Source organism: Salvelinus fontinalis, chromosome 18 (genome assembly GCF_029448725.1).
Source record: "Salvelinus fontinalis isolate EN_2023a chromosome 18, ASM2944872v1, whole genome shotgun sequence".
Classification (NCBI taxonomy): domain Eukaryota; kingdom Metazoa; phylum Chordata; class Actinopteri; order Salmoniformes; family Salmonidae; genus Salvelinus; species Salvelinus fontinalis.
The window spans coordinates 14546699-14835056 of record NC_074682.1 but is presented as its reverse complement, the minus strand read 5'-3'; the positions used below and the strand labels follow the sequence as shown (position 1 = coordinate 14835056).

At 43.3% G+C, this 288358-nt stretch overlaps 3 protein-coding genes and 1 pseudogene across 12 annotated transcripts; all 4 read right to left on the bottom strand.

Moving 5' to 3' along the window:
• Positions 1 to 68696: 68696 nt before the first annotated feature.
• Positions 68697 to 72738, bottom strand: LOC129815026 (class E basic helix-loop-helix protein 40-like). Its single transcript, XM_055868302.1, has 5 exons — positions 72321 to 72738; positions 72129 to 72192; positions 71880 to 71987; positions 71001 to 71124; positions 68697 to 70835 (listed from the first exon to the last, which is right to left on the bottom strand). The coding sequence occupies exons 1-5, from the start codon at positions 72395 to 72397 to the stop codon at positions 69979 to 69981; spliced, it is 1230 nt and encodes a 409-aa protein (XP_055724277.1). The 5' UTR covers positions 72398 to 72738; the 3' UTR covers positions 68697 to 69978.
• An 11855-nt stretch (positions 72739 to 84593) lies between these two features.
• Positions 84594 to 228846, bottom strand: LOC129815025 (inositol 1,4,5-trisphosphate receptor type 1-like). Of its 10 annotated transcripts, none has more exons than XM_055868291.1 (62): positions 228679 to 228846; positions 224901 to 225014; positions 214617 to 214687; positions 195751 to 195866; positions 195138 to 195224; positions 191701 to 191859; positions 189854 to 189952; positions 188702 to 188785; positions 188439 to 188585; positions 185627 to 185722; positions 185314 to 185358; positions 185158 to 185187; positions 183795 to 183949; positions 176760 to 176859; positions 176507 to 176667; positions 176055 to 176196; positions 175759 to 175917; positions 175448 to 175620; positions 173535 to 173654; positions 173136 to 173330; positions 172704 to 172955; positions 172445 to 172586; positions 172196 to 172349; positions 171794 to 171984; positions 171456 to 171588; positions 171168 to 171222; positions 170893 to 171058; positions 170510 to 170674; positions 170340 to 170402; positions 170061 to 170198; positions 169726 to 169851; positions 169412 to 169612; positions 168994 to 169245; positions 166849 to 166974; positions 166404 to 166532; positions 164914 to 165034; positions 164531 to 164715; positions 160615 to 160763; positions 159420 to 159531; positions 158638 to 158673; positions 153052 to 153093; positions 152026 to 152073; positions 151464 to 151593; positions 145614 to 145801; positions 129418 to 129607; positions 128839 to 129110; positions 127874 to 128074; positions 127280 to 127390; positions 125422 to 125517; positions 125171 to 125308; positions 122907 to 123005; positions 122046 to 122280; positions 114014 to 114136; positions 109544 to 109719; positions 108877 to 109041; positions 108602 to 108791; positions 108283 to 108375; positions 106491 to 106639; positions 105658 to 105823; positions 98165 to 98325; positions 87825 to 87986; positions 84594 to 86080 (listed from the first exon to the last, which is right to left on the bottom strand). In XM_055868291.1, exons 2-62 carry the CDS (start codon positions 224990 to 224992, stop codon positions 85991 to 85993), a joined length of 8352 nt encoding a protein of 2783 aa, XP_055724266.1. In that variant the 5' UTR covers positions 224993 to 225014; positions 228679 to 228846; the 3' UTR covers positions 84594 to 85990. The 10 variants fall into 10 exon arrangements, with proteins under 10 accessions (XP_055724266.1, XP_055724268.1, XP_055724267.1 ...); XM_055868293.1 differs by having other exon boundaries at positions 164914 to 165025; XM_055868292.1 differs by having other exon boundaries at positions 171168 to 171213.
• Positions 228847 to 258945: 30099 nt separating this feature from the next.
• Positions 258946 to 261019, bottom strand: LOC129815867 (histone-lysine N-methyltransferase SETMAR-like; annotated as a pseudogene).
• A 459-nt stretch (positions 261020 to 261478) lies between these two features.
• On the bottom strand, positions 261479 to 265298 carry LOC129815024 (zinc finger MYM-type protein 1-like). Its single transcript, XM_055868290.1, has 3 exons — positions 265195 to 265298; positions 264396 to 264479; positions 261479 to 264169 (listed from the first exon to the last, which is right to left on the bottom strand). Exons 2-3 carry the CDS (start codon positions 264429 to 264431, stop codon positions 263204 to 263206), a joined length of 1002 nt encoding a protein of 333 aa, XP_055724265.1. The 5' UTR covers positions 264432 to 264479; positions 265195 to 265298; the 3' UTR covers positions 261479 to 263203.
• Positions 265299 to 288358: the final 23060 nt, after the last annotated feature.

The window sequence follows — 288358 nt, the reverse complement described above, 5'->3', positions numbered from 1 at the left end:
TTCGCCCCATTTTGTGAAAGCTACTATATAAAATCTGTGAGTCTTTTATATGATGCCAGTAATTGCTGACCATGCTGCCAAAGTCTGAGAATCCATATGAAACTCCCTATTTAGACAGACAAAGCCAATATTCTGTGACCATCTCTGTTTAGTCTAGAACAGTGGTGTACTAAAAAAACATACGAAGGGGTTTGGCGAGGGCACTGTTGGAGTCACCGACATGCATATTATAGATTTTTGGGGGGAGGAACATGGTGCTCAGTCTTGAACGGGTTTGTTGGCGGACCTGAAAAGCTTTTTGCAGCTAGAAGCTTGTTCTCCTAGGGACTGGGGACTTTTATTGCAGATTCCTGTCAGCAGGTAAAGGTCAATACCCTGAACCCCCTGGTGCTGCAGTCTGGAGGCAAGAGACGGAAAGGCAATGAAACAGAGGGGTTTGTGGGTAGAAAACAGAGCACAGGCACGCAACTGTGACACAACACAGACACAGGGGAGAATCAGTGATCAACAAAAGGTATTTTCTCAAAATAAAGTCATACTTCCATCCACAAGGCCAGCAAAACACTTCCAAGATTTCATAGAGTAGGTGGGGCAAAATAACAAAAAAATCTGATATACGTAATCACCAAATGAAACAGCTTGACAAAGTCAGAGATTTTATTTTGTATTGTTAATTTGAAAAGTATCTCACTGGTCTTCATTGACTGCTTGTGGATTCAACCATCTGTGTGTGTGTGTGTGTGTGTGTGTGTGTGTGTGTGTGTGTGTGTGTGTGTGTGTGTGTGTGTGTGTGTGTGTGTGTGTGTGTGTGTGTGTGTGTGTGTGTGTGTGTGTGTGTGTGTGTGTGTGTGTGTGTGTGTGTGTGTGCTACACACTATAGGATCTCTTTTTAACGGGCCCAACTTAATCATGCTTGGCACCAGTTCCTCAGTATGAGAGAAATCCAATCTTTTCTCTGCTCTGAGTTTAAGGCTTAATAAAGTAAAATTGCACTGCATGGCCCTCCAGCCCAGAAAAAGCCTTACTGAAAATAGTTCCTGTTCAATGCTCCACCCCAGAGTGTAATCACTGGTTACAGGGGACAAATAAAGCCATATTTCATACACCAATAGCTACAACTACATCCATATGCTTGGTTCACAGCAGTACAGTGCGTTCAGAGTTTATATGCTCATCGGGCTCACTCCATGGTCCGTAAAAAAAGACTGTCTTCCCATAACAATGTATTAAAGCAATCATTTAATAACATCATTAAATAACATGCAAGATGATGGAAAAACTATACACATAAAACCAAGCCGAACAGAGTAAGATTTCAATGATAATTGCCTGGCATGGAATCAGCTCTTACAATCAGTTCATCTCTGTTCCAAGCTAACTTCAGATGTTGCTAAGATGTTGTATGGTGCCGAGTAGATTTAATTATCTAAGCTGATCAAGTAAGAAAATAAGATTGATGTTTGGTCAATAATGTAAACAAATGATAAAATACTAACACATGGAAACAGCTGGTGTGATTGTGTGCAGAACGTGTGTACTTGACCTTTGGTGGCCATGTGACACATACTGAGTAAACAAAGGGAGGAGACAGACAGACACGCATGCATAATTCAGTCAGAAGAAACTGTTTTAAGAGATTAGGCTCCTCTATCAACCCCATTCTGTAACAGAGTAGACTCCCATAAACCATAACCAAAATCAATACCATGGTTTCAGCTAATTTGGAAGGATGTCAACTCCAGGGAGAACTGACAAAAAAAAGAGAGCAATTCAATTTGATGTTAAGGTCATGGGAAGTGCATGCTGATTCATGGTATATCTTGTTCTAGTGAATACACCTTGGGAAATGCAGGCTATACTCATTGGGAAATGTAGGTTATACTCCTTGGGAAATGTAGGCTTCAGCCATCCAGATCATGCTGGCGTCTTCTTCTCCAGACCATTTCCGGAGACCTTCTCCCTTACCTCACCTCGCTCATCAACTCATCCTTGACCGCAGGCTACGTCCCTTCCGTCTTCAAGAGAGCGAGAGTTGCACCCCTTCTGAAAAAACCTACACTCGATCCCTCCGATGTCAACAACTACAGACCAGTATCCCTTCTTTCTTTTCTCTCCAAAACTCTTGAACGTGAAGTCCTTGGCCAGCTCTCCTGCTATCTCTCTCAGAATGACCTTCTTGATCCAAATCAGTCAGGTTTCAAGACTAGTCATTCAACTGAGACTGCTCTTCTCTGTATCACGGAGGCGCTCCGCACTGCTAAAGCTAACTCTCTCTCCTCTGCTCTCATCCTTCTAGACCTATCGGCTGCCTTCGATACTGTGAACCATCAGATCCTCCTCTCCACCCTCTCCGAGTTGGGCATCTCCGGCGCGGCCCACGCTTGGATTGCGTCCTACCTGACAGGTCGCTCCTACCAGGTGGCGTGGCGAGAATCTGTCTCCTCACCACGTGCTCTCACCACTGGTGTCCCCCAGGGCTCTGTTCTAGGCCCTCTCCTATTCTCGCTATACACCAAGTCACTTGGCTCTGTCATAACCTCACATGGTCTCTCCTATCACTGCTATGCAGACGACACACAATTAATCTTCTCCTTTCCCCCTTCTGATGACCAGGTGGCGAATCGCATCTCTGCATGTCTGGCAGACATATCAGTGTGGATGACGGATCACCACCTCAAGCTGAACCTCGGCAAGACGGAGCTGCTTTTCCTCCCGGGGAAGGACTGCCCGTTCCATGATCTCGCCATCACGGTTGACAACTCCATTGTGTCCTCCTCCCAGAGCGCTAAGAACCTGATCCTGGATCCTGGACAACACCCTGTCGTTCTCAACTAACATCAAGGCGGTGGCCCGTTCCTGTAGGTTCATGCTCTACAACATCCGCAGAGTACGACCCTGCCTCACACAGGAAGCGGCGCAGGTCCTAATCCAGGCACTTGTCATCTCCCGTCTGGATTACTGCAACTCGCTGTTGGCTGGGCTCCCTGCCTGTGCCATTAAACCCCTACAACTCATCCAGAACGCCGCAGCCCGTCTGGTGTTCAACCTTCCCAAGTTCTCCCACGTCACCCCGCTCCTCCGCTCTCTCCACTGGCTTCCAGTTGAAGCTCGCATCCGCTACAAGACCATGGTGCTTGCCTACGGAGCTGTGAGGGGAACGGCACCTCAGTACCTTCAGGCTCTGATCAGGCCCTACACCCAAACAAGGGCACTGCGCTCATCCACCTCTGGCCTGCTCGCCTCCCTACCACTGAGGAAGTACAGTTCCCGCTCAGCCCAGTCAAAACTGTTCGCTGCTCTGGCACCCCAATGGTGGAACAAACTCCCTCACGACGCCAGGACAGCGGAGTCAATCACCACCTTCCGGAGACACCTGAAACCCCACCTCTTTAAGGAATACCTAGGATAGGATAAAGTAATCCTTCTGACCCCCCCCCCCCCCTTAAAAGATGCACTATTGTAAGTGGCTGTTCCACTGGATATCTTAAGGTGAATGCACCAATTTGTAAGTCGCTCTGGATAAGAGCGTCTGCTAAATGACTTAAATGTAAATGTAATGTAAATGTCTTGAAGGAACCCACAGCTAAACCCACCAGGAGTTAGCTGAGAAATACAGATCAAACTTCAACTTCAAACTTCCCACACATGGAATCAAGAAATTGGGTGGTCTCTCAAAAATGGGTCTGAAACCTTGAGTTTCCTGAGTTCCATGTTATCAAGGAGTCCAGAGCACAGAGAGGTGACCAACAGTGCCAGGCTTCCATGAACTCAGGCGGCAGGATATAAGTGAGCATCACTGAGGAGAGGAAAGCCTGCTCCAGTTACTCCTCATGATTTATTTATACCTCAGCAGCTGTCCTGGTGCCTTATAGGGCCCACATGAACCCAGTCACAAACAAAGAGCCAACTACCTCTGTTCTGTAACATTACTCGGTGGTAATGAAAACAGCCCATGCATTACCTCCAGATGAACAGGACAAGATGGGAGGGGCAGGTGGGTATCCAACCGGATCACATACTGGAACAGGAACAGGATACAGTATGGTGTATGTGCTCCAAGGTCAGATCACCCACGTTCCAACCACCAAGGTTGAAAACCTGATACAACTCTTATTGTATTTATTTATTTATTGGCCCATCTTCGGAGGAGGAGGACAAATATATTTTTACATTTTTTTCTGTACATTCTACACACATTTCACATACATGGCAAAAAAATGTACACAGTAGTTACATAGCAAGAATATAGCTATTTAATATACTGTACATTACATCTGGATAGATAGTATTTAAACACATCATAGATCATGAGCTTTAAAACCCACCCCTCATCTATTCTCAGTCTATCCCACCTATCTCTGTAAACTGCCCTCTTATGATTTCCCTGCACCATACATTTTTCACAACTGTGCTGGGATTTTTCACATACATACATTCGGAACCTTGCTAATCACATAGTATCTACATATTTATTCAGGGAATTAACATTATTATATTGTTGATTGATTGACTATGGCTTTCCAAATCAAATCTTGCTTAGGGCCCAACCAAATCTTGCTTAGGGCCCAACCAAATCTTGCCTAACCCCAAAGGTTAGGTCCTGTCCTGTTATAACATAATGCTGACCCTCACGACTTAGCTGAGAGTGCAGGTCCCTGTCCATGAGCCTCCCCTCTAAACCCCTACATACATTGGCACGCACACACAGGAAAACACGCGCAGGCACACATGCACACACACACACATTACAGAGCCACACAGCAAAGGGACAAACCGTAAAGGGCAGGCAGCTCTAGTACTCAGCATTATGGATACGCTAGCTAGTCAGGCCCTAAGGTCTACTTACTCTCCATGCTACCCTGGTCTGGTTACATCTCTCCCCATAGTGGCCTGTGGAGACAATAGGCTATTGTTGTCAATGTTCCCCTTGCTGGACCCTCAGCATCCTCTCTCCCCCCCGCCCCCTACATCTATTACTCATCTCCCTGACAACCCAGCTTCACTCCCATGGCTGACAAGGCTGACAGGGCTGAGGCCCAGAGATCAATCCCTGGGGAATTTATGGTTAGCTGTGTTGTGAGGGCACGTGCCTGTCCGAGTTGTTTATGTGGAAACTTTAGACAAGGGACTGAAGGGGGATCAACACACAACCGTGTCACAACACCAGCCTTCTGTGAAACAGAAGTTGTTTTTCTGACTCGACAGGACAAAGAAAATAGCTGAAAAACTGACATTTATTCAGAGATCAGGCTGAGATGTGAAGGGTGCTACATAAAGAGATCTTTGACAGGGGGAGGTGATGCTACTGACACTAATTAGTTAGGGAAGCTGCAGGATCAGGAGGGGTGGAGTGAAAGTCTGCAGGATTTCAAAGGCGTACCTCTGAAAGCAGAGGCAAGGAGGACTGAGGGAAAAGCACTGCTCCATTATACCTACTGAAAAGCGGTATTTTTGTAACTAGTTCCTGTACTGTCCCACGTTTCTCTGTTTTATGTACAATGTAACTTATGGGCCTTTCCTCTCTCTCTTTCTCTCTGAAATTGGCTTTCATGGCTACTTAACCCTGGTAGATAATTTAGAATAATGCTTCTGTTCTGACAGAATTACCTTGATACAGAGAGTAACTCCGAGCCACTTACAGATTCCCTTCCGCTCTCTCCTCTAGTGAGCGGCAGGCTGTGGAGGTTTATGGGATATGCTCCAGTACAGTGAAAATAAAATCAGAGTGAGGTCAACCTTCAACGAAGGATGTCTGGTGGGAGCATGTGAATTTCAGCAGTGGAAAAAAAGATGGCTGACACCTTTGGACTAATTAGACAAGTCCAAACCTTCAAATTTACACATTTCCCAGTTTTGCAATGATGGATTTCTTTCTCATGCAATCATTAGTCTGCTGACAAGTTTTCGACTGCAAAGGCCTATCGACACGCTCAATATAGCTCATCGGAGCTCGGCCCTTATGCGAATGCATAAACAGCACTGATATTTTCATAACCCAGCCTCTGTGAGGTAAGAGTCTATAACGGACAGCCTGGGCGGCTCGGCTCAACGGTTCACAGTGATAGCACCCTCGACAGCTGCTGCCAGTACAGTATGACATCGGCCCCAGACCCTGGTATCGTGGCAGCAGGACAGAGCCAAAAATGGACTGAAATACTCTCTTTACTTTCTCCCCTCTAGCCCACCCTAGCTCCACCCTTAAGTGGTTGAGGAGTGCCAACTTGCGAGCATTATGGTAGTGCCAACCTGTGACCTTTGAACACTTTAGGTTGTCTGACCCTTGAACCCCTGCCAAAGATATGCTGACGGGAGACACAATTGATTGAGAGAGAAAGAGAGAGAGAGAGAGAGAGAGAGAGAGAGAGAGAGGAGGAGGAGGAGAGAGAGAGAGAGAGAGAGAGAGAGAGAGAGAGAGAGAGAGAGAGAGAGAGAGAGAGAGAGAGAGAGAGAGAGAGAGAGAGAGAGAGAGAGAGAGGAGAGAGAGAGAGAGAGAGAGAGAGAGAGAGAGGAGAGAGAGAGAGAGAGAGAGAGAGAGAGAGAGAGGAGAGAGAGAGAGAGAGAGAGAGAGAGAGAGAGAGAGAGAGAGAGAGAGAGAGAGAGAGAGAGAGAGAGAGAGAGAGAGAGAGAGAGAGAGAGAGAATAGTATATAGTCAGCATATTTAATAAAGGGATTCCATTCTCTAGTCACTGGAAGTTGCCTGTCCTCTCCCTGTGACTTCTCTATTCTCTGTGTGCATAGGAAAATAGAGGGAGAAAGTACAAAAAGAAAATGAGAGGGCTACACACAAAGTATCTCCTGAGCCCTGAGGCTGTGTAGTAGTATCATAGAAAGATGGGGTGAGTCATCATTCCTGTCATCTTCATCATCATCACCACAGCTAATGACATCCAGTCTGAATGAGAAGATGATGATGATTCTGACGATGATATGAACAAGATCGTCTAGTAGGCTAACCGTTTGAATGATGGGCTGCTCCTTACAGTGTTTCTGCAAAAGGAGTGTCAACCAACCAGAGCAACATGCCTCAGAATGAAAATGCTTCTGATGTGAGAGAGAGAGACTATAAACAGAAATTTGCCTTCAATTCAAGCTCTCATTTCTTCCACAAAACAAATTCTGGTAACACCCATACAAAAAAAACACACATGATGACAGAAAGATTAAATGCTACTCTTTCAGCAGAACGTGCAATCAGATGAATTGCTTATTAAAGAGGAAAATCCCTTTGAACTACAGAGGAAAAAGAGAGATTGGTCTATTAACCATCAATATAAATAATCAAAACTGACATGCAGAGTAATGATGCAGTCAATTGACTCTTTGATAATAAATAACACACACTATCCAGGTAATCCTCCCATGGCCTCTAGTTAAGAGCAAAATCACTTTTCTAAATATACATTACTCACTAATATAGTTATAATTAGCTGTTATACAACATGAGAACAAGAGTTCATGAACTAAAAAAACAACATTTATGAAATAATTTAGCTTTGAAAACCCCTGCCTGTACATTCTCCCAACCTGACTCACTGGTGTGCATGTGTAGGCCTATACATCACGCAACTGCACATCTTCCAAGGCGAAGGTGCCTGTCCGTCTTTCTGCATGACTGTGACAGTTATCAGGCTGTCATTGTTGAATGTAAAGTGGATCACCTGTTGTCTCCTGGCCTGGCCTCCCAGTATGGTAATCCCACCATGTTGCCACTAAAATGACTGAGAGTCCTGGAGGATGGGGGTGGAGAGCCACGGTGGTAGCTAGGGACAGACAGTGAGTGATAGGACATAGGAACAGGTGGTGGTGGCAGTAATCAGGCCCCATGCAGCACACTGTCAGTGTGTCCGGTGGGCATAGTGTTAACACATTTACAGCTTCCCTGGGCAACATTTGGCCCATTTGAGAGCCTGTGTAAAAGCTTGTGGTGACAGGTCACCTTGGCAGAGGGTGGCACTGGAAGTGCATTCTGCCAGGTTACATGGGACAGTTTGTGGACAGACACATGAAGACACGGCCTCAGTCTCAAGATGCTGTCGGGGAGAGAATGGTGACAGGTGGTTTGGTTTGTATTGGAGATGGTAATTATTTCTGCCCTTTGGCAGTGGACACTGTCATCATGGAGGTGTTCCATTATCACGAAACGTCTTGTTGGGGAGTGGGGGTATTGCCAATGAAGTACATTCGATAAACACAGAGCATTCAAATCAAAATCAAATCAAATATTTGTTACATGCGCCAAATACAACAGGTGTAGTAGACCTTAACGTGAAAAACATTATTTAAGTCAGTTAAGAACAAATTCTTATTTACAATGACGGCCTACTCCGGCCAAACCCTAACCCGGACGACGCTGGGCCAATTGTGCGCCGCCCTATGGGGCTTCCAATCATGGCTGGTAGTGATATAGCCTGGAATCGAACCAAGGTCTGTAGTGATGCCTCTAGCACTTAAATGCACTGCCTTAGACCACTGTGCCACTCGGGAGCCCAACATGCGTACTTATACTAAATATGTGACACTGAAACGCTACTGGTTTGAGACCAACTTTGTTCATTATGATCATGGCACAATGCTTTGAAAAAGCTTTTAATATATGCATAAAACATAAAAGGTTCATTGACAACGAGACAAATTAAAACAGACACCATCAAGCTCAAACACATAAAAGAGCCTCAAGCAAATTAATGAACCCTTTGATCCCTTTAGGCAACATCTTAATAAAGCAAATATTTGGCCTGCTTAAAGGGATACTTCCCCAGAGTCAGATGAACTCGTGGATGCCATTGTTATGTCTCTGCATCCAGTACATCGGAATTTAGAGGTAGTTTTGCGTGCCAATGCTAACTAGCGTTAGCGCAATGACTGGTAGTCTATGTTATTTGCTAAACTTCCATTATTGCGCTTCCATTATTGGCCTAGCGCTAGTTAGCAACTTCCTTCAAACTACATGCAGAGACATTAAAATGGTATCCATGAGTTCATCTGACTCTGGGGAAGTAGATAAAGAGCCTCATTGCCAAAATCCTGAAGTATCCCTTTAAACGTTGTTTCCCCTGGCAAAACTGTATCTTAGAATAGATCTGTATACGTAACCTATAGTCCTTTCAAAATCTGCAGTATCTATAAACATTTCAGTTTCTAAGATCACTAATTGAACCTCTCACATTACTGAATTTGATTGAGTACTAACACACATAATTCCATCCAGTTGAATTTATCCAGCAGAAATCTGCTAATTCAGGCAAAATAAAGTCATCACATTAACATGACACATGATAATTATTTGTGAAGCGTACATAAGACAAGGCATCAAAAGAAAAATCACCTTATAAAAGCTTCCTCTGCCACGGGAAGTTTCAACTTGATTCATCATCATCAGGAAGACTTGACTTTCCATAGACAAAGCTATCCAGATGATTTATTATTCTGTTATGTCACTGGGGAGCCTCCAGCGCTTCAACATAGGAAAAATGACATTTGTGAGATACAACGAGCTAATGTATAAAAGCTACAGCACTCACCCTGCTAAAACGACACTGTTCTTTATTGTGCAAGTCCTCTCTGGGGCAGAGTGGAGACATTTCTCTGCTGTCAACTCAAAATGGAGGTAATAGCTTTCTGAGCTTAATGGACTGGAGGGAGGGGAAGGTTTGCACTTTGCCCCCTGCCAGACTCCCACCACTGTCATTCTACTGAGTGAAGTGGTCCTTTCTGAAAGCAAAGAGGCAAAAGCATGAACTTTGAATGTCTTTGTAAGAAGTAAAGTACATTTGATAAGCGCATCATCAACATACTGTCGACCTTTTTCAATACTAAATTCACACAAGCAACACTGAGATACTAATAATCATTTATATGATGAGAAAAATAAAGTGATACACAGTTATATTTATCATAATCACTAAAGTAATATTCTTCTTAAGAAGCCCTTTTCATCGTGACTGTGTTTGGTTTGGTCCCCAACTAACTCTCAGACTTAATATCCACTGATCTACCCTGGGGCAATTCTCCTCTAATGACACAGCCACTTATTGTAGAATGGTCCAATATATCAAAATGATGTGCAATATTGAACTGCCGAAGAGAGATATCATACATCAACAGGAGATATTACTCTTCATAAGTTCAATTACGGAAACAATTACATGGTCACCCATGGCGCTACACTGCTATTGAAGATGGTTATATAACCAGCAGGCCCATGACCAACTGTCCACATCTGTTACGGGTTTTCACCTGTACAAAGATACAATGGACTAAACCAGAGCACACAATCACAATTAGCCTAGCAAACAATTCAGACTTCCATACACAGCACAGCCAGAAATTAGAGCATAGTAAATGCATTAACTGTGTATTAACTGTGTATTATAGTGGGCCTATATTATAATAGGTTTAGCTAACTGTTATAAGGACGTCATGTCCCGGATCAGCTCAACATCTATCAGTAGGAGCAGAAAGCACAGGAGCACAGGGACCCTACGGTCCAGCAGGCATCACTCAACTCTCAGCTAAATTAAAACAGCTATTCTGGGGGGGGGTTGTTATAAAGGACCCAATGAACCTAAAAAAGACAAAGTTTCATTCTTCACACTGTAATAACTCAGAAATAATCTACTCTGCCTGGAAAACAGAGCATCTTTAAAATATGAGCTGCACAGTCTCTCCCAGTGTACATACCTCTGCCCCATATACTTACACTTTCCTACTCTCAATCATCCTTGCTTCACCTCTAGCTTCACCTCTACCCTGACATACATTCCCTGCCAAAGCAGAGCAGGAAGTTACAGTACCAGTATATGGAACAGTTTAATTCCCTATGATGTTGTGTGTGACATCTCCACTTTCCCCTTGAGATGATATCAGGATGTGGATCATTCCTTCTCTCTAGATCTTTCAGTGGCCCCAGGACCAGAGAGAGCCCTCATAAATCTCACCCCTTCAGAGATGACACACTATTGAAAGCAGACTGTATGATTCAGGTTAGATGGAGAACATTTCCAACGAGGAGGCAATGGTGCAGACGCAAACTCTGTCCTGGACTCAATCTCTCTCACAAATATAGTACATTCACATCCTGACCAACATATCAGTCAGACTGTATGTGAGATAGGGTTTTTGAACAGTTACCAGGGTCTGCTTTGTGATGTGTCACAGGGGTACTGTATTGTATCCTCACCATACTGGGCTGTATCTGGCAGAAGCTTAGTACAACCAACTGGCAGAGAGCAGACAGCAATCTGAATCAGACTAATATAATGAAGTGGGTCTAACTCAGGTGTAACCATACTGACATAATGATTTAGGTGCATTCGATGGAAGATGCTATTGCTGCAAAGCAACAACGAAGCATCTAAGAGGTCCACTTCGCAGCACCTGAAATAACGGTGCTCATGCATATTGGATAGGTACTGTATGTACTAAACAAGTCTTTTGAAGTCACCTGGCACAATGATTAACTGTACAGTGGATGTGTTTAAATGCAGGGATCCTTATGTTTATCTCTGCCAAGCCTGACTCATCCTTATGCATCCTGACTCATCCTCATTTACATGCGAGCAAAATTGCCACTTGAGCATGATGATCTTAAAGGGATACTTCGGTATTTTGGCACTGAGGCCCTTTATTTACTTCCACAGAGTCAGATGACCTCGTGGATACCATCTTTATGTCTCTGTGTCCAGTATGAAGGAAGTAAGAGGTACTGCAATGTCTGGAAGTCTATGGGTATCTGTTAGCATGCTAATAGAAACCCATAGACTTCCAGTCATTGCGCAAATGCTAGTTAGCATTGGCTCCCAAAACTACCTTTAACTGCCTTCATACTGGAAACAGAGACATAAAAAGGGTATGCACGAAGTAGATAAAGGGCCTCATTGACAAAATACCGAAGTATCCCTTCAAGGCTAAGTTCATCATGGAACCTTCGTAAGAGCATCTTTAAATTTCCGACCCATTTCCCAAAACCGTCTTTATTAAAGTTGCACTTCATAACCTAAATGCCTGCCTCAGACCACTCATTTAACCGCTAAGTGCGGTGTTGATCCACTTTTCATTTTCCATTTATTTTGTCTTGTCTTCCCACACACCTGGTTTCAATTCCATCATTACATGTTGTGTATTTAACCCTCTGTTCCCCCCATGTCCTTGTCCGGAATTGTTTATTGTAAGTGCTTGTGCACGTTATGTCTGGTGTGCGACGGGTTTTGTACCCATTGTATTGATTGTTTTGTTTACGGTGATTTTTATTATTAACTAGCCCAGGGGTTCCGCTAGCGGAACACCCACAACATTCCGCTGAAAAGGCAGCGCGCGAAATTCAAAAAATATTTTTTAGAAATATGTAACTTTCACACATTAACAAGTCCAATACAGCAAATGAAAGATAAACATCTTGTTAATCTACCCATCGTGTCCGATTTTTTTAATGTTTTACAGCAAAAACACAACATATATTTATGTTAGATCACCACCAAATCCAAAAAACACACAGCCATTTTACCCAGCCAAAGATAGTCACACAAAAGCAGAAATAGAGATAAAATGAATCACTAACCTTTGATAATCTTCATCAGATGACACTCATAGGACATCATGTTACACAATACATTTATGTTTTGTTCGATAATGTGCACATTTATATCCACAAATCTCGGTTTACATTGGCGCCATGTTCAGAAATGCCTCCAAAATATCCGGAGTAATTACAGAGAGCCACGTCAAATAACAGAAATACTCATCATAAACTTTGATGAAAGATACATGTTTTACATATAATTAAAGATACACTGGTTCTTAATGCAACCGCTGTATCAGATTTTTTTTAAACTTTAGGAAAAAGCATACCATGCAATAATCTGAGACGGCGCTCAGAAATACACAACATTCCTCCGCCATGTTGGAGTCAACAGAAATAGGAATATTACATCATAAATATTCCCTTACCTTTGATGATCTTTCATCAGAATGCAGTGCCATTGTTTTGTTCGATAATGTCCATTACTAGTGTCCAATTAGCTATTTTTGCTAGCACTTTTAGTTCACATGTCCAAACGCTGGCGCAGGTCCAGACGAACTCGGATGAGAACTTCAAAAAGTTATATTCCAGGTCGAATACACTGGTCAAATTAAGTAGAGAATCAATATTCAGGATGTTGTTATCATATATATCCAACAACGTTCCAACCGGAGCATTTCTTCATGTCTGTATAAGTAATGGAACACATGGCCAAATCACGACTAGCGCGCGTGACCAGGAACTAGCATTCTGCCAGACCACTGACTCAAATAGCTGCCATCCAGCCCCACATCACACTAGAGGCTTCATTCCACGTTCTACAGACTGGTGACATCTAGTGGAAGGCGTAGGAAATGCAAACAGATCCATATATTACAGGGAATTGAATAGGCGATGACTTTAACATCAACCCTTCTCAGAATTCTCACTTCCCGTTTGGAAGTTTGCCTGCGATATAAGTTCTGTTATACTCACAGACATAATTCAAACAGTTTTGGAAACTGTAGAGTGTTTTCTATCCAATAGTAATAATAATATGCATATATTAGCATCTGGGACAGAGTAGGAGGCAGTTCACTATGGGCACGCGATTCATCCAACGTGAAAATGCTGCCCCCTATCCCAAACAGTTAAACTGCGTTGTTGTAACACAGTTTTTGCTCTCCTGACTTCTCTGCCGCCAGTATGCACCCCCTTACAGACTTCATAATGTCTGTACACTCACCATCGTATACTGTACATGTACAGTATATTTATATTCCAGATTCTGACATTGCTCGTTGTAATATTTATATATTTATTTGTTCCTTTCTTTTTATTTGTTTGGATTTGCGTTAAAATACTTCAAAGTACTACTTAATTCGTTTTTTTGAGTACCTGTACTTTACTATTGATATTTTTAACTACTTTTACTTTTATTCACTACATTCCTAAAAATAATTATGTACTTTTTACTCCATACATTTTTCCTGGCACCCAAAAGTACTTGTTATATTTTGAATGCTTAGCAGGACAGGAAAATGTTCAAATTGACATATTTATCAAGAGAACATCCATGGTCTTTCCTACTGCCTGTGATCTGGCGGACTCACTAAACACACCTTTTGTTTGTAAATGATGTCTGAGGGTTGGAGTGTGCCCCTGGCTATCAGTAAATAAATCAAAAACAAAACAATTGTGCCATCTGATTGGCTTAATATAAGTAATTTGAAATGATTCATACTTTTACTTTTTATACTTGAGTATATTTTTGCAATTGCATTTACTTTTGATGGTTAAGTATATTTCAGTCCACTTTTACTCAAGTAGTATTTTACTGGGTGACTCTCACTGTAGTGTCTTAGCTCTTAATATTTATTTATATAATAAGAAAGACTCTGAATACAAGGAATTGAACTGGAGCTTCACATTTACTAAAACGAGTTAGTACCAGAATAACATAGAACAACCTACGCATGACCAAGGGTGCTCCATTCTTAAAGGGGACATCAGTAATTAACAGAACATAACACTCACTTTCTATTAAGGTATCTTTACTTTAACTCAAGTATGACAATAGAGTACTTTTTTCACTACTGTTGCTCACAAGATAATTCCTTTTGTGTGCTGCAAATTATGTGGAATAACAAATATATTAGCAATTATGTTTTGTGTATCGCTTGTAACGACACCCTCAAAATAGAAGAGATCATTTACTCCTGTCCAGTGATCTTTATCGAGTCTACCCCATGCATACCCACTGGGCACAGACGTCAATCCAACGTCTATTCCACATTGGTTCAACATAATTTAATTAAAATGACGTGGAGACAACATATAGTCAACCAGTGTGTGCACAGTGGGTACGGACTAGGAAAGTGAACTGAAAGTGAGACAGCTACAGTTGATAGTTATCAACCACCTATCAACCTCCAGGTCCTTAGTTATTGTGATTGGCAGCAGAACCTGGGGTGAGATCCACCGGTGATTATCTATCCTTATCTGATCCTCCTAAACCTGACTGAGAGAAAGAGCTGTCCTGACGCCAACCACTTACCTCACTCACATTATTCTGATTACCAAATCAAACAAGCAAGGCATACAGAGCATAATATCTTCCTTTCTCTCTCACACACACACACACACACACACACACACACACACACACACACACACACACACACACACACACACACACACACACACACACACACACACACACACACACACACACACACACACACACACACACACACACACAGAGAGAGAGAGAGATAGAAAACTAATTCAGTAGAAATGAGGGAAGAGTACATTAGACCATGCAGTCAGTGTCAGTGTAAAAAAAAGTGCAACTATTTGTGAACATTAACACAGTTAAATGCAATAGGCAAAATAAACATGTGCTCACTGTCTGTGGTTACAAAGATGACAAAACACGTTCAATAATGATGTGCCTGTCAGACAGTCGCACAAAAGCAAAACACAACAATGTGAAAGACAGAGTCCTCCAGTGGCCAATCATCAAAGTCTGAACAAGAAATGAACTCTGTCGGGGATTCATGGCAAGCTGTTACACGGCTCAGCCTTGTGGATAGACATTTCAAAAACTGCCACCCTCTTCTTCATCCATGAAGGTCTTGGCTATCTGAAAATCAATACAAGTTATTCCAAAGTGGTCTGCATAATATGCATGATCTCTGCTGTCATTGTAGCAGTGACTTTTAACTGGCATTTTCTTCTGCAAACACCTACAGTTGTGGCCAAAAGTTTTGAGAATGACACAAATATTAATTTCCACAAAGTTTGCTGCTTCAGTGTCTTTAGATAGTTTTCTCAGATTTACTATGGAATACTGAAGTATAATTACAAGTATTTCATTAGTGTCAAAGGCTTTTATTGACAATTACATGAAGTTGATGCAAAGAGTCAATATTTGCAGTGTTGACCCTTGTTTTTCAAGACCTCTGCATTCCGCCCTGGCATGCTGTCAATTAACTTCTGGGCCACATCCTGACTGATGGCAGCCCATTCTTGCATAATCGATGCTTAGAGTTTGTCAGAATTTGTGGGTTTTTGTTTGTCCATCCGCCTCTTGAGGATTGACCACAAGTTCTCAATGGGATTAAGGTCTGGGGAGTTTCCTGGCCATGGACCCAAAATATTGATGTTTTGTTCCCCGAGGCGCTTAGTTATCACTTTGGCCTTATGGCAAGGTGCTCAATCATGCTGGAAGAGGCATTGTTCGTCACCAAACTGTTCCTGGATGGTTGGGAGATGTTGCTCTCGGAGGATGTGTTGGTACCATTCATTATTCATGGCTGTGTTCTTAGGCAAAATTGTGAGTAAGCCCACTCCCTTGGCTGAGAAGCAGCCCCACACATGAATGGTCTCAGGATGCTTTACTGTGGGCATGACACAGGACTGATGGTAGCGATCACCTTGTCTTCTCCGGACAAGCTTTTTTCCGGATGCCCCAAACAATCAGAAAGGGGATTCATCAGAGAAAATTACTTTAACCCAGTCCTCAGCAGTCCAATCCCTGAACCTTTTGCAGAATATCAGTCTGTCCCTGATGTTTTTCCTGGAGAGAAGTGGCTTCTTTGCTGCCCTTCTTGACACCAGGCCATCCTCCAAAAGTCTTCGCCTCACTGTGCGTGCAGATGCACTCACACCTGCCTGCTGCCATTCATGATGGGGGTGCTCTGATCCCGCAGCTGAATCAACTTTAGGAGACGGTTCTGGTGCTTGCTGGACTTTCTTGGGCCCCCATGAAGCCTTCTTCACAACAATTGAACCTCTCTCCTTGAAGTTCTTGATGATCTGATAAATGGTTGATTTATGTGCAATCTTACAGGCAGCAATATTCTTGCCTGTGAAGCCCTTTTTGTGCAAGGCAATGATGACAGCACGCGTTTCCTTGAAGGTAAGCATGGTTGACAGAGGAAGAACAACGATTCCAAGAACCACGCTCCTTTTGAAGCTTCCAGTCTGTTATTCGAACACAATCAGCATGACAGTGTGATCTCCAGCCTTGTCCTCGTCAACACTCACATCTGTGTTAACGAGAGAATCACTGACATGATGTCAGCTGGTCCTTTTGTGGCAGGACTGAAATGCAGTGGAAATGTTTTTTTGGGGGATTCAGTTCATTTGCATGGCAAATAGGGACTTTGCAATTAATTGCAATTCATCTGATCACTGTTCATAACATTCTGGAGTATATGCAAATTGCCATAATACAATCTGAGGCAGCAGACTGTGAAAATGTATATTTGTGTCATTCTCAAAACTTTTGGCCACGACTGTACAGTTGAAGTCGGAAGTTTACATCCACCTTAGCCAAATACATTTAAACTCAGTTTTTCATAAGTGCTGACATTTAATCCAAGTAAAAAATCCTTGTTTTAGGTCAGTTAGGATCACCACTTTATTTTAAGAATGTAAAATGCCAGAATAATAGTGCAGAGAATGATTTATTTCAGCTTTTATTTTTTTCATCACATGCCCAGAGTCAGAAGTTTACATACACTCAATTAGTATTTGGTAGCATTGCCTTTAAATTGTTTAACTTGGGTCAAACGTTTCGGGTAGCCTTCCACAAGCTTCCCACAATAAGTTCGGTGAATTTTGGCCCATTTCTCCTAACAGAGCTGGTGTAGCTGAGTCAGGTTTGTAGGCCTCCTTGCTCGCACACACTTTTTTAGTTCTTCCCACACATTTTCTATGGGATTGAAGTCAGGGCTTTGTGATGACCACCTCAATACCTTGACTTTGTTGTCCTTACTTAAGCCATTTTGCCACAACTTTGGAAGTATGCTTGGTCATTGTCCATTTGGAAGACCCATTTGCGACCAAACTTTAACTTCCTGACTGATGTCTTCAGATGTTGCTTCAATATATCCACATAATTTTCCTACCTCATGATGCCATCTATTTTGTGAAGTGCACCAGTTCCTCCTGCAGCAAATCACCCCCACAACATGATGCTGCCACCCCCGTGCTTCACAGTTGGGATGGTGTTCTTCGGCTTGCAAGCTTTCCCCTTTCTCCTCCAAACATAACAATGGTCATTATGGCCAAACAGTTCCATTTTTGTTTCATCAGACCAGAGAACATTTCTCCAAAAAGTACGGCCTTTGTCCCCATGTGCAGTTGCAAACCGTAGTCTGTCTTTTTTATGGCGGTTTTGGAGCAGTGGCTTCTACCTTGCTGAGCGGCCTTTCAGGTTATGTCGATATAGGACTCGTTTTACTGTGGATATGGATACTTTTGTACCTGTTTCCTCCAGCATATTCAGAAGGTCCTTTGCTGTTGTTCTGGGATTGATTTGTACTTTCGCACCAAAGTACGTTCATCTCTAGGAGAGAGAACGCGTCTCCTTCCTGAGCGGTAAGACAATTGCGTGATCCCATGGTGTTTATACTTGCGTACTATTGTTTGTACAGATGGACGTGGTACCTTCATTCATTTGAAAACTGCTCCCAAGGATGAACCAGACTTGTGGAGGTCTACAATTTTTTTCTGAGGTCTTGGCTGATTTCTTTTGATTTTCCCATGATGTCAAGCAAAGTGGCACTGAGTTTGAAGGTAGGCCTTGAAATACATCCACAGGTACACCTCCAATTGACTCAAATGATGTCAATTAGCCTATCAGAAGCTTTTAAAGCCATGGCATAATTTTCTGGAATTTTCCAAGCTGTTTAAAAGCACAGTCAATTTAGTGAATTATATGTGAAATAATCTGTCTGTAATCATTTGTTGGAAATATTACTTGTGTCATGCACAAAGTAGATATCCTTACTGACTTGCCAAAACTATAGATTGCTTGGAAGAAATTTGTGGAGTGGTTGAAAAACAAATATTAATGCCTCCAACCTCAGTGTATGTTAACTTCCGACTTCAACTGTATTTCTTGTTTCTGAGCTGTTGAATTGCGACTCCACTTTGTCCCTATACTGACGTTTCGCTTGTTTGATTGCCTTGTGGAGGAAATAACTACACTGTTTGTTTTCGGCCATATTCCCAGACATCTTGCCGTGGTTAAATGCGGTGGTTCACGCTTTCAGTTTTGCGCGAATGCCGCCATCCATCCACGGTTTCTAGTCAGGGTAATAGTAGTCACAGTGGGAACAACATCTCCCATGCACTTCCTTTCAACTTACTCACTGAATCAGCGTATAAATCTAGATTATTCTCTGAGGCTACCCTGAACATGTCCCAGTAAGCGTGATCAAAACAATCTTGAAGCGGGGATTCCGATTGGTCAGACCAGCATTGAATGGTCCTAGTCACGGGTACATCCTGCTTTGAGTTTCTGCCTCTATAGTAGGGGAGTTGCAAAATGGAGTCATGGTCGGATTTGCCGAAGGGAGAGCGGTGGATGGCCTTGTATGCGTCACGGAAGATAGATTAGCAGTGATCCAGAGTTTTGCCAGCCCGGGTACTACAATCAATACGCTGATAGAATTTAGCCTTGTTCTCAAATTTGCTTTGTTTAAAACTTCTTAGAGCTGCAATCCCGTTAAAGGGATCGATATGACAACAGCCAGTGAAAGTGCAGGGCGCTAAATTTAAACAACAGAAATCTCATAATTAAAATTCCTCAGCATACAAGTATTTCACACCATTTTAAAGATACACTTCTTGTTAATCCCACCACAGTTTCCGATTTCAAAAAAGCTTTACAGCGAAAGCACCACAAACGATTATGTTAGGTCACCGTAAAATCACAGAAAAACACAGCAATTTTTACAGCCAAAGACAGGAGTCACAAAAAGCAGAAATAGAGATAAAATGATTCACTAACCTTTGATGATCTTCATCAGATGACACTCATAGGACTTCATGTTACACAATACAAATATGTTTTGTTCGATAAAGTTCATATTTATATCCAAAAACCTCAGTTTACTTTGGCGCCATGTTCAGAAATGTCTCCAAAATATCCAGAGAAATTGCAGAGAGCCACATCAAATAACAGAAATACTCATCATACACTTTGATGAAAGATTTATCTTTTACATAGAATTAAAGATAAACTTGTTCTTAATGCAACCGCTGTGTCAGATTTCAAAAGAACAGCGTTCAGCCACAAAAGGAAGCCATACAGTTACCCGCAAAATTGTGGATTCAACAAAAGTCATAAATAGCATTATAAATCTTCACTTACCTTAGCTGATCTTCATCGGAATGCACTCCCAGGACTCCTACTTCCACAAGAAATGTTTGTTTTGTTCGGTAATGTGCATCATTTATGTCCAAATAGCTACTTTTGTTAGCGTGTTGGGTAAACAAATCCAAAGTCACGAAGCACGTTCACTAAAAGCAGACGACATGTCAAAAAGTTCCGTAACAGTCAGTAGAAACATGTCAAACGATGTATTGAATCAATCTTTAGGATGTTTTTAACATAGATCTTCAATAATCTTCCAACTGGAGAATTCCATTGTCTTCAGAAGTGCGATGGAACAGAGCTCCCTCTCATGTGAACGTGCATGGTCAGAGCATGGTCAACTCATGGCAGACCTTACTCATTCCTCTCTCCTTCGGCCCCACTTCACAGTAGAAGCATGAAACAAGGTTCTAAAGACTTTTGACATCTATTGGAAGCCGTAGGAAGTGCAAACTGACCCATATCCCACTGTGTATTCGATAGGCGATGAGTTGAAAACCTACAAACCTCAGATTTCCCACTTCCTGGTTGGATTTTTGATGAGTTCATATGAGTTCTGTTATACTCACAGACATCATTCAAACAGTTTTAGAAACTTCAGAGTGTTTTCTATCCAATACTAATAATAATATGCATATATTAGCAACTGGGACTGAGGAGCAGGCAGTTTACTCTGGGCACCTCTGGGCACCTTTTCATCCAAGCTACTCAATACTGTCCCTGCAGCCATAAGAAGTTAAATCCCCAGCTACAATAAATGCAGCCTCCGGATATATGGTTTCCAGTTTACATACAATCCAGTGGAGTTCCTTGAGGGCTGCCGTGTTGTCGGTTTAGGGGGGGGGGGATACACCGCAGGGACAATAACTGACGAGAATTGTCTTGGGAGATAATACTGACTGCATTTGATTGTGAGGAATTCTAGGTCTGGTGAACAGAAGAACTTGAGTTCCTGTATGTTGTTACAATTACACCATGAGTCGTAAATCATGAAATACACACCCCCGCCTTTATTCTTCCCTGGGAGATGTTTACTCCTGTCAATGCGACACACAAAGAATCTTGATGGCTCGACCGACTCAGACAGCATGTCCCCAGAAAGCCATCTTTCCGTGAAGCAGAGTATGTTACAATCCCGGATGTCTCTCTGGAAGGTAACCCTAGCCATAATTTTGTTTACCTTGTTTTCTAGAGACTGGACATTAGCGAGTAAAATCCTTGGAAGCGGTGGGTGGTGTGCTCGCCTCCGAAGTCTGACCAGAAGGTTACTCCGTCTACCTCTCCTGCAGCGATATTGTTTTGGGTCAGCTTCTGGATACAGTTCGAATGCCTTGGGTGGTTCGAAAAAAGGGTCCGCTTCGGGAAAGTCGTATTCCTGGTCGTAGCGCTGGTAGGTTGACATCGCTCTGATATCCAATAGTTCTTCCCAGCTGTATGTAATAGCACTTACGATTTTCTGGGCTAACAATGTAAGCAATAATACATTTAAAGCAATACTGCATAGTTTCCTAAGGACTAGAAGTGATGTGACCATCTCTGTCGGAGCCATCTTGCAGTATATTTCAAGCAGACCCCGATAGTCCTTGTACCAAAGAACACCAAGGTAACCTGTATAAATGACTATTGCCCCATAGCACTCCCATCCGTAGCCATGAAATGCTTTGAAAGGCTGGTCATGGCTCACATCAACACCATCATCCCAGACACCCTGGATCCACTCCAATTCGCATGCCCCAACAGATCTACTGATGATGCAGTCTCTATGGCACTCCACACATTCCCATTTGGACAAAAGGAACACCTATGTGAGAATGTTGTTCACTGACTACAGCTCAGCATTCAAAGCCATAATGTCTTCCAAGCTCATCACTAAGCTAAGGACCCTGGGACTACATACCTCCCTCTTCAACTGGATCCTGGACTTCCTGATGGGACATCCCCCAGGTGGTGAGGGTAGAAAACAATAAATCCTCCACGCTGACACTCAACACGGGGGCCCCTCAGGGGTGCATGCTTAGTCACCACCTGTACTCCCTGTATATCCACGACTGCATGGCCACGCACAACTCCAACACCATCATTAAGTTTGCCAGTGACACAACGGTGGTAGGCCTAATCCCAGACAATGATTAGACAGCCTATTGGGATGAGGTTAGAGACCTGGCAGTGTTGTGCCAGGACAACAACCTCTCCCTCAACATCAGCAAGACAAAGGAGCAGATCGTGAACTACAGGAAACGGAGGGCCGATCATGCCCCCATTCAAGTCGACGGGGAGCGGGTTGAGAGCTTGAAGTTCCTTGGTGTCCACATATCTAAGGATCTATCATGGTCCAAACATACCAACACAGTCGTGAAGAGGGCATTATAACACCTCTTCCCCATTAGGAGGCTGAAAAGATTTTGCATGGGCCCTCAGATCCTCAAAAAGTTGCACCAGCTGCATCAGTAAGAGTATCTTGACTGGCTGCATCACAGCTTGGTATGGCAGCTGCTTGGCATTTGAACGCAAGGCTCTACAGAGGGTAGTGTGGACGGCCCAGTACATCACTGGGGCTGAGCTCCCTGCCGTCCAGGACCTCTATACCAGGCGGTGTCAGAGGAAGGCCCTAAATAGTTCCCCAAAAAACATTGACTCCAGCCACCCAAGTCACAGACTTTTCTCTCTGCTACCACACGGCAAGAGGTACCGAGTCTGGAACCAACAGAACCCTGACCAGATTTTGCCCCCAATAGTTAACCAAAAAGCTACCTGAACGATCTGCTTTGACCCTTTTTGCACAACTTTTTCTTGACTCTTCATTGCTACTGTTTACTATCTGTCACTTTATTCCTAGTTATATGTACATATATACCTCAATTACATTGTACCCCTGCACATCGACTCAGGACTGACACCACAAATTATCATTACTGATTGTGTATCTATTATTTATTCTATTATTATGTGTTTTACTTTTCTATTATTCTATATTTTCTTTCTATCTGCATTGTTGGTAAGGGCTTGTAAGTAAGCATTTCACTGTTAGTCCACACCTGTTATTTACGAAGCATGTGACAAATAAAACATGTGATTTTGCTTGATTAATAAGAAAGACAATTAATCCACCGTCAAAGCTTGTCTACTGTACCTACATCCACCATGTGTACCCCCACACATAGTCTGGAGCTGGTTACTAACACAACATGGCAACAGAGTGCTCCTAACAACAGGGAATCTAACTCCCCAGAGGTGAAGTAGTTTGAGATAGACAATAAGGGTTCCCCAGGACGACAGGCAGGCAGGCAGGCCAAGGCCGTGGGCGGATGGTGTGGTGGAGTGACAGAACAGGACAGGACAGGGGGTGGACGAGGTGCCTGGGAACTCTGCTCTGAGAGGATGACAGCTCTATAAGTAGGCTCCTGATAAACTACTCAGGAGTGACAATCTCCAGGCACCAGCCAGCGCACCGTCCGTCCTGCTCAGATAAACCCAGACAGGCCATCCATCAGCCCAGATGAGAGCTGCACCCAATGGCCTGAATGGACAGCCTCAATGGCCAACCACTCCAGGAATGCATGGAACCTCTCACTCTCAAGAGGCAGTAGCAGGGGGAACAAAAATGGCAGCGCACTCTGAGGAGAATCACCCATGCAGATTAGTGGAGACTGGGGGTGTGAGATGAACCCTGTTATGTTAAGAGGACAAAGAGGAGGAATGCTGTGTCTCCGGGTGAAGGCTGAGGATGAGGATTGACAATGGCAGAGCCACAACAGGTCTCCTGTGAAAGAGACCACCACCAGCGCAGACAGCAGACAAACCACATGTCGTAATGAGAACGTGATAAGCCCTGATAAACCGTTATGGTCACACTAAACATTCCACATGTCAAGCCTACGAAATGACAACAGGCAAAACCAATTTCACACATTTGCCCTGTCTTCATAAACGTATGATACCCTGCAACAGTGCTCTTTCTGTAAATACTGTATCTCTGCTGTTGAAATGGGAAAGGCAATAGGAACTGGTCTTAGCGAAAGGAAATACAACTGCTCTAAACAAATAATAATTTCCTTCTCTAGGTTTACTTAACATTTGCCCTTTGGAGGTGTACTAATTTTTCAATAATATTTTTTGATGCTATCCCTCTCTGGTTAGTTGGAGAACGAGGTTCAGAGCAGAGGAGTGAATCATTTCCCTCTGTCAGATGGAGCAGTAGGATTCAATAATTTATATATCAAAGGGGGTAAATAAAATAGTTGCTTGGTAAAATATCTCTATGCTTTGCATATTATCTATTGAAATATAGGCCTTCAATATGCAATTTAAACTATGTATAATCGGAAATGAATTAATTTGTTGACTTTATGTTGTAATCACATTGATATGTTTACAGTGCTTGGTTAATGTTTCTGATACTGTACAATGCAGTGTGTTGAGAGCTGCTGGTGCGTACAGTAACACTGTCCATCAGAGGTCCTGTTGCTGGCTTCTGCTCTGTGTCAGTAGAGGACAGCACTTTGTTTACCCATTTATCCCCGGGGCTGGGGATAGAGAGCTGGGCCCCGTGTGGCCTGGTGCTAGGTTCACACTCCTCCACAGAAATACATGTGTTGCCCTAAGGCTGTGTGTGCTTTATGCATAGACAATAGCATTCCTGTCATGCTTCATCACGGTTACTGTAGCCCTTCTATTGAAAGACCAGCAATGTCAGAATATAAATGTGTGTGTGTGTGTATATATGTATAGACACACATATACATATACACACACACATTTATATTCTGACATTGCTGGTCCTAATATTTCTTTCCATTCTGTTACTTTTTAGATTTGTGTGTATTGTTGTGCATTGTTAGGAACACAAGCTTTTAGGTACACCTGCAATAACACCTGCTAAATGTGTGCATGCGACCAATAATGTTTTATTTTATTTTATGTCAATCTTTATAGGTACACCTACACAGCAAGACACACGTAACCCTTTGGGATGTAAGTAATCCGCAAAAATGACTTAGATTGTATGTACAGCACTTTTTATGTAGTAGAATATCATTTATCCTACATTTCAAATCTTGTTGAGGTAGTACTCTAATTATGCATTAACTGATGGAGGCAGTTGAATAGGCAATCCTTCACGCAACACTATGACCACAGAATTAACGACTGGAAAGTGTGCTTTGGAAAAGTCTCAACTTTAACATGCCAAAGAAAAATTGCAGCTTGGAAACCTCTGCCATCACTTAAATGAATGGACCATTTAACCCACACAAAACACGATGGAAAGCATGAATGTAAGTATGAGGTGAGGGGAAAAGAACACACTCCATGAAACTCAATATCGTTATGTTTAGAAAAGCTACGAGTTCACTGTCACTGAGCACACCTCTCTTCCTTTGGTCAGAGCCAGACACAATATGACAGATTAAACGACCAGTGTGTGTACTCAGCGGGAGACAGGTGCTTGAGACTGTCGCCAAAGTAGTATTTTCCTCTGCCGCTGTGGTCTGAGAAATGGAGGACAAAGACATGAAAAACAGCTGTTTCCCATCTGAAAACCTACAACTATTCGTTATTGAAATTCACAGAAAGCACCCCTTAGGGAAAGTGTAGCTCATAGGAGCATCACTGTAACAGGTTGGTTGATGCCGTTTCATTGATAGTGTTGCTGAGAATGTCTTTTCTCCACTGGGAAATACAGTTTCAATGTCTGATTTCATCCAAGCAGCTGCAGGTATCTGTGGTAACAACGACTACATATGCAGTCAGCAAAGAGAAACATTTCTCTCTCTCAACATGAGAACACACATGCCTCATGATCGATTGATCCCTTTAAATCTGGACTTGTAATGACTATCTTGGCTAGACACACAATGTGACTTGTGGCTAAGTGGAATATACGGTACAGTATGTGTGTAATTCATGTCTCTTTGGGGGGGATTCAGACCCGAGTTATGTGCGCATAAAATTGAATTTTATGCACTCTTTCTCTCTACGTGTATTCTGACCTTGAATTTAAGCATGGGGAAAATGCATGCGTCAGCCAGGTATTCGTTTGGGGTGGAGATCACAGAAATGGAAGCATGGCAGATGTGTGTCTTTTATTTTATTTTATTTAACTAGGCAAGTCAGTTAAGAACAAATTCTTATTTACAATGACGGCCTACCCCGGCCAAAACCTAACCCGAACGATGCTGGGTCAATTGTGCGCCTTCTATGAAACTCCAAATCACGGCTGGTTGTGATACAGCCTGGAATCAAACCGGGGTCTGTGGTGATGCCACAGTGCCTTAGACTGTTGCGCCACTCGGGATCCCTACAGTGTCTACAGATACGCTGCATTCTGACCTTAACTTAAGTCCCTCATAATTCCACCACCTTTACGCATGAGGAAACCATGAAAAAGCTTGAGCAACCTGTCGGTTCCAAGTGGAAAAACATCTCCTTTCTTGTTTCCCCCAAGTAACAACCCCTTTCTCCATGCACTGTCATTTATAAATTGATAAAAGCTAGGTAGTGAGTAAATCTGTTTAGATAAGGGGATTGTAAATATAAATTACAATTGTTTTATATCTATTTTACCTTATGATCGCTGGACACAAGTGTGAAATCAGTCATATGGCACGAAACTGTAAAGAATATCAGCATGACAGGTATTATGCCCCTTTCCCACAGTGAAGTATGAAATGATATGCAAAATGCAAGGCAAAGCAAAGCTGAGCAGAACGACAGTCGCCCCAAATGTAACCTTTGTGCGCTCTAGAATGTTTTAATTATGTATGTTCCCAGACTTTTCCTGTTTCCTACAATTTCCTATGATGTTAAATATAGTTAGCCGCTATCGTAGCTAACCAATGCTTAATTTAAGCTGCATCCTGCTGGAACGGGATCCAGCACCTCTCCGTTTTGGACTGTTTTGTTCTGGAACCTATTTGGCAAGATCCGGTAACTCTTGTGGCATGAAAATTCATTTACACTTTTTGCAATTTAAAAATTCTAAATAAAAGCGATCAAAGTTAATTTGAGTTGCCTCTTCATTAATTCTCCTGCCCCTACAAAAAAAAGAAAGAATCTGAAAAAGTAGATTTTCAGCCCGGGCCAAATATGTTTACGTTAATGGTTTGCACAACATTGTAACCTATGTTTGAGATGAACGCGTGGCGGTGGCTGTGTGAGAAGTGTGCCAGTATCTCTCACATAACTAGAATGAGATTCACTTTCTATGATCTCTCTCCCTCTCTGCTGTAATGGACATGAGCCTGCAACTCTCATCTCTCTAGCAGTGCACTTCATCATTTATTCCCTTATAGAATCATAGCTGCAGCGCCTCTGATAAATTTAAATACATTTACCAAAGTTATAGAATTACTGCGGTCTGTTTAAAAAATGTATTAACTGATTCAGAATAGCATACTACACCATGAGAAGCCCCCCTATAAATTAGCATCAGAGGATCAATAGCTTCATAAAAAAAATGCCTAGCTGTGGAATAGCCTGCAGTCAGGAACACGTGGCAAATCTGTCAGGTGAAAAAACAGCGCCCAGACAAAACTGGCCTTTCGCAATATTTCAAATACAATCGAGGGAAAACACAGGTTGGAAAGCAATGACTCGAGAAGAAAAGAGAAGACTCTATTCTGTAGGCTACCAAAATATTTGATCAACTTCCAAATATTGTTTTACAAAAGAGAGAGAGATAGGCTTTTGGCACGAGCGCATCAACAATCACCTGCGAATGAGTGAGTCAGTGAAAAAAATACTTTTTTGAACTATAATTTCCTCCTCATATTGCAGCCTACAATATGTGTCTCCACACACCTAGGCCTAGGCTATTGATGAATTCAAGACCAGGTCGTTTTTAATTGATCTCAGATTCTCAGTTTGTCAATGTCAAAGTAGCATGCTATTTCGATCATTTGTGCGGCATTTAAAAAGATTCTGCCAAAGTATCCAGTAAAATGATGTAGAATTGCATGAAATGCATTTTTAAAAGGCCAACATTATCCCAGACCCTCGGCTACTAAAAATGTTCCCCATGTGTGCAACTTCTGTAAGTGCCTCTACTCTACTGTTGTATGCCACTACAAAAATGGGATGATATGCATGCAATGCTTTATTATATACACGATTGTTCAAAAATTTGGGTCACTTAGAAATGTCCTTTTTAGTCCAATAAAATAGCATCATATTGATCAGAAAATCAGTGTAGACAATGTTAATGTTGTAAATGTGTTAGGAGTCCCGCCGAGGATGGTGCCTCTTCCCGTTCAGGCGGCGCTCGGCGGTCGTCGTCTCCGGTCTACTAGCTGCCACCGATCCCCTTTTCTGTTTTCCTTTTAGTTGGTCTAATTTGTTTCACCTGTTGTGTGTTTAGATTAGGGGTTATTTAAACCCAGTTTGCCCGCTCCCTTTTGTGCGGGCTTGTTTTTCGGTTTTCGTGTTTGTGGTGTGTATTAGTGGATTTTCGTCATTCAATTTACTTTGGACATTTCTCTTTACGCGCCCAGTGTTTAGTGTGGCGTCACCGGTTTGTAGGTGATTGCTGTAAGGAAATAAATTCCACTCGTTGAAGAGATTCCTGCTCTCTGCACCTGACTCTTATTTCCACCACTGGAATTGTTACAGAAGCCCGCACCAAATAATGGAGTCAGCAGAAGCAGCAACCACCCCTCTCCCATCGTTGGAGGAGCGTGTCCATCATCACAACGCCGTTCTCCATCGGATAGGGACGGCAAAGGACATGATGATGGAGAGGATGGAACGATGGGAGAGGAGTGGTATCCAGACTACTACCCCAGCTCCTTCCCAGACGGCGCAACCTTCTCCATCAACGTCAGCATCAGGTTCGGGCGCATTGCGTCTTGCGCTCCCAAGGGAGTACGATGGAGCGGTGGCTGGGTGCCAGGGGTTTTTGCTCCAGTTTGAGCTCTACTTGGCCACTGTTCGTCCGACTCCCTCTGGAGAGGAGAGTGTTAGCCTCCTCATCTCCTGTCTGACGGGTAGAGCCCTGGAATGGGCTAATGCGGTCTGGAACGGCCCAGACTCAGTTCGAGACAACTACCCAGAGTTCACTCGCCGCTTTCGGGCCGTATTTGACCACCCTCAGGAGGGCCGAGCGGTGGGTGAGCGACTGTTCCACCTCAGACAGGAGACGAGGAGTGCGCAAGACTTCGCTTTGGAGTTCCGGACCTTGGCTGCTGGCGCGGGGTGGAATGACAGGGCCCTGATGGACCATTATCGATGTAGCCTTCGGGAGGACGTCCGTCGGGAGCTAGCTTGTCGAGACACTACACTCTCTCTCGATGAGTTAATTGACATGTCTATACGACTGGACAACCTGCTAGCTGCCCGCGGGCGTTCAGAGGGGGTCCTGTCAGTTCCACCTCCCAGTCCTCCCGCTTCAACCCCGATGGAGTTGGGAGGGGCTGCATCTAGGGGGGCCAGAGGAGGTGGCTTTTCTTGCACCTATTGTGGCAAGAGAGGACACACTTCTGACCGGTGTTGGAGGAGCGCCTCTGGGAGTGGAGATGGCAGGCGGAATACTCCTCGATCACCCCAGGTGAGTAGGCACAAGACTCACCCAGAGCTTCCTGTCGGTCACATGTTTTTGGTTATTTTTTTCCCTGGGTTTTTCCCTTCTCTCCAGCATAAGGCGCTCGTAGACTCAGGCGCAGCTGGGAGCTTTATGGATCGCGGTCTAGCCCGTAAGTTGGGTATTCCGTTGGTGCAGATAGACCCTCCTTTCCCTGTGCACTCCTTAGATAGCCGACCGCTAGGGTCAGGGCTGATCAGGGAGGCCACGATTCCGCTGGACATGGTAACACAGGGGGATCATAGGGAGCGGATTAGTTTCTACCTTATTGATTCACCTGGGTTTCCAGTGGTGTTGGGGGTTCCTTGGCTAGCCATTCACAATCCCCTCATTTCCTGGAGACAGGGAGCTCTTCAGGGGTGGTCAGAGGAGTGTTCAGGTAGGTGTGTGGGAGTTTCCATCGGTGCCACCTCGGTGGAGAGTCCAGACCAGGTTTCCACTGTGCGCATTCCCCCAGAATATGCCGATTTGGCTATCGCTTTTAGTAAAAAGAAAGCGACTAAATTACCACCTCATCGACGGTGGGATTGCGTGATAAACCTCCAGATGAACGCTGCACTTCCCAGGAGTCATGTGTACCCCTTGTCACAGGAGGAGACGTTGGCTATGGAGACATATGTCACGGAAGCTCTGAGACAGGGGTTCATTCGGCCCTCCATGTCACCCGTCTCCTCGAGTTTCTTTTTTGTGAGAAAGAAGGAGGGAGGTCTGCGTCCGTGCATTGATTATCGAGGTCTAAATTCAATCACAGTGGGATTTAGTTATCCGCTACCTCTCATCGCTACGGCGGTGGAATCATTCCACGGAGCACGTTTTTTCACAAAACTGGATCTTAGGAGCGCGTATAATCTGGTGCGTATTCGGGAAGGAGACGAGTGGAAAACAGCGTTTAGTACCACATCAGGCCACTATGAGTACCTCGCCATGCCGTATGGGTTAAAGAATGCTCCAGCCGTTTTCCAATCCTTTGTAGATGAGATTCTCAGGGACATGCACGGGCAGGGTGTGGTAGTGTATATTGATGACATCCTGATCTATTCTGCTACACGCGCCGCGCATGTTTCCCTGGTGCGCAGGGTCCTTGGGAGGCTGCTGGAGCATGACCTATACGTCAAGGCTGAGAAATGTGTGTTCTCCAAACAAGCCGTTTCCTTCCTGGGTTATCGCATTTCCACCTCAGGGGTGGTGATGGAGAGTGATCGCGTTAACGCCGTGCGTAATTGGCCGACTCCGACCACGGTAAAGGAGGTGCAGCGGTTTTTAGGGTTTGCCAATTACTACCGGAGGTTTATCCGGGGTTTTGGCCAAGTGGCGGCACCCATTACCTCACTGCTAAAGGGAGGGCCGGTGCGTCTACAGTGGTCGGCCGAGGCTGAGGGAGCTTTTAACCAGTTGAAGGCACGTTTCACTGAGGCTCCCGTGTTGGCGCATCCGGACCCTTCATTAGCGTTCATAGTAGAGGTGGATGCGTCCGAGGCTGGTGTTGGAGCCGTGCTATCACAGCGCTCGGGCACGCCACCGAAGCTCCGTCCCTGTGCTTTCTTTTCTAAGAAGTTGGGTCCGGCGGAGCGGAACTATGATGTGGGGGACAGGGAGTTACTAGCTATGGTAAAAGCCCTGAAGGTGTGGAGACACTGGCTTGAGGGGGCTAAGTACCCTTTTCTCATGTGGACTGACCATCGCAATCTGGAGTATATCCGAGAGGCGAGGAGATTGAATCCGCGTCAGGCGAGGTGGGCCATGTTCTTTAATCGTTTTAGATTTACGATCTCTTACCGACCAGGTTCCCTCAACACAAAGGCCGACGCGCTGTCTCGTCTATGACACGGATGACCGGCCCATCGATCCGACTCCCATCCTTCCCGCCTCTTGTCTGGTGGCTCCGGTGGTATGGGAGGTGGACGCGGACATCGAGCGGGCGTTGAGGGTAGAACCTGCGCCGTCCCAGTGTCCGACTGGCCGTAGGTACGTACCGCTTGGTGTTCGTGATCGATTGATTCGTGGGCTCACTCAATACCTGCTTCGGGTCATCCGGGGGTGGAGAGGACAGTGCGTGGTCTTAGAGGGAAATACTGGTGGCCCACCTTGGCTAAGGACGTGAGACTCTATGTCTCCTCCTGCTCGGTGTGCGCTCAGAGTAAGGCTCCTAGGCACCTACCGAGGGGGAAGTTACAACCCCTTCCGGTTCCACAACGGCCATGGTCTCATCTTTCGGTAGATTTTTTGACGGATCTTCCTCCATCTCAGGGGAACACTACCATTTTGGTCTTTGTGGATCGGTTCTCTAAGTCCTGTCGTCTCCTCCCATTGCCTGGTCTCCCTACGGCCCTACAGACTGCGGAGGCTCTATTTACCCACGTCTTCCGGCATTATGGGGTGCCGGAGGATATCGTATCTGATCGAGGTCCCCAGTTCACGTCCCGGGTATGGAGGGCGTTTATGGAGCGTCTGGGGGTCTCGGTCAGCCTCACCTCTGGGTATCACCCCGAAAGTAATGGGCAGTTGGAGAGAGTGAACCAGGAGGTGGGTAGGTTTCTGAGGTCGTATTGCCAGGACCGGCCAGGAGAATGGGCGAGGTACGTCCCGTGGGCGGAGTTGGCCCAGAACTCACTCCGCCACTCATCTACGAACATGTCGCCCTTCGAGTGTGTACTGGGGTACCAGCCGGTCCTGGCTCCGTGGCACCAGAGCCAGACTGAAGCTCCTGCGGTGGAGGAATGGGTACAGCGCTCTAGAGAGACCTGACGAGCGGTCCAGGACTCTCTCAAGCAGGCCAGTGAACGGCAGAAGAAGAGCGCTGACCGCCACCGCAGTGAGGCCCCTGTGTTTGCACCAGGGGACAGGGTCTGGCTCTCGGCCCGAAACCTGCCCCTCCGCCTGCCCTGCCGGAAGCTGGGGCCGCAGTGTGTGGGGCCATTTAAAGTCCTGAGGAGGATAAACGAGGTGTGTTATAGGTTACAACTACCCTCTTACTATCGTATTAACCCCTCGTTTCATGTGTCTCTCCTCAGGCCGGTGGTAGCTGGTCCCCTGCAGGAAGGTGAGGTACCGGAGGTCCCTCCTCCCCCTCTCGACATCGAGGGGTCCCCGGCGTATAGGATAAGAGCCATTCTGGACTCAAGACGCCGGGTGAGGGGCCTGCAGTACCTCGTGGACTGGGAGGGGTACGGTCCGGAGGAGAGATGCTGGGTACCGGTGGGGGACATCTTGGATCCGTCCCTTTTGAGGGACTTTCACCGCCTCCATCCGGAGCGCCCTGCTCCTCGCCCTCCGGGTCGTCCTCGAGGCCGGAGTCGGCGCGCTGCGGGAGCCGCGCGTCGGTAGGGGGGGTACTGTTACGAGTCCCGCCGAGGATGGTGCCTCTTCCCGTTCGGGCGGCGCTCGGCGGTCGTCGTCTCCGGTCTACTAGCTGCCACCGATCCCCTTTTCTGTTTTCCTTTTAGTTGGTCTAATTTGTTTCACCTGTTGTGTGTTTAGATTAGGGGTTATTTAAACCCAGTTTGCCCGCTCCCTTTTGTGCGGGCTTGTTTTTCTGTTTTCGTGTTTGTGGTGTGTATTAGTGGATTTTCGTCATTCAATTTACTTTGGACATTTCTCTTTACGCGCCCAGTGTTTAGTGTGGCGTCACCGGTTTGTAGGTGATTACTGTAAGGAAATAAATTCCACTCGTTGAAGAGATTCCTGCTCTCTGCACCTGACTCTTATTTCCACCACTGGAATTGTTACAAAATGACTATTGTAGCTGGAAACAGCAGTGGCACGTTGTGTTAGCTAGTCCAAGTTTATTATTTTAAAAGCCTAATTGATCATTAGAAAACCCTTTTGCAATTATGTTAGCACAGCTGAAAACTGTGTGCTGATTAAAGAAGCAATAAAATTGGCCTTCTTTAGACTAGTTGAGTATCTGGAGCATCAACATTTGTGGGTTTGATTACAGGCTCAAAATGGCTAGAAACAAAGACCTTTCCTCTGAAACTCGTCAGTCTATTCTTGTTCTGTGAAATGAAGGCTATTCCATGAGAGAAATTGCCAAGAAATTGAAGGTCTCGTACAACGCTGTGTACTACTCCCTTCACAGAACAGTGCAAACTGGCTCTAACCAGAATAGAAAGAGGAGTGGGAGGCCCCAGTACACAACTGAGCAAGAGGACATTAGAGTGTCTAGTTTGAGAAACAGACGCCTCACTAGTCCTCAACTGGCAGCTTAATTAAATAGTACCCGTAAACACCAGTCTCAATGTCAACAGTGAAGAGGCAACTCCGGGATGCTGGCCTTCTAGGCAGAGTTCCTCTGTCCAGTGTCTGTGTTCTTTTGCCCATCTTAATCTTTTATTTTTATTGGCCAGTCTGAGATATGACTTTTTCTTTGAAACTCTGCCTAGAAGTGACTATGCATAGATAATAACAGAGAATAGCAGCAGCATAGAAGGGGGGGGGGGCAATGCAAATAGTCTGGTTGGCCATTTGATTAGATGTTCAGGAGACTTATGGCTTGGGGTAGAAGCTGTTTAGAAGACTCTTGGACCTAGACTTGGCGCTCCGGTACCGTTTGCCGTGCGGTAGCAGAGAGAACAGTCCATGACTAGGGTGGCTGGAGACTTTGACAATTTTTCGGGCCTTCCTATGACACCGCCTGGAATAGGAGGTCCTGGATGGCAGGTCCCCGGTGATGTACTGGGCCGTACGCACTACCCTCTGTAGTGCCTTGCAGTCGGAGATCGAGCAGTTGCCATACCAGGCAGTGATGCAACCCGTCAGGATGCTCTCGATGGCACAGCTGTAGAACCTTTTGAGGATCTGAGGACCCATGCCAAATCTTTTCAGTCTCCTGAGGGGGAATAGGTTTTGTCGTACCCTCTTTACGACTGTCTTGGTGTGTTTGGACTATGTTAGTTTGTTGGTGATGTGGGTGCCAAGGAACTTGAAGCTCTCAACCTGCTCCACTACAGCCCCGTTGATGAGAATGGGGGCGTGCTCGGTCCTCCTTTTCCTGTAGTCCACAATAACCTCCTTTGTCTTGATCACGTTGAGGGAGAGGTTGTTGTCCTTGCATCACATGGTCAGGTCTCTGACCTCCTTCCTAATGATGGTGTTGCAGTTGTGCCTGGCCGTGCAGTCATGAGTGAACAGGGAGTACAGGATGGACTGAGCACGCACCCCTGAGGGGCCCCCGTGTTGAGGATCAGTGGATGTGTTGTTACCTACCCTTACCACCTGGGAGCGGCCCATCAGGAAGTCCAGGATCCAGTTGCAGAGGGAGGTGTTAGGTCCCAGGATCCTTAGCTTAGTGATGAGCTTTGAGGGCACTATGATGTTGAATGCTGCGCTGTAGTCAATTAATAGCATTCTCACATAGGTGTTCCTTTTGTCCAGGTGTGAAAGGGCAGTGTGGATTGCAATACAGATCACATCATCTGTGGATATGTTGGGGAGGTATCCAAATTGGAGTGGGTCTAGGGTTTCTGGGATAATGGTGTTGATGTGATCCATGACCAGCCTTTCAAACACTTCATGGCTACAGACATGATTGCTACGGGTCGGTAGTCATTTAGGCAGGTTACCTTAGTGTTCTTGGGCACAGGGACTATGGTGGTCTGCTTGAAACATGTGGTATTACAGACTCAGACAGGGAGAGGTTGAAAATGTCAGTGAAGGCACTTGCCAGTTGGTCAGTGCATGCTCGGAGTACACGTCCTGGTAATCCGTCTGGTCCTGCGGCCTTGTGAATGTTGACCTCTTTACAGGTCTTTGGCAGTTGAATTACATTGATTCAGTGCGCATATGGGAGCCACACCCAGAGTATGTTGCACACCTGCATATGGTAAAATCTTTATACCAAATACTGAGAAGTGCTTAAATCGAAACGATTAAAAAGGCATAGATTTCCTAAGTCTGAATCTGACCCTTATAGCAGAGAGCAAGCTCTACAATAGCCAAAGGATGTGACCTGGCATGGAAGGCCATTGAAATAATTGGAATATAAGGTAATTTGGTTGGAGCTCACTAATGTTTACAACCACCTGACTGATGAGGCTGTGGAAAAATCAAAGCCTGGACCTGAACGGCTTGGCTCTGCAACCACACCAAGGTTTCCAGATCCTCCGGACTGGGGGGAACAAGCCTCTCTGCCCTCGAGGGAACATTTGTCAATTTAATTGAGGTGATTCCAGGCCTAAATCAAGAAGTATCTCAAAAGGAGATGAAGAGACTCAGAGTTTGGGGCCTCCCGAGTGGCACAGCGGTTTAAGGCACTGCATCGCAGTGCTAGAGGCATCACTACAGACCCGGGTTTGTTCCTGGGCTGTGTCACAACCGGCCGTGATCGGGAGTCCCATAAGGCGGTGCACAATTTTCCAGGTTAGGGGAGGGTTTGGCAGGGGGGGCTTTACTTGGCTAATCGTGCTATAGTGACTCCTTGTGGCGGGCCGGACGCCTGCATGCTGTCCTCGGTCATCAGTTGAACGGTGTTTCCTCCGACACACTGGTGTGGCTGGCTTCAGGGTTAAGCAAGGGGGTGATAAGAAGTGCGGTTTGGCGGGTCATGTTTCGGAGGACACATGACTTGACCTTCTCCTCTCCCGTTGGGAGTTGCAGCGATGAGATAAGATCGTAATTTCCCGAAATTGTGGAGAAAAAGGGGGTAAAATTGCAACAACAACAAAACATTTTCAGTTGAGAATTAGGCCTAATGAAATATGTACTACAAATGTTGGATTCATCTGCTAATTTGTCTAACAAAACAAGGCTTAAACCTAACTGTTTCTGAATGAGACAATACAATCGCAAGGATGGCTTTTTAGGCTGTAAAATAATTTTGTGCTAAAGGGATGCATCATTGTTTGCACTACATTATTTTGGCACATCTTCTCACAGGCCTCCCTCTATTGTTAATTATTTTTCAACATTCCAGCCTCATCCCCACCATTTCTCCTGTCAGCTTATCTATTCACCAGCCCATTGTCACCCTGTAGCCACGGCGACTGGCAAAGAAAGAACGCATACGGCCATTTCAGATTATTCTCACACGCTTACCTGATACAGCACCAAAACAATGACAGAGATTCCACAGCTTCTACAAGGAATGCTCAGAGCAGCAACTACTCTTATTGTAGTGGTCTACACACATTTCTTTTTTTTTTGGAATGTCTTGTCCACTTCAAAGTGGACTCCTTAGAGTCCAATATCAGTAAGAGTGGAAGTGGGAACAGGTCTGAGTGGTCAACTCAGCCAAGACAGAGAGAGATGGTGTGGGAGGGAAGGAGGGTGGAGAGAGCATCCCCAGTAAAGAATGTGGCTGCATTACCAATGTGTGAATGGAAGATGACCTGAGCCGGAATGACTGACCTAATGGATCCTGCTTTGACTAGCTGCACGCTTGCGCGTGCTCACACACACACACGCACACGCACGCACGCACGCACGCACGCACGCACGCACGCACGCACACACACACACACACACACACACACACACACACACACGATGACTGACTCATTATGTCATCAACATTCTTTATAGCAGGATAATGGAGCCAGTGGTTTATTTCCCCCTCCGGGTTTACTTTGGATGATCTCCATCAGAAACACATACATCAAACATCTAGGGAAATTGGACGGTGAAATCAGAGCACTGGAGTTGCCTTGGCAGCCAACATAGGAGGAGATAGCAGCTAGGACTTGTAATTAGGGAGGTGTATTATGAAGCAAAACACTTTAAACATGAATTTACTGTGTGGGACTCATGATTTCCTCTGATCAAGAGATGATCTCCAAGGAGCTCTAGACAGAGGTGGACAACCTGATATTTGCATTTTTATCCGATAACTTTCTGGGTGGTTAGTTTGTGTTTAATTTCGTGTTCTATATGTGTAGAATGCAGAATCTGATAACAAAAAAAATGATTCACTCTCTTGGAATTAAGATTTAAAAAATCAAATCAGCTATTCCAAAAAGGACACGAAAGTAAGTGTGGCACACATCCAAGATTGACCACATCAGACTCAGCAGACGACCACTCAGATTTCAGCAGTTGAGACATCCATGACCCTGCATTATTATTCGGTCCAACACACCATGTATACACCAATGATCAAAGAAGTACCCTCCCTACATCACCTTTTCGTTAAATATACATAAATCCATGGTCCAATAAAATGGACTACAGTGAATCTGCTTTAAACGTAGACTCGCTGAGAAATACTCAATCTATATGTAAATATGAGGTACATTGGAGCTATGAAAAAGCAGGAAAATGCATTACCTTTCCCAGAGCCCCTGGAGCTAAAGTTATGAGTTTTAATGGAATTTGAGGGGCAGAGAGTCTCAGAAGGAGAGGAGGTGGAAGAGTAAATGCATGCACATAAGGACATATCTGAAATAACTTCTTTATAACAAAATGGCACTGAAAAGATTATACTTTTCTAAGTCCAAATGGAAGTTTTGCATTTGAACATCTCAGCAGCTTTCTTACCAAAATTGGTAAGAACAAAAAAGGAAAATGTCATTCCAATGGAGAAATTCAGAGTCAGCTCTTTTGATTTTCAAACTATGTTTTCAGTTAGTCACTAATAATACATATCCCCCCATGTAAAACTAATGTAAGTCACGTATTAATTAGCCCATGCACTAGTCAGCACAATGTTTCAAATAGGAACCACATTAGGCCCGTCTGTTGCATGGTGAATGTGCATGCAACCATATGTCTTTTATGGGGTGTAGAGCAGTAAAGAGGATGTGTGTGTGCCATGCGGCTCCATGTTAATCATGTGGCATTCCTCACATAGCGATTAGCCCCAAATTACGGTCCATGTCGGGACATGAATGAGGTGTTTGCAGATGCCTGTCAGGGTTGGGATTTGAAACCTCTAATACCCCAAAACTATGATTTAACAATTCTGGAACACATTATTTGCTACTCGTAAAACAGAGGCAATCCCTGCCTTTTGAATCCTGGCACAAATTACCTCATAATTAGAGCAGCCCCAAACAGAGATACAGTGCTTTTGAAAAGTACCCCTTTACCTTTTCTAAATTTTGTTACGTTACAGTCTTATTCTAAAAGAGATTAAATAAAAAATTTCCCTCATCAATCTACACACAATACCCAATAATGACAAAGCGAAAACAGTTTTTTAGACATTTTTGCAAATGTGTTAAAAATATAAAACAGAAATACCTTATTTACATAAGTATTCTGACCTTTTGCTATGAGACTCGAAATTGAGCTCAGGTGAATCCCGTTTCCACTGATCATCCTTAAGATGTTTACACAACTTGATTGGAGTCAACCTGAGGTAAATTCAATTGATTGGACATGATTTGGAAAGGCACACACCTATCTATATAAGATCCCACAGTTGACAGTGCATGTCAGAGCAAAAAACAAGCCATGAGATCGAAGGAATTGTCCATAGAGCACAGAGACAGGATTGTGTCGATGCACAGATCTGGGGTAGGGTACCAAAAAATGTCTGCAGCATTGAAGGTCCCCAAGAACACAGTGGCCTCCATCATTCTTAAATGGGAGAAGTTTGGAACCACCAAGAATCTTCCTAGAGATGGCTGCCAGACCAAACAGAGCAATCGGGGGAGAAGGGTCTTGGTCAGGGAGGTGACCAAGAACCCAATGGTCACTCTGACAGAGCTCCAGAGTTCCTCTGTGGAGATGGGAGAACCTTCCGGAAGGACAACCATCTCTGCAGCACTCCACCAATCAGGCCTTTTCGGTAGAGTGCACCTGACAGCCTGCTTGGACTTTGCCAAAAGGCGACTAAATACTCCCAGACCATGAGAAACAAGATTCCCTGGTCTGATGAAACCAAGTTTGAATTATTTGGCCTGAATGCCAAGCATCACGCCTGGAGGAAACCTGGTACCATCTCTACGGTGAGGCATGGTGGTGGCTGCATCATGATGTGGGGATGTTTTTCAGCGGCAGGGACTGGGAGTCTAGTCAGGGAAAGAGGAACGAAACAAAGTACAGAGAGATCCTTGATGAAAAGCTGCTCCAGAGCACTCAGGACCTTAGACTGGGGTGAAGGTTCACCTTCCAACAGAACAATAACCCTAAGCACACGGTCAAGACAACGCAGCAGTGGCTTCGGAACATGTCTCTGAATGTCCTAGAGTGGCCCAGCCAGAGCCCGGACTTGTACCCGATCAAACATCTCTGGAGAGACCTGAAAATAGTTTGGCATTAATGCTCCCCATCCAACCTGACAGAGCTAGAGAGGATCGGCAGAGAAGAATGGGAGAAAATCCTACAAATACAGGTGTTCCAAGCTTGTAGCGTCATACCCAAGAAGACTTGAAGCTTTAATCGCTGCCAAAGGTGCTTCAACACAGTACTGAATAAAGGTCTGAATACTTATGTAAATGTGATGTTTTTTAAATATATTTTTTTATACATTTGCATAAATCTCTGAAAACTGTTATTGCTTTGTCATTATGGGATATTGTGTGTAGATTGATGAGGGGGAAAAAACGATTTAATCCATTCTAGAATAAGGCTGTAACGTAACAGAATGTTGAAAAAGTCAAGGGGCCTGAATACTTCCCGAATGCACTGTACACTAATAAATAAATAAAACAATTTTTTACTTGTTTTGTAAAAATGTTATCCCCTTTTCTCCCCAATTTTCGTGGTATCCAATCGCTAGTAATTACTATCTTGTCTCATCGCTACAACTCCCGTACGGGCTCGGGAGAGACGAAGGTCGAAGCCACGCACAACCCAACCAAGCCGCACTGCTTCTTTAACACAGCGCGCCTCCAACCCGGAAGCCAGCCGCACCAATGTGTCAGAGGAAACACCGTGCACCTGGCCCCCTTGGTTAGCGCGCACTGCGCCCGGCCCGCCACAGGAGTCGCTGGAGCGCGATGAGACAAGGATATCCCTACCGGCCAAACCCTCCCTAACCCAGACGACGCTAGCCCAATCATGCGTCGCCCCACGGACCTCCCGGTCGCAGCCGGCTGCGACAGAGCCTGGGCGCGAACCCAGAGACTCTGGTGGCGCAGCTAGCACTGCGATGCAGTGCCCTAGACCACTGCGCCACCCGGGAGGCCCTTGACTAATAACATTTCTGTCAAATGTAGCGAAGGTACGTACAGTGAGTAGCTAACTACCAACAAAGCAGTAACATTAACAGTGACTGTAAACAACCAAATGTCTGGATCCACATGAAAAACAGCACCTTCACCAGTAATTGCTGTCTATAGTATTGTATGTGGTGGGATAATACAGTCAATAAAACCCTAAACATGAACTAGTTTCCCTTTCACATAAGGAACTGTAGGAAAGAGCCAGCAAAGTGTCTGACCTATACGCTGCAGGGGCATAGGCACCCAATCAGGTTGAGCAAATTATTATTATTATTTCAGTTTTCATGCTCTACTTTTCAGTTTGACAAACGGGACATTATATTTGTCTTTTTACCTAAACACAGTACTTGACTTGGGCAGGAGCTCATTGGAACTGAGTAACGGCACCTAAAATGTTCTTCGGCTTGATTTCCTGCACCTCCTATAGAACAGCTCAAAAGTATTGAGGAGTTCCTGCACCTAAATATAAACGGTACCAGCTCGTAAAATGAGTACTGGGCACTGGCCTAAGCATACATACACCATCAGATAGAATTCATAGCAATCAGTAGGGAGGGGGTGGGAAAACAAAAGGGATATACTGTATGTTGACAATAATAATACATTTGATTTGGCAGATGCCTTTCAGGAAACTCAAGGTCATCTTTCATCAAATCTAGTGCTGTTCATAAAATCCATTTCATTTAGGTGATGTGATGAATTTGAATTATGCTTGATTATTTACCGGGGAAAAATATATATAAAAAAAATCAGCTTAACAATTTCTAAATAATGGGGTGTTCTGGCATGTGTCACTTCACACTGATACCATGTGCAGTAAACAGTTGCTTTCACTGTGTAGGCTAGACTACACTGCGTAAGCTACTCACCGTTAGCTCGCTAGCTAAGACTCACTAAACAATTTGACTAGCAAAAACAATTAAAATGGACAAACAAACCTCAGTTAAAAAAATGTTAAGAGACAGTGTATAAAAGAGGATGTTGGAGCATTTTGCAAGTTATTTGATATCAGTGAATTCACCATGGGCCTCCAGTCCCCCTCTATATCAATCACTGATTGCATTGATCTAACGGAGGGTCTTAAAGACAGTTTCAGTACATTCAGAGACAGCGATCAGTTACTACAATGCTGTTTTTAGTCAAAACTTTTAGAACTTATGAAACACGTTTCTCCACTTTCTCAGACTCTTTCCCTCCCTCCGCTGAGACATGACATAACATGACATGACATAACTAAACAAGTCATTTCAATTTATGGTCCAATGTGCCTTGCAAGAAATAGGCTACAACAACTGACCTAATACCAGTGTATCATATAGCCTAGCTTGAGACTCGAGTTTTAAAATATAAAGGACTCAACGTTATAATAAAGGGTGTCACGTTCCTGACCTATTTCTGTTAGTTTGTTATATGTGTTAGTTGGTCAGGACGTGAGTTTGGGTGGGCATTCTATGTTTTCTGTTTCTATGTTGGTTTATGGGTTGCCCGGTATGGCTCTTAATTAGAGGCAGGTGTTTGGCGTTCCTCTAATTAAGAGTCATATTTAGGTAGGTGTTTTCACAGTGTTCGTTGTGGGTGATTGTCTCCTGTGTTTGTGTATGTCGTTACGCCACACGGGACTGGTTTCGGTTTGTTTGTTCAGTGTCATTTATGTGTAGGCTTTTTTCCCTGTTTGTGCGTTCTCGTGTGTTATGTGAGTCCATCATTCAGATCTGTCTACACCGTTTATTTGTTTTGTTAGTGTATTAGTCGAGTTCGTGTTTTTCCGTTAATAAATCATGTCTACAAACTCAGCTGCATTTTGGTTCGATCCCTGCTCCTCCTCTTCTGATGAAGAGGAGGAGGAAAGCCTTTACAAAGGGAAAGCCTACATGGATAAAAATCTGACCTCTCTTATTATATATGAGACACATGCATAAAACAATATTTATTTCAGTCAATGTAAATAGCCTATAATTTTGGGAATTTAATTTAATTGGAAATATGACTTTTCACTGTGCTTCTCCGCTCATGTACTATAGTTAGGTCCTATAGGCTATTGATTATTTAATTGATATCACACAATATATGGTAGGCACACTTGATTTTCTGACGCCCAGAAGAGAATTGTACTCGGCTTGCGTTTTGACTTAAAGTGATCTCAACTAAAAGGTTGGTGACCACCGTTCTAGTCAATGTAGTCTGTGGCCTATTATTATGTGTATAAGCATACTGTTAGGCTATAATTTAAGTTTCCTTTGATGGTCTTTAATATGCAGCGTGTAACCTAATGCAGACCGGATCAACTTTGAATGGCATCCAAGCCAGTGATTAAAGGATCAGAAACTTTTTTTTTCAATTTTCGCCTAAAATGACATACCCAAATCTAACTGCCTGTAGCTCAGGACCTGAAGCAAGGATATGTATATTCTTGATACCAGTTGAAAGGAAACACTTTGAAGTTTGTGGAAATGTAAAATTAATGTAGGATAATATAACACATTAGATCTGGTAAAAGATAATACAAACAAAAAAACATGATTTTCTTTTTCATTTTTCATCATCTTTGAAATGTAAGAGAAAGGCCATAATGAATTATTGCTGTTTAGGCGCAATTTAGATTTTGGCAACTAGATGGCAGCAGTGTCTGTACAAAGTTTCAGATTGATCCAGCGAACCGTTTCAATACTGGACAATATTTTGTATCAAGTCTGCCCAAATGTAGCAGCATAGACTAAGATACAGTAGAATAGGATGGAATACAGTATGTACATACGATATGAGTAATGCAAAATATGTAAACATTATAAAAGTGACTAGTGTTCCAAATATTAAAGTGGCCAGTGATTTCAAGTCTATGTACGTAGGGCAGCAGCCTCGAATGTGCTAGTGATTGCTATTTAACAGTCTGATGGCCTTGAGATAGAAGCTGTTTTTCAGTCTCTCGGTCCCAGCTTTCATGCAGGCAGTGGCTTGGGTGAACAGGCAGTGGCTTGGGAGGTTGTTGTCCTTGATGATCTTTTTGGCCTTCCTGTGACAGCGGGTATTGTACGTGTGCTGGAGGGCAGGTATTTAATTTGCATTGGGCAGCCTGCACCACTCTCTGGAGAGCCCTGCGGTTGCAGGTGGTGCAGTTGCTATAGCAGGCGGTGATTCATCCCAACAGCATGCTCTCAATTGTGCATCTGTAAAAGTTTTCTTCAGTCTCCTGAGGTTGAAGAGGCGCTGTTGTGTCTTCTTCACCACACTGTCTGTGCGGGTGGACCATTTCAGTTTTTACGCCAAGGAACTTGAAGCTTTCCACCTTCTCCACTGCGGTCCCGTCGATGTGGATAAACGGATATGCGAAATCACATGTCATATGGTTTGTTGTATGAGCTCGATTACTGTAGGGTATAGGATAGGCTATGCTTTTATAATAATATTATGCCACTGATACACTTTTTTCACAAAAACAACTATGAATCCTCCAGTCAACCCCCCCCCCCCCCCCCCCATAGAATACTATGCCTGCAGAGACAAATTGAGGATTTTTCACACTGCACATCACTTCTTCCAAAACATCACATTCTAGGAATTTTGAAGATTGATCAATCTTGATCAGTAGTTTATTAGAGGAAAGGTTAACACATGTTCTTGTTCATTGCACCACCCTCCTCAATTTCTTTTCCTTTTAAGAAGTGACCTAAACATGAACTTGTCATCAATTGTGAAGGTTGTAATGTTCCCCTCCCCAGGGAAGATTCCCTGCTGTCTCATAGTGTGGTTTGGCTGTGTCAAACATGAGTCTGGTCAAACATCCCACCCCCACTATTTGTCCAAATGAACGAAAAACATGACGAGTAGAGTCACACTGTTTCCATTACAGTGACACTGTTTCCATTTCCATTCCAGGTGACAGTGAACGTAAACCCTCAAACATAGTGTGGGGCCTCAAACTGAGTGAGTACCCACAGAAACAGAGAGAGAGAGAGAAATATGTGTTTATGACAGATAAAAAGGAAAGTGATAGATGGATACTGTTGCTGTAAATGCTTCAGAGGGAAGAGACCAAGAGGGGGAATTGTCTGATGGTTTGTTCTCACAGGGGAGAATTCAGGTCCATGTGTTATCAAATTGAGACACCGTGTCTGTCTTGGTAAAATTAAATAAAAGCTTTTCTCACTAAAAAGACGAAGAGACGATTCACAGGGAATTTGAGCACTTAGGTTAGATTTGTGAGACTACCTCTCCTTTTCACAGCGTTGCACAGACTTGGAGTGAAATTAATCACAAGGCAAAATAAAAGCAGTGATATATGTATGCTACACTGTCTGGAGGCTGAGTGAAGTAAAGCTTCCCATATTACTGTCTCATATAAGTGTCAAATTATATTGTACAGGGTACTTTGGGGAGAGGGAACTAAACTATGTCAGGAGACAGCAGACTTAGGTAATAACAATTATTTCTACTGAAAAAGCTGACAATTTACAGACAGTATGTCACACCCTGATCTGTTTCACCTGTCATTGTGCTTGTCTCCACCCCCCACCAGGTGTCTCCCATCTCCCCTCATTATCCCCTGGGTATTTATACCTGTGTTCTCTATTTGTCTGTTGCCAGTTTGTTTTGTTCGTCAAGCTTACCAGCGGTTTCCCCTTGCGCCTGTCTTTTCTATAGTTCCTGTGTTCTAGTTTTTTTTAACCATTCTGCCTGCCCTGACCCTGCCTGCCGTCCTGTACCTTGCCCCACCACACTAGATTATTGACCTCTGCCTGCCCTGACCCTGACTGCCTGCCGTTCTGTACCTTTTGGAATCTGATCTGGATTACTGACCTCTGCCTGCTTTTGACCTGTCGTTTTGCCTGCCCCCTGTTCTAGTAATACAATTTAGTTACTTCGACACTGTCTGTATCTGGGTCCTCCCTAAAACAAGATACAGTAGACGTAACCCTGACATTCACTGGTGTATGAATTGACCAAAGCATCAAACTCTCGTCTCCTGGTCATGTTCTAAGCTTATACGCCAAGTTTACAATTCATAAAGGACAGGAGGTGTGACTCACTTCCCTCTTATCCAAAACATGATTCATAGAAACCTATGTAGTTAAACAAATATTCCCCTGTCTTATATAGATGAGGTTAAGTGAAAAGGCCTCTTAACCCTGTGTATCTTCTCATTCAGAAGCATTGCATGATGAATTGCTCATGTTTTCTCATTATGCGGGGACATGAGAGCCATGGCAGGCAGCCCCATGCAGAGCTGATTTATACCAGGTCTGTTCTCTCGTTATAACAGAAGCCATCCGTCAGAGTTCTGCCCAATAACTACTATCTCTCCACTGGAACACATTGCCTGTGATAAAGTACCTGTAATCTCTGCCTGGTTCAGCCCACTTCTAGTCCTTCTGACCTAGAGACTTTTATCAATGGTTCCCTGCAGTTCAGGCGGTATGTGGGCCATTGCTGACGAAAAGGAACACATCATTTTCAACTGGACTTACCAATGGACGTCATTCACTGCGTTCGTTATAATCGTAAAGTTCACACACACACACACACACACACACACACACACACACACACACACACACACACACACACACACACACACACACACACACACACACACACACACACACACACACACACACGGACTTCGTCACCAAACACCTAAATCCATCCACACATTAAGTACTGCTCACACGTACAATAAAACCCAGCAGCTGTTCATTAAAAAGCAGTTTTTAAGAAATGAGATTAATTAAGGGAGGTCTGTTAACAGACTGGACTACTCTAGGCTTCTCTCTAAGGGGTCTGTATTTACAGCTGTGAGAACAGGACTCACTTTATTACCTCCTAGTTTGCCCTGCAACCCATTGCACTTGTCCGCTTATCCCCAGTATTAACTCTGGCAGTTCATTTCAATAAACTACAGTACCAGTCAAAAGTTTTGATACACCTACTCATTCAAGGGTTTTTCTTTATTTTTACTATTTTCTACATTGTATAATAATAGTGAAGAGATCAAAACTATGAAATAACACATTTGGACTCATGTAGTTATCAAAAAAGTGTTAAACAAATCAAAATATATTTTATGTTTGAGATTCGTCAAGGTACTGTAGCAACCCTTCGCCTTGATGACAGCTTTGCACACTCTTGGCATTCTCTCAACCAGCTTCATGACGTAGTCACCTGGAATACGTTTCAATTAACAGGTGTGCATTGTTAAAAGTTCATTTGTTTAACTAGGCAAGTAAGTTAAGAAGAAATTCTTAATAGCAATTACGGCCTACACTGGACGATGCTGGCCCATTGTGCGCCGACCTATGGGACTCCCAATCATGGCCGGATGTGATACAGCCTGGAATCAAACCAGGGACTGTAAGCGATGCCTCTTGCACTGAGATGCAGTGCCTAAGACCACTGCGCCACTCGGGAGCCCGAGCCAGGAAATCCAGACAAATTACTCACCCACTGTATGAGTTACCTCTGCTGCAGAGGATACGTTCATTAGAGTAAGCAGCCTCATAAATTGCAGCCCAAATAAATGCTTCACAGAGTTCAAGTAACAGACACATCTCAACATCAACTGTTCAGAGGAGACTTCATGAATCAGGCCTTCATGGTTGAATTGCTGCAAAGAAACCACTACTAAAGGACACCAATAATAATAAGATATTTGCTTGGGCCAAGAAACACGAGCAATGGACATTAGACCGGTAGAAATCTGTCCTTTAGTCTGATGAGTACAAATTAGAGATTTTTCGTTCCAACCTCCGTGTCTTTGTGAGACACAGAGTAGGTGAACGGATGATCTCTGCACGTGTGGTTCCCACCATGAAACATGGAGGAAGTGTGATGGTGTGGGGTGGTTTGCTGGTGACACTGTCAGTGATTTATTTAGAAGGCACACTTAACCAGCATGGTTACCACAGTATTCTGAAGCAATACCCATGTGGTTTGCGCTTAGTGGGACTATAATTTGTTTTTCAACAGGACAATGACCCAACACACCTCCAGTCTGTGTAAGTGCTATTTGACCAAGAAGGAGAGTGATGGAGTGCTGTATCAGATGACCTGGCCCTCACAATCAACCAACCTCAACCCAATTGAGATGGTTTGGGATGAGTTGGACTGCAGAGTGAAGGAAAAGCAGCCAACAAGTGATCAGCATATGTGGAAACTCCTTCAAGACTGTTGGAAAAGCATTCCTCATGAAGCTGGTTGAGAGAATGCCAAGCGTGTGCAAAGCTGTCATCATGGCAACGGTGGCTACTTTGAAGAATCTAAAATACACTTTTTTTGGTTACTATATGATTCCATATGTGTTATTTCATAGTTTTGATGTCTTCACTATTATTCTACAATGTAGAAAATAGTAAAAAATAAAGAAAAATCTTTGAATGAGTAGGTTTGTCCAAACTTTTGACTGGTACTATATGACAGTGATTTTCTGCCATGAAAAGCTGAAAGATGTTAACAGTATATTATGAACTCCACAGGTTGCTGTAGCTTTTCATTGAAATATGCAGCCACGTAACTGTCAGCTGAGACAGGATGTTTAGGTTATGTGAGATTGCTTCACATTTCTGGGAGATGCTGATTTCAGCTTGTACTCCAAGGATCACTTTTCCACGAAATTAACTAGGAATGGAGATATTGTAGACCAGATATTATAAGCTTGGTGTGACGAGAGGGTCAGATGTTGGAGACGTCTTGCCTGTGGTGGTAAGAAGCCACAGCTGGAATGCATTAAAACACTGAAAACAAAATCTGCTTAAGACCTATGGAATTCAAGGTAAACATGTTTTAGTAAGAAACACTTAACCTAAGACACCCAAGCTTCACTCATTGTGAGGTGAAAGGGGCCTGTGACATTTAGTTTTTATTTAACTAGGCAAGTCTGTTAAGAACAAGTTCTTATTTACCATGACAATCTACACCAGCCAAACCCAGACAACAGTAGGCCAATTGTGCACCGCCCAATCACAGCTGGTTGTGATAAATCCTGGAATCGAACCAGGGTCTGTAGTGACATCTCTAGTACTGAGATGCAGTGCCTTAGACCGCTGTGCCACTCAGGAGCTCTTAACTCTCACCTTAAAATCCAAATGTGTCTGCTGTACCTACGCAAATAAATTTACCACAGAGCGCCTGTACGGTCTGTCTGACCAACAAATACACATATGGATCTTTAAGAGATGGAGTGATGGAAATGTAGGGATCATGCTGATAGCCATTAAAGGAATCAGGTTGTGTCGATTATACAGTGTGATCCAGAGACCACAATACCAAGGTTTTCAACAAAATGTCCATTGTGGGATGAGTGATCATAGCCTAGTGGTTAGAGTGTTGGGCCAGTACCCAAAAGTTTGCTGGATCAAATCCCTGAGCTGACAAGGTAAAAAAAAACTGTTGTTCTGCCACTGAGAAAGGCAATTAACCCAATGTTCCCTAGGTGCTGTGGATGTTGATTAAGGCAGCCCCCCACACCTCTCTGATTCAGAAGGTTTGGGTTAAATGCAGAAGACACATTTCAGCTGAAGGCCTTCAGTTGTACAACTGACTAGGTATCCCCCTTTCATGTCAATCAAGATGGCCCACAGAAAGCATGAGATTCATCCAACAGGCTACTCCAAAATATTGTGCTGGGAAAACGACAAAATATTTTGTGTGTAAAGAAGTTGAGGACTAAAAATGTTTTTTAGGCTTAAGAAAAGTTCAAGAGGAGGAGGAGAAAGTAGCCTGCACATGTAGGCTATGGTACCGTGACTTGTTCCCTCTCCTATCAGCGTCCACAGCACTTTGCTTCCATCTTGTGGACAGAAATCAAATGACCATCAACATCAGCAGCGCATTCTATCTGCTAATGCTTTCCCGGTGCTTCCACTGTGCAGAGAAGTAAATAGAATAGATATTTTTTTATTAAACAGTCACAGAAAAATTGCTTTACAAATCTTAACTTCTTATTTACAAATGATGCTGTTGAATCTGTCGGTGTTGCACACAAATGCAAATTCACATGGCGGGCAAAGGGCAAAGTCTTTCATTCCATATGGTGTCACTCTTCAAATGTCTGGGACAGCAAACAGATGAACAAAGAATGTGAGGTACTGAGGATATCCCCAAGCAAACTAGATGAGGTGCAGAAGACCTAGTACTGTACAAGCAGAAAAGCAGTGGTTGTTTGGTATTAAAAGCTCTTCACATTGATTTGGGTGCAGTGAATGATCTATTCATGTCTATTCAAGGGACAGAATAAAATCTATAGTTTGTCACAAGGTCATGATTTGAGAACATTTCCAGAAATGGTTGTCTATTCGCAGTTAGTAACTGATGATGACTCCTTAGTATTTCAGCATGTCAAATTAAGACAGGTGACATCTTGAGGCTTGCAGCATTTTCCTTGGATCAATAAGGCTTCACGAAATGCATAATTATTCAAGCTAAAGCTTAGAGATGATAAGGCATCCATATTAAACATACAGTCTCAGACTACAGATGAGGGAGACTGATAGTGTTATTCTCCTCACAATGCGTATCTGCCATAATCTCCTCAATGAGTAACACTGGCTGGCTTTCTGATTAAATTAGATGACGCTCTGTGAGCTTGATATTCAAGATTAGGCTAACCCATGAGAGTGAGACACTCAAAAAAAACACGGAGAATATGTTCTTCCTGAAGAAATTTACATCACTGACTAACACTTTCTCTTTCGCCAATTTTCAAAACTAAAGCATTTTTACAAAAGTGCATTAAATAACATGTGATTCTACAGAGTTCAATGGTGTCCCAAGACTAACACAAGTAAGTACATGACTTGGGTAAAAATCTATGTTTAGCATATCTGTATGTGTGACTATCATCTTCTTGCATGGAAAGCTATTATTTTTCAGAAATTAAAGAGATTTTGCAGAAGGCACTTAAAGCTCTACAGCCCCTCTTAAGATTGAGCTCATAGACATTCCGTACCGTCTTACTTTCCATTTGTCATGTAAACTGTAAGCCACTTTATGAAATGCATTATAATTTCCATTGACCAGCTAAACAATTAACTTACTATTACTTACTAACTATTACAGCTTGTCATATAAGGGCATTCACACAAACAACATGTTTTGACAAAACCCATCAAAATGTACAATTAAACATTATTACAATGACACACAATGGGGACAATGAACTGGACCTGAATGAAGAGGCAGGATTCCAATGCCTACAGGGTCAAACTGATATGATGGACTTGGAGGTCATGAGATTCCCTGAACCCAGTTTGTAGCGTTAAAACCAAAGGATGGACACAAACACGAAGCACGTCTCCACCAGAACAACAGACATGATTAGCTAGTAGGGTCTCCGCTGTCCACCCTTACATCAAAGTATTGTGACAACTGTTAGTGACAACTAACTAAGCAGTAGTTGGTGTTGTGGTAGTGGTGAACTGAAAACTACTGAAAACGGTGCTCAGGGTGCAGAAGGTGGTGGTGGGTTGAGAGTAGAGTAGACAGGGCGGTAGAGAACCACTTCACAGAGGCAACAAGGAGGACTCACAGAAGCAGCGAAGGCTGGGGCCTGGAATTCACTCTCACTCCTTCGGGACTTGGAATGTTGGATTAACCATTGCAGAGTGACATCTGAAGATGAGGGAGGGAGAAAGCAGATATACGCTATTACATTATTGCTGAGTCATTTTTGAAATCCAGAAACAACTGTAAAACAGATAAGTTACTATGTATTACAGAGGGGACAAACAAGAATAAAGAATGAGCATAAGCACAACACTCCATCTTATTTGAATTAGAAATGCTGACACTGTGTGCATTGCCTCCCTCATACTACTACTCACCTATGTCCTGGATGGCCGACAGATTCCTGCAGAATGAAATCAGTAAGTGCCTTATTTTCTTTTTCTTTTGCTAAGGGTTCTTTGGTTGTTGAATAGATTTAGGTCCTTCTTGATTGTATACAGGATAACAGTGTCTGCTAGGTGAAGTAAATATACAATACATTTCCTTTTGTAACTGTTTAATGGTTCTAACTTGGGTTATGTAAGTAATGGTCCTTCTAAACCATGCTAAGATGAAAAGGCATTTAAAGGTCCAATGCAGCCGTTTTTTTCTCTCAATATCAAATAATTGCTGGGTAACAATTAAGTACCTTAGTGATTGTTTTGAATTAAAATGGTCAAAAAGAAAAAAAATGGCTTCTTAGCGAAGAGCAATTTCTCAAGCAAGAATTTTGCCAGGACTGTCTGAGTGGGGAGGGGAAAACTGAAAACTAGCTGTTTTGGGCAAAGAGGTTTGGAACTCTCTTTCTTATTGGTCTATTAACAAATGTTCCACATGATGATGTCACCTGGCAGGCCAAAACTCAATTTTCACAGTTTCACAGTATTGTTCCAACCTCATAGTGTGTAACTATATATAAAACACAGGTATATCATGTTTTTGACTACACTGGGCCTTTAAGGACCTGGCAGAGCATTTCTCTCTTCAACCCCACATCAACCAGCCGTGCCTAAAAGAAGCCCAAGATAAATGGTTAGCAAGTAATGGGCTAAACAAGTTCATTCCTGCAGACGTTATGGCCATTTCTTTCATCTAGGGAAGATTTTAATTACACTGTTAAGATCGTCATTATCCAGTTAGTTTAGAGAATATTCTATGTGCAATAAACCTCTCTGCAACATACAAATTAAGGATATATACACTGAGTATACAAAACATTAAGAACACCTGCAACTCAATATTAGGAAGGTGATCCTAGTGTTTGGTATACTCAGTGTAGGTTAACATGTCTGTTCTCATAATTTTGACCCATTTCACAAATTTCTCCTGAACTGGGGGAATGGGAGCATCTTACAACTTTTCGATAAGTTGCTTATTGTCAAGCACACTGGGAAGGTCCCTCTTGTTGCCAAGCACTAGAACCTGAGGAGAGAGAAGAGAAGAGCAAGAGGGGTCAGTGGGTGTATGGAGACTGAAAGCAGGCTTTATGACGATCTCTCTCTGTGACTCAGATTTCTCAGCAGAGCCAATCCCACTAGGCTGCATTTCCCTGGTACTGCTGATGCATCACACCTTATAGACAGATAATCTATAATATCGCTATTACATAACCTTCTTTGTTGGGGGAAAAAGACAACCCCTATTTGGCATTCTATCAGAGATGGCAATGGAGTCGGCTTGTCCAAACATTGTCTTGTAAGTTAGTAAGCTGCTGGGCTGTGAACTGAAACGTAATAAAACATCTTGGCTGGGGTACAAATGAGCAGTTAGTCCAATGCCACTCAGCCTGAGTCACTTAAACCATTAGAGGTTGTGATTGCTAATTAGGAGCGATGATTGAGGCGTCTGATTGGAGTAATTGGATGTATGGCATGGTTTAAGTTTAGCCACGATGGGCTGAACATCAGGTCTTAAGAACTCAAAGGAGATTATAAAAGAGTGACAGTGACTGTCACATATTGGAATTGATATACCATTAGATTTGACAACAGAATTGACTTACAGTGATGCCTTATAGCCAAGGCTTGTCCAACAGATTGTGTAGCTCATTCCTGGAGGCTTCTACCTTCTCGTGGTCTGTGGCGTCCACCATATAACTGGAGAAACAAGACAATGCTCAGACGCTGCTTTTTTCAAAATACTAAATCTAGATCCAACTGGACACAAACAATGTACAGAACTATGCAAATCATTAAAGAAGAAAAGGCATTCAATACAATTGCATTTTCTCGATGATCACTAAAGTCATAGGGATTGTATCCTAAAAATAAAACAATATTATCTCCTGAACCCAGTGTGATTGCTCAAGTAGGTCATGAAGAGATTTACGGAAGGCTCCTTGAAGTGGTATAGTTCACTTGCCCATTCACCCTCAATGGCACAATCCATGTCTCAATTGTCTCCAGGCGTAAAAATCCTTCTTTAACCTGTCTCCTCACATTCATCTACACCAATTGAAGTGGATTTAACATGTTACATCAATAAGGGATCATAGCTTTCACCTGGAATCACCTGGTCAGCCTATGTCATGGAAAGAGTAGGTGTTCTTAATGTTTTGTCGACTTAGTGTACACGTCACACGATATTCAAAATGAAATCATAGGGCTCATGAGTGAGATAGTTAAAGAAATCGGATAATCTTGGTACACACTGAAGGTAGACGGTACCAAGGATCCTACTGGATGTGAAAAATATATCCGTTGTCAATTGTTACATGGATGAAAACAGTAACGTGCACCAATGGCAACTACAAAATATTGTGATCTCTTACAAACCTTGTATTTACCGAGTTAACAAAGGTTGGCCTTGGCACAGAAAATATACTAAGTCAATGTTATGACGGCACTGCTGTCATGTCAGGTAAAAAGGGGGGCTTGCAGAAAATATTGCAGGACTAAGTAAACAGAGAAGTGCCATATGTTATTCTTTAATGTCTGTGACTACCTACAAGTTCTTAAAGAAACCAACAGAACACTGAAGAAACCTTCAAAAGGCTACTGGATCAAGGGTGGACCAGGCACCTGGCTACTGTGTCAGTGGTTGTTAAAAGTTATGACAGCATTGGCAAGTTCTTCTCTGGCATCGAATGCACGCGTTCCTACAACACAGAAGTGAGACTAGAGGCTACATAGCTGCTGAAGGCCACCATGGTGCACAGAATCCTCAGTCTTCTCCATCTCCAAACAAATGACTCCAGGCAAAAATAGGCAACAGAAGGCCAGCAGGACAGAAGAGAAGAGACTGAGTGTAAAAAACTGTTCTTCAGCATGTTGGATGCTGTCAATGGTGACATGTCAGAACGATTCAGCGAACACAACACCCAACAAGTGGAGACCCTCTGTGCCGTTGCAGCTTCCTTGATGCTCTGTGGAATTTCCAGAGTAAATCGATCATTCCATTCTCCCCCAAATCTTATTTTAAGATCCCCCTCAAATGCCAGTTGGATTAGCATTGACCCAGACAGCCTTGGCTTTCTAAATGGAAGAATGGTGAAACCACTGCTGGGTCTAAGCAAAACAGATTTGGTGGAAGCTGAGTTTAGTGTCGCTCATCAATGTTTGCAGACTGAAATCGCTCGCTCTGACTCCAATGAGGACATATGGACCCCACTTGATATCCTGCAACGATTCTCTGGGCATCTCTCCGCTATGCTGACCGTGTTAACTGCACTGAAACATGGGCTGACTTTTGGGGCATCCACAGCTACATGCAAGAACTAATTTTCCACTTTGACAAACGTGTTCAGTCAGCACAGAAGAAGCGAGCTACACCCGAACAAAGCTCAACTAATCCAACTGGCATTTGAGGGAGATCTTAAAATAAGATTTGGGGGAGAATGGAATGATCGATTTACTCTGGAAATTCCACAGAGCATCAAGGAAGCTGCAACGGTAAGATTGAAACAATCTAGCTGGTTGTTTTTTTATCTTGCTTTACTGTGTAGGGTTCTGTCCATGGTGCTGATAGAGCGCAGCAGAGATTTTGTGCCATTGAACCTGTCACTTCTTGGTCAAAAGCATTTGAACTTTTATGTTTATTGTGGTATAGTGTGTTATATGTAGACTTAAATATAATTCCAATGCAAGAGCCCAAAGGACGCCCCTAGGTACAGTATAGCTAAATATCAGTATGTTCCATCATAGAAATAGATACAGTCTATTATGGTTTTCTTGGTAGCCTCCTGGTTTTCGTTGCTGTAATGGGAAATGTACATATTGGAAACATGTTTATGGTAGGCTGGCATTGCTTAATTGATTACGTGGGTCGAATTTGATTCACAGAAATGTAATGTATTGTATAGGCCTATTTGTTTGGCAAGACAGCTGTGGCTGGCCGCATCTCACTGTAGTATGCTGTAGGCCATGTTTTGGTTATTTGGACCTCCGCTCCCCTTTTATTTACTGCGTCAGTTTACTGTTAATGTAACTAGGCTAATTATATAGTGAACAAAAATAGAAACGCAACACGCAACCATTTCAAAGATTTTACAGAGTACCAGTTCATATCAGAAAATCAGTGAATTTAAATAAATTCAATAGGCCCTAATCTATCGATTTCACATGACTGGGAATACAGACATGTAACTGTTGGTCACAGATACCTTCAAAAAAAAGGTAGGGGCGTGGATGACAAAACCAGTCTATAAAAACTATTGGTCGCAAATCCTGAGAAATTACAGACCATGTAAAAAAAAAACTGCCGGTCACTAAATCCGGGCTAGAAGGACCGTGTAAAAAGGTTGGCTGGTATGCCCTCCCCCGTCTAAGGGGTCGGCTGTGAATGCTGTCACCCTCTATATACTCATAACTGATTGGTTTGGTTCTCTATAGTGCTGTCTGGTTAGAACATGATGTTGAGGCCCATCACTGTACTCTTGATTGTCACCACTACACACATACACGCAGACACAGACACAGCTATTTCCATTTGAAGCTGTTTATATGATTGTGGTAATCCGAATAACTTGGATTCTTACTGATGTGATTCTATAAGACAAATATATGCACACATGTAAACAGTATTAGTTAAGGGTTTAAACTATACAATATACAGACAGTACCAGTCAAAGGTTTGGACACACCCTACTCACTCATTTTCTTTTTACCATTTTCTACACTGTAGTATAATAGTGAAGACATCAAAACTATGAAATAACACATATAGAATCATGTAGTAAGGAAAAAAGTGTTAACCAAATCAAAATATATTTGAGATTTGAGATTCTTCAAAGTAGCCACCCTTTGCCTTGATGACAGCTTTGCACACGCGTGGCATTCTTTCAACCAGTTTCATGAGGAATACTTTTCCAACAGTCTTGAAGGAGTTCCTACACATGCGGAGCACTTGTTGGCTGCTTTTCCTTCACTCTGCGGTCCAAATCATCCCAAACCATCACAATTGGATTGAGGTTCGGTGATTGTGGAGGCCAGGTCATCGCTGCAGAATGCTGTGGTAGTCATACCAGTTAAGTGTGCCTTGAATTCTCAATAAATCACAGACAGTGTCACCAGCAAAGCACACCCACATCATCACACCTCCTCTTCCATGCTTCACGGTGGGAACCCCACATGCGGAGATCATCCGTTCACCTACTCTGCGTCTCAAAAAGACATGGTGGTTAGAACCAAAAATCGTGTTTATGCATTCATAAATCAAGTCCTTTCTTGAGCTGGGCTCTGGTATATAACAACCGTTGAGCATCTGAGCTTATGGTTGATTATGGGGGAAAGGGGTTGAGTGTGTAAGAGTATGTGTGTGTGTGTGTGTGTGTGTGTGTGTGTGTGTGTGTGTGTGTGTGTGTGTGTGTGTGTGTGTGTGTGTGTGTGTGTGTGTGTGTGTGTGTGTGTGTGTAGTCCACTCCTCTCGTCAAAAGGAGTGGACCAAAGCGCAGCGTGGAAAGTGCTCATGATTTCGATTTTTTTTTTAAACACTCGCTGGAGGCTCCGGACTGGGGACCGTCGCTGCAGGCTCCGGACTGGAGACCGTCGCTGCAGGCTCCGTGCCATGGATCCTCCCTATAGGCTCCGGCCCATGGATCATCACTGGAGGCTCCGGGCCATGGATCATCACTGGAGGCTCCGGGCCATGGATCATCACTGGAGGCTCCGGGCCATAGATCATCGCTGGATGCAGACGTCGCTGGAGGCATGGTGCGTGGAGCTGGCACAGGGCGTACCGGGCTGGGGAGACGCACTAGAGGCCGGTGCGTGCAGCCGGCACAGGACATATCGGGCTGGGGAGACGCACAGGAGGCCTGATGTGTGGGGCCGGCACAGGAGGCCGGTGCGTGCAGCCAGCACAGGACATACCGGGCTGGGGAGACGCACTAGAGGCCGGTGCGTGCAGCCGGCACAGGACATACCGGGCTGGGGAGACGCACTAGAGGCCGGTGCGTGCAGCCGGCACAGGACATACCGGGCTGGGGAGACGCACTAGAGGCCGGTGCGTGCAGCCGGCACAGGACATACCGGGCTGGGGAGACGCACAGGAGGCCTGATGCGTGGGGCCGGTACAGGTGGTACCGGACTGGTGACACGCACCTCAGGGCGAGCGCGAGGAGCAGGCACAGCAGGCACAGGACATACCGGACTGGGGAGGCGCACTGGAGGCCTGATGCGTGGGGCCGGTACAGGTGGCACCGGACTAGTGACACGCACTTCAGGGTGAGAGCGGGGAGCAGGCACAAGACGTACCGGACTGGGGACACGCACTTCAGGGCGAGTGCAAGGAGGAGACACAGGATGTACCGGACTAGGGCGCACTGGAGGCCTGATGCGTAGGACCGGCACAGATTGCACCGGACTGTTAATACGCTCCTCCAAATGCCTGCGTTGCCGCATACTCCTCGCCAACTCCATTCTCCCAGGCGGGCTCTGGTACTCTCCTTGGGTCGACCGCCCACCTCTCTATCTCCTCCCAGGTTGTCTCTGGTTCACACCTCGGCTCCGCCGACCACCCCGTGTTCCCCCTCCCCAAAAAATTGGGCTGTCTTTTGGGCTCTCCCTGTGGTCGCGAACCCCAGCGTCATCGCTGTCCTCCCTTCGCTGCTTCCGTCTGCTCCCATGGAAGCAATCCTTTCCGGCCAGGATTTCCTCCCACGTCCAGGATCCCTTCCCGTCCAATATAACCTCCCACGTCCAGGATGTCTGCTCCTCCCGGGCACGCTGCTTGGTCCTGGGGTGGTGGGATCTTCTGTCACGATCGTTGGAATAAATGGACCAAGAAGCAGCGTGCGTAGAGTTCCACATGTTTATTGAATGAAACTCACAAAAACAATAAAGAGTAATGAAACGTGAAGCAAATGCAATGCTCACAGGCACTACACAAAATATCCCACAAAGATCCCACAAAAACCCAGTGGAAAAAGGCTGCCTAAATATGATCCCCAATCAGAGACAACGATAAACAGCTGTCTCTGATTGGGAACCATACCAGGCCAACATAGAAAACAAAAACACCTAGATAGGAACACCCCCCTTAGTCACACCCCGACCTAACCAAAATAGAGAATAGAAAAGGCTCTCTTTTGGTCAGGGCATGACAATGGACTGCACCAGATTTGCCAGTTCTGGCTGTGAGATGTTACCCCACTCTTTCACCAAGGCACCTGCAAGCTCCAATACATTTCTGGGGGGAATGGCCCTAGCCCTCACCCTCCGATCCAACAGGTCCCAGACGTGCTCAATAAGATTGAGATCCGGGCTCTTCGCTGGCTATGGCAGAACACTGACATTCCTGTCTTGCAGGAAATCACGCACAGAACGAGCAGTATGGCTAGTGGCATTGTCATGCTGGAGGGTCATGTCAGGATGAACCTGCAGGAAGGGTACCACATGAGGGAGGAGGATGTCTTCCCTGTAACGCACAGCATTGAGATTGCCTGCAATGACAACAAGCTCAGTCCGATAACGCTGTGACACACCGCCACAGACCATGACGGACCCTCCACCTCCATATCGATCCCACTCCAGAGTACAGGCCTCGGTGTAACGCTCATTCCTTCGATGTTAAACGCGAATCCAACCATCACCCCTGGTGAGACAAAACCGCGCCTCGTCAGTGAAGAGCACTTTTTGCCAGTCCTGTTTGGTTCAGCAAAGGTGGGCTTGTGCCCATAGGCGACGTTGTTGGACGTGATGTCTGGTGAGGACCTGCCTTACAACAGGCCTACAAGCCCTCAGTCTAGCCTCTCTCAGCCTATTGCGGACAGTCTGAGCACTGATGGAGGGATTGTGCGTTCCTGGTGTAACTCGGGCAGTTGTTGCCATCCTGTACCTGTCCCGCAGGTTTGATGTTCGGATGTACCGATCCTGTGCAGGTGTTGTTACACGTGGTCTGCCACTGCGAGGACGATCAGCTGTCCACCCTGTCTCCCTGTAGTGCTGTCTTAGGCGTCTCACAGTACAGACATTGCAATTTATTGCCCTGGCCACATCTGCAGTCCTCATGCCTCCTTGTAGCATGTTCACGCAGATGAGCAGGGAAGAGCACTTTTTGCCAGTCCTGTTTGGTTCAGCAAAGGTGGGCTTGTGCCCATAGGCGACGTTGTTGGACGTGATGTCTGGTGAGGACCTGCCTTACAACAGGCCTACAAGCCCTCAGTCTAGCCTCTCTCAGCCTATTGCGGACAGTCTGAGCACTGATGGAGGGATTGTGCGTTCCTGGTGTAACTCGGGCAGTTGTTGCCATCCTGTACCTGTCCCGCAGGTTTGATGTTCGGATGTACCGATCCTGTGCAGGTGTTGTTACACGTGGTCTGCCACTGCGAGGACGATCAGCTGTCCACCCTGTCTCCCTGTAGTGCTGTCTTAGGCGTCTCACAGTACAGACATTGCAATTTATTGCCCTGGCCACATCTGCAGTCCTCATGCCTCCTTGTAGCATGTTCACGCAGATGAGCAGGGAACCTGGGCATCTTTCTTTTGGTGTTTTTCAGAGTCAGTAGAAAGGCCTCTTTAGTGTCCTAAGTTTTCATAACTGTGACCTTAATTGCCTACCGTCTGTAAGCTGTTAGTGTCTTAATAACCGTTCCACAGGTGCATGTTCTGTTCATTAATTGTTTATGGTTCATTGAACAAGCATGGGAAACAGTGTTTAAACCCTTTACAATGAAGATCTGTGAAGTTATTTGGATTTTTACGAAATGTCTTTGAAAGACAGGGTCCTGAAAAATGGACGTTTTGTTTTTGCTGAGTTTATATGGACACTCAATCACTATGGTAGTTTTTAATCTAACATTTACAAATATACAGTATATATATATAGGCAGTTAAAGTCGGAAGTTTACATACACCTTAGCCAAATACATTTAAACTCAGTTTTTCACAATTCCTGACATTTAATCCTAGTAAAAATTCCCTGTCTTAGGTCAGTTAGGTTCACCAATTTATTTTAAGAACGTGAAATGTCAGAATAATATTAATAAATTGGTTAATTAAACTCCCTAATTGGATTAAAGTAGTGCACAGCAGTCTGATGGCCTTGGGATAGAAGCTGTTTTCAGTCTCTCGGTCCAAGCTTTGATTCACCTGTACTGAACTCGCCCTCTGGATGGTAGCGGTGTGAACAGGCAGTGGGTGGTTGTTGTCCTTGATGATATTTTTGGCCTTCCTGTGTCATCAGATGCTGTAGGTGTCATGGAGGGCAGGTAGTTTGCCCCTGGTGATGCGTTGCGTTGCGCTGTGTTGTGCTCTGAATTGTGCATCTGTAAAAGTGTGTCAGGGTTTGGGTGACAAGGCAAATTTCTTCAGCCTCCTGAGGTTGAAGAGGCGCTGTTGCACCTTCTTCCACACTGTCTGTGTGGGTGGACCATTTCAGTTTGTCTGTGATGTGTACGCCGAGGAACATAAAACTTTCCACCTTCTCCACTGCTGTCCCTTCGATGTGGATAGTTGGGTGCTCCTTCTGCTATTTCCTGAAGTCCACAATCATCTCCTTTGTTTTGTTGGTGTTGAGTGAGAGGTTGTTTTCCTGACACCACTCTCCGAGTGCCCTCACCTCCTCCCTGTAGGCGGTCTCGTCATTGTTGGTGATCAAGCCTACTACTGTTGTGTAGTCTGCAAACTTGATGATCGAGTTGGAGGCGTGCATGGCCACGCAGTCATGGGTGAACAGGGGGTACAGGAGGGGGCTGAGCACGCACCCTTGTGGGGCTCCAGTGTTGAGGTCAGATGTGTGGAGTGGAGATGTTGTTTCCTACCTTCACTGGGGGCGGCCCATCAGAATGTCCAGGACCCAATTGCACAGGGCGGGGTTGAGACCCAGGGCCTCCAACTTGATGATGAGGGGAGGGTACTATGGTGTTGAATGCTGAGCTATCCAGATGGGATAGGGAAGTGTGCAGTGTGAAGGCGATTGCATCGTCTGTGGACCTGTTGGGGCGGTATGCAAATTGAAGTGGGTCTAGGGAGACCGGTAAGGTGGAGGTGATAAGATCATTGACTAGTCTCTCAAAGCAATTCATGATGACAGAAGTGAGTGCTACGGGGCGATAGTCATTTAGTTCAGTTATCTTTGCCTTCTAGGGTACAGGAACAATGGAGGCCATCATGAAGCATGTGGGGACAGCAGACTGAATGTCCGATTGAATATGTCTGTAAACACACCAGCCAGCTGGTCTGCGCATGCTCTGAGAACGCGGCTAGGGATGCTGTCTGGACCAGCAGCCTTGTGAGGGTTAACACGTTTAAATGTTTCACTCATGTCGGCCACAGGAAAGGAGAGCGGGGTAGGGGGCACAGTCCTTGTTAGCGGGCCGTGACAGTGGCACTGTATTATCCTCAAAGCGGGCAAAGAAGGTTTTTAGTTTGTCTGGAAGCAATTCGTCGGTGACCGTGACGTGGCTGGTTTTCTTTTTGTAGTCCGTGATTTCCTGTAGACACTTTCACATACGTCTCGTGTCTGAGCCGTTGAATTGCGACTCCACTTTGTCCATGTACTGGCATTTCGCTTGTTTGATTGCTTTGCATAGGTAATAACTACACTGTTTATATTCAGCCAAATTCCCAGACCTCTTTCCATGGTTGAATGCGATGGTTCACGCTTTCAGCTTTGTGTGAATTCTGCCACCAATCCACGGTTTCTGGTTAGGGTAGGTTTTAATAGTCACAGTGGGTACAACATCTCCAATGCACTTCCTTATAAACTCACTCACCGAGTCAGCGTATAAATCGATGTTGTTCTCTGAGGCTGACCGGAACATATCCCAGTCCGCAGGATCAAAACAATCTTGAAGCTTGGATTCCGATTGGTCAGACCAGCGTTGAACGGTTCTAGTCACTCGTACATCCTGTTTGAGTTTCTGCCTATAAGACGGTAGGAGCAAGTTGGCGTCGTGGTCGGATTTGCCAAAGGGAGGGCGGGGGAGGGCTTTGTATGCATCGCGTAAGTTAGAGTAGCAGTGATTGAGTGGATTACCCCCGTGAGTACTGCAATCAATTTGCTGATAGAATTTAGGTAGCCTTGTTCTCAAATTTTGATGCAATATATACTCTTTGAACTATAACCATTTTAAATTTGCATTAATTAACATGGGTTTGAATGAGAACCATAGGAATACAGTGGTAGCTATTCAAAAATGTCCAGCTCCTTGGCCAATTAAGCTACAATACCAACTTTAAAACTTGAAATTCTTGAACACCTTTATAAATTATTTCAATTCGCATAAATTAGCATAACATCTCATGGATTAAATGCTACTGATAGAATTTAGGTAGCCTTGTTCTCAAATTTGCTTTGTTAAAATCCCAAGCTACTCTTTAACCATTACAGCTACAAACGTTAAAACAACTTTAACATTTTCAAAACTTTATAAACTATAACAATTCAAATTAGCATATAATAACCCACCAACAGTAAAAGTAACTCCTGAACCATTCAATCCATCCTATCTATCTATTAATCAACCATTATTTCTATCTCCCTACTTTTTCAACCATAACCAGTAACTACCATTACTACTGCAGAAGCGAGTCTGGGTCAATTAAAGTCTCCAGAACTTCAGAGAGGATCCTAAAATTCCACACCAATAACCATACAGGTTAGATTATAGGGCAAAGCAGTGGAGTAGTGTACCCTCCCCAGCATGACCTGCACCACACATAGGGGAGGTATCAGGAAATATCCAATGTAGTTTAGTTTTTGAATATTGTAATCTGTGTAAGATCTTGAATTGTATAAAACAATGTCTGGAGTTAATTGAGCAGGTGTGGATATACTGCAAGCTATCTTCCCAATCTGCTTCAGAAATGTCAGTGCCTAGCTCTTCCTCCCATTTTTCCTTAATGGCATCTGAAAAGCGTCATATAGATGAGATTTGCCTGAGGTGGCACATTTTTATGCATCTGTCAAACATGGAAGGTTTAGCATTTCCAAATGTAGGAAGATGTTTTCTAACATAGTCTTTGTAGGTATCTGAAAAAGTTACTTCTGGGAAGATGATACAGTAGGTTTCCCTCAGCAAATCAATGGAGGCAAAGGTCCCTTCTATATAGTATCTAGCAACAAGACCAGTACATTCTATGTTTGCTAGATAGATAGCTACTGTGTTCTATCTAACTCCAGATAGCTGTTCAGTTTGACAAGCACAGGTGCAAAAAGTCTGTCAACAGGAACTAGGCTACAAGCTGTCATATGACCATAACGTCTGCATCTCAATAATATCTACCTCAGAGGTCTCAATCTACTTTTTTACTTCTTATACTATGAGACTCAGACAATATTACACTTAGGCCTTGTTTTTCCCCAGAAGATGGCGCACCATTACAGTGATTTATATATATTTTTTATCTGACTTCAAGGGTCAGGTGTGCGAATGCTTTGAAATTCTCAGGGGTAGGCTACTGTCTGACCAGCCAGGGCCAGGGTAGTGGGGATAATTTGTCTTATAATACTTCAACAAAATGAAAACAATCATCCACACTACCCTTACCCTGGTTGGTCAGACAGTAGCCAAGCCCCTAAAAATGAGAAATTAAACGAGAGGCTCTAATGCTGTGTTCATAATGTGGTAATTTCAAGTTGTGATGTAGTAAATATCAGTTGGATGCATTCAAATGCTTTGGTATAATGTTTTGTTGTTGCATTTAACTGATGAAAATGCTGTTATTGAGGTAATTTGTTTAGTAGGTGACTTCATAGGTCAGCATGTGGGAGAAGTCGGAGCTCGGGGATGATAGATGAGTTTCCCACTAGTAATTCCCAGTTCGAGGGGCCTTCAAGTGGATTTTTCCCAATCGTATGTGGTATTATAAGACAAAAGTACTGACATTAGCGTATTTTGCAATATATGCACTTAGGCCTATACAGTTGTAAAGCTAGATTTCTTAATTGCTGCATCCATTTTTGGACTTGTAAGTTAATATGTAGGCCTACCCGTTGATTCTTGAGGAGTGTAACTTATACAGTAAATGCCTTATGAGCTTAGTTCAACTGTCGTATCCCATCAGAACCCAAGATATAAGCTTGTTTAACTTCAATGTTTGTTAACAATGTTACATTTAAAAAAGACATATATATATATCATGTATCATTAATCTTTGTATCCTGTCTATGAATTGAAGAGTTTATATATTTCTCCAGCCCTGTCCCTCAGCTTTTTAACAAAACAGAGGAAGGGTCCCACTTTGTTATTGTTTCAATTAATGACTCTAGCTTTAATATAGCCACTTGTTCTTTTGTTGTTGTTCTTGTTCGTACTGATTTTGGTTGTTTGTATTTATTGTATTTTATATGTATATGTATTTTATGTGAAATGTTTATGATGCTAAACGCTTTTAGAAATCTGCCCAACTACTGAAATGTTAATTGATGTGCACTGTCCCTGTCAAATAAATAATTACAGGCTATATACAGTATATTGAATAATGTTAATATGATAAATGTTGAATTTACCATTTCAGGCTACTAGGCCATGGCAGGTACATACTTCTTGCTGCCACGCCCATGTAGAGTTTGTGGCACACGGTTGACCAGCAGTTGCATGACTTATGTCCACAGCGCGGCGGCGCTATTTCCATAGCAGGGGATTTTGGGATAGTCTACAGTACAGTCCTTTTAAGGTGGGACAGTCGTTTATGGTGGGACCGGTAAACAGGTATGTTAAACAGGTAGCCTATGTCACTATTCAGATTGACAACTACAGTATATGTGCACTGTAAGGTCATGCTGCCAATGCAATTCGACAACAAGTCTAATAGACAACAGCCAATAATGGCTAAAACATTCATATAGATCAGGGGTAGGTTTTAAAGCTGGGGTTCTGGAGGTACTCGCTATTTACACTCACTGGAGTATCTGTAAGTTTAAAAAAAAGAGAAAACCGCAGCGAGTACCAGTGGTTTCAAGTGTCACAGGCTGCTAGTAAGCTTTCTTGACATGGACATTAATTTTTGCCAACACATGGCTAACCTTTGTATAACCAGCTGAATAAGAGTTTTAAAAAACTATACATTCTACCAAATATTTTCATTTAAAAATGTTGATTACTTCTTGCCATTATCATTCACCTAATGATAAGACAAGATGTGATTTAAAAAAATTGCTAACATATAATGGGGTCCCTGGGTTGATGCTTTGTCTGGGCAGGGGTCCTTAGGTGAGAAAAAGTTGAACACCCATGTTCTAGATACATCACACTTGTTATAAAGCACATTGTCGTGCTGTTTGGTGCTGGAAGATAGGCTATGCATTATGCTCCGCTGAGATTATTTGAGGGTGGCTATGTTTCCTGTCTTTTTGCTTTTAGGAATAGCCATGCTGTAAAAAAAACTGTAGGCTATAGGATTTGTGAGGTAAAGGCCTAAAATAAGTATAGGTCTATTGGTTCTGTTGGTTGGCTCTTATTTTCTGACAAATAGGCTATATAAAACGTTATCAGGGAGCTATCACTGTAACTGATAAAACTTACAATCACTCTTACAATCAAAATATTATTGAATATTAGCCTACAGATGTCTAATCCACTATTTTGTCTATGTATCAATCAATCCAACAATTTATCTATCAATCAATCCACATGTTAAAAAAATGTCAGGTAGTCATAATATAATACCCTATGAGTCTGATATTGCATCTCTTAATAATAAAGTATTTTGTGTTGTTTGGAACATGATACTGTTTAGTTGTTTACAGAAAACTGCTTGAATTCATGTCCTCTTCATTTAGGTCTATACTGGCACTGCTGCCTTATGGGTGAGCTACTCTTATGTATGGATGTGTTGTTATGTTGAGAACAGTGGAGGCTCCTCAGAGGAGGCAGGGAAGGACCATCCACCTCAGTGAATTTCATAAAAAACATTAAAAAGGTTATCCTTCTTAGATAAAACTATACTAAATATATTCACCTCACCAAATAATTAATTAAAACACTGTTTTGCAATGAAGGTCTACAGTAGCTTCAACAGCACTCTGTAGGGTAGCACCATGGTGTAGCCGGAGGACAGCTAGCTTCTGTCCTCTTCTGGGTAAATTGCCTTCAATACAAAATTATGACAACTTCCACCCAATCAAAGGATCAGAGAATGATCTAGTAAAAGGATAAGCTACAGCTAGCTAGTACTGCAATGCATACAATGTGGTGAGTAGTTGACTCAAAGACAGAGAAAGACAATAGTTTAACAGTTTTTAACAAATTAATTTCTTAAAAAATTAAGGAGAAGCAAGAGAGAGAGTGAGAGATATTTAGTATTTTTTTAAACTTTCACTTTAACTTACTTACCCAGCAAATGAAGCCAGCTAGCTAGTTTAGCTTACTGAAACACCCAGCTCAAACAGAGGGATGCTATGTTACCTAGCTGCCTGTGACGTGATCTTCCTGTCCGGGTTGGCGCCCCCCTCTAATTCTCTCTCTCTTTTTCTCTCTTTCTTTCTTTCTTTCTATCTCTCGGAGGACCTGAGCCCGAGGACCATGCCTCAGGACTACCTGGCCTGATGACTCCTTGCTGTCCCCAGTCCACCTGGCCGTGCTGCTGCTCCAGTTTCAACTGTTCTGCCTGCGGCTATGGAACCCTGACCTGTTCACCGGACATGCTACCTGTCCCAGACCTGCTGTTTTCAACTTTCTAGAGACAGCAGGAGCGGTAGAGATACTCTGAATGATCGGTTATGAAAAGCCAACTGACATTTACTCCTGAGGTGCTGACCTGTTGCACCCTCGACAACCACTGTGATTATTATTATTTGACCCTGCTGGTCATCTATGAACATTTGAACATCTTGGCCATGTTCTGTTATAATCTCCACCCGGCACAGCCAGAAGAGGACTGGCCACCCCTCATAGCCTGGTTCCTCTCTAGGTTTCTTCCTAGGTTCTGGCCTTTCTATGGAGTTTTTCCTAGCCACCGTGCTTCTACACCTGCATTGCTTACTGTTATTGGTTTTAGGCTGGGTTTCTGTACAGCACTTCGTGACATCAGCTGATGTTAGAAGGGCTTTATAAATACATTTGATTGATTGACTAACCAACACAAACACTAGAACTCTTCCAAGTCAAGGTAAGCTTTTGATTTTATTAATTTACTGCCACCGGGGTCCACTGGTGTAACTGCTAAACTGCTTATTGAACTGCTTACTGACTGTACACTAACGTTACTGCATGATTGTATTGGGTTTACTAACGCGTTAGTTCTATTAGCTATGTTGACTATGACGTTACTTTAGCTGTTATGGTGACAATGATGTAGGCTGTGTGTAGTGGTTATGGTTTGTTTTGGAAAGGGTTTTTCACCTGGTCACATACAGCTAATGCATTAAAGTCCACAAGCGAAAGGGAAAGGTGAGAGGAGGAGAGCGCATATATGCGAGAAGGAATACAACGTGGCTGCTATGAAAGTGAACTGTGTTAACGTGTGATCAGTGGTGTATTCATTTCACCGATTCTATTGAAAAACGTTTCTTAAATGGGAGCAAACGGAACAAAACAGGGATAAACATACCTGAATTTGTCCAATAGAAACTCTCATTTGCAACTGTTAGACTAATGATTACACCCTAGATGAGCTAAATGCAGGTAAGACTATGCAATGCGGTATTGAATGTGCCACTGTCTATCACCTTAAATTTTTCTTTCGACCTGTGTGCAACTACGTTGTAAACTTTCATTCATAGGTTAGGTTGTAGCAACTTCATGATGGGTATAGGGAAAATTCTAGTATCATGTACAGTAGTAGCCTGGATCTATCAATGTTACATTGAACTGAGTGAATGGAGTATGAATCACAGTAATCCGATATGCTGTAATAGAAAAGGCCATGCTAATGAATGTAAAAAAAAAAGTGTCCTCCCTCATCTTAAATGGCACTGACCGCCACTGGATGAGAAGCCAGTTTGGGTTGCTTTGATGTGCAACATGCTAAAGTGTTCTACCAAGATTCCGACCCAAACACTTATTTCCACAGGGGAAAAAACATCTTTATTAATATCTTTAAAAATGTATGTCAACAATACTAGACAAAATATGTACAACAAGCAACCATCTGTTAGATCCTAAAATACAAATCCAAGTACCTCGTTCTATATAAAACTAACATTTTGCCTTAATGTTACATTCACTCTCCTCTCTTTGCCACAGACTCAATAATTAATACAAATACAGTTAGACATCCGCCGTAATTGTTGTCTGCTATAAACAAGTAAAGGCAACAGCATAAACTTAGATCAGGACCGAAATTGACCAGACGAGAAATTAATAATGAGCATGATGCAAATCAGGTCTAGCACAATGCTATGTACACATTCTCTTGGTATACAGCAAAATGGCCAGCTAAAACTCTCTCCTTCTAGTCACAATGAAAATACACTCTGTAGGTCATGTATCAAAAATAGATATGTACAAGTAGTATAAACAAAATAATTACAAGACATTACCTCACAAGAACTACTTGCACGAATGGTAGTGAGTTACAAACTCAAAACTAAAATCACTTCTGTATTTACATCATGAGCGCAGATCAGGTCCTGTGACACCATCCTGACTTGTTTAAAGAATAAAAATCAATTTAGCTGCAAGGTACACTTGGTGGGTGAAGAGGGAGCAATGATTTTGTGACTACCCTGGTCAACATAAACCAGAGACGTATTTGGTAGCGTTCTAGTCTAAAGGAAGGTCTGTTGCAGTTTCAGTTTCAACCTCCAGTGACAGGTTTACAACACGTAGAAACTCAAGCAGCATCTACAGGGGTTTCGTTACAATTCTTACATTCATTATAGACCGATGTGTGCAAAGGGCAGGTCCGAATGGCTGGGGGCTGTGCTGTCTGCGCATCACATTCTGGGTTTAACTCTGAGATTAAACAGAAGTGCAGAGAAACCATCCCCACGGTAAGTCTCACCCTCAAACACTTTTGTCATGTCCTTGTGTAGACCATCTCTTTACAGTTACTCAGAACTTTGCAACAGGTCATATCTGAGCCTCTAAAGGGACTGAGCTTCAGTGCTGACTGGCTCCAAGGCTCCTCTGAGTGTATGGGTGCTAGCTTGGAGGGTGGTGGCTACTGTGTTTGTCTGTAACAGTTGCTGTTTGCTCTCAAAGGGAGAATGTGGGCTGAGGGGTGAAACAGCTGCTTGCTGGTGCTCTCGTCTTTGTTTTCCCATTCCCTGGATGCCTTCCAGCAGGCGATTCATTCAACACCAAATATTCATAGATCAGGGTGCAAACACAAAAGCATATCAGTCTTTGGATTCCAAGTTCATGGGGGGGACTTGCTTTAAAGCCTGGAAGAGAGCTGGTGAATCCATAGGTGTCTGGTGGTGTGCCGGGGAACCTGGCCTGGGCGACATTACCAGGTTTTGGGGTAGTTTCTCTGGAGACAAGCTGGCTGCAGAACCACTCATGCCTGGGTACAAAAGGGGCATGCCCCCTTGGTACCAGCACTTCTCCAGCATGGGCCATGCTGCAGCCATTTGGGGGATGAGGTAGAAGGGCATGCAGAGTGGGGTCTGGTGTTGGGAGAAGCTCATGTAGCTTCCGTGGCTGCTGACCACCTGTCCAGAGGAAGACTCATCCTCTGAGGAGTCAGCTCTTAACCTCTTGATCTGGGGCTCATCACCCTCCTGCTTGATGCCACCTCCTGCCATCCTCTCAGCCACATCATACTTGAGCTCCCCCTCCTTGCCGTAGCAGCTTGTGCGTTGGCCTTTGGGGTCCCGTTTCTCGTGTTCCCCTCCATAGCCGCTGTCAGTGTCTGTGTCACTGCCACTCTGCTCCCCATGTCCGTGGGGGTATGTCCTTTGAATGACAGACACAAAGTTCTTGGTGTTACCCTCGTTGCCCTTAGGCGGATGACCAGCAGGCTTTTCCATGCTCTCGACGGGTTTGTGGGTAGACTCTTCTGGCTTGGGCCTGGGTGGACCCTGGAGCACCTCTGATGCTACTTTCTGAAGATGGCTGATCATGTGGGAGGGGGTCAGGTGGTCTTTGCTACTCTCCTGGTTAGCCAGGTACTGGAGGACCTCCTTAGCACAGACATGGAAACCAAGGCGGAACATCTCCTCACTGTTCTCTGAGCTAACACTGCTCTGATCACCTGTGAGAAACAAAGTCATATCAGATATATTCAATAATACTACAGTTTTGGCAATGAAACCACCGTCTCGATGGTATGTCAATAATAAATAAAACTATTGATCGGGGGGAATAGGGTGTAGCCCATAATAAAATGAAACAGTGTATCTCACGGTGTCAAACTTACTGATTTGCATGCCATTCTGTAATGCAATGATTTTCTGCTGCTGCTGATCCAGGAGAGTGCTCAGGGCTTTCACATGCTTCAGGGTGAGTTCCAACACCACAGCTTTCTCCAAATGGCCCAAAGTCTAAAACAGGAAAACCTTCCATAAGCATGTTGATCTTTCTTATGTAACACTTTCAGCAGCTGAACAAAGGACACACCACCACAGGGGGGAAGGCAGGGAATCGCACACACCAACATTCAAACACAATGCCATAACTACAACTTAAAAACAGAGTTGATCAGTGTACTATTTATGTAATATGTATTGTTTTTAAAGGCTTTGTGTCAATATGTGTAGGCAGTTAAATCAAGTAATTATAATTAGCCAACCTTTTCAGTATGATAATATGAACAAGTATTGATATAATAATAATAATATTAATAATAATAATAAAACACATTTACAAAAGGCAACAGTAAACACGTCGTCCCCCACAAATGATGCAGATTTCAGTTAATTACTATAGCTCCCGCCTTGGGCCAATCAATCAGTCAAATTTTGTAAATTACAGGATCTCTATGGCAAAGAGCATAATTCACCCACGTTTTGTCAACATCGGCCCCGTGCTGTCTAAGATATCGCGTTTAACATACGATCGAACGAACGGACGGCCGGAGACAGATCCACTGTCTCCTCCCGATTTCATCGTGGGGGATAATTATGAGGGAAAAAAATCGAATAATAACTTTCCTTTGTCATATCAGGCTAAATGTTTGAATTAAATGTCAGACTAATCAAGGCATCGATTCGACAAAAACAAATTAAACATGAACCAGGTGGCGCTAGACCTTTTGCATTGCTATTACATAGTCAGTACACATTAAAGTCGTACTCACTGCAAGTTTGAGATGTTCTGGCAATAAATCCTTCAGTTGGGCAATGCATTCATTGATTCTGTCGCGTCTTTTCTTCTCAATCAATCGGTGGGGTAACTTGTACGACTCCTGCGGGAAAACATGCATACATTTGTAAGTCAATGTGTAACATATATTCAATATGGAATAAGAATGAATATATTACCAAAGATGAACATGTTGTTTTAAACTAAATGAACAAAATGTTTAAAGTAAAGAACTGTAGCATACCTTACTGTCTTCCCCGCGCTTCAACCCCCGTCGTGGTTTGTACACGTACATTGGGAAATCCATTCTATAGGACAATGCGAATAAAATATTGATAAGAAATCATGCTTAATGTTATTTATTTATTTACACAACAATACCCGGTTGTTTTGCATGTTATAATGCATAAATTACCAGCTGTTTCTGGGGACTTACCCTTGCATGTCTGCCATCTCCAGCAACTGGTGTTTTGCCATACAAGGAGGAGGTTGTGCACTTGTAATCCTCTCCATTTTGCGTCTTTATTAAATCCAAATATTGGTCTTCAAAAAATTAAACCTTAAAAATAGGCTTCTTCAGATCTGTTTCAGCAAATAAGAAATAAATATTTTTCTTCTTCTTCTTGCTATTATTGTTATGTTCTTCTATTCAATAGTTAACACATTTTTTTATAAAGAATAATCTTTCAACAAGCTATTGCTTTGCAGACTGTCAAGGTGATGGTGTCACTCTGAGATCCAAGCACAGCAATGGTTTAGAAGCTCCACTCCCGGGTAAATGTGTGAGAGAGGAGTAGTTTGGTCTACGTGTTAAATAAACCCTGTGACAAGACAGTCTCTCAGTTGGATAGCTGACCTACCTCCGTCACATGAGCCTCACGTGTTGGACGGCGCTTCCAACCCATCCCCTTTCTGTGCGATCTGCACGAGAATGGCCCTCCCTCTTATTCTAGCGGGCTGGGTTTATGCATCATTGGCTGTGTCACGTGTACCACCATGCTACAGCTACGCCACGAGACTTTAAAACAACTCTAGGCAGAACGTGCAAGTCGACCATGTTTACTAGATAGAGAGTAGGGCAGAATTCCTTCCATACACATTAAAGCCCAATCGATTTGTTCTTAATGAAGGCTACTGACATGTTGTACATTCTGCCAACTGTACTTTCATGTACAACTTCCATATGCAGAATAATGACATAGGCCTATAGACTAAGTGTACAAAACATTAGGACCAAGGTTCCTCTTTCCATTACATATACTGACCAGGTGAATCCAGGTTAAAGCTTTGATCCCTTATTGATGTCACTTTAAATCCATTTCAGTCAGTGTAGAGGAAACGGAGGAGACAGGTTAAAGAAGGATTTTTAAGCCTTGAGAAAATTGAGACAAGGATTGTTTATGTGTGCCATTCAGAGGGTGAATGGGCAAGACAAAATATTTAAGTGCCTTTGAACAGGGTATGGTAGGTAGTAGGTGGTTTGTGCGTCAAGAACTGCAATGCTGCGTTTTTTTCATGCTCAACAGTTTCCGTGTGTATCACGAATGGTCCATCACCCAAAGGACATCCATCCGACTTGTCAAAACCTTGTGAAGCATTGGAATCAACATGGGCCTGGAACGCTTTCGACCTTGTAGAGTCCATGCCCCGACGAATTGAGTCTGTTCTGAGGGCAAAAGGGGGTGCAACTCTATATTAGGAAGGTTTATAACTTATTATAGGACAGTGGGGAATTGGAAAGTGCATAGCCACATTTAGAAATACAAATAAATAACAAATAAATACAAATATGTGAACTAGGCCTTTATTGTGACTGTACGAGTGAACAAAAATACTATATATTTTTGTTCAAGGAAACTAGGTCAGACCTTCTATGGCTAAATGTTATTACAATTGAGAAAACATCCACAGAAAGTCATTTGCAGGGAAGAACACACATTTCCATTCTGGTGTAGCCTCCTATTCAATTTGTGTGAGTGTGAAAGTTAAAATAAAATGTATCTTTTGTTTACACTATTATGTTTAGTAGGTTTTCAGTTATAGGTTTAGATAAAGCCTATATACAAGTAGGCCTATGTCCATGACAAAAATCCCCAATAAACCAAACCACCCAACCTAATAGTACAGTCAATAATGTATGTAGGCTATTACATAATAATACAATAATAACACAGTAATGCCACGTGGGAGTAATTATTTGGTGGCACATTGCCTGTTTTATTTTCTCCACGCTGATCTGTATTCTTGCATGTGCCAATAGGCTCAGAATTGACATGGTGTCCACACACTACCCATTTGCGTGTGCACATGCACCTGCGAAGGGGTGAGTCTTGATGCTGTAGATGGGTTTGTTGTTGCCGGCTGCACCAAGGTGTCACGTTGAGCTCCTCATGGCCACGCGAACAGAGACCATTGGTGATTTAAGATCGCTTGAATGTTTACTACGGTGTGGAACAGTTTGTATTGAATGTCACATTTCCCCAAAAGGTTATTGAACAGAATGAGGTATGTTTGCTCCAGTTTGATGGGTGTGGCAAGGTATGGCTTGAAGCAATGAGTGACGTATTTAAAGAGCAGTGGCCATTCTGACAGCGTTTCCCAACCCACAACCTCCCCATTTTTCAACTGATTGTTCAGTACAGCATCGTTTCCATTCAATTGAATGTTCCAGATTGTAAAAACGTAGAGAACGAAGCCCTGATCCCTGCTGTCATTCTCTATGTCTCAGCTCTATAGTGTAAGTACTCATCATGGATATAATCGTTTTAGCATGAATATTGTCATTGAGGGCTTCCACCATTTTAAAGTAGTCAAAGTAGTCAACTGAGTGGGCATTCCTATGGGTGGTGGCCTCAGTAGCACTGCCCATGCTGTCACAGGTGCCATAATAGAGTACCACAGTATGAGTCATAATACCCATAAAACCTAGCGGTCAAATAAGGAAATGGTTCCAATCTGTTTTCCACCATTCATTTCTCCCATAAGGGATTTTAGAAACACTTAAAATAAGGGCTGTGTTTCGAGTAGGCTTACCCTGGCGTAACGTTTTGATAACCATGTAAATCTCTCTAGGATAAGGTGACTTTTATCAATATATTTGCCTGTATTTGATTTGATTTGTATTTACCTCCCAAAAATGAAATGCTAATTAGCTGCTAATGATGATGACCTGGACGAGCCTGCCGAATCGAGGCAAAGGTAAGATTCTCTAGATTAACTATAATTTTTTTTATTTTTATTTATTTTTTAGGGGGTAGATCAGCTTTAATATTGCGGATTGTAGCTTCTAATGTTACCTACATTTAGTAATGAATAAATTAACATTTCTTTAAATTCACAAGTCTGTGAACTGTCTTGTGCAAGTTTTAAATTGACACAAAACCTGTTAGCAAAGGTGTCAGATAGAGATGACATGCAGGAGCTTGCAGGGAATTGTAGTCTTGTTGATGTCTATTTTGATGCTAATTATCATTTTTGAATCTGAGAGTAAATAGACCGAATATATTGATAAAAGTCACCTTGTCCGAGAGAAATTTACATGGTTATCAAAACGTCACACCAGGGTAAGCCCACATGAAACATAGCCCATATTTTAAAGTGTTTCAAAAATTCACTATGGGAAAAATGAATGGTGGAGAAACGATTGGAACCATTTCCCTGTTTGGTTTTATGGGTATTATGACGCCTCTACCGTGGGGCTCTATGGCACGGGTATAAAGATGAGTCCTCTATTTCTATGAGATGAGCGTGCCTGTCTGCCTAGTGGCCACACAGCATACACACTTACAGTATGTCCCCAGCAATGACAACATATTTTCATAGACGTTAATTGTAAATAGCCTAGTAGGCTTATGCTGTAAGATGTGCACGTCTGGACGATATACAGTGCATTCAGAAAGTATTATGAATTTTGTTACGCTACAGCCTTATTCTAAAATTGATTACATTGTTTTTTCCCCCTCAATCTAAACACAATACCCAGTAATGACAAAATCAAAAACAGGTTTTTAGAAATGTTTGCAAATTTATTACAAATAAAAAACTGAAATACATATAAATAAGTATTCAGACCCATTACTCAATACTTTGTTGAATGACTTTTAGCAGCAATTACAGCCTTGAGTCTTCTTGGCCATGACACTACAATTTTGGCACACCTGTATTCGGGGGGCTTCTCCCTTTCTTCTCTGCAGATCCTCTCAAGCACTATCTGGTTGGATGGGGAGTGTTGCTGCACAGCTATTTTCAGGTCTCTCCAGAGATGTTCGATCGGGTTCAAGTCCGGGCTCTGGCTGAGCCACTCAAGTACATTCAGATACTTGTCCCATTCAGATAGCCACTCCTGCGTTGTCGTGGCTGTGTGTTTAGAGTTGTTGACCTGTTGGAAGGTGAACCTTCACCCCTGGCTGAGGACATGAGCACTCTAGAGCAGGTTTCATCAAGGATCTCTCTGTACTTTTCTCTGTTTATCTTTCCCTCGATACTTACTAGTCTCCCAGTCCCTGCCGCTGAAAAACATCCCCACAGCATGATGCAGCCACCACCATGCTTAACTGTAGGGATGGTGCCAAGGTTCCTCCAGACGTGACACTTGGCATTCAGGCCAAAGAGTTCAATCTTGGTTTCATTAGACCAGAGAATCTTGCTTATCATGGTCTGAGAGTCCTTTAGGTGCCTTTTGGCAAACTCCAAGCGGGCTGTCATTTGCTTTTTACTGAGGAGTGGCTTCCGTCTGGCCACTCTACCACAAAGGCCTGATTCATGGAGTGCTGCAGAGATGGTTGTTCTTCTGGAAGGTTCTCCCATCTCCACAGAGGAACTGTAGAGCTCTGTCAGAGTGACCAAGGCCCTTCTCCCCCGATTGCTCAATTTGGCCGGGCAGCCAGCTCTAGGAAGTCTTGTTGGTTCCAAACTTCTTCCATTTAAGAATGATGGAGACCATTGTGTTCTTGGGGACCTTCAATGCTGCAGAAATGTTTTGGTACCGTTCCTTGATCTGTGCCTGGACAAAATCCTATCTCGGATCTCTACAGACAATTCCTTCGACCTCATGGCTTGGTTTTTGCTCTGACATGAACTGTCAACTCTGGGACCTTATATAGACAGGTGTGTGCCTTTCCAAATCATGTCCGATCAATTGAATTTACTACAGGTGGACTCCAATCAAGTTGTAGTAACATCAAGGATGAATAACAGAAACAGGATTCTCCTGAGCTCAATTTCGAGTTTCATAGCAAAGGGTCTGAATAGTTATGTAAATAAGGCATCGTTTTTTTTTTATACATCTGCAAACATTTCTCAAAAACTGTTTTCACTTCGTCATTATTAGGTGTTGTGTGTAGATTGATGAGGGAAATAATGTATTTTATCCATTTTAGAATAAGGCTGTAACATAACACAATGTGGAAAAAGTCAAGCAGTCTGAATACTTTCCAAATGCACTGTATCCTGGTTGAGAAGGTTTGACATAGGGAAATATGGAGCAAACCAGGTCTGTAATTTGGAGTCTAACAGCCTATTTAAAACTTCTTGTGGATACGGGGCAACATTTTCACGTTTGGATGAAAAGCGTGCCCAGAGTAAACTGCCTCCTACTCAGTCCCAGATGCTAATATATGCATATTATTATTAGTATTGGATAGAAAACACTCTGAAGTTTCTAAAACTGTTTGAATCATGTCTGTGACTATAACAGAACTTATTTGCAGGCAAAACCCAGAGGACAAACCATTCAGATTTTGTTTTGTTTTGAGGTCACTCTCTTTTCAATGGGTTTTCATTGGGAATCCAGATTTCTAAGGGACCTTCCTGCAGTTCCTATCGCTTCCACTGGATGTCAACAGTCTTTAGAAATTGGTTGAGGTTTTTTCTTTGAGAAATGAAGAAGTAGCCATGTTCAGAATGAGGCTCCAGTGAAGTGTACTGTTTGTTAGAGGGGCGTGACCAGAAAGCATGCTACACATTGTTTTCCTCCAGGTATTGAACACAGATCATCCCGTCTTCAATTTTATTGATTATTTACGTTAAAAAAATACCTAAAGTTGTATTACAAAAGTAGTTTGAAATGTTTGGACAAAGCTTACGCCCAGGCTCTGTCGCAGCCGGCCGCAACCGGGAGGTCCGTGGGGCGACGCACAATTGGCACAGCGTCGTCCGTGTTAGGGAGGGTTTGGCCGGTAGGGATATCCTTGTCTCAGTATGTAAATGTAATAAAATGTATGCACTCTACTGTAAGTCGCTTTGGATAAGAGCGTCTGCTAAATGACTAAAAATGTAAATGTAAAATGCTTACAGGTAACTTTTGAGATATTTTGTAGTCACGTTGTGCAAGTTGGAACCGGTGTTTTTCTGGATCAAACGCGCCAAATAAATGGACATTTTGGATATATATCGACGGAATTAATCGAACAAAAGGACCATTTGTGATGTTTATGGGACATATTGGAGTGCCAACAGAAGAAGCTCGTCAAAGGTAAGGCATGAATTATATCTTTATTTCTGCGTTTTGTGTCGCGCCGAGAGGGTTGACATATGATGGTCTGTGATTGTTTGCTGGGGTGCTATCCTCAGATAATAGCGTTGTTTGCTTTCGCCGTAAAGCATTTTCTAAATCTGACAAGTTGGCTGGATTCACAACAGGTGTAGCTTTAATTTGGTATATTGATTGTGTGATTTCATGAAAGTTACATTTTTATAGTAATTTATTTGAATTTGGTGCTCTGCATTTTCACTGGATGTTGGCCAGGTGGGATGCTACCGTCCCACATATCCCAGAGAGGTTAAAATAGGCAATGGTCTATTGCAATATTTACAGTGCTTAATGAAATTTTACACACTCCTTGCAGTTTGCTGCCTAAAATGCAACGTTTACTGCCTAAAAATGTTCTTAAATGTTATCTTAAAATAGATAGTGTTTTTTGTTCTACTCTACTCCACAATTTCAAAGTGAAAGAAAAATGACAGAAAATTCTAGGTCTACGTCTTGAATGCGTATCTCTTCACACCCCAGAGTTAATAGCCGACTTGGTCGAAGCACTTTTGGCAGCTATTACAGCTGTGAATAATTTTGAATATGATTCTACCAACTTTGCACAACTTTCAGGGCAAATAATATCCATATTTTTTTTTTGCATCGCTCAAGCTCAATAAATTGGGTTGGGAATCATTGATGGACAGCAATACAATATTGAAACTTTGTCTCAGATTTTCAAGTCAGGAACAGTTAACACCTCTTGGAAACCCACTGGGCACAGAGGTCAATTCGACGTACATTACCAGTCAAAAGGTTGGACACACCTACTCATTTCCTTTAAAGTAAATTTGTGGAATTTACTTCCTTCTTAATGCATTTGAGCCAATCAGTTGTGTTGTGACAAGGTAGGGATGGTATACAGAAGATAGCCATATTTGGTAAAAGACCAAGTCCATATTATGGCAGGAACAGCTCAAATAAGCAAAGAGCAACGACAGCCCATCATTACTTTAAGACGTGAAGGTCAGTCAATCCAGAACATTTCAAGAACTTTGAACGTTTCTTCAAGTGCAGCTGCAAAAACCTTCAAGCGCTATGATGAAACTGGCTCTCATGAGAACTGCCACAGGAAAGGAAAACCCAGAGTTACCTCTGCTGCAGAGGATACATTCATTAGAGTTAACTGCACCTCAGAAATTGCAGCCCAAATAAATGCTTCACAGAGTTCAAGTAACAGACATTAACATCAACTGTTCAGACGAGACTGCGTGAATCATGCCTTCATGGTCGAATTGCTGCAAAGAAACCACTACTAATGGACACCAATAAGAAGAAGAGACTAGCTTGGGCCAAGAAACACAAGCAATGGACATTAGTCCGGTGGAAATTTGTCCTTTGGTCTGATGAGTCCAAATTGGAAATTTTTGGTTCCAATCGCCGTGTCTTTGTGAGACGCGGTAGGTGAATGGATGAAGCACGGAGGAGGAGATGTGATGGTGTGGGGGTGCTTTGCTGTTGACACTGCCTAGGATTTATTTAGAATTCAAGGCACACTTACCCAGCATGGCTACCACAGGATTCTGCAGCGATATGCCATCTCATCTGGTTTAGGCTTAGTGGGACTATCATTTGTTTTTCAACAGGACAAGGGCTATTTGACCAAGAAGGAGAGTGATGGAGTGCTGCATCAGAAGACCTGGCTTCCACAATCACCCGACCTCAACCCAATTGAGATGGTTTGGGATGAGTTGGACCACAGAGTGAAGGAAAAGCAGCTAACAACTGCTCAGCATACAGTATGTGGGAACTCCTTCAAGACTGTTGGAACAGCATTTCAGGTGAAGTTGGTTGAGAGAATGCTGAGAGTGTGCAAAGCTGTCATCACAGCAAAGGGTGGCTACTTTAAAGAATTTCAAATATAACATTTATTTAGATTTGTTTAACACATTGTTGGTTACTCCATGATTCCATATGTGTTATTTCATTGTTTTGATGTCTTCACTATTATTCTACAATATAGAAAATTGTAAAAATAAAGAAAAAACCTTGAATCAGTAGGTGTGTCTAAACATTTGACTGGTACTGTGTATTCTACGTTGGTTCAAAGTAATTTAATTGAAATGACGTGGAAACAACATTGATTCAACCAGTGTGTGCCCAGTGGGATGCCATTCTGGGCTGTCTTTGGAATTCAATTTTGTATAATTGTCCCGTATAATTTACCTCTATTGAGGCAGGGTTTCCTCTAACTTTTTAACTGGGCTTTGCTCCTTTCATATTTATTTTAATCTGGCGGTTTTAAACTGGCGGTGACAAGCATACCCATAACATGATGCTGCCACCACAATACTTGAAAATGCATAGGATCAACAACTTTGACAAAGTGAAAAGAAGGAAGCCTGTGTTAAGAAAATCCACTCCAAAACATAGATTCTGTTTGCGACAAGGCCATTAAGTAATTCTGCAAGTCTGTTCGAATACGACATCAGTTTGGCATAGAGGAACTACGTTACTGACTTATCCGCTTGTTGTCTACAACGCCGGAAATAAAATAGTAGTTAGCAGACCAAAATCACTGCTGTCCTACTGCAAGTCAACAAGGCAAGGAAAATTACTTTTTGGCCTAAATTAGAACTACAGGTTTGGATCAAATCCAATAAAATACAGTTAAAGCCTCTGTATTTTCAAGAATTGTGGTGGCAGCATCATGTTATTGGTATGCATGTCAGCGGCAGGGACTGGGGAGTTTGTCATGATCCAAATAAATATGAAAGGAGCAAAGCCCAGCTTCAGCTTTCTTTTGAAAACCTAACCCTGAAAGAAAGTTATATTTTTCTGCAGTACAAATTTGAATGCCAAAGACCAACCAGAATGACTTTCCACTAGGTGAATTGTTTGAAATTTGAGACAATGTTTGAATATTGCTATCCATCAATGATTCCCAAAGAAATTTACAGAGCTTGAGCAATTTTGACAAAAACAATAAATATATACAGGTATGTTATCCTAAGAGTTGTGCAAATGTTCTTCGACCAAGTATTAACTCTGTGGTATGAAGACACGCAATCAAGACATCTTTATTGTTTTTATAATTTATTTATTTGGAAAATGTTCTAAAATGTTAATTTACTTTGAATATGGAGTAGGTTGTGTAGATTGGAAGGACATTTTATTTTTGCCTAAAAATGTAAGGCAGCAAAATGCGAAGACTACAAGAGTGTGTAGACTTTTTCATGGCACTGTATATAGATAAACAGTGCATTAACTAAATATTCAGACCCCATGACTTTTCCCACATTTTGTTACGTTACAGCCTTATTCTAAAATGTATTAAAAAAAATCCTCCATCAACACACAACACCCCATAATGACAAAGCAGAAACAGACTTTTAGCAATTTTTGCAAATGTATTCAAAATAAAAAACTGAAATACCTTACATTAGTATACAGACCCTCTGCTATAAGACTCAAAATTAAGCTCAGGTGCATTCTGTTTCCATTGATCATCCTTGAGATGTTTCTACAACTTGATTGGAGTCCACCTGTGGTAAATTCAATTGATGATTGGACATGATTTGGAAAAGCACTCACCTGTCTATATAAAGTCCCACAGTTGACAGCGCATGTCAGAGCAAAAACCAAGCCATGAGGTCAAAGAATTGTCCATATAGCTCCGAGACAGGATTGTGTCGTGGCACAGATCTGGGGAAGGGTACTAAAACAAATTCTGCAGCATTGAAGGTCCCCAAGAACACAGTGGCCTCCATCATTCTTAAATGGAATAAGTGTGGAACCAGCAAGACTCTTCCTAAAGCTGGCCCCCCGGCCAAACTGAGCAATCGGGGAATAAGGGCCTTGGTCAGGGAGGTGACCAAGAACCGAATGGTCACTCTGACAGATCTCCAGAGTTCTTCAATGAAGATGGGAGAACCTTCCAAAAGGACAACCATCTCTGCAGCAGTCCATCAATCAGGCCTTTATGGTAGAGTGGCCAGACTGAAGCCACTCCTCAGTAAAAGGCACATGACAGCCCGCTTAGAGTTTGCCAAAAGAACTCTCAGACCATGAGAAACAAGATTCTCTGGTCTGATGAAACCAAGATTGAACTCTTCGGCCTTAATGTGAAGCATCATGTCTGGAAGAAACTAGGCACAGCTCATCACCTGGCCAATATCATCTCTATGGTAAAGCATGCTTGTGGCATGAGCATGCTGTGGGGATGTTTTTCAGCAGCAGAGACTGGGAGACTAGTCAGGATTGAGGGAAAGATGAACAGAGAAATGTACAGGGAGATCCTTGATGAAAACCTGCTCCAGAGAACTCAGGACCTCAGACTGGGGGCGAAGGTTCACCTTCCAACAGGACAACAACTCTAAGCACACAGCCAAGACAACGCAGGAGTGGCTTTGGGACAAGTATCATAATGTACTTGAGTGGCTCAGCCAGAGCCCGGACTTAAACCCGATTGAACATCTCTGGAGAGACCTGAAAATAGCTGTGCAGCAACACTCCCCATCCAACCTGACAGCGCTTGAGAGGCTCTGCAGAGAAGAATGGGAGAAAATCCTACAAATACAGGTGTTCCAAGCTTGTAGTGTCCTACCCAAGAAGACTCGAGGCTGTAATTGATGCCAAAGGTGCTTCAACAAAGCATTGAGTAAATGGTCTGAATACTTATATAAATGTGATATTTCCATTTTTTTTTTTTAATACATTTGCAATCTTTTCTAAACCTGTTTTTGCTTAGTCATAATGGACTATTGTGTTTAGATCGATTTAATCCATTTTAGAATAAGATTGTAACGTAACAAAATGGGGAAAAGTCAAGAAGTCTGAATACTTTCACAATGCACTGTAAATAAATGTTTAACCTATATAATTAGTCACAAGTTCAGTAACCCCTAGGTATGTGGGGAATCCTGCAGGGAAGTCCCCCAATTAAGCTAGACTCACCGTTTTAATTCCAGCCAATTACACACACTCCTTTTGTGACTGAGGTTGGCTATTCTGTAAACTTGTTTATGTTTGAGTCTACAGACACGCACTAGTCCATTTATCTTTCATTTAACATGCTCCGTTTCTCTGAATAGCTACATTTCACCCAGCGAGGATGATATGACTCTACAACACTTTCTCTTTTGATTTGTGCTCGTCTGTGCACCAGAGTGCCCGCATACAGATGTAGTTAAGTACTTGGCACCCTGGCACAATTGACAATTTATATATATTTTTAAATTAAGAAAGAAAAAAGGTGAAAACATTGTGTTCACACGTGTATTTGTTTGATTTACAACTGCACAGGACCAAGAAGAAGAAGAAAAAACTAAACTGAAATTAAGATTTTTCACAAAAATGGACTAGACTACATTATTCACAATTCTAATTAATTTGGTTAGAGGCAAGTGATTCTTGTTAATGTGTAATTTATCTCACCTGTGGTAAATTGCAGGTGCCTACAGGGTTAAAAGTAACCATACAACCAGTTTAGAAAAAACAGAACATTCTGCTCCATTGACCTCCCTTGAAAAAGTGCATGGTTGCCAGTATTTGACTGGAACTGTATACTGTGTATAAATGCCTCAATATTTGTGACAATACTTACAAAGAGTTGAATACAAATTAAGTAATATTTTCTATAACAAAAGCAGACACTGCAGAAGTAGGTGAAAAAACTGTGTGTGGGGGGGGGGGGGGGGGGGGGGGTGATGTTACCTCTGACCTTTGCAGCTGGATTTTGCAATGGACTACAAAACTGGAATACAGCTTTCCTTCAACATTTGATACAAAGTAACTGATTATCAAGCTAAAGTCAATACCTCTTCAAGACACTGGCCAGATGTGTATATATGGACATATATTTACAAATTCAATAATGAGATCCACAATATTCATCTTAAAAAATAAAAAATAAAAATGTAATTGTGAAAAGATTGAAGGTCGTTGGGCTCTCTGCTAACTACAAAGCTGACTTGCTAGTTGTCTAGAACATTTCAAAGTAGTTCCACCCACAGATAAAAACTAACCATGCAAATAAACCCATTACACTGCAACTTGAGGTTAAACAGAGTACACTTCCTATACAGAATTGAGTCACTGTAAATGTATAGAATGCCTATAGGCCTCAAGAATTAAAAGCAGATGTAGGCAGCATCTGTGATTTATCTCAACCACAACTTTTCCTATATAGTAGCCCAGTAGCCTACTGTGTAGTGATAAGATTCAATGGTGGATATAAAGGAGAATTACATACTGTATATTTTATTAAATAATTCTACATTATTTTACAATTCTGACAGTACTTAACTATTTTAAATGAGTCCTTTGAACATACATTTCCAGTAACACCGCTTTAAATTCCATATTACCTTTCTGAAAACATAGGTCCCTGTACAACAACAATGGCTTAAGCGACAATGTAAAAAAAACTGAAATGAATTGAACAAAGTATTAAACAGCAGAATTGAGAACTCAACAGTTGTGCTGAACGATAAAACAATGAAAAACACAATGACTTTGTCACAAGTAGTAAATCAGTAGCCAAATATACGTCTTAAAGGGACAAATGGCACACATGATAGGTGTATAATTAAAACATGACAAACCTGGACGATAGATGCTAATAATATTTAGTGCAATAAAATGTGGAAAGATTAACAAATCATGAGAGCTTGCTCATATTTTAACATATTACATTTGTTTGGATGAAATGTCCTAACACCTCCCACTATCCCAGTTAAATAAGAAAGCAAATATAATAAAATAGTACAACAAGGTAGGACACATTCTTATTTGCAGAAAGGAAGCCGAAAACAAGACCTATACTTGCTCTCAGACAAAACTATATCTCTATTAAGCGTATTAAATACTTTTTATGAAACATTCTGAAAGAAATAAAACAAGTAAAATCAGAAAGGCCAGAACAATGCATGTTACTTCATCTGTCCAGCCAACGGCTATTCTACATGGAAGAATTTCCATACGTGAAGTCTAACAACAGGTCCCTATTTAATTTGAAGCAAAATAATAAAAAATAAAGCTCCCATTTGAAAATGTTTTCTGGCCCTATTAAATAAGGCATGACTTAAAGAACAACTTAAATTCATACACCAAGGAGGTGGTTGCATATTTAAGTAGTGATATTGCACAAAATACAAAAATAAGACATTAAATACTGCTTGCTATACCAGTAGTATATACAAAAAGATGCTTCTTTCCATGTCTCTTAGTGCCATCTTCACGTTGGACTACCTATTCCTGTGTCCGGTACAGCGCTGCTGTATTTCAAGTTCACCCAGTAAAGGCCATGTAATGAGAATTCACTTTTGTTTCTACATAGAAAACATTTGGCACCAAATCCCAAATGGCCTGGGGAAAAGATGGGGTGTCTGGGTGTGGTGAGTGTTCTTGTTTGAGTTATACCTTTGTGGGCTAACCTACACATCACAATTATATGACTAGCTATGTCAGTGTGTTTCCCTACTGTTACGCTTCACACTCACACTCGGTAGCTACAGTATGAAGGCGGGAGGGACCACTAAGTGAAGATTCTGCACTCTGTTCTCTATGCAAACACAAAGCAGGAGTAGAAGTGGGTCTTCCTGGGTCTTGTGGCTGTGTTGGGGGCATCCTCAGCCTCACGCAGGTTGCTGGGGGTTGGCGTGTTGAGGATGCTGAGGATGACCCAATAGTCCAATTCTCTGTTTCTGCTTCCTTTGCTCTGTCATCTAGAGGACAACACACGGGACATGAGCTGGGTTATTTGCTCAACTCTAATCTTCTGTATCTGTACCTCCGCTGCTCTGTCACATCTACTTGTGGGTTAGAGGTTGTTGGTGTCTGACACTAACCTCCAAATAAGCTGATGCTAAGTTTCTTTTTCAGATAAAGTAAAAAACTGTCCGTGACTGCAAATGCTGCACAGCAATGAAGTGAAAGCTTTTGGGTTTAACGGGAGGGTTTCAGTGTTTCATCTGAAAAGTATCCTTCTACACTTTCAGAATGTCATCTTGTTTAACAACATGTAAACCACAGTAAGCAAACAACCAGCAGAGAAACCCCAGTAAAATACATGTTTACTTTCAAGTCAGGCTCATGAGTAATAATGAAAGATGTTGGCTTTCATGGCACTAGGGACAACATCAGTTTTAAATAAACTGAAGTATTAAAACAAACAAAACAAGTTTCCTAAAAAAGATTTCGCAATCTTAATATTGCAAACATACAATGGCAAAGGCAATACAAATATCCTCACAAACGCTGTTGGTCATGAGATGAGCGTTATAAAAGGAATTGTTTATTAGATGTTGGGAAGTGCTAGAAAGAGCAGCATTAAAGTTTGTGAGAGAGCTGTGGGGGTGGCCACTGGCTAAACTCAGTTACAGTAGAATGTGACTCTTTATTTGTGCCACAGCAAACTAATTAAATCCATTTTCGTTGGAATTATGTAACAGATGGAGCTCTTGTCTGGGCCAGTTGTTTTTGAAACCATTTTCTTGTTTGTGCCACTTTTGAGTGCCATGGAGCATGCTTAAGACTCTTACAGGCAAGGGAGGGGAGAGGAGGCACTGAAGGCAACTTCTGGGAAATTAAGACTGAAACAGTCCAATGTAAAAAGCACAGTTTAGTCTGAATTTGTCTGTCAACTAAACTCCAAAAGTTCATTTTCATATTTTGGTCTATGTTTGTGTATGTGTGAAAGAACGTGCAAAACCAAAGTAGACATCAACCAATTCAGATCCGAACATGTATTTATGAAGATATTTAGTAATGAATAATCAAGAGAAAAGGGTTTTTGTGCCCTCATCCAAACCTTTTAACCACACAACAACCATTTCCTTATGTCTGGGTCAGTGTCTAGATAACACCCACTTCCTCATAGACACTTCTAATTTTATTGATAGACCAAAATACTACTTTGTTTACAAGAAACAGTATGCTGAGTTTGATGACATTATGTATGACCAGTAACATTTTCCTGAACCGAACACAACTAATAAAGGTTGTATAATTAAATGATAGTCATTGTCATTATAATAATATGTTTGATATGTTAATAGGAAATAAAAGGTGTTAAGATCATCATTCTCATCTTGACAATTTAGTGTAATCTAACCATGGGCATATAAAGTCTACCAGATTAATGTACATAAATATAATTACTGCATTTAAAGAAGCTCTAGCTCTAACTAGGATGCCCACAATACAGTATGAGCTAAGTCATTGTGGAACTAATTCTTGCTTAATGACGTAAATCAGATCAGGTTGAAGGCCACATGAGCTGCAGCATTGTGAACTATGAGTCATTGCCTTCTGATTTTAGTAAGCTCTACACCTACGAGGCAAAGAGTTGCTATCAAACAGATCAAAAGCTACACAAATTATATGAAAAAATATCGAAATAATGTCATATTTTTCATAGCAATATCTATACAGACCATCATCTAGTCACAGGGAAAAGGGTCGACTCACCTGCTCCTTGAGCTCAGTCAGTTGTCCAGAGAGGTTGGAGACTAGCTTCATAGTAGACTCCAGTTTCTCCTGTAGGCTCCTGATTTCATTTTGCTCCCCGTCCGCATCGCTACAGACCAGAGACATAGCCCGCATCCGTGGAAACCAGTCAAGGTTGTGCTCCTGGTGACCAGAGGGAGAAGAGATGTTATTTAAGCATGACTAGAACATTTGTTGAAGCACAATACATTTAAATTCTGGTCTCTAATCATGATTATAAAAGAATGTATAGAAAATATTTGGTAACACTTTACTGGGTCCATACACTTTGAAAAAGTAAATATTGTAAAGTGTTAGCATATATTTCATGTACTGTCCAGAATTGATCAAATAACCTATAATTTAAACATCAATCAAATATCTTTACAATTTGTTTGCTCAGGGAAAAAAGGTATATTTTCATCACATTTTGTCATTCATTTAATGTACACCGAACAAAAATATAAAACACAACAATTTCTAAGATTTTACTGAGTTACAGTTCATGTGAGGAAATCCGTCAATTGAAATAACTGCATTAGACACTAGTCTATGGATTTCACATAACTGGGAATACAGATGTGCATCTGTTGTTCACATATACCTTTAAAAAAAAAATTGGCCTCACAATAGGCCTCAGGATATTGTCACGGTATTTCTGTGCACTCAAATACCCATCGATAAAATGCAATTGTGTCCGTTGTCTGTAGCTTCTGCCTGCCCATACCGTAACCCCACCGCCACCATAGGGCACTCTGTTCACAAAGTTGACTCAGCAAACCGCTCGCCCACACGACGCCATATGTGTGGTCTGTGTTTGTGAGGCCGGTTGGACGTACTGCCAAATGATCTAAAATGACATTGGAGGCGGCTTATGGTAGAGAAATTAACATTAAATTCTCTGGCAACAGCTCTGGTGGACATTCCTGCAGTCAGCATGCCAATTGCACGCTCCCTCAAATCTGTGGCATTGTGTTGGACATTTTAGAGTGGCCTTTTATTGTCCCCAGCACAACGGGCACCTGTGTAATGATAATGCTGTTGAAACAGCTTGTTGATATGCCACACCTGTCAGGTGGATGGATTATGTTTGCAAATGAGAACTGCTCACTAACAGGTATGTAACCAAATTTGTAAAAACAATTGACAAGAAATAAGCTTTTTGTGCATATGGAAAATTGGTGGGATCATTTCAGCTCATGAAAACATGGGACCAACACTTTGCATGTGGCATTCATTTTTTTGTTCAGTGTAATTACATTTCTGGTGAACACTTATTTCATCAAATTTCACCAATAGCATGCAAACACCCTTTGATTTTCTTTGACAAAGCCTTACACATTAGGGTAAGTCAGAATGACATCAAATATATTAGCTAGCTAAGGCTCCACTTGGCAAACAGATGCCTCTTTGACTTGTGTTTCTCTCAATCCCTCTTTGTCTGTCTATCTGTCTTTGTGCACTTATCAAGCCTATAATAAAATGTAATAGAATTAATGTTGGGGACTTTCCATACCAGGGAGTTCAGACTTACCGAGACTTCCTTTAAAAAAAATGATGGTCTAATTATATAATAACACAGTCAGGTTGGATGTGTGAGGGCCGAATAGAGGAACATTTACTCAGACTTAACTAGCAATATAGGGCTGAGTTCCCCATTTCATTAATGTGGTATATTGTTGCATGCAAACTTCCTCTTCGGTGGCATGGGGAGTTTAACACAACACACCCCTAAAGTGACAAAATGATAATTGCTTGAATTTTCCAAATGCCACCACTGATTAGTTTCACATCTAAATAGTTGAGGTAAGAAAACATCTCAAGTCATCCACAGTGATTTAGAACGACTCTTTGCCTCTTTTCTCATTTGTAAAAAGTTTACACGTTCCTTCTTGGTGTGTAGCCTACAGTACACATCAAAACACCACAGCTATCAATCAGTCAATACCTCTCAATTAATTTCTTCTGCTCATCTGCTCTACCTGAGTGGAATCACATGTCTAAACTGATGGCTTCTAAAAATAGAAAAGGGAAAACCTACTGTACAAGGCATGCCCAGTGCAACTAGTGCACAATCGTTTACGCGTGGAGAATACACTAAGTGTGACGGCCAGTCACTTCAGAGCCTTGAGCCAGTGAAAGGGTCGCTGCGTTCATCCAGGCGAGCAGCACTGGGCCACTCTGAGCACATTCTGTCACCCCTCCATCTCCTCCAGCACTGGGCCACTCTGAGCACATTCTGTCACCCCTCCATCTCCTCCAGCACTGGGCCACTCTGAGCACATTCTGTCACCCCTCCATCTCCTCCAGCACTGGGCCACTCTGAGCACATTCTGTCACCCCTCCATCTCCTCCAGCACTGGGCCACTCTGAGCACATTCTGTCACCCCTCCATCTCCTCCAGCACTGGGCCACTCTGAGCACATTCTGTCACCCCTCCATCTCCTCCAGCACTGGGCCACTCTGAGCACATTCTGTCACCTCTCCATCTCCTCCAGCACTGGGCCACTCTGAGCACATTCTGTCACCCCTCCATCTCCTCCAGCACTGGGCCACTCTGAGCACATTCTGTCACCCCTCCATCTCCTCCAGCACTGGGCCACTCTGAGCACATTCTGTCACCCCTCCATCTCCTCCAGCAAAGGGCCACTCTGAGCACATTCTGTCACCCCTCCATCTCCTCCAGCAAAGGGCCACTCTGAGCACATTCTGTCACCCCTCCATCTCCTCCAGCACTGGGCCACTCTGAGCACATTCTGTCACCCCTCCATCTCCTCCAGCACTGGGCCACTCTGAGCACATTCTGTCACCCCTCCATCTCCTCCAGCACTGGGCCACTCTGAGCACATTCTGTCACCCCTCCATCTCCTCCAGCACTGGGCCACTCTGAGCACATTCTGTCACCTCTCCATCTCCTCCAGCACTGGGCCACTCTGAGCACATTCTGTCACCCCTCCATCTCCTCCAGCACTGGGCCACTCTGAGCACATTCTGTCACCCCTCCATCTCCTCCAGCACTGGGCCACTCTGAGCACATTCTGTCACCCCTCCATCTCCTCCAGCAAAGGGCCACTCTGAGCACATTCTGTCACCCCTCCATCTCCTCCAGCAAAGGGCCACTCTGAGCACATTCTGTCACCCCTCCATCTCCTCCAGCACTGGGCCACTCTGAGCACATTCTGTCACCCCTCCATCTCCTCCAGCACTGGGCCACTCTGAGCACATTCTGTCACCCCTCCATCTCCTCCAGCACTGGGCCACTACATACCAATGTTATTGTGCACTGTCTGAACCTGCCCTCAAACAAACGGAGGCTGTGTGAACAGGTCTGTCTGGAGTTCCCTTCAACAAAAACACACGTTGGTAGATGCACACCATTAAAAAACAGTCCCTCCTTTAGCTACATGTACATGCATGTGCACTCCCAGACCCTACAAAATAGCATTACAGTTAGCTTAACTACAGACCGAACAGTAGATTGTGTGCTTGAATAGGAGCGTGCTGGGTAGCACCTGCACTGTCGCCTGTTGTGAGCACAGCTGCATGGCTGGAAAAGTCCCTGGGTTTCAGTGGTGTAGTCTGAGATGCGGGGGCGAGAGTGGCGGCTGCATGGGCCACAGGCTAGTCCTAGGTCAGACAAACAGCAGGACAGGGGAATCACACAGAGACTCATTCTGAGATGAGGAAAGAAGAGCTGTGTGCATGCTCAACCCCCCCACCCCCCTCACAGCACAATGCTGCTTTACCACATGTGATCATGTACATGCGTACTCTGTATTGGACATCTACCTACTATAATAGACTAGAAATGCACCGACACAATATACTAGATTGCTCTGGTGGTGTACTGCTGAATGTAGAAACAGACCCTTCAAGAACAAGACTGTATAGCTCAGACATAATGACAAGTAAAATCGTGTCAACATTATTTGTCTGAAATCAATTTGTAATGAAAGTGCAAGGCTTATCTTGGATGAGAGAGGGGCAGAGGCGAGAAGTACAGCAATATTGATCATCCTGCCCTTTGCTGTCTGTGTCAAGAGTCAGTTTGACAGCCCAGCCCCCCAAAACCCCTTTCTCAGTGTTTACAAGTGAAAACACTTCCAGTAAGTCTCAGACCACTGTCACCCTTGACATTAAATTAATCTTCACAGTAGCTCAATGGAAATGACAGAAATTCATTTTCCATTATTAAAACCACAAGGGCCATGACAGAGAAACAGGATGCTGTGTGGTTTTGACAGCAACGTCACAGGCAAGCCACAGGCCACCTGACATACTGACAACCCACCACATCTACTACTCTTCCACGCAAATTAAAGAAACAGATCACATTTCAAAATAGACCTAACAAACAAATAGAAACAATGTGCAAAACACAATGGGAAAACTCCTTCTCACTCCCCTTCTTCTGAAATGCCTCTAAAGCATTCGCTTATCAATGCGATTCAAAGTTAGAATCACGATGTGGATGCATCTCGGAGCAGCGAGCATGGGCCGCAATAATAATGAGGGCAACAGATTCTGGCGTACCCAAGTCAAGCAATATAAATGTAAGCCTTCAACCCGACACTTCAGCCAAGGCTTTCTGCAATTGACGTCAGTCCCAGTCATTGTCAGACTTGTCTGACTTCTATCTACACCCCCTGATCTCTTAAATCCCCTCTGTGCATATGAGGTGTCTTCACTACTTCAGACAGCATCATCATGAGACACTGTCATGCTTGTTAGGGTAACCAGGGGAGAAAGAAGGGGAAATGTATCAAAAGAACTATTATACAGTATTAAGCCTATTACACCAACATAGGGAGCCTTTTCCCCTACCATGTCAAATGAACAAGAAAGATATCCTGTGTTGAGTTGTGACATCATAGGAGGATAACTAATGTGACCGATTGCTCCACTTCTCAGATTCTAAAAGCTCCCCAATTTTTTTTATTTTAATAACCCATCCCCCTCTTCGGAGGTCAAAAATAACTTCCCTTTTTTACAGCTTTCTTGCGAACATATAAACACATTTTGCATATACATTTTACATGCAATGCATTCAGAAAGTATTCAGACCCCTTGACTTTTTCCATATTTTGTTACATTACAGCCTTATTCTAAAATGTATAAAATTGTTTGTTTTGTCTCATCAATCTACATACAATACCGAATAATGAGAAAGCAAAAACAGGTTTTCGATTTTTTTGCTAATTCATGTAAAATAAAAAACGGAAATATCACATTTACATAGTATTCAGACCCTTTGCAATGAGACTCGAAATTGAGCTCAGGTACATCCTGTTTCCATTGATCGTTCTTGAGATGTTTCTACAACTTGATTGGAGTCCACCTGTGGTAAAATCAACTGATTCGATATGATTTGTAAAAGGCACACACCTGTCTATATAAGGTCCCACAGTTGACAGTTCATGTCAGAACATAAACCAAGCAATGAGGTGGAAGGAATTGTGCATAGAGCTCCAATGCAGGATTGTGTCGAGGCACAGATCTGAGGAAGGGTACCAAACAATTTCTGCAGCACTGAAGGTCCCCAAGAACACAGTGACCTCCATCATTCTTAAAATGGAAGAAGTTTGGAATCAACAAGACTCTTTCTAAACCTGGTCGCCCGGCCAAACTGAGCAATTGGGGAAGAAGGGCCTTGGTCTGGGAGGTGAACCCGATGGTCACTCTGACAGAACTCCAGAGTTCCTCTGTGGAGATTCGAGAACCTTCCAGAAGGACAACCATCTCTGCAGCACTCCATCAATCCGGCCAGTTTCCAGACAGAAGCCACATCTCAGCTAAAAGAAACATGACAGCTCGCTTGTAATTTGCCAAAAGTCACCTAAAGGACTCTCAGACCATGAGAAACAAGATTCTCTGGTCTGATGAAACCAAGATTGAACTCTTTGGCCTGAATGCCAAGCGTCATGTCTGGAGGAAACCTGGCATGGTGGTGGCAGCAGCAGCATACGGTGGTGATGTTTTTCAGTGGCAGGGACTGGGAGACTAGTCAGGATCAAGGGAAAGATGAAGAGCAAAGTACAAAGAGATTGATGAAAACCTGCTTGAGAGCGCTCAGGACCTCAGACTGGGGCGAAGGTTCACCTTCCAACAGGACTAAGCACACAGCCAAGGCAACGCAGGAGTGGCTTCGGGACAAGTCTCTGAATGTCCTTGAGTGGCTCAGCAGGAGCCCAGGCTTGAACCCGATCGAACATATCTGGAGAGACCTGAAAAAAGCTGTGCAGCGATGCTCCCCATCCAATCAGACAGAGCTTGAGAGGATCTGCAGAGGAGAATGGGAGAAACTCCCCAAATACAGTTGTGCCAAGCTTGTAGTGTCATACCCAAGAAGACTCAACGCTGTAATCACTGTCTCTGAGCTCTACGGACAATTCCTTAGACCTGATGGCTGGGTTTCTGCTCTGACATGCACTGTCAACTGTGGGACCTTATATAGACAGGTGTATGCCTTTCCAAATCATGTCCAATCAATTGAATTACCACAGCTGGACTCCAATCAAGTTGTAGAAACATCTCAAGGATGGTCAATGGAAACAGGATGCACCTGAGCTCAATTCCGAGTCTCATAGCAAAGGGTCTGAATACTTATGTAAAAAAAGCATTTTTATAAATGTGCAAAAATTTCTAAAAACCTGTTTTCGCTTCGTCATTGTGAGGTATTGTGTGAAGATTGATGAGGAACACTTTTTATTTAATCAATTTTAGAATAAGGCTGTAACAGACACCTCACAAGTCCTAAACTGGCAGCTTCATTAAATAGTACCCCCAAAACACCAGCCTAGAAGGCCAGCATCCCGGAGTCTCCTCTTCACTGTTGACATTGAGACTGGTGTTTTGCGGGTACTATTTAATGAAGCTGTCAGTTGAGGACTGTGAGGCATTTGTTTCTCAAACTAGACACTCTAATGTACTTGTCCTCTTGCTTAGTTGTGCACCGGGGCCTCCCACCCCTCTTTCTATTCTGGTTAGAGACAGTTTGCGCTGTTCTGTCAAGGGAGCAGTACACAGCGTTGTACGAGATCTTCAGTTTCTTGGCAATTTCTCGCATGGAATAGCCTTAATTTCTCAGAACAAGAACAGGCTGACGAGTTTCAGAAAAAAAGGTATTTGTTTCTGGCCATTTTCAGCCTGTAATCGAACCCAAAAATGCTGATGCTCCAGATACTCAACTAGTCTAAAGAAGGCCAGTTGTATTGCTTCTTTAATCCAGACAACAGTTTTCAGCTGTGCTAACATAATTGCAAAATGGTTTTATGATGATCAATTAGCCTTTTAAAATTATAAACTTGGATTAGCAAACACAACGTGTCATTGGAACACAGATGGTTGCGGATAATGGGCCTCTGTACACCTATGTAGATATTCCATTAAAAATCAGCCGTTTCCAGCTACAATAGTCATTTACATCATTAACAATGTCTACACTATATTCTGATCAATTTGATGTTATTTTAAATGGACAAAAATAATTTGCTTTCTTTCAGCATATATACACAGACACACACATACATACAGTTGAAGTCGGAAGTTTACGGAAGTCATTAAAACTCGTTTTTCAACCACTGCACAGATGTCTTGTTAACAAACTATAGCGTTGGCAAGTCGGTTAGGACATCTACTTTGTGTATAACACAAGTCATTTTTCCAACAATTGTTTACAGACAGATTATTTCACGTATTATTCACTGTATCACAATTCCAGTGGGTCAGAAGTTTACATACACTAAGTTGACTGTGCCTTTAAACAGCTTGGAAAATTCCAGAAAATTATGTCATGGCTTTAGAAGCTTCTGATTGGCTAATTTACATAATTTGAGTCAATTGGAGGTGTAACTGTGGATATATTTCAAGGCCTACCTTCAAACTCAGTGTCTCTTTGCTTGACGACATGGGAAAATCAAAAGAAATCAGCCAAGACCTCAGAAAAAATTATTGGGAGTTCTTCATTCTTGGGAGCAATTTCCAAACACCTGAAGGTACCACGTTCATCTGTACAAACAATAGTACGCAAGTATAAACACCATGGGACCACGCAGCCGTCATACCGCTCAGGAAGGAGACGCGTTCTGTCTCCTAGAGATGAACGTACTTGTGTGAAAAGTGCAAATCAATTCCAGAACAACAGCAAAGGACCTTGTGAAGTTGCTGGAGGAAACAGGTACAAAAGTATCTATATCCACAGTAAAACAAGTCCTATATCTACATAACCTGAAAGGCCGCTCAGCAAGGAAGAAGCCACAGCTCCAAAACCGCCATTAAAAAGCCAGACTACGGTTTGCAACTGCACATGTGGACAAAGATCGTACCTTTTGGAGAAATGTCCTCTGGTCTGATGAAACAAAAATAGAACTGTTTGGCCATAATGGCCATCGTTATGTTTGGAGGAAAAGGGGGGAGGCTTGCAAGCCGAAGAACACCATCCCAACCGTGAAGCGCGGGGGTGGCAGCATCATGTTGTGGGGGTGCTTTGCTGCAGGAGGGACTGGTGCACTTCACAAAATAGATGGATTCATGAGGACAGAAAATTACGTGGATATATTGAAGCAACATCTCAAGACAAAAGTCAGGAAGTTAAAGCTTGGTCACAAATGGGTCTTCCAAACGGACAATGACCCCAAGCATACTTCAAAAGTTGTGGCAAAATGGCTTAAGGACAACAAAGTCAAGGTATTGGAGTGGCCATCACAAAGCCCTGACCTCAATCCTATAGAAAATTTGTGGGCAGAACTGAAAAAGCATGTGCGAGCAAGGAGGCCTACAAACCTGACTCAATTACACCAGCTCTGTCAGGAGGAATGGGCCAAAATTCACCCAACTTATTGTGGGAAGCTTGTGGAAGGCTATCCCGAAATGTTTTACCCAAGTTAAACAATTTAAAGGCAATGCTACCAAATACTAATTGAGTGTATGTAAACTTCTGACCCACTGGGAATGTGAAGAAATAAAAGCTGAAAAAAATAATTCTCCCTACTATTATTCTGACATTATTCTTAAAATAAAGTGATGATCCTAACTGCCCTAAGACAGCGAATTTATACTAAGATTAAATGTCAGGAATTGTGAAAAACTGAGTTTAAATGTATTTGGCTCAGGTGTATGTAAACCTCCGACTTCAACTGTATATCCACACATATACACACATACAAGCTACTAACTTAGTTCTTGGTAAAAGTGTTGATCCATTGATAGCCCAGAGCCTGCATGCAGACATGCATGAACCTCCTGATGCTGGAGAGCTAACATCTAAGCTGTGAATTCTCTAAACTCAGCTTCTTGCACTAAATTACCATGTCTGAGCTCTGCAGAGAGCCGTGCTGCAGACACCTAATTTAGCTCCCAATCCAGAGCAGGAGGCCCCACATGATCAAACATGTTGCATGAATCCAGTTGTGGTTGACTGTTCGAGTTGACGGGTCAGTGGATTCTAACACACCATGTGCCCTCTCTCAAGCAGAGGTCACTTTAAATCCTCCTTTGGGCCACAATGTGTCCCCGACAAGCTCTGTTTGGCTCAGTAGGGTCCAAGGCTAAGAGGGGGTTAGTTAATCCCAAATCAGATGACTCCTCATAAGACCTCGCAGCACACCTCAAACCGAGAGACAGAACTGGGCCAAATAGTGCCTGTTCAGAAAACTGTGTCAGAAGCCAACACCAGCACAACCGCATCAGGAAAGTTACCACTGTTGAAGGGGCTTTCCTTTGACAGTTACAATTCTCCAATAAATCACTAAAAAGCAATGGATAGCCTACTGACATTTAAGAACAAAATTTGAACAAAACTCATCGAGCAACAACATCTTTTTAACAATTCTAAAGACACCAAGGAATGAACTACTTCCCATGGAGTTCTTCAGTCTAAATGTCAATGTATGTGTTCGAGATGCCTCCATTGGAAGAGTAGGTAATTAGGTCCTCAGGCCTGGTTGGCATAGGAGACACAGCAGACATTGTGGGAGGGAGGGGTTTCCCACACTGTTCAGCAGCTATCATGAGGCTACCTCCTGGCAGTAACCAGACAGGAGCGATATCGATGAACCAGGGTGTAACAGGGTAAAGCAGGGTAAAACAGGGTGGAGGATGACTTTTAAAAAGTCTCCATTGTATTGGTGCTTGTGGTTTTCTATTTCTGAAGATGTTTTTAGATCTATCTGTCTCTGATCTATCTCTGATGAAGTCATGCAGAACTGCAAACTCCCTGTTCCGAGATATATTTATGACCACATCCCTGCCTATCTTGATGTGTATAATCAAGAATGTCCTTCGTAATAAGCTGGCTGGTACTATGCGTAGTAGTCTAGTCGTACCCTGATCATCTCAGCGACGTAGCTCTCTGGTCCTGTGTACTCTGTGGAGTCCTTCACTTTCACCAGCACTATGAAGAACAGGTAGTGCCACATGTTGTGCTCCACTTTGATGTGCTCTTCAAATGTCACCGTCTTGTTGTCAAACTTGTCCCTTTCCAGGCCTGCACACGAGGAGACATACAAAAAACGAATTGTCAAACGTGCAGACACAAATGCATGGCAGTTACTGCATTCTTCATCTGTAAACAAACAATGCATGTGTGGCAATAATGGGTCAATCATTATGAGTCTGGTGATTGTCATGACCTTAGTTGGAATGACTGACTGCACAACAATAGCACGGTGAAGTTGCGTCTTTGGAGAAAAGAACACAATGCATTTCAGAGGGAGAATAGAATAGGCCAAGGGACTTAACGCTCAACAGGTTCTCAATGTCTCACATAAGCTAGTTTTTTTTACATTCCCCTTTGTCCTACAGGGCCACCTATACATACAATGTTTGCACACATGACTGTAGGTCGCTTTCTGCATAAAAGCGTCTGCTAAATGGCATATACAGTAGGGTGATTCAACATATCTTTGGTATCTCAGATTGTTCTAGCAATTTTCATCTGGAGGAAGGATGTTTGAAAAGCTTTTTACATTTGCATCACAAACCATTTTGGAGAAAATCTTTATGAAAGTGTACATTTTAGGCCCTTTTTAGACCTATACATGGCTCCTGTAAGACCCTATGATCTGTAAAACACACATGATACAGACAAAATCGTAGTGTCAATATACTCATAGTGTTCCCTAAAATATGCATCGATTCTGATTTTTCTTTCACATTCATTTAAAAAACATGAAAACATATACAGTGGGGCAAAAGAGTATTTAGTCAGCCACCAATTGTGCAAGTTCTCCCACTTAAAAAGATGAGAGAGGCCTGTAATTTTCATCATAGGTACACTTCAACTATGACAGACAAAATGAGAAAAAAAATCCAGAAAATCACATTGTAGGATTTTTAATGAATTTATTTGCAAATTATGGTGGAAAATTTGAAAAGAACGTTCTGCTGCCTGCAACATCCTCCAGCATGACCGGTTTGGCGGTGGGTCAGTCATGGTGTGGGGTGGCATTTCTTTGTGGGGCCGCACAGCCCTCCATGTGCTCGCCAGAGGTAGCCTGACTGCCATTAGGTACCGAGATGAGATCCTCAGACCCCTTGTCAGACCATATGCTGACACATGCACATTTGTGGCCTGCTGGAGGTCATTTTGCAGGGCTCTGGCAGTGCACCTCCTTGCACAAAGGCGGAGGTAGCGGTCCTGCTCCTGGGTTGTTGCCCTCCTACGGCCTCCTCCACGTCTCCTGATGTACTGGCCTGTCTCCTGGTAGCGCCTCCATGCTCTGGACACTACGCTGACAGACACAGCAAACCTTCTTGCCACAGCTCACATTGATGTGCCATCTTGGATGAGCTGCACTACCTGAGCCACTTGTGTGGGTTGTAGACTCCGTCTCATGCTACCACTAGAGTGAAAGCCCGCCAGCATTCAAAAGTGACCAAAACATCAGCCAGGAAGCATAGGAACTGAGAAGTGGTCTGTGGTCACCACCTGCAGAACCACTCTTTTATTGGGGGTGTCTTGCTAATTGCCTATAATTTCCACCTTTTGTCTATTCCATTTGCACAACAGCATGTGAAATTTATTGTCAATCAGTATTGCTTCCTAAGTGGACAGTTTGATTTCACAGAAGTGTGATTGACTTGGAGTTACATTGTGTTGTTTAAGTGTTCCCTTTATTTTTTGGAGCAGTTTATTTTTTGGACACGTACTGGTTTTGATATTGCTACTATGCAAATACACTACCGGTCAAAAGTTTCTTTACTTGTACTATTTTCTACATTGTAGAATAATAGTGAAGACATCAAAACTATGAAATAACACATATGGAATCATGTAGTAACCAAAAAAGTCTTAACAAAGATTCTTCAAATAGCCACACTTTGCCTTGACAGTTTGTACAATCTTGGCATTCTATCAGCTAGCTTTGCCTGGAATGCTTTTCCAACAGTCTTGAAGGAGAGCCCACATATGCTGAGCACTTGTTGGCTGCTTTTCCTTCACTCTGCGGTCCAAATCATCCCAAACATCTCAATTTGGTTGAGGTCGGGGGATTGTGGAGGCCAGGTCATCTGATGCAGCACTCCATCACTCTCCTTCTTGGTAAAATAGCGTTTACACAGCCTGGAGGTGTGTGGGGTCATTGCCCTGTTGAAAAACAAATGATAGTCCCACTAAGCCCAGATGGGATGGTGTATCGCTGCAGAATGCTGTGATAGCCATGCTGGTTAAGTATGCTTTGAATTCTAAATAAATCACAGACAGTGTCACCATTAAAGCACCCCCACACCATAACACCTCCTACTCCATGCTTTACGGTGGGAAATACACATGCGGAGATCATCCGTTCACCCACACTGGTTGGAACAAAAAATCCCACATTTGGACTCCAGACCAAAGGACACATTTTCACAGGTCTAATGTCCATTACTCGTGTTTCTTGGCCCAAGCAAGTATCTTCTTATTATTGGTGTCCTTAGTAGTGGTTTCTTTGCAGAAATTTGACCACGAAGGACTGATTCACACAGTCTCGTCTGAATAGTTGATGTTGAGATGTGTCTGTTACTTGAACTTTATGAAGCATTTATTTGGGCTGCATATTATGAGGCTGCTAACTAATGAATTTTTCCTCTGCAGCAGAGGTAACTCTGGGTCTTCCATTCCTGTGGCAGCCCTTATGAGAGCCAGTTTCATCATAGCGCTTGATGGTTTTTGCGACTGCACTTGAAGAAACTTTAAAAGTTCTTGAAATTTTCCGTATTGACTGACCTTCATCTCTTAAAAGTAATGATGGACTGTTGTTTCTCTTTGCTTATTTGAGCTGTTCTTGCCATAATATGGACTTGGTCTTTTACCAAATAGGGCTATCTTCTGTATACCCACACTACCTTGTCACAACACAACTGATTGGCTCAAATTATTGGCATTAAGGTAATAAATTCCACAAATTAACTTTTAACAAGGCACACCTGTTAATTGAAATGCATTCCAGGTGACTACCTCATGAAGCTAGTTGAGAGAATGCCTTAAGTGTGCAAAGCGGTCATCAAGGCAAAGGGTGGCTACTTTGAAGAATTTAAAATATATATTGATTTGTTTAACACTTTTTTGGTTTCTACATGATTCCATGTGTGTTATTTCATCGTTTTGATGTCTACAATGTAGAAAGTGGTAAAAATAAAGAAAAACCTTTGAATGAGTAGGTGTTCTAAAACTTTTGACCGGTAGTGTATATAAGTTACCACTTCACTGTACCATTTATACCTTCTGTATCCTGTGCATGTGACAAATAAACTATATAGTGTGTGTTCACCAGAGATAGTAAAGTGAAGAACAACATGACCTGCACCAAAGTCAGATTAGGATATCGGCCAAGTACTAGATAGTGTATTTTTACCTTGAGTTTCCTTATTGTATGCTACTGCTTTTACCACTTTTAGTCTTAATCTTTGGTTGTTTACTACAATACTCACTCTGTTTAGCACATGGACTCACATGTGAATCCTTAAAGAGATGGGTGGGGCTAAAGCTTAACCTGTTGGGGATGGGGGCGCTGTTTAGACTATTTATGCTAATGTGGCTAATTTTTTAAACGGCTTCCCACAAAATCCTTGATCGTACAATATGCATATTATTATTATTATTGGATAGAAAACAGTCTATAGTTTCTATAGGAGTTGAAATTTTGTCTCTAAGTGGAACAGAGCCCATTCTACAGCAATTTCCCTGACATGGAGTCAGATTTGAGAAATGTTGGGCACTTTTCTGAAGTCAGTTAAAAGGGCACTGTCGTTGCTATGACTATACGGACACTTCTTACGTCTTCCCCTGGATGCCTTTACGTGATGACGATTCCAACGGGCTCGATTGCTCGTTCACAGGCCCTACAAATGAAAAAAACCTTTAGCTAGCAAGTCTTTTCTTGCTGCGTAACGCGCGTGGAAGACACCGACCCTCTCCTGTTCCAAGCGTTAGTTTAGCCTGTTATATTTCTCCGGTCATCTTTTCACTCGTTATAGGAGTTACAAACATCACAAAGTAGTTAATTTAAAGCGTTTTATAGCAATTTATATCCGTTTAGTGCGATTTTGGGACATTTATTTTTGCAACGATGTGAAAAGTTGGGCACGCTTTTCAGTTCATCCCGAACGTAGTTGACATTTCCACATGGCAAGAGGACAGCTTTCCACCAAAAGACGATTTCTCCCAAGAAAGGATCCTTTGCCCAAGATACTGATGGAAGAACAGCTCAAGGTAGGACATTTTTATTATGATAAATCGTGTTTCTGTCGAAACATTTTAGTGGCTTAGGACGCCATGTTTTTTGACGTAGCTTCGCTTGGCGCAAACTGTATTGAAAAGTAAGGATAAATTAAAAAATGTAATAACGCAATTGTATTAAGAATTAAATTGTCTATCAATCCCTGTCCACCCTATATTTTTTAGTCACGTTTATGAGTATTTATGTATAAGAGTAGATCACTGTCTAAGTGGCGCAAGGACAAATTCTGACCAGCCGAGTTACATTTCACATTGTCTAACCATGATTTTGGTGGCTAAATATAAACATTTTCGATCAAACTGTATATGCATGTTGTAATGTGATGTTACAGGAGTGTCATCGGAAGAATTCTGAGAAGGTTAGTGAAAAAATTAATATCTTTTGGCGATGTTGACTTTTATCGCTCACTTTGGCTAGAATCAATGCTGGGCTGCTAATTGCTATGTGCTAAGCTAATATAACGATTTATTGTGTTTTCGCTGTAAGACACTTAGAAAATCTGAAATATTGTCTGTATTCACAGGATCTGTGTCTTTCGATTCGTGTATGCTGTGTATTTTTACGAAATGTTTGATGATTAGTAGTTAGGTAAACACGTTGCTCATTGTAATTATTCTAGTCCATTTGTGATGGTGGGTGCAATTGTAAACTATGCCATATACCTGAAATATGCACTTTTTTCTAACAAAACCTATCCCATACCATAAATATGTTATCAGACTGTCATCTAATGAGTTTTTTTGTTGGTTAGGGGCTATAAATATCTTAGTTTAGCCGAATTGGTGATGGCTACTGGTGTTGGTGGACAAATAAAAGATGGTGGATTATGCTAATGTGTTTTTAGGTAATAGATGTACATCTTTACATATTGTGTCTTCCCTGTAAAACATTTTAAAAATCGGAAATGTTGACTGGATTCATAAGATCTGTGTCTTTCATTAGCTGTATTGGACTTTAATGTGTGAAAGTTAAATATTTTAAAAAAATATTTTTTTTGAATTTCGCGGCACTGGTTTTTCAGTGGGGGGGGGGGGGGGGGGGTGTGCCGCTAGCGCCACGCTGATCCTAGACAGGTTAAGTGGGTGTGAAAGATGTTGAATGGGTGTAGACAAAGAAGAGCTCTCCAGTGGGCATACCAAAACATTCAAGGGACATTTTCTCAAAAGTGGGGTTACAAGTTTATCAACTTTCGAAGCAGAATTACTTTTTCATTGTTCCTCAACTGCAGTGTATGATATACCATTTTCTAGCTCTGAGTCTCTACTTTTATCCAATGTAAAAAAATTAAATAAAAACTATTTCAAATTTTGCTACATAGGACCGAATCCAGGTGGTGGGTCACATATGTTGATGTTGGGGTGGTGCTGGAGATGATGAATATAACGCAGATAACAATAAAAAAAATGCCCCTTTAATACCGTATGCTGTTGTCTCAAGTTATGTTGGTTGTTGACGATATTTGCATTGTCATCAACTCCAATTCGGCTTGGGGTACGGAATATTCTCTTCCTAGTCCCTTGTGGATTGATACGGTTTATTAAATAGCATAGGCTACAGTAACGAGTAACAGCAACAGTAAAACAAAATCATCCAGTGTTTGCTGAATGTCAAAAACTAAATGCCAATCCACCTACATTTTTTATGTTGAATAATTGAATGTGAATATTTGTATTTCAGAATCTAGACATACTCCATATTTGATAGAACACTATGAGGAGTATAATGTACCAAGATGTTTTATGTCTGTATCATGTACAGTTCACAGATACAAGGGTCTTACAGGAGGCATGTACAGGAGGCACCCCCCACGGGGTGAGATCTTGCGTGGAGCCCCAGATCGAGGGAGATTATCAGTGGTCTTGTATGTCTTCAATTTCCTAATAATTGCTCCCACAGTTGATTTCTTCAAACCAAGCTGCTTACCTATTGCAGATTCAGTCTTCCCAGCCTAGTGCAGGTCTACAATTTTGTTTCTGGTGTCATTTGACAGCTCTTTGGTCTTGGCCATAGTGGAGTTTGGAGTGTGACTGTTTGAGGTTGTGGACAGGTGTCTTTTATACTGATAACAAGTTCAAACAGGTGCCATTAATACAGGTAACGAGTGGAGGACAGAGGAGCCTCTTAAAGAAGAAGTTACAGGTCTGTGAGAGCCAGAAATCTTGCTTGTTTGTAGGTGACCAAATACTTATTTTCCACCATAATTTGCAAATAAATTCATTACAAATCCTACAATGTGATTTTCTGGATTTTTTCCCCCTCATTTTGTCTGTCATAGTTGAAGTGTACCTATGATGAAATTTACAGGCCTCTCTCATCTTTTTAAGTGGGAGAACTTGCACAATTGGTGGCTGACTAAATACTTTTTTGCCCCACTGTATGTATAGGTCTAAAAAGGGCCTAAGATGGCTAATTTCATAATGATTTCCCCCCCAAAATGGTTTGTGATACAAATGTAAAAAGCTTGTTAAGAGATATAAAAATATATGTTCTGCTCCCGCTGGCGTGGAATCAAACTATAGTAACCCCAACCAGTTACAATCATAAAAGCAATATCTAACATGGAATGGAAAATGTTTTAAAATGGATAGGCTACAGTAATAGCTTGTGTATGGTGATGTGATCCAGTACATTGCCATTGCATTGCACAGCACACCAACATGGTCAAGAATCTGCATTGGCAACAGGAGGAAGTTACTCCTACGCATCAGCCATGACTAACCATTCTGGTTCTGGGAAGAGAAGGCGTTCTGTTGTTTACACTGCTGAGCTGAGCAAAACAGCCCCCATTCTGCCACAGGCCAGCTGTGAGGCATGCAACATTAACAGCCTCAGACAGACTTAAAGTGCAGGTTAAGACCACTCATGTGCAATGTCTGTTCATCTTCCTCCAACGCTCGCTGCACTGCAAACCTTGTTCTGAAATAGCACTGCTTCCGACTCTTCAGACCACAACCACTAGTCATTCCAACCCAAGCTCAAAATGGTAGCTACCACCATGATAGCTTAGCAGACAGTCTCAGGCCGAGCGGCAGCCCACTGATCACTAGCATTGGACACAGGCCAGAAGAGCCAAGCCAGGTCCAGGTAGGGCCACTCACCGCAGATGAAGCAGGTCGTCTTCAGGACTTCCTCTTTTTTTTGCTTTTCACTCCTGAGGTCGGCAAAGGTGTCGATGATGACTCCGAAGATGAGGTTGAGGACGATGATGATGACCAGGAAGAAGAAGAGCAGGTCGTAGATCACCCTGCCAGCAAACAGAGGCTCCTACCAAAGACACAGAAGACAGAAAAAAACGTTTGATAACACACATCTGAATATTACAAATAGTCAACTATCAAAGATGACTGTGGCTAAGAAACACGACTGCAGCAAAGTTGTCCCAATAATTGAGATTGTAGTGAAGCTAAAATATATTTGTTTCTTCCCAAGTCTGGAACTGTGGGACATGTTAATGGTTTGGTGTTGTTAGGGCTGTGACGATTATGGAATTTTGGGTAACGATTACTTGTCATGCAAATGGTCACGGTTATTGTCATGTGTGTCATTTTTATTGAAAAATGTTTTGAACTTGTAATGCATCTTTGAAAACAAGTTACGAATACAACGCAGCTTTGGTGACACCCCTGTCTCAAAAACGAATGTTTTTTACCGCTTGGAAGTTTTTGAAATTAAGCTTCTCAGCCTGACCGTGCCGTTCTGCTCGTAAAACAATTACCAACTTTACCCACTTCATGTAAAAATAAAAAACTACTACTGGGTAAACTGGTATATCCACTTCAATTTAAAGTTGTATCCCCACTTCTCCTAAAATGAATGTAATAGGACAATTATTATTTTTAGTTCACGGTTATTGTCCATAATTGTCAGTAACACAATTATAAGATAATTGTACCAGCCTTAGGTGTTGTGTTCAACATGGGCATTTGCGTACCTCTTTGGATGGCTTCCGCAGGACGTCCCCCACACCACCTCCACTCCTCAGGCCGTGACTCAAGACAGTGACAATACACATGAGCAGAGAGTCACATGACCGCTCCTTGTCCTCGATCACTACCGCCGACGGCTGGGTGGCTATGGCAGCTACAGAGGGACATCAGGGACATGTATTGCACATAGTATATCCACAACAAATCCACAAACCCTTTTAATCCACATCCTCTAACTCAAATCCACATTTCTCATATACAAGACCTCATAGCAAATTCTGCCTTGAGGAGAAAACAATAACGAGTCAATTTGGAAAATGTTGTGCAAACAAAACATCTCACTCAAAAGAAACTTCCACTGCCTGTCTCATCCCAGCACAGGAACCACAGACAATACCGATCTGACCCTTCCAAACTGTTCTCACAAAACAACAAGTCACCAGACAAGCATCATTAATTTGGATGGTGGTGATGGAGGGGTGGCCTCCATGAGGTTTGAACCCAGACTCCCCAGAGCCTGACAAGGTTCATACAAGGTTGTCTGAGCACATTAAGGCAGCATGTAGGTCGTCTTTGATTTGGGAGATTCTTCTAAAGAAGTCTTACAGGGTCCGTTAGAATGCCTGGATCCCAACAAGCTGCCCCCTGCGCCCTCTCAGAGCGTACCCGTCAACCTGCCCTGTGCCTGATGGCAATTAACCCCTGACCTCTTCTCCCCTTCCTCTGGATCCTGGTCCTCCAGCAGCAGACACACACGGCATGGCCTAAGTCCCTGTGTGCTTCCCCTAGCCCAGGGTTAGGTGTCTTGCTCAAGGGCACAGACAGATGTTTCACCTAGTAGGCTCAGGGATTCGAAACAGAAACCTTTTGGAAACTGGCCCAGCACTCCTAGCCGCTAGGCTACCTGCCATTTATCTATATGCCAACTGTGCACAACAATGCCTAATTTATCATAACCATTACAGATAACAAATCCTAATTGCAAAATGTCCTCACATATATTGACAAAAAAAAGGGTGCAATTTAAGATACATTTATTAAAAACGTAATATCAACTGTTTATATATTACAGCGTGGAACACAATCTTCAAAAAGGCAGTAACCTCAGCCGTGCCGCTAGCTTGAATCAAAAGGACTACATAAAAGGTAGTTTAAGTAAGGGATCACAGTGGCGCTTTGCAGTGGCAAAAGAAGTGATGCAAGATTTCTGCTGCTTGGCCCCCTTCTTTCAACGTTTCTTTGTGCATATGATATCTCATGGAGCTAGTTGTGCTGTGATAGGAGAGCTTGATATTGCATAGTTTGCATTGCACATGGGTCAAATTTCATCAGTTTGATCAAAATACTTTGAAACCTCACACCATTTGGCGGCCATGCTGATAGTGCCCACTTCTCGCTATGAGCTTGAAACAGCCCCCCCACAGCCAATCAGAAGCATTTGCCATTTATATTTTTCAATTTTAAATAAAGAAGTTATAATGTGATAGTTAACCCCGCTCTATCTCAATGTAACACATTTAACTTTGACAAGAGTTATGAAATACATTTGACAAATAGTTCTACAGTACTTGAAAAGAAAAAAGATTTCTGGTTAAAGATGGAGTTTTGAGGTCATTCGAGTACTCAAGTACTCATGCCCCTCCCTAAACCAGGCCTAATCTCATGACTGCCCGGCCGCACACATTTACGGCTCAGTGGAACTATGGGAAGCTTCTCCTCTGGAGCAGGGTAGACTTAGGGGTCTGTGAGGATGCAGAAGCCCGCGCACACACATTTCCCTTTCTCTTGAGCACATACCATCCACAACAGCTTCCGTGGAGCAGTTCTCCCCACTGTCCTTCCGACACACTTCTGCTGATAGGAACTCTCCCACCATACTGGCTCCACTCTCTGCCAAACAGGAAAACATAGGGTCAGGAGAAACTGTTGTGCCTTTTTTGGCTCAGTATTGTCTATTGCAAACGAGGGACCATATTAGGCCTTACAGACTTAATTTATAGCAGGAAACCTGGTGCAAGTTTTAAATGTGACAATCAGGGTGGGGAGGATAGACTGAGGAAGCCATTCTGTTTGGGAACTTTAAGTGACATAGGGAGCGCCTGCTCTTTGACCTTACCAAGTGTTTTATTAGGTATCCTGTCAATGTTAAGGAGAAAGTCATCCTGGAAGAAGATGTAGCCCACGATGGAGAAGAGGTAGACCAGGATGAGAGCCAGCACGGCTGTCAGCAGGATGGAGCGGCCATTACGGGTTACACTCTTGATCACATTCAGCAGCGTCTCCTCCCTGTACACCAGGTCAAAGAGCTGCAGGAGAGACAAGAGAAAAACACAGCTTAGTGGGAAGCAGGGGGGCTGAGTGATTGAGTGAGCGAGTGAGTCCAGTTCTTACAAGCAGACTGTAGAAGAAGACATGGACGAAGACGCCCAGACTACAGATGATCAGGTAGAGGAGGTGGTAGAGGAACTCTACATCCATGATCATGGCCTTGTAGCCCCGCGTGAACGTCCCTCTGTTCCCCACGAAACTCATCAAGAAGATCATCTTATTGCCCACCTGAGGAACAGTGGAAAACATGGAGGGATTGAGCAACAACTTTGCCAGGTTCATTTAAAAGGTAAACACAGGTATGCAAAAACAAAGTAGAGATATTCAGAAACAACCAGGCATAGCAGACAAACACAACCAACTTAGAGAGACTGGCATAGATACAGGTCAACAAGAGGTAGACTTGAACACAGTAAAGTTGACATCAGTGACTTAAAAATATGTTGTGTAAAAGCGTGAGTCATGCATCTATCCAACAGGTATTTATTCATTAGAAGACATGTCATTTAGTGTTTAGTTGGACTAGTTGACAAGAGTGCCACAGCTCTGTGGAATCCCACAGTGACGCACTACACACCTCACCTCACATACGGGTGAGGTGAGGACACTGGGCGGGGCGTTTGAGGGCACAGAGGCTACTGTAACCTAACGTGGCAGGCGTAAAAGCAAGGGCCCACTGACCAGAAACTCATCCAGTCACCGAGGCACACACACTTGCAGACACACTTACGTTGAAGGCCCCTAGGAGGAAGAGGGTTGGCTCCAGGCCCACAGAGAAGATGAGGCGGAGGATGGTTGAGGCGATGAGGACCCGGACGCCGTGGGGCTGAGGCAAGATGATGACGATGGCCAGGGACACCAGCATGGCGATCCACAGCAGAGCTGACAGGTGACCATCCAGGGTACCTGGCGAGAGGAGGTGGGAGAGGATAAAGGCAAGAGTAGGGTTAAAAAGGAGGGAGGGATGGGACGTGGATAGTGTTGTCCATGTAAGATGCCTACTTGGAATATACCTACAGTAATAGGTTTACTGTAAATTACATCACTTTTAAAAGTAGATTCAGTTAAAGATCTGTTTACATTGAATGTTGAATCAAAAGAAAAAAGCATTCAACACTACAAGCACTTGCTCATCCAACTGCTGTAATGATAGTATTAACAGGCAAACAATAATATGTTCTTGGCCTCCAGTGAGGGATATCCCTCTGCAGTAATTTCACCTGTTGGACATGTTCAGACACATTCATCTCCCCAGGGAGATGAGGCAGAGCTCTAAAACATTACAATACTAACAGTTACATAATACGGAAAGTGTGACATCAGAACGTTGTGGCTCAGTGAAGCTTCATAATGAGCTTACCTGGCACTAACTTGGTGGCTTAGTCCCAGCTCTGTTCTGTGCAACACAAGGACAAAGTCAGTCGGAGAACTGTTTGTATGTATGTATGTATGTATGTATGTATGTATGTATGTATGTATGTATGTATGTATGTATGTATGTATGTATGTATGTATGTATGTATGTGTGTATGTGTGTATGTGTGTATGTGTGTGTACACATCTGTGCATGTGTGTGTGTTAAGCTGAAAACGAGGTCAGCCGTCTTTGCCGTATTCACTTTCAGGCCCCAGCCAGAGAGTTTTGAGCTTCCTCACACTCCCTCCCTGTCCGTGCCCCTCTCTTCTCCTCTCCGTGGAGAGATCACATGACAGGTGCTTGTTACATAACTGTGTCCGCTAAAAATACCCCTGGCTCCTGAGAAATTCAGGAGGGATGGTCTGGGAGGGATCCCAGGCCTGCCGGCTGACAGCACGCCAAGGAACTAGACTCCGCCACCACGGAGGGAGGAATGGACGTCACAGGCCTCCTCTCCAAACCCCATTCCTTTCTCTCCAAAAAGTCCAAAAGATTACAGTACCCCAGTAAAGCAGGATGAGAGCAGGATGCAGCCACTGCTCAACTCAACACACTTTGTCTGATATCTTGAAAGGCCAAACAGGCAGGTCTGTGGGAACAGACTTCAAAGCAGATTCTCAGAGTGGACACGTGGTCAAAAGAGAGGATTTTCATCTGTTAACATGGCTAAGTTAGGCCAAAGTACTCTCCCTCCTAACAGGCAGCTGCTATGCCAGCCATGCCACACTGACCCAACTCCGGAAGAGTGGAGAGGTACGAAGCATAGAGCTCAACCAGGTCCTCTCCAGACAAACACTTCCGTGGGAAGTCTTGAGCAGACTGGAACAAGCAGCGCACTATGGAATGACTGCTCTGCTTTTTCTGACTTGTTTTATAGGAGAGTGCATCAGCTGAGCTCTGGGCAAGGCTCACTACTGTAAATGCACAGGACCTTTAGAGAAACCAGCTTTGTTTTAAGTCGTAAAAGTCTACCAGGCCACTGATGTTCACTTCTCTTTTACAAGCAGCTGGTTTGAACATTAACAACGAGCAGCATCAGAGCTGGCATACATCCGGAGAGACATTATTATGGACCAATTAATTGTATATGCGTTTAAGATTTACTATTGCGTAATAATGATTTGAGAGCCGAGCTTTAATGCACATGATGGCTGGCTACATTGTTAATATATCTTTTTTTAACTAGGCAAGTCAGTTAAGAACAAATTCTTATTTACAATGATGGCCTACCCCGGCCAGGCCCTAGCCCGGACGACGCTGGGCCAATTGTGCGCCACCCTATGGGACTCCCAAACACGGCCAGGTGTGAAACAGCCTGGAATCGAACCAGGGTCTGTAGTGATCCCTCTAGCACTGAAATGCAGTGCCTTAGACCGCTGCGTCACTAGGGAGCCCACAAAAGTTAAGTTAAGCCGACATCATTTCCCCCCTCGCTGATGTCCTGAGCTGAACCCTACAGTCTGATGCTAATTTCTTTGAAGACACTGGAAACCACATGAATGTATTCTAGCTCAAAGCCTCTCTCTCTCTCTCTCTCTCTCTCTCTCTCTCTCTCTCTCTCTCTCTCTCTCTCTCTCTCTCTCTCCTCTCTCTCTCTCTCTCTCTCTCTCTCTCTCTCTCTCTCTCTCTCTCTCTCTCTCTCTCTCTCTCTCTCTCTCTCTCTCTCTCTCTCTCTCTCTCTCTCTCTCTCTCTCTCTCTCTCTCTCTCTCTCTCTCTCTCTCTCTCTCTCTCTCTCTCTCTCTCTCTCTCTCTCTCTCTCTCTCTCTCTCTCTCTCCTCTCTCTCTCTCTCTCTCTCTCTCTCTCTCTCTCTCTCTCTCTCTCTCTCTCTCCTCTCTCTCTCTCTCTCTCTCCTCTCTCTCTCTCTCTCTCTCTCTCAGGAAGTTCAAAACAAAAGGGACTGCGCCGCTTGACCCCAGACAGAACAATGTAAAGTTTATGCGAGTCACAATGTGGGTCTTCTCTCGGCAACTCTGCCCTGGAACAATAAAGGCCTTAATGACCGGGGCTGTGCTTTACACATCACCACAGACTAACATTGCGGTCAGGCATGAAGAGGGAGAGATGGAGCGAGAGCTGGAGAGAAAAGGCAGTTATGTGAAAATGTCTCTAAAATGACTAAATAAATCCTGTTTATTCAGTCCTTGACATTGCACAGAGGCAACAGTTTCCCCCTGCACACTGGCATACAGTGAAGGTAAAATACAGGATTTAAAAGCTTGAAATAAATTTGAAGCCCCGCCTGGACCAACCACTAGAGCAGCTCAATTATGCCATGTTCAACACCTAAGCCTAATGAGTGGCTATGCTCTTGCCTGACCATATGTTCCTAAGGAAATGTCAAATTTCACAGTCTGGGGCACAGTGAAATGCACTGATCCTATAAGATGGTAAGATCTCAATTGCATACTTCTCATGTCCTTTCTCCTGGTCTCCTTGTTCCAGCCGGTGTCTATTCCACAAGTTACCACCGGCTAAATCTATGACATTAAAATGCCTATTTACTCTGTTCCATCTGACTGCGCAATCAACTTTCTCATCAGCCCAAGCAGGGAAGTTATAAACGTGATCTCCCCTATAAAAAGCATCTAGACACTATCTCACATTTCTTTTAGACTAACGTTTAGTTTTTAACAGCAGAGCTGTATTAAACCTTACTGTCTGTCTCTTCGACATTTGCAACATTGTTTCAATATTCAAATTCGATCTCCAACTGTCCCCTAGTAATGAACGTGTAGTGGTCGGTACGAGAGATAGAGGTAGGCAGCCTTTCTCAGCCAGTCGAAATCATTAATCAGCATAATTTTATGGATATACACAAAGAAATGTCAATTGAAAAAAGGTAAAACAAAATGAAGTGTAGCTAGTTTGTAGTGTTTCCAGCTTCAGTTTGAAGTTAGTGTGTTAGCTGTGTTGTTGGCTAGCTCCTCTGAACCACAGTGTTCTAACGAGAGAGCACATTTTCCATGCCAGGCGAAATCGTGCCTCATTAGCTCATTGTTATGGATTTATCCAAATAAATGTCACTAGAAAACAGCCAAATGCAGCTACTGTTGTTATTCTGGCTGCACTGTTTGACGGGACTGTAAGTTAGCCGTAGTTGGCTAGCTAGCACCTGCTGTATTCTGTGCATGTGACAATAAAACGTGAAACTTGAGAAACAGATACCATGGATCCTGACTGAAGACTCGTCAGCATCAGAGTGAAGACAGGAGTCTGGTGACAGGTTAATTAATTTAATGTGTGTGTGTGCGTGTGTGCGTTTAGCTCAAACCCCATATCAATAATCAGGTCAGGGCCTGATTCAGAGGACCTGACATTAATAAGTGATGCCAGTAACACCAGAACCACAGGCATGAGACAGGAATCCAGCCTTGCATCACAGATCAGAGGTAAAGGTTACCTTCATAAATGTATGAAAGGAATTGTTTTAAATATCCAAATAATTATCTCAAAGACATTGTGTGGAATAGGTAGCCACATAACCTTGATGCACTCATAATATAGCTTTACAAACACAGCTTGAAAACAGTGGTGACCCAGTTTATGCTCCATTCACCTTCCCAAACAACTTGAGTTTGTGTGTAATGTGCGTTGTAATGTAGTTCCCTTGCTTTAATGGTCTGTTGTCATTTGCTTCAATATCCTGTTTGGTAACAGTCACACTTGTAGAATTAAACAGAGAACACATACAGAGATCAGCCATCGTTTGGCACAGATACCCTGCAGACTATTTAGCTGAGCGAGAGAGAAGGTAGGGGAGAAGAAGGAGAGAACTCACTGACCTCCGCGGATTCCTTCCAGAGGGTAGAAGAAGGCCACCAGCAGGTTCATGAGCACGGCCAGGTTGAAGGAGATGCTGCTCCAGAAGGACATATTACGAGAGCACCAGTATAGAATGGGCTGGGCTGGAGAAGGGACGAAGAGGGCCAACACACACGGTCAATACATAGTCATTAGGACCACCTCTACACCAGAAAACATCGCAGTGCATTCACTACTACAACTACACCACCATCACAATACTGCTGCACTCGCCAAACGTAGACAAGATTCACAGAACACATCACAGGAGATGCACATACACGTACAGTATCTATAGTGCGTAAACACAAGTGACAGAGCATTCATTGGAGGATTGTCCTCTTACGCACATTGAGATCATTCTGTATAATGAAAAGCACTTTGTAAATGTAATACATTATTAATATTACTATGCACAATGCAGAGGTTCTTAAAGGGATACTTCAGGAGTCAGATGAACTCAAGGATACCATTTTTATGTCCCGTCATGCAGTTTTAAAGAAGTTGCTAACTAGCGCTAACACAACTGCTAACCACATGTTAGTGCTATGACTGGAAGTCTATAATATCTATTAGTAGATACCCATAGAACTTCCAGTCATTGTGCTAACATTAGTTAGCATTTGCTCACAAAACTACCTCCAACTTCCTTCATACTGGGCACAGAGGCAAACATTTTATCTACAAGTTTATCTGACTCTGGGGGAAATCCTGAAGTATCCCTTCAAAAATCACAATTGCATCTAGAGCTAAATCTCAAATATAAGACATACCACTAGGGGTTAGAATTATGTCTAGTATGACATTTTTGAAAGGGGGGGGGGGCAATTTTGTATTTGGTTACAGTTGTAGGAAGGTTACTGTTAGCTGGTACCCAAACATCATGGGTGATTGGGTGATTCACTTATCAGTTTTTCTCGCAGCAAATAATACACCCCAGTGGCACGTCTATACTTCACTGAATTGTTTGCCTTTTTTGTGTCAGCTGAAGCATTCAACCCAGTAGGGCAGCATTTCTCAAACTCAGTCCTGGGGACCCCAAGGGGTGCACATTTTGGTTTTGCCCTTGCACTAGAGAGTTGATTCAAATAATCAAAGCGTGATGATGATAGTACTACATACCATGGTTACATGAGCTAATACACACCAGAGCAGTGTTTCCATTTTAATGTCTTTAGCCTGCTTGCCGCGGACAGACTTCCCCCGTCGCGTCGTCCCTCTGAGGCCCTTCTGCTAGCTTGCTAGCCCCGGCCCGCTAGCTGTCTGAATCGCTGTGTCTCCAACCAGCCTCACTACTCACTACTCACTGGACCCTTATGATCACTCGGCTACACATGCCTCTCCTTAATGTCAATATGCCTTGTCCATTGCTGTTCTGGTTAGTGATTATTGTCTTATTTCACTGTAGAGCCTCTAGCCCTGCTCAATATGCCTTAGCCAACCCTTTAGTTCCACCTCCCACACATGCAATGACATCACCTTGTTTAAAGGATGTTTCTAGAGACAATATATCTCTCTCATCATCACTCAATGCTTAGGCCTACCTCCACTGTACTCACATCCTACCATACCTTTGTCTGTACATTATGCCTTGAATCTATTCTATCGCTCCCAGAAACCTGCTCCTTTTACTCTCTGTTCCGGACGTACTAGACGACCAGTTCTTATAGCCTTTAGCCGTACCCTTATCCTACTTATCCTCTGTTCCTCTGGTGATGTAGAGGTTAATCCAGGCCCTGCAGTGCCTAGCTCCACTCCTATTCCCCAGGTGCTCTCATTTGTTGACTTCTGTAACTGTAAAAGCCTTGGTTTCATGCATGTTAACATCAGAAGCCTCCTTCCTAAGTTTGTTTTATTCACTGCTTTAGCACACTCTGGCAACCCTGATGTCCTAGCCGTGTCTGAATCCTGGTTTAGGAAGGCCACCAAAACCCCTGAAATGTCCATCCCTAACTATAACATTTTCCGACAAGATAGAACTGCCAAAGGGGGCAGTGTTGCAATCTACTGCAGAGATAGCCTGCAGAGTTATGTCTTAGTATCCAGGTCTGTACGCAAACAATTCGAGCTTCTACTTTTAAAAATCCACATTTCCAGAAACAAGTCTCTCACTGTTGCCGCTTGCTATAGACCACCCTCTGCCCCCAGCTGTGCTCTGGACACCATATGTGAACTGATTGCCCCCCATCTATCTTCAGAGCTCGTGCTGCTAGGTGACCTAAACTGGGACATACTTAACACCCCGGCTATCCTACAATCTAAGTTTGATGCTCTCAATTTCACACAAATTTTCAATGAACCTACCAGGTACAACCCCAAAGCCGTAAACATGGGCACGCTCATAGATATCATCCTAACCAACTTGCCATCCAAATACACCTCTGCTGTTTTCAACCAAGATCTCAGCGATCACTGCCTCATTGCCTGCATCCGTAATGGGTCTGCGGTCAAACGACCACCCCTCATCACTGTCAAACGCTCCCAAAAACACTTCAGCGAGTAGGCCTTTCTAATCGACCTGGCCCGGGTATCCAGGAAAGATATTGACCTCATCCCATCAATTGAGGATGCCTGGTTATTCTTCAAAAGTGCCTTCCTCACCATCTTAAATAAGCATGCCCCATTATTATTTTTTTTAACCAGGAATAGATATAGCCCTTGGTTCTCTCCAGACCTGACTGCCCTTGACCAGCACAAAAACATCCTGTGGCGTTCTGCATTAGCATCGAATAGCCCCCGTGATATGCAACTTTTCAGGGAAGTTAGGAACCAATATACACAGACAGTCCTGTAGCACAAACTCAAAAAACTTCTGGGACACTGTAAAGTTCATGGAGAATAAGAGCACCTCCTCCCAGCTGCCCACTGCACTGAGGCTAGGAAACACTGTCACCACCGATAAATCCATTATAATTGAGAATTTCAATAAGCATTTTTCTAAGGCTTGCCAGACTTTCCACCTGGCTACCCCTACCACGGTCAACAGCCCTGCACCCCCCACAGCAACTCGCCCAAGCCTCCCCCATTTCTCCTTCACCCAAATAGCTGATGTTCTGAAAGAGTTGCAAAATCTGGACCCCTACAAATCAGCAAGGGCTAGAAAATCTGGACCCGCTCGTTCTAGAATTATCTGCCGAAATTGTTGCAACCCCTATTACTAGCCTGTTCAACCTCTCTTTCGTGTCGTCTGAGATTCCCAAAGATTGGAAAACAACCGTGGTCACCCCCTTCTTCAAACATGGAGACACTCTAGACCCAAACTGCTACAGACCTATATCTATCCTACCCTGCCTTTCTAAGGTATTCGAAAGCCAAGTTAACAAACAGATTACCGACCATTTCGAATCCCACCGTACCTTCTCTGCTATGCAATCTGGTTTCAGACCTGGTCATGAGTGCACTTCAGCCACGCTCAAGGTCCTAAAAGATATCTTAACAGCCATCGATAAGAGACAATACTGTGGAGCTGTATTCATCGACCTGGCCAGGGCTTTCGACTCTGTCAATCACCACATTCTTATCGGCAGACTCAATAGCCTTGGTTTCTCAAATGATTGCTTCGCCTGGTTCAGCAACTACTTCTCTGATAGAGTTCAGTGTGTCAAATCGGAGGGCCTGTTGTCGGGACCTCTGGCAGTCTCTATGGGGGTGCCACAGGGTTCAATTCTCGGGCCGACTCTCTTCTCTGTATACATCAATGATGTCGCTCTTGCTGCTGGTGATTCTCTGATCCACCTCTACGCAGACGACACCATTCTGTATACTTCTGGCCCTTCTTTGGACACTGTGTTAACTTCTTATGGCTGCAAGGGGCAGCACTGAGTAACCTGAAAATAGGTGGCCATTTCAAACGGCCTCCTACTCAATTCTTGCTCGTACAATATGCATATTATCATTTCTATTGGATAGAAAACACTCTCTAGTAAACCGTTTGAAATATTTCTCTAAGTGAACCAGAACTCTTTCTGCAGCCCATTTCCTATCCGGAAGTGAGATTTCCAAATGCGAGGTCTCTTTTCAAGAGCTTGTCTATAAAAGGGCATGTCACTTGGGACCATAGAAACACATCATACGCCTTCCCCTGGGTGTCATGCGGAAGTGAGAGCAGAAAGGACTTGAATATCTCGTTCAGGGATTGAATACAGCCTCTTGGAGTGAGAGGACCGCCATCATTTTTTTTCTCCAAGGAGCGAAGTTGGACTTTGTATTGCCTCCTGGAAAACTGTCGTTATAGGTGAATATAATCTCCGGCTTCGATTTGACTTGATACATGTCACAATATCATCCTAAAGTATGTTTTTTCAATATAGTTTAATTATATTATTGAAATTTATTCGGGACTTTAGACGTGATGCTTTGGAAGAATTTTTTCAAGAAGGAGAGGTTAGCGCCGCACGGCCAGTGTGCTTGCTAATTCAAGAGGGAAATAGTTCGTTCTGGATCCAAACAAAGACGGTACTGGACAATGGACCCCTTTACAACATTCTGATGGAAGATCAACAAAGATAAGGACCCAATTTGGGATGCTATTTAATATATCTGTCGAGCTGTGCTATCGCTACCGATTACTTGGAATCAATGCTGTTGTGTGTTAGCCATTGCAGTAAGCTAATATAACGATATATTGTGTTTTCGCTGTAAAACACTTAAAAAATCGGAAATATTGTCTGTATTCACAAGATCTTTGTCTTTCATTTTGCTATACACCATATATTTTTCTGAAATGTTTTATGATGAGTAATTAGGTGGTTGACGTTGGTGTCTGTATTTACTCTGGCTACTCCCGTGCTATTTCTGACTGTAGCTATGATGGTAGCATCAATGTAAAACTGATTTCTAGCTCAAATATGCACATTTTTCGAACAAAATATAGATTTATTGTGTAACATGTTATAGGACTGTCATCTGAGGAAGTTGTTTCTAGGTTTGTTTGGTTGGATCTTGGTTAGTTAGGTTGGCTTTGTGCATGCTACCTGTGCTGTGAAAAATGTCTGCCCTCTTTTGTATTTGGTGGTGAACTAACATAAATATACGTGGTGTTTTTGCTGTAAAACATTTTAAAAATCGGACACGTTGGCTGGATTAACAAGATGTTTATCTTTCAAATGCTGTATTGGACTTGTTAATGTGTGAAAGTTAAATATTTTTAAAAAATAGATTTTGAATTTCGCGCCCTGCAATTGAGCTGGATGTTGTCATAAGTGTACCGACGTCGGGACAGCCCGCCTAACAGGTTAACTAACCTCCAGACGACCTTCAATGCCATACAACTCTCCTTCCGTGGCCTACAACTGATCTTAAATGCAAGTAAAACTAAATGCATGCTCTTCAACCGATCGCTGCCCGCACCTGCCCGCCCGTCCAGCATCACTACTCTGGACGGTTCTGACTTAGGTATTTGTAGTTGTCCACATATTCTAGGTGTCTGGTTAGACTCTAAACTCTCCTTCCAGACTCACATTAAGCATCTCCAATCCAAAATGAAATCTAGAATCGGCTTCCTATTTCGCAACAAAGCATCCTTCACTCATGCTGCCAAACATACCCTCGTAAAACTGACCATCCTACAGATCCTCGACTTTGGCGATGTCATTTACAAAATAGTCTCCAACATTCTACTCAACAAATTGGATGCAGTCTATCACAGTGCCATCCGTTTTGTCACCAAAGCCCCATATGCTACCCACCACTGCGACCTGTATGCTCTCGTTGGCTGGCCCTCGCTTCATACTCGTCGCCAAACCAACTGGCTCCAGGTCATCTACAAGTCTCTGCTAGGTAATACCCCGCCTTATCTCAGCTGACTGGTCACGATAGCAGCACCCACTCGTAGCACGCGCTTCAGCAGGTATATCTCACTGGTCACCCCCAAAGCCAATTCCTCCTTTGGCCGCCTTTACTTCCAGTTCTCTGCTGCCAATGACTGGAACGAACTGCAAAAATCACTGAAGCTGGAGACACATATCTCCCTCAATAGCTTTAAGCACCAGCTGTCAGAGCAGCTCACAGATCACTACACCTGTACATAGCCCACCTGTAAATAGCCCATCCAACTACCTAATCCCCATACTGTATTTATTTATCTTGCTCCTTTGCACCCCAGTATCTCTACTTGCACATTTATCTTCTGCACATCTGCCATTACAGTGTTTATTTGCTATATTGTAATTACTTCGCCACCATGGCCTATGTATTGCCTTACCTCCCTTATCTTACCTAATTTGCACACACTGTATATAGACTTTTCTACTGTATGTTTGTTTATTCCACGTGTAACTCTGTGTTGTTTCATGTCTCGAACTGCTTTGCTTTATCTTGGCCAGGTCGCAGTTGTAAATGAGAACTTGTTCTCAACTAGCCTACCTGGTTATATAAAGGTGAAATAAAATAAAAATGTATCCAAACTGAAGGTTAATTCTAGGTTCACAATCGGTTTATTTTTAAATAGATAAGGGTAGGGTGAGAGGCAATTTGCAAGGTTCAAATACACACTAAACAACAAAGCAAAAACATAAATTAAATAATGGAAAGGGGGCTAAGCCAATTAGCAGGGTTATTTAGTGTACATAAATCCTATGGGGTGATTTTGGAGTGTGTTCAGTAGTGAACATCCAACTTGGACACTCATAACAGCCAATCCCTTCCCTGGCCAACATAAGCAACGCTCGCCTCGCCTTCTGCCCACATGGTCTTTGATCAGGGGGTCGGACGGTTACGCGGCCGCTGCTATTTTGGAGGCAGCTTCTTCATTTGAAAAGAGGAACTGAGGGTGGGGACTTTTATAAACAGTACTGGGCTCACAGAGTGACAGACAGGCAGGCAGAAACACGCTCCCATTGAGGAAACAAAGAGTGCAGTCATACAGCGATCACAGCCTGAGAGGGGGGGTGGAAGAATCAGGAACTATGTGTCAATAGGGAGACGCCCTACTGAATGTGTAACATGGGGGATGTTTTGTGGGTGGACTTGAGATGAGGGCATCAACAATTACACCATGAGTTATTGTAGGACTGTTTTTTTTCTTCATTTTTTGAACCTCCCATGAGGCTTAGGGTGTTATACTGTTTGCAAACAGATTCTGAGAATGCTAATCTTAATCTCTAAGTGTCTAACTCTCTACCTTCACAAAAAATAATTTATTCTCCCAATCTATTGAATCAGTCTCTCCCCCAGTCCCTCTCATGGCATCTGGTTCCCATTCATCAAGTAGGCCTAATCTGGTCCTGTCCTCCACCACACTCTCCAGCAGTCCTATAGATGGCTCATGACAGGGGACTACCTGATTGCTCTCAGTCTGTGCTGCCTGAACCCTTGTGGGCCTGGGGTCAGCAGTTGTGTCTGATGGTCTGCTGGATCCTGGCCTGACTCTCCCTGGTCGAGACCCACCCAGACTGACCTACAATCCCATTACACCCCATTCTCAGAGCAACTCAGCCTCTATCTATTCACTCCCTATGAGACAGGGCCATGGCATGTACTCAGTGTAGTAAACAATCCAAATATATCCCATCTGATTGTGTGCGTGTGTTTCTGTGATAAGAAAGATGAATCCTCACCTGACATAAACAACAACCCATCATAAGTAACTATATGTGAATGTACGGGCTGGGAACATAAACAAAAGTACAGTACAGTAGCTGCTTGTGAAAACAGTGGTATGTGTGGGGGTGAATAGGAGTCAATCAAGCATTTCCTAATTCTTTATGAGACGTTGCAGAAAGCCACACCCACATTCTCAACAATTCTCCCTCTGTCATGTAAACATTTCACTCCAACCTTACACTGTAAATATCTTAGCCTTTATCCACTTTATGTTAGGTGCTCTAACTTAACATACAACCTTTACATGCCCTCTCCCCTCCCTTCCATCCAGGATTCAGTGTGGGTCTCTGGCCCACGCAGGGAGAACCCGACCCAGCCTGGGGGGTCTCCTGAAGGGCCTGTAGGGGTCAGTGAGGGCTGAGGGCATGTAAAGCAGGTACCTAGTATAGAGAGGTAGGGAAAGGGACGCACAGGGAACCGTGTTTGCGTTACCAGTGGTTGGCTCTTGAGTACCTCGCAGCTTCTTCTGCCAGTTCATCTCGTTGAAGAGGTCCTCGGAGCGCAGGAAGAAGTCGTTGATCTTGCTGCCCTGCTCATCGCGCTCCGTGGTGTAGTACACCCGCAGCTTGGACTCGTTGGTGAGGAACTCACAGATGTTGGGCACAGGGAAGACTATCTGCTCCATGGTGCGATCCAGACGCACAATCTGGACACAACCACATGCAGCCAACGCTGCCTGTCACAGACATTCTCTCTCAGGGGGGGACGGGCAACTCTAGGTCCTGGACTAGGTAGGCCCCAAACTTTATGGTTAGATAGTGGCATGTTGGTTCCTATTCTTCCCCTTGAAAAATGGCTAAGACATTTTTTAGCAACAGTAATGTTATACACCAGAAGAGGAGTAGAGAGTGTGTATAAGTGGCTGTGTGTATAAAAGCACTGTGCAACACATTACACTAATTTGATAAGCTCTTCCACGTTTGAGGTTTTCTGCATTGTCAACAGACAGCATTCTTTCCCCTTGCTGAGCACACAGTAGAACAGGTGCAAACATACCAAAGCTGCTAGTCATTTTCATATAACAAAATACTAACAGTGTGAAAAGCAGGCCAAGAAAAATAACATGACTGTCACATGAGTAGGGTAATAAAAAGTCAAAACATATTTATGACAAAATACATGTTGCAATCCACCATAGTGAACACAGGGGAACAGAAAATGACAAAGTAAAAACACAGTGGACAAAATTGAACTTTTCAGTGCAGGGAGAGGACACCGGCAGTGGCAGAGCCACAATGGCTGACTCTCCTGAATCAGACTAAAATGACTGACCTCGATCTGAGCTGTGTGCTTGGCATAGAACTCCAGGGCTTCATCCCCCTCCCCATAGGTCTTCAGCAAGGCCTGTAGCTCCTTGTTGTGGCGGGCCAACTGGAACACATTGTATGAATGTACCAATGTCGTCAGGTGATGTACCACATTATAGTTGTGAATATTCATTGTACAGACATAAGTCAAAATTGACAATCAGGGTTTTCTAAGTCACCAACTTCATGTTTTTGTGTCTATTTTTCTTCATTTTATCTGGCGGGTGGCATGGAATGTGCTAGGTGTGGATACAGGTGACTAACACTGATTTCAGATCACTGCAGTGTCTGACAGTACATGGCACGGTTTGTCTTTGTGCTCCAAGTACAGGATGTAGACTCTGCTCAGCGTTCACCCACTAGCCTGCAGGGCATCATGCCTTGGCATAAACATTTTCACCTACATACAGTGCTTTTGGAAAGTATTCAGACCCCGTCCCTTTCTCCACATTTTGTTACATTCCAGCCTTATTATAAAATTGATTAAATACACTGTGGCCTCCATCATTCTTAAATGGAAGAAGTTTGGAACTACCAAGACTCTTCCTATAGGTGGCCTCCCGAGCAGCGGTCTAAGGCACTGCATTGCAGGGCTTGAGGTGTCACAACAGACCGGGTTCGATCAAAGGCTGTGTCACAGCCGGCCATGATTGGAAGACCCATGAGGCGGCGCACAATTGGTCCAGCGTCGTCCGGGTTAGGGGAGGGTTTGGCTAGCCGGGATTTCCTTGTCCCATCGCGATTCTAGCGACTCCTTGTGGCGAGCCGGGCGCCTGCAAGCTGACTTCGATCACCAGCTAGACGGTGTTTCCTCCGACACATTGGTGCGGCTGGCTTCCGGGTTAAGCAGGCAGTGTATCAAGAAGCAGTGCGGCTTGGCAGGGTCGTGTTTCGGAGGACGCATGGCTCTTGACCTTTGCCTATGACGAGTCCGTAGGGGAGTTGCAGCGATGGGACAAGACTATAACTACCAATTGGATATCACAAAATTGTGAAGAAAAAGGGGTAAAACATTATAAAATACTCTTCCTAGAGCTGGCCACCCAGCCAAACTGAGCAATCGGGGGAGAAGGGCCTTGGTTAAGGAGATGAACAAGAACCCGATGGTCACTTTGACTGAGCTCTAGAGTTCCTCTGTTGAGATGGGAGAACCTTCCAGAAGGACAACCATCTTTGCAGCACTCTACCAATCAGGCCTTTATGGTAGATTGGCCAGTAAAAGGCACATGACAGTCCGCTTGGAGTTTGCCAAAATGTACCTAAAGGACTCTCAGACCATGAGAAACAAGATTCCCTGGTCTGATGAAACAAAGTTTGAACTCTTTGGCCTGAATGCCAAGAGTCACATCTGGAGGAATCTTGGTACCATCCCTACGGTGAAGCATGGTGGTGGCAGCATCATGATGTGGGGGTGTTTTTCATTGGCAGGGACTGGGAGACTAGTCAGGATCGAGGGAAATATGAACAGAGCAACGTACAGAGAGATCCTTGATGAAAACCTGCTCCACAGTGCTCAGGATCTCAGAACAGAACAACGACCCTAAGCACACAGGCAAGACAGTGCAGGAGTGGCTTTGGGACAAGTCTCTGAATGTCCTTGAGTGGCCCAGCCAGAGCCCGGAATTAAACCCGATCGAACATCTCTGGAGAGACCTGAAAATAACTGTGCAGCAACGCTCCCCATCCAACCTGACAGAGCTTGAGAGGCTCTGCAGAGAAGAATGGGAGAAACTCCCCAAATACAGGTGTGTCAAGCTTGTAGCGTCATACCCAAGATGACTGTAATTGCTGCCAAAGGTGCTTCAACAAAGTACTGAGTAAAGGATCTGAATACTTATGCAAATGTTATATTTCAGTTTTTTATTTTTTATAATTTGCTAAAATTGGCCTGAAAAACTGTTTTTGCTTTGTCATTATGGGATATTTTGTGCAGATTGATGATCATTTAAAAAAAATCTATTTTAGAATAAGACTAACGTAACAAAATGTGGAAAATGTCAAGGGGTCTGAATACTTTCCGAATGAACTGTAACTGTCGGTGTTGTTCACCCACATAACTACATGAATAGACACAATCGTTCATAGAGCTGTATTGTGCCTCAGGGGGGTTAGGGTGGAAGCAAGGAGGGTAGTGCTCTGATGTAATTATGACTATAGGTTGTGTAGCTGTTACAGGGGTACTGTATGGGGGTGGACAGTTGCATGCAGCCAGTAAGTGATCTACAGTACCTGATGAGCCAGGATGTAGATGTTATGGCCCACGTTTCGTGGAGAGGCTGCATGCTCTTCCTCGCCATCTTCATCTTCCTCAGAAGGCTCATTCGGCTCCACCTCCCCCTGCATGTAGGCCTTTTTTATCACCTCCACCTGCACATGAATGTCACAAACCAGACCGTCAGATAACTTCGCCTTAACATTGTCCTCTGTGCCATGCTGTGCTGCATGTGCATCTTGCAACCAATACTGTATATGCCACTCACCAGTTCTTTGGGCCTCATGTTGTATAGTATCCTCTCTGCGTTCTCACTGTCGTGGCGACTCTCCATGATGGCCAAGAGGAGCTTGGATGCATTATTCTGGAACAGAAAGAGAGAGGTGCAAGGGAGACAGAACATCAGGAGGATGGATATCATTCAGGTTGTCATGAGTGCTGAAGGTTAAAAAATGCATTGAAACAAAGATTTAAGCCTACTAGAAAGTGTGTGCCCTCAGGCCTGGAGGGGAGCAAAAGTCATTCCGCTACATAAGAATAGTAATGCCCCCTTTACTGGCTCAAATAGCCGACCAATCAGCCCGTTACCAACCCTTAGTAAACTTTGGGAAAAATTTTGTTTGACCAGATACAATGCTATTTTACAGTAAACAAATTGACAACAGACTTTAAGCACGCTTATAGGGAAGGACATTCAACAAGCACAGCACTTACACAAATTCCTGATGATTAGCTGAGAGAAATTGATGATTAAACGATTGTAGTAGCTGTTTTGTTAGACACCAGTGCGGCTTTTGACATCAATTATAGTCTGCTGCTGTAAAAAACGTATGTGTTATAGTTTTATACCCCATGCTATATTGTGGATAAAGAGTTACCTGTCTAACAGAACACAGAGGGTGTTCTTTAATAGAAGCCTCTCCAAAATAATCCAGGTAGAATCAGGAATTCCCCAGGGTAGCTGTGTAAGCCCCTTACTTTTTTCAATCTTTATTAATGACATGCCACTGGCTTTGAGTAAAGCGGATGCGGATGACTGAACACTATACAGGTCAGCTACTACAGCGACTGACACGTCTGCAACATTTAACAAAGAGCTGCAGTTAGTTTCAGAATTGGTGGCAACAAATAAGTTAGTCCTAAATATTTCAAAAACTTGTAATAAATAATGTGGAAATTGAGCAAGTTGAGGTGACTAAACTGCTTGGGGTAACATTGGATTGTAAACTGTCATGGTCAAAACATGTTGATACAACAGCAGCTAAGATGGGGAGAAGTCAGTGCATTATAAAGCGCTACTCTGTCTTTTTAACAGCACTATCAACAAGGCAGGTCGTTCAGGCCCTAGTTTTGTCGCACCTGGACTACTGTTCAGTCGTGTGGTCAGGTGCCACAAAGAGGGACATAGGAAAACTGCAATTGGCTCAGAACAGGACAGCACAGCTGGCCCTTAGATGTACACAGAAAACGAACATTAATAATATGCATGTCAATCTCTCCTGGCTCAAAGTGGAGGGGAGATTGACTTCATCACTACTTGTATTTGTGAGAGGTATTGACATGTTGAATGAACCAAGCTGTCTGTCTGAACTACTGGCACACAGCTCGGACACCCATGCATAGCCCACAAGACATGCCACCAGAGGTCCCTTCACAGTCCAGAACAGCCTATGGGAGGCGCACAGTACTACATATAGCCATGACTACATGGAACTCTATTCCACATCAAGTAACTCATGCAAACAGTAAAATTAGATTAAAAAAACAGATAAAAATACACTTTATGGAACAGCGGGGACTGTGAAGCAACACAAACAGACACATGCATTCACACACACAATAACATACGCACTATACACACACACACATGGATTTTGTGTTGGAGATATGTGGTAGTAGAGTAGAGGCTTGGGGCACACACTTAATGTGTTGTGAAATCTGTTGTAAATGTATTGTAATGTTTTTAAAATTGTGTAACTGCCTTAATTACTTGATTAGAAATGACCTTGAAATGACCTTAATTACCTAGATTACAAATACAAAACAAAGAAATATGCCAAATGGATAATGAAGGAAAACATGACAGGGTGCAACATGACTATCACAACAAGACAGGGTGTCCATACCTTCAGCTCCAGCACCAGGTCCATCCTCTTCTTGCCCAGGGGGTTGATGTCGTTGAGGATCAGCGCGATGATGATGTCGATACCGTTGCATTCATGAGTGGCGATGCAGTTCTGACAGAGAAACAGATAGGAAACTTTTTGCATTCCTCTCTGGGACTGATGTGACATTTACCAGAAAACAATATTACAAAAAGGGTTTAGTTTAGTCTGACATGATCCTGCAAGGAAAGCCTTCTCTTAGCATGCAGCTGTGTACTGGGACCTAGCTGGGCTTGTAAAGAGAATGTAAAAGCCAAATAAAGCACTGCCAAATAAGACCAACCTTGCAATTACTGAAATAGAACCATCAGTTATATGCAAACACTGGGTCATTTGACAACAACGTTTCATGATACTGCATGTGCACATATAAAACAAAGCTTTTGATCTAGGTAGAATCGGTGTGTGTGTGTGTGTGTGTGTGTGTGTGTGTGTGTGTGTGTGTGTGTGTGTGTGTGTGTGTGTGTGTGTGTGTGTGTGTGTGTGTGTGTGTGTGTGTGTGTGTGTGTGTGTGTGTGTGTGTGTGTGTGTGTGTGTGTGTGTGTGTATGCCCACCTGGTTCTCATGGCAGGGTCCCTGGCAGTACTCTGTGAGGCTCTCTACTGTCTGGTTGATGAGGCCTACGTTCTTCTCATTGATGTAGAGTCCCAGTAGCCCCAGGCCTCCCGTGGTGCTGCCACAGATACAGTCCAGGAACTGCAGCGTCTCACACACCAGGTTATAGTTGTTCTTGTTGTTCTGACACCGTAGGAAGTTCTGGAGAGGAACGTTACACACGACTCAAAGTTAGAGACACACTAATTCATATGTTCATTCTAAACATTGGCAATATGAACAATAAGCTTAGATCCCTCTAAGAACAAATGGGTTTATTCCACTGAAAGTCAAAAGTACTGGCTTTTGAGTATAATATCATCAGAAATTACCAATTATCAATGTTTAATGTGCTGTGTTAAAAAGGCTTCCTGTTACGGTTGTTTTCTTCTTAAGAGTTTAATTCAATGGCTGGTTTATCTAATGATGAGACACATCATTAACTCGTGAGTCTAAACATGTCAGTGACATTAAATCCTGATAATTTTAGCCCACTGTGTGTTTGGCTCAGGATCAATCCAGCCAGGCCATATAACTACACAACTGATGACGAGCTACGGTGATTCAGCATCCAGCTATCTGTCAATAATGTGGCGCCTTGACCTTACTGCACAGAGGATGTTAGTGGGGGAAGTTCACTGTCAGTCTGAGGTATTGGACGTCCCCATTTCCAAACACAATCGTCCTCATAGTGAAACCAGACCAAGTGCTACCAGATATGGAAACAGTTGCATCACGTTGTTCCAACGGATGTCTATCTTCACCATATGGTTTCATTTCTGTATAAAGATCTGGTGATGGAAATTTACCAGCACTGAAACGGTAAGTGTTCCATGGGGCCTGAGCAACCATCACAGCCCCCCTTTAATAACTCAATTGTGTAACGTAAACCAGAGTAGTGCCCCCTGGTGGTGTGGCTGACCAACCTGCAGCTCCCTGTTGTGGTTCTCACACAGCAGCTGCATGAGCCGCAGGATGGGCTGCATGATGGTGATGATGACACTCATCTCCCCTTCCTGGTCGTCTGGAGTGCTGGGGCCCTGACCCTCAGCGGCAGCCAGGTGCTCCTCGGCCTCGGCCTCACGCCGGTACCTTGTGAACGCCTTCTTAGTGACCGTGGAGGCCTCCACCAGTTGCTCCTTGACCTCCTCCGTCACCACGGCAACCGCCCCCGTAGACACCACTGCCACCTCCATCCCTGTAGAGAGAGGAACAGGAGAATTCAGAGAGAGACACACACTGAAGGGCACCAGAGTACAACAGCGTAAGACATGGGAGAGTCTCACTGCACATTGCACACAGGAGCAGAGCTGTAGCTGTCACAGAACGTGAGCTTCATCATTGGGCCCCAATTTGCACTGCAGTGTGAAACAGCTGTATGTGTTTGTGAATGACTGATGTATGATTTGTGCCGTGTTCTGAGTGCAGTAAATTCACTGGATTGACTGTCTCAGTAGACAGTAACAGGGTGTGTTCACACCAGGCCTGCTACCCTGACCCCTGACCTTTCTTTCCTTTAGCGGTGGACGTGTCCTTGTCCGGGGGCTCCTCTTCTTTCTTTTTGCTGCCCAGGTCGCTGGTGTTGACGGTCACAGTGGCCTTGATCTCCTGCTGGGCCAGCTTCATCCTCTCATAGAATACCTTGAAGAACATCTCTGACTTGTTTTCCCCCGTCAGGCGCATGAAGAAGGATTTCTGGAGACAGACAAGAAGAACAAGTAAATGCGGATGTAAGAGTTCTTTTTTTTTAGTTCATTCTGTGTTTATATGGGAAGTGGTAGTGAGAGGGATTCATAGTGAGGTATTATGATAATGTTGTCATATCTACATGTTTCCAATTATAAGCAATACAAGGTAAACAGCTCAAAGGTCGGGTATATTTGTTGTTCCGTTTGTTGGCAGTTTGACCACGTCTCTCCGTCTGTCTGTCTGTCTGTCTGCTATGCACCCAGAGGCTCTCTCTCGCTGAAGCTCTGTTAAATAACCCTCAGCCCTCTGCCAAGGAAATAACCTGGAGTGCCTCCATGTGCTCACCTGTTTTCACACCATCTGCTCTCTGCCCAAAGGGCACAACTCTACTGGCACAGTGCAGGGCAGGCTGCACTGTACACAAAGTCATACAGCAAACACAGCCAGGTACACAGCAATCACAGAAAGTTTGTCAACTCAAGTTTGTCAACAAAGGTGGCTTTAACCAAATTCAGCATCAAGTACTTTTCACCAAAACAAAACTCTTCAAGTGAAAGTATAGGACTTTATGTTTATAGTCTAGCACTGCAAAACCTATAAAACAAATGTATTTTTTTGCACATTAATTCGACAACTTTTCTTCCATGCATGGGAGTTTGCTTTTTCCAGCTGCTATTATCCAGTCCCATTTTCCCTCCTTACATAAGGCTTGCAATCAGCTGAGTGGTTGAAGGGAGGGAGCCACTGCAAACGAGCCTCAGCCCAAACACTGTTACATCAGATAACAAGGGGGAAAATGAAGGTAAAGAAGAGGTGGAAAATCCTGCCCTACTTTTTGAGCACCCGACTGGCACGAAGTGTGTGCTTGGTGTGAGAGGGAAGAGGGAGGGAGGGGAGACCAGAGGCGTGCAGGAGTTATCGCATGAATTCTGGGGCAGTTTGAAAACCTCTTACATAACCAGCATTCTTTCCAAGTTGAGACTCAACTCATTGAAGTCCCTCCGTCTGAGATAATGGAACATACAGTATACAGAAGTTAAAGGAAAACCAGAAAATGTTATAGTAAAACTGTGCATTAACATTAAACAGTACTCATAGAATTCCACCAGTAACCATGACCCGAGAGTAAGCACAAAGATCAGATTAAGTTAACTGGAGTATTTTCTACCCCTTTAAAATAACTTCCCAATAAACAACAAAAGTGTAAAAAGGAACGCATGTGGTTAAGAGAATCTTGTTGACAAAACCACTGTCATTCATTGATAGTGCTCAGAAATCAGCAGTGGTTATATAAGCAGGCAAACCTCCACCCATTATCAACTGCCAGAAAGCAACTTAATAACAACATTACCCAGTTCAAAACGGGAAAACCCTCATGACTGTGACCATAAACAAGTAATTTCATCTCAGATTGCTTGGATGACAATAATTATGGCAACACCTGACTGCCTTATGACAATGTCCAAGAAAACAACAACAGCAGCAGGAATAGAGCTGGCTAAGGAAAACCCTGTCAGGGCAACTTGGCTGTTGCTCTGTGGCTCTATCTGCACATATGTAGGAATTTGTCAGTTTGCTGACTAGTATTGCCTATCAGTTTCCAATTCTCTGGAACACTACTACCTTGAACAGGTTTCTAAACATATCTTGGGAAAATAACATTATGTCACGGTCTGCGCCAATAACACAACACGGAAGGAAGATAGAGAAAAATATCAATAGGGAAATTGAATAGCCTAGGGAAGGGATCATCATCTAGATCAGTGATTCTCAACTGGGGGGGGGGGGGTCACAACCCACATGGGGGTCGCGGGAGGATTTTAAAGGGTCGTGGGATGTGTGCAAGAAAAAAAGACATTATTTTGAAAGTAACCGCCGGACCAAGACTTTTATTTTGATAGGATACCGCAGCACCGCTTATTGTTGTTGACTTTACACGTGCAGTGCGTCCCCCAGTTGTGAAATTCGGACTTAGAGGGTTGTCATGCTGCACTCGCTCATTAACCAATACAATAACCATCTCGCCCCCCCCACCCCACCCCACACACACTGATCCAATGAAATGACAGATTTCTCGACATACACAGATCCAATAAAAATGTCATTCTACAACATTGTTTAGTTTTAAATGTGACACATCCAATCAGTTAATACAGATCTTCTTCTGACAGCTAGCGTGATTGACAGCTAACAATGCAGATTTGTTCTGCAGTTATTGGACATGTGGATAGTTTGCTGTCATTTAACTCATTTAGGCTAGCTGTCATAGTAAAATCATGGACAAGTTTTTAAAACGTGCAGCTCCCTCATCTACTGCTGCTTCCAATGTCAACAACAAGGCAGACAACTCTGTCAAGAAGCGAAAGTATGACTCCGACTTCATCAAATATGGTTTTACGTAGGTGTTAGGCTCGATGTCCTCAAACTCCCTGTCATAAATGAACCAAGGTGCAGCGTGGTAGGCGTACATTTTCTTTATTAAATTAAATGTTCCACCAAAAAAACAATAAACAACTCAACGAACGTAAAGCTAGGAGTGCAACAACCTGCAACACAAAAGACAAGATCCCACAACAGAAAGTGGGAAAAAGGGCTGCCTAAGTATGATTCCCAATCAGAGACAACGATAGACAGCTGCCTCTGATTGGGAACCATACTCTGCCAAAAACAAAGAAATAGACAACATAGAATGCCCACCCCAAATTACACCCTGACCCAACCCAATAGAGAAATAAAATGGCTCTCTAAGGTCAGGATTTGACAGTAGGGTGCATTCGTAAATTCGCTCTGGCGATCTACTCAGATTTCAGAGCACTCGCGCCCATATATAGAAGACAGACAGGGTGAGTAGACCGTAGTGCGTCCTATGCAAAGAGCTGTTAGCTAATGAGAGCATGAAATCCTTCAAAATGAAACGTAATCTGGGCACCAAGCATCCAAGCCACAAAGATAAAATAGCTGACTTTAAAAAAAAGGAAATGTCAATATCTGGAGGCCTCACAATATTCATTGAACAAGGTATGCATGGTACATGAAAAAAGTATTTGTGGCCCAGCGCATTGCTAAGTGCAAAAAAGCCCACACCAGCGCAGAGAATCTCATACTCCCTGCTGCGATTGATATGTGCAGTGAAATCTTGGGAGAGTCAACCGCCAACAGACTTAAAACCATCCCCTTATCCAATGACACCATGAGGAGGAGAATCCAGGACATGTCTGGGGACATAACGTGCCAGACATCAGAGAGCATTAGTGCAAATGGCCATTACGCACTGCAGCTTGATGAATCCACAGACGTGGCTAACCATGCAATTCTAATGGTCTATGTCAGACACCAACTCTGCAGAGCCTGTCTTTAACACAATGGATATGGAGCTGGGCTCTGTGGGACTGGCCTGGGATGGGTGCGTCAGTGTGACCACTGATGGAGCAGCTGCCATGACGGGAAAGCACTCCGGCGTAGTAAAACGGATCCTGGAGAGAACACAGAGTGCGACGTGGAACCACTGCTTCCTACACAGGGAGGCATTGGCAGCGAAGATCATGGTGCCTGAGCTCCACGCCACTCTCCAGGATGTGATCAAGTGTGTCAACTATATCAAAAAGAGTTCCACGAAAAGCAGGTGTTTCCAGGCCTTCTGTAGGGATATGGGGAGGGAGCACCAGCAGGTGCTTTATCATGCAGAGATCCGCTGGCTTTCCAGGTGTAAAGTGTTGGGTCACTTTTATGACCTTAGAGCGGAGATTGCTGCGTTTCTTTCGGAAAACAAGTAATCTCTGTCAGGAACATTTCGATTGTGAGGAATGGTTCACGCAACTTTCCTACCTGGCGGACTGAGCACGCGCTTCTCGGAAATGACACTGCCAAAGTTCTGGAGCAGCATAACGGGAGAGTATCCTGCTCTCATCTGTCATGAAATCAGAATCATGCTACCGTTCAGATCTACCTATCTGTGTTTAAGTGGCTTCTCTGCTATAGCCGTGCTGAAAACTAAAAGCAGAAACAAACAAACTGGACAGCCAGCATGACCTTCGAGTTGCCCTGTCAACCAAACTTCAATAAACTTATCAAACTCAAGAAACACCCCCAGCTTTCCCACTGATAGGCCACACACACACACACACACACACACACACACACACACACACACACACACACACACACACACACACACACACACACACACACACACACACACACACACACACACACACACACACACACACACACACACACAAAATAAACAGGTTAATGAGTTATTGTTCCCTATGTTACTTATTATTGTTCATTTATTCTGACATTCATATGACATTTTATTGAACTGGTTAAAAACGTATACCTTTAAAAACACTTTTCAGGTTATGAAACTATTGACATGATAATTGATGATTAAGAATTGTGTTTTTTCCATTTTAAACACTGGTGTGCGTTACTGTTCATTAACATTATTGGACTGGTTTTGATGCCATGTTCTGAGTCTGATAATGTATTATACCCCACTACTGAACTGGTCTTCTAATTAAATGGCTTATTCTCTTGAATTGATAATAAATGTGTTCTCAGTTAATATGGCTGTGTAATGACTTTCTTTAATACCATAATTGAGACAGAGTCTATTTTGTAAGTGAAACTTGCCCAAGGCAGCTTCAATACAACATAATACAATGAAATCATCAATAGTCTATAATATTGAGTCGTCACTCAATTGTCAAATTTGGGTCCCCGAGCAAAACCAGCTGAGAACCACTGGGCTAGATTATTATTATTATTTAGTTTTTTCTTGAGCGGATGGTCAGGGGACCAGAACATAATTACAAATCAATTGTAGACTGCATATTAACCGCAAGAAGCCCAAACAAATATAGTGTTAGACTAAAACAATAATTTCAAACCTTGCTTACATTTGTATACAACCATGTCGTGTCTCTCTATCATGTGTGGGAATACTTGGGAAGAGACTTCTTAAATTAAAATCACTTGGATCTGATTTCCTGGTGTTTTTTTACAGTCTTTTATGTTAAACACATATATATATATATATATATATATATTTTTTTTTTTTTATGTATATATTTTTGGGGGCTCTGAAAACTTTGTGGGCCAAATAAAACCACCCGCCGGCCACCAGTTGATGACCCCTGGCCTAGGCATTAAGGTGCCATTAGCAGGTGATACTCAATAGTACTTGGACATTGCCAAGTGACATTTAATCCCCTCCCTCACCCAACCACAGGACAGCCCGCCTTTAACCATATGCGTGACAGATTTCAAACAAGGATACAGTTCATGTGTACAAAACATGCCCATGGCACGAGGGCAGTGACCTTTCCTGCAGCAGGGAATGGGGAAAGAGTAGAACAATAACCTTTCCTTTACCATCTCAAGCAGTGTGCAGCAGCACCACACACACACACACACACACCTGTCGCATCTGCACTATAGCCCTCTAGAGTCTAATAACCAGCATGGCTGTGGTGGTAAGCTTATTTATCCCTGGGCATGCACCATCAACCTGGTGATTCATTCTTCCAGGAAACCACCAGCTTGTCCTCTGCAGGAGCTTAGACCCTGACTGCAAGGCCCACTGGGTGCACTAAGCCCTCTGTATCAAAAGCCCCCTCGAGGCCCCTGTCGACCCTGGCGCTCACCGTCACGTACAGTAAGCTGAGCCCCGCCCCCAGGTCTCTCTCCACATAAAACAAGGTCATTATGCATTCCTAGCTTTCTCTTTTTTATTTTCCTCCTCTTCACTGCTGTCCCGGCTCTTGGCATCAACAAGGGGCAGTTATGTAAGCTCTATTTATATCGCTGGCTCCCTCGCTCCCTCGCTCCCTTGCCTCCTCTCCTGAAGCTTCAGTGAGCAACATGGCTGAGGCTGTAATCATTGCAGGGCAACGTACCGTACCCACCCAGCTGGTAACCACGGCGATCCGCTCTGGGAGAGGAGCATGCTGGGAGGGAGCAAGCTGTGGCACTTCACTTCACTCTGAGTTCTACAGAGGCCCGGTCATATATAAGAGGATAGAAAATCAACCAACCAACCAGTATCCAATCACAACCCCTGTCAGCCACTGCCATCAGCATGGTGGAACTGTAGGGGGGAGATAAGGAGTGCTTGGAACACTGTATGGTAGTGATAAGCGAGATCATTGATTACTAATAAGAGAACAGTGCGTGAATACACTGTGAAAAGTCTCAGGAAGGGAAATCCGAATAATATTTTTTAGCTACAGTTTTTTAGGTGGGGAAAAAACCCTGATTGCTGAAGAGTGTTTTAGCTCAAGGCAAAATAAAAATGAAGGGCAAGGAGGTTGATGAAAAGAGAGTGAGTCAGAGCCGGTGACAATAAATGAAGTTGCGCTGCAGGCGTCGGTGGACGTCACCGTGCTGCGGCATGCCTATTGAGTAACAGCATTGACACCTGTTCCCCTCCATGACAGGGTAGGCCAGGGTTCACACAGGGAGATGGCCAGGTGGAAAAGCTGCCATAGTGGGCCTCTTTATCTGTTACATAAGACACACACAGTGTTTCCCCTATATTCCATTTAGCAATGACGGGCAGCCACTGTTAAATAGTTGGTGCCACTCCCAAAAAATATGATTTATTTAAAACACATTTTTATAAATTTCCTCCGCGACGATTAAAAAAAAAGATTTTGGCAATTAAGACATTTTTCTACTTACCCAGAGTCAGATTAACTCATGGATAACAATTTTGTTTCTGCATGCAGTTAAAGGAAGTTGCTAACTAGTGTTACCGCAAAGACTGGAAGTCTATAGCTGTTCCTGTATAATTACACTAGTTAGCAATGGCTCACGAAACTACCTTCAACATCCTTCTAACTGCATGCAGAGACATGCAAATGGTATCGATGAGTTCATCTGACTTTGGTTAAGTAGAAAAGTTGCCAAAATATTGCACTATCCCTTTAAGATCAGAGTGACAAGACACAACGTACACTGAGTGTACAAAACATTGCTCTTTCCATGACATAGACTGACCAGGTGAATCCAGGTGAAAGGTATAATCCCTTATTGATGTCACTTGTTAAATCCACTTAAAATCAGTGTAGATGAAAGGGAGAAGACAGGTTAAAGAAGGATTATTAAGCCTTGAGACAATTGAGACATGGATTGGGTATTTGTGCCATTCAGAGGGTGAATGTGCCAGACAAAATACCTTTGAACGGTGTATGGTAGTAGGTGCCAGGCACACCAGTTTGAGTGTGTCAAGAACTACAAAGCTGCTGGGTTTTTCACACTCAACAGTATCCCGTGATAATAAAAAATGGTCCACCACCCAAAAGACATCCAACCAACTTGGCACAACTGTGGGAAGAATTAGAGTCAACATGGACCAGCATCCCTATGGAACGCTTTTGACACCTTGTAGAGTCCCCAACAATTTTAGTCTGTTCTGAGGGCAAAATAAGGTGCAACTCAATATTAGGAAGGTGTTCCTAATGTTATGTACACTCAGTGTATATTTGTATGAGGTCAACATAATGACATTTTCATGCATTTGAGTAGAATGTCTTTAAAACCTTCTCACAGTCGTTCCACCAAAGAAAATACTCTACGGACACTTGGCAGAGGGGAAGAGGACGCAAGGAGGGCAAAATAAAATATACAAAGACACAATGAAAACAAACCTAAAAAAATAAGCAACATAAACAAAAAAAACTGGGAACTCCACGCCACAAATAGAACACACCAAGCAACATCAGATTACGAGGACAACCGCACCACAAATGAAGACAGAAACACAAGGATCATCAACTTACGAAGAATCCCACCGCATAGGAATATACACATACATAGTGCTTCGAAAGTATTCAGAAGCCTTGAATTTTTTCTCCTTTTGTTACGTTACAGTCTATTTCTAAAATTGATTCAATTGTCCCCCCCCCCCCCCCCTCAATCTACACACAATACCACATAATGACATAACCAAAAACTATTTTTTTCTCTTTTTTAAATTTTAAAACTTTAAATTTTAAAACTAAAATTATACATTTACATAAGCATTCACTCCCTTTACTCAGTACTTTGTGGAAGCTCCTTTGGCAGTTGTGTAGGTGTGTCTAAACCTTTGACTGGTACTGCGCACGCACGCACGCACGCACGCACGCACGCACGCACACACACACACACACACACACACACAAATACACATACACATACATACACTACATACACTACATACACTACATACACTACATACACTACATACATACATACACTACATAACCAAAAGTATGTGGACACCTGCTTGTTGAACATCTCATTACAAATCATGGGCAGTATTATGGAGTTGGTACCCCCTTTACTGCTATACCAGTCTCCACTCTTTTGGGAAGGCTTTCCACTCGATATTGGAAGATTGCGGCGGGGACTTGTTCCTTTCAGACACAAGAGCATTAGTGAGGTCGGGCACTGATGTTGGGCGATTACGCCTGGCTCGCAGTCGGCATTCCAATTCATCCCAAAGGTGTTTGATGGGGTGGCGGTCAGGGCTCTTGGAGGGCTAGACAAGTACTTCCACACCGATCTCGGCAAACCATTTCTGTATGGACCTCGCTTTGTGCACGGGGGCATTGTCATGTTGAAACACAAAAGGGCCTTCCCCTTTTTGTTTCCACAAAGTTGAAAGCACAGAATAATCTAGAATGTCATTGTATGCTGTAGAGTTAACATTCCCCTTCACTGGAACTAAGGGGCCTAGCCATAACCATGAAAAACAGCCCTAGAACATTATTCCTCCAACAAACTTTACAGTTGGCACTAAGCATTGGGGCAGGTAGCGTTCTCCTGGCATCCGCCAAACCCAGATTCGTCCGTCGGACTGCCAGATGGTTAAGCGTTATTCATCACTCCAGAGAGAACGCGTTTCCACTGCTCCAGAGTCCAATGATGGCGAGCTTTCCACCACTCCAGCCGACACTTGGCATTGCACATGCTGATCTTAGGCTTGTGTTCTGCTGCTCGGCCATGGAAACCGATTTCATGAAGCTGCCAACGAACAGTTCTTGTGCTGATGTTCTTGCCTAACAGAGTTCCTCTGTGGAGGTGGGAGAACCTTCCAGAAGGACAACCGTCTCCGCAGCACTCCACCAATCAGGCTTTTATAGTAGATTGGCCAGACGGAAGCCACTCTTCAGTAAAAGGCACATGACAGCCCGCTTGGAGTTTGCCAAAAGGCACCTAAAGGACTCTCAGTCCATGAGAAACAAGATTCTCTGGTCTGATGAAACCAAGATTGAACTCTTTAGCCTGAATGCCAAGCGTCATATCTGGAGGAAACCTGGCACCATACCTACGAGGAAGCATGGTGGTGGCAGGCTCATGCTGGCGGGATGTTTTCAGCGGCAGGGACTGGGAGACTAGTCAAGATCGAGGCAAAGATGAACGGAGCAAAGTACAGAGAGATCCTTGATGAAAACTTGCTTTTCCTTCACTCTGCGGTCCAACTCATCCCAAACCATCTCAATTGGGTTGAGGTCGGGTGATTGTGGAGGCCAGGTCATCTGGTCTTTAATCAAATAGGGCTATCTTCTGTATACCACCCCTACCTTGTCACAACTGATTGGCTCAAAAAAGGCACACATGTTAACTTCTTATGGCTGCATCCTGCTAACGGGATCGATATGACAACAGCCAGTGAAAGTGCAGGGTGCCAAATTCAAACAACAGAAATCTCATAATTAAAATTCCTCAAACATACATGTGTCTTATACCATTTTAAAGGTAATCTTGTTGTTAATCCCACCAAAGTGTCCAATTTCAAATATGCTTTTCAGTGAAAGCACTACAAACGATTATGTTAGGTCACCACCAAACCACAATAAGCACAGCCATTTTTCCAGCGAAATATAGCAGTCACAAAAGTGGAAATAGAGATAAAATGAATCATTAACCTTTGATTATTTTCATCAGATGACACTCATAGGACTTCATGTTACACAATACATGCATGTTTTGTTTGATTAAGTTCATATTTATATCAAAAAATCTGAGTTGACATTGACGCGTTAGATTCACTAGTTGCAAAAACATCAAGTGACTTTGCATAGCCACATCGTTTCAACAGAAATACTCATCATAAATATAGATGATAATACAAGTTATACACATGGAATTATAGATATACCTCTCCTTAATACAACCGCTGTGTCAGATTTCAAAAAAACTTTACGGAAAAAGCAAATCATTCAATAATCTGAGACGGCACTCAGAACAATAGCCAAATTAGCTGCCATGTTGGAGTCAACAGAAACCAGAAAATACATGATAAATGTTTCCTTACCTTTGATGAACTTCATCAGAATGCAGTCCTAGGAATCCCAGGTCCACAATAAATGCTTGAGTTGTTCGATAATGTCCGTTATTTATGTCCAATTAGCTACTTTGGTTAGCACGTATGGTAAACAATTCCATAGTCACAAAGCGCGTCCACTATAATGTGACGAAATGTCCAAAAGTTCCATAACAGTCAGTAGAAACATGTCAAACGATGTACTGAATCAATCTTTAGAATGTTAACATACATCTTGAATAACGTTCCAACCGGAGAATTAGATTGACTTCAGTTGAGCGATGGAATGGAGCTGCCGATCACGTGAGAACGCGCGTGGTCAAAGCATGGTCAGCTCGTGGCAGTGGTGACTAATACCTGTCTCCTTCGGCCCCCCTTCACATTAGAGTCATCAGACAAAGTTCTATTGACTGTTGACATCTAGTGGAAGCCGTAGGAAGTGAAAACTCATCAATATCTCGCTGTAATTTCAATGAGAGCTTGGTTGAAAATCTGCCGCCACAGAAAAAAGCCAAACAGGAAGTGGAACTTCTCAGATTTTTGCCTGCCATATGAGTTCTGTTATACTCACAGACATAATCCAAACAGTTTTAGAAACTTCAGAGTGTTTTCTATCCAATACTATTAATAATATGCAAATATTAGCAACTATGAATGAGGAGCAGGCCGTTTACTCTGGGCACCTTTCATCCAAGCTACTCAATACTGCCCCTGCAGCCATAAGAAGTTAATTGAAATGGGGGGGGGGGGGGGGGGACAATGTAAACCATTCTAGAATAAGGCTGTAACGTAACAAAATGTGGAAAAAGTCAAGGGGTCTGAATACTAAGTAAATGTTTAACAGTGTTGCGTCCTCTGTCAGAGATAGGCTCAGTAGACAGGTGCGCAACCCTGTGAAATGATAGGCCAGTCAGAAAGCAGAGTTCAATCATTATACTGTGTAATTGTTCTTCTAATTACAGGCAACCAAACATATCCTCAGAATACAGTCCAGAAATGAGATCACACATCCATTAGGTAATTAGTTAAACCATCTGGTAGCATGCCTATGTATAGTAAACAAAATGACCCTTCACTCCTCAGTCATCGTAGCCTGTAAGCAGAGCAGTTACAGTATGTGGCTCTGACAGAATGACTCAAAATGAGATATGTCAGTTTCCAGCCTCCCGTCTCTCTCTGACATTTCTATTAATACATTTCTCTAGAAGTTCCGGGTTTGAAGGGATGGGTTTTCTAAGAAGTTATGTGTTTTATATCACTCTCACAAGACAAAGATGAAAATAGAAGATAAAGCGGTTTGGCGTTTGAGCACTGATAATAACTGATAGTGAACCAGGAAGCTTGTTCAGGGCTTCCATCATGCAAAGGACAAACAATTCAGGCTAAATTAAAGAGTCAAATACTGAACAATTACCTAATTTCAGCTTTTACAGAGGAGGAATGCAGTTTATCCCTTGAAACATTACAATGACCTCACCATAGCCTGCAGGCTGTTCTGCCTACTGCCAGTGTTGTAGTAGCCAATAGTGTGGGCAACAGTATGGGCCAGAAAGCCTTCCAGACAGAGCAAGCAGCTTTGCAATCTAATTGGCACTTGTCACTACTGTCTGACCTATTTGGATTTCAAATTATTACTTTTTTTACCTTTATTTAACCAGGTGAGTCTCTTTGAGATACAAATCATTTTTTTCAAGAGAGACCTGGAGCAGAGCCTTACATGGGACTATAAGTCTCCGGACTGGAGTAGCCATAAATGATGGGCATGTCCATACTGCAAGGACCTGACGCCGGAGATGAGAAGCAGGTACTGGGAGTCAAACATTTATTCAGGAACAGACATAGAAAACGACAGGAACAGCGTCAGCACACGTGTAAACAAGGACAAATGACAAACAATCACGAAGCAGGGAACAGAGCTAGGAAACAGACAGATATAGGGAAGGAAATTACATAAGTAATTGAGTCCACGTGAGTCTAATGAGCGCTGATGTGCGTGGCGGGGAAAGGTGGCGTACTGTAGGTGGCATGAGTGCGTAATGTTGGGGAGTCTGGCGCCCTCGAGCGCCATAAGGAGGAAGAGCAGGAGCAGGCGTGACAGTACCCCCCCCCCCCCCCCCCTCTTGCGGCGCCACCCGGAATCCCACCTGGGTGAACCGGCCGAGACATAGGCGCTGGGCAAGCTGGCTGGGGGAGGGGGAGGAAGAGCGGGAGCAGGCGTGACAGTACCCCCCCCCCCCCCCTAGGGGCGCCACCCGGCATCCCACCTGGGCGAACCGGCCGAGACATAGGCGCTGGGCAAGCTGGCTGGGGGAGGGGGAGGAAGAGCGGGAGCAGGCGTATCCCCCCCCCCCCCCTAGGGGTGCCACCAGGCATCCCACCTGGGCGAGCCGGGCGAGATATGGGCGCCGGGCAAGCCGGCTGGGGGAGTGGGAGGAAGAGCGGGAGCAGCCGTGACACATACAGATGACAACAAGAGCCAACATACAGCCTTTGTTTTATTACTCCGGACCGTTGGTCGGCTCCATGTTACAGCCTCAGCCTGGGTAACAAAAAAGTGGGGTCCTCTTATTTCTGGAGAGCTGCAAAAACAGGAACCTGCTTTTTTTTTACGCTTCTTCCATGTTTGATTTGATATCCCAGGAGAAAGCCAGAGAAATAAAACACCATCTCACAGAACACTTTTGTTCACAAAATGGTGTGACTGACTACCCACAACATTTCTAAAAGGGGAGTCAAATGGATTACAAACAATGAAAGCCATAATTACAGCTGGGCCTGGAATCCCAATTACACAAGCCGTGTCAGTGACAGCCATCTTGTCAGAAATCAGAGTTAGCAGGAGCCTTCATTGGAAAGTCTTTCATTAGTATGGTGAGAATATAATCAGTGGGCATGTTAAGAGAGTTAATGTCCCCAGTGGTGGGAGCATGCAGAGGAGAGGGCTGCAGAGGACCTGGCCCATTTCCCCTTTCCCCCAGCATGGCTGGCACACACAGCTCAGTGCTGCAGCTCTGCTCCCAACGCTGCCTTCACTTTGGCCCTTCATACGACCCCTCCCTCCTCCCTTCCCTCCCTCTTTCCCAGAGCAAATCCCGTTGGCCTGGCGACGGCCCCAGATTATCACAAAAACAAACAAACAAACTGCATGGATAAATCTGTGGCATGTTTTTGTCCTGCTTTTCATTTGGACAACAAGAGCCCTTCTGTCCTAGAAGAGGGGCAGCGGGCCCAGCATTATGCAACAGGAAGAAATGTGATGCGTCTGCTGATATGTTTTAGATTGACTCAGCACCATATGTGACCCCGCAACAAAGCTCACTTGTCCCCTGCAAAACAAGAAGGAAAAAAACAAACTGGCATTATGAAACAAGAAGCCCTGTTTGAAGGTGAGCAGGCTCCTTGGCTACAAAGCAGGAAGAATCGCTTTCCCTGGCAGCTACCTGCAATGCTTTCCTAAAGGGAGGGCTTTTCCAAGGCCCCAGTGGGACTGCAGGGAATCATAATGGTGTTTAAGAGTGGGAGGAAATAAGATCATTGTGACAAATTGTTCTATAAACGAATACGCTTTACCTATAAAAAAAAGCCAGGCAGGAGGATCAGCGATTGATTCCCTTACGACAGAAGTATCACACTGAGTAATTGCAGTAATTCCCCTGCTCAACTCTCACACTCGCCCACACTGCAGTGAGAAACTCTTCAGAATTAACACTCTCGCATGGGGTTGGCAACCACCAAACACACACGACATAGATGACTTTGCAAACACTAACCCAAACTTCAAAAGAAAGCATTGCCACAAAGCCAAAAGGAAGACACGCCCATGGCACACACTGCTGGCTGCTCTTAGCACAAGAGAAAGCCGTCTTAGGCCTCACTCCCCCCTATCTGAGATATCTACTGCAGCCCTCATCCTCCACATACAACAACCTTTCAGCCAGTCACATTCTGTTAAAGGTCCCCAAAGCCCACACATCCCTGGGTCGCTCGTCTTTTCAGTTCACTGCAGTTAGCGACTGGAACGAGCTGCAACAAACATTCAAACTGGACAGTTTTATTTCAATCTCTTCATTCAAAGACTCAATCATGGGCACCCCTACTGACAGTTGTGGCTGCTTTGCATGATGTATTGTTGTCTCTACCTTCTTGCCCTTTGTGCTGTTGCCTGTGCCCAACAATGTTTGTACCATGTTTTGTGTTGCTACCATGTTGTGCTGCTACCATGTGCTGCTACGGTGTTGTGTTTCTACCATGTTGTTGTCATGTTGTGTGGCTACCATGCTGTGTTGTCATGTGTTGCTGCCATGCTGTGTTGTCATGTGTTGCTGCCGTGCTATGTTGTCGTCTTAGGTCTTTCTTTATGTAGTGTTGTGTTGTCTCTCTTGTTGTGATGTGTGTTTTGTCCTATATTTTTATTTAATTTATTTGTATTTTTAATCCCAACCCCCGTCCCTGCAGGAGGCCTTTTGGTAGGCCGTCATTGTAAATAAGAATTTGTACTTAACTGACTTGCCTAGTTAAATAAAGGTTAAATAAAAATAAAATAAAATAAATAAAAAGCCAAGTAACTCACTGGCGTTATCACTCCATAGATCTACATGAAAACACCTGCCTGAGTCTAGCCAGTGGGATGGTGGAATACTACCTAGGGAATGGCTGTTCTACAGGTGTCTGCTCTGTCTGGAACATTGGGGCTCCCATGGCTGCTCCTCTTCCCTTGTTTTGACAGTACAGTGCTACCCAGTTAAAAGCCAAGTCTGAATGTTTTGAGGCTCTCTGTATTAATAAGCCAGGGACATGCTGTGGTTATGTAACCTGAGAGTCATGTGAGTGCCTTTGAGTACACTGCCTGAGCTGTGTGAAGCCAAGCCAGGGTTCATCAGGTAGAACTACTATGCAAATACAAGCCCACGCACACACAAACGTGGGCGATAAGCAGGGAAATGCAATTGGCCTACAATCAGCAGCACACCCTCCCCCCACCATCCCCTGTTGCTCTCTCAATCTTGCTGTGAGGTTAGAGAAGTGAAGGACTGTGTTGCTATAGCAACCCCTGGCTGACTGGCTGAGAGGAGAGGAGGTGGTGACACCAAAGACAGTACAGCATGAAGATAGGCTAAAACTACTTCTCCAATACAAATCCCGATCACACTTGTAGGTGATGCCAATGCGAAGTTGGCTAGCTGAGCTCCTGCGTAGAAACACGTTATCGGGTCTAGTGATCATCTCGCGCCGAACTGAGCATATGCAGGCCGTCAATTCAAAGGCACTCCTTCAATATAAAGTTATTTTTGATGAAAATGAAAACTTTCACTAGGTTGGAATAATAACATGTTCAACTACTTAAAACATTGGCTCGAATCTAGATTGTACCTTTAGGTTTAGAGAAAATGAACAACTAAAGAAGAATCGTTCACTTTTCTCATTGACTTCTCAAACCCCAGACCCCAACCTGGTCTGTATGGTCTGTTTCACAAGCGTTCCCGGAAGTCTCGGGTTGTTGCGCCTCTGGGTTTAGAAACTCTGTGGTGACACATTGGGGAGCTACTCAGAGCCTGGACCTCTACCATCAGACAGATCGTTCAAGCTCTGCCTCCACTTCCTGCTTTCCTCCTCTGGGCCCAGTCTCTTTCCCTCTACCGCCTCTCTAGCATGTTCTATTCATATTACATTATGCACCTGGCACGGGTTCATTCTCACCTGGATGACCGTGTTACCGCCCTCCAGCAGGGCGATGGCTAATAGTATGCTCTCCTGGAAGATACGATCACTGGTGGCGTTCATGATGAGGTCAATTACCAGGTCGGATGCTCCCTCTTTATCCAGGCGGCACTGGACCTCATGCAGGGTCAGCTCCCCTTGGGCCGCGGCCGCCCCTGAACTCACCACTGGGGAGGGACAGAGAGAGAGGCAGAAAGAGAGGGACAAGCAGAGAGGGACAAGGAGACAGGAAGAAAGAGAGGGACAGGGAGAGAGGGACAGGGAAAGAGGGACGGGAGGAGTGGGACAGGGAAAGAGGGACAGGGAAAGAGGGACAGGGAGAGAGGGACAGTGAGAGCGGGACAGTGAGAGCGGGACAGGGAGAGATGGCCAGGGAAAGAAGGGCAGTGAGAGAAGGGCAGGAGAGCGAGACAGGGAGAGCGAGACAGGGAGAGATGGCCAGGGAGAGAAGGGCAGTGAGAGAAGGGCAGGAGAGCGAGACAGGGAGAGCGAGACAGGGAGAGATGGCAAGGGAGAGATGGCCAGGGAGAGATGGCCAGGGAGAGATGGCCAGGGAGAGATGGCCAGGGAGAGAGGGCCAGGGAGAGAGGGCCAGGGAGAGAAGGGCAGGGAGAGAAGGGCAGGGAGAGCGAGACAGGGAGAGCGAGACAGGGAGAGCGAGACAGGGAGAGCGAGACAGGGAGAGCGAGACAGGGAGAGCGAGACAGGGAGAGAGGTACAGGGAGATAGCCATCAAGAGCCTGAACAATGAGGAAGGACATACAGGAGAGCTTTGTCACTCTAAATGTCACTTTGTCACTCCACCACTCAATAGATTTTTGATTTATTTGGAACCCAATTAGCTGACGCCAATGGCGGCAGCTAGTCTTACTGGGGTCCCACACATAACGAAAAAGACATTACAGACCAAATACTTTAGAATTGAATTACATCAAGAGGATGGTCAAATGGGCAGATTGAATAGATCCGTCTGTCTCTTTCCTCTTCATTGATTCACTGCATCATTTGCTTATTATATAATGTAATGAGATTCATTTTGATGGACAACTAAACCACAGAGGGGATGCCACAACTATAGTGATCATCATTCAGTCCCTTGAAAATAGCTGTATTTCCTGGCTAAGACTAGCCTCATCCAGTCATGATGATAATGTTACCCAGAGGGCCACTCTCTGGCTGTGGGAGCAGGTGTGTCCACAATCCACAGGCCTTTCTAATCTAGAGCCCGTCTCTCTGGTCGCCTGGCAACAGCACGGCCCGGCTCAGCCAGAGGAGAGGGCTCGTATGCTGAGGGACAGACCCCGGGTCCAAAGGCTTAATGGAGGACAGGAGCAGGGAGGCATAATTAAGATGGCGCTGCAGAGAATAGCAGACGTTTTACAGGCTCCTGACCTATTTTGTGTTTTTTTTACACTGATCTTGACTTTTTGTACATGATGACTATGACCGAAAACCTCTGGAGATCAGAACAGCGATCATTAATCTTGATTTGGATGACAATTTCTACGTCAATGATTTGGCAGCTCTGGACGTTCTGATTATACCGGAACAGGCCCTAATCCCCAGGACTCGAAAGAGGAAGTGACAGCGCAAAAGAGGCAGACGAACTGGCATCCTGACTAGACTATGTTGACATGCAAATAAACCACCTCAACCCTCTGTTTTGTTGGCGAAAGTACAGCCACTAGAGAATAAACTGGACGAGCTCCGTTCGAGACTATCCTATCAACGGGACCTGTAGAACTGTAATAGTCTATGTTTCACGGAGTCGTGGCTGAACAAGAACATGGATCAAATAGATCTCGCTGGCTATTCCATGCATCGTCAAAAATGGTCGGGCAGCCTTGGGTAAGATGAGGGGGGAGGGGTGTGTCTCTTTGTTAACAACAGCTGGTATGCAATTTCTAATGTTTTTCGTAGATGTTGATTTTAAACCGTTGATTTTAAAGAGGGGAAACTGAAATCCTTTTAACCTCATTTTACCAGGATGTCACCTGTGCAACTAGAGAAACAGAGAGAAATGCACACTAGGCTCTCCCTCACCTTTCCTTTGGAAAATCTGACCATAACACTATACTCCTGATTCCTGCTTACAAGCAAAATCTCAAACAGGAAATACCAGTGATGCGCTAAATACAGAAGTGGTCCTTTGGAGTGGATGCTAAGCTACAGGACTGTTTCGCTTGCAAAGACTGGAATATGTTCGGGATTCCTCCGATAACATTGAGGAGTTTACCACATCAGTCACCGGCTTCATTAATAAGTGCTTCAACGTCATCCCCACAGTGACCGTACGTACATATCCCAACCAGAAGACATGGATTACAGGCAACAACCGCACTAAACTAAATGCTAGAGCTGCCACTTTCAAGAAGCGGGACACTAATCCAGACGCTTTTAAGAAATCCCACTATGAACTCCAAAAGTGGTTGAACAGCCAAAGATTGAATCCTCCTACGCTTGCTATGAAGCAAACCTACCAGATGAGCTAAATGCCTTCTATGCTCGCTTCGAGGCAAGCAACACTGAACCATGCATGAAAGCAAGTGCTGTTCCGTACGACTGTGTGATCTTGTGTTCTGTAGCCGTTGTGAGGAAGACCTTTAACCTGTTGAGGATGGGGGCGCTGTTGTCACTATTTATGCTAATCGTGTAATTTTTGAAACGGCTTCCCACAAAATTCTTGATCGTACAATATGCATATTATTATTATTATTGGATAGAAAACAGTCTATAGTTTCTATAGGAGTTGAAATTTTGTCTCTAAGTGGAACAGAAGTCATTCTACAGCAATTTCCCTGACATGGAGTCAGATTTCAGAAATTTTGGCCCCTGATCTGGAGTCAGTTAAAAGGGCACTGTTATTGCTATGAGTATACGGACACTGCTTACGTCTTCCCCTGGATGCCTTTACGTGATGACGATTTGAATGGGGTCGATTGCGCGTTCACAGGCACTACAAATTAAAAAACCCTGAGGCTAGTCACTCTTTTGGAGCTGCGTCATGCGCCTAGAGGACACCGACCCGCACCTGTTCCAAGCATTAGTGGAGGGAGTAATATTACTCTGGTCATGTTTCTACTCGTTATGGAAGTTAAAAACATCATAAGGTAGTTAATTTAAAGCGTTTTATAGCAATTTATATCCGTTTAGTGCGATTTTGGGACATTTATTTCTGAAACGCTGTGAATTGCTGGGCACGCTTCCAGTTCATCCCGAACGCAGTTGGCATTTCCACATGGCAAGAGGACAGCTTTCCACCAAAAGACGATTGGACCCAAGAAAGGATCCTTTGCCCAAGATACTGATGGAAGAACAGCTCAAAGTAGGACATTTTTATTATGATAAATCGTGTTTCTGTCGAAAAATGTTAGTGGCTTAGGACGCCATGTTTTTTGACGTAGCTTCGCTTGGCGCAAACTGTATTGAAAAGTAAGGATAATTTAAAAAATGTAATTCCGCGATTGTATTAAGAATTAAATTGTCTATCAATCCCTGTCCACCCTATATTGTTTAGTCACGTTTATGAGTATTTATGTATAAGAGTAGATCACTGTCTAATATGGCGCACGGACATTTTCTCACCAGCTGGGCTACATTTCACATTGTCTAACCATGATTTTGGTGGGGCTAAACTAACGCTTGGAAAAATAGCAGGTCGATGTCCTCCACGCGCATTACGCAGCTGCAAAGGAGCTCCTACCTACAGGGTTTTTTAATTTGTAGTGCCTGTGAACGCGCAATCGACCCCATTGGAATCGTCATCACGTAAAGGCATCCAGGGGAAGACGTAAGAAGTGTCCGTATAGTCATAGCAATAACAGTGCCCTTTTAACTGACTTCAGAACAGTGGCCAACATTTCTGAAATCTGACTCCATGTCAGGGAAATTGCTGTAGAATGGGCTCTGTTCCACTTAGAGACAAAATTTCAACTCCTATAGAAACTATAGACTGTTTTCTATCCAATAATAATAATAATATGCATATTGTACGATCAAGGATTTTGTGGGAAGCCGTTTCAAAAATTACCCAATTAGCATAAATAGTCTCAACAGCGCCCCCATCCTCAACAGGTTAAACGGGCTAACATTCACAAGGCCGCGGGGGTCAGACGGAATAGCTCGTACTCAGAGCATACACTGACCAGCTGGCAAGTGTCGTCACTGACATTTTCATCGTCTCCATGACCCAGTCTGTAATACCTATATGTTTCAAGCAGACCACCATAGGTTACATTGGCATTCTTGGGCACAGGGACTATCTCCCCATAGCACTCACATATGTAGCCATGAAATGCTTTGAAAGGCTGGACATGGCTCACATCAACACCATCTTTCAAGACACTGGAGTCACTCCAATTCGCATAGTGCCCCAACAGATCCACAGACACAATCTCTATTGCACTCCACACTGCCCTCTCCCACCTGGATAAGAGGGATAGCTACAGTATGTGAGAATGTTGTTCATTGACTACAGCTCAGTGTTCAACACCATAGTGCCCTCCAAGCTCATTATTAAGCTCAGGACGCTGGGACTGAACTCCTCCCTCTGCAACTGGATCCTGGACTTCCTGACCGTCCCTTCCTGGCCGTCCCCAAGTTGTGAGGGTAGGCAACAACACACCCGCCACGCTGACCCTCAACAAGGGGGCTCCTCAGGGTTGGGTGCTTAGTCCCCTCCTGTAGTAATTGCTCACCCATGACTGTGTGGCCACGCCCAACTCTAACACCATCATTAAATTTGCTGATGACAACGGTGGTAGGCCTGAGCACCGACGACGATAAGACAGCCTAAAGGAGGTCAGTAAACGGGCAGTGTTGTGCCAGGCTAACAACCTCTCCCTCAATGTCAGCAAGAAAAAATGAGCTGATCGTGGACTACAGGAAATGGAGGGCCGAGCACGCCCCCATCCACATCGACGAGGCTGTAGTGGAGCTTCAAGTTCCTTGGTGTCCACATCACGAAGGAAATAACATGATCCACACACAACAACACAGTCGTGAAGAAGGCACGACAACGCCTTTGGCATGAGCCCTCAGATCCTCAAAAATTGCACCAATGACAGCATCTTCACTGGCTGCATCACCGCTTGGTATAGAAACTACTTGGCATTCGACCACAAGGCAGTAGTGTGTACGGCCCAATACATCACTGGGGCCGAGCTCCGTGCCATCCAGGACCTCTATACCAGGCGGTGTCAGAGGAAGGCCCTAAAAATGTTCAAAGACTCCAGCCACCCAAGTTATAGACTGTACTCGCTACCGCACGGCAAGCTGTACCGATGCACCGAGGCTGGAATCAACAGGACCCTGAACAGCTTCCAACCCCAAGTCATAAGACTGATAAATAGTTAACCAAATAGCTACCCAGACTATCTGCATTGACCGTTTTTGCACTAACTCTTTTGAATCATCACATATGCTGCTGCTACTGTTTATTATCTATCCTGTTGCCCTCAATAACCTCGTACCCCTGCACATAGACTTGGTACTGGTACCCCATGTATATAACCAAGTTATCGTTACCCATTGTGTATTTATTCCTATTTATTATCTATTTTTCTCTCTGCATTGTTGGGAAGGGCCCGTAAGTAAGCATTTCACTGTTACTCTATACTTGTTGTTGACAAAGCATGCAACAAATTACGTTTGATTTGAGGCAGGAGCGTGAACAGGAAGGAACCCATTCCTTTTCTCAAAGCATGGAGAAGAGACCAACCATGACTCTTCACCCTGATTTGAAAACTTTAATATTCTGAGGTATTGAGATATTCAGCAAGTCCATACAAACTTATCCAGAGAGACAAAGATACAGAGACATACAGGTACCTGCTCGAGGTTTCCCTTCTGTTCCAGGGGGGACAGGACCATTGCTGAACGTCGTCACACTGTCTCTTCTGGCCCCAGGCTTGATGTTCCCATAGTAACGATTCACCAGAATCTGCCTCAGAGCTTCACCCTGGTGGAGAGAGATGATGTCAGAGGATGGAGTCTACATCCTCATCATGAGATAAGGACTCCCAACATCAGTGTTATCAGCTTAGAATAGCTCAACTCTGATTGGGCCTGGCATCCTCAAGATATTAACCCTGCATCTTTAATCAGTGGAAACAGTGTGCTTCTTAGAAAATATTGTTTTCTTGCCTTTTTTTTTTATATATAACATACATATAATTTCCCTATATTCCTCCTGAAACCCATTGACACCCACACCCAGTGGCCAGTTCGTTAGTGAGGGGGGTTAACCCTGTGAGTAGGTGGGCATGCTGTGGAAGCAGAGTGACTGCAGGCCAGGTCAGGTGCATCAGGACAGCCAGCTGTGGTGGGCCAGAGAGAGCAGGTTGGCGGACTCCGGAACGGAGAGGATCAGACCGTACTGGACTGTACCTACCCTTCTCTGGTCCTCCAGTTGCTTCTGGGGCTGGTTGGGATCAAGCTCCTAAGGGTGAGGTGAGTTAGCAGAAAGTAAATCAAAGAAAAGTCCAAAAAAGGAAAATTAGGGGAAAATAAAAACAAAACAAAAGAGGGGTGTTAATACTGTGCACATTAGTCACTTTCCTTACATGCAGGGAACTGAGCAAAATGATTTCATGCAGTTAACATAGGGAGGTGGGTGGAGTGTTGGATGTGGGGTAGGAACATAATCATGCAAGGCTTCGTGAAAATAAAGTTTTAAGCACCGGTTAGAGAAGTCGGAAAAAATTGAATAACAAGGTGGCTTGCTGTTAGAAATAAAATAACATTTATTTACAACCATCCCATTAACTTCACATCTCATAATCACTTTTCACTTGAAACTTTTTTACGTTCACAATGCTAAAACAAAACTTTGCTGTTCAAACCTTTGATATTGGGTTATTTCAACCAACAAACTGGATGGCTCAGAGTGACTCCCTTGTTACTTTGCAGTTGCAGCACAAATTAAAGCGTGTTAAATACATAAGGGAGCAACTGGCTGCGAGGGGCAGAAACGCAACTCAAACCATGAGAAAAAACCCATCCCTTTCCAGATGACATAATGGAGTCAGTGCAGTGCACTAGTAGTGGTACTGACAGAGTGTAAGCCCATGTTCCATCTGCCATGGAAAAACACCCAGCACGCTGCGACAAAATCCTGCAGAAAGAAGGAAACTGTTCTTCACTCAAACACCTACAGAGGGATGGAGGGATGAATGGAGGGAGGGAAACGGGACATACATGGGTCGGCTCACTGCATAATTAAACATCCACAAGGGGAAACGTTTGCGTGTGTGTGTTTTGGTGAGTGGGCTCTGAAATGGGAAAGGATTTGACGGTTTCCATCTTGATGAGCGGGGAGGATGGATGACTCAGATTATCTATATTCTACAATAACCCATATTAGAGTGCTGAGGCCCAGGCTGTGCTGAGGCCCAGGCAATATGGGTGTTGAACTCACATCTGCAGCAGGGACTTCAGGCTCAGCCGGCAGAGGGGCCAGCTGAATAGATAGACAGATAAGACAAATGGTCTGGGTTAGTCAAGGTCTGGGTTAGACCACAGTCAGTGGGCAAATTAACCTCAGGCAGCTCTCAGGTCACTTGCCTCACAGTGCAAACAGATCAATGCAAGGCCAGGCCCGCTTCGCCAAGGACCTCCTTGTATGTCTGGCTGGTTACAGTTGATCAGTTGGCCCATCATGTGCCCGACAGCAATAAAAGCGCATGACTCAAAGCCAGCCACGGAGAAGGGGACAACAAACACGCCCTTATCTGACGTTTCTATGCTAAGTCTCTGCTGTTATTAGAGCACTTGTCTGTGTTATATAATCAAACATCACTATTATACGCTCCCTGTGTTCACATGCCTTCATTGGGTTGCCCATGCTTTCTCCCAGTTGCTTGCATAGCAAAATGAACACCTTGACATAGGAAAATGAATGGACTGTTGGTTGTTAATGTGAGCAGATTAGAAATTGCAGGTCCTAAAATGAAGGCCTAGGGTGTTAAGGGACAAACCAGACTTGCAGATATGGCTTTTAGTGGCATGATGGAGCTACACGTAGGCCTATTAGTGATACAGTGCATAATAATACATGCAAATGGAAACAAAAAATGTAAAAATACATTTAAAAACCTAACACCTCAGCTAACACTGACATGTTGATGTTGTTCATACTCAATGTTTGACAAAGTGCCCCAAGAGAAAAGAGAGACATTTGATTTTCTGTGGGCTGACTGCTGAAATGAAACACTTGCTTGAACACCTTGTTAAAAAGGACCTTTAGGAAGAGAGACAGACAGACGGATGTGATACATTTAAATGGTGCAAAGTGAAAAGGCAGAGACAGATACACAGACAGACCACAGTGGAGTTGACTCTGCCTCAGTAACACAGTCATGCTGACTCTGAGTAATTGTGAGACTAGACAAGAATCTCCCCTTATCAGGCCCATGTTTACGTAAAACATCCATTTCCACAGGAAAAAAGATGATGCATGCAAACAAGGCTCAAAGGTTTTAACCCTGATTCACTTGTCTAATTCAATTAAAGCACAAAATCATAAAGTTACTTTTCCTATCCGTCAACATTTTCAGTGGTGGAGCATGACAGTCATTATTGGCCTTATCTGACCTGATTTGTCTTCCATGAGTCCCGGGGATCTGAGCGCTGGGGGTCGCCCATGCTTTTCCCATGGACCTGCTGGCATCAGCCCTGGACACAGCTAGACCCATGACCGCCAACATTGGTTCCACTTGTACGTTTTCTCAGACTGTATGACGTCAACTATATAGTGGTATAGTGGGCTGAATCACTACTCCACTGCGATACAGGGCCAAACATAAGGTCATCTTAATGGAAGTTACAATCACATTTCAGCAGTGGAAAGATGAGACGACTCCCCCATGGAGGTTCCACTTGTCTCTGCACTTGTTTTCAGGGTGTGTCACATGGGTCTGGAGTCAGAATCATACCACCCCTTCCTTCTCCTTTTATAACCTGCCGGGCCTCTCTCCTAGTGACAGTGACTGTCATAGGCACCCCAGCACCCCCCCCCCCCCCCCATCCCCTAGCATGGAAGATTACAGGCCAAAGAATAAATAGGCAGGGGGAGGGAGGGAGGGAGACATACAGGCCACAAGAAAGAGAGACAAACAGGAAGAGAATCATAGGAGGTAAATGGGGATAAGGGGGAGGACAGACAGATTATTTATTTTGTTCTTGTCTGACACCATTTCATCAGTGGCGGGCCTGAAACAGTTAACACTCCCTTGCCCGCCCGAGCGCCGCCCAACACGAGGCGCTGCCAGTCTCTCAGTAAACAGCTCCGCCACACTTTTATTGCCAATTACTTCTGAAGGTCACATCAGTGGAGAGTGAATTTCAGGGGGGAGAAAAAATATGCTAGCTCTTACATAACCGCTGCCTAAGAGCTGGCGGGAGCCCAAGTATCGTGCAGGACGAAGGCAGGCTGCAGGGAACCTGGGACAGAGCTGCATGGCCAGCAAAAGTGCCTATAGTTTTCCCTGTTGGAGGGGATCAGAGAAACAATGGTTCCCTCAAATCGCCTCACGCACATTGCAGCAGCTCTGAGTATAGCTGAGGACAAGCATGGAAACGCTGAGGCAGAGGACACCAGCACTGTGGGATGTAGAGCGGCCATGAGAGGAGAGAACAGGGAGAGACTAAGAGGGAGGAAAAAGATTGGTAGAGAGATATAAATAGAGAGAGAGGGAGACAGAGAGTTTGCCAGGGATAATGAGACGATAGAGATCCGCTGGCACGGGGACACACAGCGAGGCGAGAGAGCAAGAGAGACACATGCGGAGACAAACAGACCGTCGTGACCTCTCCTGCATAGAAATCATCTCGATTGCGTAGATCCCCCCCCCAGTCGGCACACAACATATCGCCAACCTAAAGCCATATTATCTCTGCTTTCTGCTGACCCTATTACATTATCCCACCCACCCCCGACACAAACACGCACACCGATTCAGGGTACTACAGTACCCTATGCTTCTCAGATTAATAGGGAGAGTACTGTACTGCATGGCAGAGCTCTCAGCAGTGGGAAGCCACAGAGGAGCTGGCATACCGAACAGCGCAGCAAGCTTAACACAGGGCTTACGGAACAGCTAACTGACAGACAGCTCAGTGCTGCTGCTGCTGTTTCTGCTGCAGAGGGGAAGTGTGGGCTTTGGATCAGCCTGGGGTATGGGACACTGCATCCCACAGTAGGGCCCTCCTAGGTCCATGCACGTGCCGGATGTGTGGGTGGGGTGTGTGTGTGTGTGTGTGTGTGTGTGTGTGTGTGTGTGTGTGTGTGTGTGTGTGTGTGTGTGTGTGTGTGTGTGTGTGTGTGTGTGTGTGTGTGTGTGTGTGTGTGTGTGTGTGTGTGTGTGTGTGTGTGTGTTTGTAAAGTATGTGTTTACATTCTTCAGACAGTAAAACGGGGAGGGGGCGTTGAGGCAACAAAGAAGCAGTCTATCTGTTCACTCCCATTTTAGGAGGGAGCGTCAGGGATTGTTTTTGGGAGGGGAAGCAGCTGGGGATTTCCAACACTGGATACCACATGGAGGGAGGGAAGGAGGAGTAGAGAGAGAGAGAGAAAATACACTCATGTGAGCATGTGATCTCCTGGCAGACATGCAGCTTAGAGTGTAGGCTCTCCAACAGCCACTCAGTCTGATATCTATGTTTACCTTTCCTTCTTATCGCTCCCTCACTTGTTTTCTTTCCTTTATTCAGAAATGAAGTTTCACACCCTAAAGTAACTCATTCCATTCTTGTGCTCTTTTACTGTACAATACATCAAGTGCTTGAAGTTGTGAGTAGATAATGTTGTTGTGACCAAAAAGTTAAACGACAGTAATACTGCAACTTATACTAAATTATATCTTCCAAAGGTTAAAAAAACAAACAATACAATCTATGGTTGAAAGCTGTGCTCTTATATGCCATACCCTCTCAATGTATGCTTTGGAATGGGGTGTACTGTAGTCTGGTGCTTTGCCATTGACAAGGGTAATATTAACTGTTGCGTAACATCCAGGATCTATAAACACTTCTAAGTAAGAAGTTAGACCCTTCCATATGGCACTGGTCCCAGCCTCTCTGAAAGTCCCTAAACAGACAGATACAGTCCCAGATGAAAGGTAACATTTTGGGGGGGGATATATGCAGGGTCCACTGTCTTTAAGGCAGACACAGACATAGAAACACAGACCTGAATGTACATATACAGTAGCAAGCACACCTGCACACACCAACCCCCTTACCCTCTATGGATGTTGGTATGATCTGGTTTCCGCCACTACATTTAAGGGATAGCTTCATGTGTATAAATACTCACACACCTGCTGTGGTAATGGTGGTGAGGAATTTAGGGGGAACCACCCTGTCCCTCTGACCACCATCCAAAGAGAGTCTGGGTATGATCAACACTCTGATACACCCCCCCTCCCCCTCCCCCCTCAGGGTCTGCCATTATGGTCTGTGTGCACCGTTTCCAAAAATACCAGATTCCTAACATGCAATTCCAGTCTGAAAAAACTGTATAAAGACCTGTGGATCTATGTACACAACAACCATAATTCAACTTCAAGCAGACGACTACAATCAGACCTGCGTTCAAATACATGGACTTCTGTATCTGGGTCGTTCCACCAATTGGGTGCCTTTTGAGTAGTGGAACTTGGTAAAAAAGATATATATGATTTCACCTCATTTTTACATGTCCTGTTCACCTAATGTGTATATGTTAAACTTCATTTAAAAAAAAATGTTTTCCATCTCAAGAGGTTAAATAAAAAAAATACTATAGTAAGTGCCAAATAGAGTAACAGGGTTGACCGTAACTGGGTTGACAGTAACAGGGTTGACAATTTCATCATAAATCATCCATACATCCCCTTGTGACAGGGTGAATGGAAGCTTGTTGTGTACAACAGGGAAAGGAAGTTGAATGCAAACTTTACAGAAAAAAATGATTGTTAAAACATTTGTAGCCTGTCTACTGGTTGATGTGTTATGCTCGACCCCACTCACTGTTCCACCTCAAAACACCAGGAAATTGCTCAAAATAGTAAAACCAGCTCACCTGCTTCTACACTATGATTTGATTGTTAGATGTTGTGTTTCTTTTGTAAAAAAAAAAGTACAAAAAAAGAAGAGTTTCATCATATTAAAAGGAGAGTTCAGTTCACGTGACAGGGTTGACCTTAAAATGAGGAACAGACGTAAATAAATAACTAATCACATGAAATAAATAAGCATCTTCAATATCTGAAGCAAGTTTAGTTAAAGCAACAAAATAACTAGGGCTTCACAATGATGGTGAAAACTTGGAGACATTTTGGAGTTAAGTGGGTTAAAATTCTAGAAGTCACAGAGGGTGCGCAGAGGGACATGTCAAAATGTAGAATTTTGGCACTATAGCAAATCTTTATTCATATTAACTATCAGATTTATTGAATTCTCCATGTGGTCTATATTAAAAGGGAACGTCATTTGATATAAAAGGCTTTTAAATTGCAATATTGGTGCACAATTTCTACTTAAAATATCGAAGGGACGCAAAAGGCACTTTTTTCTTGGAACAAACTATCTGGCATTTAAAATACTTTTTTGGTGTATTTGAGTATTTTCAAACACACAGCCCAAAACAAGTACTTTTATTTGAGTATTTGAATGGTTAATTGTAAAAACCAAATAGTCTGCCAAATTGTATTTGACAGTATTTCCGAATACTTGTTTCAAATACTATTTTCCGATACCTGGGTTAAATGCATGGGAGTGAATTTGAGTCTGAGTATTTTGAACCCAGGTCTGACTACAATACAGACACATTGGAGTATAGCAAGTTGGCAACACCAAAAAGTGCTTAGCATGCTAGTGGCACGGTAACACACACGGAAACTAGCAGCTACTCTGAAGTCAGCAGCACATAACAAGACAGAAAAACCACTAGCACAGGCACATCTATCTACACCACACGACTAGTACGAGACAGAAACCTAACGAAAGAAGGAAAATGATCAACCTCAGCCACATCCATCTCATCATCAAAGGCAATGTGCTGGAAGAGAAGAGTATACAGGCAGAGTTAGTAGAGCTGGGTTAGGAGGAGGGGAGGCAGCTGAAACCAGACAAACAGTCGGTAAGAAACCCCACACCGTGTCAGTCAGTCAGTCAGTTAGTAAAATCACACAGGTTACTGCATTTCAAAGCAATGGATTGCCCTCGCTCAACAGAACAGAAAGCAGAGCGAACCAAGGTCATTAATCAGAGATTAGTACAGAGAGTCATTTACAGCCCATACAATAAATGCTGTATTAGTGTTAATGGTGTATTAGAGTTAAAGTTCAATTACAGCATGCTGGTGCTGTTAAAGTGTACTGGAACTGTCCCCAACCACCAAACATAGACAAGTCATTTTCAGATGGACACTAATCTGTTGTGGTTTTTGTGTGTGTCTGACTGTGCCAATATGAATAGCACTGAAGGTACCATATATGCACACCAGTGGCATCTACTTCCTGCAGAAGGGCAGCTGCTACTGTAGGTTTTAAACCAAACCAAAAGACTCATCCCAACCATCACAGACATAATGTACTACCAGTATCATCTGGGGGGAAGGCAAAGGGCAGCAGAGGAAAACTTAACCTCAAGCTTTGCTGTTAACCTCTGACCTCTGCACTGACCTCTGTAAAGAGCTACAGAATAGCAGGCCTCTTAGCAGCACTCGGTTTATCCTCATGTTAAAATCCAGTGTAGAGAGAACAAGGGAAGTATTGTGAGGTGGTGGTGAAGACGGCCATCTACCTTCTCCCCATAGCCACGGTCTTTGGTCATCATCTCCCTCAGAGTCTGCAGCACCTTGATACACAGACGCTCCTCGTTCTCCTCCAGTAGCTGCTTGGTGTGTTTGATCAGCCTGGGCAGAGGACAGGGACAGGAGGAGAGGTGTATCACACATACTGCACTGTACAACCCTCCCAAAAAAAACACTTCAGTGGTAACAAATCCTGATTTCAGAGAGTCACCCCTATAGTATTTACTGTTAAGCTTGAGTAATGAAGAGATAATAGTATGTCTGCTTGACATATCATAATTGATTGGCTTAATTAATTATTGGTTATAAATGCTAGGGGTAGAGATTGACCTCACGTGGGTCTTAGAGGTGCTGGCAATCAGATCAGGTGCTGTGTGACTTGTATTCATTGAAAGGAGTGTTTCAGTCCAAATGAGCAATCATGTCTACGAACAACATTTCTTCCCGGCATACAAGCTTTCCTAAAGGTCCCATTTTATTCTACTGTACATATTACGGTTAGTACTGTACTGCATTACCTTTGAAATGTAAGTCATTGTTCTGAATCAGTGTGAACTTGTGGTATCTCACGTGCTACTCCACACATTAATCCCCCCCTGCCTGCGGCCCTTTACAGTAGGCTAACCCCTGAGCCGGCACCTGTTCAAAAAGCCCAGACGCCCGCCCTCATGCCCAGTAATCCAATCTCAGCCCTTATCAAACACAACAGACACAGGAATGGCCTGGACTGTGTAAGGCAGGGAGGGTGGGAGCCCTGTGTGAGGGAGACAGAGCTCCAGTAGGTTCAGGGCAGGACATGTGAAAACAAAGCCCCGGGTCACTACAGTAGCATGTTCGGAGAAGCCCTGATCAATGACGGATTCAGTTACTGTACACTTGTACATGATAAGTGCCCCAACTCTAGTTACAGTACAGCAGGTACAGTATGAAAGAGCACAATGCATTCCTTAACACTGAGACTGTATCAGGAGACTGTGCATACTTCCCAGTTAAACCACAGCTAGATCAATTTGTAGTGGCTAAACCCTCATTTGGTTTACAACTGCTGTGGAAAATATTTCTCAATTTCTAAGAAGATTGCAAACTGTGGTTCATCACTGGACTTGGCAAGAGGCAAGTTCATTGTTAGTCAGCATGTCAAGGAGGTGGGTGGCTTGCAGTGGTTAGTGGGTACATGAGTCTTACTTGGAAATGAAGCCACCGCTTTCACACTTCCTGCGGGCGTCTGTGTTCTCAGGAAAGAGTAGCTCTGGGCGATGCAGCACGTCCACCAGGACAGATAGTTCAGCCTGGACCAAAGGACGCAGACGGTCCTCTAGAGCCGACACTATGTCCTTAAACACAGAAAAATGCAGAAGACAGGCATGGTTAGAGAGGTAACAGAACAGAAATAGGACACAGCAGGGCATTAGCACACTGAGTGTTACACCAGTGGTAGGTCTAGATGAAGCCCAAATGAACTGTATGAGATTGGGGCCTGGATTCCAGCCCCTACATTTGAAGTCGTGACCAAACAAGGTACAGGGAAGCTGACAAAACTGAAAAACACTATGGTGAACTTTGTGACCTTATTGTCTCAGACTGCACACTGGGAAAAAAATGTATAAAAGCAGAAGTAGACAACGGTTTACCAAAAACCTCGAAAACAGACCAGCCCAATCCAACTCCCCCCGCTCTATATCCCCATGAGTCAGTCATGATAAACTCCATGGAAATAAGAAAACTGTTACAGTTGCGTCACACTGTGTGTTGATGTAGACATTGTCTTGCGTAGGAGGGAGGGAAGGCGGGAGGGATACTGGTAGAGTTACTGTATACAGTGTGATGGGTACAAAGAAATTGCAACACACACACTAGATTAGCTTTCTGGGGGATTACAGGTCAATCGTCACTAACGCAATTCCATGAATTCTGTTTCTGGGAACTAGTCAATTCATCACAGCCATTTTCAATTATTGCCATAGTTTTTCAAGACGATTTAAGTCAAAACTGAAACTAGGCCACTCAGGAACATTCAATGTTGGTAAGCAACTCTAGTGAACATTTGGCCTTATGTTTTAGGTTATTGTCCTGGTGAAAGGTGAATTTCAAATCAAATCACATTTTATTTGTCACATGGCAGAATACAACAGGTATTCCTTACTGTGAAATGCTTACTTACAAGCCCTTAACCAACAATGCAGTTCAAGAAATAGGGTTAAGAAAATATTTACTAAATAAACTAAAGTAACACAATAAAAAGTAGCACAAAATTACATAACAATAACGAGGCTATATACAGGGGGTATCGGTACCGAGTCAATGTGCGGGGGTACAGATTAGTTGAGGTAGTTTGTACATGTAGGTAGGGGTAAAGTGACTATGCATAGATAATAAAGAACGAGTATCAGCAGTGTAAAAAATAAAAGGGGGGGGTCAATGTAAATAGTCTGGGTTGCCATTTGATTAATTGTTCAGCAGTCTTATAGCTTGGATTTAGAAGCTGTTAAGGAGCCTTTTGGACCTAGACTTGGCGCTCTGGTACCGCTTGCCGTGCGGTAGCAGAGAGAACAGTCTATGACCTGGGTGACTGGAATCTTTGACAATTTTTCGGGCCTTCCTCTGACACCGCCTAGTATATAGGTCCTAGATGGCAGGAAACTTGGCCCCGGGTTATGTACTGGGCCGTACGCACTACCCTCTGTTACACCTTACGGTCGGATGCCGAGCAGTTGCCATACCAGGCGGTGATGCAACTGGTTAGGATGCTCTCGATGGTGCAGCTGTAGACATTTTTAAGGAGCTGGGGACCCATGCTAAATCTTTTCAGTCTCCTGAGGGGGAAAATGTGTTGTCGTGCCCTCTTGTGTTTGGACCATGTTGGTGATGTGGACACCAAGGAACTTGAAACTCTCGACACGTTCCACTACAGCCCCATCGATATGAATGGGGGCCTGTTCGGGCCTCCATTTCCTATAGTCCACGATCATCTCCTTTGTCTTGCTCACACTGAGGGAGAGGTTGTTGTCCTGGCACCACACTGCCAGGTTTCTGACCTCCTCCCTATAGGCTGTCTCATCGTTGTCGGTGATCAGGCCTACCACTGTTGTGTCGTCAGCAAACTTAATGATGGTGTTGGAGTCTTGCCTGGCCACGCAGTCGTGGGTGAACAGGGAGTACCGATGGGGACCAAGCATGCACCCGAGGGCCCGGGTGTTGAGGATCAGCGTGGCAGATGTGTTGTTGCCTAACCTTACCACCTGGGGGCGGCCCTTCAGGAAGTCCAGGATCCAGTTGCAGAGGGAGGGGTTTAGTCCCAGGGTCCTTAGCTTAGTAATGAGCTTTGTGTGCACTATGGTGTTGAACACTGAGCTGTAGTCAATGAACAGCATTCTCACATACCGTAGGTGTTCCTATTGTCCAGGTGAAAAAGGGCAGTGTGGAGTGCGATTGAGATTCCGTCATATGTAGATCTGTTGGGACGGTATGCAAATTGGTGTGGTTCTAGGGTTTCCAGGATGATGGTGTTGATGTGAGCCATGATCAGCCTTTCAAAGCACTTCATGGCTACCGACGTGAGTGCTACGGGGCAGTAGTCATTTAGGCAGGTTATCTCCGCATTCTTGGGCACAGGGACTATGGTGCTATAAACACGTGGGTATTACATACTCGGTCAGAGAGACGTTGAAAATGTCAGTGAAGACACTTGCCAGTTGGTCCACACATGCTCTGAGTACATGCCCTGATAATCCGTCTGAATGGTCACCTGTTTAAAGGTCTTGCTTACATTGGCTACGGAGAGCATGATCACACAGTCGTCCGGGAACAGCTGGTGCTCTCATGCATGCTTCAGTGTTGCTTGCCTTGAAGCGAGCATAAAAGGCATTTAGCTCGTCTGGTAGGCTCACGTCACTGTGCAGCTCACGGCTGGGTTTCCCTTTGTAGTCCGTAATAGTTTGCAAGCCCTGCCACATCCGACGAGCGACAGAGCTGGTGTAGTAGGAGTCAATCTTAGTCCTGTATTGATGCTTTGCTTGTTTGATGGTTCATCTGAGGGAATAGCGGGATTGTTCTCCCAGTGTCTGCTGGAAAGCAGACAGAAACAGATTTTCTTCTAGGATTTTGCCTGTGCCTAGCTCTATTCCGTTTATTTTTATCCAAAAACAAGTCCCTACTCCTTGCCGATGACAACCATACGCATAACATGATGCATCCACCACCATGCTTGAAAATATGAAGTACAGTACGCTGTGATGTGTTGTTTTGGATTTGCCCCAAACATAACGTTTTGTATTTAGGACATAGTTAATTTCTTTGCCACATTTTTTGCAGTATTACTTTAGTGCCTTATTGCAAACAGGATACATGTTTTGGAATATGTTTATTGTTTACAGGCTTCCTTCTTTTCACTCTGTCATTTAGGTTAGTATTGTGGAGTAACTACAATGTTGTTGATCCATCCTCAATTTTATCCTATCACATCCATTAAACTTTGTAACTGTTTTAAAGTCATCATTGGTGTGAGCAGTTTCCTTCCTATCCGGCAACTGAGTTAGGAAGGACGCTTGTATCTTTGTAGTGACTGGGTGTATTGATACACCTTCCAAAGTGTAATTAATATCTTCACCATGCTCAAATGGATATTCAATGTCTGTTTGTTTTTTTACCCATCTACCAATAGGTGCTCTTCTTTACGAGGCATTGGAAAACCTCCCTGTTTTTTGTGGTTTAATCTGTGTTGGAAATGTACAGATAATTGTATGTGTGGGGTAAAGAGAGGTGGTATTCATCATGTTAAACACTATTATTACACACAGAGTGACTCCATGCATCTTATTGTGTGACTAGTTAAGCAAATTTTTGCGACTGAACTTTAGGCTTGCCATTACAAAGGGCTTGAATACATATTGACTCAAGACATTTCAGCGTTTCATTTTTTATTCATTTGTAAAATGTTTTAAAAACATAATTCCACTTTGACATTATGGGGTATTGTGTGTAGGCCAGTGACATACAATCTAAATGTAATCCATTTTAAATTGAGGCTGTAACACCAAAAAAATGTGGAAAAGGTCAAGGGGTGTGAATACTTTCTGAAGGCACTGTATTCCTGAATCCTCACCTGCAGCCTTTCTATGATGTTCCTGTAGCTAACGGACGCAGTGGCGTTGGAGTCCCTCCTGGGAGCGTTCTTGGCGGAGAGTCTCCAGCTCAAGATGGACTTGGTGACCACATTATTGGACTTGACAAATAGGTTGTTCACCTGGCTGTCCAGGTCCACTGGGATCGCGATGGCTCTGCTCTTGGCTGTGTGAAATGAAACAGTAGAACACAAACTTAAGAGGGATGCTCGTTGTTTTTTTACTTTTTGAAAGATGTATTTTTTTCTTCTAGATGACAGATAAAATGAGCTCATTGGCTTGTGACTACAAAGAAGATGTATTTCTCTGACTTTATCAAGACAGTGTTTGGGCAACAGGTGGAGGCCAATTGCAGGTATCTTACCTACGTCCGACAGCACCTTGATACAGGCCTCAACGGAGGCCTTCTGAGTGGGGTTGAGCCAGTTGCAGTGGTATACCCTGAACACCCCCTGCAGGAGCTGTACAAACACCGGCTGACGAGTCTAAGAGAAAGCGCGAGAGAGAGACAGACAGACAGGAAGTAAAGACAGTAGATATGAGAGGAGAAAAGACGTCAAAAGACAAGTCAGAAGCTGCACATTAAACAAATCTAAAATCCCCAGCAGTGATCAACAAAGGCTTTTGTGGTTTATCACAGACCATATTTCTAGAACCCAGTTTCCCCAATGTGAGGGTGCCATCAGACACAAATTGAATCATGTTCAGCAAGAAGAAATCAGAGAAAACCTTTGAAACCGAGAAAGTATCACATGAACGTTTATTTACGTTTCAAAGCGTTTTTTCCTGTTTGCCCGTACAATTCTCGAACCTTTAACAGTATGTACTGTAAAAGTGCTATAACATACGTACGAGGGTCTAACACTTCTAGTATGCCTGTTGGTTATCACCAGAATCAGCTCAGGTCCCAACTACTACTAGACCAATGTCTAATACATACAGTATCACCGCTACCACCAGGACCAAACAACACCCTGTGAACCAGCTGCACACAAACCTACGGCACAACATACTGTATACCTCCGTTATCTTTCCCAGAATGCTTGCCTGTTATGGGAAAGAAGGGAATGAATATCATTAGGCGGTTCACATTAACTGGTGTATTGAGTCTAAATGGGATGCAGGATGGTGGAGGAAATAGGTTGGAAAGGATGTGGAAATGACTATAAGAGAAACTAAACCTAATAAAGTCTAAACAAAAACCTAGTTCCTTACAGGAATTGGTATTACTAGACAACTCCAGGAATGATTGTAAAACCCTTAGAGTGAAGTGGGCAAGTATTTTCCTCCACATGTCATACATCCGAACCATTTATAGTAGGCCACAGAGTGATTTACCATTCATTACGTGACATTTGCAATTATATCCCAGCAAACACATCCCAGGTATCTTGTGAAAACAAGCTTAAAGATCTGGGAAGGAACTGAAGGGAGGATTCTAAAGCATTTGCACACACCATCTGTAAAGAATTCTTGGAAGGTGCTGACTCAGTTCTGTGAAGACCAGTCATTGAGGAAACGTCTGGCTACTCTATGACTGCTGGTAAGGAACAGACCCAGGGGATGGAAAACCAATTACAGTGGGACTTTTACTCATACTTACATACACCTGACGTGCCAGCTATTTGAAGCAATATGTCATATATTACATGTTAACTGTCAGTGTAGAGCCTTTGGGGATAATGTTTCTTCCACACAGACGAGGAATTCATTAATGCCTTTTAGAAAATGATAAGTTAACACAGATCACTATCAACAGAAAATGATTGATGACCAGATTTCACCCAACAGCGTAGAATATCCACCATTCAACTGCTTTTATTTAGTGTTATATGTTACGGTGGACATGGTTACCTGCAGACTGGTGCTCTGGTCAGAGAAGGGCGAGCTGAAGAAGGTGGTGACGATGCTCATGACTGTCTCTGTCACGTAACCCTCCAGAACCGTGTCTGCATGCTTCCTGTCACTGGTGTTGTTGCACACCTACAGACAGCAGACACGGACAACCAAGGTTAACCTGACTCACTCACCAGACAGACGTGGGTAATGGGTGAGCATTCACTGGATCACACTTCCTGGATCCTCACAGGAAGGAGGATAGAATATTGTTACTCCACGCTGTGATCTCACAGTGCCTCTCAGCAGAATACTCCCAGGAGAACATATAAGGCTAACTTTATTTTGAGAGTCTCCCTGTAGAATGCTCAGCAGACTATCAACAAGGTCTCAGTAACATGTCACCAGCATGTCTGTTGACTAGCCATCAGATATGGAAGAGAGGTGATGTGTGTTTGTTTACCCTGCAGATGTCCACCAGGAAGTTCTCAAAGAGCTTCCACATGTGGTTGCTGGTGTAGATCTCCTTCATCTCCACCTCTGTGTCCACGTAGCAGTGGTTCAGGAAGTTGATGTAGGCTATCTTCACCTGGAGAAAAAATTAGGCACCATCAAGTTGTTCATTCCTAAGTACAGAATTATCTCAAGATCCCAGAATGGTCATTTAACCTGTTGGGGATGGGGGCGCTGTTTAGACTATTTATGCTAATGTGGCTAATTTTTTAAACGGCTTCCCACAAAATCCTTGATCGTACAATATGCATATTATTATTATTATTGGATAGAAAACAGTCTATAGTTTCTATAGGAGTTGAAATTTTGTCTCTAAGTGGAACAGAGCCCATTCTACAGCAATTTCCCTGACATGGAGTCAGATTTGAGAAACGTTGGCCACTTTTCTGAAGTCATTTAAAAGGGCTCTGTCGTTGCTATGACTATACGGACACTTCTTACGTCTTCCCCTGGATGCCTTTACGTGATGACGATTCCAACGGGCTCGATTGCTCGTTCACAGGCCCTACAAATGAAAAAAACCTTTAGCTAGCAAGTCTTTTCTTGCTGCGTAACGCGCGTGGAAGACACCGACCCTCTCCTGTTCCAAGCGTTAGTTTAGCCTGTTATATTTCTCCGGTCATCTTTTCACTCGTTATAGGAGTTACAAACATCACAAAGTAGTTAATTTAAAGCGTTTTATAGCAATTTATATCCGTTTAGTGCGATTTTGGGACATTTATTTTTGCAACGATGTGAAAAGTTGGGTGCGCTTTTCAGTTCATCCCGAACGTAGTTGACATTTCCACATGGCAAGAGGACAGCTTTCCACCAAAAGACGATTTCTCCCAAGAAAGGATCCTTTGCCCAAGATACTGATGGAAGAACAGCTCAAGGTAGGACATTTTTATTATGATAAATCGTGTTTCTGTCGAAACATTTTAGTGGCTTAGGACGCCATGTTTTTTGACGTAGCTTCGCTTGGCGCAAACTGTATTGAAAAGTAAGGATAAACTAAAAAATGTAATAACGCAATTGTATTAAGAATTAAATTGTCTATCAATCCCTGTCCACCCTATATTTTTTAGTCACGTTTATGAGTATTTATGTATAAGAGTAGATCACTGTCTAAGTGGCGCAAGGACGTTTTCTTTACCAGCTTGTCTACATTTCACATTGTCTAACCATGATTTTGGTGGCTAAATATAAACATTTTCGATCAAACTGTATATGCATGTTGTAATGTGATGTTACAGGAGTGTCATCGGAAGAATTCTGAGAAGGTTAGTGAAAAAATTAATATCTTTTGGCGATGTTGACTTTTATCGCTCACTTTGGCTAGAATCAATGCTGGGCTGCTAATTGCTATGTGCTAAGCTAATATAACGATTTATTGTGTTTTCGCTGTAAGACACTTAGAAAATCTGAAATATTGTCTGTATTCACAGGATCTGTGTCTTTCGATTCGTGTATGCTGTGTATTTTTACGAAATGTTTGATGATTAGTAGTTAGGTAAACACGTTGCTCATTGTAATTATTCTAGTCCATTTGTGATGGTGGGTGCAATTGTAAACTATGAAGTCTACCTGAAATATGCACTTTTTTCTAACAAAACCTATCCCATACCATAAATATGTTATCAGACTGTCATCTAATGAGTTTTTTTGTTGGTTAGGGGCTATAAATATCTTAGTTTAGCCGAATTGGTGATGGCTACTGGTGTTGGTGGACAAATAAAAGATGGTGGAATATGCTAATGTGTTTTTAGGTAATAGATGTACATCTTTACATATTGTGTCTTCCCTGTAAAACATTTTAAAAATCGGAAATGTTGACTGGATTCATAAGATCTGTGTCTTTCATTAGCTGTATTGGACTTTAATGTGTGAAAGTTAAATATTTTAAAAAAATATTTTTTTTGAATTTCGCGGCACTGGTTTTTCAGTGGGGGGGGGGGGGGTGTGCCGCTAGCGCCACGCTGATCCTAGACAGGTTAACTTGCTGCAAGAAGCAAATGTTCAAATGAGTCACATGAATACAACATGTACACCAGGCTCTTTTTCATTTCAGTAGACTACCAATGCATGCCTTTTAGCTCTTCGGTCAATCACTCACCTCAGGGATGCAGTCCTCATGGGTGACCACCCTCACTATGTCATCCAAAGGCAGCAGAGAGTTACACTTGATCTCAGTGTAGACATTTTTTCCCTCGGTGCAGACGGCCAGCAGCTCTACCAGGTGGATGTGGTACCTCAGAGCGCTGTTCTCATCCATACGATCCCGCTCCGACCGCATCATCGTGACCAGGGTCTGGAAGGACGCACGGTCGTTGTAGAACACCAGGACATCCTCGCCCGAGTTCACCAGCTGAGCAGGAGGAAGACAGACAATGTAGTTATCAGATGCTGCTGACACATTATATAGATTTGAACTCATTTTTGTTTGGGTTGTATAACAGGTTTATATTGCTAAAATGCATAATGTATTTGATTTGCATTAGAATCATGTGTGCACTGTAATTATGGTGTCCCACCTCAGCCATGACGGTGTCCTGACACTTCTTGATGAACTTGTTCTCGGCTTTGACAATGGTTTGAAGGAATTTGAGGTACTGGACATGGCGGCCGTGCGTCTCGGTGCAGTGGATAAAGTGCTGCACCACGCGCTCGTTGATCTCACTGCACAGCTGGAAGTTATTCATGAAAACGTGCTGCATGGTGATTGCCTCCAGAATCTGAAGAGAAGGTGAAATAGAAGCATCAAACTAGTGGACTTATTGGTATGGGAAGGATGGAGTACCACTGGTTCCTCCCAGCCCTAACCCTTTCCCCAGGAAAGTACACTCACCCCTGGGTTGAGGAATAGGTTGATGTGCTTGTGCAGCAGGATCTGGTTCTGCTGGTTCCCTGCACAGAAGTTCTGGAGGAACTCATGAGCCAGCTTCATGATCTCCTGCATACGGACGTCCTCGCCCTGGAGTGTTCATCATAAGTACAGGCAGACACACATCCAAAGAGCTGCAGCTATCATTCAAACCTTCCACAAATGAAATTATTGACCAAGCTTATGTACTGTAGAACTCTATGGCATAAATGCTCTACTGTTTTCTTCATGCCTTTTTGGTCAGTCTATAAAGGGATGTGTTGAGAGTATTAGGTCTGGCTCATCATATTCTCCAGTACCTTCTCATAGGGGATCTGCAGTAGCTCCAGCACCACACTGTGGGCCCCCATGTTCCTCAGTAGTCTCTGCTGCTGCTTCTTACTCTTCTTCCCCGATGCTCCCTCCTGGACACACAGCTTACTGAGCCGCAGCAGGATCTGAACACAGGGGAAGAGAGAAGCGGCTCAGAGACTGTCTGCCTTATATATCTCCAATACCTGACAACATCATAAAAGAGTGAAGGCAATGACTCCTTACACCACCAACTCAGAGATGAGAGAAAATGAAGAAGATGGTACCTCCTTCATAACCCTGTAGTTGTAACTGCTGTTGCTTTCCTCCTTCTTTTTGTCAGAATCCCCCTGCACATGGACAGTGTTAGAATGAGAGCTTGTTCATATTCATGTGAAGCATTCCAAAAACAATCCTTGAGATGTACAATAATCGTTGGGAAGTTTTGACGCAATACCTTCTTTTTATGGTCGGACTCTGAGGGTCCGTCCCCTCCGTCATCGTCCCCTTGCCTCTTGTACACCCACAGCTCCGACTTCTCCACGATGGAGCGCAGCTGGTCCAAGTCGGACTTGATCTGCTTGTAGTTGTCCACATCTTGGCTGGTCACCAAGAGCTGGACCTAAGGGAAGAGGAAGCGCTATAACTCAGTTTAGACTTAAGTTTAATCTCCACAGCAAGCTAGGCCTTTAATTGCCTTGAAACAAATGACTTTAATGCTCATTCATATGATGCCTTTCTAACTAAAGATATGAATCTTGATGAGTGTGCGGAGAACTGATACAGTGGACCTGTGAGTTCTTGTGGCTGTGGCACCTGTGGGTTTGGTCGGAGACCTACCTGTTTGAAAGCCATGAGGACTTCCTGTCTCTGGCTGAAGTGTCTGAAGAGCAGCTGGAGGGCCCCAGACACCAGGGGAGGGTAGTCATGCATGGTGAGGTGTAGCAGCACCCTCAGGAATGTCCTCCCTCCATGGTCATCCAGGTCCAGAGGGGTGTTCTCCTCACTGCAGAACAACACACCAGGCTCAGACACTGGGGACTGAGTATCCCAGTCTTAAAAACAGTCCTTTTACGGAGACTGACACTGCATTGCTTTAAAATGAGAGGGTTTACCTTCCTCCAAAGATTGCCTCTGCCTGCTCTTCTATGTTCTCAAAATCTAGAGCCCCTAACAAAACAAATGAAGCATTTACATTCTTGTGAAGCCCGTTTGAAGGCTATACTTCACTTTAGAAACCATCGACACCACAAATGAACTTGATAAATATCTGAAAATAAAAATGTAATACAAATACTAAGGGTGTAAGGACATGTGGCATCCGTTATGTCTGTAGTGTCTGTAGCTTGAGGGTAAAAGCAGTAAGAAAGAAAAGGCAAGGGTATGGTTTTCAGTATGCTGACCTGTCATATTATTTCCATCTTGACTAGCACTAGACAATGTATTATCACCCTGAGGGTTACTCTCATCAAACTCTCGCTTGAAGATACAGAGCAGGCAGGAGATCCTGTAGTCTAGCCGCACATTCAGAATGAACTAGTGGACAGGAACAGAGCACATCAGTTAGTTAAAACACCAGGCTTTGGAGCTCACCACAAGAATAATCATACTGAGAAAAATATGTCCTTCATCTAGATTTTGTACACATTTGTATATGATACTATGGGAAATCAAAGCCAAGATATTTGGATACAACATCAGAAAATCTATATACAAGGCCAGATGACGGTGCAGACGTTACCTGGAGGATCTCGATGATCTTGAGCTTGGTGTCCATCACCATGATGTCCTCCCTCTCCGGCTCTGTCTGGGTCTTGACCACACCCTCCTCCGGCTGGTGGGTGGGGGTGATAGGGAGGAAGCCCCCCCCTCGAAGGACCACCTGGGTCATCAGCTCCCCCACCCCATGGATAGACTTCATCACATTACTGCCTGTGGACACACACATACACACAAAAACGCACACACCTCAGAGTTGAACTGGGGTGCATACTCACACACAACACATTAACCAAACCTAATTAACTCCCACATGATTCCTCATATACGGGAAGGGTATTGAGAGCGAGAGAGTGCACCTCAATTACACTACATCAGTAACAGCCAATACCAATTGACAGACAGGAAGAAGTTGGGTGTTCACCTTGTTTTTCCTCTCCCTTCTCCAGCTTGGTAATGGGGTAAATGGTGCTGACATGTACACAGTCCAAGATGTTCAATAAGATCTTAGTCAGTCGCAGCAGGTCACTGAAGTTATAGAAGCCAAAGTAAATGAGGTTCCTTGCCAGGTTCACTACCTTTTAACAGAAAAAAATTGAAAACGGAAGTGAGATAATTCCCCATATTATACATTCTCTCTGGTTGACACTGTGATTTTTTTAGAGAAAACTACCTCGAAGGTGAGCTTGTTTTTCTCTCTGTCGTCGAAAGGGATGTTCTGAGACACCACAGACATCAGGTAGTTCTCCACAAACTCCATGGTCAGGCAGAACCTTTCCTTGATCTCATCTCTGGTGGTCCCATCATTGTCGTAGCTTAGAAAGTGAGAGAACATTATTGTGTAAAGACTCAGAGGTAGCATTTAGATGAGCTCAGGTAATGCAGAAAATCGCTGATAGGACCCTAACAACACGTTCATAAACCCCACTCACTTGTCAATGGCGATCTTGGAGGGGATCTCGGACCAGAGGCGTGCGTACTTGACTGGCGTGACCTGTTCCTGGGGGTCGCGGTCCACGTGCATGTGCAGCATCATGCGGCAGAAGGATGCCCTAAGGTCGTAAGGCAGGTCCTCGTCAGACATGCAGCGCAGGATCAGGTCCACGTCTAGCTGGCCAGAGATCTTATTGATGGCCAGGTACTGACGGTCCAGACACATCCGCGCAAACAGATTCAGCTGGTACCTGCAGGGGGGAGAGGAGCATACTTTAACATCTGGTCAGGGTATTAGTCTGAAAGCAGGCTATGTACATAGACAATCAAACTGTCCCATATGCTTTTACATACTGTACATCCAAACATATCATTGCACCCATAATCCCACCTTAACTCCTTCTGAACACTGTAAGGTGCTAAACCCTGACCTGTAATAGCTGACCACCTCCTGGTCCTCCTTCTGGCCCTCCTTGGCGTCCTGGGCCAACTCTCTGACACTCTTGCTCCTGATCTCCTTGCAGTTGTCCCTCCAGAAGAGCCACACCTCCTCCTCGTCTTCCTCCGTCTCTATGGGATTCTCCCCCATTGTTACAGCCTCAATCTCAAAGCGCGACAGAACTAGCCTGGTCGGCGGCAAATAAAACAGACAGTCAACATAGTAGCAAAGTAACTGCCGAAAACAATGAATACTGAAACACGCGTCAGTCTTTGTTTTCATAATCAACCGCATTACTAATAACACTATATTGGAGCCAATCTAATTAGAAAGCATCAGTATAATGTTCAAACATGCGCGCACCCACGCTCATGTTTTTAGTGGGGTTTACTTAGTCTCGATGAGGATGTCTGCATTGGATGGGTCCAGCACGGCGTTACAGATAAGCTCCTGAGTCACTGGGATGGACTTGTTCATGGACACACACAGATCAGACAGGTAGTCCAGAAACCTGGAGATGAGGGTCAAAGAGAAGGGGATGGTCAACATACAGGTCCAGCTGCCTAGGAGGAGGCATACACCACCCCAACAGATTAACACTGGCGTTGGTGGTAAACTGAAGAATAGGGCTCCCGCACACAGAGCTACCGTAGGCAACCTTGATGCTATGGCCGAAGACAGGAAGAAGTAGTCCCGCTATGACCTCCGCAGAGTCAACAAACGAGCAAAAGGACAATTTAGGAATAAGGTCGAATCATAATACACAGACGCCCGCCTCATGCTGCAGGGGCTACATTCCAATAACGATTACAAAGGAAGACCCAACCCTGCCCAACGATGCCTCTCTAGCAGACAAACTCCTTGCATGTACGCTTTGACAACATTGAGCCGGGTGTGAGGATTGGGTGATCGCGCTCTCTGAGGCCGACGTGAGAAGGGTCTTTAATCAGGTCAACACCCGCAGGGCTGTGGGCCCCGATGGTACTCCAGGGTGCGCTCTAAGGGCATGCGCAGAACAGCTGGCAAGCATATTCACAGTTATTTTCAACTTCTCCATGCCCCAGTCTATAATTCCCACGTTTTAAAATGACCACAATCCTTCCTGTTCCTAAGAATTCTAAGGCTTCATGCCACAATGACTAATGCCCTGTAGCACTCACTTCTGTAATCATGAAGTGCTTTGAGAGGCTGGTTATGGCACACATTAACTCCACCATCTCAGCCACCCTAGACCCACTCCAATTTGCATACCACCCCAACAGATCCATAGATGACGCGATCTCAATTTTTCCACACTGCCCTCATCCACCTAGATAAGAGGAATACCTATGTGAGAATGCTGTTCATTGACTACACACCATTGTCCTCTCCAAGCTCGTCACCAAACTTAGGACTCTGGGTCTGAACACCTCCCTCTGCAACTGGAACCTGGACTTCCTGACGGGCCGACCCAAGGTGGTAAGGGTAGACAACATCTCCTCCGCCACGCTGACCCTTAACACAGGGACCCCACAGGGGTGTGTGCTTAGTCCCCTCCTGTACTCCCTGTTCACCCACGAAAGTGTAGTCACGCACGATTCCAACACAATTATCAAGTTCGCTGATAACATGACGGTGGTAGGCCTGATCACCGGCGACAATGAGTCAGCCTATTAGGGAGGAGGTTAGTGACCTGGCAGTGTGGTGCCGGAGCAACAACCTCTCCCTCAACGTCAGCAAAACCAAGGAGCTGATCGTGGACTACAGGAAACGGAGGGGTGAGCACTTATTTCATTGTGTATTTCATATTCTTGTGTTTTTTTCTAATAATACATTGTTATTGATCCTTGCAATGTTGGGATTTGAAAGGCATGTGACATTAAAACTTGAAAACTACGGGGTGTACAACAGTGCACTAGCCAGTATCCACAGTACAGGCTCCCAGAGTAGGCTTATTCAGGCTCTGTGACCTGCTACAGCCCTATGCTGCTGGAAACAGAAGGCTCCAGTCCCGACACAGTCCCCCTCCCAGCTCCATCAGACCCCAATAAAAGCCCCCTTTATCCAGACCCTTGGATCAGCATGGTTCTCATATCGCCAGCAGCACAAGACTGGAGCTCGACAGCACTAATGACAGCAATTACCTCCGGTGCCAGGGTCCAAAACAATCCCATCCTCTGATACCCTCATGCATACATTTGAATACATCTACATCTACTACATTCCCTGGCTGGTGCTGTACAAACAAACTTCCACCCACAGACAACCTTCTGAATCAGGCCCATGGCATGCCACCATCCTATTGCCCCGTCCTCTTGGTCTCACCTGGGCTCCCGGTTCTTTCTGACCAGGGTGACAAAGGTGTCGATCTCTGCGGCCGTAATGTGTTTTTCCAGAAGCTTGCGGTTGTTGTGGAGCAGGGCAGTTATCGTGTCCTCAGCCAGAACGTCGTAGCCTATCTGCTTCTGCATGAAGCGGAACTGCTTGGCTATGTACTCCTTTGGAGGGGGAGTCAGTGAGGGTCAGGACCATTCTAATGCACAACTAACAGGTTAAGTATATTTAGCCTTTTAGCTAGCACATTTCGTCTGTGTGTCTGAGTTGATCGATGCAATCAATCAGTTCTGCCCACCGACCTGGTTCTTCCTGTAGTCTTGTTGGGAGTGCCGTAATACCCGGTAACAGAGCCTGCAGATGTGCCTGAAGGGGGCATGGCGCTGGTCACCAAGCTCTTCCAATCGCAGCATAGGACCATCCCCACTGTCCGTGAACGGGGCTTGGAGAAGTTTGAAAATCTAAAGAGGGATATGGATTCCATATGTCATTTAAATTGCGACACTCAAATTGACAATGTGGGGAGGTCAACTTAACATTGACTATCATAAGTACCCCAAGCCCAAAGTATACGATACTACCACGGAATGAGCTGTACCTGTTTGAGGATGTTCTGCTCCCTCATGAGTTTCTGTCTCTCTCTGTTGGGCTTGTTGACCATGATCTCCAGCACGTCCTGGCCAGTGTTGGGGATGTCACACACGAAGAAGACCAGGTCCTCCAGAAGCTTAGTGACAAACCTGGAAACCAGAGAGACAGGGCCAGAGAGGAATGAATGGTTCCACCAGGATCCCAGTTAACACCGACTCCTACAGCCAGCCTCTCTAGAGAGAGGAGCCACGGACAATAGCTAAAAGAGAAAAACTATGGAATACCCGGTGGACCTTAAAACGATGACACATCTCAACATGAAAAATAATACTTCTACCAAATGTTAAAAGGCCAACAGCAATCTTCTAAAATGACTTTCAACCTATCAGATATTTACAAAAATGTAATACAGTAGGTCAAAAGGTTACTACCGGCATCTGTTTCAAACACACACTTTACCTCCTCTCATTCTGTGTTATAGTGCCCTTCTCCAGTTTGCCAGCAATGGATGCCAACACTTTACTGGCATCGTTGGCCAAGTCTAAGTCTCTGACTTCCGCTGGGGGGACAGGCACTATGGCAAAGGCCTCTTTGTCTTCTTTAACCGCTGATGTGCCAATCTAAAAGAACGACGTGTAAAACATACTTTGAATAAATAGATTTTACAAGTCCGATCAAAGGTCACACACTAGTATCCTTCCCAGCCACTCACCCGTAACATGACAGGCTTCTCCTCCTCCTTGTCAATGGGGTTGTTGGTGCTGTGGACCCATGTGTTGGTGCAGAGGTGCCTGAGCCTCACAAAAGAGTTCCTGAGGGAACAGGACAGAGCAACTCAGAGGACCGCACCAACACAAAAAACAACAACAGTCCACTATACTAGTCTACCTCTATGATAATTCTACTAAGAGGCCTTTTACATGCAAAATTATGTTTGTGGATAGTAATTCTAAAGGTGATGTTTTTCCCCGGTGTCAACCTTACAGTAAGTAGCCTTGAAAGGTGAACTTTGTTAAAACATTTATATTGTTTGCAGAAGTATTTGGGATTACTAGGGAATATCAGCTGTGTTTAGTCTGTAATGCTCTTTCAACTTGGATGGGAAAAAAATGTTGTCTTATTAAACCAAGCCCTGTGAGGACAGAATGGGATGCTCAATAACATACGTCACTCAATTTCTCAGAATCTGCTCTTGATGCAAGAGCTCAACTGTATACAACCGTGCAAGGTGACTCTGCATGGTCATAGATGGCTGAGTCAGGACAGGAGATTCTTCAAATTAGCCACCTTTTGCCTTGATGACAGCTTTGTACACTCTTGGCATTCTCTCAACCAGCTTCATGAGGTAATCCCCTGGAATGCATTTCAATTAACAGGTGTGCTTTGTTAATACTTAATTTGTGGAATTTCTTTCCTTCTTAATGCGTTTGAGCATATCAGTTGTGTTGTGACAAGGTAGAACTGGTATACAGAAAATAGACATATTTGGTAAAAGACCAAGTCCATATTATGGACTTCCTTTATTACTTTACTTGAAGACATGAAGGTCAGTCAATCCAGAATATTTCAAAAAAGTTTCTACAAGTGCAGTCGCAAAACCATCGAGCGCTATGATGAAACTGTCTCTCATGAGGACCACCACAGGAAAGGAAGATCCAGAGTTACCTCTGCTGCAGAGGATAAGTTCATTAGAGTTACTGGCCTCAGAAAATGCAGTTCAAAAAAATGCTTCACAGAGTTCAAGTAACAGACACAAGTAACAGACACATCTCAACATCAACTGTTCAAAGGAGACTGCATGAATCAGTCCTTCATGGTTGATTTGCGGCAAAGAAACCACTACTAAAGGACACCAATAATAAGAAGAGACTTGATTGGGCCAAGAAACACGACCAATGGACAGTAGACTGGTGGAAATCTGTCCTTTGGTCTGATGACTCCAAATTTGAGATTTTTGTTTCCAACCGCTGTGTCTTTGTGAGATGCAGAGAAGATGAACGGATGATCTCTGCATGTGTGGTTCCCACCGTGAAACATGGAGGAGGAGGTGTGATGGTGTGGGGGTGCTTTTCTGGTGACACTGTCTGTGATTTATTTAGAATTCAAGGCACACTAACCAGCATGGCTACCACGGCATTCTGCAGCGATACGCCATCCCATCTGGTTTGCGCTTCGTGGGATCATCATTTGTTTTTCAACAGGACAATGACCCAACACACCTCCAGACTGTGTACGGGCTATTTGACCAAGAAGGAGGAGAGTGATGGAGTGCTGCATCAGATGACCTGACCTCCACAATCGCCCGACCTCAACCCAATTCAGAAGGTTTGGGATGAGTTGGACCACAGAGTGAAGGAAAAGCAGCTAACAAGTGCTCATCATATGTGGAAACTCCTTCAAGGCTGTTGAAAATGCATTCCAGGTGAAGCTGGTTGAGAGAAGGACAACAGTGTGCAAATCTATCATCAAGGCAAAGGGTTGCTACTTTGAAGAATCTCAAATATAACATATATTTTGATTTGTTTAACCCTTTTTTGGTTCCTACATGATTCCATGTGTTATTTCATCGTTTTGATGTCTTCACTATTATTCTACAATGTAGAAAATAGTAAAAATAAAGAAACACCCTTAAATGAGTAGGTGTGTCCAAACTTTTGACTGGTCCTGTATATCAATTGGTTGTTCAAACAACCTAAAACCAACTAAGTTATAGATGATGGTAATAACGTTTAGAGTGGGCTCTCACCACTAGTGGGTGTGATGACGTTCTGTAACATCCTCAAACAAGATGTATGAAAATCTAGTTCCAAAATACAAATACTTTGATGTTTTGTGTGACAAAACAGCAGTGTCAGCCAATCAGCTTCTTTGTTGTTCAACGCGATGTGCCATTCATAAAGGCCGCTGTAGCGACTGCTACCTAGCATGAGGACGAAAAGGGGCAGTTTTCCGGAAAAAATAGCAGTATTTCAATCTTCCCAATGTATCAGTTTGGATAAAGGTAACATTTGGAGTACAGTGGCATATCCCATCCCTGTATTTATATTTTGTATTCAACTAAGCAAGTCAGTTAGGAACAAATTGTTATTTACAATGTTTACATTGTAAACACAATTTAACCAACACCCATCTATTTTTGTGGCTAACTGGACCTACCATTTGGTTTTGAATTACTGAAACCAAACCATAAGATTTGAATGAAAAGTATTTGAATAAACATGAAAAAGGTGAACGTAAGAAGCACTCAAAATTTCAGATAGGCTACATGTCATATTAAACTGCAAATAAACACTCTAAATAGGTCAGGAGGCAGACAGGGAGCCTAAAAAAGAAATGAATTATTTAGGCTATATTATTTCAATTATCTCAGGGCTATAGCCTACAAAGAAATACATTGTGAAGTATTTGCGAGTACGACACACTAGTCTGGAAGGAGTCAGGGTCATTAGGCGCTCAGCGTTTTAAACAGCATTTCATTGTGTTAACTCATTTTAGTCTATAAATTGCACATATAGCCCTGTGACTTACTTAGAATTAAATACAAATTAAATGAAAAATGCCTTATTAGACTCAGTCTACAGTGCCTTTGAATTCATTTTTAGAAACAGCAGTTTGTCCAGAGTCTGTGGCTTAAGGCTCATTCCGACGGTGCAGGGAGAGCAGACCAACAGCGGAGAATATCATCTCCGCGCTTGCAGAGCCACTGGAGATGCTAAACACCTTTCTGGCCACTCTTACCAGGCAGATATATATATATATATATATATATATATATATATAGATATATATATATATATATATATATATATATATATATATATAGATATATATATATAGATATATAGATATATATATATATAGATATGTATATAAATATAGATATATATATAGATACACACACACACACACACACACACACACACACACACACACACACACACACACACACACACACACTACCGGTCAAAAGCTTTAGAACACATACTCATTCAAGGCTTTTCTTTATTTTTACTATTTTCTACATCGAAGAATAAGACATCAAAACTATGAAATAATTTATATTTTGCAATGTTGTTCAAAAGTGTTGGAAAAACGTGTCAATAACCAACTGACTGGCTCACAAGTCCTCAACTGGCAGCTTCATTAAATAGTACCCGCAAAACACCAGTCTCAATGTCAACAGTGAAGAGGCGACTCTGGGATGCTGGCTTTCTAGGCAGAGTTGCAAAGAAAAAGCCATATCTCAGACTGGCCAATAAAAATGTAATATTAAGACGGGCAAAAGAACACAGACACTGGACAGAGGAACTCTGCCTAGAAGGCAAGCATCCCGGAGTCTCCTCTTCGCTGTTTATGTTGAGACTGGTGTTTTGCGGGTACTATTTAATGAAGCTGCCAGTTGAGGACTTGTGATGCATCTGTTTCTCCAACTAGACACTCTAATGTACTTGTCCTCTTGCTCAGTTGTGCACCGGGGCCTCCCACTCCTCTTTGTATTCTGGTAGAGCCAGTTTGCGCTGTTCTGTGAAGGGAGTAGTACACAGCGTTGTACCAGATCTTCAGTTTCTTGGCAATTTCTCATATGGAATAGCCTTTATTTCTCAGAACAAGAATAGACTGACGAGTTTCAGAAGAAAGGTCTTTGTTTCTGGCCATTTTGAGCCTGTAATCGAAAGCACAAATGCTGTTGCTCCAGATACTCAACTAGTCTAAAGAGTCTAAAGAAGGCCAGTTTTATTGCTTCTTTAATCAGAACAACAGTTTTCAGCTGTGCTAACATGATCAATTAGCCAATTAAAATAATAAACTTGGATTAGCTAACACAACGTGCCATTGGAACACAGGAGTGATGGTTGCTGATAATGGGCCTCTGTAGATATTCCATAAGCAAAAATGTTTTATATATATATATATATATATATTCGGTAGGCCTTAAGGTTTTTAGGCAAAATAACCCAATCAAAACAGAAAGCTCATTGAAAGTTGGAATATGCCAGACCTATTGGGCCAAAATCAATTATGGCCTATTGTATAGTTAAAATAACAAAAATGAAGGAAACTTTTAAGAGATCAGATTGTTTTTGATTATAAATGACAATTAATTAGCTACCCACCTCGTTCCTTTCTTTTAGCACGTGCACGTAGTAAGTAGGCTACACCATCACGATTTCAGGATATGGGGCGGCAGGGTGCCTAGTGGTTAGAGCTTTGGACCAGTAACCCGAAAGGTTGCTAGGTCGAATCCCCTGACAAGATAAAAATCTGTTGTTCTGCCCCTGAATAAGGCAGTTAACCCACTATTCCTAGACTGTCATTGAAGATAATAATAATAATTTGTTCTTAACTGACTTGCCTAGTTAGATAAAGAAATAAATACAGTACGATTCTTTAGTTGTGGACATTAAATCACCGCACTCCGTCCCTTGCTCTTGGTTCTCATCTTTGTAAATCACATTGATTTTGCACTTATCTGTTTTATCAGTTTCTTTATGAAAATATTTAGCAAACTTCATGACAGTAGCTAAAGCAAGGGGGTATAGCGGCACACAAGCAGACTACAAATGCATATTGGGCCGGGCCGGGCATGCCCTGAGCTCGTGAAATGAGCGCTACTGGAGCAGGGGCGAGAAGGCCGACACTCCAGCCTTTGGGAATCTCACTCCGTGCTCCAGTCAAATTGAGCACTCGTCGCTCCCTTCAGCTCTGCTCCGCTCACATACTCTGGTATCCACCTTCTCTGGCCGTAGGCGCAGACAGTACACCAGACACTGGCCGTATTCTTGGCCTGGTTGCGTAATGACCCATTAGGCTAACAGGCTTACCTTTGTGTAGACCATCCACCATGCTCAATCTAATGACTCACACCTAAAGCTCAGCCTGCCTACTCGTGTCCTGAAGAACATGGGTTATTTCAGGTAGGAAGGGAGGGGAGGAGGAGCCGAGAGGGAGGGTGCAGCCAATAGTAGCCAGAAGGCAGGCACGCACCTGACAACGTTACACAATGCAGTCTTTGACACTACAGTGAGAGGCGCTGGCCTTATCTGATGTGATGCTGGTGACAGAAACAACCACACTATTGTTATTTTAGCAAACACCGCCATTGCACATGATACAGTCAATAAGGGTGAAGAAGGAACACAGCAAAGGTAAATATAGACATATGGTATGTCAGCTTCTACGCCCTGTTGCGCACATGAGAGAGCTAGTCATCTTTACTCACACTAGTGTGTGTGTGTGTGTGTGTGTGTGTGTGTGTGTGTGTGTGTGTGTGTGTGTGTGTGTGTGTGTGTGTGTGTGTGTGTGTGTGTGTGTGTGTGTGTGTCAGTCAATAGAGTTTCAGACACTTGTAGAATCTATGTCAAGGTGCATTGAAGCTGTTCTGGCTCGTGGTGGCCCAATGTCCTATTAAGACACTTTATGTTGAGAAAACCTGTTGTTCGAGGTAGGGTTTCTGTATAGCACTTTGTGACATCTGCTGATGTAAAAAGGGCTTCATAAATACATTGGATCGAGCACACCTTAATATCACATCGTCTGATGTCCATATTTGCAGTAATACAGTATATGGACAGAACCTGATCATTCCCATGTATTTGGAAGTAGCCGTCTGAAAGAGCAGTTTACTTCATTAAAAAAATATGATGGTGTGTTTTCTGTGTGGAGGCAGATGGATGGTTATTCAACATCTGGCTTCCGTGTATAGTTAGGGGACCGGGAGGTGGCTAGATCAAGACATGTTGCAACATCTTCTGGTTCTCCTGAACAAGCCTGCAGTGCTGCAGTCTGCCTCATCGCCATGGTTTCCTGCTTCAAACCATACCGGGACTTTCCTGACTATTATTAGATAGTAGAAAACAAACTGGACTCCCTCCTACACACACGCACACACAGAAAGTGGAATGAATGGCCAATGTCTGGTATCACCTCAGCAAGGTCAGAGTTCTGACTGATTTTGAGAAAACACAACAGCACATTGCTGTGGTAGATGGAGAGACATCTTAGAACTATGGATCACTTTGAAAACAAAAGTTCTAAAATGTAATCCTATGCACCACTAAGCTATGCTGTCCTGCAAACCTTCTATTCACATCAAAGAACAAACAATTGAACATTTCTTTAGCTATCCCACAATAGCCCTGAAATGGTCCTCTCTGAGGACTGCTCGGAGAGGCTGCTCCTTGGTTTCTCAGACTAACTAGGCTGCCTGATTAGACACCCCTGAGGTCCCTTCCCCATCTCTATGAAGATGCGTCACGGGTGGGTGCCCCATCCAGCCAACACGTGACTGTCAGCAGCAGCAGCAGCCTGTAACACGGCTGCTACAGGAGGACATAAAGTCCTGCTCACTACTTCCCCTGACTCCTAGTAACCCTAGACTCCCTAATAACCTGACGGTACAGGTTCACGTGGGGATAACGTTGGGATAAAGAGGGCACCAGACAGATTTGCATCAAGCGTCGCCTGTGCTATTTAGACCAGGTTGTTTGAAGATGTGATGAAAGACAGATCATAGCGGCAGGTAGGCTAGTGGTTAGAGCGTTGTACTAGTAACCGAAAGGTTGTATAATCGAATCCCCGAGCTGACAAGGTAAAAATCTGATGTTCTGCCCCTGAAAAAGGCACTGTTCTTAGGCCATCATTGAAAATAAGAATTTGTTCTTAACTGACTTGCCTAGTTAAATAAAGGTAAATTGTTAAAAATAGCAGGTATAGCATGTGTGGAGAGGTGTGATATTTGACAGTGTACCTGGGCACTAGGGAGTCCCCACCTCTCAGGGTGGTAGGGTCCAGCTCAAAGATGGAGGAGATGTCCATGCCATCAGGAACAGACACCAGCTGGTACATGACCCTTTCCTGGGGGGTTCGCAAACGCGCTCTCAGGGCCTCATGGTCCGAGTCCAACTGGAGGTACAGTATAAAGAGCACACTGTTAGTTGATATTGAAGTCCCAGCACAGCAGTCCAGTTCATCATTTCAATATTACTGTGACTGTGTGTAACACAGATGAGGAAGATATGTTTCCTCTAGTCTGTTTCTAGTTAAGACTTATGCATGGCAACAATAACTTAAAATCAGTGCTATATCAATGGATCACATTAAGAAGTTAAAGCATTGCAACATTGTTCGGGTTACTGCAGTCAGAGATTTTCTAATTTCCAGCTTTACAGTACAGTAAGGCAAGTTAATCATTATTCTGATATTGGGATAATTGACTAACCTAACTCCCTCTTTTCCTCCATCCCCCAAGACAAATACACAAACCAACACATCTCTCCTTGTATTAGCTGTACTCATCAGTACCACTCAGATGAGGACTGAGCAAGAAGTTACGTTGAGATGGGAGTTACGCCAACTCAGAGACCTTTTCCAATTTTAGAAGAGCTAATGTGTTGTTGACGCATCCTGTCAAGTTGACTGATCTAAAGGCTAATTCAATTCAGAATGCATTTAGATTTATATGATATATAAATCTATAAATAAAAACATTTGCGGAATGTTCCCCAATGATGGAAGGAGCCCCCCCCCCCCCCCCCGAGTGAAAAAGTTTGGGAACCACTAATCTAGGCTAAGGGCTTATATAATAAGTGAGTTTTTATGAATGCAATTCAATAAGAAGGAAACTGAATCAAACTATGGAAAGACAGACAGACCCTGGATTCTACCACAGAAGATCATGTTTCTTTGGCATATTCCCTCCATAGACACACTCCACACAGAGTAATAGATGGTGTTCTACTGCCATCTATGGCGGAGCTCCAGTACCATACACAGAGAATATGGTATGATGACATCCAGTGGAGATCTACTACAACTGCCAATGCCATTGAATTTGTAAACCTAAATTACAAGTGGACGCTCTCCTTTCAGAATATGCAGAAAAATCTTCAAAATGTGATGATGATCGAAAATGGTTTTCATAAAAACTACTCAAAACACACTACACACAAACAGTGGCTTGTATGGAGAGACCCGAATTAAGGAAGTCAGACCAAGATTTAGTTGAGCTCTCTTCAAGAGGGTGAATTCGCTATTAAATCATGGTTAAAGAATCTCTCAATTCATCAATGAAGTATTTCAGAGGATGAAACACACCAGGACAGACACAGTACCTGGAAGTTAAAGGGAACAGAATCAACCACCTGGAAAGAAAAACAAGATCCAACACAGAGTTGAAAGTGTAGATCAGCAGCGGTAAATAGGGCAAGTCAGAGCAAACACAGCTCACACATGAAACACAGACATAGAGTAGTCTCTGGTTGACTTACTGAGGATCTGGGCTCAGGACATTCTTCCTTATAGTCGGGGTTCACCTGAAAAGATATCAAGAACCAGAATGGGATACTTAACTCCAACATGTGAGGAAGCAAGAGGGAATACATAGTCCTCTTATAAGTGAATAGAAAATAGATCAGGTCCAACTTAATCAAGCCCCGTTGTTAAGACTTTCAGATCGCATACTGAAGCACTACAAGATGATTGTATACATTATACTCCCAGGTATTAATCAACTGAGCCATGCAAGTGGTTGGTTGGTAGACTACCATGTAATATTACTACTGTCGGTGTGAGAGGACTCACCTCAGCAGCCAGGTATGATCCTGTCGCAAGGTGTTTGAACCGGAACAGGCTGTTCCAGTAGCCAGCCCCGCCCCGACAAGGATCATGGTGGACCACCTGATAAAAGAATGCAAAACCTGACAGCATGAGAAACAGCTGTCTGGACTGATAACATACGAGTAAAAACATCTTATAAGATACAAGACGACCCACATGGTTTCACCTGGTTCTCTCCATCCCAGGGGCCTAATTTATCAACCATGTGTAGGCAAAAACATGTGCGTAAACCAGGCATGGGATCATTTACACGCAAAGTGTGAGATTTAAAAATGGGAACGCTTGCTTGAGAGTGTATGTAAATGTACACACAGCCATGACCATGTGTATGCACAGTGCCAAGTGGGGGAATGAGGGAACTGCTTGTCAAGAGTAACCTAGAGAATGGGGAAAACATATGTTGAAAATGTGTGAAGTCAATCATTCTTCGATTTCATTGTATTTCCATTGTGAATTCATGCAACATAGTATCTTAACAGGCTATATCATATACATACATATACAAAGCATGTGGACACCCCCTCAAATTAGTGGATTTGCCTATTTCAGCCACAACCGTTGCTGACAACTATATAAAATTGAGCTCACAGCCATGCAATCTCCATAGACAAACATTGGCAGTAGAATGGCCTTATTGAAGAGCTCAGTGACTTTCAGCGTGGCACCGTCATAGGACGTCACTTTTCCATCAAGTCAGTTCGTCAAATTTCGCTAGAGCTGCGTTGTGGCTAGAGCTGCCACGGACAACGTAAGTGATGTTATTGTGGAAACGTCTAGGAGCAACAACGGCTCAGCCGCAAAATGGTAGGCCACGCAAGCTCAAAGAATGGGACCGCCGGGTGCTGAAGGTCGTAAAAATTGTCTGTCCTTGGTTGCAACACTCACTACCGAGTTCCAAACTGTCTCTGGAAGCCACGTCAGCATAATAACTGTTCGTCGGGAGCTTCATGAAATGAGTTTCCATGGCCGAGCAGCCGCACACAAGCGTCGGCTGGAGTGGTGTAAAGCTCACCGCCATTGGACTCTGCAGCAGTGGAAACGCGTTCTCTGGAGTGATGAATCTGCTTCACCATCTGGCAGTCCAACGGATTAATCTGGGTTTGGTGGATGCCAGGGGAACGCTACCTGCCCAAATGCATAGTGCCAACTGTAAAGTTTGGTGGATGAGGAATATTGGTCTGGGGCTGTTGTTCATGGTTCGGGCTAGGACCCTAAGTTCCAGTGAAGGGAAATCTTAACGCTACAGTATACAATGAAATTCTAGACGATTCAGTGCTTACAACTTTGTGACAACAGTTTGGGGAAGGCCCTTTCAAGTTTCAGCATGACAATGCCCCTGTGCACAAAGCGAGGTCCATATAGAAATTGTTTGTCAAGATTGGTGTGAAAGAACTTGACTGGCCTGCACAGAGCCCTAACCTCAACCCCATGTAGTGGAAAGCCTTCCCAGAAGAGTGGCGGCTGTTATAGCAGCAAAGGGTGGACCAACTCCAAATATGCCCATGATTTTGGAATGAGATGTTCAACAAGCAGTTGTCCACATACTCTTGGTCATGTAGTGTAATTTGACCACATCAGTGTATTTTGTTATGATAATAATCCATATAAAGTACAGTAATTATTAAATCAAAAGGCAAGTGTGAAAGTGAAACCATTGTTGAAGTTAATGGGAAATTGAATGCGAGAAAGCTGATCTTGCTCTGTTTGAGGCATTTCGCAGAGAGCACGTTTGTTGTGACAGGTGGGACCTTTTTACAGAATTTACAGATTGGCATATTAGATATCATTTTTTGCAAAGACCCTCTGGTTTTTGGCCACGGGCACACACCATCACACAACAGTTTGCGGTCAAGAGGGGTTTCTTTGCAATTTATGGGTTCCCAAATACCAACGGAGCGATAAAAGCCCCATCCCAAAACGAGTTAAACTATGGAAAAGTCTACAACTCAATTAATGTGCAGGTGATAGGTTATGTGACGCACAAAAGACGCTGCTGAATGTGGCGGCAAGGTGACCAGGTGCAACGCACGGCTCATTCATTCTACACAACAGCAATGTTGGCCTCTACGCCTACAGGAGAGAGCTGTTGAGGATGGGTGGCTTATTGGTGAGTGTTGCCTACTGATTTGAAGTATATTTGCCATTGCTAAAGCAACTTCAATTATCCTAATGGGCCTGTCTTTGTAGCTACTGTTTGTTCAAATGTTTACTGGTCAAGCCACAACTGAGCGAGCCAAATAAAACCTTTTGGTTGTACTCAACCTCTGACACCAACACCTTTATTTCAGTCTCGGAAAAGTTTTATGCTTCTTAGCTTTTTTTGTTGCACCATTGTATATCATGGTACAGCGTTGTATATTTCCCACATGCTTTAAAGGGATGATTTTGACCATATATGGTTAATTAAGAGCGTTTCGCAATGCAAATAGCCAAGGTAGTGCACAAGCACTGAGGCTGAGAACAATATTGGTATATATCATTGGAGATCTCCTACCAGTGTGCGTATGATGCCCGTGTGATGGTTTGATAAATCACACTTTCTTTGCAAACGGACATTCTAAATTCTGTTTGTAAGTAGCATTTTAGAATAGTTTCACCGCAAAATTGATAAATTAGGCCCCAGGACTTATTCAGGGTAAGTAGCTTTGGAACAACCTACAGAATGTCATGGCAATGCAAAGTTATCATGTAAACATATCCTTAAATATCAGTGTCATATGTGATTGTGTACCATGAATTACACCATGTATCTAATATCTCATTGTCCTATGCTCACCTCCACTTCCCACAATGCCTTGCTGCTAGTGGCGGAGGTGGCGGACTGGCGTCCTGTAGTCCTGAGAAAGACGTACTCCTTCTTCTTGAAGTCGTCACATGTCAGGAACTTCTCCTGCTCTGCATGGAACAGCCGAACAACGTCACCCTGGCAACACAAACACAAACACAGACACCAGTCAGGAAAATGAGGGCAGGAGAGCCATCTACCCTGTTTGTGTTATTGCGTCCAATACATTTCAATCAACTAATCAGAGTACCTACCCCTTTAAGAATAGTCTCCTTGTTGTCACTCCATTTCATGAACAAAACTACTTTCCAACTTGTGTTGCAGTTTACAGAGTTCACCTGAAAAACAAAATGAAAAGCATGTGTGAGTTGTGTCAGGAAAGACTTGGTTTAATTCTCAGTTATACGGTTGGGATAGACTTTAATTCACATCATCAAGTTTGTCTTAAAAAAGTGACATCAAAACAAATGAGCCTGCGCCTTTTTGTGCATGTGGGTTTGTACAGGCTTGCAGGAATGGAGCTCAGTAATTATGCACTGTGTGTACAAAACATTGGGAACAACTGCTCTTTCCATAACAGATTAACCAGGTGAATCCAGGTGAAAGCTATGATCCCTTATTGATGTCACTTGTTAAATCTACTTGCATCAGTGTAGATGACGGGGAGGAGAGAGGTTAAAGAAGGATTTTTAAGCCTTGGACATGGATTGTGTATGTGTGCCATTCAGAGGGTGAATGGGCAAGACAAAAGATTTAAGTGCCTTTGAAGAGTTAAGTGCCTTTGAGTATGGTAGTAGGTGCCAGGGGCACCGGTTTGAGTGCGTCAAGAACTGCAATGCTGCTGGGTTTTTCAAGCTCAACAGTTTCCCGTGTGTATGAAGAATGGTCCACCACCCAAAGGACATCCAACCAACTTGACATAACTGTGGGAAACATTAGAGTCAACATGGGCCAGCATCCCTGTGGAACGCTTTTGAAACCTTGTAGAGTCCACGCCCTGACGAATTGAGACTGTTCTGAGGGCAAAAGGGGGTGCAACTCAATATTAGGAAGGTGTTCCTAATGTTTCGTACACTGTCATTTTTCATTTATGGCTGTTGAGCTTTAAGAATGGTGTATGGACTAGCATAAACAACCATCACTTCACAGACAATATGGCCGTTTTACACTCCATTCTTCACATATAGCAAGGATGATTAGTACGCAACAAAAATAAAACAGGAACTAATGAATGCATTTCCTCATCTTTGAGAGGACAGAATGAACAATAACAAAGCACAGTTCTCAGCATAGTTAAAACCTGCACTACTCAAGGAAGTGAAATGTTCAGGGACACCTTGGTTAATAAAACAATAGAGACTTTCCCAATATGGATTCTGTTCCACAAGATGAAACATGTACTCTACCTCATTGCATCCTGGGTTGTCCACCAGCTGATGGCTGCTGGCGTGAAGGGGCTGTCCAGCGTTCACAGGGTTAAGGACCACCTTGTCTCCAATCACCACCTAGACAGACCGGGGAGCAATCATTAGCATTATTATACACACACAGTATAATCAACTACACAGAATATCACGGCCACACACGCTCACACATGTACACACAGAGACATGGACACAGAGACACAACTAACACTAATAATTCAATATTAAACTGATTATGGCAGTAGGCTGATTTTGCAATAGTCATATAAACACCTTACTCTGCTTGTCCTAATTGTCGTGAGGTCAAAATCTAAGTAAGCATACGCTGCTTTTCTGAGCATTATTTCGAAATTATTAGGACATGTAAACACCTTAAAAATCTGCATTCCAGCGGTGTATTTTAGCTGCGCAGGTGCTCGCACCAGCCGAGAGCCTCCTCCTTTTGGGCGAGTGAAGTGAGTTCAGAACAACTGAATGTATGCATCTTAGAGGTAGTAGTATTCACTTAAAAACTTTATATGTCCCAACTCAGAATCAAATATGCTTCCCCAAAATAACATGTTCCCTGTGGTAGAACGTTAATATTGATTGCCGATTTCCTGCATTTTCAGAGTGCCTTCAGGTAGATGGATTTCAGATGCGTCCATGCTTCTTACAAAGCATGTAAACGTTTTAATCGAACCATTATATTAAATATGCATCCACAATAATCACTTTATTGTGTGCATGTAACTGCCATCATTATCATATATATGATCATGTAGAAAACCACTGATAGCATTTGTACATACATCAGTGTTCTCCAGAGTGTGCTGATCTACAGAGGCCCCAGCAGAGCTGCTACACACGGCAGCTCAGGCACACACACACAGGGAGGGGTCAGATTAGTTTAGAGCAGAGGAAAGGTGCCCTTCAAGATAACCAGAAGCTCTCGACTTCTGGCAACAGTTGATTGCACAATGAAAGAGAACAGCTGTGGTCTTATAACAGCCAGGTGAAATCCTGCTGCCGCGCGGGATGTCCTGCCACACAGGTCTGAGAACTACCACCGCATGATTCATTCCTGTCAACATCCACTATCCTCTTAATGTATATAACTAGTGCTTGGTGCTATGTAACACCAGGCAAATAATGATAACACATTGGTTGACTTGTTCACATCAGACCACGTTGGCTACCAAGCACTAGGTGGCCACACTGGACCATCTCATCAGCACAGGAATCATTCAGCCAGAAATACCCTAATGGCTAAAGCTAATGAACTTACCTACGGTAGCCTACTTGCAATTGAACTAGTACACACCCTGAAGCCATCACAATGTCAAAATAGGTAACGATATATTCATGTATTCGTACAACTTGTCAATTCTATACACCCCTGATTCTATTTATAAAGCAGGTAAGCTTAAGCGGCATCAAGCGTTAATAGAGGAGTGCTGTGCTGTGTTAATGATTTTTGCTGTGGCCACTGACGCCAGGAGCTTTAAGAATCTTGTGTGCCAGACTCGTCATGTGAACTTTCAGTGAGATCTTTACATGTTAAGCTCTTAATCACTCTTTATCTAGATGCCTACTGACAATACAACTTTGACCAGCTAGCCTGAATGGTTAAATGTTAAAATGCTAGGCATATCCACCAATTAAGAAATTGAAACCTGAAGAGAACAATACCGATAGCTATGAATCAGAACAATCAATGAGCATCACGTCTTGCTCTTGCGAGGAAAGGCTGTTGTCTGGGCTTTACCATTGTTCTATAGAGAGACATGACAAGACCTCCTATCTGACCTTTGACTCACACTACAGCCAACCCTGGGCTAGACACTCACACTGTCTCCCAGGGAGCGCAGTTTGTAGAAGGGCTGAATGTAAAACCAGGAGCCCTCGTTGCCTGCAGAGTCCAGCGTCACCCTCATTGCATTCTTCTCCAACAGGGCAGGGAGTCGCTTATTCACTGTCAGGTACTTATTGCTTTTCAAGTGCAACAGCTGAAACAGTGGCAAACAACAGACACAGTTATAAACTCATACGTGCATGTAAACATAATAAGTGTACAGATGCATGTCACAGTCTGAGTCTATCATGGAGTACATCTACAAGGAGATTTGGAGTTAGATATCAAATAATAATTCCTAGAAATCCCCAGAGGAATGGCCCCTTTTCTCCCCCTGGATTATTATTATTAATATATATAAGAATAATCCAAGGCACTTGTTCAGATATAAAAACGGCAAAAAACGTGTCCCTTTTTCAGGACCCTGTCTTTCAAAGATAATTTATAAAAATCCAAAAAACTTCACAGATCTTCATTGTAAAGGTTTAAACACTGTTTCCCATGCTTGTTCAATGAACCCTAAACAATTAATGAACATGAACCTGTGGAATGGTCGTTAAGACACTAACAGCTTAGGCAATAAAGGTCACAGTTATGAAAACTTAGGACACTAAAGAGGCCTTTCTACTGACTCTGAAAAACACCAAAATAAAGATGCCCAGGGTCTCTGCTCATCTGCATGAACGTGCCTTAGGCATGCTGCAAGGAGACATGAGGACTGTAGATGTGGCCAGGGCAATAAATTGCAATATCCGTATTGTGAGACTCCTAAGACAGCACTACATGGAGACAGGACGGACAGCTGATCATCCTCGCAGTGGCAGACTACGTGTAACAACACCTGCACAGGATCGGTATATCTGAACATCACACCTGCGGGAAAGATACAGGATGGCAACAACAACTGCCGAGTTACACCAGGAACGCACAGTCCATCCATCAGTGCTCAGACTGTCCGCAATAGGCTGAGAGAGGCTGGACTGAAGGCTTGTATGCCTGTTGTAAGGCAGGTCCTCATCAGACATCACCGGCAACAAACCCACCGTCGCTGGACCAGACAGGACTGGCAAAAAGTGCTCTTCACTGACGAGTCGCGGTTTTGACTCACCAGGGGTGATGGTTGGATTCACGTTTATCCTCGAAGGAATGAGCGCTACACCGAGGCCTGTACTCTGGAATGGGATCAACTTGGAGGTGGAGGGTCAGTCATGGTCTGGGGCGGTATGTCACAGCATCATCGGACTGAACTTGTTGTCATTGCAGGCAATCTCAACGCTGTGCATTACAGGGAAGAATTCCTCCTCCCTCATGAGGTACCTTTCCTGCAAGCTCATCCTGACATGACCCTCCAGCATGACAATGTCACCAGCCATACTGCTCATTCTGTGTGTGATTTCCTGCAAGACACGAATGTCAGTGTTCTGCTATGGCCAGCGAAGAGCCCGGATCTCAATCCCATTGAGCACGTCTGGGACCTGTTGGATCGGAGGGTGAGGGCTAGGGCCATTTCCCCCAGAAATGTCCGGGAACTTGCAGATGCCTTGGTGGAAGAGCGGGGTAACATCTCACAGCAAGAACTGGAAAATCTGGTGCAGACCATGAGGAGGAGATGCACTGCAGTACTAAATGCAGCTGGTGGCCACACCAAATACTGACTGTTACTTTTTGTTATTTTGACCCCCCCTTTTTTCAGGGACACATTATTCAATATCTGTTAGTCACATGTCTGTGGAACTTGTTAAATTTATGTCTCAGTTGTTGAATCTTGTTATGTTCATACAAATATTTACACATGTTAAGTTTGCTGAAAGTAAATGCAGTTGACAGTGAGAGGATGTTTCTTTTTTTTGCTGAGTTTATTTCTCATGACCTTCTTTGCTCCATAATTTCAACTAAGACATAAATCGGGCATGTTTACACTATTGACCTCAACCAGCCTCGCCGCCTCAAACAGGTATTCTACATTTGCATTGCTTGCTGTTTGGGGTTTTAGGCTGGGTTTCTGTATAGCACTTTGTGACATCGGCTGATGTAAAAAGGGCTTTATAAATACATTTGATTGGTACTGTGAGACTAGACCTTAACCAACCTTTCTGGTTGTGGTTGTTTGTTTTGAGGGAGAAAGCAGGGACTGAAAAAACAAGTAGTTCAAAATGTCTCAGACAATTACAGATATATGCGTTTACAATGCATTCTCTCAAGTGTTGTAGCTACCCACTTACTAGTGTAGTAAGACTGTGTTAAATATTAAACACTGGCAGAGGAGCACAGCTGTACCCTACTGCCCTCAATACCTTTCCTGTCATCACACCCCTAAAACACATAAACCCCATTGGCCTACTGTACAACTTCCTCAAATACAGTTCTGAAAGCATGAGCACCATTTTTCAGGAGATAGCTGTCCTAAAATATATGCAGGTGTTTTGCCTTTTTAGATGATAGATATCGCTAATACAATGGGTCTGTCACTTGACACCAACTGACATAGGGGAGAGTTGGGTAAGTTTTACATTTTTACATTCAGCGTCACTCCTTCAAGGAAAAATGTTTATTCTTTCTAACAAAGATATCTACATATATTTCAGGATTTTGTGTACCCCCCCCCCCCCCCAACAAAAAATCTGAATTCATGTGAACATTACAGTTTTCAACAGTAGTATAGGACAAGTAGTATAGGACTTTTTTGTAAATTAATCATTTTAAGCATCTTTTAACACAGGCTTAACACCTAACTTTTAACATATTCCAGGCCCTGTTCTTACCTCATATCCCAGGTGTAATGCAAGGCATTAAGAAAACACTTACATTTGCTGAACTTCCATTGGCTCAACTTACCCCAAGGCAAACATTTTGACTATATTAGCCCCCACAGCTACAAGGATACACTTTCATGCTAGGTTTACTGAAGCTTATAGAGACCCCAACTGATCAATAGATACATATAAATAAATATCTACTTTGGTTTAGATACAAGTATCATTAAACCTCTAACACAATACATTCATTTGACTTGGTGAAAATACATTTTTGGGACCAAACTTGCTTTCCATGTGGTTTCTTCCTTCACAGACTCCACAAAATGATGACCTCTTCCTAAATATTTGGTCAAATTATTGGTTTTCTGTGTGGTTTCCTAGAAACAAGGGACCTCAACTTAACCCACTCTCCCCTACTATAGAGCACATCTACTTCTAGTGGTCCATTAGACCGGTTTCCCTGTGACATGATAATCTCACTTCTGTGTAGTAAACTTTCACTGGTCAAATATGCAGAGGATGATAAGGCCTGGATGATAATTGTCTGCATTAATGGAGGAGCTGTATTGCCTTTCTGCTCCAGGCTCTTCACTAACCTTAATGACACTGTCATGGTATGGCTATACCAAACTCAATCTCATTGTTACCACGTTACCCTTACTCTTCCTGGTCATACCTGAATTACATTTCCGTATTGGATTACAGTTCCTAGCAGCTTTCGGTTCTCAGATTCATTCTGTTTCTTCTCCAGATCAGCAGCATGCTGAAACATAGGGATAAAATATTATGTCAGACAATACAATAGCCACAAACGAAAGAGAAAACTCAACAGACCGATTGTCGGTCTGCACAGTTCGGGGCCGGTTGTTCGCTATTCATTCGCTTGCTGTCTACGCGGTGTGTTTAAATGGGACCACCCACCGTTGGTGATTGCCATCATTTTCACTTGTTTCTACATGTAGAATCGGTTTGCACTTGGTATGAAAATTACAGCCAGTACTCTGTTCAGAGGTGTGAAGTACTCTTGGGCCGGAGACGCTCGACAATCCTACCGGTCTGTCCATACCTTTAGATTTAGTGCTCCAAAAACACATTAAGAATAAGATGCAGTACTTTATGAAATACCGATCTGGCTTTATGGCGTGTAATAAAAGTGGAGTGTCTCACTTGTAATGATTTTCTTGACCTCAACAACACGGCAACGCATGCAGATTAGAACCGGAAAGCAGAATGGGAAGCAGTTGAGTTAGAGAACAATGAATAGAAACCATTGGGATGAGGGTACTCACATGGAGCTTGTTCAGTAGTACTGTGTCAGTGGTGCTGTTTCCCCCTGGTTTTGCTGCCTTCCAGAACTGTTTCTGTGCAGAGTACCTGTTCATGGGGCACAGCTTGAAAAGGCAGTCTGTAAAGAAGAACAGAGAAGGAGAGTCAGAGAAAAGATGTGCTGATTTATCATCAAATCCATAACATTGAATGCATGATGAATAAAGTGGTGGGAATATTTACCAAAAGGGCATGGAGGAGTAATTGGCTGTCAGTATAACAAGAACATGAGTATCTCTAAATCAATACAACAGGATGATGGTGAGTCCTGACAGAAAACCCTAGTTCCTCCTCCAGTCCCCGAGGCTGGCTACCGGCAAGGCACAATGGGGGACCTGATTATCTGTGACAGGTGTAAAAAACTGCCGTTCCAGTGAGCACCAAGCGCCACCACAAAACTCGTCCAACGAACGCCACAGTACAGGGATTAGCTGTCATGGGATGCATGGTGGGGGAGAGGGAAGAGCGAGATGGATAAGCACAGGAGGAGGTGAAGAAAAGAGAGCCAGGGACAATAGGAGAGAGGGATAGGTAAATGAGCGAGGGAGAGGAAGTGGGTTTATGGAGTGAAGAAGACCATGTTAGGGGAATTAGGATAGGAGGACAGAATTGGGAGGGGTGTAAGCAAATGATACACAGTACGAAGGAAGGGTTGTGTCTTTTCTTTTTTTAACAACAGTTGGCAAACTGTGCAGGAAATGGCAGGGTACAGTATGACACAACCCACAGTGCAAGTATTGAGGAACAGACAGGAATCAACATAAAACAGGCCATTGAAATGCTTAAAACAATGCTGCTTTAGATCAAATAAATGGAAGTTTACACAGCAGGCCCACTGTACTAAATAATATAATAATGTACTACTATACATAATACTTAGTACAGAATTGTCACAGTCACGTTAAATACAGCATACTCTGCCAGACTGTGATGATCCAATGATAAAAGGGTCAACAGGTGACATTCTTCAAATACCATTGCCTTCTCCTTTCGTCCATGTTATCACAGCTCTCTGAGAAGTGTATGAATACAATCAGAGACAGTCTATCACTGACAGGAATGAGTTGTCCTAGCAGGGAGTAATATTTCCTAGAGAAACACACCTAAGTGTCAGACATGTCACCAAAGCAATTACTGTTGCAATGTACCAATCCCACATCAGACAGGAAGAAGTGAGGTTTAAAACGCTGGGTTAAAGCTCCATGGAAACCAGTCCTTTTAAATAGCTTAACAGGGCTATTAATACTCAACAGGGATCTTAGGATTTAGCCAGGTACACTTTCCCTCTGTTCAGTGCTCAGGCACATGGAGTCTTGCATGGAGTCTCAGTCCTGTTGCTGTGGCTACCTGGAGGAGTGATGAGGCCTGTGAGAGGCTGGAGAGGTGGGGTGAAGACGTACACTGCTCCATCCCAAACCAACCTTGAAGCCCCATGAGGAAACTTAGGCAAATAAGGTTGAAACATGCTGATGCCATAGCACTTGGTCATGTCATCACTTGAGGTCATCTCTTGAATTGCCCTCAATAGACTCTGCTACACTTCAAATGCAAAGCCTGTAAAACACTTAGAAAGAATGCTATCCTCTCACTGTGCAGGGGGAACTGTAGCCATGACTGATAGGACTTTCAGAACCACATGAGAGCTCCATTGTTCTACATCCATATCTATTACTGACCAATCTCAGAGTAATTTCAATGGAATCCCAATAACTCTGGTACCTTGAAATTTGCAATAGATGCCCACAATACACTAGAACTTCAGTTCCAGAAGGAATTTATGACATTGCCTTTAACAAAGTAGTTCACTACCAGCACTCTATTCTCTTCATTCATTCAAGTTCGGCCGGATTTTTGTTCTGGGCCCAGTTTCCCAAAATCATTTTAGGGCTAAATTAATTTTTAGAACCTTCATAGCAGCACCACTAAATCTCCAAACGGTCTTTGAAATGGTTACAAACAAGCAAAGAATAAAAAGATGAATGAAAACTGAGATGACTGCAAATAAAATATAAATACAGTATAGGCTACATAGGCCTATATACAGTTTTTAGATCATATTGAAATACATTTCATGTTCAATCAATTGAGTTCTATTTTACTTATTGTATGCTACTGTCTGTAATTTTCTGGTAAGAAATGCTGTTGGCATGCTCAACTGGTGTCGCTAATTCAGCCAACATAAACTTTAAAACAGGTTCTCCCCATTAAGCAATGAGTCAGAGTCAGATGCCGAGCCTTCTAAGGTCTCTCCTCCACCCGTTACGATTTGGTCTGAGCCACCGAAGCCTCCTACCAATAGCTCTGACAAATTTTAAATCCTGGTCATTGGCAACTCCATTACCCGCAATATTAGACTTCAAAAGAATACTCCAGCGATCAAACACTGTTTACCAGGGGGCAGGGCTACAGATGTAAAGGCTAATCTGAAGAGGGTGCTGGCTAAGGCTAAAACTGGCAAATGTAGAGAGTATAGGGTATTGTTAACCAAAGTTACTGTTTACAGGCCTCCTGAGCCGTATACAGCATTCATCACTGAGTTCCCTGAATTTATATCGGACCTTGTAGTCATGGCAGATAATATTCACATTTTTGGTGACTTCAATATCCACATGGAAAAGTCCACAGACCCACTCCAAAAGGCTTTCGGCTCAGTTTGTTTTGGTCATCGACTCAGTTGGTTTTGTCCAACATGTCTCCAGACCCACACATTGCCACAGTCATACCCTAGATCTAATTAAGGTCCTGTGTAACAAATATTGTGGATCTAAATGTTTTTCCTCGGACCACCATCTTATTACGTTTCCAATCGCAACATATAGTCTGATCAGACCCCAACCAACGATTATCAAAAGCCGCACTATAAATTCTCAGACAACCCAAAGATTCCTAGATGTCCTTCCAGACTCCCTCCACCTACCCAAGGACATCAGAGTATAAAAATCGGTTAACTACCTAATTGGGGATCTAAATTTAACCTTTTGTAATACCCTAGATGCAGTCTCTCCCCTAAAAACAAAAAACATTTGTCACAAGAAATGAGCTCCCTGGTATACAGAAAATACTCGAGCCCCGAAGCAAGTTTCCAGAAAATTGGAACGGAAAGACAGTACCAGAAAAGAGCTTGGAAAGTCAGTATCGTACAATATTAAAGAGCCCTCAATGCAACTCGATCAGACTATTATTCCAACCTAATTGAGGAGAATAAGAACAATCCAACATTTATTTTTCGATACTGTCGCAAAGCTAAGTAAAAATCAGCATTCCCCAAGAGAGGATGGCTTTCACTTCAGCAATGATGAATTAAACTCTTACAAATCATTTGTACAAGCATTTCGCTACACTCGCAATAACATCTGCTAACCATGTGTATGTGACCAGTAAAATTTGATTTAATTTGTATGTTTTGTTGTTCAAGGTTCCGTTTTAGGACCACTATTGTTTTCACTATATACAGTATATATATATATATTCTACCTCTTGGTGATGTCATTCGCAAGCACAATGTCAACTTTCACTACTATGCAGACAACACACAGCTGTACATCTCGATGAAACATGGTGAAGCCCCAAAATTGCCTACCCTGAAAGCCTGTGTTTCAGACATAAGGAAGTGGATGGCGACAAATGTTTTGACTTTTAAACTCAAACAAAACCGAGATGCTAGTTCTAGGTCCCAAGAAACAAAGAGATCTGCTGTTGGATCTGACAATTAATCTTGATGCTTGTACAGTCGTCTCAAATAAAACTGAAGGACCTCTGCATTACTCTGGACCCTGATCTCTCTTTTGACGAACATATCATGAATACTTCAAGGGCAGCTTTTTCCCATCTTCGTAACATTGCAAAAATCAGAAACATTTTGTCCAAAAATGATGCAGAAAAGCTAATCCATGCTTCTGTCACTTCTAGATTAGACTACTGCAATGCTCTACTCTCCGGCTACCCGGATAAAGTCTTTACTGAAGACTCATCTCTTCATTAGGTCTTATGATTAAGTGTAGTCTGGCCCAGGGGTGCGAAGGTGAACGACAAGGCACTGGAGCAACAAACCGCCCTTGCTGTCTCTGTCTGGCCGTCTCCCCTCACTCCACTGGGATTATCTGCCTCTGACCATATTACGGGGGCTGAGTCACTGGCTTACTAGTGCTCTTCCATGCCGTCCCTAGGAGGTGTGCGTCAATTGAATGGGTTGAGTCACTGACGTGATCTTCCTGTCCGGTTTTGCACCCCCTCGGGTTCATGCGGTGTTGGAGATGTTTGTGGGCTATACTCCGCCTTGTCTCAGGGTAGTAAGTTGGTGGTCTGTTGATATCCCTCTAGTGGTGTGGGGGCTGTGCTTTGGCAAAGTGGGTGGGGTTATATCCTGCCTGGTTGGCCCTGTCCAGGGGTATTGTTGGACGGGGAAACCGTGTCGCTCAACCCCCCCCCCCGTCTCAAACTCCAATATCTATGCTGCAATAGTCTATGTGCAGGGGGGCTAGGGTCAGTCTATTATATCTGGTGTAATTCTCCTGTCTTAACTGGTGTCCTGTGTTAATTTAAGTATGCTCCCTCTAATTCTCCCTCTCTCACTGCCCTCCCGGAGGACCTGAGCTCTAGGACCATGCATCAGGACTAATTGGCCTGATGACTCCTGGCTGTCCACAGTCAACCTGGTCTCCACCCGGCACAGTCAGAAAAGGACTGGCCACCCCTCAGAGCCTGGTTCCTCTCTCGGTTTCTTCCTAAGCTCCTGCCTTTCTAGGGAGTTTCTCCTAGCCACCGTTCTACATCTGCATTGTTTGCTTTTTGGGGTTTTAGCCTGGGTTTCTGTTTAAGCACTTTATGACACCTGCTGATGTAAAAAGGGCTTTATAAATACATTTGATTTTAAACACTCGCCCATAGCTATCGGGAAGCCAGGCCCAGAGCTAGTATGGCAGTAAACAAACTGCTGTTAACAGGCGTTTATTTCGTATTTTGGAGAAATTACAGCCTCAAAAGTTCTTAAGCACTCCAGGAACAACTGTACTTTGGTAATAGACTCTTTCCCAATTTTATTAAGTGACTGGCTTCCATATAATATTACCGAGCCAGCAAGCGCAATAAAAAAAACTAGCTAGCCAGCTAAAACTGGTACAGCTAGCTAGCTAACTAATAGTACCTGCTGAGTCAGGCTTTTATCTTTCCCTATTTGTTTCGACACTTGTGGGTCATCAGACTTCAAAAACAACAACAGTAGGCCTATACCTAGCGGTCTAAGTTTTTTGTATATTTTCGCTAACTAAAGTTCAGGTATTTCTTTAGCTAGCTAGACAGGTGGAACAAACTGAAGGGTACTGTCAAGCAGCCGTGCAGCGAGTGTGTGAGTGACCAGCTGCCTGCAAAATGGGGTGCCTATTTTCTCAGGCGCACAATGAATTAATTGAAGCAGTTTACTGGTAGGTAGCATGCCTTGATGTGGAGAACCTATAGAATGCGGAATCACATTTTTGTTCATGACATGTAAGGTCTAGAGCAGGGCTTTGCTTATAAATTCACAAGATAATGCCCCTGATATGTTGCTACTTCAAAAAGCGATAACATCGAGTTAGCCATGTTTATGGAAGTTCTCATTCCACTGGCCAATGATGACAGTTTCTAGAAGGATGAGCTCACTTAGTGAATATGTACCTGTGGAACGGTCGTTAAGACACTAACAGCTTACAGACGGTAGGCAATTAAGGTCACAGTTATGAAAACTTAGGATACTAAAGAGGCCTTTCTACTGCTCTGAAAAACACCAAAAGAAAGATGCCCAGGGTCCCTGCTCATATGCGTGAATGTGCCTTAGGCATGCTGCAAGAAGGCATATGGCCAGGGCAATAAATTGCAATGTCCGTACTGTGAGACGCCGAAGACAGCACTACAGGGAGACAGGACGGACAGCTGATCGTCCTCGCAGTGGCAGACCACGTGTAACAACACCTGCACAGGATCGGTACATCCGAACATCACACCGGCGGGACAGGTACAGGATGGCAACAACAACTGCCGAGTTACACCAGGGAACGCACAATCCCTCCATCAGTGCTCAGACTGTCCGCAATAGGCTGAGAGAGGCTGGACTGAGGGCTTGTAGGCCTGTTGTAAGGCAGGTCCTCACCAGATATCACTGGCAACAACGTCGCCTATGGGCACAAGCCCACCGTCACTGGACCAGACAGGACTCGCAAAAGGTGCTCTTCACTGACGAGTCACGGTTTTGTCTCACCAGGGGTGATGGTCGGATTTGCTTTTATCGTCAAAGGAATGAGCATTACGTTGAGGCCTGTACTCTGGAGCGGGATCGATTTGGAGTTGGAGGGTCCGTCATGGTCTGGGGCGGTGTGTCACAGCATCATCGGACTGAGCTGGTTGTCATTGCAGGCAATCTCAAGGCTGTGTGTTACAGTGAAGACATCCTCCTCCCTCATGTGGTACCGTTCCTGCAGGCTCATCCTGACATGACCCTCCAGCATGACAATGCCACAAGCCATACTGCTCGTTATGTGCATGATTTCCTGGAAGACAGGAATGTCAGTGTTCTGCCATGGCCAGAAAAGAGCCCAGATCTCAATCCCATTGATTGCAGGAATGTCAGTGGCCAGCGAAGAGCCCGGATCTCAAACCCATTGAGCACATCTGGGACCTTTTGGATCAGAGGGTGAGGGCTAGAGCCATTTCCCCCAGAAATGTCCGGGAACTTGCAGGTGCCTTGGTGGAAGAGTGGGGTAACATCTCACAGCAAGAACTGGCAAATCTGGTGCAGTCCATGAGGAGGAGATGCACTGCAGTACTTAATGCAGCTGGAGGCCACACCAAATACTGACTTTTGATTTTGAACCCCCCCTTTTTTCAGGGACACATTATTACATTTCTGTTAGTCATATGTCTGTGGAACTTGTTCAGTTTATGTCTCAATTGTTGAATCTTGTTATGTTCATACTAATATTTATGCATGTTAATTAGTTTGCTGAAAATAAACTCAGTTGACAGTGAGAGGATGTTTCTTTTTTTGCTGAGTTTAATATCACAGTTGAGTATTGATCAATCTCCAACCAAGCACAGAATGCTGCTCCCTGAGTGAGTGTGCTTCTGTATGTCAGAGATGTAAGGTCTGGTTTGGTTCCAGGAAATCAGCATATGGTTTGCCTTCTGTACTGTGGCATGAACACACTTTGCACTTGTCTTGCTAAAATGAACTGCCTGGTCTTGCATCTAATCAAACACCATGGTGTATTATTATAATACAAAAGCACAAGACAGGGCTGGACATGGTGGGAAAAGTCAAGGGGGATTAACCTGTGCAGGACCTTGTGCTCTATTTCTGACAAAGAGAAAAATATTAACATTTAGGACAGATGTTTAGCAGGGAGGGCAGGATCAAGACAATTAAAAAGTTCCTAGGTAGCCTAGTCTCTAATTACGTGCATCTGAGATTTGCTCTCTTTCCTAAAAGCAGAATTCTTCCTTCCTCTTCATTTTTTGCCAGTTAGACAGCATTGCCAAATAAGGCAGGGAGGTCAGTGGGAAAAGGAGCTGGAGATAGGAATGGACTCTGCTGCCAATGTCTAGCAAAACTCTTGTAGGCCTACCCCTCAGACAAAAACTCTGGTGACCTACAGTATAACCACCCAATACAACATCAGTCCAGATAACTTTAGTCACTCCCATTGCTGCAACTAAGGTTCATCCATCCAAGCCTAGTTGATTAAATATACGAATGTCCAGTAGTGGTCATGTCTACTGTGGCTATTTGGGGAACCGAAACAACAGTTGTGCAAACCACAACAAAAATATCTCGCCATCTTGACAATGCAAATCATTGAGCAGAAACACAATTCCGAAATGTGGCTAAGAACGAATTGTAGGACTATTCTCAATCAAAAATGAGAATGGTAAGGCCAGAAAATAAACAACAGCGGTACGAAAACATACAGTTGAAGTCGGAAGATTGCATACACTTAGGTTGAAGTCATTAAAACTCGTTTTTCAACCACTCCACAAATGTACTGTTAACAAACTATAGGTTTTGGCAAGTCGGTTTGGACATCTACTTTGTGCATGACACAAGTAATTTCTCCAACAATTGTTTACAGACAGATTATTTCACTGTATCACAATTCCAGTGGGTCAGAGGTTTACATACACTAAGTTGACTGTGCCTTTAAACAGCTTGGAAAATTCAAAAAAATTACGTCATGGCTTTAGAAGCTTCTGATAGGCTAATTGACATAATTTGAGTCAATTGGAGATGTACCTGTGGATTTATTTCAAGGCCTACCTTCAAACTCAGCGCCTCTTTGCTTGACATCATGGGAAAATCAAAAGAAATTAGCCAAGAGCTCAGAAATAAAATTGTAAACCTCCACAAGTCTGGTTCATCCTTGGGAGCAATTTCCAAACGCCTGAAGGTACCACGTTCATCTGTACAAACAATAGTACGCAAGTAAAAACACCATGGGACCACGCAGCCGTCATACCACTCAGGAAGGAGACCCGTTCTGTCATCTAGAGATGAACGTACTTTGGTAAGAAAAGTGGAAATCAATCCCAGAACAACAGCAAAGGATATTGTGAAGATGCTGGAGGAACAGGTACAAAAGTATCTATATCCACAGTAAAACAAGTCCTATATCGACATAACCTGAAAGGCCGCTCAGCAAGGAAGAAGCCAATGCTTCCATAAAAAAAGACAGACTACGGTTTGCAACTTTTCATGGGGACAAAGATCGTACTTTTTGGAGAAATGTCCTCTGGTCTGATGAAATAAAAATAGAACTGTTTGGCCATAATGACCATCGTTATGTTTGGAGGAAAAAGGGGGAGGCTTGCAAGCCGAAGAACGCCATCCCAACCATGAAGCACGGGGTGGCAGCGTCATGTTGTGGGGGTGCTTTGCTGAAGGAGGGACTGGTGCACTTCACAAAATAGATGGCATCATGAGGACAGAAAATGACGTGGATATAGTGAAGCAACATCTCAAAACATCAGTCAGGAAGTTAAAGCTTGGTAGCAAATGGGTCTTCCAAATGGACAATGACCCCAAGCAATCTTCCAAAGTGGTGGCTAAATGGCTTAAGGACAACACAGTCAAGGTATTGGAGTGGCCAACACAAAGCCCTGACCTCAATCCAATAGAAAATGTGTGGGCAGAACTCAAAAATCGTGCGAGAGCAAGGAGGCCTATAAACCTGACTCAGTTACACCAGCTCTGTCAGGAGGAATGGGCCAAAATTCACCCAACTTATTGTGGGAAGCTTGTGGAATGCTATCCGAAACGTTTGTATTTGTCTAAGGTGTATGTGAACTTCTGACTTCAACTGTATAGTAAGACTCTACAAAGACAACTAAAAAGGTACTCTGCTGCTAGCTATTGATTCCTCTTTTATCTCAATACAGTGACATATCTGAGTGAGTCCTGTTAGAGGCCTGAAACCTGATGCATGGATGGTTCAATCTCTAGCAGGAGTTTGGACAGCTGCTTGAGAGGAAGGAATTAACACTGTCCATCAAATTATCTTGCGCTCCTGCACCAAAAAAAAAAAAAAAACATCCATACGGCAAAACATACAATTGACCTCAAACTAACCAGAGGCAATACATTGATTTTCGATATCCGGATGGAGAGTGCAATATAGAGTGTATTCGGAAAGTATTCAGATCTCTTAACTTATTTCACATTTTGTTAAGTTTTCCCCCTCAATCTACCCACAATAGTCCATAATAACAAAGCAAAAAGTGTTTTTTGCAACATTTTGAAAATTTTAATGAAATTTCACATTTACATAAGTATTCAGACCCCTTACTCAGTACTTTGTTGAAGTACCTTTGGCAGCGATTATAGCCTCCAGTCATCTTAGGTATGACGCTACAAGCTTGGCACACCTGTATTTGAGGAGTTCCTCCCATTCTTCTCTGCAGATCCTCTCAAGCTCTTTCAGGTTGGATGGGGAGCGTCGCTGCATAGTTATTTTCAGGTCTCTCCAGAGATGTTAGATCAGGTTTGAGCTATGGCTAGGTCACTGAAGGACATTCAGAGATTGCCCCCGAAGCAACTCCTGCGTTGTCTTGGCTGTGTGGTTAGGATCGTTGTCCTGTTGGAAGGTGAACATTGCCCCAGTCTGAGGTCCTGAGCGCTCTGGAACAGATTTTCATAAATGATATCTCTGTACTTTGCTCCGTTCACCTTTCCCTTGATCCTGACTAGACTCCGTCACTGCCGCTGAAAAACAACACCACAGCATAATGCTGCCACCACCATGCTTCACCGTAGGGATGGTGCCAGGTTTCCTCCAGATGTGACACATGGCAATAAGAACACCTCCTCCCAGCTGCCCACTGCATTGAGGATAGGAAACTCTATCACCACCGATAAATCCACTATAATTGAGAATTTCAATAAGCATTTTTCTACGGCTGGCCATGCTTTCCACCTGGCTACCCCTACCACGGTCAACAGCACTGCAGCCCCAACAGCAACTCGACCAAGCCTTCCCCATTTCTCCTTCTCCCAAATCCAGTCAGCTGATGTTCTGAAAGAGCTGCAAAATCTAGACCCCTACAAATCAGCCGAGCTAGACAATCTGGACCCTTTCGAAAATTATCTGCCGAAATTGTTGCAACCCCTATTACTAGCCTGTTCAACCTCTCTTTCGTGTCGTCTGAGATTCCCAAAGATTGGAAAGCAGCTGCGGTCATCCCCCTCTTCAAAGGGGGGGACACTCTTGACCTAAACTGCTACAGACCTATATCTATCCTACCCTGCCTTTCTAAGGTCTTTGAAAGCCAAGTCAACAAACAGATTACCGACAATTTCGAATCCCACCGCACCTTCTCCGCTATGCAATCTGGTTTCAGAGCTGGTCATGGGTGCACCTCAGCCACGCTCAAGGTCCTAAACGATATCTTAACTGCCATCGATAAGAAGCAATACTGTGCAGCCGTATTCATTGACCTGGCAAAGGCTTTCGACTCGGTCAATCACCACATCCTCATCGGCAGACTCGATAGCCTTGCTTTCTCAAATGATTGCCTCGCCTGGTTCACCAACTACTTCTCTGATAGAGTTCAGTGTGTCAAATCGGAGGGCCTGTTGTCCGGGCCTACAAATACCTAGGTGTCTGGTTAGATGGTAAACTCTCCTTCCAGACTCACATCAAACATCTCCAATCCAAAGTTAAATCTAGAATTGGCTTCCTATTTCGCAACAAAGCATCCTTCACTCATGCTGCCAAACATACCCTCGTAAAAAACTGACCCTCCTACCAATCCTCGACTTCGGCGATGTCATTTACAAAATAGCCTCCAATACCCTACTCAATAAATTGGATGCAGTCTATCACAGTGCAATCCGTTTTGTCACCAAAGCCCCATATACTACACACTACTGCGACCTGTACGCTCTCGTTGGCTTGCCCTCGCTTCATACTCGTCGCAAAACCCACTGGCTCCAGGTCATCTACAGGACCCTGCTAGGTAAAGTCCCCCCTTATCTCAGCTAGCTGGTCACCATAGCAGCACCCACCAGTAGCACGCGCTCCAGTAGGTATATCTCTCTGGTCACCCCGAAAACCAATTCCTCCTTTGGCCACCTCTCCTTCCAGTTCTCTGCTGCCAATGACTGGAACGAACTACAAAAATCTCTGCAACTGGAAACACTTATCTCCCTCACTAGCTTTAAGCACCAGCTGTCAGGGCAGCTCACAGATTACTGCACCTGTACATAGACCATCTATAATTTAGCCCAAACAACTACCGCTTCCCCTACTGTATTTATTTATTTATTTATTTATTTTGCTCCTTTGCACCCCATTATTTCTATTTCTACTTTGCGCATTCTTCCACTGCAAATCTACCATTCCAGTGTTTTACTTGCTATATTGTATTTACTTCACCACCATGGCCTTTTTTTGCTTTACCTCCCTTATCTCACCTCATAGACTTATTTTTCTACTGTATTATTGACTGTATGTTTGTTTTACTCCATGTGTAACTCTGTGTTGTTGTATGTGTCGAGCTGCTTTGCTTTATCTTGGCCAGGTCGCAATTGTAAATGAGAACTTGTTCTCAACTTGCCTACCTGGTTACATAAAGGTTAAATAAAATAAAAAAATTGTAATTCAGGCCAAAGAGTTCAATCTTGGTTTCATCAGACCAGAGAATTTTGTTTCTCATGGTCTGAGAGTCCTTTATGTGCCTTTTTGCAAACGCCAAGCTGTCTGTCATGTGCCTTTTACTGAGGAGTGGCTTCCGTCTGGCCAGTCTACCATAAAGGCCTGATTGGTGGAGTGCTGCGGAGATGGTTGTCCTTCTGGGTTGTCCTTAATTTTGTCCCCATTGAACCTGAAGGTTGACATAAAATTTGACTCGCTTCAGGAAACTAGGCATATGTCAAGCATCACTACTTTACAGGAGAGGCATTTCAACGTAGACACATCGGTATGTGTAGGTAATTGTTTCTAATGCAGCTATTTTCAAAAGATATTGCGAAGTGTTGCTAATGCTCTCCACTTTCTGGAGGACCGTGTTTTGAAATCTGTGGAATGCCCGGTGGAAGCAGATGGAGAGAATTCTGGCATTTCATTGCAAATAATGCCGAGGGAGTAAAAAAGAGAACACACAGAAGAAGGCTTTGTATAAAACACCTGTCTCTGGATTATATCTTCAAACTAAGGGTAACCATGTAATCCATGACAGAGAGGGAGAAGCGTTCATCCATGTATACGGGTAAGAGAGTCTAGCTTGCTACATTTTCAGATACTATAAGTTTCTAATTTTGTCAGAAAGTCATTTTCATTGTAAATTAAAGCGTACTGTTAGCTAACGTTAGCTGGCTTCCTCGCTAGCTAACGTTACGTGTATGATCTGTGTAGTAATATTATTTGTATCTCAGAGACATTTGCATTGCTAGTTATAGCCTGATGTTAGCTAGCTAGCTAACATTGAAGCTAGCTAGTTGGTTAGCTTTAGCTACCAGCAGATTCATGAAGGGTAGGAACATTATGAGTTGGGATTATGAATCATTGTTCAGCTAGCTAGCTAGCTACATGTCTAAACAAAAGACTCCACTATGCAAGTAACCATTTCACTGTACCATTTATGCCTTCTGTATCCTGTGCATGTGACAAATACACTTTGATATAGTGTGTGTTTACCAGAAACGGTAATGTGAAGAACAACATGACCTGCACCAAAGTCAAATTAGGATATAACGTTAGGCCAACGAGACAGTGTCCAAGTTCTAAAATTCTATGTTAGAATGGCTTGCATTTATTTTGTCAAACTCACAACCATAAGCCACTTTCTGTAATTAGCTCACCATTAACTTGTAAATAATGATCTTGTTTTGAGTTTATTTTCCTGTAATAGCGAATACAAATTAGCTAAAGTTAAGACGTTGTCAGCTATATATGGTCATTATTTGAATTGGCTAGCCAGCTAATTCAACGTTATCTAGCTAGCTAACAAGCTACAAACGAACCAAAACATTGTTTAAAAAGTTGCTTTTAGTTGCCTGGTATGCTAGATTGACATTTTTAAACGGATGGGTTTTGGACCACCAGGCTGTTGATGTCATGCAGCCTGTCGTTTTTGTGTTTATACATTTTCATAACAACAAGTTTGATGTCGGACAACAATAGAATGTTCCCCTTGACAACTATCTACAGACATGTCGATAGACATAGTATAAACCAGCCTTTAGTCTTGAAATCTTTGTCTGTTTAGTACACTACCGTACTCACTCTATATAGCACATGGCCTCACATGTGAATCCTTAAAGAGATGGGTGGGGCTAAGGCTTAAGAGGCTGAATGGGTGTAGACAAAGAAGAGCTCTCTAGTAGGTGTACCAAAACATTCAAGGGCCATTTTCTCAAAAGTTTATCACTTTCAAAGCAGAATTACTTTCCCATTGTTACTCAACAGTAGTGTATGATATTCCATTTTCTAGCTCTGAGTCTCTACTTTTATCAAATGTAAAAAACCCAATTTCAAATAATTTTGCTACATAAGACCAAATTGAGCCGGTCACTCACAAATAGAAAGTGATTTCTGTGACAATGACATGGACGTGCTATGTAAAGTAAAGTGGGGCTCATAATTTTCAGGGATAAAAAGGTCAATTAAATTTACATGACCTTGATTCGAGTAAATGTAACTCACATTGGCAATCACGTCAATTCACTCAAAAAATAATTTACAAAGGTCTGCTCTGGAGGCCTGCCAAAGCCGTGTGCTCATTTGAAAAGGGCTCCATTAGAGACCGAGACAGTATGCAGCCAGCGCCTCCAGGAGCCCATCAGCAGGAGTCTCACAACCACTCCCAGATGGCCCTCCCTGCTGATGCCAGAATCATCCTGCTGCACTGACCTTGAGATACAGGGAGGCTTCTACTTTAAACACTCCAGGTGCTTTACTGTCTGACACATCACTGATCAGTCTTAAAGTCCCAATAACGTCTAGCCTGTATGGTTTTGAGTTAGTGGGGGGAAAAGTAACAGTCCGAGAATAAGTCTGAGAATAAAGCTCAAAACAGAACATCGATATCATTTCCAACCAATCATACAAATTCATAGCTTCTCCAAAATAAACTAATGTAGTTTTAATCAAAGTGCTATAAATTAGAGTGTAGTCTATTATCTTATTATGTAGGCTACCAGTATACAATAAATGATGAAATTCGGCATTTGCATTACGCACAAAGCCTATGTGTTCAACATGCGCTAAATAGAGCAATTTTATAGCATACTTCATCCACCGTTGAAATCGCCATCTGGGAAAGCTCAATATGCCATTTTTATGGAAATAGGATTGACACAGTGCCAGTTCAAACAGCCATGGCAATTTATGATGAACCCCACAAGTCCCAATGTCCTTTCACCACTAATCACAGTAATTGTTCCGAGTCCTCCCGACTATTTGATGTTTTTGAATGACTAAACAACAAACACATTGGATTTGATATGTTAAAGCAATAAAAAGTGAATTCCAGAACATCCAAGTATTAAATGTGGTAGGGTTTAAAACAGCAGTGCCATCAAAATACACTCGTAGATGTACCAAAGTGTTTTATTTCAGGACAGTGTTGTTGTTCATGAATTAAGATGCCTCTGAAGATATGAAGCTCTAGTTCCAGAGAAAGCAAAGTTAACTAAATAACAAAAAAAACTATTTTTGTTGCTGCCTCAGCCTATCAAAATCAAAATCCCAATAACAGCAAGCTGGGAATAAGGGTTTGCATTGGAACCAGGACACCAGGGGTTGCTTTTGGCTAACACAAATGGGCCTCAAAACCACCAAACAGTTTGCACTCAGGCAAAACCAAACCCTGGAAACACATTGGAGTCTAACACACAGTGGGATGCATCATCCGCACTACTGCATCAATCTATATTAACTGAGTGCTCACCTGTTGATGGAAATGTGGAAATGAACAGTGAAGTCTATCAGACCTGTCATGAAAGATGTATGAAGATCAATCTGATCTAATGCAAGAACCCCTGGGCTGTGTTCATTAATGTCAAACATTGATCAAAAGCATGACTCATAACTTGTAGTAGAAGAATCCCGAATGCCTTGAGAAACTGCCAGAACATAGTACATTTTACTCACAATCCTGTTTCATACTTCCAGACAGTCTCTGAACACTTAGCTCTGAGAGATGTCCGAGCGTAATCCACACTGCTTACATTTGCAGGAAATGGACTGCATCTGGCTAGTTCTACACGTCAGCCTCAATAACTATAAGAAACATGGCACTCTGCCATCAATCACTTCACAGAATGTTTTACAGTCCAAAGACATTTGATACATTTGCAAAAAGCTTAATTTTTTAAATGCTGCCTCTGCCAAATAAAATAATATAGATAAATTCTCATTAGGTTTTAGTGGTGAAAGAACAAAGGGCATCAGAGTTAAACATACTTTCCCCTCAGAGTTAACACAGGGTCACAGGCCTCTCACTAGGTGACACATTGTGGTGTACTAACTGTACTGTAATGTAGCCTAGTGCCACATTCCAGTCAGGGGCTGAGGGGTGGCAGGTGAACGCAAGGTTAATTAGCTTCATTACAGCTTCATTTACACAAAGACACCAGTTCACATTTCATAACAAAGGAGCAGGGATCACATCTCCATGTCTCAAAATACCTTTTATATCTCCTCAGTGTCAACTACTGATCTAATGGTTACACGGAGCACAAACCACTTGGTTAAACATACAGTACTTAGTTATAATCCCCATGTAATGATGATGGCCTCAGAGAAGATAATCTAAACAGTTTTTTCCAGCTGACATCATGTCCAGTGTAATGTTATCAGAGAGCAGGGGACACTCACTTTTACCAGCAAGTCACCTGTGCAACCAGAGCGAAAAAACCCTCTCGATCACCTTTACTCCACGCACAGAAACACATACAAAGCTCTCCTTTTGGCAAATTTGACCATAACTCTATCATCCTGATTCCTACTTACAAGCAAAAACTCAAACTGGAAGTGCCAGTGCTCAATACAGAAGTGGTCTGATGAAGCAGATTATACACTACAGGACTGTTTCGATAGCACAGACTGGAATATGTTCCTGGATTCATCCTATAATATTGAGGAGTTTACCACATCAGTCACCGGCTTCATTAATAAGCGCATCGATGAAGTCGTACCCACATTGACTTTACATACATATCCCAACCAGAAGCCATGGATTACAGGCAACATCCACACAGAGCTAAAGGTTAGAGCTGCCGTGTTCAAGGAGCGGGAAACTAATCCGGACGATTATAAGGAATCCCGCTATGAACTCCAATGACCCATAAAACAGTCAAAACAGGACAAAAATCGAATCCTACTATGCCGGCTCTGGCGCTCAGCATATTTTGCAGGGCTTGCAAACTATCACGGATTACACAGGGAAACCCAGACGTGAGCTGCACAGTGACGCGAGCCTACCAGACGAGTTAAATTCCTTATATGCCCACTTCGGGGCAAGCAACACTGAACTATGCATGAGAGCACCAGCTGTTCCGGAGGACTATGTGATCTCACTCTCTGTACCCAACGTGAGTAAGACCTTTAAACAGGTTAACATTCACAAGGCCGCAGGACCAGACGGATTACCAGGACGCGTACCCAAAATGTGCGCTGACGAGCTGGCAACATTTTCAACCTCTCCTTGACCCAGTCTGTAATACCTACGTTTAAAGCAGACCACCATAGTGTGTCCAATAACACCAAGATACCCTGTTTAAATTACTTTTGTCCTGTTGCACATCTGTAGCCATGAATTGCTTTGAAAGGCTGGGCATGGCTAACATTAACAACACCATCCCAGACACCCTGGACCCACTCCAATTTGCATATTGCCCCAACAGATCCACTCCACACTATTGCACTCCACACTGCCCTTTCCAACCTGGACAAGAGGAACACCTACTGTGAGAATGCTGTTCATTGACTATTGCAGCGTCCAATACAAAAGCTCATCACTAAGCTCTGGGACTAAACACCTCACTCTGCAACTGGAACCTGGACTTCCTGACAGGCCATCCCCAGGTGGTGAGGATAGGCAACAACACATCCATCATGCTGACCCTCAACACGGGGACCCCTCGGGGGTGCTTTATCCCATCCTATACTCCCTGTTCACCCATGACTGTGTGGCCACGGACAACTCCAACACCATCATTAGGTTTGCTGAAGACACAATGTTGCTTGGCCTGAGCACCGACGATGATGAGACAGCATATAAGGAGGTCAGTGATCTGGCAGTGTGGTGCCAGGACAACAACCGCTCCCTCAACGTCAGCAAGACAAAGGAGCTGATTGTGGACTACATGAATGGTGCCGAGGACACCCCCATCCACTTCAACAGGGCTGTAATGGAGCAGGCAGAGAAGTTCAAGTTCCTCGGTGTCCACATCGCTAAAGAATGATCATGGTCCACACACCCCAACACAGTTGTGAAGAAGTCACGACAATGCCTCAACCCCCTCAGGAGGCTGGAAAGATTTGGCATGGGCCCTCAGATCCCCAAAAAGTTATACAGCTGCACAGTTAATCCCGTTAACGGGATCGATTTGACAACATCCGGTGAAATGGCAGATCGCCAAATTCAAATTAAATTATTAGAAATAGTTAACTTTCATACAATCACAAGTGCAATACACCACATTAAAGCTTTACTTCTTGTTAATCCAGCCACCATGTCAGATTTCAAAAAGGCTTTATGGCGAAAGCAAACCATGCTATTATCTGAGGACAGCACCCCAATCAAACAAACACAAACAACATTTTAGGCTCAAATTGAAAAAAAGGGGCTAATCCTTAAGAGGTCAAATAGCTACCTGAACTATCAGCATTGACCCTTTTTGCACTAACTCTTTTGATTCATCACATATGCTGCTCCTACTGTTTAAAATACATCCTGTTGCCTATTCACTTTATCCCTACCTATATGTACATATTTTCTACCTCAGTTACCCCGTATCCCTGCACATCGACTCTGTACTGGTACCCTGTGTATACAGCCAAGTTATCGTTACTCATTGTATATTTATTCCCAGTGTTAATATTTAGTTATTATAAAAAATTAAAAAAAATCTCTGCATTGTTGGGAAGGGCCCGTAAGTAAGCATTTCACTGTTAGTTTACACCTGTTGTTTACAAAACATGTGACAAATAAAAGTATTATTTGATTTGGACTGACAGAGCAAACTACAGTGAAAAAAGGTCACATGAAGCGATGCCTTAACTCCTTACTGGTTGTTTGATCAAACAATATTGGTTGAATGCTTGCACTTGAACAGCAGACTGAACAGAGTGATAGTCCTTACCTCGGAATTTCTTGGGTGGGTTGTTAAGGTCGCCTGTGTCTGGCTGTACCACACAGCGGTCATCCACAAGCCTGGGGACAGGAGGAGCAATGACAGCTGTCAAACACTCAGAATATGAATCTCTCTAACTGCACATCAATCTAGCCTCCAAAAACAGACAAACAATAACATCAGCTACAATTTTCATTCTCAGCAGTGGATGCTACTGGTGCACGTGCATACACAGTAGAAATAATGATGTTGAGTCGCTCAATACTTTAAAAGGGGAAATTTGCAGATGAAACAAATACAAAGCTGGGAACCCCACCGCTGTTTTGGTAAAAGGCTGAGGGACGGGACAGGAGAAATGTTACCACATTCATATTCTTAGACAGAGCTATGGATGTTGAGTTGAGTTGAGTTTTATTTCAGTATACATGGCAGCTAAAAGCTGAATTGCATACACACCAAGAAATCAAAATAAATCAATAAATGTCTTAGGTAGCTAATCAAGCAAGTTCAGACGTCTGATAGATGGGTCATGGAGGGTTGTTCAAGCTCTTTGGATAGTGAACGGAGCAAAGTAGAGGAAACATCGATGGAGGAGGAAGCATCTCAGTCACAGCCAGGTGGTTAAAGACAGATAGGTCCGCAGCCACAGCAGCGCACCTCGCTGTGCCCAACATCCCCTCCGTGCTACTCCAGCACTACCATTTGTGCAGTACCCACTTGAGTGATGCCACTGTGTCACGCCCTGGCCTTATTATTCTTTGTTTTCTTTATTATTTTAGTTAGGTCAGGGTGTGACATGGGTAATGTTTATGTTTTGTTGGTTTTGGGTGTTTATTTGGTAAAGGGGTTATGGGGTGTAGTAGATGGTTTTGTGTTGAGTGTATATGTCTAGCGTTGTCTATGTTGGTTAGTTATCTAGGAGAGTCTATGGTTACCTGAATGAGTTCCCAATTAGAGACAGCTGATTTCGGTTGTCTCTGATTGGGAGCCTTATTTAGGGTAGCCATAGGCTCTCATTGGTTGTGGGTAATTGTCTATGTAAGAACGTTTGTAGCCTGTATGTTTGTGCACAACGTTTGTAGCTTCACGGTCGTTTTGTTGTTTTGTTAAAGTGTTTTGTTCGTGTTCATCTTCGTGTTGTTATAATAAAAGAAGATGGCTTATTTTCCAACTGCTGCATTTTGGTCCGTCAATCCGCCACACGATCGTGACAGAATTACCCACCATAGGACCAAGCGGCATGGAAGGCGGCAACAGGACCTACCTACACAGGATCTCTGGAGTTGGGAGGACGAATTGGAAAGAGATGGACCTTGGGATCAACCTGGAGAATATCGCCTCCCTCGTGAAGAGCTGGAGGCAGCGAAAGCCGAGAGGAGGCGATATGAGGAGGCAGCACGGAGACAAGGCTGGAAACCCGTGAGTACACCCCAAAAATTTCTTGGGGGGGGCCTTAAAGGGAGTGTGGCGAAGTCAGGTAGGAAACCTGCGCCTACTCCCTGTACTTACCGTGGAGAGCGGGAGTACGGGCAGACACCGTGTTACGCAGTAGAGCGCACGGTGTCTCCTGTACGCGTGCATAGCCCGGTTCGGTACATTTCGGCTCCACGTATCGGCCGGGCTAGACTGAGCGTTGAGCCATATGTCATGAAGCCGGCCCAACGCATCTGGTCACCAGTGCGTCTCCTCGGGCCGGCGTACATGGCACCAGCCTTACGCATGGTGTCCCCGGTTCGCCTACATAGGCCGGTGCGGGTTATTCCACCTCCCCGCACTGGTCAGGCGACGGGGAGCATAGAACCAGGTAAGGTTGGGCAGGCTCGGCGTTCAAGGGAGCCAGTACGCCTGCACGGTCCGGTATTTCCGGCGCCACCTCCCCGCCCCAACCCAGTACCACCAGTGCCTCCTCCACGCACTAGCTATATGGTGCGTGTCTCCAGCCCTTTACCACCAGTGTCTAAACCACGCACCAAGCCTCCTGTGTGTCCCCAGAGTCCTGTGCGTCCTGTTGCTGCTCCCCGCACTAGCCCTGAGATGCGTGTCCCCAGCCCGGTGCCACCAGTCCCGGCACCACGCACCAGGCCTACAGTGCGCCTCAGCCGGCAGGAGTCTGCCGTCTGCACAGCGTTGACTGAACTGCTCGTCTCCCCAGCGCCATCTGAGCCATCCGTCTCCCCAGCGCCATCTGAGCCATCCGTCTCCCCAGCGCCATCTGAGCCATCCGTCTCCCCAGCGCCATCTGAGCCATCCGTCTCCCCAGCGCCATCTGAGCCATCCGTCTGCAATGAGCCTGCAAAGCCGCCCGTCTGCCATGAGCCTGCAAAGCCGCCCGTCTGCCATGAGCCCACTGAGCCGTCCGCCAGACAGGAGCCGCTAGAGCCGCCAGCCAGACAGGAGCCGCTAGAGCCGTCCGTCAGACAGGATCTGCCAGAGCCGCCAACCAGACAGGATCTGCCAGAGCCGCCAACCAGACAGGATCTGCCAGAGCCGCCAACCAGACAGGAGCAGCCAGATCCGTCAGCTAGCCATGAGCAGCCAGATCCGTCAGCTAGCCATGAGCAGCCAGATCCGTCAGCTAGCCATGAGCAGCCAGATCCGTCAGCTAGCCATGAGCAGCCAGATCCGTCAGCTAGCCATGAGCAGCCAGATCCGTCAGCTAGCCATGAGCAGCCAGATCCGTCAGCTAGCCATGAGCAGCCAGATCCGTCAGCTAGCCATGAGCAGCCAGATCCGTCAGCTAGCCATGAGCAGCCAGATCCGTCAGCTAGCCATGAGCAGCCAGATCCGTCAGCCAGCCATGAGCAGCCAGATCCGTCAGCCAGCCATGAGCAGCCAGATCCGTCAGCTAGCCATGAGCAGCCAGATCCGTCAGCTAGCCATGAGCAGCCAGATCCGTCAGCTAGCCATGAGCAGCCAGATCCGTCAGCCAGCCATGAGCAGCCAGATCCGTCAGCCAGCCATGAGCAGCCAGATCCGTCAGCCAGCCATGAGCAGCCAGATCCGTTAGCCAGCCATGAGCAGCCAGATCTGTCAGCCAGCCATGGGCCGTCCCTCAGTCCGGAGCTGCAGTCCCTCAGTCCGGAGCTGCAGTCCCTCAGTCCGGAGCTGCCATTCCTCAGTCCGGAGCTGCCCCTTACCCTGGAGCTGCCCCTTACCCTGGTGCTGCCCCTTACCCTGGTGCTGCCCCTTACCCTGGTGCTGCCCCTTACCCTGGTACTGCCCCTTATCCTGGTACTGCCCCTGACCCTGGTACTGCCCCTTACCCTGGTACTGGTCCTTAGTCCGGAGCTGTCCCTTAGTCCGGAACTCCCCCTTAATGCAATGGGGTTAATGTGGAGGGGGGTCGTTTGGAGGAAGCCTAGGAGGTGGTTAGGTACTGTGGTGACGTGGGGACTACGACCAGAGCCGGAGCCGCCACCGTGGAGGGGAGCCCACCCAGACCCTCCCCTAGACTGTGTATGGTGCGCCCGGAGTTCGCGCCTCAAGGGGGGGGTTATGTCACGCCCTGGCCTTATTATTCTTTGTTTTCTTTATTATTTTAGTTAGGTCAGGGTGTGACATGGGTAATGTTTATGTTTTGTTGGTTTTGGGTGTTTATTTGGTAAAGGGGTTATGGGGTGTAGTAGATGGTTTTGTGTTGAGTGTATATGTCTAGCGTTGTCTATGTTGGTTAGTTATCTAGGAGAGTCTATGGTTACCTGAATGAGTTCCCAATTAGAGACAGCTGATTTCGGTTGTCTCTGATTGGGAGCCTTATTTAGGGTAGCCATAGGCTCTCATTGGTTGTGGGTAATTGTCTATGTAAGAACGTTTGTAGCCTGTATGTTTGTGCACAACGTTTGTAGCTTCACGGTCGTTTTGTTGTTTTGTTAAAGTGTTTTGTTCGTGTTCATCTTCGTGTTGTTATAATAAAAGAAGATGGCTTATTTTCCAACTGCTGCATTTTGGTCCGTCAATCCGCCACACGATCGTGACACACTGCTGCCACTGGCGCACAGGCTCATCAATATTTGGTAACAAACGCAAGGATTGACTGGAGGCAAGGACTGACCATCCATGGACTGATCATCCATGACATTAAAATTACAGTTTGAACCATGTTTTTAGGCTATATAGTGTTTGTTTAGGCCTACATTTACATTGTTTACAAACATTGGAGTAAACCAAGCTTATATTTTGGGTTCTGCTGGGGTATATCTCTATAGCTCTCTCCACTGGCTTCCAGTTGAAGCTCGCATCCGCTACAAGACCATGGTGCTTGCCTACGGAGCTGTGAGGGGAACGGCACCTCCGTACCTTCAGGCTCTGATCAGGCCCTACACCCAAACAAGGGCACTGCGTTCATCCACCTCTGGCCTGCTCGCCTCCCTACCTCTGAGGAAGTACAGTTCCCGCTCAGCCCAGTCAAAACTGTTCGCTGCTCTGGCACCCCAATGGTGGAACAAACTCCCTCACGACGCCAGGTCAGCGGAGTCAATCACCACCTTCCGGAGACACCTGAAACCCCACCTCTTTAAGGAATACCTAGGATAGGATAAAGTAATCCTTCTAACCCCCCCCCCCCTTAAAAGAGTTAGATGCACTATTGTAAAGTGGTTGTTCCACTGGATATCATAAGGTGAATGCACCAATTTGTAAGTCGCTCTGGATAAGAGCGTCTGCTAAATGACTTAAATGTAAATGTAAATGTATATTCTTTAAGAATCAATGGGTATACATAATTTAGAATTGCAAAAATGGATGTAGCAACTGCAGATTGCCCCTTTAGTCTCCATCTTTACTATTACACCCGTCTCTTTCACTCCTAAGCATGACTGTCATTTTGATCCAGGCTATCCTGCATGTGTCACCAATCAGCATCACAGTGCATAATACCACTACTTCATTGTATCAACAAAAGGAATATTGGTCAAGAATTGTAGAGGGCAGATTGCTGTGGGAGCTGCCCATCAAACTCAGTATGCCCAATTTTGGCTAAGCAGAGCAAAGTCATCCAGCTGCCCTCTCTGGAGGCTGCACATTGAGAGAACCTAGGACATAAAGGCCTGAGACCAAACGGTCTAAACAGTGGACGTGAGCTGTGTTTCACCCGCTACCTGCTGTAAGGGCATTCACAGCAATGCTAAGCCAGTCTGCTCACTCAGACCTAAGCCAAACCTTCTGAGCTAAAAATAAACAGAGCAAGAACAGCTTCGGCAGAGATTCCTGGCTTAAATGTATATATATTTGAGGGGTTATTATGAAAATAAATATTTGGTTTGGAAGAAGCTGGTGAAATATCAAAAGGATTGGGGCTTTGCCTGTGAATAAACCTTTTAGGGCATTAAAACTTGCGGTTTCAAGAGCATTTCCCCCCTTATTATTACAAATGATAGTTCTTATTACACGCCTATTCACACTTAAATCCTAAACATCTAAAACCATTGTGCCTTGTGAACCTTATGAAAACCAACACAGCTGAATTAATATTGGAGGCACTTGGAATTTGAACACCTGAGATTGGCATTCCTCGAACACTCTCTGTTTGATTCCTATGTTGGTGCAGCAATGCGAGAATCAGAATTAGGCCTGTTATTGATCCTCATTCTTGGAGCTTTCTGCTGAAGCATTTACACTATTAGAATCGAACATTTGAATAACATTTGTTGCTCTCATACCTGTGTAGTTACGCTGTAATTACACTAGTCACAACAGTGCATTGACATGTTACATAGGCTAATATTTTGTAACTAATAATAATAATGAAGTTGAGTGCTTTTTCTTTACTACACAAGAGGCATATACCACCTGGGAAATAGCAAAACACGCTCAACTCCCTTATTTTGCAATTACAAAGCACTTAGTAAAATAATATGCAACTACAATGTTACTGTAGTAATTAGTGTAACTACACAGTTATAAGACCCATGAAAATCATTTTCATAATAGCTCAGTAAGATTTACTACTGGCTGCAAAACACAGGATGCTTGGCAGGTAGTCTGAAATATAAATATGACACCTCCATTGGGTTCTGGATCCAGTCCAGCCAGCATTTTCCTTTTATAGCCCATGCAGTATGTAGGCTATGTATTGTACTGTAGGACTTTCTTATGTTTAGAGAAAAACGCACTGTAAGCATCTCCCCAAGGGGAATGAATGGTGTTACGATAGTTGTATTTGTTTTACATATCAAATGACTAATATGTTGTCCATGTCTCACATGGATGAACTGCATTGTGCTGATAATGGATAGATTCAGGCCTATCTGCATTAATGATTCCTGCAAGATGTCATTTAACTGGATTTGTATGCAGAGATTGTTCTGATTGCTCGTTCTGATATTTTGTGTAAATTCTTTGGGGACGTTCTGGATTATGTCTGTGTTGTTTTGTATTGCTAGGGATTGCTGCACTGCTGCAGCTAGAAACAAAATAATTTTGTTGCACCTGTGAGAACATCTGCAAATCTGTGTACGCAGCCAATAAACTTTGATTTGAGCCTGTAAAGAGGTGTAATGAAGGATATGTAAAATCAACATAGGGCTTCAGTCTTGCTTTGTGTTCCAGGATGCAGCCAGCCAAGGAAAGACTATAGGCACCTGGTACAGTAGCAAACAGAACAGTCCTCTCTAAATCAGCTGCAGACCAGGTGGCTCATTATATAGCTGTCTCTCAGTGGTCAGTATAATACACAGAGACAACCAACAGCATCACAGCCTCCTGTACACTGCCTGCTGTTGCTATAAAAACAAGTGATTACCAGGCAGAACAGTGCAAGGTTGGCAACTTGACAAACGAGCACTGTCAAGTAGGGCTCTGACAGTCATGGAATTTTGGAAGACAGTAATTGACCAGCCAAATGACCGCGGTCACCATAAGAACCATTTTTAGACCCACATTTTCTCCTCTCCTCCGCTCCTGACCGTGTGTGCTGCCATAGAAATAGAATGAATAGAAAGGGCATCCCCATTCAAGTCAATGGTGGCATAATGGGTGGACTTGCGGTCATTGCGAGAGTACCAAAATTGTCTCACGTCAGACAGAATCACTAAAAATAAGTTTGGCTAACATAAAAAATTTTTTTACAATGGTGACATCGTCCACTGAACACCCTTTCATCCTCAAAATAATCTGAGTTAATCTTACCAAAAACTGCACCTAATATTAAAGTTTTTTAATGAGCTAGTCTTCACTACTTAATTCTACATCTAGCTAAGGTGTTTTGTGGTTTTAGAGTCAGGATTTATTCAACTCTAAATGTGCATGGAAATTTGCTAGCTAGTGTCTGCATACTGGCTGAACCAGTCTCAAATCAATCCATATGAAAACGCCAGTTCACACACTCAATGCTTAATACACCCTCTAGCTACCTAGCTAGCGTAGTGAAATTCTAGCTAATAGCACAAATTAGCTTTCCTGATAAGGCAGTTTGTTTTGCCATGATTAGTGTGCAGAGTTATGCAGCACAGCTGACCGCTCTAGCTGGAACATTATCGTGTTGGCCAAATGTTACAAAGTAGCAAGTAAGATACATGCTGATTTCTAACAATAGTCCCAAAACTTTGGTGCCATACAAGTTCATCAACAAGCTTGCAAACTAGCAGTGGTGGAAAAAGTACCCAATTGTCATACTGGAGGAAAAAGTAAAGATACCTTATTAGAAAATAACTAAAGTGAAAGTTGCCCAGTACAATACTACCTGAGTAAAAGTTAAGTATTTTGTTTTAAATATACTTAAGAATCAAAAGTAAAAGTGTAAATCATTTCAAATTCCTTATATTAGGCACAATTATTTTTGTTTTTAAAATCTACGGATAGCCAGGGGCACACTCCAACATAGCCTTGGGCACGCTCCAACACAATTTACAAACAAAGCATGTGTTTAGTGAGTCCGCCAGATCAGAGGCTGTAGGGATGACCAGGGATTTTCTCTTGATAAGTGTGTGAATTAGACAATTTTCCTGTCCTGCTAAGCATTCAAAATGTAACGGGTGTAAAGTACTTAAGTAAAAGTATTTGAAAGTACAACTTAAGTCGTTTTTTGGGGGGTATCTGTACATTACTTTTTATATTTTTGACAACTTTTACTTCACTACATTCCTAAAGAAATGGTGTACTTTCACTCCATAAAGTTTCACTGACACCCAAACTGCAAACTAGCTACCGTAATGGCCATTCAAACAAGCTAGCACTAGGCTGCTAGCTGGGGCAAGTTTGATCACCTGATCGCACATGGTTTGCCATTGTAGCCAGTGCATCATAGCTACAAACAGCAGAGTGATTTTTTTGATGGAGTGACCATCTAGCTATACGCTTCCCGATCCTCTCATGGCCATGGCTGTCCATCTGCTGGATGCTTCAAGAAGCTTTCAAAACAGACTTGATCTAGCTACTGTTGTAGCCTATACTTATTTTTGAATAACTTGTTTATTTTGCTTAACAAACGGTTTGAGATTCTGTCTAATGAAAAGCGCTATAAAAGTTAAATAAATTGCTATAATTTTCAGAATTAAAAACGGATTATCAAAAAAAAAAATGGCAGATGAGCAAAATCTCGATTTTTAGACATGAGTTCCACTTTTGGTTAGACAGATGGCTTCTGGCAACTGCGTGTCACAAAGCAGGAAGTAAAATACGTGCTGTGATTTGTTGATTCAACTTAACTGACATTACAACAAATATATTCCATTGCATGAGCCACATCAGTTAACATCATTTGAATGTACATTCTACATTATCATGGAAATTATTGCATCACAATACCAGGCAGCCATTGCGAGTGTACCCATGAGTTTACGGTCATGGCTAGAAGATGCTGTGAAAAATGCAAGAGTTTGTGTTCTCGGAAGTAGCCTATGGCAACTACTCGTCTCCTCCATTGCAAAACTACTGAATCATAGGAGTCGATTCGAGCTTGACACCCGGAAATGGGAGTCGACGGGCAAGGAATAGAGGAATCTATTCTTTTGGAGTCAACTCCCCACCACTAGTGTCTAGGCAACTAAGACGTGTTTGCTACAACACCTTGCTTGTTTCAGCAAGGAGCAAGAAAGCTTCATTCCGCTGTTAAGAGTCAATGTTACGGCAGAAACGGACTCAAGGGCCAGATAGTGACGAGGTATGATTAAGACTGCTAAAGAAGGCTAAGAAGGCTAAGAGTAGAAAGGGCAAAACAGATACCATGTTCATTTTCACTGAGGGAAAAGAACAACAAAATGGCATAGCAGAAAATGTAGGAGGACCAGGAGGCAGTCAAGCTGCTCTGACACCAGAGAACTAGAGGCTGAAATAATTTATAACCTTCCAGAAGTGTTGTCAAGTCCATCAGTCTTTTGTGAATCCAGTCACGGTTCAGTCAATGATCTCCCTCAACTCTCACTTTGGCCGTGATGAAAGTTGAGGCGCCAAAATGCTCTCTGATTCTCTTTGATAAATAGGTATCAGCACTTAGAGGAAGGAATTTTACAGTTCATTGCATAAGCTCTCAATATTTAAATTCAATCACAGGAAGCAAAATAATTGAAGCAACTTAGGCCCATCATTTCAGGGTTTACTAGTGGTACAACTTTGGAGAAAGAGGAGAGCCAACATCCCATAAACCTCCCACAATATGACATCACCTGCCTCGTGTCCCATTGACACTATGTTTCTCGTTCAACCCCATCCCTCTCTTCCCTGACACTCACCTTTCCTACGGTTTCCCTTTTTCCTTCATCTCACTCTCTTATTTGCTAATAACACCCTATTTTATGTGACCCCTCTCTGCCTCTCACACACCAGTTCCAAACACTCTCTGCCTTGCTATTTATCAAAGTGTGTTTTAAGGGCATAGAACAGTATCACCTCAATGACAAGAAATCTGCAATCTAGCTGTTCTTATTATACACTTCACCACCACTGTGTTTCTTTCATAACAATGGAATTAGCACAGGTTTATTCTGCTAATAACATTGGGGGAGCAAACATAATTAAACTTGTGAAGTAAAAGCCATGACTCTAAGCAATTAAATAAATCCCTCCATTATTCTACGTTATCACCTTGGCTGCAGATCCAGCTGTCTCCCTGGCTTCAAACACCAATAAGGTTCATATTTTCACTGGTACCTAGATCTGTCTGTGTATTTGCATGCATATATGTGCACAGACTGGTGTCTGATCTTGGATGTCTATGAGCATGCATGTATTTATTCATGCATGCATGTATTCAATAAAAGAGAATGTTTGTGATGAATACCAGTGGGATTTTAATGAGAATTCAAGTTGAGAGGGATGGGATTCATATGCAGCTGTAAAACAATAAGCAGACAGACATACCCTAAAGTGCTGATAAATCCGCTGGTGGAGCCCTCCGCATAGAGGGAGCAGATGTCGCCTATGTGGAGGAAACTGGACATCTTGTCCGACATGTTGCCTCACCCAGGACTGTGCCTGGAAAAGATGGAACAGACAAGAGTTAGCATGACAAATAAACCACACAGATGTACAGTCATTTACACTGATAAATACTGCATATTAAATTGTATATTATGCATTAAATAACCTATATCGCTATTACCGTGTAATTACAACATTGTTACTATAGTAACTACTGTGTAGTTACATAGGTATAATGGCAACATAAGGTAAAGTGTTGCCAAACGTGTGTGCGATTGGATATGTATTCACATTGACCCATATAGGATGTCTTGCAGTAGCACAATGAAATAACTCCAGCATGGGATAATTATTAATCTAGAAAATATTCAGCAATTCCATCTGGTTTAATCAAGGGAGGATTATAGACTAGAAGAATGTACTCAGGCAGTTTGCACGTATGGAACTTGACGGGATCAACAGAACTTGATAGGACTGTCCTTCCTGTGGGATGTTGGATTTGTACAGTGTGGAAAAAGGGAAGTAAGCATTGCTATTGTATGCCAAGATATGGCCCATGTTTACATATTAAACAATCAAACAAACAGTTTGGTGCATGCTGTGTGTATTTGTGTGCAGACATAGGCGAACGAAGAGTGTCAACACAGCCACATCTCTCACACACAATACAGTACAGAGCAAGAATTGAATAATGGTCATTCCATTTGAATTCAATCACTTTCTGACTGCACCCCATTTGATTGCAGCAAAACCTTACATAATTGATGGCCCATGGTAGACGTGGTCAGAAAGTAACCTTTTGGACCTGAATGCCAAAACATACAGGAGATTGAGGTGCTCAAAGTTGATCCTACCATGAGACATCAATGTCTTCATCACTGAAAAATATAAATGGTTGAGTTGTATATTAATTGAAAGCTCACAAAAAGGGTCGGTAAACTATTTCATAATTTCGATATTAAAAATATATATTTTACGTCAATTACTCAAAACACGTGAATAACGATATTGTTCATGTTCATATACACTGAGTGTACAAAACAAAAAGGAACATATTGCTAATATTGAGTTTCACCCCCTTTTGCCCTCTGAACAGCCTCAATTCGTCGGGCATGGACACTACAAGGTGATGAAAGCGTTCCACAGGGATGCTGGCCCATGTTGACTCCAATGCTTCCGACAGTTGTGTCAAGTTGGCTGGATGCCCTTTGGATGGTGGACCATTCTTGACACACCAGAAAATGATGAGTGTGAAAATCCCAGCAGCGTTGCAGTTCTTGACACACAAAATGGGGCGCCTGGCACCTACCGACATACCCCGTTCAAAGCAAATTAAACCTCGTCTTTCCTATTCACCCTCTGAATGGCACATACACAATCCATGCCTCAATTGTCTCAAAGCTTAAAAATCCTTATTTAACCTGTATCCTCCTCTTCTACACTGATTGAAGTGGATTTAACAGATGACATCAATAAGGGATCATAGCTTTCACCTGGATTAATCTGGTCAGTCAATGTCATGGAAAGAGCAGGTGTCTTTAATGTTTTGTTGGCTCAGTGTATGTAGATCAGACCCTATTTTACATCGTCTGAGGTGTTTGTGATGTGCACACCATCGGTTGAGACCCAGTATACTACTGAATACAGGGTGGGTGTCATGTGGCTTATAAATGTACTAAAATGCAAATACAATTAAAATGTAAACTTTCAAGTGCTACCACAAAGCTGGTTGGAGCTCCACACATGATAGAATGTTGACTTGAGTGGGAATATCTATTGTTTTAAATGAAACTGTCAATCTTCCATAGGAAACCTCTTGAAATCATAGAAATATACATAATAGAATAGACATTCCTATGGAAGTCAACCATCTTTCTGGTAGTAATTGGAAGTTACAATTTCAATTAAATTTAAATTTAAACTGAGTACCAGCTAAATTGCAGTGGTCTGAAGGGATAGGTCCATTCTCTGAATTCTGTTTCTATGATTGAAATGACACCCACCCTATATTCAAGAGCATGCACGGCTGGCACAACACAAACACCTCGGCTGATGTAAAATAGGGTCTAAGCTACAACATGTGAAAATGAGATGAATCTGAGTTGACAAGTGTTTAGATATTTGACGTGATGAAGACATGGATGTCTCATTGTGGGGTAGGGTATGTAAAATGGGTCAACTTTAGGTACCTCCATCTCCTGATTGTTTGGGTATTCTGGTCCAAAATGTCACTTTCTGACCACTTCTACCAAGGGCAAACATGTATGGAAGGTTTCGTTCAAATCAAAAGAGGTGCAGTCAAAAAGTGATTAAAATTATTATTAAAACAGTGTGTAACAATGAATGCGGCCCTGAGAAAAACAGGTCAGAGCACAGGGCCAAAGTCACTGCATACGGATTGCAGTGACACTGTACCACTTCTGTTGAGAACCTCTGACTGACCGTTAAGAATTCGATGCTACGTTCAAATTAACAAAGCTGAACAGAAAAACATATTGGAATAAATGCATTAATAGGTGACATTTCTTATACTATGCACTACAAGACACCATATAACCTCTGAACTAGAGCTGGTCTAATCTAAATGGTCTTTGCATTCATTATCTGTTTAACATTTACATATCCCTGGGCTTTTGCATGGGATGATAGTCCATTACAGTAGTAATTTAGGACAGAGGTCCTCCTGTACATCGCATTTTTTTTAGGTCAATTTGACTTGATCATAAATTATTTCAAATGATAGTGTTCAACAACCAACACAGCTCATGCAGATAGCTGTGAAGTGCGTGATAGCCAACAGAGGCTATATGAACGAAAACTCAAAGAAAATATAAGCCTATTTTAAAACTCTACATTCACAAGCACACTCATCTTTATGGAACACCTTGACAAACCTACAACTCTAATTCCCAGAAGTGTCCAAATGTAAATGTCTGCAGACCTATCCATTAGTAATAATAATTCCTGTCCAAATCCCCAGTGAAAAACACTTGTTCGTAAACAGGCAGCGCACCTCATCATCAACATCCCCAATTTAAACCTCATCCAAACAGAAGCAAATACTGTAGCCAACTAGAATGTAGCAATAGGTCTAACTGACTCCATCAGAAACACCATCTGACAATTATATTTTACTGTTGCATGGTTTGTTTACCTATGCTGTCATTGATGTAGGCAACAATTGCTTGAGATAGGCTTCTGAATCATCAGGATGAAACAAAATGAATCAATACAGATAAAAAGTTACACTAATCATACATGTACACTAACCCCAAACATTAGATTTGTTTGACAATGACTAAATTGATACATTGTCATGACAATGTTTGGCTACGTTGCCAGTCTTTGCCTGCTTGCTAGGATACATGGTTACATCCTGAGTGAAGCTGTCAAATGCAACCGAGTCGCATAAACCACACATTTACCGCTGGGTTACATTGTGTCAGTATTGCCCATCTGACATGTCACTTTGAGTCTAAAACAGTCTAACATTTTGATGTCTTAAATTTCAGGTTTAATTCTACTATACAGGCCCATTTTGGTGAACTTGAAATGCAATGCAATAAAAACGGTAGAAGCCGTAGCCTACTAACGTTATATCGAGGTAGGCTAGCTACAGCTTGTGGGTTAGCCGTACTGTACTTCCTTGACAATTGATGTTTGATGAGGATGCTCCTCGCAAAACTAAGCTACAGGATGAGGGTGCATAGGACTTTACCTTCACAAAAGGAAGAATGCGACGAAAATAGAAGAGATTCAGGAATGATCAGCAAACGTGAATTTCTACTGCGCTGTCCTCGTTTAATTCCATGATAGCCGGCTGAAACTCCAGTTCTCTGACAGCTGAATTTGTCCTCAGCGGCAATCCCCTTCTTACCTCCTCCACATGCTCTTTGAAGAAACGCCCCTTTCGCTATATATATATATATATATATATATATATATATATATTTGGACACACGCACTCATTCAAGGGTTTTTCTTTATTTTTACAATGTTCTACATTGTAGAATAACATTCAAAACTATGAAACAACACATATGGAATCATGTCGTAACCAAAAGTGTTAAACAAATCAAAATATATTTTAGATTTTAGATTCTTCAAAGTAGCCATTCTTCAAACAGCTTTGCACACTGTTGGCATTCTCTCAACCAGCTTCACCTGGAATGCTTTTCCAACAGTCTTGAATGAGTTCCCACATATGCTGAGCACTTGTTGGCTGCTTTTCCTTCACTCTGCGGTCCAACTCATCCCAAGCCATCTTAATTGGGTTGAGGCAGGTTGATTGTAGACGCCAGGTCATCTGATGCAGCACTTCATCACTGTCCTTCTTGGTCAAATAGCCCTTCCACAGCCTGTACAGTAGGTGTGTTGGTTCATTGTCCTGTTAAAAAACAAATGATAGTCCCTCTAAGCACAAACCAGATGGGATGGCAGAATGCTTAGGTAGCCATACTGGTTAAAACGTCTTAGGGCTAGGCCCCTTTTATCTCAATTTCCACCTGACTTATGTGCCCAAAGTAAACTGCCTGTTGCTCAGGCCCTGAAGCCAGGATATGCACATAACTTGTACCATTGGAAAGAAAACACTTTGAAGTTGGTAGAAATGTTAAAATAATGTTGGAGACTATAACACAATAGATATGGTAGGAGAAAATCCAACCAGAATTTTTGGGGGGAGAGACTATGCTCTTACAATGGAAACTATAGGGGCATACTGAATTATAGCTTCCATGATGCACTTCCTATGACTTCCACATGGTGTCCGCAGTCTACGTTCAAAGTTTCAGGTCTGTAACTTCCAAAATGAATAAGAAATATCAGTTTTAGTACAGGGACACAGTCTTGGAAATTCGTGTTTGGGCGCGCCATGAAGACAAGACGCACCTGTTAAAATCGGTTTCCTAATGAACATACTTCCTTCCGTAAGAAATTTTATAGTTTGATTACATTTTAGGGTATCTGAGGAGTTAATAGAAACATTATTTGACGTGTTGAAACAAAGTCTAGGGGTAGATTTTCGGATTCATTGCTCTGCAAGTTGAACGAGTGGATTTCTAATCGATGGCACCAACTCAACAAACTTTTTGGGATATAAAGAAGGATTTGATCTAACAAAACGACACTACATGTTATAGCTGGGACCCTTTGGATGACAAATCAGAGGAATATTTTTTTTTTAAGTAAATGAATATTTAACCGCTATTTGTGAATTTATGAAGCTTGTGCCGGTGGATTTTTTTTTTGATGTGGGGCGCCGTCCTCCGACAATCGCATGGCATGCTTTCGTTATAATAGCTACTGTAAATCGGACAGTGCAGTTAGATTAACAAGAATTGAAGCTTCAACTGATATAAAACATTTGTATGTACCTAAATGTTTAATTCCATAATTTCTATGATTATTTATTGAATTGCGCGCCTTTCAGTATCACCGGAAGTTGTCCCGCTTGTGGGACGCCAATCCCTGAGAGGTTTTAAGTGTGCCTTGAATTCTAAATAAATCACAGACAGTGTCACCAGCAAAGCACCCCCACAGCATCACACCTCCTCCTCCATGTTTCACGGTGGGAACCACACATGCGGAGATCATCCGTTCACCTACACGGCGTGCCATAAAGACACTGTGGTTGGAAACAAAAATCTGAAATTTAGACTCCTCAGACCAAATGACAGATTTCCACCGGTCTAATGTCCATTGCTTGTGTTTCTTGGCCCAAGCAAGTCTCATCTTCTTATTGGTGTCTTTTAGTAGTGGTTTCTTTGCAGCAATTCAAGCATGAAGGCCTGATTCATGCAGTCTCCTCTGAAAAGTTGATGTTGAGATGTGTCTATTACTTGAACTCTGTGAAGAATTTATTTGGGCTGCAATTTCTGAGTCTGGTAATACTAATGAACGTATCCTCTGCAGCAGAAGTAACTCTGGGTCTTCCTTTCCTGTGGCAGTCCTCATGAGAGCCAGATTCATCATAGCGCTTGATCGTTTTTGTGACTGCACTTGAAGAAACTTTCAAAGTTCTTGAAATGTTCTGTATTGACTGACATTCATGTCTTAAAGTAATGATGGACTGTTGTTCCTCTTTGCTTATTCGAGCTGTTTTTGCATTTACATGGACTTGGTCTTTTACCAAATAGGGATATCTTCTGTATACCACCCCTACCTTGTCACAACACAACTGATTGGCTCAGACGCATTAAGAAGAAAAATTCCACAAATTAACTTTCAACAAGGCACACCTGTGAAATGCATTCCAGGTGACTACCTCATGACGCTGGTTGAGAGAATGCCAAGCGTGTGCAAAGCTGTTATCAAGGCAAAGAGTGGCTACTTTGAAGAATCTCAAATATAAAATATATTTTACACTTTTTTTGGTTACTACATGATTACATCTGTGTTGTTTCATAGTTTTGATGTCTACACTATTATTCTACAATGTAGAAAAAAGTAAAAAAATAAAGAAAACCCATGGAATGAGTAGGTGTGTCCAAACTTTTAACTGGTACTGTATATGTAGCGCAGCAGTGGTGTTTGGGGAATGTTTTTCCAATGAGAGAAACTGCACTTATGCACCAGTGACATATTCCTTTCCTGTCTATGGCACTGGGAGCCATTGTATGATATTGATGTTGAAGTTCATGATATGCCAATAAAGATAGACTTATGTTTAGAGCTGTTTTATCATTTCTGTGTTGATAATCTTTTGCTTAAAAGTGTGTTAGGCCTACTATTATAAACGTTGACACAATTAATAACTTTGTAGGCTAAAGTGTGTCATTATGGATGAACAATTAATTTAAAGTGCAGTCTCTATTTGGGAGTGATTTGTCCAAAGACAATTTTACCTACACTTTTATATTTTGCAGTGAAGTTAAAATTTGTAAATTTGGCCCTATACTCCAGCATTTTGGATTTGAGATCAAATGTTTCATATGAGGTGACAGTACATAATGTCACCTTTTATTTGAGGGTATATTCATACATTTCTTTTTTAACATTTAGAAATGAAATTACTTTATGTATCTGGTCCCTCAATTTATAGAAGTTTTCTGTTTCAGTTGAATTCGGAAGTTTACATACACCTTGGTTGGAGTCATTAAAACTCGTTTTCAACAACTCCGGCAATTTCTTTTTAACAAACTACAGTTTTCGCAAGTTGGTTAGGACATCTACTTTGTGCATGACACAAGTCATTTTTCCAACAATTGTTTACAGACAGAATATTTCACTTATAATTCACTGTATCACAATTCCTGTGGGTCAGAAGTTTACATACACTAAGTTGACTGTGCCTTTAAACAGCTTGGAACATTCCAGAAAATGATATCATGGCTTTAGAAGCTTCTGATAGGCTATTTGACATCATTTGAGTCAATTGGAGGTGTACCTGTGGATGTATTGCAAGGCCTACCTTCAAACTCAGTGCCTCTTTGCTTGACATCATGTGAAAATCAAAAGAAATCAGCCAAGAATTGTAGACCTCCACAAGTCTGGTTCATCCTTGGAGCAATTTCCAAACACCTGAAGGTACCATGTTCATCTGTAGAAACAATAGCCCGCAAGTATAAACACCATGGGACCACGCAGCCATCATACCGCTCAGGAAGGAGACGCGTTCTGTCTTCTAGAGATGAACGTACTTTGGTGCAAAAAATGCAAATCAATACCAGAACAACAGCAAATGATGTTGTGAAGATGCTCTATGAAACAGGTACAAAAGTTTCTATATCCACAGTAAAACAAGTCCTATATCGACATAACCTGAAAGGCCGCTCAGCAAGGAAGAAGCCACTGCTTCAAAACCGCCATAGAAAAGCCTGACTACGGTTTGCAACTGCACATGGGGACAAAGATCATACTTTTTGGAGAAATGTACAAAATAGATGGCATCATGAGAAGGGAAAATTATGTGGATATATTGAAGCAACATCTCAAGACATCAGTCAGGAAGTTAAGGCTTGGTCTAAATGGGTCTTCCAAATGGACAATGACCCCTAGTATACTTCCAAAGTTGTGGCAAAATGGCCTAAGGACAACAAAGTCAAGGTATTGGATCGCAAAGCCCTGACCTCAATCCTATAGAAAATTTGTGGGCAGAACTGAAAAAGCGTGTGCGAGTAAGGAGACCTACAAACCTGACTCAGTTACACCAGCTCTGTCAGGAGGAATGGGCCAAAATTCACCCAATTTATTGTGGGAAGCTTGTGGAAGGCTACCCAAAACATTTGACCCAAGTTAAACAATTTAAAGGCAATGCTACCAAATACTAATTGAGTGTATGTAAACTTCTGACCCACTGGAAATGTGATGAAAGAAATAAAAGCTGAAATAAATAATTCTCTCTACTATTTTTCTGACATTTCACATTCTTAAAATAAAGTGGTGATCCTAACAGACCTAAAACAGGGAATTCTTACTAGGATTAAATGTCAGGAATTGGGAAAAACTGAGTTTAAATGTTTTTGGCTATGGTGTATGTAAACCTCTGACTTCAACTGTAAGTATTTGGACAAATTCACTTACAGTGTGTTAAAGTTCTCAAAAGTGTAGTACTTGGTCCTATATTCCTAGCACGCAATGAATGCATCATGCTTGTGACTCTACAAACTTGTTGGATCCTTTTGCAGTTTGTACTTGTTGTGTTTCGGATTATGTTTTTTCTAATAGGAACTGAATGGTGAATAATGTATCTTGTCATTTTTTATTCACTTTTATTTAAAAAAAATTGAATATGTATCTGAACACTTCTACATGAATGTGGATGCTACCATGACTATTAATAATCATGAATGAATCGTGAATAATGATAAGTGAGAAAGTTACAGAGGAACAGAGATTACAGAGATCATATCCCCCCAAAAATGCTACATTCCCATTATTGGTAATGGTAAGTGACTAGCCATCTTCAAATGGGGGGACTACATACATAAAGTGCTTTCATTTCTAAATAGTAAAACAGATATGTATGAAAATACCCTCAAATAAAAGTTGACCTTCTGCACTGTCGCCTCATCACATTTGATCTGAAATCCTAAATGCTGCAGTATAGAGCCAACTGTACAAATGTTAACTTCACCATCCAAATAGATATGAAAGGTATGTGGGTGTACAGCATCAGAATAAATAGCATCAGAATAGTAACAGAATAATAGCTTAAAAACTGTTCCTGATCTAGCTCATAAGCTAGTGTAGTAATGGACAAAACAGCTAACATGGGCCTACATGTCACATGACATTGCTTTTACTATGCACATGATGACGATGGAGGATAAAATCCCTGAGATTTAGTGATGTTTTTATAGGACATAACTGTGTATAATAGGTGGGTTGCCATGTTCAAAACAGAAATGTCCAAAACATGCACTCTCCTTTATAGTGAGGCCTCATGCTGTGCGTGTCAGTCTTGAAAGGGAAATGAGAGAAGCCCAGTGTTTGTGTGGACAACCTGCTGTCAAAAACACCACTGTCACAAACTCTTCAATCAATTAGATTTTCTGAATAGGATTCAACCGGGTCAGACACCTCACCAATTGAGCCTGCATGGTTTATTCCCTCTAGACTGTTGTTCACACAGGAAAATACAATTATTCCTAGCCGTGGATGGAATATCCTCAAGATGCAACTGTATTGTACACATGCTGCAACTTAGAGAGCATCTAGTGTTTTGAAGTGAACCTTCAGGTGAGGTGGACAATGAACATCAACAACCAAAGGCATGAATGTACATTTGGTTATGGTACGCTAATTTAGTTTCTGTCCTCTCTCTCTCAACTAGCCAATAAACTCTGTCTTTGATTTCAGGTTTTGTAGCTCTGACCTGGTGTGAGTGATCTACTTTATTTTCATTTGCCCCATTAAAAACTTGTCTTTCCATTTTTTTTCTCCTGCTGGAATTGGAACACAGACTCATCAATGTACTCCGAATGAAACATTAAAAAAGCCTCCATACAACATTGAAGCCACTAAAACACTTCCCAGGTGAATTGAATAAATTGAAGTGATCCCCTGACTGTTTCCAGACCCCACTTAAACAACTGTTGATTTTCTAATAAAACTAACTTTAAGATCACTTAATAAACAGTAAATATCACTGTTTGAGATTGTTTTACCTCCCACTGGAATTCAGTAGCCCACAAAAAGTATCAGTTGTAAAGCTTTTAATATTGTCCATCAAGTTTTCTTAATATAGATGTCCTCAGGTTAAGGTGCATTAGTTATTTATGTCAGCATTTTGACATATAATTAACTATCACACCACTTAAGTCCGTTTTCTCATCTGGCCTGTCATATTTCCATTACTATATTATTACCATGTATTTAAGCACAAACACACCCACACATGCATGCATGCACTCCCGCATGCACGCACACACAAGCGTACACACACTCACGGCTCAATATCTTCAAATCTTGTTCATAGAGCATGTTCATTTGAAAACTGCAGGTTCTAAAGGGATAATGATTCAGGTTCAGCATCTGTGAGAGTGCCAGTGTATCTATTACCATATGAGAGCTGTTCCATCAGGTATCTCCCTTTCCCTTTCCCACATTCACCCACCTCACACTCCTCTTCGCTTAGTGCTCAATAAGGAGGCTTTTGAGATGTCAACGTTTGCAGATCGATACAATATATAAACGTTTTAGCTGATGCTTTGAAGATAATTTAAACCCTTTGTGGTAGACCTTACTGTAGTGTCACTTTGATCAGCGTGACTCATGTATTAATGGTGTTTACCTCCTTGGAGTGTCATGCAACACGTCTCTTTGATACAGTTGGAGACATGATAAGAGTAATAGTCCTGAAGGGACTGCTGTCTCCGTGCAGGTTGTACTCGAGTTGCTACACTGCCTAATAAAAATGTATTAGTCATTGCAGAAATATTCAAAGTTGGTCACACTTGGTCCACCTATTATCCTTCCCCCTTAAGTATTTCTCATGACCTTTGTAAATGATACAGGAGTTGGACGTGATCCCCATGTGAGAGCTTAGTCTGTCAACAATAATACTCTTTGCCTACAATGGATTACATCCCTGTGTAAAATTCCTTACACCACTATGTTTTCCAATATGCATTTTCTCTTCCTTCCCTACCAGTATCCGGAGTCCAGACGTCAATGACGTCTGACAAAAATCCTCATGAGTTGTCAGTTTGTTATGTATACTGAGTACCATCTGGGTTTCACTTCATATTCTTCATTGCCTACATTACCAAACTGAGTGGCTGAGTGGCACTTTCATAAATTGCTATTGTCCCTATGTCAATACAGTTTGATTTATTCCTGGCTAGTGTACCTTAGTCATTGAGAGGTTCCTTTTATTCTTAAAAGACTGAGCCGTGAGTGAGTCAATCTAACCACTACTGTACTTGCTTTCCATGATCAATCTTAAATCAAACCTTTTCCTGGAGGTTTCAGCTTTGACTTATTTAGGATTGCAAATTCCCACAGAAATGGCAAACACCTATAAAGTTAATGATGTGCCTTCACTTTAAAAGGCTGGGGAAGAACTGGATTGGTGGTGTGATCTACCGATTTCACTATTTGGGTGTGTTAATTGTGTCAAAACGAATATTTTGGCAAAATGCTTGTATCTGTTCCAAACTCTACCATGTCTCTGCCTACACACCTTTTCAGACAAATGAACACTGATTTCTAAATTGTTATGGAAAGGGAAGCCCCCCCCCCCCCCCCCCAGAGTTAAACGCAATACTTTGCGCAGACCGTACTCAGAGGGTGGTCTTTCTGTACTCGATTTTAGGATTTATTACTGGGCATCGCAACTGAAGGCAATATGGGTGTGGCAGGACACCAGTACTGATCCACTGGCTTGGAAGCATTTAGTAGCTCCATAAATAAGTACAGCCTTGAGTCTTCTTGGGTATGATGCTACAAGCTTTGCACACCTGTATTTGGGGAGTTTCTCCAAATATTCTCTGCAGATCCTCTCAAGCTCTGCCAGGTTGGATGGGGAGCGTCGCTGCACAGCTATTTTCAGGTCTGAGAGATGAGAGATGAGAGATCATGTTCAAGTCTGGGCTCTGGCTAGGCCACTCAAGGACATTCAGAGAATTGTCCCCAAGCCACTCCTGCATTGTCTTGACTGTGTGCTTAGGGTCGTTGTCTTATTGGAAGGTGAACTTTTACCCCAGTCTGAGGTCCTGAGTGCTCTGGAGCAGGTGTTCATCAAGGATGTCTGTAATAGATCCTAGGTGTATCTGTAATAGGTCCTAGGTGAACGCCGCCCGAGCAAGGAGAGGGACCGACTTCGGCGGAAGTAGTGACAATGTATCTGTACTTTGCTCCGATCATCTTTCCCTCGATCCTGACTAGTCTCCCAATCCCTTGTATGATGCTGCCACCACCATGCTTCACCGTAAGGATGGTGCCAGGTTTCCTCCAGACGTGACACTTGGCATTCAGCCCAAAGAGTTCAATCTTGGTTTCATCAGACCAGAGAATATAGTTTCTCATGGTCTGAGAGTCCTTTAGGTGCCCTTTGGCAAACTCCAAACAGGACTGTCATGTGCCTTGTACTGAGGAGTGGCACGATGCACCTGAGCTTAATTTCGAGTCTCGTAGCAAAGGGTCTGAAAACTTGTGTAAATAAGGATTTTCTAAAAGCCTTTTTGCGCTTTCTCATTATAAAATATTGTGTGTAGATTGATGAGGATTTTCTTAAAATACATTTTTTAATAAGGCTGTAACGTAACGAAATGTGGAAGAAGTGAAGGGGTCTGAATACTTTCCGAATGCACTGTATATTGAAAGGGATCAATGCTGTTCGAGATTCTGCACAGATTTTTATAGTAATTGTGAAGATCTCTACAGATCTGTGACCTTTGCATGATATCTTTAACATGCATGCTTTCTATGATTACATAAGATAACATTTATAGTTACAGTAACCTTAAATCTCTCAATGGATATGTTGCTAATTTTAAGGTTGAATAAATACTGTTATATTAGTTTGTAAGATAACTTTAGACTATTTGCTGTATTACAACACAAAGAAATATCAATATTTAAAGTAGGTGTATCTAATGCTTGGATAGTTTCATCTGATTCACTGGCTTAGTCCTGTTCTTTAACTTTTCATTTTGGTTTTGTTGGAGTTTAGTTGTCAAAAGGTTAATTAGCTATTTACTGTATTTCAAAAGTGATAAGTGTATTTCAAAGTGTTGTCCACACAACCAAATATCAACATTTGAAGGAGATGTACAGTATTTTTTGTGCCGCTGACTTAGTCTTTTTTTAATTCCAGTTTGTCTACAAATTAATAATTGATATATCTCCATCTCAACCAAAAATCTAAATTAAAGAATAGGACTAGTTGATTTAGTCCTATTCTTTAACTTCTTTTTTTCGTTGAGATGGAGACGTGAATCCAAAATATTAATTATTAATTAACTTACATTTGAAATTAACCAAAGTTTGAAACCCTAGGACTATATGTATTGTTTATTTTTAGTTGGACCCTTGGTTGAATTGAAACAATAGTTGTAAGCCTAAATAGTATCATTGATGATACATGTATGTAACTTATAAAGCATGGTTACATTTCATTTGTTCGGTTTAACCTTCCTTTTGGAATGACTTCGATAGCAACACTGAATCTATTTAGTTATTACAAAATCTCTCAACAATCATTCTCACAATAGCACGTTGGTAGTAGTCAGTGACAAATATAAAAGCTAAGCAGAGCTTGGTTAAAACACTGAATGGGAGACCAAATGGATAGTGCTAATGTAGATTGATCAACACTCCAGTAGGAGATGCTGCCCAGCCTACTGATTTTTTTCTCATAGTGGATATAACGTTGAAGATCTGACGTTGTTTCAAAGGCACAAATTCAACATAGTTTTTACAAGGTTTGTCTATGTTGAAAATTGGTTACCATGATGATATAATTCTGTGGTTGAAATTTCACCCTCAAAACAATAGGATCTCTACACCAGGCAGTGTCAGAGGAATACCCCCAACATTGCCAGACTCCAGTCACCCTAGTCATAGACTGTCCTCTCCGCTACCGCACGGTAAGCGGTACCGGAGTGACAAGTCCAGGTCCAAAAGTCTCCTTAGGAGCTGCTACCCCCAAGCCATAGACTACTGAACAGTTAATCAATGACTACCTGGATTATTTGCATTGACCTCCCATTTTTTTTTACGCTACTGCCACTCGCTGTTTACTATTTATGCATAGTCACTTTACCCCTACCTACATGTACATATTACCTAAATGATCTCAACTAACCTATACACCTGCACATTGACTCGGTACCGGTACCCCTCGTATGTAGCCTCATTATTGTTATTTTAATGTGTTTAAAATATATATTTTTTTTACTTTAGTTTATTTAGTAAATATTTTCTTAACTCTTATTTTTCTTGAAACTGCATTGTTGGTTAAGGGCTTGTAAGTGAGCATTTCGCGGTCTACACCTTTTGTATTTGGCCCACGTGACGAACACAATTTGATTTGATGTTGATGAATTTTTGCAAATCCAATGTATTTTCCACATCACAATACGTTGACAAATTATGTAGAAATAATGTTGATTCAACCAGTTTGTGCCCAGTAGGGAGGCTTATTCTTCCCACAGTAGGCCTACACATCCAAACGAAGTCAACTAATTGAGACCTTTAACAAACTGCGGGTCACAGACGGGCAGCCGAGCGATTGCGATGCCATAGTCACTGACAGTCTGGCTTGTGGTGGATATGGCCTTTGGGACTTTGGGACATGTGTCTGTTTCTGATAGCATTTCTGTTCCTTTCTGTTCTCACACAGAAAAAAACTACAATACAAATCTTCTTCATGCACAGAATGTTAAACAGAGAGTAGGTTAACAAAATGTATTGTGTGGGTGTGTGTATCAGAGATTTGAGTGAATGTGCAATCTGCTAAATGATTAAAATGCAAAATATAAATGTTTGTGTAAACGTTTGTGTGTGTGTGTGTGTGTGTGTGTGTGTGTGTGTGTGTGTGTGTGTGTGTGTGTGTGTGTGTGTGTGTGTGTGTGTGTGTGTGTGTGTGTGTGTGTGTGTGTGTGTCTTTACGGTTTCAAAACCAGTGTGTGTGTCTGACTGTTCCGGCCTGACGCCATTCCTCTGCCAATGTTGTGTGGGTGTAAATATAGATGGTTTTCTTGAATCACAAGCCATGTCAGAGTTTCAGGGTTGCTATTTCTGTGTGGGCCCAGTCTTTAATCTTATCTTAGTATTGATAAAAGAATTATGATAGCGGGGGAAAACTCAATTACAACCAAAGAAACAAAGAAAATCTGGAATTATCTGTGCAGCTAGTGCTTGCATTATGAATATAGTGCCTTCAGAAAATATTCAATCACACTCCATAGAACTTTTCCACATTTTGTTGTGCTACAGCCTGAATTTAAAATAGATACAATTTAGATTTTGTGTCACATTTCACACATTTCCCCATAATGTCAAAGTGGAATTATGTTTCAAGAAATGTTAACAAATTAATTAGAAATGAAAAGCTGAAATGTCTTGAGTCAATACGTGTTCAACCTCTTTGTTATGGCAAGTCTAAATAAGTTCACGAGTCAAAATGTGCTTAACAAGTCACATAATAAGTTGCATGGACTTACTCTATGTGCGATAATAGTGTATAGAGCTATTTTTGTTAGTCAGAATATGGGCAACAGGACGGTTATATAGTAGTCTGATAAGCCCAACATTCGACCTATATTCCAGAAGTTCCAATCAAATGCTTTTACTGTCCAACGCAGCCATCACTACAGTCTCCTGTTTACCCTCCACACAATACATCATATTTAATCATCTCCTAATATTGTCTGACAACGATCGGTTTCGTAACAAGCCTGTCTGATCTACATTACCCAGGCCTGGTAAGACCCCGTCGAGTCTATGGGCTATGAGTTTAGCAAGAATATTATAGTCTGTATTAAGTAGGGATATGGGCCTATAGGAGCTGCATTGGGTGGGGTCTTTCCTTTGCTTAGGCAAAATAGTAATGAGGGATAGCTCTAGAGTGTCTGGTAGCTTGCTTGTCACAATAGCATTGCTGAACATACTACAGAGTGGCTCAATTAACTTGGCAAGGAAAGCCTTGTAAAATGCAATGGAAAATCCATCCAGCCCAGGTGCCTTCCCACCACACAATGCTAAAAATGGCCTCCCGAATTTCCTCAGATGTAATTACCTCTTCCAGATTATCTCTGTCCTCATTAGTCAAGGACTTTAATGTTACTCTATCCAGAAACCCTTGCATCACTTCTGACAAACCTCCTTCAGACATGTAGGTAAATAAATAATATTGAATGTCAAGTTCACATCATCAGAGCTCTACAACAGTACTAGGCAATGTAATTGAATCTGTCTCTCTTCGCTTCCTTCCTTCTTATTTGCCAGCCAAGTAACTGCCTGCCTTATCCCATGTTCGTAATAGTTCTGTTTAAGTCTAGTGCATTTTAGTGCATTTTATGGTTCACGGGTCATTAAGGTGTTGTATTCTAGCTGTTTTGAGGTCAGTTTTTGTTTTGTTAGGTCCTCAAATGTTGTTTAATGAGATATTTATTTATTTCATTTTCAAGAAATGTGCAAAATTTTCTAAATACATATTTTCACTTTGTCATTATGGGGTATTGTGTGTAGATGAGTGATAAAAATAATCTATTTAATACATTTTGAATTCAGGCTGTAACAAAACAAAATGGAATAAGTCAAGGGGTATGAATACTTTCTGAAGACACTGTAAGTAATAATAAGGTCCCACAGTTGACAGTGCATGTCAGAGCAAAAACACAGCCATGAGGTCGAAGAAATTCCGAGACAGGATTTTATTGAGGCACAGATCTGGGGAAGGGTACCGACACACTTCTGCAGCATTGAAGGTCCTTAAGAACAGAGTCCTCCATTGTTTTTAAATGGAAGAAGTTTGGAACCACAAAGACTTCCTAGAGCTGGCCGCCCGGCCGAACTGAGCAATCTGGGGAAAAGGGCCTTGGTCAGGGAAGTGACCAAGAAACCGATGGTTGACCGAGCTCTAGAGTTCTTCTGTGGAAATGGGAGAACCTACCAGAAGGACAACCATCTCTGCAGCACTCCACTAATTAGGCCTTTATGGTAGAGTGGCCAGACGGAAGCCACTCCTCAGTAAAAAGCACATGACAGCCCATTTGGAGTTTGCCAAAATGTCCCTAAAAGACTCGCAACCACACTGCACACTGCCCTAACCCATCTGGACAAGAGGAATACCTATGTGAGAATGCTGTTCATCGACTACAGCTCAGCATTTAACACCATAGTACCCTCCAAACTCGTCATCAAGCTCGAGACCCTGGGTCTCAACCCCGCCCTGTGCAACTGGGTCCTGGACTTCCTGACGGGCCGCCCCCAGGTGGTGAGGGTAGGTAACAACATCTCCACCCCGCTGATCCTCAACACTGGGGCCCCACAAGGGTGCGTTCTGAGCCCTCTCCTGTACTTCCTGTTCACCCATGACTGCGTGGCCATGCACGCCTCCAACTCAATCATCAAGTTTGCGGACTACACTACAGTGGTAGGCTTGATTACCAACAACAACGAGACGGCCTACAGGGAGGAGGTGAGGGTCCTCGGAGTGTGGTGTCAGGAAAATAACCTCACACTCAACGTCAACAAAACAAAGGAGATGATTGTGGACTTCAGGAAACAGCAGAGGGAGCACCCCCCTATCCACATCGACGGGACAGTAGTGGAGAAGGTGGAAAGTTTTAAGTTCCTCGGTGTACACATCACGGACAAACTGAATTGGTCCACCCACACAGACAGCTTTGTGAAGAAGGCGCAGCAGCGCCTCTTCAACTTCAGGAGGCTGAAGAAATTTGGCTTGTCACCAAAAGCACTCACAAACTTCTACAGATGCACATTCGAGAGCATCCTGTCGGGCTGTATCACCGCCTGGTACGGCAACTGCTCCGCCCACAACCGTAAGGCTCTCCAGAGGGTAGTGAGGTCTGCACAACGCATCACCGGGGGCAAACTATCTGCCCTCCAGAACACCTACACCACCCGATGTCACAGGAAGGCCATAAAGACCATCAAGGACAACAACCACCCAGGCCACTGCCTGTTCACCCCGCTATCATTCAGAAGGCGAGGTCAGTACAGGTGCATCAAAGCAGGGACCGAGAGACTGAAAAACAGCTTCTATCTCAAGGCCATCAGACTGTTAAACAGCCACCACTAACATTTAGTGGCCGCTGCCAACATACTGACTCAACTCCAGCCACTTTAATAATGGGAATTGATGGAAATTATGTAAAAATGTATCACTAGCCACTTTAAACAATGCCACTTAATATAATGTTTACATACCCTACATTACTCATCTCACATGTATATGTATATACTGTACTCTATATCATCTACTGCATCTTGCCATCTTTATGTAATACATGTATCACTAGCCACTTTAATCTATGCCACTTTATGTTTATATACCCTACATTACTCATCTCATATGTATATACTGTACTCTATACCATCTACTGCATCTTGCCTATGCCGTTCTGTACCATCACTCATTCATATATCTTTATGTACATATTCTTTATCCCTTTACACTTGTGTGTATAAGGTAGTAGTTGTGGAATTATTAGGTTAGATTACTTGTTGGTTATTACTGCATTGTCGGAACTAGAAGCACAAGCATTTCGCTACACTCGCATTAACATCTGCTAACCATGTGTATGTGTCAAGTACAATTTGATTTGATTTGATTTGACCATGAGGAACAAGATTCTCTGGTCTGATGAAATCAAGATTGAACTCTTTGGCCTGAATGCCAAGCATCACATCTGGCACCAAACCTGGCACCATCCCTACGGTGAAGCATGGTGGCAGCATCATGCTGTGGAGATGTATTTCAACGGCAGGGACTGGGAGACAAGTAAGGATCGAGGGAAAGATGAACAGAGAACAGTACAGAGAGATACTTGATAAAAACCTGCTCCAGAGTGCTCAGGACCTCAGACTGGGGCGAAGGTTCACCTTCCAACAGGACAACAACTCTAAGCACACAGCCAAGACAACGCAGGAGTGGCTTCGGGAAAAGTCTCAATATTCTTGACTGGCCCATTCAGAGCCCGGACTTGAACCCGATCGAACATCTCTGGAGAAACCTGAAAATAGCTGTGCAGCAACTCTCCTCATCCAACCTGATAGAGCTTGATAGGATCTGCAGAGAGGAATGAGTGAAACTCCCCAAATACAGGTGTGCCAAGCTTGTAGCGTTATACCCAAGAAGACTCAACACTGTAATCTCTGCAAAAGGTGCTTCAAGAAAGTACTGAGTTAAGGGTCTGAAAACTTATGTAAATGTGATATTTCAGTTTTTGTTTTCTTTATAGATTTGCCAAAATGTCTTAACTTGCTTTGTCATTATTGTGTGTAGATTGATGAAGGAGTTTAAAAGTTTGTAACGTAACAAAATGTGGGAAAAGTAAAGGGGCCTGAATCTTTTCCAAATGCACTTTATCCATTATTTTTGCACTGGATGCATCTTAATCCTCCGCCTTCACCTATATAACACATCTGCAATGAATATAACGCATCTACAATGAAAGGTGACAGAGCAAGAGAGTGTTTGTCAGACCATGAGCCATCCTGAAAATTGGTCTTCTCACAAAATCGTCTGTTGCGTCCGAAGGGTTTGTCCTACCCCTCTGTGTAAAGGTGAGAACGAGTCGGCTTTGGTCACCGTGTTCCGCACGGTAATTAGGCTTCTCCAAGCTCTAATTCTGCTGTTGGTCATTAGTAGCAGTAAAGTCATTAGTAGTAGTAAAATCCAATGATAGTTTCGGTAATGTGTTTTCGGACCTTCCCTTGGTCGTATTCTCGCGGGGCAGAAATCTCAGAGACCAATTGGTACACTCTGATTTACCACCCCAAGATATTCCTGAACAACGTCTATTTGCGCCCCTACTGGATGGAAATTATAAGTGTAATGGCTGTGCTCAATGCAATGGCAATGCAAAAATGTAGATCCTTCAAACACCCACAAACAGGGAAATCGATCTCAATCAAAGGTGTTATTACGTACTCCTCTAAGAGTTATTTATCTTATAACTTGTCCTTGTGGTAAAAATTATGTGGGTAAAACAAACAGCGAATTAAAAGTATATATCTCAGAGCATCGTAGTTCCATTAGGTGCAAAAACTTTACTTAACCAGTTGTGGCCCACTTTTTGGAAGCAAACCACTCGATTTCGTCTCTACGTTATATTGGCATCGAACATGTCACCCTCCCTAGGAGAGGGGGTGACCTTGATAATTCATTGATAAAACAAGAGGCTGCCTGGATCTTTAACTTAAAAACCCTAGCTCCCTTCGGTCTCAACGTAGACTTTGATCTGAAGCCATTCTTGTGATTATTGTGACTTTGCCATTGTAATTGTTTGTAAGCTTGTGTAGTCTAAAATTAATCTATGATCATATGCTATCCATTAGTTTTTATATATGCTGTTCTTTGTATGCCATTTTTATATTTGAGAATTAACCGATGATATTAGGCCACACTTGGCCATGATTACAGACATCTGTGTGTCTTTTGACACTATATAAATGAGTCATTCCGCAGTGGTTGTGATTATTCCCTGATGAAGACAGCTTGGCTGTCGAAACGTTGGATATTACACTTTTGCATCTGAGCTCCTAGAGTGTCTCCTTTATTTTCAAGGTCATTAGTAGCTTACCAAACTTGTTAACTGCCTGGTACTCAGCAATCTATTGTCCCTCTAATCTCTCTGACATCAATGCAAATGTAATTGAAAATCGAATCAAACACTTCATGAGTTCCTGTTGCGCAACATTTCTATAGGCTATGCAATTGCGTGAGAAAACAGAGTGATGGCCTGTACTAAAAAGAGGAGGATCCCATTAGCTTCTATAGACTACTACATGTATTTCTCAACTTTCCTAATGTTAGGCCATTGTTTATCTTTACAACAGGAGTATAGACTACCGGGCTGGCATGAAAGTGAAACACAGGAAAAGCGTCCTCCACTCATTCACTATTTAGGTGCATAGATGACATGTATTTTTCCCCGCTGCCCATGTTTCGAGACAGGTTCATTATAATGGTCCATTCTAAATCAAAACAAATTTGACACATATATTGTTTAGTATATGTAAATATAAGATTATATCAAGAATAGTCTGATGGGTGACAATATTAGCCTATCACTTGTGAATTATATATTATCACCTGTGAATGATGTCCAGCAAAAGAAACTTTCTTTGCGACTTTTTCAAATCATAGATTCGAAATGTAACCCATATGGCCCATGTTTTGATAAGGTTTGTATCATAACTAAAGTGGCCAAATAGCTTCTTAAAATTAAGCACATTCATCCACGTTACAAGGGGTGTAGCGTCTAACTGGCTTACATAGGCAACGCATGAGCTTCAAGTTAAGGGAAAAACTTTTCACCATATAAATGCACCTTTATAATAAAAGCATTACATGCATAATCACATTCGCGGTCACTTTTGATAATGGTGTTTTCCCGCTAATGGAACATTTGCGCTTATAGTCTACTGCCATGTGCGCATTGCTGTGCTTATAATGTGAAGAAATAGCCTAATGGTTTATCAATATTTTAAGCTAAACGTTCTGATCTGTTGCGTCAGCCACGTGGTTTAAAAAAATATTTTTTTATGCTAGTGGCTGTATTATTTTGGGATCTATTGCACCCCACAACTGTCCCAGACTATGTTTGGAATATTTATTTATTCCACAGAATAGAATAGGTCGACTTTTGTACGATGGGGGATAGTAGATTGACAAAAACTAGTGCTTTTGCTGTTCATTAAGCCAACTAATCTTATTGGCTGACAAAAAGTAAGTGTGGACAGTTCTTTCAATATGCACCTGACGCAGTTGCGTCCCCGATGTGTCTATCTTCACTTGTAGCCTGTGAGAAAGACCAGATCACATGATGGAGAGCCATGCGAATGAGAGGTGCTTCGCATTGTGCAGCACATTGGGAGAAGGGCACAAAGCAACACTCCGGCCCGAAAAAGGCATGGATTTTTTAGGGTGCATTACGGCCACAAAGGGGATTCTGCCGTGAAATTCAAGGCATTATCAAGTGCTTGTCAAATTGTGAATGAGAGACTATTGAAGTGTGTACAGCCTGCACAAAAAAAAACAAAGCAGAGCTTACGCCTTTCAAGCTACTTTTTTTAAATCATTGTTAGAGTCTCATCATGCAGCCTTACTATGTATTACAAATCAAAACATATAGCCCAACATTTGTAGAACAAGGAAAGTTACATGAATAACTCTATATTAAGCATATAGGAGTACCTACAGTATTTATTTGTTAAGCGCTCAACACACAATAGCTGCATGTGCGCACTCCCTCAAATTCAGTTTTGCTCAATTGTATTCTTCATACTATAATATAATATAAAATAATGCCACGAAATTCGAACCAAATCTTGTCTGCTAAATGAACTAGTGTAGCCCACAGCCATATGGCATAGCCACATCAGGACCTAACATAAGGACAACTCAGAGTATGCTATTATTTTCTTCTGAAATAGACCACATTTCCTTCATATCATGTTTCTTTAGACCTGTCTAAAATAAAGAATACATTTATTGTTTTGGATTTATTGTTTTATATGTAATTTTTTTATATTTCAAACACTCCCAGCGTAAACAGGGCTTATACTCTTATGGGTTAACACAACCTTTCTTCTGCAGCAATGTTCACCAACCGGTTGATTGTAATTGAGATCGACCACCAAACATTTCTGCAAAAAAACGATAAATCCTTGCGTTCCTTTTTCTTACATTTTTTTCACGCTGTTGGCAGTAGGTGCACTTGATTCAGCAGCATTAGCACCATGAAGCCAAAGTGTTCCTATTTTTAACCATTTAATGTGTCTGAAGGTAGAACTCCACCTAACCGGCAGGCCTAGAAAGCAAATCAAGCGCACCTATACGCCTACCGCTGGCCAATCAGATAGCTCAGATCGTATCTATAGTTTCCTTGAGCCACAGACTTTAAAAAGAAACCTCAAACGCACAGCAAAGTTGATACTGTGAGATTTAAAAACTTTTAAAACCTAGAGACTAGAGAGACTCAACGAATACAGCAAAAAAAGACTGTGTCCCCAACGAAAGTGAGGGTGAGCGGAGGGACGGTGAGTGGAGGGACGGTGAGAAAGGCAGCCTCACCGCTGCTCCCTCCCCTCAGACTGACCATCTGCATCATCAGTCCAGTAAAAGCAAAGAAGCAAATTATTATGTTAATTCAGGTGTGCCTCACAAGTAATATAACAAATGATACACTACATGACCAAAAGTATGTGGAGACCTGCTCGTCGAACACCTAATTTTAAAATCATGAGCATTAATATGAACTTGGTCCCCCCTTTGCTGCTATAACAGCCAAAACTCTTCTCGGAAGGCATTCCACTAGATGTTGGAACATTGCTGCGGGGACTCGCTTCCATTCAACCACAAGCGCATTAGTGAGGTCGAGTCCTGATGTTGGGCGATTAGGCCTGGCTCGCAGTCGGCATTTCAATTCATCTCAAAGGTGTTTGATGGGGTTGAGGTCAGGGCTCTGTGCAAGCCTGTCAAGTTCTGCCCACACCGATCTCGATAAACCATTTATGCATGGACCTCACTTTGTGCAAGGGGGCATTGTCATGCTGAAACAGGAAAGGGCTTTACCCAAACTGTTGCCACAAAGTTGAAAGCACAGAATCGTTTAGAATGTCATTCTATTATGTAGTGTTAAGATTTCCCTTCAGTGGAACTAAGGGGCCTAGCCTGAACTGTGAAAACAGCCCAGACCATTATTCCTCCTCCACCAAACGTTACCGTTGGGGCAGGTAGCGTTCTCCTGGCATCTGCCAAATCCAGATTCGTCCATCAGACTGCCAGATGGTGAAGCGTGATTGATCACTCCAGAGAATGTGTTTCCAATGGCATTGGAAAGCTTGGCATTGCGCATGGTGATCTTAGGCTTGTGTGTGGCGGCTCGGCCATGGAAACCCATTTCATGAAGCTCTAGACAAACAGATTTTGTGCTAACGTTGCTTCCAGAGGCAGTTTGGAACTCGGTAGACAAATAATTTTTACGCGCTATACGCTTCAGTACTCAGTGGTCCAGTTCTATGAGATTGTGTGGTGGCATCCTATGACGGTGCCATGTTGAAGGTCAATGAGCTTTCTATTAAGGCCTTTCTACTGCCAATGTTTGACTATGGAGATTGCATGGCTGTGTGCTCGAATTTATACTTTGTCAGCAACGGGTGTGGCTGAAATAGCCGAATCCACTAATTTGAAGTGGTGTCCACATACTTTTGTATATATATTGTATTGCAAGTCTTATACCAGATTTTTTTAAATATAGTTTCAAAATGGTCTGAGAAGAACAATTGACAGGGCAATTCAAGTGTAGCAAATATGCAGTTATAATGTATTAAGCCTATAGCCCATTGCACAAACCTCATTGCTCCAGAACTGTTTTAATTGGTTAATGTGCCTAAGCTTATATTTTTTAAGGCATGTTTAAAAAACAAAATTTCGTGGTACTGTAGATGTTGGCTTGCATTTTGACTCACAGAGTGATCTTGACTCAGAAATGGTTGGTGACCACTGTTTTACAGTAAGCTACTGCATATGAAAGCTGGGTCAAGTGTTCTGTTTTTCAAAATGTATCTCATTTCAAGGTAAGTAACCAGCTATATCTTTTCCATCTGTAGGATCAGATCCCAGTGAGACAGAGGAAGAACAGTCATGGCTGGTTGGTTTATTTATCTCATTAGTACCCCACTCTACAGTACAGTATAAGCCTTGCCTGCATGTGAGTACTGAGCACTCTCATAGCAACTTCCTCTCCTCCCTGTCCTCCCTTCATTTGCATCCCATCAACCAAGCCGGAAATGTAAAAATGAATGCCAGATTAAGTAGAATGCACCCATTGATAAAATCTGTTTCAAATGCTGTTGGCCAGTGGGTTGTAGGACAGCAGCCTGCAGACAGACAGGTTTCTGGGTTTTGAATTTAGTTCCATGCAGATCCGAGAGACAGAAACAGGACAGAAGTTGCTATGAAGAAGTTGGGAGAAAAAAATTAAATATCATTTAAGTTATTAAGAAAATGTAGGATGAATACTTGAATACAATTTTTTTTATGCCCAAAAGATTCAACATATATGGTTGCTTTGAAAATGTCTAATGACATGTTCTCATGAAGATCACTGCCCACTCCTCTCTTCAAAGTACATGTCTAGGGTTCTTTTATTTAATTTGTGTATTTATTTGGTTCAGTTTCATTTGGGTCCTGCTGTCAAAAGAAAAGAACCTGGTGCTGTGCCCTACAGGGTAGAGTTCTTCCTCACTAAAAATAAAACACAATTATGCCATTATAATGGCCTTGCAATCCCCTATGGAAATGTGCTTATTAAACCAGCTACAGAGACATTCTAATTAGGCCTAGTCGTTGGTGCTATTACTTCTATTGCTGCTCTCAAAGTGTGAGAAATGATGTTTCCATCTTATGTATTTTTCTACACTTTATTCTTCGCAGGAATTTAGAATTTAGTTGCATCTTTGGTCAAGGGAAGCACACAACCTATCACTTCAAGGAGGGGAGATTACATGCTTGATATCATGGGATATGCATTCTGCTCATAATATGTATTGTCATACCAATCCACTCATAATGCAGCGTTTTGTTAAATACTAACTAATCTCTTGATTTCAGCATAATAGAGATGTACCAGAACAAATTGTCTACCAGGTGGTGTTCGATTCTGTTACGTCGGTCGTTAGATGAATGAGACCAAAGCGCAGCGTGGAAAGTGTTCATGATTTTTAATACTGAACTCTGAAGTAACGTTCTGCAGGGCTAGACAGCAACCCCCCCCCCCCCCCCAAAGGTGCGGACTCCGGCCGCAAACCTGAACCTGTAGGGGAGGGTCCGGGAGGGCATCTCATCTCGGTGGAGGCTCCGGTGCGGGACGCAGACCCCGCTCCGCTTGAGGCTCCCCTCACTTCGGTGGTGCCTCTGGTGTGGGGATCGTCGCCGGGGACTCCGGACCGTAGATCGTCGTCGCGGACTCCGGACCGTAGATCACTGTTGGAGGAACCAAACCACTGATTGTCGCAGGAGGCTCCGGCCTGGGAACCCTCGCTGGAGGCTCCGGACTGGGGACCATCGCTGCAGGCTCCTGACTGAGGACCGTCGTTGCAGGCTCCGGACTGGGGACCGTCGCTGCAGGCTCCGGACTGGGGACCGTCGCTGCAGGCTCCGGACTGGGGACCGTCGCTGCAGGCTCCGGACTGGGGACCGTCGCTGGAGGCTCCGGACTGGGGACCGTCGCTGCAGGCTCCGGACTGGGGACCGTCGCTGCAGGCTCCGGACTGGGGACCGTCGCTGCAGACTCCTGACTGGGGACCGTCGCTGCAGGCTCCTGACTGGGGACCGTCGCTGGAGGCTCCGGACTGCAGACCGTTGCAGGAGGCTCCGGACTGCAGACCGTTGCAGGAGACTCCGGACCTTGAATCGTCACTGGAGGCTTCGTGCCATGGATCTTCACTGGAGGCTCCGGGCCATGGATCACCACTGGAGTCTCCGGGCCATGGATCATCACTGGAGGCTAAGGGCCATGGATCATCACTGGAGGTTTCGGGCCATGGATCATCACTGGAGGCTTCGTGCCATGGATCATCACTGCAGGCTTCGTGCCATGGATCATCACTGCAGGCTCCGGGCCATGGATCATCATTGGAGGCTTTGTGCGTTGAGCAGGCACAGGATGTACTAGGCTGGAGACACACACTGGAGGCCGGGTGCATGGAGCTGGCACAGACTATACTGGACCGTGGAGGCGCACTGGAGGTCTTGAGCATAGAGCTGGCACAACCCGTCCTGGCTGAATGCTCACTTTAGCCCGGCAAGTGCGGGGCGCTGACACAGGACGCACTGGGTTGTGAAGGCGCACTGGTGACACAGTGCGTAGAGCCGGCGGAGGATATCCTGGACCGAAGAGGCGTACTGGAGACCAGGAGCACTGAGCTGGCACAACCCGTCCTGGCTGGATGCTCACTTTAGCCCGACAAGTGCAGAAAGCAGGCACAGAACGCACCGAGCTTAGGGTGCGCACTGGAGGCACGGTGCGCAGAACCGGAAAACATGGTATCTGAACCGTGACACAACTCCTCATCGTAATTTGGGGTTGGTTCTTGTTCCCACCTTTGCTCCGCTCGCCACCCTGTGTGCACCCCCCCAATTTTCTTTGAGGCTGTCTCTCGGGCTTCTGTCGTTTCCTTGATTCCTGGTTTTGTCGCCGGTGTTCCTCCCTCGCTGCCTCCGTCTGCTCCCATGGAAGGCGATCTCTTCCGGCCTGGATCTCCTCCCACATCCAGGATCCCTTACCATCCAGGATATCCTCCCTAGTCCAGGATGTCTGCTCCTCCTGGCCACGCTGCTTGGTCCGTTCGTGGTGGGATCTTCTGTTACGTCCGTCGTTAGATGAATGATACCAAAGCGCAACGTGGAAAGTGTTCATGATTTTTAATACTGAACTCCGACAAAATAACAAAATACAAAACCGAACGTAACGTTCTGCAGGGCTAGACAGCAACTATGCAAAAACAAGATCCCACAACTTAAGATGGGAAAAGGGGCTGCCTAAGTATGATCCCCAATCAGAGACAACAATAAACAGCTGCCTCTGATTGGGAACCATACTAGGCCAACAAAGAAATAGAAACATAGATTTGCCCACCCAAGTCACACCCTGAACTAACCAAATAGAGAATAAAAAAGGCTCTCTAAGGTCAGGGCGTGACAGATTCAATTACATTTAATGATCAACATTTCAAGAGTGTGAAGACTGTACCAAGGAGCACCTACCTTGAACAAGGAGAACGTCCAGAGAGCCATGCAGGGGTGATGATGAACTCACCTATTTAACCCACAGAACCCCTTTTAACCCCGTTTCAGTAATACCCTTTAACAGCAGGTAATCCCTTTTGATCCAGTCTGACGACTAACCAGACAGAGCTACTGACATGCTTTCACTTCCATGTTTATACATACTATTCATGTACGTATCTGTCTTACTCTCCCACTGTATATGTTTCCATGAATAAACTGATGACACTTCTTTTAACAAAAAAGGGACAATTCAACTCAAATGAATGTGTGCAAAAATCAGACAACGATGTTCCATTGAATCACCAAACATGTTGTACTATCAGAGATTGTCACTGACTGTAGCGGTGAGAGAGAACATTTTTAATAGGAATGTTACAGCTTAGAAAGAAAACACCAATGGGTCTGCAGGTTCAGGTGGGGAGTTTGGTTCAATGATACACAATATTGTCACGGATCCCCCCGGTACTGCTGCTCATTCCATTCACCAGTTCCGGAGATCTACATCACCGGCCTTCTAGGTGTCACTGAACTGGATCATCACCACCAATCCCGGACTGTCTTGTCTCATTACGCACACCTGGTTCCCATTCCCCCTGATTTGTATGTGTATATGTGTGCCCTCTGTTCCCCATCGTCCTTATCGATCACTGTCCTACAGTATGTCCGTGTGTCTTGTGCTCTGTTTTATTCGGTTTTTGGTGCTATGCATATTTTTGTACACTTGTTATTACGGGTGTCCTCCCATGAATTATTTAGAGGTTTATGCCATGCTCTTTTGTTTTGGGTAAAGATTTTCTTTTGACTATTACGTATTCCTGCGCCTGTCTCCCATCCTTATGCAGCGTGACAGAATGATCGACCTATTGTAAATGGAGATAGCGGGAAAAGTAGAGCTGGCGACCATCGTAGAGACAGTCCAACATCACGAGGACTGTCTCTCCAGACTCGGCAGCGCTATGGACAGCGTGCAGGCGACCATCCCGCGTTGGGAGGGAAATGTACAGTCCCTCCAGTCTCCAAGACCGGTTCCGGCTCCAGCCCCCACACCACCATTACCTGCCTCCATCCCATCTGAGCCGGTCCACGGAATACCACTGTCCCTCCCGGAGCGCTTTGACTGCGCGCCAGCAAGATGCAAGTGATTCTTTCTGCAATGCGACCTGTACCTCGCTCGCTACGCCGAGGCTGTCTTCCGGAGAGACAGGGTTGCCACCGTCATCTCGGCACTGACCGGACGGTCAGGGGGTGCCGCAGTCTGGTAAACTGGTGGACCCGAGGTCAAGTCCTACGAGCGCTTCCCCCTCCTCTTCCGCTCGGTGTTGGATCATCCTGTAGAGGGCCGAGAGGGGGGTGAGCGCCAATTCCAACTACGCCAGGGATCTAGGACAGCCTCGGAGTTCGCCCTGGAGTTCCGGACCATCGCGCCTCCACCGGATGGAACGAGTCAGCTCTGGTCACCGTGTTCCGTTGCGGACTGCGGGAGGAGGTATAAATGGAGTTAGCCTGCCGTGATGACAACCTGTCACTCGACCAGCTCATCAGCATGGCGATCCGGTTGGACAACCTACTGCTGTCCCGATGAAGACCTGCGTGGCATCCGGAGCCCATGGTTACACCTGCTCCGTGGCCAGAGCCAATGGAGGTGGGCTCTGCACGTTTGCCCGAGGCAGAGCGTAGGAGAAGGAGGAATCTGGGCCTCTGCTCCTAAGGTGTAGAAGGGGTCATTTTCCCCCGACCTGCGCTCTATCCACAAATAGGCGAGGAGGTGACAAGCCAGGGAATTCCCCTGATCCAACCCAGGCAGGATGCAAGATCTCCCCTCCTTTTCTGTCAACTCAACCAGTGTGTTTTCTCATCAAATTCCCTGAATACCCTAGCCCCTCACTCCCGTTAGCTCTGATTGATTCCGGAGCTGCCGGGACTCTGTTAGATAGCGCACTGGCCACTGCATTATGCATCCCTTTGGTTCCCCTACAGTCGCCCATTCCGGTTCCGAGTCCTGGACAATCGTCCAATAAGGACAGGGCTCATACGTCACATCACGGTTCCCGTTTCTCTGCTGTTCCATGACACTCATTTAGAACAGATCACCTTTTTGATTATAGACACCCCCACGCACCCTGTTGTTTTAGGTCTCCCCTGGTTGAGCTGGCATAACCCTGTTTTTTTGTGGTCTGAGAGGAGACTGCTGGGTTGGTCACAGGAGTGTCAGGGTAGGTGTCTCGCAGTGTCTGTCAACACCCCTATGGTGGAAAGTCCGAACCACACCCCTCAAGTGGATTTACCGGAGGAGTACTAGGATCTGCACGCAGCCCTCCCAAGAGGATAAGTCTATTCCCTCACCTAAATGGAGACCGAGTCCAATGGAGACCTACGTACAGGAGAGCCTCCAGCAGGGTTTTATCTGCCCCTCTACGTCACCAGCCTCCTCAAGCTTTTTTTTGTGAAGAAAAAAGATGGGGGACTGCGCTCCTGCATTGATTATCGAACTCTGAATAAAGCCACCGTTAAGTTCAGCTATCCTTTACCCCTCATCCCAACCATCATCGAACAAATGCACAGGGCACAGTACTTCACAAAACTGGACTTGAGGAGCACATACAATCTGGTGCGAATTCGTGCAGGTGACAAATGGAAATTGGCTTTTTCCACGACCACGGGTCATTACGTGTATTTCATCATGCGCTTTGGCCTGTGTAATGCTCCTTCCGTCTAACAGGCCTTTATTAACTAAGTGTTTCGGGACATGCTAGGACGGGGCGTAGTGGTTTATATAGATGACATTTTGGTCTATTCTGCTGACCGCGCCCAGCATGTCTCATTAGTCAGGTCTGTGCTGGGAAGACTGTTGGCGCATGATCTATATGCTATGTTTTTCCAGCGGTCCATGTCCTTTTCGGACTACCTTATATCCATAGAGGGAGTGGAGATGGAGGAGCAACGTGTCAGAGCAATCAGGTCATGACCCATCCCCAACTCCGTGAAAGCAGTGCAGCGATTATTGTCAAATTTCTATATAGAAATAGCTAAAAAACAACTCCAAAGCCCTGAAAAAGCCATATTGGAACAATTTTCTTGAAATTAGATATGGCCCCAACAGAGCTCTTTTATCCGTGTTGACTTTATCTTTTTTTGGGGCCCCGAGTTCGGTGGCAATGACATCTGTTTCTCCATTAGAGAGGTGCTCCACTTCGGTAATGACAGGCTGCCCGACCATATTTCTGACTGACCATTCTGAAATAGACTCTATACCCCCACTACTTGTTGTCTCTATCATGTCTCTATCATAGCAGCCTTTTATTAACCTAGAATGAGTGGAACAGGCACTGTTAAGTTGTAGCTTAGAGCTGCAGGGCGATAGATTGTGTCAGTGGACACACACAAAAGAAAGTACCACCACACTGGCGCCAATGTACTTCTGATTATACGTATGGAGCTTACTATGGCCAGTCAAGTTATTATTTTTATCATCTTTCTCATTTGAAGTATTAAAGACCTAAACTCTCAAAATGATTCACGATGAACTAGATCAATAAATATCCAGTATAGAACACTATATATGTATCTAGGACAAGAAAAAGTTCAAGGCTATGACACGCTCATTTTAGAAGACATTTTGAGCAAATCATAGACATTTTTCTTGAGGTCAAAAACAAATGGTACAGGTATTACTCATGTTGTAGTCGTAGCATAGAAGGACAGCATAACATACTGTAGTCTACAATCAATGTTATTCCGTCTTAAGTGTTGCGACTGGTGTGACTGTGACCAAGGCTCTGCTGTAGCAGCTGCCCACTGCAATCACCATGAGGAAGTTCACCTCCTGTGGTTAAGTGCTGGTTGCTAGGTGACTGTTCTGGGAATGAGGCACTCAGTTCCAGCTCCAGTCCTGAACAGTGTGTGTGGAAGACTGTCTGTCCTGCACCATGCACACAACCCTGCTGTCCAATCGCCTACTGTACACACATCCTGTTGCCATAGGGATTTAAGGGGTCGCTTGCTTACTCACAAAATGACATAAATCAACTATTACAAACAGGATTAGGTCTCTGCTTCGACATGTTCTGGAACGCTCGGACACAGAATTACTCAGGTGAAAGAATAATGCTTCCTCATGAAAAAATTGCTGTTCACTGCCGTCACAGACCAACCTGACCCCTACCTTGATTAAAGACAAATCTCAGTGGTCACAGGTGTTTGATATACTGTGCCACCTCTGATAGGAGTGGGATGGCAGAAGAAGCGTTCCCATGGTCAACCAGAACCAAACGTAACAAACTTAACATACAGAGCAAAGGGAACCCTCATTATAGACTGAGAAAATGTAGGTTGATGCATAACATCCTTTATAGTTCATCTCTCACTCTGACACTGACTGAAGCCTACCATCTCCCCAACATGCTAGAGAGGATGGGTGCGTTCTTTAAGCCTGCCTGGCTGGTGCCCCGGCTGGGCAGAGATGTCATTTTAGGACCAATAAGATGGTCTAGAATGTGCCAGTTCCGCCCATGCTTTAACCTGGGTGAAGTAAAATGAGTGCACCTAGTGGTTGAGCCGCGCTGCTCGAACCCCCACCCAGCCCCACAACGTGACTGGAGCGCTGGTCTCATTTCTGGACTGAACACGCCATGGTATCTGTACTAATTAACCCAGATGTGGATATTAATAAGCAGCTGGTATGAAAGCGGGTCTAGACTGGAAGTGGGGACATTTGAGAGGAGAGAGGCCTCATTTAAGAATGGTCACAGTAAAGTGGGACACAGTGGCCCCTCTCGTGGCAGGGGAATAAGACCCGTTACTATATTGAAATACCCTCCGGCCCTTCTTAATGTCTCACACCTCTGGAGATTTGGCACCAATGAAAAGCTGAAGATACCTTCAAGGGGGGCACTGTGTTGAAAGAATACAGAAATACATAGAGAATTGTAAAGTTGAGGGATGAAGACAAGATACCCATGACTTCTATGCTCTGTATCTTTGAAGGTTAAATGGATGTGGGGATCATCTCTATTGACACAGAAATACCTTTGCATACAACATTTAAAGCCAATCTAGGAGCACACATGATTTGTATAATACAGGGTTTCCCAAACTCGGTCCTGGGCCACCCCTGGGTGCACGTCCCCCCACCCCCCAACACTACACAGCTGATTCAAATGACCAACTAATCATCAAGCTTTGATTATTTGAATCAGCTGTGTAGTGCTAGGGCAAGAATAATGAGTTTGGGAAACCCTAGTATAATACATACCACTAGAAAGCCATACCCGTCTTTTACTGTAGTCTATATCAGACAGTTGGCATAAAGATCTGGTAGATTCATCTGCTGTCGGGCGAGGGCTTTACAGTCCAGGCAGGGCACGATGAGACTTGGGGACTGAAGTGTTTCGATAGCTAGGTCTGGTGGGACGTGCCCCACATAGCACAAGTACTCTCTGACAGCGAGAGCTTTTAGTTGGTCTGCTGAACACAGATGGAGTTTATACTTTTTGACAGAAATGCTGTATCTCTATATCAGACCAGCGATGCCATCTAACAGAAAGGAGTTGGGGACAGTGAGATAATTGGCAATCGTGAGAGAACAGTGGGGGGGGTCATCATCATAGAAGGGTCAATCCAGGACTTAGAAAAACAACAAAGCGGTCACTGTGACACTTGTTCTGGTTAACAGCTGGAGAAATGTTACCACTCTCAAATTCATAGACAGAGCTATGGTTGCAAGGACTGACCATCGATGAGATTTTAACGATGTTTTGAAGCAGTGCATGTTTAGAATTACAGTATAACAAGCTTATATTTTGGGTTCTGATAGGGTATGACAGTTGAAGCTGTCGTACCCCATCAGTTATATTATTCAAGAATCAATGGTTACATGAGTCCAAAATTGAGCAATCCCGGATTGCCCCTTTAATCCAGATGGATGGCACACTGGTACGGACAGGATGACTACATCAGCAGACTGTGTAGGTGGAGCAACTGATGTGTCATACAGAACCATCTTTATCTACAATGATGGACGATGCTGTTAGCACAGAACTGACACACTGGGTGCAGAATTTACATTTAATAAAATAACACGTACATTAGAACTGGAGAGTTGGATTCGACCAAAACAAAAAAAGCAAGGGTTCAGTGCAAAATGTCTCTCCTTTCCAGTACAACATGATCACTTCAAGTTACAAAACATCAACTTACAGATATGAAACAAATAACCACATTCCTCTATCTAATTGTTGACAACAGATATGTCCAGTGGCAGGAATTGGGCACAGTTCTGGGCACCACAGCGGTATGGTTTCCTCTGGAGGGTATCTGTCCCATTGGCTTCTGTCCCAGGGTCACTCTGAACCAACCCATAGAGTGTGTATTGTTATAGCTCGCTGAACAGTCAAATGTGAGCTCTTGAGGGGTGATGTCCCTGCCAGTGAACAGGGCCAGCCTGGGCACCAGGGAGTGCACCTGGACAGGCACCATGAACAGTGCCAGCCTGGGCACCAGGGAGTGCACCTGGACAGGCACCATGAACAGGTTGGGCTGGAAGGAGTGGTTCAGAAATGGCCCCACATTCCCAACCACAATAGGGTCCACAAAGGTCTCATTGACTGGGCCCTGTCTAGCATACTCCCGCACAGCAATGATGTAGTTGTTGTCCTCAGGCCCCTGTGCAAGCTTTCTACGCCTGGCCTCCTCAAAGCCGAGCACTTTCCCAGCATACTCACACACAAAGGTCCCACAAAAAATGGGCTCCAGAGCTCGCACCCGCAAGCCCCTGTCCTCTGTGGGGTAGACACACAACCTGAGCCCCAGGCCTCTCTGGACCACCCGGTTACCTGCAGACCACACTACAGCTACACAAGGCGTTACACTCAAGCACAGGCCTGCAGTAACAATTGACTGTATCTCCTCTGGTCCTGGTGACAGCCTGTCATATGTCTGTCCGAAAGTCTGCAGGCTGGAGGAGCTCTCTCTCAGGCAGGAGTGGGTGTAGCAGGAGCATCCAGGAAGAATCACCTCACTGGGGTCTATGTGACATCCTGGCCTCTGGACATTCTCTGGAGAATACTGAAACCAACAAGACAGATGAAAAGGGGACTGATGTTTTATAAGATACAAAGGTAATCAGAACAATAAAAAAATAAAAATAACAACCAGTCAAGGTATTGGCGTTGGAGGATTTATCTTGGCTAGAGGAGATAGTTACAGAGTAAACGTTTTTTCAATCCCACATAGACGTTTTGTAATCCTTAATAGCATCCACTCCAGCATCGCTCTGCTTCTTTTAGCAAGCAGTGGTGCAAATCTTCAAAGAGAAAGACGTGTAAGAAACTTGTATAGTGGGGCAGTTCACCAGCTTTAGAAGTGAGCCTATTTTGGATCCTCTCTATTTCATCCAGAATGTCTATGTGATGTCTAGTGATGATACTGTGCTGCCACCAGCTGGCAGAAAATAGTTTAGACAGCCTGAATGAGGAACTTCAGGTAACTGCCAAAATAAAGGAAACATCAACATAGTGTCTTCCATGACCCTCCAGAACAGCTTCAATGCGCCTTGGCATTGATTCTACAAGCGTCTGGAACTCTATTAGAGGGATGCGACACCATTATTCCACGAGACATTGCATAATTTGGTGTGTTGTTGATGGTGGTGGAAAACTGCGTCTTAGGTGCCGCTCCAGAATCTCCTGTAAGCGTTCAATTCGGTTGATATCTGGTGACTGAGACACACACATACACACGCCCCTTTTAAACCCATTATTAAACCATAAGTTATGGGGGGTTCTACTAAGCTATACGGAATTGTTTTAAGAAGGTGTATTACCAAGGGTCATTATGCTATTTTATTTTGGAGTTTAAGACCTCTTGAAGTATCAAAAAATATATACTAAAATCATTTCATTAAACATTGTATTTGAGCTTACTACTATTAGCCCATACAAGCACATTGTTACGAAGTGTCTGTCCTATATCTGAGAGATGTAAGATAGATCTGGATTTTTTATTTTACACGTCCCTTATTTTTGTCACTAAACAGTCTACATGCAGATGTCCATACATGGTAGCGGGGGAACTCAGACAAGTCTTGTGAGGCTTGTGGGCGTCCTTGAGCAAAACAATCGCCGTACATATTCTTGTGAGTCTCACCTTTTCACATATTAGTGTGTTGCCCAAACTGTTCGGACGTTGGCAAGGGTTCAAAGACGCTTGTAGGGGTCGTAGAGAAAAACGGAGAACAGCATCATGTTCGTGAGAGTCTCGTCTTTCCATAGAGGGGTTTGAAAAACCGTTCGGACGCTATTTTAAGGGATGGTCTGACAAACACGGCTCTAGCTCTGTCACCATTCACCGCAGATGCGGAAGTGCGACATAGACGGAAGCGGAGGATTGAGACGCATACAATGCAAAAAAAACAGATACACTATATATACAAAGTATGTGGACAGCCCTTCAAATTATTGGAGCACTCCGCTATGCAATCTCCATAGACAAACATTGGCAGTAGAATGGCCTTACTGAAGAGCTGTGACTTTCAACCTGACACCGTCATGGGATGCCACCTTTCCAACAAGTCATTTCGTCAGCCTTCTGCCCTGCTAGAGCTGCCCCGGTCAACTGTAAATGCTGTTATTGTGAAGTGGAAACGTCTAGGAGCGTCAATGGCTCAATCGGAAAGTGGTTGGCCACAGGGGCGAAAATCTGATATCAACCTTGGAGGGGACAAATACATGAAATTTTCTCAGGAGCAATTCCTGAGGGGGACAACAAAAGTAGTGCTGTAACACATAGCCTACGTTGTAATATGTTAAATGTATATTGAGGGACCATAATCACTACTACTGGATAATTGTTAGGTACAGTAGTTAACTGAAGGGTTGTCCCAACTTGTTTAAATCATTATAATACTACTACTAATAATAGTTATAGCAGTGTTCCTTATCAGTCCAGTATGTATGCAGGTATTCGTACTTACAACCAGCAATATCAAGAAAGGCCATTAGGCGGCAATGGTACTGTACACTGTATGGGTGTAGTTTTCATAAATACAATGAACATGGTGTGATCTCATCGTAAAGAATCTCCATTGAGAACCATCACAAAGTTGGTCTCCGTATTGAATTGACCTTTTAATTTGACTTTGTGATACATTTATATAGTCATTAAATATGTGCACCTGGCCTGAGTCTACTACAATATCTTTACAAGAACAAAAAGCTTAAAATAAGTACAGTTCTAAAAGCAAAATAACTACTTCAATGAAAAACCCAAATAAATCAAACAAAATATCCTTCAGTCAGTGTCTCAACTCTTCAAACAGCAGCTATGGACAAGTTTGTCACACAAAGTATGCAATTTTAAATAAAATAACATGAAATAATAATAATAATTTGTAAGTGTACTGTCATGTACTAAAAACTGAAAACTACTAAACAAAATAACAAATATCAATTACACCAGGGGTTCTCAAACAGGGGTCCATGGACTAATTGCAAGGTGTCCGTGAAATAAAATAAAGTGTAATGAATGTTTTCAGTACCACAAGGTTTCTAGTAACTTTACATATAATATAGAGGGGGTGGAGGTCTCTGAGGACCGCTCAAAACCTTGCCTGCCTTGCCTCAAAATATGCAGGGGTTCCAGTACCCAAAAAAGGTTGAGAACCACTGCTATACACACTACTGAACAAAAGAACCGAACATATGTTTGCGGGTTTCAATGGATCCAACAAATTGCTGGCAGATATTTTCCCTCTTGAGACTGTCCAGCCTGTCTTTATGTACATTACAGACAACTACGCCGTTCAGTCTCTCTTGGCCCATGCTGGCCCGTAGCCAAGTCTTTAACCTGCGGAGTGCACTGAAACTCCTCTCAGCCTCACATGAACACACTGGCACCACAAACAAAATTCTGATCAGCACCTCAACTTGGTCAAACAACCCCCGCACCTCCACTGAAAGCCTCCTGAGGACCTCTGCTGCCTCTCAACTGCTGCTACAGGGGTATTTGTTGTGAAAGAGAGGGATCTGCACTGAAAGAGAATCTATGTTCAGCTCAGGGTACTGATCTAGAGACTCATCCAACTCGCACGTGAGAAGCGCTCTTTCCAACTTTTGCAGGACGTTTAGACTGTCCTGGTCAAAACGATCGCCAAACTGAACCTCCACACCATCCAACACTTTAAAAAATTCTGCCCTATAGTGATCCGCTGCTTTGCCAGCAAATCGTCTTGAGTGTGTCTCAATGGATTCAATGGATTCAATAGAGTCAATCAAAGTTGTTGCTTTCTCATACAGTGCAAGGTAGCTTTCGTCATTTATCTTTCCCCTAAGAGATGACCGCACACACTCGACTGCAGCCTGCATACCAGAGACAGGGTGTCGGAGACAACAGGCGAGTCCTCGTGAGGGACAAGGTCATGGTCAACATAACGCAGACAGACACTCTCCTGTTCAGCACCAGAGACATCTTGAGTACCATCAACAATTAATGAAAATTGTACAATCGGAAGAGACCTAATCTCAGCTGCAATGCCTCGAATGACTGTATTGGCCATGTTCAGAATTTCATTCTGTGCTTTGGGGCCTGTGTACATTGTGGTACGCTCTGTTAACCACTTCAGTAAAATGGGATCATCCTCTTCTGCCCTGAGTTTCAAAAGCTGGTATAAATTCCCACTGTCATCCGTGTGGCCTCTAAAGGCTTGTCCCTGTCTTACTACATGCCGCACCGAACTAACAATTTTCATCAAGCAATGCCTTGCGTCCTCCTGCTGTTTACCCCACGCGCTGGATAACTGGACACTGATTGGATTTAGCTGGTGTGCTGTTACAGTTACAAAGTGGCGGTGGGTTTGGCAGTTTTGATGTGCTGTGAATTTTTCAATGGCTTTTCTCCAGTTCCTAAATCCTGCACTAATGAAGGCAGCATCTGCTCTTTGGCCAAAAGATGGCTGGCTTGAAAACCCTTGGCTACAGTGAAAACACAACACTCCTTTTATTGATGGATTATAATGTAGCCAGGGGAAATCGCGAAACCATCTCTCTTGAAACGTCAACATTCTGTTGGCAAGAGTTTGCGGTTCTATAAATTGTGGGTGTGGCTGATATGGTTTTGTGCCATCACTGAGGTAACTGGACGATGCTGTGCCACTGTCCCCTATACTGGTGCTGCTGGCAACAAGGGTGACACCTGGTCCTGCCGTGGCTGTGACACTGTCCTCTGAAGTCTCTCTCCTTGGCTCTTTCCCTTTCACCACCCTCACTGACTCACAGTCTGACTCCTAGAAAAGAAATAAGGTGTTTGCTGTACTCCTAACTACCGGTACCCAAAACTACACAATTAATCACAACAGCAATACCATTGCCTTTAACAAATCTTAGTTTAGTCACCAGTTTAAGTTGAGAGTGGGGGTATCCATGGCATTTTCCAATTATGTCCCTATTTTACAAATCAAAAAAATTGAGAACCTTTCATAATGTTGCCAAACAAAGACTCAACAAACTTACCTGAGACTCCCTGTCTCTGCCAGTCTGTCCCTGCATATCTGTCCCCAACTCAGCTGTCTGTGTGCCATCTGTTGCCTGCTCTGCCTAATGACATCATTGTGAAACATTTCCATTAGCATTTCACTTATTTCTTATGAACATTTTATCAACTCGTCTTTGAGATATTAGGCTACTAGAGTTCTTACTTTGCGTTTTGGTGTACTGAAAAATACTCTGATGTCCGTCTTTTTACTTTTTTTCTGACATTTTTCTACCTGACTGGCTGGCTGGCCGGTCTAGCTGCACACACACACATTTACACAACACATGCTGCAACCTTTTGTAATTTTAACATAGTTTGTTTCATATTGGCTAGCTTCCAACAATAGCTGAATTTGCAAAGCTAGCGAGCACCAATTCCGTTTCTGTGGTGTTTGCTATAATCTTTGCTACCTGGTTAAATAAAGGTGAAAAAAAATAAAAAATCACTAGCGACAATTTAGCTTTTGCAACGAGACCATTAAATATATTTAAGACAATGGTATAAGAGAGTGTAGTTCTGTTCAGTTTGGACTTCAGTTTATCGCTAACCTTATCACAGGGACTTTGAAGCACTACAGCTGCATGCTAATCTTGGAATAAACTGACGATAGCAAATATTCCATCTTTGACGACGCCACATAAATGGAATAGGTACTAGCTAGCTTGATAGTTAATGTTTGCTTTAGTTTGCGCGTTAGCTCTGCAAATTCAGCTAGTGTGTGAACCCTGCAACATTAGAAAAATATATACATTGCTATGGCGCAATTGACTGAATTACCTCACGTCAGTTACGTACATCGAGTGCCTTTCGGACAGTAGATACGAACCCTCTATTACCTTGCCAGCTAAAGAACTGGCAGTGGATCAAACCATCGTGAGGCAAAGGGCGGGGGGGTCGCAATCTTGTGAAACTTAAAAACGCGCTATTAAGTGTCTATAATCAGCACAAGTGCTTTTATTGCGTATTATTAATATTATTGAAATTACATAGTTATGTTTACAGTGATATATTGGGGGGGACAAGTCATATTTTTCCCAGGATGGGGGGGTCGTGTCTCCCCCGTCCCCCCTGGGATTTCCGCCTATGGTTGGCCACACAAGCTCACAGAACGGGACCGCCAAGTGCTGAAGCATGTAGTGCTTTAAAAAAAGTCTGTCCTCGGTTGCAACACTCACTACCGAGTTCCAAACATACAGAAACCAACCCACACACACTCTGTTTTACAATGTTGCCCCCACATTTGGATCACATGTAGGCCTATGTAATTAGATTGCAGGAATGTAAGGATGAAGATGTATTTAAGCTCTAAATAGTCATTCACAGAAAAACAGTAAACATACATTGATGATAACCAATGATTGGTGGCGACATCAATCATTTAGGAGCCTGTAGCGCCTTTTGCTTAGAAAATAACTGAAAAAAGTTGTCTCCCACAATACTTTGGTTCCGACTTTAAGTTGCAGTTGGTGAGGAGCAACTGTTCAGTCGACTGCTGTCGAAAGTTCATGACCTTTGATCACATGGTTGTTGTAAAGCCATACAGTTGACATGTAGTCACAAGTCAGACAATTTTTATACCCATAATGCAACACACTTTGAAAGGCGGTGACCAACGTTGGTCAACGTCTTGACAAAAGGGATCCACTTGAACACGCCCAATGTCAATATAGAAAGGGCACTACACCAGTCCAAGGAGAGACTTAGGGAAAGTCTACGATTAATGTTTTACATTGTCGCCACCTAGTGGCCTTCTAGCACAAAGACACTATCGCACTGCTGCAATTTTTGCAGTAAGTGGCGCTATGAGACTAAACAAAGAAACCCACTTACAGCCAGAACATCATGTAATGAATCACTGACTAATTAAAGAAAAGTGTGTGTATGTGTGTGTGTGTATAAGACATTAGAATTCAGAGGTAATATAGACCAAATAAAAAACATGGCCATATGAGGAAACAGTGTCCTGTGGTTACCACATCATAAGAGCACAAACACGCATTGTTGGAAGTGGAACTCAGCTGGAGATTGAGGGAGACAGCAGCCTGTGAGTAAGGAGCGAGGATCCTCTCTTCCACTCCAACAGGGGGACGCCTGGCACAATGTAGCTTTGGAAGCCACCCCTGTTACCTTGGAGATAACGATACACCAAATAGACAACAATGGAAGGCTCCTGCCAGTGACATAATCCATCCTGTAATGATGGGGCTTTGGAAGCACCGTGCTCCATCTGTTCCTTAGACCCATGGGGAGGGGAGAGGAAATGGAGGAAATCATACCACAGTATACAAAAAAATACGATAGTATACTGTAGTGTTTTTGCAGACTAAAGTGTAGTATTTATTGTAGTATATTGGAGTATACTGTAGTATTTACTGTTAACAATAGTATAAATACTGAAGTAAAAGAAAACTGTGCTATATAGTATATTATAAACTGGGTGGTTAGAGTCCTGAATGCTGATTGGCTGACAGCCGTGGTATATCAGACCGTATACCACGGGTATGACAATATTTGTACAGCTCTAATTACGTTGGTAACCAGTTTATAAAAACAATAAGGCCTCTTGGGGGTTTGTGGTATACGGCCAATATACCATGGCTAAGGGCCGTATCCAGGCACACCGCTTTGCGTCGTACATATGAACAGCCAGCCATAGAATATTGGCCTACGGTGGGTGGGTAGGTAGGTAGGTAGGTAGGTAGGTAGGTAGGTAGGTAGGTAGGTAGGTAGGTAGGTAGGTATAGCTTCTGCTCTTTTCTATAACTTGTATGTAACACAATATGATCTATACTTGGCATGTAGGTTTTTCACTTATGGGTGACACAAATTGAGACATGGGAAGAGGAATGGGCAGGGCAGATGCAAATTATATACTGTAGTATTTACTATAGTTTAAAAAAGTAGTGCTTTTGCGGCCTGCAGTGTTTTTGCAGACATTACTGTAGTATTTATTATAGTGTTTTTCTTAGGTGGCGGAAGGAAGCAGATGGGGAGAGGTCACATTGCTGGCTGGCATTTCAGCTGCACACACAATTGACCCTGTGTCATCTTCCTCTGAGAATACTCCCCCTATCCTCTTTCCTTTACAATGTCCTTGTGCAAAAACGAATTTTGTTATTTTGAATTCTACTGGATTCTACTGTAAGCAGAAGTATTGCAGTTAGGGCATTAACGAGGACACTGGATGCTCACCAACAAAATTACCTTTTTAGGGAAACTAACTTTAGATATGGGTAGAGCTCTGGGTAGAGTATTGATGGCTGTCATGCAATGATGATTAATTGATCGATGAGCCCAAGTCTGTCCAGTCAGCAATATATAAATATATTACACAATGAAATCTCCCATCAGCACTTTGTCGTTTTACTGCTTGCTCCTGCCTCCCTGTCTGCTGAAAATAAGCAAATGGTAAAGGATCAAATAGGATTTAGCAAGACTGTATTATATTCAACCCCCACACAGCTTGAAGTGTATCTCTCTGGATTCCCCCAGTTCTGTAAACTGAAACAAAGTCTGGACAAATATATTACATTTACCGATGGAAGTTTGCTATCCAATACAATAGAGGAAGAAAGATATGCATAAGAGGGAATGTGTTTTTGATTGGATTTCTCAGTTGGAAATCGGTTCTAAAATGTACCAGAAGTACCAGCTTGTTTTTCTCAATGAGGGTCTCTACATGATTAATATGACTTGACAATGTGAGGCTCTCATGAAGCACATCCCTTACCTCCTGTTCTCTTAATGACAGAGCTTGTTGGGGGATCTTTAATTAACTCCTTTGTCTTTTGTATTTAATGAGAAGACAACAACACAGAAGACCTGGGCTTTGAGGGCATAATACAATTGGTTGGACAGCCAATGAACCAAAAGCATGATAGACCACTTCCTTTGGGGAAACGATCAACAACACCCCAGTGCTCTCTCTGCTCCTGTGTTTATTGGCTTCTCTTCAAATTGCTAGTGATGCTGCTCTCAGCTAGTTAGGAAAGTTGCTTGGTGGCATGCTGCTCACTGTTTAATTTGACTTTGGAGAACAAAGGACATTTCAAAGGCTCCCCCTTCTCCCTTCTTTAGCCTGAGAGGGCTTGATTACTTGGACTCTCCCTGTGCCAACTCCCCAGGCCTCTCAAAGGGGCCTGCCATCATGGTTCTCACAGTTCATCAAAGGCCACAGTCCTACTGCCAATGAAACAAAGAGGGGCACAACTTCTGAAAAAAAAACATTATGGAGGTTGCCAAACAAGCAAAACTGGGAAAGTAAAGGTTAAAAAAAAGACAAAAAAATAAATAATAATAAGTACCCACATTAAAAAGTACTATAGTATACTATGGTATAAATACTGTAGTATCACAATATTTACAGTGCCTTTGGAAAGTATTCAGACACCTTGACTTTTTCCACATTTTGGTAGGTTACAGCCTCATTCTGAAATTGATGAAATGGTTTTTTCACCTCATCAATCTCCCCACAATACCCCATAAAGACCAAACAAAAACAGGTTTTTAGAATTCATTCATGAAAAATTTAAAGCTGAAATATCACATTTACAAGTGTATTCAGACCATTTACTCTGTACTTTGTTGAAGAACCTTTGGCAGCGATTACAGCCTTGAGTCTTCTTGGGTATGACAAGTTTGGCACACCTGTATTTGGGGAGTTTCTCCCATTCTTCTATGCAGAGCCTCCCAAGTTCTGTCAGGTTGGATGGGGAGCGTTGCTGTACGGCTGTTTTCAGGTCTCTCCAGAGATGAAAAAGGTATAAACATGGCTGAATTTGTCAAAGAGGATCTCTCATTTGCAACTTTTAGACTAATGATTACTCCCTAGATCAGCTAGATGCAGGCAAGAGTGTGCAAGGCGGTAATTAATGTGTCACAGTCTGTGTTACATCTGCTCCTGCCACCCCCTCTACTGCTTATCCTGTGTCTCCTTGACCTGCCGCCGCTCCCCCAGTTCTCTCTCCCTCTCCCTCTGTGTGTGTGTGGGTGGAGACAGGTGTGCTGGAGTCAGAGCAGATCTCCACCAGCTGCAACCTGTTCCATAATCAAGACCTCTACAAATACTCAGTCCTGCCACTTCCACACTGCCAGATCGTAATCTCTGCTCAGTCAGTCTATGTTTCTAGCCGTTTGTTACTATTTAGATCCTGTTATCCTGCTGTGCCTGTTTTCCTTGCCTGACACGGTTTTCCTCCCCGCTACAGTTCTGCCCTTTCTGACTCTGGTTCCTGTCTCCAGTTCCACGTCTCCTCATCCTGCTACTCTGCCCTGGATTCCCCACTCTACTGCTCCCTTGGATTCCACTCTGGAGCTGCTCACCCTGTCCCAGCCCCTCTCGCTCCAGCCTCAGCTGCCGCACCTGGTTTCCTGCAACCCGCCCGAGCTTCTCCTGGCCTACACTCCATCTTCCCCCTGTGTTTCCAAACATACCTTGGTTACTTCATCCCAGTCTCCTTGTCTGAGTCTGCTCTTGGGTTCCCCTGTTCCACTCCGCGTAACAGCCTGTCACCTTGTATACTCATAATTCTCTGACCTGTGCACCTACGTTGTAAACTGTCATTCATATGCTAGGTTGTAGCAACCCCAGGATGGGTACAAGGAAAATGTGAGTATCATATAGTAGCCTAAACCTATCGAAGTTATATTGAGCTGGGTGAATGTAATATGAATGACAGTCGTCCAATATTGTAATAGAAATAAGACCACGCCCATAAAAAAGTATCATCCTCCCTCATCTTAAACGTCACCAACCGCCACTGATCAAAATGTTTCTGAAGCCTGTCGGCCAAGACACTCTTGAGAAGCTCACCTAGACTGCAGAGAATGCTAGTTGGTTGGTGGTGGGGGTCTTTGTTGTATTCTGGGATCATGGTAACCAAGGCTGATTTCCAGGGTTTGGGGAAATGGCCTGTGTGAAAGGGTGAGCAAGTCAGAGATTTGACTAAGGAAAGAAGGAGGCGATTTTAAAAATTGTTTTATTTATATGTATTTTGCACCCTTTTTCTCCCCAATGTCAATCTTGTCTCATCACTGCAACTCCTCAACGGACTCGGGGTGCAAAGGTCGAGTCATGCATCATCCGAAACTTGAACCACCAAACCACGCTTCTTAACACCTGCACGCTTAACCCGGAAGCCAGCGGAGGAAACACAGTTCACCTGATGACCGAGGTCAGCCTGCAGGTACCCGGCCCGCCACAAGGAGCCGCTAGAGCACGATGACCCAAGTAAAGCCGGTCAACAATTACCTTCCATTCTAGGTTGAACAGGGGGCCTGGAGGACAGGAATGGACTTGCTGTAGGTGGTCTTTAAATACTATATGTTAGCCCTTTTACGGTCCTCTTTGACAATCTGCCCATTGTGTTCAGCACTGTTACTTTTGAGCTGTTTGCCCTGCCATTTAACATGTCAACTTTTTGCCAGAAGGTTTTGGGGTTTGGATCTGTGTTTAGTTCAAAAAAAAATCTATCCTAGTAGTTTTCTCTTTCTTTAGCCTTTATTGTTCTTATTTGGGTTTGTAGCTGGTTCACTTTTCTTTTTGTTTCCTCAGATCTGTACTTCATGTACTCTCTACGTGTCTTCCGTTTCAACTGGATGAGGTGAGGGGGAAGAGGTTTGGGATGTTTGGAATGGCTTTGGCATTTGACAGAAGATTCTCTGGCAGAAAAGAGAATTTGGCACAGCTCCACCGTTCAGGGTCACGGGGGGGTAGGTCAGAGTTCTTGGTGGATACTATGTCTCTATATTTTTGCCAGTTTGCTGTTTTGTAATCATATTTCTTTATTTTTCTTGCAGGCCAGGTATGGAAGGAGAGCGAAGTGAGTATCTGTAAGGGGTCACTTCCTACATCTCCACATACCGAGAACATGGCTACCTTTGCAGCAAGCTCGTGGGTGCAGAAACAGAGGTCCAGTGTGTCAGTGAATTTATATGATGTTGAGTAGAAGGTGGGCTGGTCATTGCTTAATAAGACAAGATCATTCTGATTCAGGATGGAGTGGAGTGTTTTACCCGCCGTGTTGATAGAATTGCTGTTGAAAGACAGGTGTTTGGCATTGAAATCTCACATAATGATGAGTTTGTCTTGCTGGAGCAGGTGGTGGAAGAGATGGGGAGGGGATGATTCCAGAAGTGCAGTAGTTGGAGGCCAGAGTCAGGCTTGTGATGTTGCTCAACCTGACTTTGGTTGTGATTAATTAGTTTAGCTTTAATTGATCTGGGGTTAATATGATGGAGGTTTCAATGAAGGAGAGTAAACTCTTAAAACTTCTCTGCGCTACAGATCCCTTCCCTCATTTTCCTAAACAACCGAATTGCAGGGTGCAAAATATTACTAAAAATATTTATAATCATGCAATCACAAGTGAAATATACCAAAACACAGCTTAGCTTGTTGTTAATCCACCTATCGTGTCAGATTTTGAAAATATGCTTTGCAGCGAAAGCAATCCAAGCTTTTGTGAGTGTATCAATCAATGCTAGAACAGCTAGCCCCAAATTAGCATGTTCACGAAAGTCAGAAAAGCAATAAAATTAATCCCTTACCTTTGATAATCTTCGGATGTTTGCACTCACGAGACTCCCAGTTACACAATACATTTTCTTTTTGTTCGATAAATACTACTTTTATAACAAACAAAAACGCCATTTGGGTTGCGCGTTATGTTCAGAAAACTACAGCCTCGTTCCGGTCCTGAAAGGCAGAAGAAAATTCCCAAACGTATCAGATTCAAAAATATTACTAAAAATATTTATAATCGTGCAATCACAAGTGAAATATACCAAAACACAGCTTAGCTTGTTGTTAATCCACCTTTCGTGTCAGACTTTGAAAATATGCTTTGCAGCGAAAGCAATCCAAGCTTTTGTGAGTGTATCAATCAATGCTAGAACAGCTAGCCTCAAATTAGCATGGTCACGAAAGTCAGAAAAGCAATAAAATGAATCACTTACCTTTGATAATCTTCGGATGCTTACACTCACGAGACTCCCAGTTAAACAATAAATGTTATTTTTGTTCGATAAATATTACTTTTATTAAAAAAAACGCCATTTGGGTTGGGCGTTATGTTCAGAAAACCAAAGCCTCGTTCCGTTCGACGAAAATTCCAAAAAGTATCCGTAGTGTTCGTAGAAACATGTTAAACGTTTTTTTATAATCAATCCTCAGGTTGTTTTTAACAAACATAATCGATAATATTTCAACCGGACCGTAACCTATTCAATAAAAGAGAGAAAGAAAATGGAGAGCTACCCCTCTCGCGCGCAGGAACTAATCAAAGGACACCTGACTACTTTTGAAAAATCTCACTAATTTTTCAAAATAAAAGCCTGAAACTATGTCTAAAGCCTGGTCATAGCCTGAGGAAGCCATTGGAAAAGGAATCTGGTTGATACCCCTTTAAATGGAAGAAAGACGGGCAAGGAAACACAGATAAAAAAATAAAAAAATCACTTCCAGGTTAGATTTTCTCAGGTTTTCACCTGCAGAATCAGTTTTGTTATACTAACAGACAATATTTTGACCGTTTTGGAAACTTTGGAGTGTTTTCTATCCTAATCTGTAAATTATATGCATATTCTACGATCTGGACCTGAGAAATAGTCCGTTTACCTTGGGAACGTTATTTAAAAAATATAAATAAATCTGACCCCTAGCGTCATTAATCAGGAGAGCCACTCCTCCCCTGTGACTCTGGGTCCTGTCCCTCCTAAGGATATAATATCCTTGTAAAGAGAAGTCCCCGTTGGTTGATAAAAACATTTAATTAATAGAAGCAGCATGGAACTCTTTCTCAATTTATAAGCTGTTGAAAGTTCTCTGTTGGCCCAGAGTCCCCTGATATTAATGTGTAAAACATGAAAAAAATTATCAATTAGGAACAGTTAAAATATATATTTTTAAACATGCGCTGAGGCAGTAAAGTGCAAATTATTGAGGTGCTTCTCCAGACACTTCAAGATTGAGCTGTACAGGGAGTTATCCTTGCATAGGCCAAGGAGTTCAATTTGGAGGTCAATGCATTTGGTCAGTGCCCTCTAGACAGGTCGGGCCTGGTTTTGGGGCTGGGACTGAGGCTGGACTGAGAGGCTGATTGGGGCCTACCAAGGCCAGGTAGGTAGGGCACTGCTTGGAGGCAGCAGAGTGCCCCCCCCCCCCCCCCCCCCCCATAGTTGGCACATTTGGCATCATGCTTTTCTATGGTGCACATTTTGTGTGAGTGTTCTACTCCACATCTCACACACTTGGTGGGGTTAGTGCAATTCTGTGCAGTGTGTTTGAAAAGCTGGCAGTTAAAACATTGTGTAACATGGACAGGGGTGTGGGGTTTTTCTACCATGTAATGAAAGAAACCCATGAAGAACCCTTTTTTTAAGTAGCAGGTGAGTGGAGTCTTCAGGCCAGGCTAGATGGTCCCTGTCAAAGGTGGTAGGTTGTTCGGTCCTCCTGCTGATGATCCTGTTGATATTTGTGTGGCAACTTCTTGATTTTGTAGTTCTTCTTTGATTTTCTATGAGGTGATGGAGGTTGATAGACCTTTGATTGTTATTTCACTCTGTGGTCTGTCACTGGCATCCTGCCTTCCATGGCACATTTCCATTGTTTTGGAGAATGGGGCTCCTTTAAAAGCACCTGTTTGCCATGGAGCCAGGAGCTGGGATATGTGTGATAGGAATGGGTGGGGTATATGTAAATTAAATACTGTAGTATTACTATAGTTTAAAAAACGGTAGTGTTATTGAGGACATTACTATAGTGTTCTACAGTTACTACAAAATGTTATAGTAAGTATTACAAATGATTGAGGCTAGTATAGAATTGTAGTATTCTACAGTATGCTACAAAATTGTATAGTAGGAACTACACTATCGAGGGGGATACTACAGTGTGTAGTATAATATTCTACAGTATACTAAGAAATTCTATGGTAAGTACTACACATGATCAAGGGATACTACAGAGTATAGTATAGTATTCTACAGTAAGTACTATTTTATAGTAACCTGTGCTCTTTTTTCATGTGGGTAAATACATTACAGATGTAGACATACCGTAGACATACTGTAGCATGACACATTGACAAACTTTCCCTCCCTCTCCACGGAGTGACCTGAAAGGTTGTGTGTATGGCTGTATGTAGAAAGGCTTAAGATTGCATTTCCTCGCCCTCAGAGACTCATCAGAATACATCCTCTGCTGCTTGGCGACAGTGACGGCAGCATGATTTACTTACATGACAAAAATTCACAAAGAACTTAGGAAGAGTCAGGGATGTTACATTAATGTGGATGCTACCATGATTACGGATAATCGTGAATTAATCGTGAATAATATCAGGATAAGGTAAGACCCAGATGCAGACCGTGTCGAAGTAACAATGTTTATTACAGCAACAGAGGCAAAGGTACAGGACGGCAGGCAGGCTCAGGGTCAGGGTCAGGCAGAGTGGTCATGCGGGTGGGTTCAGGGTCAGTACAGGCAAGGGTCAAAAACCAGGAGGGCGAGAAAAAGAGAGGCTGGGAAAAGACAGGAGCTGTCAGGACAAATGCTGGTAAACTTGACTAACAAGACGAACTGGCAACAGACAAGCAGAAAACATAGTTATATACAGGGGATAATGGGGATGATGGGCGACTCCTGGAGGGGGGTGGAGACAAGCACAAAGACAGGTGAAACAGATCAGATCAGTGAGTGAGAAAGTTACAGATGCATGAAGATCATACCCTAAAGACATGCTAATCTCTCACCATTACCAATAATATGGGAGGTTAGCATTTTCGGGAGGGTGTGATATTTATGCCTGTGTAACTTTCTCACTCATTATCTACGATTCATTCTTGATTATTTGTAATCGTGGTAGCCTCCACATGAATGTAGAAAAGTTCCATAACATATTATATTATTATTAACAATAAAAGAGATTCCAAAATGACACAATACTGTCACGCCCTGGCCTTTGTTATCTTTGTTTTCTGTAATAGTTTGGTTAGGTCAATGTGTGACAGGGGGGAAGTTTGTGTGTTTTTGTCTTGTCTTGGGTGGTTGTATGGTATAGGGGGTTTAGGTAGAGTAGATGGGTTTGTGTAGGTGTCTAGGTATGTCTATGATTGCCTGAATGGTTCTCAATCAGAGACAGCTGTCATTCATTGTCTCTGATTGGGAGCCATATTTAAGGCAGCCATAGGCAGTAGGCTTTTGTGGGTAGTTGTCTATGTTCTATGTTGCATGTGTGCACTTAGTTCATTTTAGCTTCACGATCAGTTGTTTTTGTTCATTTAAGTGTTTGTTTTTTTCTTCATTAGAAGATGTCTTTTTTCCCCGCTGCGCCTTGGTCCACTCATTCGTCTCATAACGATCGTGACAAATACATTATTTACCATTCATTACTATTGGGCATAACATAATCCGAAACACAACCCCAAAAAACTGCAAATGCATCCAACAAGTTTGTAGAGTCACAAGCTTGCGTGCTAGCTGACCTTAGAGCTTTTTATGTTTCTATTTTGGTTTGGTCAGGGTGTGATTTGGGTGGGCATTCTATGTTCATTTTTCTATGTTTTCTATTTCTATGTTTTGGCCGGGTATGGTTCTCAATCAGGGACAGCTGTCTATCGTTGTCTCTGATTGAGAACCATACTTAGGTAGCCTTTTCCCACCTGTGTTTTGTGGGTAGTTGTTTTCTGTTTAGTGTTCTGCACCTGACAGGACTGTTTCGGTTTTGTTTATTCACTTTGTTTTTTTGTTTCAGTGTTCAGTTCAATAAAAGTCATGAACACTTACCACGCTGCGCTTTGGTCCAGTTCTTCAGATACAGATACAGTATGCATGAAAACATTCTAAATTAAAAGGTGGCATTCTGTACTGTCGCCTCATATGAAACATGTCATCTGAAATCCAAAATGCTCAAGTATAGAGCAAAATTAAACGTTTTATCTTCACAGTAAAAATAAACTCTTAGAATAGTTGACGAACATCACAGCAGCAACAAAACAGCACACTAGATTTTCATACAGTAGTAGAGTACAGGACACTGAGGAGTCTTTCATGTTAGCACAGGGGGAACCAAGAGAAATATAGTGTATGCCTGGTGTTGCAAGTCTGAACAAGCCCCTGGTGAGAGACTCACAGTTTCATGGTGATCTTTCTCCACAGCACTGCACAGGCCATCAGTGACTTCTCAACTATTACTCAGCTTCTCTTTTCTCTCTTCTCTACTGACTTTGCAGGTTACTGTTGCCTGCTTGCCTAGGGGGAGGAGGAGAGAAGAGGCCCATTCCACAGATGTACGTCTCTCACAGAGACAGATAACAAGGTTGAGGTGATAATGGAGCAAATTCTGCTGATTTAAAAAGTGTTTCACCCTTAATGTGGATGAAAGTGAAGTAATAGAGAGGGCAGGACCTTCGCCTCGTGGTACTGTGGTTGAGTGCCAGACTAGAAGGATGATGATACGTCTGGGTGCGTCTGCAGAAAATAGAAACACAGCCATTTGCCAGTACAGCTTAGACAATAACAAAGCAATCAATCAATAGAGCAATCAATAGAACCTACAAATATAAGATAGAAATTCAGTCCATAAGGCTAACATGGGGATAAATAATGAACATGACATTAATGCTAAAATAAAGCTAGATTTTTTTTGTATCATATCAAACTAAATAAGTATGGTTCTTTTCCCATTCCATGGCCTTGAGTCACTAGTGAGCGACATGTCCAGCCAAGTTCAGGCAGGTTTCACCCATTAAAAATCTTTACTCCCTGAAACTCCCTGAATCCAATGTATTCATTTTGTCTACTTCCACTTACTTTGCCATGGTTCAAAATCGATGTTACAGATGGGATACAGTAATCTCTCTGCACTGTCTTACCAGAGGTTTGCTAAGTTCTGGAGACAAAATAGTTTATTTCCTAATTTGGAAGTGTTTGACCATAACATTGTTTTAAAGACATATTGACTATGCTCAGTAACTTCAAGGTGGGATGTCAATGGAGTCAATCCTCTGTTTAAAGTCTTGTATAGCATCATTCTCAACTGAACATGATGTTACATGCACCACCGTTCAAAGGTTTAGGGTCACTTAGAAATGTCCTTGTTTTTGAAAGAAAAACACTTTTTTTTGCCCATTAAAATAACATCAAATTGATCAGAAATACAGTGTAGGCATTGTTAAAGGTGTAAATGACTATTGTAGTTGGAAACGGCATATTTTTTTAATGGAATATCCACATAGGCGTACATAGACCCATTACCAGCAACCATCATTCCTGTGTTCCAATGGCACATTGTGTTAGCTAATCCAAGTTTATTATTTTAAAATGCTAATTGATCATTAGAAAACCTTTTTGCAATTATGTTAGTACAGCTGAAAACTGTTGTTCTGATTAAAGAAGCAATTAAACTGGCCTTCTTTAGACTAGATGAGTATCTGGAGAAGCAGCATTTGTGGGTTCGATTACAGGCTCAAAATGGCCAGAAACAAAGAACTTTCTTCTGAAACTCGTCATTCTATTCTTGTTCTGAGAAATGAAGGCTATTCCATGCGAGAAATTGCCAAACTGAAGGTCTCATACAACGCTGTGTACTACTCCCTTCATGGAACAGCGCAAACTGTCTCTAACCAGAATAGAAAGAGGAGTGGGAGGCCCTGGTGCACAACTGAGCAAGAGGACAAGTTCATTAGAGTGTCTAGTTTGAGAAACAGACGCTTCACAAGTCCTAAACTGGCAGCTTTATTAAATAGTACCCGCAAAACACCAGTCTCTACATCAACAGTGAAGATGCGACTCCGGGATGCTGGTCTTCCACGCAGAGCTGCAAAGAAAAAGCCATATCTCAGACTGGCCAATAAAAATGTAATATTAATATGGGCAAAATAATACAGACACTGGACAGAGGAAGATTGGAAAAAGGGTTATGGACAGACGAATCTAAGTTTGAGGTGTTCGGATCACAAAGAAGAACATTCGTGAGATGCAGAAAAAATTAAAAGATGCTGGAGGAGTGCCTGACACCATCTGTCAAGCATGGTGGAGGCAATGTGATTGTCTGGGGGTGCTTTGGTGGTGGTTAAGTGTGAGATTTGTACAGGGTAAAAGGGATCTTGAAGAAGGAAGGCTGTCACTCCATTTTGCAATGCTATGCCATACGCTGTGGACAGCGCTTAATTTGAGCCAATTTCCTCCTACAACAGGAAAATGACCCAAAGCACAGCTCCAAACTATGCAATAACTATTTAGGGAAGAAGCTGTCAGCTGGTATTCTGTCTATAATGGAGTGGCCAGCACAGTCACCGGATCTCAACCCTATTGGGCTGTTGTGGGAGCTGCTTGACCGTATGGTATGCAAGATGTGCCCATCAACCCAATCTAACTTGTGGGAGGTGCTTCAGGAAGCATGGGGTGAAATCTCTTCAGATTACCTCAACAAATTGACAACTAGAATGCCAAAGGTCAGCAAGGCTGTAATTGCTGCAAATGGAGGATTCTTTGACGAAAGCAAAGTTTGAAGGACACAATTATTATTTAAATAAAAAATCATTATTTATAACCTATTCAACGTCTTGACTATAATTCCTATTCATTTTGCAACTCATTTCATGTTTGTTTTCATGGAAAACAAGGACATTTCAAAGTGTCCCCAAACTTTTGAACGGTAGTGTACCTTGGAGAGGTTCTATGGTTTCCCCCATCATGGAGTCCTATAGCAACTGTTTCCCTCTCCTTAGTCTTATTTCTTTTTACAGTAAAACTAACATCTCTAAATCACTGGCGCTTGAAAAGATAACTTTGAGTTGTTATTATGATGTTTCGATGTTCTCCAGACACATTTTATAGCCAGATCGATGCACAGACAAATTAAGTCCTTAAAAGTGGCGGTGACAAATTGTGATATTTGTTATATTTGTTGTTTCTCGGGGATAGACCAGTGGTGATGTCAAGGAAAGCATGCCATCCCACCAGTTTCTCTCTTCACCTCAATCACCTGGTAAAGCACAGACCCCAAAATTTAACTGACTACAGACCCTTTTGAAGCTTCTGTAACCACTTTTCCAACCTCAGCTTTTATGCGAGTAAAGTAATACCATATATAAAAAATCACAACAGCTGTGATGGAAACAGGAAGTTTCGTTAAAATGTTATAAATGCAGACAGATAATTTGAGGGGGAAAACAGTCTAAGCCTGTAACGTAACGTTTTGAAAAAGTCAACAGGTCTGAATACTTTCCGAATGCACCGTATAATTATTATTATTTATTTTTTTACATGTATTTAACCCCTTATTTTTGGAATTAAACAGTCTAAGCCATGTCTAAGCCGGGGGAGGAGGGGAGTTCTACTAAGCTATATGGAATTGTTTTAAGAAGGGATGCTGGCCCATGTTGACTCCAATGCTTCCCACAGTTGTGTCAAGTTGGCTGGATGTCCTTTGGGCGGTAGACCATTCTTGATAAAGATAGGAAACTGTTAAGCATGAAAAATCCAGCAGCTTTGCAGTTCTTGACACACTCAAACCGGTGTGTCTGGAACCTACTACCATACCCCATTCAAAGGCACTTACATCTTTTGTCTTGGCCATTCACCCTCTGAATGGCACACATACACAATCCATGTCTCAATTGTCTCAAGGCTTAAAAGTCCTACTTATCCTGTCTCCTCCCCTTCATCTACAGTAATTGAAGTGGATTTAAAAAGTGACATCAATAAGGAATCATAGCTTCCACCTGGATTCACCTGGTCAGTCTATATCATGGAAAGAGCATGTACACTCAGTATGTACTTCCATATTTTTTAAACTGGCACCAGGCTACCTTCAGATGAGTCTTGTGAGGCTTGTGGGCACGTTAGAGCAAAACCGACATGTACGTGTTCGTGAGAGATGAAAAACGGAAAACACTGTGGTGTTTGTGAAAGACTCACCTTTCCATCGAGTGGTCATATAAGTTTGTAGGCCAAACCATTCGGAAGCAACAGACATTTTCATGAGCAGACCGGTTTTGGGGATCTCTCATGGTCTAACAAACACCACTGTAGCTCGGCAGTCAACTGCAGATGCGTACGGTTGCAATTGGCGGATGCCAAAAAAAACCAGATTTCTCTAGCTTAAACAGACGGATTTTGATGGGGATTTTGGTTATTAATCTAATTGTTTCACCTTACGGCAAACATTTTATTGCCCCCCCTTTTGTTGGTGAGGGGTTTTAAAGTTAATTTCCTGCAATTCTACACATTTTGCCATGAAGTGGAAAGACATTTTGTAGTTTAAAAGCAAATTTCCTGTAATTCTTCACATTTTCCCATGACTTACGCCATGTTAATGATATCTGAGAGAGAATGACTAACAAATCAGTGGTGGGCTCCTGGAGTTCAGGGCTCTGGGCTAGACTAACTACCAATTACATTTTTTTTGCTAACATGGCTAATTGAGTGACGGTCAATGACTGACATAACAAGGGCAAAACTGCTGAATGATGCACAACCAAAATGTCTAAATTGCACCTGGTGTATTCTTCTATTCTTACTCTCAATAGTAAGTTCAGACTCCAACTGAGTTTCTAAAAGGGAATTGGGGGACCCCTAGCAGCCGTGGGGCCCTAAGCAACCCTTTATGCAGCTTATGCCTGGAGCCGGCCCTAGTGGGCAGTGTGTATCACTAATGTCACATTGATCTAATTCCAACAAGGTGATCTCATTAATTTGCAGTAAAGATTGAGAAGTTTTTATTTCCTATTAAAACATAATTTTTATGTTCAGACGATTGATTTTCTTCTAGTAAGTACTTTCATGGCACAGGGGCCTCAATGGGTCAATAGCTGCTTTTCCGCGATCATGTTCAGGTCTTTTAGTTTCCCACTGATACTTCCTGCCTCAGAGGAGCTCAGTGCAGATAGTCTACTCCTGTGGTGGAAGTTGAAATACTAAGAAAAACATATATTTAGCCATAAATTAACAATAACGATTTTGTTGTTTTAGGAACCTTGTATCTGTACTGAAAAGCCTTATGAGCATAAGAATTGGCTTTCAGTGCGTTTGGGCTATAACGTTCCCCCAGTCACCAAAATAGGTGCACATCGCCGCTCTGGTAGAGGGCTCTGCTATTTGAGCACAGCAATTAGTAATAGACCACTTTTCTGAGCACTGCAGTGAAAATACCCAGCGGGAGTCTCTCTTTCTTTCACTTTCCCACTCCCCACTTAGCAAACCTACAGTATGTGTAATCTGCAGGACTGCTGTCCAGGGTTCTGAAACAGTTAGTGGAGAAATTGACATTCATGGAAGACCGTCAGATCAGTGAGCAATCAACAGTGAGTGTTGGACAATTGACAGACTATAATTTAAGTAACATACTTGTTCCTGAATGCAACAGAAAATGAACTGTTCCGAGACCATATTGGTGAAGATGTTATAGGCAGTTTGCTCTCAAAGGGAAATAACCCTGCTGTACTCTGTATTGTACATGTCGTGACCCCTTTTCACGAAACCGCTCTATCTTAGCCACATGGCTATGAAGAGCACCCACGGATGCTGTCTGCTGAATCAATATCTCACCACGTCACGATCGTCATGGGAAGAAGTGGACCAAAGCGCAGCGTGGTACGTGTTCATTCTATTTATTTCTTTAATGAACACCGACAACAACAAAACAAATACGAACGTGACGTTCTACAGGGCAAAATAACCACCAATGCAAAAATAAGAACCCACAAATGAAAGAGGGAAAAAGGACTACCTAAGTATGATTCCCAATCAGAGACAACGATAGACAGCTGCCACTGATTGGAAACCACACTCGGCCAAAAACAAAGAAATAGAAAACATAGAAAGAAATAAACTAGAATGCCCACCCTAGTCACACCCTGGCCTAACCAACATAGAGAATAAAAACCTCTCTATGGTCAGGGCGTGACACCACAGTCCACAGAGGGGACTATCAACACTTACAGAGGTTAGGAAACCCAGTTTTGATATCATATTCCATTAATCATCTTTTGCACCAGTGCCCGTCTAGGGTACAACTTAAGTAATGACTGATGATATGTAACTTTGTAATATATACCGAGTATTACTCAAGTCCAGCAGTTCTTCAATTATGATCTTACAATCACCGTGGCTCCATATTTCTCTCACCAGCGCGTCAACTGCCCACGGAAACCATACATGCATGAAATGGGCTGTCTGTGGGAGAAGTCAATTTACACCAATGACAAAAAGAGAATAATTGCTGCAGCAGAAAATAGGAAATTATCGTGGAATATTCTCAATGTCATCACATCACAGTACTGTAAAACGTTTTAGAGTAAAATGAGAAAAGCTTCTGACCTGTTTTTTTCACAAGCAATGCAATTACCATTTGTTCCATATTCAATTTGAAAACATAATGAGCATGGCCCCTTGGCTCAAATCAATGTAATTAAGCCAAACTGTTTTCAGATAAACAAAAAAGAAACTGCAAAGCCTCACTGGAGACAATATTCGCACATGATAAAACAATCTCTATGAGGAGAGAGTCACAACCTGTAACCTGTATTGTGTCTGTGGATACTTTTCCTCAGCGGTCAGGTATATCTTCACTCTTGCATTACCTAATTGTTGTGCCTTGGGCTAGAAGTCCAGATAGAAAGTGCCTTATATATAAAAGTTTAAGCAAATAGAGACGTTTAAAAGACATGGATTAGAAATTATAAGATGTTTTGTGACCTGTTTTTTTATGGCTCAGAATACTCAGAAGCGACATAATGTCAGGCAAAAAGATGCTGACAGTAGTAAGGATATTGGCTAATGTTGCAAAAACTTGGGCCTGTAAGTGCATACACACACATATGCACATGCATTCAGGTACACACAAACACATACCCTTTCAAAGTGGTGTAAAGTACTTAAGTAAAACTACTTGAAAGTACTACTTAAGTAGTTGTTTGGGGTATCTGTACTTTACTTTACTATTTATATTTTTGACAACTTTTACTTTTAGTTCACTACATTCCTGAAAAAAATGATGTACTTTTTACTCCATACATTCTCCCTGACACTCAAAAGTACTCGTTATATTTTGAATGCTTAACGGAACAGGAAAATTGTCTATTTTACACACTTGTCAAGAGAACATACCTGGTCATCCCTACTGCCTCTGATCTGGTGGACTCACTAAACACATGAGGAATTTGAAAATATTTATACTTTTACTTTTGATACTTAAGTATAATTCAGCAATTACATTTACTTTTAATACTTAAGTATATTTAAAACCAAATATTCTTAGACTTTTACTCAAATAGGATTTTACTGGGTGACTTTCACTTTTAATTATGTGATTTTCTATTAAGGTATCTTTATTTTTACTCAAGTATGACAATTGGGTACTTTTTCGACCACTGCACTTTCATACACAATGGGGAAATCAATTGGTTTAAGGCTTCCTTTCTCTCAGAAATTAGGACATCAGAAGAGTGATGGAGTGGGACCATCTTTGAGGTCCATAAATATTGCAGGGCAGTAAGAGAGGAAGACAGCCTATGAAGTAGGAGTCCAGGGTATAATTGGAGGGGGGATTGATAGACTTTTCCTCCTAGAACTGACAGTTTTACAGCCAAGTAGAGACCTGTGGACACACAGATTTCCCAGTCACACTCTCATCTGTGTTTATTTATGAATTATAAACTGGCTGAAAGCTGTGGTATAGCAGAGAAATATACCACGGTTATGAAAAAAAAATGTTTTTACTGTTCTAATTATGTTGGAAGCAGTTTATACAGTAATATCAGTCACCTCAGGTTTTTTGGGGGCATATGGCCAATATATCACGGCTAACGGCTGTAGCCAGGCACTCCGTGTTGCGTCATGCTTTAGAACAGCCCTTAGCAATGGTATATTGGCAATATACTGTACCACACCTTCTCGGGCCTTATTGCTTAATTATGTCATCGATACAACACATTTAAACTGTTGCATGTCTTGCTTAGTTGCACCTCATCACACTTCTTTTGAGTGTAATTAATTTGCAACCAAACTTGCAACAGAACCCAGCTAGCAATGAGGAATGGACCCAGAAGCGGCCTTCTTACTGGCGGCCGGAACTGATTGAATCAGCCCAGAATCGGATGTCGGACTCGGGCCGGAATTAAAATGAATGACTGCCCAGAATCGGCCCAAGTACATCGGGCCATTTCCGTCTATCGAAATTCAGCCGACTTTGCCGGCATCTTACCAGAATCCCCCCAGAAGCGTCCACTCTATGCAATTTTAAATAAATGTATACAAAATTACCTGATTTAGTAATTTGAAATATTACTGTTATCCATTATACACTGCTCAAAAAAATAAAGGGAACACTTCAACAACACAATGTAACTCCAAGTCAATCACACTTCTGTGAAATCAAACTGTCCACTTAGGAAGCAACACTGATTGACAATAAATTTCACATGCTGTTGTGCAAATGGAATAGACAAAAGGTGGAAATTATAGGCAATTAGTAAGACACCCCCAAAAAGGGAATGGTTCTGCAGGTGGTGACCACACACCACTTCTCAGTTCCTATGCTTCCTGGCTGATGTTTTGGTCACTTTTGAATGCTGGCGGTGCTTTCACTCTAGTGGTAGCATGAGACGGAGTCTACAACCCACACAAGTTGCTCAGGTAGTGCAGCTCATCCAGGATGGCACATCAATGCGAGCTGTGGCAAAAAGGTTTGCTGTGTCTATCAGCGTAGTGTCCAGAGCATGGAGGCGCTACCAGGAGACAGGCCAGTACATCAGGAGACGTGGAGGAGGCCGTAGGAGGGCAACAACCCAGCAGCAGAACCGCTACCTCCGCCTTTGTGCAAGGAGGTGCACTGCCAGAGCCCTGCAGAATGACCTCCAGCAGACCACAAATGTGCATGTGTCAGCATATGGTCTCACAAGGGGTCTGAGGATCTCATCTCGGTACCTAATGGCAGTCAGGCTACCTCTGGCGAGCACATGGAGGGCTGTGCGGCCCCACAAAGAAATGCCACCCCACACCATGACTGACCCACCGCCAAACCGGTCATGCTGGAGGATGTTGCAGGCAGCAGAACGTTCTCCACGGCGTCTCCAGACTCTGTCACGTCTGTCACATGTGCTCACGTGCTCAGTGTGAACCTGCTTTCATCTGTGAAGAGCACAGGGCGCCAGTGGCGAATTTGCCAATCTTGGTGTTCTCTGGCAAATGCCAAACGTCCTGCACGGTGTTGGGCTGTAAGCACAACCCCCACCTGTGGACGTCGGGCCCTCATACCACCCTCATGGACTCTGTTTCTGACCGTTTGAGCAGACACATGCACATTTGTGGCCTGCTGGAGATAATTTTGCAGGGCTCTGGCAGTGCACCTCCTTGCACAAAGGCGGAGGTAGCTGTCCTGCTGCTGGGTTGTTGCCCTCCTACGGCCTCCGCCACGTCTCCTGATGTACTGGCCTGTCTCCTGGTAGCGCCTGCATGCTCTGGACACTACGCTGACAGACACAGCAAACCTTTTTGCCACAGCTCGCATTGATGTGCCATCCTGGATGAGCTGCACTACCTCAGCCACTTGTGTGGGTTGTAGACTCCGTCTCATGCTACCACTAGAGTGAAAGCACCGCCAGCATTCAAAAGGGACCAAAACATCAGCCAGGAAGCATAGGAACTGAGAAGTGGTGTGTGATCACCACCTGCAGAACCATTCCCTTTTTGGGGGTGTCTTACTAATTGCCTATAATTTCCACCTTTTGTCTATTCCATTTGCACAACAGCATGTGAAATTTATTGTCAATCAGTGTTGCTTCCTAAGTGGACAGTTTGATTTCACAGAAGTGTGATTGACTTGGAGTTACATTGTGTTGTTTAAGTGTTCCCTTTATTTTTTTGAGCAGTGTATATATACAAATTATACCTATCCACAAATATGTTTTTTTAAATTTTATATTTTTATTTATATCTACCCCCATTCCGTCATGTCCAATTGTCTTGTCCCATCGCTGCAACTCCCGTATGGCCTCAGGAGAGTGTCCCCCCGAAACACAACCCCGCCAAGGCACACTGCTTCTTGACACAATGCACGCTTAATCCGGAAGCCAGCCGCACCAATGTGTCGGAGGAAACCCCATACACCTGGTGACCTGTGTCAGCATGCATGCGCCTGGTCCGCCACAGGAGTCTCTACATCGCGATGGGACAAGGACATCCCGGCCGGCCAAACCCTCCCCTAACCCGTACGATGCTGGGCCAATTGTGCGTTGCCTCATGGGTCTCCCGGTCACGGACAGCACGGGTATCGAACCATCATCTGTATCAACACAGTTTGCACTGCGATGTAGTGCCTTAGACTACTGCGCCACTCGGGAGGATCCATCTACAAGGTTTTTAATGCTTATCAATTGCCTTGCACAAAGTATAAAAAAAATACTAAAATACTACTTAAACAGTACTCATAAATAATTTAATTTAAATGTTAATTTTATTTTTTGATCACAGAAACAATGAGAAAATATGGAAAAATAAATAACTAATGAAATGTTAATTATATAAAGCAGCCCGTGTAATCATCTGCCAGAGAGTAGCCACAATCGTCCTGAGCACCAAGTAATACATTTGGGCCAAGATAACTCACACCGGAATCGGCCCGAACTCAATCCCCGCATCCTGGCCATAAGTAATACTGCCAAAAGCGGCCCAGACTGGGGCCACATGACGTTGGCCGAGTCTGACTCTCAGCCGAGTGCCCCGACTCTCAGGCGGAATCGGCCCAGATCCACCGTGCTAGCTGGAAACAGCGTACAGATGAAAAGTTGATGAATTGAAAGCTACTCTCGCAGTGAGACTAACACACACTGCACTTCAAGCCAACGGAATCTTTTAATGAGGCCTTGAGAGAAAAGACAACAACAGTACAATCAGTCCACCCGATGTATTATGCATTTAACAGATGATTAACAATGCTGAAATAATGTAGATTGGGTACTTTCACTGAGCTCTTCATTCAATAGCTAGTTGACGCCCAATGAGCACAACAAAGGGTGCATCATTGCAGAGACCTATATGTGGGCAGAAGTAGAACACCATCAGTCAACAGACACTCCCAGGAGAATTTACAACACTCAGATTAGATCACTTCTACCCTGGGAATGTCATTTAGGCATACGAATAAGCAGTCATTTATATTAAGCTCATTTATATAACTGCTTTTGAGAGAAGATTAACTTTCTATATCTTTTATCTTTTACAAAGTCTAAAGAGACAGAGAGAGGGAGAGAGTGAGTGAGAGAGAAAGAGAAAGAGAGAGAAAGAGAGATTGAGGAGTAGAGAGAGGGAAAGAGAGACATAGAGATATTGGACACTGAGGAGTAGAGAGAGAGTAAAAGAGAGAGAGATTTGATATTGAGGAGGAGAGACAGAGAGAGGGAGAGAGATGGGGGATGGAAGAGATGACAAGTTGACAAGTTCTCTCTCCGCAGATCATCCCATTGCACTCTGGGTCGGGGGTGAAATCATGTCATACAAATGAAGGAAACAAGAAAATTAAACTTTAGTCTGGAACAACCTCCATTACACTAGCATGAGTAGTGCCCATCACATGTCCAGCTGTAGACACAGTCAGATCCCTAAATGCTTCCATGAAAACGCCAGAGTGCAATTCTCAGCAAAGTCTTCTCTCTTATCACAGAAATTTGAGGGACAATTTAGCTGTCTCTGCCTACAACTCTTTGCTCTGCAGAGCTTCTGGGTCTTTTGTTGTGAGTCCTTCATCTCTGTCTCCTGTGTTCCACTCTATATCCACCCATCATTATTATCTAAGCTGACCACAAGAACAAAGCCTTTAACTTGGGAGACGGATGAAAAGCAATGCCAATTATGTGGGTTTGTCCTTGGACTATATTGGTTGACCAACAGACAGCCTGCTACTCTATGAGATTTCACGGTGAGTAGGGAAAACAAAGGTAT

Coding starts and splice junctions, on each gene's coding strand:
- LOC129815026 (XM_055868302.1), bottom strand. CDS start 72,397: ATGGAGAGGATTACAAGTGCACAACCTCCTCCTTGTATGGCAAAACAC. Junction 72,193..72,320: donor GAGATGGCAGACATGCAAGG/GTAAGTCCCCAG, acceptor ATTGTCCTATAG/AATGGATTTCCCAATGTACG. Junction 71,988..72,128: donor AGCGCGGGGAAGACAGTAAG/GTATGCTACAGT, acceptor GTTTTCCCGCAG/GAGTCGTACAAGTTACCCCA.
- LOC129815025 (XM_055868291.1), bottom strand. CDS start 224,992: ATGTCGGACAAGATGTCCAGTTTCCTCCACATAGGCGACATCTGCTCC. Junction 153,094..158,637: donor ATGAGATGGATGTGGCTGAG/GTTGATCATTTT, acceptor CTATCTATTCAG/CTGGCCCCTCTGCCGGCTGA. Junction 127,391..127,873: donor GACCCTGCCATGAGAACCAG/GTGGGCATACAC, acceptor TTTCTCTGTCAG/AACTGCATCGCCACTCATGA.
- LOC129815024 (XM_055868290.1), bottom strand. CDS start 264,431: ATGCAGGGACAGACTGGCAGAGACAGGGAGTCTCAG. Junction 264,170..264,395: donor GCAGAGACAGGGAGTCTCAG/GTAAGTTTGTTG, acceptor TTTCTTTTCTAG/GAGTCAGACTGTGAGTCAGT.